This window comes from Xiphophorus maculatus, chromosome 13 (assembly GCF_002775205.1).
Source record: "Xiphophorus maculatus strain JP 163 A chromosome 13, X_maculatus-5.0-male, whole genome shotgun sequence".
In the NCBI taxonomy this organism is placed as follows: Eukaryota; Metazoa; Chordata; class Actinopteri; order Cyprinodontiformes; family Poeciliidae; genus Xiphophorus; species Xiphophorus maculatus.
The window spans coordinates 28,428,592-28,669,031 of NC_036455.1; the positions used below are offsets into that span (position 1 = coordinate 28,428,592).

Genomic DNA, 240,440 nt, shown 5'->3' on the forward strand with positions numbered 1-240,440 from the left:
TGTTTACATCCAATTGTCTTACGAAGTTTGAGCAAACTTTTAAAATGTCGCAAAAAAGAAAAAAAACCTAAACATTCAGGCGTGTGTCTGTCTTCTGCTTTGGAGCGAATCCACCAGGCCATGGAAACTGTCATTTCGTCAAACTACCACTTACAACACATCTCAGGAAAATTGAGACCTCTAAACCTCTTGACTGGAGGGTTGGGCTTTAAAAAATGTTTCTGAGTTTGGTGCTTGTGATAAGACACAGACTCTCCAGACGATGGATCTGTTCCACTTCTCCCATCCCAGCATGCGGTGCCTCTCACCTGGCCACTCTAGGCTACAGTCCTCCCCTCTGTGCTGGAGGGGAACGTTTGCTACGCCAGAACTCAATTTGCAAATGTGTTTTCATCTCCACTTTGCCACATTATTTCTTTTTCAGAAACTCCATAAAACCTCCTCAAGCGAGTGTAAAACCTCGGTGGCAAAAATAAGGCAGGTATTTTGAATTTCTGCCATCTCCGTTCAGCCTTTCCTAACACAAGACTTCAAAATGCCATTCGCAGTTTTTCTAATATGATGCTTCAAAACGAGCACGGCAAAAACCGTCAACAGAAACATGGATATTGTAACTTTGTGCCATAAACCTGATCTTTTAAGGTATGGATAATTACAGGAAGCACGCAGTGGCCTAATTAAAGGCTCCGTCTGCTTCTGGCTGTTTAACTCGTCATTCGACAGCTCATTTATGGTGCACCGACTGAAAATACAGTTTATGCTGCTCACAGTATATATAACATCATGTCCATGATGGCAGGGCACTTGGCTGACAGCACCTTCCCAACCTATGTTAATGAGCGAGTCCCAAGTTGAATTATGGCCAGCAGTCTGGCAGCGCGAAGGAGTGAGAATCTGTGCTGTCAATTATCCGGTGTGAAAGCATCCTGGTAGGGACAGCTTGTGGCCTCGTCGCTCCGCCACCAAATATAGGCAGCCTGATACCAGCCTGCCTCTCCGGCAGCCCCTTCAGGACTCATGCTAATGCTTTCTAAAGTCAGCTAGGAAGTCAGGTTAGGAACAGTGCGAGTCAAAAAGGCGGAACGTGGTTGGAGTTTAGAGGCCAGACGAGACGGTCATCATGTGTCCGAGAGGTTTCCGATCAATACAGAACCGCTCTGTAATTGCTTGGCCTGGAGCTCTGGTTGTGTGTCTGCCTTCCGAGCCCAGCCGCTCACACACACCTGCCATGTCCCCCACCCCCCGACCCCATGCCACCCTCAACCCGACTGGCATTTTCAAGCACTCACTCAGTGATGCAGGACAGCACTAAAGGCAGCCAAATGGCATCGCGAAACATTTCAGCGACGAAGGTTAAAAGCGGAGCCGACATGCTGAGAAAGCTTCATTGTTATTCCTGCGTTTGTCCTGGCAGAGCGCTTTCCGTCTCATGGCGCGTTTCTGCTGGAGTCCTGTAGTGATTAACCAGCAGGCCAGTCTGCAGTGGGGGGGGGGAAGAGGGCTTTGCCAAACACCAAGCGTTGGCGTCAGAGTTCCCGCCATAGGCGTCGATTCGGTGGACGCTTCGGGGTCGTAGTGTTGACGATTAACCACTTTGTTCCTTTGTCAGATTCTTTGCGTTATTTTCCTGACCATAAAAACTCCTGACTCAATGTGAAGCAATATGTGACGTGATGTCCAATCCTATCTATCAATGGTGAGCCCCCACCAGCAGAACCCCGCCGCCACTAACAAACCTTGAATCGGATCACTTTGACTTCTTTTAATTGGGGTTTTCAAACCCTCGGCCATCCTCTTTGCTCATTTTCCTTTTGTTTGACAGAAGATGAGGGAATTGAACTTGATCTGCTCTAAAGCCCACTTCCCATACATGGAGAAGAAGACAAAGCTCTCATTACCGACGGACGGTAGCGGTCCAATCAAATTCCTCCGACCAGCTCTTATTCAGCCCGGACGCAAACCTCCTTGGATAGACTCTCTGTGGGTCCGATCCCCCGTCAATCTTCGTTCGCCGGCAATTTTGCTCTTTTTGTGATATATAATTAGATCTGAGGGAAGTCAATTGTTTCTTTGGCATTAATAGTAATTGCATTTTTGTGGAATCCAATTTCGTAGGGATCACACGAGGCACAGGAACCTTCCTGCTGGAGAAAAAATTACTGGAAAAAAGGTGCATCTTGTAGAACAATTCCTTAGTTTGAGAAGCATAGAGGCAACATCCTGGCAGAGGAAGCAGTTTGCAGGTGATGAGGCTGAGAGAGAAGACATGTTGTACTCGGGCGTCATGATGTTGAAGTGGCAACCTCTTTGTTTGACCAAAACATTAAGAGAGAAAATGAAGAGGAAAAAAGCATCCGTGTCTCCTGGTGAACGGCTACGGAGGAGAATGAGAGGAAGACTGGTTCAAAGTTCCTCCCCCTGATGAATTTATATGTTTTCTCATTTGGTTTTCCTCTCCGTTCCATCATAAATGTGTTGGAATGAAGTTGGACCACCGCGGAGCAGAACTCGGCCCGCTTCACTCCGAGATCACATATTGCCAGAGCTCCCATCTCCTGCGGGGTTACGCTTCACACAACCGCCTCTCCCAGAAAGCGCCTTCAGTCAGACATGCCGTCTTCAACGCTTGTCTACTGACTCCCAACCAGTTTCAGGCTACAGCCGCTGATATCAAAGAATAAAGGAACATAGTTCAGTTTTTTTTTTCTTTCTCTCCTCTCTTTTGTAAAGTTAGTGCTCGACTGTCTGTTTTTCTCCACTGAAAAGCAGAAAACTATTCAGGAGATGATTTCAGAGCTTAGCACTCTGCTGCTGGAGTTCAAGTGGAGAATATTACCGATCTGATCTCTGACTGCATTCTCTATCACACTATTTTTTCTCCTGTTAGAGAATACCTTTAATTAATAGAATGTTCCGGAAACAGATTTTGTAATGTTTAATACGGTAGTACATATTTTCCAGACATGCAAGAAGCTTTGGATGCAATTCCAAGATGTCATTCTGTACATACTGTAAATTAGATTTTAAATGATTGGTTTTCATTTTTATATTTTGAATGAGGTTTTATCAAAAACAAATGTCCCTTTGAAAAACGTGTTCACCTCCTCGCCTGTGGGGGCGCTGCACCAAGAACCAGTGAAGGAAGCGACATAAAAACCTCTGAAAAAGGGGCTGAGTGAAAATTCCTTCTCCTCGGAATGAAAACAAACATAAAGTAGCGTCAGATTTTAGTGGTTGTAGGATTTTTCTTTTGTCTTTGGTAAAAGACCAAAAGCCTTTTCTCCCACTTGCTCTATAGTCATGTCTTTGTTTTGGTCACATTGACCCAGAATGACCTGCGCTATAGTCCACTTTCTGCTTTTGGAGTTGTCTGTGATCTGCTTACCACCCACATACGCATTTGAATCGCACCAGAGTCAACTTCAACTGAACCCAGACTTACATTTTTATCCAGATAAGAGTTTCCTTTTTTGATTTGCACCGGAGTTTGATTGCGAACTCACACTTCCCCAATCAAAACCTTCTAGGCAAATGAACCAGAGTTCGATTAAAGTGAACTAAACAGGGTTGGTGTGAATGCATCCTTACCATAGTGAACTCCCACCTTTTACACAGATTGTTTTGTAAAATTTAACTCCAAATTATTTGTGAAAAATTCACTATATACACATATGTTTTTACAGAACATATGTAAAATAATCAAAACAAAATGCAGCTTGGGAAGATGAATCACCTCGGTGCAATGCTACCAGACACGCTATAGGCTGGAATTTGCAAAGCAGCCAATCCAGGAGCACCACTTATTTTCCTTGATGCAGATTGGCTGTACCTCAAAGAGCCGAAATGAAGGAAACTGTAGATATTAGCTTCTGCAGTAGTGCTAATATGGATTCCATTGTGTGTATTACCGTATATAAATATATTTAATGTTTAAACAGTTAAAATCAGCAGCTGTGGTACCTAATGTCTGTGAATACTAATGGTCCGACTGTGTTTGTTTTGCGCTGAATATGTCCTTTCTATCCCAAAACATTTAAATAAACATTATAAATGTCACAAAAATCAATGGTTGTCTCATATTCCCTGTTTTATCATCTGACATATTTATTCCAGGAAGGCGAGAACGTCCATCTTCCTTCCTGTTTAACCTTTATGTGTGACAGCGCTGAGCTCTGACCACTGCCATGTTGAAAATGTTACAGATTGCCACCATGACATGAAGCTGGCCCCAACACAAACATCGCCTTTATGAAACAATCAAATGTTTTTCTTTTCTTTTTTCCTCCTTTTCGTTGATTTGACTGGACCAAGACAGGCGAACAGAAGGTTCTAGAACTACCAGAGAGAGTGAGAGTTGCTTTTTGCTCAGAGAAATTACCGCTCCAATTTAAAAAGTACGGCAGACCCACTTTGTTGACAATTTGCATCATTTGCAAGCTGGATTTTCTTTTTTTTTCGCAGCGGTGTGGTTAAATTGTACCTCTTGTTGTTTGGACTTGTTTGAAGTGAAAAGGCCTACGGTGTTGGGGAAAATTGTGCCTTAATTCCCCGAGCTGTCAAAGCATCCGAGAAACAAAACAAACCGAGTAAAATTACCAGGGAGTTGTACCTGGAGACACTAAGTGTGGCGTCTGGCACCCTGGTGTATTGTTAAGGGATGTCACTGTGGGAAAAAAAACTATTTTTGTTTGCCGTGAATAATGTTTGGGTAAAACCAAAAAAAGAAAAGAAGCTAATTTCACAGGCTCGTGTTTGAGCGTGACCCTCCACGGAAGTCTGGGGGAAGATTTCTTGCCTCAGGTTACCCCGGAGATGTGATAGTTTAGTTTATTTTTTTCCCTGAGTGATTTATTAAACAGTGACGGCTGCAGAGCGGCGCGGCGCGGCGGGGGAGGCCTGGTACCGTTTCCCCCAGGGATGCGTATGTACAAAGCTTTGTGACAAATTAACGTCACAGCGTTGTTTCCAGGTGGAGGCTGGTTAATGTCACTTCCTCACTCCCACGGACAGGGGGCCGCTAAAACTAAAACTGAATGACCGCTTTGGTTTTGGCCTAAATCTGACCTGTACGAATCTCATCATCTATAAGGAGTTTATTTGTACTGCGACCTTTTAATCCACTGCAAGATCATTTTAAAGAAGGAACTATGCAGGCATAAAATCTCAGGTTCATTATCTGATTCTTTAATCAGCATTTTTTCCACGTTAGCTGCCCCGACACCAAGTTCTCACTTGCTACTCTCATTCGCATGTGTTCATGTTTCTGCTGTCAGGTGGGAGTGAAATTGTGAATGAAAAGTGACCTGCTGGCGCTACGTGTTAACCCCCAGCGAATATCGGCGTTTTTATGGCTGCTGATGCCAGAGTCTAACAGAACCCTGGAAGTGGAAGAAATCTGGCTAGTATGTCCTACCAGGTAACCCAGATCACACTGTAGTGAGTTCTTAAAGAGACAGTGCGAGGTATTGGAATGAGGTTGTGTTATCAGAATATAATAAGTTTATATCCACTCTTCATTGGTGGCTATCCGTCTAACAGAGAACAAAATGAACTTCTACATTTTAAAACAACTCCAATCTAAAAGTGGGACAGTGGTAAACCTTTGCTCGTGAACATTTAAAGAATGAATTATGAGAATTTTCTGCTTAGAGCCAGCATTAAATATTACATCAGACTAATACATAATGATTCAGAAACACGGGTTTAATGAAAAGCACGTGTGCTTACCCGCTTAAAAGTTGTTACATTCGTGGCATTTATAATCTGACAAATGATCCTAATTGCAACACATTCTAATTTATTCAACATGGTAATACTTAAATAAGTGACAACATTCATAGTTATTGATATAGGTTTTATAATAAAAAATTTAGACGGATTCTTACGTTCTGTGGGTCTGGCACTTAAAATCTCATTGAAATACGCAGGTTTGTTGTGATGTGACAACATGTTCCCATAGTAACAATGATGATTAAAGTTACTTTAGATTTATTAGCGTGGCACGCAGCAAGGCTTATAAAAAAACCTCATCCAAGGTTTAACTCATTCCTCAGGGCAATTTAGCAAGTAGGAAGCTGGAGTACCCAGAACGAAGTCACACATGCAGAAACCACACAGAAATCTCCAGGTTGGGAATTGAACCCAGGACCTTCTTGCTACTGCTAACAGTTTTAGCACCGGGCAGCAGTCAAGGTCCTAAATGTAGGTCAGGTGTGTTGTTGGGGGAACAAAACTGTGTCTGACTGGACAGATTTTTTTTTAGGTCAAAGTAAACACCAGCTGCATTATTTTATGTTTTAATTTAGCATCTACTCAGCATTATCAGTATGAGCAGAAATAACAAGGAAAAAGTAAAGAAAAAAAAAAAGAGGTTCGGGAGACAGCAGGGATGTTAGCCTTTCGCCGTCACTGCAAAAAGAAAAGAAGGTGACCTCCAGAGGTCAGGAGGTCCAGCTAGGAGAGCAGCACTGATGGCTAAATCAGTATAAGATGAGATGATGAAACGCTGAGGCGTGTTCAGCTGGGCTCCAGGGGGATCAACCCGAATCCTGAGACAGAATCAGAACCCGCCGCTGCGATCAGCAGAAACGGCTGACCGCACAGAGAAAAGAAACAGGTCAGCACTTCTCCTCATCCCACTGGACCCTCCGAGCTTTAACTCACAGAACGCTCTGCTGGGAAAAGATCTGCATAGTTTCACTAAAATATATTGTTTTAAAACTAGCATCGTTTGAAAAACAACAAATGTTTGCACCCAGGACACGCTGGAGGGACTATGTCTCTCGGCTGGCCTGGGAACGCCTCGGGATTCCCCCGGAGGAGCTGGAAGAAGTGGCTGGGGAGAGGGAAGTCTGGGCCTCCCTTCTGAAGCTGCTACCCCCGCGACCCGACCCCGGATAAGAGGAAGAAGATGGATGGATGGATGGTTTGCACCCATAGTAAGGTCAAGGTCTTGTTTTCTCACTATTACAATGGCAAGTAATAACAAAATAAAAAACAATTGTATGCTAAATTATGAAGCCTATGTTTTCATTCACAAACAGACCTATTTTGAAAAAGTAATGTAAAACCTTGACAAAAATTTAATTTTGTTGGAAGGTCCAATTCTGTCCCGTTTGACCCCCGTTATCATATTGACCAACACAAAGTAATAACTATGCAGCTGTAGGAACATGGGGGAAAATAATAGTTCTCAAGGCCAAGTTTGGCGTGCTGATGATTTCTTCCCATTGGTGTTGATAGAAGGATGTAAATACAGAGCAATCCCGAATGTAAACCAATCAAAACTTGAGTGACGTTGAGGCTCACTTTTCAGAAGGACAAGGTCCAACCATGCAATCAGAGTTTCAATGGAACGGTTCATGTAAATCAAAGCATATTCAGGTGTCAGAATGACCCAGTAGGGTGGCAAGACTTAAAAATGTACTGTTCATATACAGTATACTCTCCTGCTAATCTGACTGAAGTTGAGCTAAGAATGGCAAAAATATCAGTCTATAGATGTGCGATGCTGGTATGGACGTACAGTACCCTCGAAGAATTGCTGCTGTAATTGCTGTGAAAAGGTGATTTTACTGACCTTTGTTGCCTCACAGCCAGACTTCCATTGGTTCTCTCGGCTGGGGTCTTTCTCAGAAAAGTTGCATGTTCTTACCATCTACTGTACATGTTTTATTTATTTATTTATTTTTTAACACATTCTGCAGCTAGATCTCTGAATTAAACATTATATAAATTAGGGTAATGAAGTCTAGGTGTGTGCATGCATGGCTTATGATTTACGCTAGCTTGTAATTAGATGGTATCCAGGAGCAATGACTGCTAGCACAGCTTCCCTCAAACTAGAGTATCCAAAAGCCCCCAACCATAAAATGTTTCCTCTGTACTGATGGAAGGAGGGGTGTGTTAATGCAGACATTATCCATGGCCTTTGGCTGACCTTTTAAATGTAGTAATTTACGACAAAAGTCCCAATTTCCTCAGTGCTCCTCGTTAACTGTAACACTGGTAGATTTAGAAGAGCTCGCAGGCTAAATCATAAACGTCCCGCTTTCTGATGGGAGTCGTCAGTGCTGGTCGGACGATGCGCTCCTCATCCGATATGAGCCGCTTGTCAGAAAGTGTGGTGTAGAGGTGGTGAGGCAGATGCTGTAGACCCAGGAAGATGAATAATGAAGGTTTTTAATGCATAATAAAGTCTAAACAGTCCAAAACTAGTCCAAAAATACAGGCAGCACGACTGAGCAGAAGCCAGGGCTCAACGCCGGTAGCAACTGATTATTGAATGGACACACGAAGGACTGAGAGCACATTAGACGAGGACCCAACAAAGACACACAGGTGACACTAAATACACAGGAGGTAATCAGGGAATGAGGAACACCTGGGAGTAATCAAAGGGAGACAGGACAACATGGAGACTCAAAAATAAACACACAGAAAAACACGGAACATGACACCGCTCCTTCTTGGGAGCGGAGATCTGTCGACCCTCTTCAGCTCCTTGGCTGGCTTTAAACCTACTGTCCCGACTATTTATCGCCTTTTAACATTGAACTGAAGCTGTGCGTCTGCGCTGAGCTACTACTGGGCACAACAACAACTCATTAAGGCCGGACCATTCAAAGTGTGCCATTATGTTGATATTGTAAGTGGCAGTAATAGGTAGGCTCTGGGTTGTTACCTGGAGTGATTCATGTAATTCACTGCTGCTGGTGCCACTGTTAGAACAGCATCACACTTTTATTCTCTCTTCTCTTTAGCCTGCTCAGGCTCTCAGTAGGCTGCGCCCTCATGCCCTGCTTAAAAGCTGACATGAGGTGTTTTTCTCAGATATGTTTAGTTTGTTTCCAACCAAATCTACCTGGAGTGTTTGTTCCCCAAAAGCTCTCAGCCCTATCTGGCCAAAGCACATTACTGTAGCGGTAAGTCTTCACACTTCCGTGTTCTTCATTTAAGGATGGTAGCGTGCTGAAAGTAGAGTGGCCACAGATTTGTTCATATGTTCACATGTTGCTAATCTTCTAATATCAATAAAACAATCGCAATCAGAATTAGCTTTAATACTTCCTAAAAAATGGGCAGTTCTTTAATTTGCTCATGTCCACACTAAGATTTTTCTTTTGAATTTCCACCTTGTGTCCACATGCAGTCAGAATATCTAGTGAAATGAATTTAGATCTTTTAAGAAACTCTGTTAATGTGTTTACATGCCAACTGGATATCAGGAGATATTTAAAAAAAAAAGGTTCAACAGGTTATAGGCCCATTTAGGACAAGCCAACACCAACTGTAGGGCATTTTTTATTCTATATTTCACACTTGCTTCGTTTACTCCTGATTCTGTTTCCAATAAACATCATTGTGAGATGAAGAAGTTAACCAAGGGTAAAGTACAGTGGCCCTGAGGTGCAAACCACTTCAGCAAATTGAAAGCACAATTACAAATTACAAAAGCACTACATTAACATAACGGAAGAGGTATGTCCCAGTGGGAGACCTAAGAAACTGCTGATTGGACTACAGCTCCTTTTTACTTTTGAACCAGAAGTTATTCTGGCTTTAACGTGTTTTTTAAAAACATGAATGTTCTCGGTGATCCAAAGCCTCTTCCCACAACTGCTACAAAAGTTTGGTGACGGCTCAACCAGCTCTTTCCCGCAGTTTGGGTAAAACATGGCGACGTGACCGTATTCCCGCTTGCTTTGCTTCTCATTAAAACGAAGCACACCAGAGTAACTTCCGGTTCAAAATTAAAACGAGTTGCAGTCCAATCAGCAATTTCTTATGTCTCCCACAGGGACATACCTCTTTTGTTTTGTTAATGTTGTAGTGCTTTTGTAATTTGTAGTTGTGCTTTCCATTTGCTGAAATGGTTTGCACCTCAGGGCCACCGTAGTAAAGAGAATCAAGCTACAGCTGTTTCTGGACAATCGTTAGCCTGGAACTGCTGGAAGACGACCAGAAGAAATGCCCACATGCTAGTTCAAAATCATGGTTAACAGTTCTGGTGAGTTTTTTAATGTGCACACCCTCAGTGGTAGGACATAAAGCCGACTGGCTCTGTTCCACAGAAAGCTCTACAACTCTGCTTTTATGACTGGAATAAAGAGCAAATTGTACCCAGCTTTTCTTCTTAACACATCAGAACATCAACTGGGCTCGTAAGTGCTTCTTGAGCCTGAGAGTAGCTTTAGCACAAGTATATAGCAGGTTATACCCTCACTTGAGATCTACAATCCGAAGGTAAGCCTTTACGAGCCCAGAGGACTGTTTACTGTTTAAGAGCTGGAGAACAAAAGCCTGCAACCGACTGAAGCCGTGCCGTTTCCCGAGCCGTTAAAGAAACGAAACTGGTGAAATGAAGTTATCCAGCGGCTTCAAGATGTAAATAGACTTAGACTTAGACTGACTTTATTATCATTTTGCATGCACAGGGTGAATACAGAACGAAATTTCGTTGCATACGGCTCAGGACAATGTTTTGAGGTTCCAATGTTGTGAGGTTACTCCAGAATAAAATAAAATACAGTATAAAATATGAATATAAATATGCATATAAAATATAAAGTGCAGGACTGACAGTAAAATGGAAGTTATTTAGCTCTGTACATGTGCAAGGTATGAAGTGGAGACCAGTTTTTGAGTGCAGTCCAGTTAAGAGTTCAGCAGTCTGATGGCAAGTGGGAAAAAGTTGTTTCAGAACCTGGTGGACCTGCACCGGATGCTGCAGAACCTCTTTCCAGAGGGCAGCAGGGAGAACAGTCCATGGTGGGGGTGTGAGGGGTCACTGACGATGTTTCGGCCTCGGGACACGCAGCGCTGGGATGAAATGTCCTGAATGGAGGGAAGGGGGGCCCCGATGATCCTCTCTGCTGTCCGCACCACTCTCCTCACGTTCTTCCAGTCGGAGGCGCTGCAGCCTCCACACCACACAGAGAGGCAGCTGGTCAGAATGCTCTCTATGGTGCTTCTGTAGAACGTCTTGAGGATGGGCGGGGGCAGGTGTGCTCTTCTCATCCTCCGCAGGAAGTACAAGCGTTTCTGTGCCCTCTTGACCAGAGACATGGTGTTCACAGTCCAGGTGAGGTCGTTTGTGATGTGCACCCCCAGGAATTTGGTGCTGCTGACCACCTCCACAGCCGAGCTGTTGATGAGCAGTGGAGCGTGGCTGGGCCGGTTCTTCCTGAAGTCGACGATCATCTCCTTCGTCTTGTCAACGTTCAGGATCAGGCTGTTGTCTCTGCACCAGTCCACCAGCTGCTCCACCTCCTCTCTGTAGTCCAGGTCGTTGTCGTCTCTGATGAGGCCCACCACCGTTGTGTCGTCCGCGAACTTCACCATGTGGTTGGTGGCGAACCTGGGGGCGCAGTCGTGTGTCATCAGAGTGAACAGCAGAGGGCTCAGGACGCAGCCCTGAGGGGAGCCTGTGCTGAGGGTGATGACATCGGAGGTGTGTTGTCCGATCCGGACTGACTGAGGTCTGTCGGTGAGGAAGTCTAGCAGCCAGTTGCACAGGGGGGTGCTGAAGCCCAGGTGTCCCAGTTTTCCTGCCAGATGCTGTGGGATGATTGTGTTGAACGCTGAGCTGAAGTCCAGGAACAACATCCGCACATGAGTGTTCTTCTCCTCCAGGTGAGCCAGGCTCAGGTGTAGGGCGGAGGAGATGGCGTCCTCAGTGGAGCGGTTTCAGCGGTAGGCAAACTGGAACGGGTCGAATGTGGGGGGAGTCTGAGTCTGGAGACGATGTGTTCTTTTACCAGCCTTTCAAAGCACTTCATCATGATGGGAAATAAATTCTTAATTTCTAAGTCAGTAATAACTGCTTTCTCTAGCAAAAACAAAACAACACTTTTTGTGTCTGTTTTTGTTTATATCTGCAGCGGGGGCACCGACAGATGGACTTTAATCTTGAATTTCACACGGCCGAGGAAAAAAACCCCATCAAAGCGGAACGGCCTGGAGGATGGAAGCCTCCAGAGAGAAGAAGAAGAAGAAAAGCCCGTAAAGAAAAGGCAGCATTTACATGAGGAGAGGAACGCATCCAAGGCGGCAGCGGCGGCGGGCGGAGGGAGAACATGCAATATTTAAAAGGTTGGAGACGGAGGCAGCTTCAGCTGCACAAACTCATTTGATCTGCAACTATTATTCCAAGGGCATATCAAGGTAAATAATATCAATGTGGCAGAGGGGGTTTGAAGTGAGAGAAAACACATCAACTGCTGTTATATTTAGTGCAGACTTTGTTAAGAAGTGTCAGAGCCCAATAATTCAATACACAGGAAAAGTCCTTATTATTATTATTATTATTATTTGCTCCCCACTGTGACACACCGCTATCAGAACAATGTTATTTTTTAATCAGCGGGCATGAAAACTTTATTACTTCTAAAACACATCAACAAGCAAAATATATTTTCAAAGCTTAGACAGCACATTATATGAACGATTCAGAGATATCTAATCATAGACTTGGCATACACAGCTTTATTGTAATGTCTCTATTCTGATACATATGTATTCACTTTCTGCACTTTTTTGATTTGAGCTGTGGAGAAAAAAACAACTTATTTCCCAGAAAAATCAGGAATTGTTCAATGGTATCAAGTATGAGCTGAACAGATACCCGTGTTCTGTGCTGCTGCCATTGATCGGGCCTGTTGACTAGAAGTCCCGTAGTGATCGATCCCTCTCAATCTCAGCAGCCACTTTGGAGGCGGCACATGCTGACCTGCGCTCACGTTGGCGCCGGCTTTCAACCATCGATTACCCACGTTTGAATCTCAGCCTGATGAACAGATTTCTGGTTAATTAAAGCCCAGAACGCAGGAGGTGTCTGCTTTAGAGCCTGACTCAAAGGAAAAGTCAGAGAATTAAAATACAGCAGTGGTTTTCTTTCCGTCTTATCCTGGAACAAAATCCACTCTGTGATTTGCAGTCTCCCCCTGTACATATTAAGAATTATCTGAAAACAACAAAACAAATTACTAAAACGATTAATGTAATAATCATACATTAATGTCCATCCATCCATCTTCTTCCTCTTATCCGAGGTCGGGTCGCGGGGGTAGCAGCTTCAGAAGGGAGGCCCAGACTTCCCTCTCCCCAGCCACTTCTTCTAGCTCTTCCGGGGGAATCCCGAGGCGTTCCCAGGCCAGCCGAGAGACATAGTCCCTCCAGCGTGTCCTGGGTCTTCCCCGGGGCCTCCTCCCGGTGGGACGTGCCCGGAACACCTCACCAGGGAGGCGTCCAGGAGGCATCCTGACCAGATGCCCGAGCCACCTCAACTGGCTCCTCTCGATGTGAAGGAGCAGCGGCTCTACTCTGAGTCCCTCCCGGATGACTGAGCTTCTCACCCTATCTCTAAGGGAGAGCCCAGCCACCCTACGGAGAAAACCCATTTCGGCCGCTTGTATCCGCGATCTCGTTCTTTCGGTCATGACCCAAAGCTCATGACCATAGATGAGGGTGGGAACGTAGATCGACCGGTAAATCGAGAGCTTCGCTTTTTGGCTCAGCTCTCTCTTCACCACGACGGACCGGTACAGCGCCCGCTTGACAGCAGACGCTGCGCCAATCCGCCTGTCGATCTCCCGCTCCCTTCTTCCCCCATTCGTGAACAAGATCCCGAGATACTTGAACTCCTCCACTTGGGGCAGGACACCCCCCCTGACCCGGAGAAGGCACTCTACCCTTTTCCAGCTCAAGACCATGGCCTCGGATTTGGAGGCACTGATCCTCATCCCGGCCGCTTCACACTTGGCTGCGAACCGCTCCAGCGAGAGCTGCAGATCACGACCTGATGAAGCCAATAGGACCACATCGTCTGCAAAAAGCAGAGACGAGATCCTAAGGCCACCAAATCGGATCCCCTCAACACCTTGGCTGTGCCTAGAAATTCTGTCCATGAAAGTGATGAACAGAATCGGTGACAAAGGGCAGCCCTGGCGGAGTCCAACTCTCACCGGAAACGAGCCCAACTTACTGCAGGCAATGCGGACCAGATTCTGACACCGGTCATACAGGGACCTGACAGCCCGTATCAAAGGGCCCGGTATCCCATACTCCCGGAGAACCCCCCACATGGCTCCCCGAGGGACACGGTCGAACGCCTTCTCCAAGTCCACAAAACACATGTAGACTGGTTAGGCGAACTCCCAGAACCCTCCAGGACCCTGCCGAGGGTGTAGAGCTGGTCCAGTGTTCCACGACCAGGACGAAAACCACACTGCTCTTCCTGGATCCGAGGTTCGACTATCCGACGGACCCTCCTCTCCAGGACTCCTGAATAGACCTTGCCAGGGAGGCTTAAGAGTGTGACCCCTCTATAATTGGAGCACACCCTCCGGTCCCCCTTTTTGAACAGGGGGACCACCACCCCAGTCTGCCAATCCAGGGGAACTGCCCCCGATGTCCATGCGATATTGCAGAGTCGCGTCAGCCAACACAACCCTACAACATCCAGAGCCTTAAGGAACTCCGGGCGGATCTCATCCACCCCCGGAGCCTTGCCACCGAGGAGCTTCTCAACCACCTCGGCGACCTCGTCCCCAGAGATTGGAGAGCCCAACCCAGAGTCCCCAGGCTCAGCTTCCTCAATGGAAGGCATGTTGGTGGGATTGAGGAGGTCTTCGAAATACTCTGCCCACCGGCCCACAACGTCCCGAGTAGAGGTCAGCAGCACACCATCCCCACTATAAACAGTGTTGGTGCTGCACCGCTTCCCCCCCCTGAGACGCTGGATGGTGGACCAGAATCGCCTCGGAGCCGTACGGAAGTCTTTCTCCATGGCCTCTCCAAGCTCCTCCCACGCCCGAGTTTTTGCCTCAGCAACCACCCGAGCCGCATGCCGCTTCACCCACCAGTACCCATCAGCTACTTTAGGAGTCCCACAGGCCAAAAAGGCCCAATAGGACTCCTTCTTCAGCCTATTATGTGGGTCACATTAATGTGACCCACATAATCCTGTTTGTTGCCATGGGTTTGAGAGTGTGTGTGATTTGCGAGGTGTTAACCTGGATGAGCCTCAACTTTCTATCTTTATGACATAATGATGCATTTTTACAACAAAAATCAGAAAAATTGGCACTTTTATGGAAGTGTTATCATAAATCAAATATGGCCGCCATGTGTATAATGCACTCTGTAGCTGAAAGTGCCAAAATGAAATCTTTCTTTGTATTCCTGGCGGTTTGGGTCTATCGGTTACACCTATAGTTTAGTATTACACTTATCTACGAACATTAGAGGTGTAACGATACCTAAAACTCACAAGACGAGACACAATATTGCATTCAAGAGAACAAGACAGGACGAGATGTGTCTTTTTAGGATTTCTTTTTATCTCTTCAGAACTTGTACTGCATGGTCCGCAGTACCAGGTCCAGTTACTACTGACAAAGTTCTCTGTGATCATGACGTATCTCCACGTACTGCTAGACGTCCCACCATTGGCTGTTACAGTTTTGCTTTCTGCTTCCTTCAGTATCTGAACAACTTGCAGTGCTAATATATTGTTCGTGTCTTATCTGTCCGTCTGTTCTCATTATTTGTTCCTACTGGAAACCCAAAATGCTGCCAAGCAAATGATTTCAAAGTAGTTTGGGCAACTTCTACTAAAACATCATCAGGCAAATGGTCATTGCTAACAAGATGGCATTTACCTCGACGAGAAATACTGTCATGTTTTAATATTATGAGTCTGGTTACACTCCTAATGAGCATTTTCCATTTGTGTTTAAAACATGAATAAAAACATAATTTCCTATTGTTTATAAAAGTGAGCCTGGCAATAGCTGGAACATGTTGTTTGGGGTATGATGTCGTATGGGTTACAGCTTCAGAGGCTAATACAGCACAATATTATTATACATAATAATTTTTCATGTGTGCACAAACTTAAATATAGCACGATAAAATAATGTGTTCCATTATAACCGTTTTCGACGTTCAGAAAAAGTATTGAAATTCAGATAAAAATAGTAGTCAGTCAGTAAGGGACAACACTGCTGATTTGATAATTAGGTATTTATATGTCTGGAATCAGGGCTGACCTTTCCTGTTGTACAAGTCTAAGGTCAGGAGAAAGGAAGCATAAATATATGCAGACCCCACACATCCTGGACACAAACTGTTTAAACTTTAACCTTCAGCCTGGCAATACTTGCAAAAACTAGCAACCACAGGGAGAGTTTCTTGAAGACCTTTCAGTCTGACCAGCTTTTCAGGGGTCACTGACTTCCTGTTGGGGTGGAGTTTCAGAAAGAGCAAGAGTTTCTTAAAGAGACAGAGGTCCAACTTCAAGGCATTGAAATGCAAAGTCAAATTTCTTTTAAGACATATTTGATACATACAGCATATTTATAAAAACTGAAGTTAACATTGTTATTTGATTGTGCTATAAAATGGCATTATATGCCTGGAAAATAGATAATACTACCACTTTAATGATTGAACAGTTTGCTTTACATTTTTCAACAATTTGAAAACATGTGCGATCTAGATATGGTCCAAAATAAAACCCTGCAGTAGAGGAACCTAATGGAACCTAGCAATCGGAGGATTACGTATCTGTTAAGTCAAGTCAGATTAATTGTTAGCTATACAGCAATGATTCCAGCTGAAGATGGCCCTTATGAACATGACTAAACAGCATGGCAATGGTGAAGTAAAGATGAGTTCATATATGACTCACAATCGTAAAGAAAACAAGCAAACACCATCGCAACAGGGCAATGTAACATCTTGAGCAAAAGTTGCCCCTTATTCACAAGTTCATCACTGCTTTAGTATTTCGCCTCAGTCTAATTTCATTGCTGAGCTAAGCAGTCTTATGGTCTGTTAGAGACACATTGATTTGTACTCTGGAGCTGAAATTGACTCGTCTCCTAGCCACAGATCACTACATCCTCCTTTGTATGCATTCTTAATCAAATAAGCTGTTCTTTCTCTATTAACTCAGACAAGCTTACTTCAGATAAGCCTGTGTCTTTAAGCCACTTCAGAGTGGGAATCAGTCCCTGGAGGTGATGAGAGTTGACTCCGGCAGGCCGACATGTGAGCTTTGGGTCGCCGTGTTATTGTCTGAGGCTGTGCCCGGGGCTCCGCCGACAATCGCTTCCTCTAATGGAAAACTATTGTCTGCCTTTGAGAACTTACAAGTGTGTGGAATAGGGATGAGTCCGTCTGGACTTACGGAGCACACTCTGCATCAGCGGAAAAGCTATTTCAGAATTGGAATATCCACCGAAGTGGAGCGTGATTAAGCGATGCATCTGCAACGGGGCGCCGTCGTCTGTGAGGACGGAAAGGAGTCTCTAACATCGTGGTGACACACATAGAAAAGAAAACAGTTAGCTAGTCTGGCAGCTGAATTTTAGCTCAAAAATGTCTAAAACTGTCACAGAAAGGCACTTTTTGAGTTGTTAATTCACTTGGGCACACCGGATTGAAATTATTGACAACAATGAGAGAAAAACAGAAATCCCTTTAGGATCACGACGTTCCTCCCTGGGCATGCTGCATTATTCACAAACTCATCCATCCAGGCAGGCAACGGTTGACGTCTACCATAAAAGTTTCACACATCTTCTCTACCGCAAACAGGAGAGACGGGTTCTGGCTCGCAGTCGATCCAGAACAGTTCTGCGTGTGTGAAGAAGTTACAGAGAGTCAATGATGCTCTGAAAGAGTTTTTCTTCTTTGAGTCCCGGCGGACGCTGAAGCCCATTCACGGCTTTTTTTTTGCTCTTTTCTCCGGAGAACGACGAGGTCTGATGCATGTGATGTAGCTTCCAACCCTGTTTTCTGCGTCTCCAAACAAGTCACTTTCCATCTTTTTCCGAAGCCATGAAGTAATGACCACAGTCCACATTGTAAATGTTTTTAAAAAAGCAACAAATGGTCAAACAAAGATCTTCTGTGAATTTGGACGCCGATTCGTTCGGACAATGCTTCTGGAAAGACGCGTCCATTGTTCTTTAATCCTGTGAAGACAAAACAAAGAGAGAGAACGCTGTGAGACTTTTTCTCATGTTTTTAGCTAATGCAATCAGTCAGGCATTGCATTTCTTCACTTAATGCAAGTGGAGGGTGTCATCTTCACAATGTTGGTGACCCTATTGTGGTTCAGATAACACAGAATGTTCTCACACAGTAATTGCATTTGCACATAGAGGCAAAGAGTCCAGAATCCCCCTGAGGACATTGTGGAAAGCTACTGTGGGGGATGGAGGGGATGAAGGTCGAGCTTCGGAAGGATTTCAAAAGTTGTGGGAAAATATTTCTAAGCTTTAAACATCCATTTGGAAAAAGCCAGGTTGCCTCAAAGTCACATTAATATTTGATTTGTTGTATTTAGCACTCTTAAGGTTGCTAAATGGAAGGTATCACTGTATTAGATCCTTATCTGCCATCTTTTACAAACATACTTTAAACTGTTTAAAAAAATTAAAATCCTGTCTTTTTTTCTTGATTAAAATCTATAGTTTATATTAAATCTCTGGGTGACTGTTGAAGTTGTAGCTCATTTCATCTCTGAAACTTTTAAAGGAGTCTTACTTTGAAGATCAAAACATGATATTTTTTACCTTCATTTCACACCAATTTAACTTCCAGTACATCATCAAAAGAAGTTAACATGAAGTGCGCAGGAACAAAATGTCCGTGGACTCGCTCCGACGTGCATCCTGTTTAAATTCCAAAGAACTGCCTCAATTTTCTCCATAGTATGTCTTTAAAGGGATAGTTTGGATTTATTAAATGTTTCCCTTTTCATACTGTAACACAGAAACACTGCGCTAGATTAGCTAAAAGGTGTTAAATTGCCACAGTTTCTACCAGCCCAAACCCACAAATGATGCACAGTGCAGTTAACAAATCACCTTCAGCAGTAGGAACGTGTTTGGACAGACAGCGGTGGTCAGCTCTGACCTCAGCCTGGAAGGAAAAACATAAACGCCATGAGCAATATCGTTTTCAGCCAACATCAGAAAGCACAAACCATGTTTTTAGTCCAGTTAATGAAACAATTGCGTGTTTTATTAATATCTTAGAACAAAATGATTTCACAGTTTGTTGAGATATTAAAGGTATTTAACATCTTTTAGCTTTGTTTTTGTCAGAAATCTAATTAATTCTAGCTTCGTGACTGGATTACGAACTTCAAAGTTACAGGAAAACATTTCATTGAAGTTTAGAATTTGTTTATGAGTAACTATGTTGAGGGGCTGAGGTTAAACCGGGTTAGGGTGTTTACCTTGTGGGGCGGCGGTCTTTTTAAACAGCTACTGCCGTCCTCTCTCTGCGGAGGTCAGCTGGGGTTCAATTTAACGTGCGGGGTAAAGGCAGGATCTTTAAAGCGACTGGGAGAGGGTCACATGAGCAGGAAGAGCAAAAACAGGAAGACAAGAAAGAGAGAAATCTACCCCACCAATCCTCCATTTTTTTTTTTTGCGTGGCAGGTCATGCAGGCTTTAGATGAGCCGTGTCTGTCGGGGAGTAAACACTCAGACGTTATTGTGCGTTCATGATGCGTGACGCAATCAGGCGCATCAAATGGTATCAGCAAATACGGGTTTCAAGAGTTGTTATCGCTTAAATCCTCTGCGTCTCGGTGGAAGATGGTGCTATGAAAATGTTTGAATCCAAATCGGTGCAAAACGTTATCAGATGACCAAGACCGTCTGCAAGGTCGCCAGCGGCCATTTTGTGTTTGTTTGGACTTCTGGTCATGTCATCTTGATATTTGTGTTAAATTCAGAATCTGGAACATGTGACGGTTTAAGCTTTTGCAATGTTATCAAGGCGTAAAAGATTCATTTAGTTCATTTTGAGCTTTTCTGTGGTTCAAATGTTTCAAACATCAGGGGTTTTCGTTGGGTTTAGTTTAAATTATAAAGCGCATTTAGCGGTGCGTAATTATTCTCCTCAACACCAGGGTTTTCTTTCAAAATGTTTATTAGCATCAACAAAGAAAGAATTATTAAAGGGCTTACATAAGCTCACAATCCATAGAGTTGAACATATCTCCAGGAGGATAGGTGGAAAGGTGGTGATGAGACTGAAACTCAAAAACAAGTGTGGAGAAAGGTAACGGTAAGGTTCTGGTCAAAAATTTACACACACCGATTACGTACATGAACGTCGTAACTGTGATTACTTTTGCCTGCTCTTTTTGTCTGGTTGTAATGAGGATAATTGCAACTTCACTGAGTTTTGGGAAGGATTGGGAGCACAAATATAAATTTCCCTCATCCACGTGTGATTAAAGTTACCCATAAAAGCTTAATTATATCCATACACTCCCTTTAGATTTGGTTAAATGTGTCATAGCAAGTGGAAGAGAAACTACACAGTTTCGTGGCCAAGCTTTTGGCCTAATTCTGCCTAAATTGGTTGAATTCATTCTGATTACCCTCATTGCCCTGCTCTGGCCTTTAAGCACATTTCATAAATCAACTTCAATGCGGTAAAGGTTGGGACCAAAACAAAGCTTAATAGCTGTTTGGATTATTGTCCTGTTCCAATAACCAACTATGACCAAGTTTCAAGTATGTAGCAGCTGAGGTGAAACTGAAGAACTTGTCAGAAGTGTCAGAAATCTGCCACTCCATTTTTATTTACATTTCTTGAAGCAAGCTGTTGCGCTCAGTGTCTTCTTCAGAGCTTTTCATGTCGTTTGGCTCAGTGGTTCATCAGCTGAAAATGGAACAAATGTTGCAACTTTGGTCCCCAATCAAGACAAATCTACCGGACTATTGGGTGTGAATCATACAAATGCATGATAACACTTTTTTATGCTGAACCAAACCTCACAGAGTAAATCAGCACAGCAGAACAATTCTCCAAAAGTCAGGAAATTACACAAACATTTTTGCCGTTTACTAGTCAAATCTTGGTATTGTGAACATCAGCTATTGTCTGAATTGTTCTTGTTTGCTACATAGAAAATATCTGTTGTCAGGAGTCAGGACCTGTACTTAGGTGTTAAAGATTAGCCGAGATAAGGAGAATGCTCTAAAACCCATATACGTGGTGTTTTTCTTGCACAACATCATGTTCCAGCAGGTCAATGAACCCAAACACACATCAAAATATATTTTGGAACTGATAAAGTAGGCTAACATGTCCCTGACCTTTCCCTATTCATGATTTGCAGACTGTGCTTGAAAGCCAGGTCAGTCCAAGAAACCTATGAAATTTTTTCTTTTCTTTTTTGTGGCACTAATGACCTTTACTTGTAGTAATCAAACAGGAAATGGGCAGAGAGAGAAAGGGAAGAAGACATGCAGTAAAGGTCACAAGGTCAGCCGGTGTATATGGGCACCCAGTGTACCACTACCTCATGTGCCAGAAACCTACCAGTTCAGGCAGAATCATGGCAGAATATCTATATGTTCTTTACCACCTGTAAATCTAAATGTAACCAAATTACAGGAAGTATCTGTAACCATCTGAGCCTGAATGTATAACTTTTGATCTAGTTTGGAGTAAATCCATTAACAAACTCAAACTTTTGCATCCTCAAAATCATGTTGTATCCTCATTACACCCAGAGAAAGACTGATTCAAATTCACCATAGTTTAGAGGACATTCATGCCTAAGATGAAGGAATGTAAACTTTTTACCAGCACGTATCACGTTTCATATTCTCAAAAAACATAAAAACCAGGAGCATCACAAATGCTCAGCAGGAGCATCTAAAAAGAAAGGCAGACATTTGAAAACTCCCAAAGTGTCTGGCAGCTACGGTGGATCAGTGTACAGAAAGCAGGCGCAGCTATTTCTGAATGGACTTAAGGAAATGTTTGGGGGCAAAACCAATGATCACAACTACACAGGCTTCTTTAAACAGCTGGTAACGTCCACAGTTGCACACCATGCTTCTATAAGCCCTTTAACACTAACTGGACTGTTGTTTTACATTAAAAAAGAGGAAGAAACAGCAATACAATGTGTATACAGAATGACTTATCTCTTCTTTTTTTTAGTTCGCAAATGTTTCATTTACAAGGGACACAAAGTTCACCAATTATCCTTCAGGAGAAAGTATCTACAGTACTGCACTTTCCTAGAAACTAATCTACTAACATTTCAGAGGTCTAAAGAATAGAGGGTGATAAATTAAGTTGCGCTGGCAGCTGTGTGGAAGCATTGTATCCAACAGCTTACAGTGGCTCACTAATCATTACCAAGTAAAATAGTCTGTTACAATGTCATTCTTCACAATCACATAGCTGAGAGAGAAACTTAATGTACTATGGAGTCTTTTTTTTCTTTTTAGCCTTAACTTTCTGTCGATTCTACTGCAGAGAGGGCGGATAGCTTACCTAAACTGCTTGATGGTTTATTTCTTTTCCAAGTCAAGAGCATGATTTTCATGTTATAATACTTTCAGTTCAGCGTTTTGTTTTTGTGTTACGTCGCGGATTCGGTTTTCAATTCTAAAAATATGGGAGCGTCCATAAAAAAATCCATTACTTGGGTTGAAACCGCCATGGGCATCGGGGGGAAGGAGGTGCGGCTCGTAAAAACAGTTCAGTATCTGGAGTATGGCTGATCCCTGTACGCTCCCTTGGTCGTCCGCACCGACGGAGCCTTGCCGCGACTGTTTGCCCACTCTTCCTGACCTGATCAGGGGGAGAACACAGGATAAACAGACGGAGAGCGATTAGAGGCGCCACACTTTAATTGAAACGACACATGCAGACGCAGCAAATACTTCCTAAATATTTTTCCATGTAAAAATTACGTACAATGCAAAAAAACCAAAAAAAAACCCACAATCTAACCAAGTATCTACTTTCTAGTGACACACTTGAAATAAGACAAATATCCCATTCTTCCTCCTACTAAATAGTTAAATCAGATGAAAAGCTTTTCCAAACTTTCCCTGACCTATCGGAGGCGTTCAGTAAACGATCTCCTGCTGTCGTTGAAGCAGGAATTTAGATCTGCCTGTAAAAACAAAAAGCTCCTGCTCTATCAGAGCTTTCACCTGGAAGAATTCATCCAGATTAATTGAATTTGAGGATCAAATGGCTACTTGAAAAGGGCCCGTTTAGTGGCTCCCAGAGAAAAAGGTCACAATTACCATTAGCTCAAATCAGGTCTTGCTCGCCCCCCCTGCTAGCATCAATGTGAAAGTGCTGCCATTGACGGCACCCTTTGTCTGATCTCCAGCCAGCGCTGAGACTTCCCCGGAGCTGGAGCTAACAAAGGCTGCTTCTCTCTCTTTTTCTTTTTTTTTCCAGTGTGGAGGCTCTCTGTTGCCAGCACATAGCCAATACCCCTTAATTAAACCTGTCACCCTTCCACTGACACTCACTTTGAAGAAACACACCAAGGTAACCTTGTGTTTTGAGAACAAGAAAGCCTGTCAGTGTTGTTTATCTGCTTTCTCTGAGCTGCTGCCTTCCTGTCTGTGTGACCCGCGCAGCATGATGATGATGATGATTATTATTATTATTATTATTATTATTAGCGTTTCATGTTCGCAGGTCGGCATCAGTCTAATAAGTAGAGGGTGCTTAGTTCTTTCACTGGCACAGTCAGAAAAGTTGAGAAAGTTTTAATGGCTCTGACTTGCCTCTGAAAGCACGTTTGTGGAATAAACGCGTGAAAAGCAAAAACGAATACGCGTCATGGATCACTGGCGGTTTTACCCGGCTAACGCTGAGCTAAGTTGGAGGTCGGCTTTTAGTGTCATTACTCTGTTTGTCAGGAGGCTTACAACCAAACATACAAAGGGCGAATTTCAACAAACTTCCAGCAGAAACTCGACCCAATTAAAGGAGTTTCTGTAAAGTTGAAGTGAATTCCACTGTCCTCTCCGGATTCAATTCCAGCTTCTCATCTAAACAAATTCACAACCAAATATATACGCTCTGTTGCTATATACAACACATTTCTAATGTATTCATGTCCTGTTACAATCAACAAAAAGAAGACTGTAACTGGTAGGTGGACAGAAAATTACAAATTCATATTTGATAAATTAGAATATATGTCCCTAAGAGTCTCATTTATCAGATTAAAAGTACTTTTTGAAATTCACTTTAAAGCAAGTATTAAACATACTTTTATCAAGCCCACATTTCTATTTTTGAAATAGATTTTTATTGGTCTCATGTAATATCCTAATTTTGAACTGTGTTTTCAATAGATGTACGTAGAAAATCATCATAATAAAGAGAAATAAAGGTGCTAAACCATCACGCTTGTCTAATTCATCTATAGATTGTGTTTCACTTAGTGATGGAGTTGCTGAAATAATTAAATTTTCAATAATTTATTAAATGTTCCTGTATTATTTTAAGAGTTAAAAAAAATCTACTTGTACTGATATTTAGTCTCTCTTTTCTTGGATTCCAACATTTGCTTTGTAACTAGTAAATACAGTCCATCTGTGAGTACGTCATTCTCAGTACGAAAATCACATAACCTGGCATAATAATATCTGGTTTTGGACACTTTTCAGAAAAAAAAAAAAGCGTGAAGACACTCCAAACTTTAGGGACACAGTTATTTTGAATAAGGAGACCAAAGTCAAACATTATAACCAACTATAATCTCTACATTCGATAATAAGTCAACAAGATATTTGAGAAAAAGCAAACCTTTCCTACTGTGAAACACAGAGATGTTTTATGGATGCATCAACTACAAATGTACAGGAACGTTAGTTATAAACTGACGGCTAAATGAACGCAGCATGGAGGAAACTGTGCTCTCATTAGCCAGGAAGCTTTTGGTTCTACATGCCAGACAGAAGCATGACGGCACCCTGCTGTGGAATTAGTTTTTCTTCAACTACCCTAAACACACCGTCAGAACTACAACAAAACACTTTAGATCAAACTGTATTTATGCTGGAATGCCTTTTTCATATTTGCAATATCTAATTGAAAAACTTTTTTTTATTTACTTCACAAACATGAGCTGCATCCTAAGTGTACAAAGGAGCATCATCGTAGGTCCTTCCTCCCAGCAACTGGGACGAAGGACTACAACCATCATGGCTCCCAACAAACTCTTTAAGTCTTCACATCCCTGCTGTTATTTGCTCCATTTTTTAAATTTAAATAACATTCTTGCTGTTATTGAACATCCCTGTTTACACAGTTTTTTTTTCACTGCTTGCTCTGCTGGGGTTTTTTCCCACATCTGTTCTAACAAATTTTGTTTATTGTCCAACAAAATTTGTTATAACAGGTCTGTGCACACCTAGTAGATTTTGTGCTGTAATATTCCATATTCCTTTCCAGTGTAAAATGGAAATGGAAGCGTAAACGTTAGAATTTAAAGTTTATTTATCTTTGAGAATGTGTTCTTGCATTATCATGCCTTTACTATTACCTACTTGAAAATGGTCTCAAAACAATGTTATCATTTATCTCACTGACTTCTGGCACAATTTATCGTCCAACAAAATTTGTTATAACAGGTCTGTGCACACCTAGTAGATTTTGTGCTGTAAATTACGTTTTTTTTTTTTTGTGCTTTAATTTTAGTGTAGATCTACATGCTTCAGATTACCCATCTGACAGGTTTCCCCAGTGAGGGACAATTTTATTCTAAGAGTGGCTTTGTGTTGGTCTGTCACATAAAGTTTCAATAACATATATTGAAAATTTGTTGTAATGTGAATAAAATTGGAGGGGTATGAATACTTTCGGCAGACATTATTTTCCACCATCCTACCTTTTTTTTTTTATTAAACTTGGCCACGTAGGTTTTGTCTAATCCTGCTGACACTGAAAGCATCCCTCAGCCTTGGCATCTGTTTAATTGAAACATTTGTCTTTTTTTGCATCCTGTATCATGAATAATACATTTCAATAATCCAATTTAAGAGCTGGATCAGGACGGAACGTCAACACGGCGTTGCAATAATGCAGTATTAGAGAATTAAGCTGCACTCACTACAAGCAGCTTCCAAAACAAGTCAAGTTCACACTAAGGCCAGATGTACAGCACAACATAAAAGATGCATCGACCTGCTGCTCCACAGCTGCGCGGTTACAGTGCTGTAATTCCACTGTGATATGGATGCAGTCGGCAGCAGATCTGACCTTGGCCTGCATCTTACCGATCATGTCAGAAAGCTGACATAGGTTTGCTGAACACTGCCTCGGGGAGGCTGTGCTCTGCCAGAAGTTTGAAGAAAGTGCAGCTGGTCCAAACTCGCCTCTGAGTTGATCGTTCCAAATCAGAAGCGAGAAGAAGTTATTAAAGTATTCATTTTGTCCAGAAAATTAGGTTGAAACCGGCGTCGCAGTAATGAAGTGATATTTAGGTTTTTGGCTGGGAACATTGGGGAATGTAAATGGCAGTGAAACAGAAGCAGCTTTGCGTAAAATAAAGGAGAAAAGCTGTCCACATAAAACAAAAATTGGCCTTTGGCCCACCCACAGGCCAAATCTGGCACTTTAGTTGTGTTCGACCAGCCAACGTCAAAAATGTGTACCAAACAGGCAAAAAGTGTTAATACTGTCCTGAAACCGTGCTAAATTCTAATATTCAGAATCCAAATATAGTAATTAAAGCCACATTATGCAGCTTTTATAAAATTTTTGACATATTTGTTAAAATTATCATCACATTGGGACAAGACAGATAATCTGTGAAAACAATTAAACTCCTCTGCCGTCTCCCATTGATAACTACATAAATCCATCGCTCAGTCAGAAGCAACCAATCAGAGCCAGGAGGCGGGTCTTAGCTCTGCCAACCACTCTTGTGCTCACCGAGTCCCACTTGTTCTCTGCTACACTACAGCTGGTTTACCACAACACAGCCTGCCACAAATGCTGCAGTAATGACAGTTAATATGAGCATAGATCACCTGAGTGCAGTAACTGTGTTGTTAAAATTAGCTTAACTTTGACAATTTTTTTCTTTTGTCAAAGAAAAAAAGATATGATAAAAATAATAAAAAGGGTAAAACATCCAAAGAGGTGAATATTTTCTATAGGAACTGTATAACAGAACGGTGGAGACCAAAATATATCCATGTATTTAAATGGTTCAATCAAAGACCAGACCTAAATCAGAAGACAGGCTTGAATTTAATAAGACTCTCTATCCAATCTAACTGAGTTGGATTTGTTTTACTCAGAAAATTAGGTGAAATCTTTATTTTCTTAAGAATTGCCAGACTGATACAGACCTATACAAAAACATAAACACTTTAAGTTGAATTTGCAGTGGAAGTAGTTTTGCAAAAACATTGACTCAGGAATAAAACTTCTACACTCCACACTTTTCAATTTTGTTACTCATAGAAGAAAATGCTCCAACATGACAAAATATAAAAAAGCCCAATGGGTAAAAATCCTTTTGCAAAGAAATATAAACACCTACTACAAAGCAGTAAACTCTGCTGCTTTATTTCCTCGTGTAGCTGTAGAAGGATTAGGGATGATGTAAAGGTTATCCTCTATTTTTGTCTTGTTTTGACGTTTTCCTCTACAGAGCTGAGGGGGGAAAAAAATCAGCATTTAACCCCCGGAAATCTTCTGCAGGTAAGAGAAGTGATTTGGCCTTATCTCATGTGTTTCCCCCCAAAACAATTCTCAAAAGAGACGCTGGAGTGACGCAAGAAATGTCAGTCAATATTTACAACGCCGCGGTTATAAATATACACTCCTGCACCTTAAGCCTCCACTCTTGGTAATTGTTTTTAATTTCGAGCAACACTGCTTCCACCTAATTATCTAAATGAGCTGAAGAGGTTCTGATTAGTGACAAATGACTTTTAAACACGCTCAGTCTGAATGTGTCTGAAACAGCACTCCATTAGCCAGGTGCTATGGCAACTGAGATAAAGCCAGTAAACTAGAGTGAGGAAATAAAAAGATATATTGTTCTGACAATTGACACTATATATATGTTAGTTATGCGTATATACAATGGAAAAGGAGATCTGTAACTCACCGTACGACTCATATGACTCCCCGCTGTGTCCATATTCATAGTAGTCATCTGAGCTGGAAGCAGACAGAAAATGAAGGTGAATATCAGGAAATAGGGCGCAGAACAAATGTAATATATTGCATTTTTCTACAAATAATTTTCAGCTTCTCTTACTATGAGGATAATTAGAATAGAATAGAATAGAATAGAAGTACTTTATTCATCCCAGCAGGGAAATTACTTCGCAGTTACAGCATAGAGACAAGACACAATAACAACTACTGCTGAGTAGTAGTTGTAGATAAAATAAAATATAAAATGCTATAAATTGTAAAAATATAAAATGCTGTTAATATAAAAAGCAACTTAAGAGCAGTCCTTGCAAAGATTCAAAAAATGCAGATATGTATATGTTATTAGTTGTGCGGCTGTATAAAAAAAGAAAAAAGAAATACTTTACGTCACTTAAAACTTTGTAAACGTACCAGACAATTCCCTCCCCCATACGCTTCTACTCCATATTGCTACTTATGGAGATGTATGAGGCGTGGCAACATTTATATAAAAGTAAAAAAAAAAAGATGGGGCAGGAGTTGCATAGCGGTTTATTTCTCTGCTTGTTTATTTTATTTTTTCATTTTTGCGGTCGTCGGTGAGGCGGTGACAGAACAATCCTGCGTCGACATCACTCGGTAACAGCGCTATCATTCAGGAGAGGCAATTCATCATAAGGCTGCCACTGAGCCGACAGCAGCCATCACAGCTGGGTCCTCTCCGCCTGCCTGTCAGTCACACTGTCAGCGATAGCAGCACCTCTCTGCTCCCCAGATTAGAGAGCTGAAAGCGTCATTCAAACCCCCCAAACCCCCAAACGCCAAGTCGACACCGGCTGACTGCTGAGGGCAAAGAGGTGACAGCTGTGACACCGCAGAACTAACAAATTATAATTTTTTTCTCCTCCTTCCACAGTTAAGTAGCTGTTTTTAGGACTGTGAACCTGAAAGGCCAAACCGCAATAAGAGGCTGAAGAGAAGCTGCTTTTCTCCTGCAGTTTTTTTTTTTAATTGGGAAATACGTGTGTGAGAATTGAACGTCATCTGCACGTCATAAGTGAAATAAATGGGGTGAAATAATTTGAAATAAATTGGGGTGCACTGGTTTATCGACTAGGCAATTTGTCGGCCCAGATTTCCTTAATATTGGGAGATCGGTGATAAGCCGATGCTTACACGTGAAGCCGATCTTTTCCAGCGATCTTATCTACATCAGAAATGTCTAAAAATCAACCACTTTCCTCTGCTGAAGGTTAACAATAGTCACCCAAGTTTTAGCGACTCAGTGGGTGAGTTAGCAACGTTTCAGACAAAAGAAATTAGAATCGGCCAAAATCAGAATCAGCAGGTCAGGCGTTTTACAGATTGATCATTGGCAATCAGCGAGAAAATTTCAATTGGTGAACTCCTAGTATTTGACAAAACATAAGATCAGTTATTGTAAAACAAATTAACATTTTCTAATCAATGAACAACAAAGTGAAGGCATTTTTCATGACAGCCGTGTTTCACCTGTCGGTATTTGCGGAAATATGTCGTTGAGTTATTTTTTTGGAACCGACATTTAATTCATCTAAAGTTTATGTATTAAAAATTACAGTTGAACAAACACCTAAGTGCTGGACATTTTGTACTTTTGTAATTTAAGTATTTCTTGCTCGCTAAATGTTCATTGTTACTTGACTGTGGGACGTTTTGTTCACCAGTCTCTTGTTTCTGTTTCACACTGTTGAACTGAAATGCAGTCATGTGACTCGAATAACTAAAATCTACCAACAGGAGTTATTTCTGTGCAATCAGGGGTCATTTTTTCAAACTAGTCAAGAGCTAACTAGTCCAAACAGGCATCAGAATCACAATCAACTAAATGTAATATAAAATAATGATATACAATTTAATTCAACACATATATAAAATACTTTATTAATCCCAAAGGGGAATTAGGGCATAACATGCTCTAAGTCATAACATTTTCTTTGAATCTTTGAATTTTCTTTGAATTTTTGTAGACTCTCATGGCTGTGGGCAGCATCACAGCTTTCCTTTAGCATCCAGTGTTACAGCGGTTCTGAAGAAGCCTCTGACTGACACACGGTCTTTGTATAACATTCTCATGAAGAGGATGAGCTCTGGATTGTCTGTAATATTTTTCATTTGGAAAAAATGTCCAGAGCAGAAAACCAGAACAAAACCAGCCTTCATTAGCAGATTGTGAAGCTTCTTTAAGTCATTTGCTCTGATGCTGCTCCCTCGTGAAATCACATATGAGATTTGAGCATTTCATTTTAATCTACCATCCTTATTCATGAAATAGAGACAAAGGTACACCCAATGCTTCAGTACATGAGTTCACAGGTTCGAAAGGAATTAAGATGGAACAAAATGGCAGCAGCGGGAACCAAATGAGGGCAAAATCACCACATTGGTTCCAACATTTGTTTAGCTAAATAAAAACAATCTCAGCACCAAATAACACCATAAAACAGCAGGGGTTTTTGTCATCTTTCAATAACTTATAATGCAAGATCCTACATAAGTACGAAGTCACTAAACTCAAGGACTAACGATGTGAATCAAGTAAAAACAGAGTGTTGTTCTCCTGCCAAGGTATCATTGTGAAAAACAAGACCAGCTCCCGAGGCTCCTTTAAGAGACAGGAGAGGTAGAGATGGAGAAACATGTAAATGTGTGTTTCAGCTCATCTCACTGCTCACCCAGAGACGAGGCCTGACAGGATGCTCAACAATTAGATCTCACATTCAGCTAAAATGGAGTAAATTCCAGAGTAGTCATTAAAATGAGCATCATCTTCATGAGCGACAGTAAATCAATTTGTTGAAATTCACAGGTGCTTGCACACACGTATTGGAGAATTCTCAGCTTTCCTCTATACTGCAGCTCTGTCACGTTCTATAAAGTTATAATATAGAGATCCAGATTTTGCAATCCAAACCACGATGCTGCACCACACTGCCATTTGTACATCATTTATTTTGCCGTGTTTAGAAACAGAGCCTAACTTCCTGTGAGGAAATAATTTTTTTCCACCTGCATGTTGAAATGTCAGTAATGGCTGTGCTGGGAGCGTCAGGCGTGGACGTATTCTAACCATCAAGAAAGTGAACAGCAGAAGCTGTTGGGCCCCTCTAATTTCTGAGGGGACATTTTGTCAATATTGCGACATAACTTCTTGCCATAGCCACTTTCTCCTTTCAATTGGAAGTTGTGAGGTGAATCCTGAAGGTCAAGGAGTCCTGGAAAATCCTGCTTTGGGAAGCTAAAAGCTTACAGTCTAATTTGAGAACCTGCTGTACACTTAGCTGCTCAAACCATATCAGATGTTGTTTCTGCTTAGAAAAGTATGTTTTGTCGTTCACTTTGTGTATGATGCTATTCTAATTTTAAAATGGTTGATAAAAATGTAAATACATCTTACTTTGAGATAGGCCGCAGAGAAATACAGCAAAACAGCAAGCTAATATAGCGAAGCAAGCTAACTCAGCTTCATTATTTGTCTGAGAACCCAAGACAAACCTGGGCTATCCTCTCCACTTTAAGAACTCTTTACCTACATGTTTGAGTTCAGCTACCCTATGTCGAAAGCTCAATTAACCCTCCTGTATCAATGATCTTGTTCTTTCAGTCATAAGGCAATGACTTATGATGTCTTATGGTCCATATGTGAGGTGTAAAACAGACAGACTGGGAAATCAAGAACTTCAATTGATTCCGTTTTCTCTTCACCATGCTAGACCCGGTGACAGAAGACAGTCCTTCATTTTCCTGCTCAGTCCTTCCATCACTCACAATGAACTTGTGATACTGAGTTTCTCCTTTGCAAACTCAAAGTTATTTGCATACATTTTTAGTTTTGCTCTTTTTTTATTGAAAGAAACTACTGCCAGAACACCTGGCCACCTCTCGTCATCGATCCACTGGCAAAAAATACTCTGGCACAAATAACCTCGACAAGCAAAACAAACTAGCAAATATGTGTGCATACCCACAAATAACACAAAAAATTTAAAGAAACAAATGGTCTTGATCACCTAAATGTCTCGCTCTCATACATTACACAATGTACAGCCGGCAGCATGGACTTGTGTGAGGAGAGACGCCTGTGGTGGATCTCAGGAGAGATATCATCCTGTGATAGGTGTGAAAGAGCTTTGCCTTTCTAAATATGTCAGCTTTTGATTTGACATTCATTACCAGAAGGAGTCCACTGCTTTGTGTCTCCCCAGGCCAAGAAAAAGGAAAAAAGATTGGTCGAGACCAGCACAACGAATAAAAAGCCGACACCTATTAGAAATGTGCATCAGACGTGTTAAGTCCAGGCCAACTTTTCCTCAGGTAACGCATCTGTCATCCGCGTAAATGCTTCATCTGAAGCCCTGATGTTGCTGTTGGAGGGCGCCATGAAACAGATGGCGGTGTTAAATCTCAATGATGTAGAGCACATCCCTCACGGACTTTGCTTTCTAACATCCTCATTACTCTTCCAGTCCTCTGTGAGAAATCTGAAGAAATCTAGCAGGACATTTACGGGAGGCTTCAGGTGTAATGTAGGATTGTTCTAATACAGCGAGAGCAGCTTCTATTCTGTTAACCCATTTTCTGCATTTTTACACACTCTTCATCCCCATGAACCCTGAAGCCAAAAATATCTCCTTGACGCTTCCTGTGTGATCATATATTTTTTTTCTCTATTCATTCTTGGCAGAAATGTTGGAGTAGTAAAATGCTGACGAAAACTGCCCCACACTGAATGCTCTGATTATACCAGCTCAGTGATTTCTGCCACAGATAACATTACAATGGGAAATAGAAAGAGGCAAAAAAGGAGAAAGAATGCTACAGTTTATTCCCCTCACAATTTTGCCTGAAATGAAGCGCATGTAATTTCCAAAGAAAACCTTCATTATGGATACACTGGTGATTGCTCGGTGTGCTGGCTGATTGCCGGGCTGTCTCCAGCACTGACCCCCTACTGGAGAGACACAAAGAGGGACAAAATGGCCTATTGCAAATGAATTGACTTTCCAAAATAAGTCTCCCTTCCATCTTTGTCTAGAAGAATTGTGTAATTTCAAGATTTTTTTTGGAAACTTAATGAAATCCATTCAGAAAGGCGGATAAAGACTCCCTCCGCCAATGAAACTGGGAGATCAGGGGACTCGTCTTGTTCTCCATGCAGATTTAATTTACAGAGTTATGTACATCTGACTCCGTCACCTCAGACTGGCTAATTACCCCCACACACAACACCCGTCATTCATCTTTATGAGCTGTCCACCTTGAAAACACAATGTGTATGAAGGCACCATGAGGGCGTCAGAAGCAAGATTGAAAAGGTCCATCCTAAAGTGACAAGATTGAAAGAAATAAAAAAAGCAAAATGATTAAACTGTGTTATTGATGCCGCAGTAAAACACTACAAAGACTTCAGTTGTTTTATCACTGACATTTCTGTTCTGCGCCTGAGTGACAGGAAAAGCCTCAAACCGGAGACATTAGTGAGAGGTCCTTTGATGCAACATTAAAACAAAAGGAGAGAATAAACTTTAAAATACATCAGTTTATTAATAGGTCAAACAAACAGATAATTAACTTTTATAATCTGGGTCAGTCAAATCAGTTAGTGCTACCGTTCTATAGCTAGCATTTTTCTGCCAAAATGTTTGTATCGTAGCAAAGAAATTTGGCGTAAGTTGAAATAATTTCACTTAAACACTTAAATAATAATAAGTGTTTTATTTCTACTTTAACTCTTTTGATTTTATTTGAATTCTAATGACTTTTAAATTGTTTTATTACTTTTTTATGTTTGGCATTTTGTTGACTGTTTGTTCCTTTGTGCTTTCTTCTTGTTTTTTTGAGTGTAATGAAATTGGACTTTAACATTGGGCAACCAAAAAAACAAAACAAAACAAAAACTAAAATGATTAGTTGTGGTCTAGCTTTATTTTCAACCTGTAGAAAGCTGTGAGCTTTTATTTTGAACACTATTTTCAGTGCTTATTCTCAGAAGACCAGGCAGACTGTAAGTACAAAAAAATAATAAAAATGACCCATGCGTTTTAATGAAATGTTGTCCTTGTGGATAATAATTGGTTGCTATAAAACATCCTACTTTTTGGGTGCTTTCTGTACCAAGAAAAGTGAGGTACAAAATGGCCAAAGCAGCAAAAGGGCGAAGGAACAAAAAGACTAACACCGTTTTGAAAATATAAAAAAGTGCAGAAATCCCACAAACCTGCAAACCCACCAACACAACTGCATTTCCCGCTGAACATTATATAACAAAGAAAGCAATACACATACAAGACGGATCATGCTCTTCACCTCAGATCCTCTGCTTTCAGAAAAACGTATTATCACCCGCCCTGTTCAGAACAGCAGGAAGGAAAAAACGACATTACGGGAGTTTTGTTTTGGCAGCGCTGCTTGTTTTGGAGGTGATTCCAATGTGCTACATGATGAAAGTTAGGAAACCATGCCACTCCCCTCTGCGCACGTCTCCTGCACCAGGGTTTACTAATGTTTCTGCATGATTCATCTTTCTTTTATAAAACATTGCCTGTGGACCTCTGAGATGCAGCCTGCAGGGTAGCATCGCAAAGCAAGATCCATGAGGAATCTTTTAGAGCGTGAAGTATGAAATAATGCTTTGATCGCCCCTGTGCTTTGAGAGGTCCCCTCATCTTGACCTCTTCAAGTGTCCTTTGCCGCCGCTGCCTCCCAGAAGAGGCATCCTCCATTCATCTTTGCTAATAAAATTAAAGACGCTCTCTACACCACAGACCGCCCTCCAGCCTGCTTGACCTTAGAACCTGATTGGTTACGCCGAACCGAAACTCTGCTGCTTCTCCCAAAGATACGACTTTCGTCTATGAGCACAGTGAGATGAGGATGCGATGTGGAAGCTCTTGGTCTGCCTGCCACGGCTGTCACGCCGCGGTAACGTTCTGAGAGATTCCCCGAGGCGCCGGCGCTCTTCTGAAAAATGGAAATGTCGTGAAATGTCTTTAGGGCGTCTAAAAGGAGCCTGTAAGCTCAAGTCTCATGTCTTAATGTTGCGAGGGCCTTATTTGCCTTTCAGATTTAATTACGTCTAAATGACTCAAGCTTGGCTGTTCTGTTTGACACCGTGTATACAGTACAGTGCATACTTTGTCTCGTTTCATTTGTCAGGGTTTGTTCCTCATGCCTCTTCAGACAGTGATGTGTCATAGAACGTTTTTTAAATGTTAAAAGCAGAGGATATCAATTTACCATTATCACAGTTGGAAAACGTGCAATAGACATGCTGTATAACATGACACTGTATGCACCGATGATGAACCGCATACACGATGCATTCCAGGTCTGCTGTGAGAAGGGATTCTACAGACAGGAGTGTTTATTTATTGGAAAATTCATAGGATGTTTATTTCACAAGAGTGTGACACTAGATATAAATATTGATGGGAGGTATTTGAAAGGAAATGGAATATTTCAAAAGCGTCGACTCAATTTCTTGAGGTCTTACTGTAATGTCTGAAGGCTGGTCAGTCCTTTTATTTATTCCCCCCCCAAGAAAATCCATAAAAAACTGGATGTTGCTAGTCAACAGGTCCTGTGCTTATACATTCGTACATCGGTAGACATCTTTCTGTGGGTGTCTTCTTGAAACACCATTTCACATGCTTTGAAAGAACCCAACAAAATGCACATAAAACATAAATGTGCTCATGGCAATACTTTGTCTCAAATAAAACAATCACAACACCAAACCAAAATCATATCCACTGCCCTGAAAACGACTGATCTTCATATTAGGCATTTAGAGTGCATCTTATTAGAGTGCTGAACAACTTATAACCTGATTTTGTAGGTTATGCAAAGATCCTATGATTTATTCTAATCCACACACAAAAATATGTCCTAAATGAGCAAATGACAGGGGGAACAATCAAAACTTATTGGGCTTCAAAAGTTGAAAGGTGTACTTAAACTTCTCATTTCAGCTGTATTTTTAGTGAATAATAATAATAATAAACATTTACACAGCTTTGGCTCAAATGCAATGGCTGGTGGGTAAAACAACAGCCACACCCCAGCTGTTACTTTCATTTCATAGATTAACTACATAAACTCTAAACTTGATTGCAAGAACATCCATTTAGAAGCTAATCAGCTAATTCAGAAGCTAATCTAATAAAAAGCTGCTTTCATGCATATTTTAATATACAATTTTTAAAGATGTGTTCAATGGTAGACAATTGAACTTTCTATTCTTCCACTGAAAAAAAAAACATTGAGCAAATATCAACGTTAAATTATGTTTTATAGTTGTGAATAGGTCATGTTAAAGGGATATAGCTCCTTTCTGATATAAAATAAAGAGAAAGTTAAATCTTCCAGTGAACTAAATGAGATCAAGAAAAAAAAACCTGTACTTCAAATTTCTAATGTACATTGAGCAAAGCAAAATCTGCTATATAAACAGAAGAAGTTATTAGTCTATTACTGTACGCAGAAAAAGTGGTATACATTATTGTGGTAACAAATCAGTAAATAGGTGCCAAAACTTCTGGAAGTTTCTTCAAAGCTGTCAAACCCTAAATAGCATTTTTTGTATATCTTTGATAGTTTGCTTTTAATTTGTAATCTGTTAATCAGACAAAATTAATATATACACAAAACAAAAAATAAATGACCATTTTTCAGGTAATTGTAGAATATATTAGGTATATTTCATTCCCAGAGTGAAAACGGTCAGATGAGCACTGAGCACCAACAATGTGTGTGGAAAACAAGGAATCAGTTGTCGACATTTTTAGGCACAATAGTGGATAAAAATCTATGAAATGCATTTCTGCTATGCTGAATCAATAGATCTAAGTAAGATAATGCCTCACCGTAGGTAGCAGGATTGTACTGAAGATCTGCAAGTGAACGACACATCACCCTTCTGCAGCTGCTTTCCTTACATCAACACAAATGTTTTTCCAGTTAATTATCGTATCTGGTGTGGCATCAAAACTAGTTGGGGAGCCTGCAAGCCTTCAGCCTTCTCCTTTTTCCTTCCTGCTCACAAAAGGCAGGCCTGCTCCTGGCGGGAGCCACCAGGGTAATACCATGACAGAGAGACTGTAAATTGTTCAGCTTGTTATCCTGCGGCAAGTGAAATCCTGCCACGCAGTCAGGAGCTCAGGCTGGTGACTGGGAGCTCCTTAGGCTGCCAGAAACATTGTTAGGAGACTTCAAGTCCACATATGTATACACAAACAGAGAAACACACTCTCACCTACACACCCCAACACACCCGCACATACACACATATATATATATACATATATATATATATATACTCTCCTCTGGGCCCTGCTGCAGATGGGACCTGCTATGACTGTGCTTGGGCTTGGAGAGAAAATGACGTCTATCTTTGTCCGTCACAAAGCTGTGAATATATAACTGTATCTATAGGGATTCAAAGTTCTGTCTTTAATAGAATTATAGACAAAAACACTATTTCCATCAAGTATACTGCCATGAAAATGCATATTTCCACTTTTAGATTGTGCTATGTTTTATCTAGGATGCACCGATCCACTTTTTTCACTTCCGATACAGATTTCTGAGGTTTAGCATCGGCCGACACTGATCCAATGCAGAAAATTAGATATTTTTTTTAAGATACAGAGACTTGTACTGAAGTACAAATTAGTTTGATAACTCAGCACCAGTACAGCGCTTCAATACAACAATAGCTTCACAAGCTTGGTCAAACGTAAAACAACTTTAATTTGTTAAGTCTTTGCAATTAATAGTAGAACAGCCAATGTTAAATCAATAATAAGGAAATTGACAAAAACATAATGTTGACTAGAATGGTCAAACATGAAAATAAACTGCAACAAACCTTCTTTCAAATGGTTCAGAAAATGGAATTAGGAATTCTAAATTTAAGATGCAGATATTAATATCAGATTGGCGCATTTATATTCCAAACACGCCTTGTTCACGTTTTCTTTTCTTGCCTCATTTTAAAAGATTGTTCAAAATTCGCCTGACTATTGGACAGAAACATAGCAACTGACTTCAGTATTTTTAATTCAACAATAATAAAAAAAATAGGAGGCAAAAGTGGAGCATGTGTGAAAATTCAAATGTGAAAATCACTTCAGTTCAAACAGCACACAAAGGTCAACATCTTAATGATTTCTAAAGAATTTCAGGAAAATGTTCAGTGGGTTGACAAGACAGAAGTAGAACTTTTGAGAGGCGAAAAACATAAAATCAGCAGTCAAACCAAATCTGTTTTGGTGTAATGGTGAACTACAGTACTTTGTCCCTTCAGGATCTGTACAACCTCAGATAATTGATAATTCCCTGTACAGAAAAACCTTGGGAAAGGAAATCTGTCCATTAATTAGTGAGCTCAAACTTAGGCACAGTTGGGTTATGCAGTCGGACAACAATCTGAATCACTCCAGAAAGTGAACGGCTCAGAAAACGCAGAAGGAACTATGTAGTGTTGTAGTTACCTTTTTCACACAAATCAATGTTAGTTTAGATAGGTTTGTGCTTTGAATAAATAAAATCATTATTCAAAAACAGCTTTTTAAAATTGAGTTTGGGGTATTTTTTTTTAATCAAATATAAATACAAAATCAGAAGAAACCTGTCAGGGAGCAAATACTTTTTAACGTCTCTGTACGGCACAGCTAGCATGTTTTACAATATTAATAAATGGCACCGCTTATAGGTTTAGAAATGTCTTGTGTTCATGGGTAAACAAAGGTAATGTGATCACTCCATCTCCACTCATCAAAACTGCATGAAGCCTCCGAAGCGCACATGCTCAATGTCAGCCCGCAGTAACAGTAGCTTTCCAAGCAAATCCAGGATAAAGGACACAAATAAGAGAAGAAGGAAGTGAATCAGCCGTCTCTGGAGGCAGAAGCCTCTATGTCTGCGCCCTATTAGTCGCTTCGTCTCCCGCCAGACAACAGACATGAAAATCTCTTTAAGTCCACCCAGCCTCCAGCATCTACATGACAGACTCTCTTTTTTTTTTCCTCCCGCACGCTCACCCAACCTGGCAACCGAGGCAGCCCCCGTCGTTATTCGTTTTTAAAAAGGAAAATAGCCGCCGAGTCCCGAGGCGGAACAGAGTTCTCCCTCCTCACCACAACCCAACGCCGACACTTCTGAGATAAAAAAAAAAAAGTTCGCCGAATGGGGAGGCGGAAGGCTGCATGGGTGTGTGTGTGTGTGTGTGTGTGTGTGTTTGTGATATTGACCACAAGAAAAAAAAAGAAAGATGGCAGAAAAGATGGATGAAGCCTGGGTGACATACAACCTGACACCTCTACAAAAGCAAACATCGACCACCCTCCTCAACAAAAGCCAGAGCGACAGAATGATGTTGCGATTTCCTCCTGGAGCCTTTTTTTTCTTTTAAACCAGCTGCTCCCAATTCAGGTGTATTTTTTATTTATTTTTTACATCGTAAATGTTTCAACGAGCATTCTTCTCTTTGGGGTCCTATAAACCGGCGTGCGTTAATGTCCAGCACATTGTGTGCTGATAGAATACAGTAAGAGACAAAAGCCTCTGACCTTGTGCGGCTTGGAGAGTGTGATAGCTGCATGGTTATAAGACAGATCGATATTCTGCTTTTAGCCGCGCACGGCCCTGTGATAAAAGCAACTGCATCCCATTGTGGCAGTTTATTTCACAATGACATGCCAAACACGGTAAGCACAATGCAACTCAAGTCAGATCATTTAAATGTGATTCAAGTTAAGATATTTTGATCACAATGAGATGCAGTGAGAAGGAGCCGAGCCGTGACTACATCACTGACTTAGATTTTTTTTTTAATTCAAAGTTTAGCTTCTTGGTAGCAACAAAGCTCAACTTTTTGAACCTCTTTCTTTCTCAGATGTGTGAGATAAGAATGTGAGATTTCACTTTTTATTGAGAGATAAAGTCTGTGACTCTGACTTGCTCCTAAAACAAGGATTTCTGATTTGACTAGGACTTTGGCTCTGGGAGTCCAATGAACAGTCTTTATCTCACGGGGTGAACGTGAGCTGCTAAGTGTTGATTGTCTGACTAGATAATTAATGTTTCCCTATTTAAGTCACTGTAGGGTATACTAATGACTGGTTGTCACGGTAACAATATGCAAGTATGGGTTTTCCGTAAAGTTTCTCGACGGATCCTCCCTGTTCTCCGAAAACAAAACCACTTCCTGTTTTATTCATTCAGAATAACATACAGGATTAACTAATTTTAAGTTAATCTATAATTTTTCTTTGAAGGTAAATAAATATGGATGTTTTTAGTGGTTTCAATGATATATTGTATTAATTGTCACACATAATTTAGAGAAGTTATTTAAAAAGCCAGATTAAAAAAATCTACAGTGTTTATTTGCAAATTTAGGCTAAAGAAAAAAAAAAGTGTTCAGCAGCAGTTCAGTGTTTTAGCTTGACTAAGTGTCATAAATCCAATTTTAGAATGTTTTTAAAAGACTTGAGACTTGACTTGCACTTATCTCTCAAAGACTTGAGAATAAAATAGAACTTGTGAACATCTATTTTGTGAGCTGATGAAAACAAATGACTAAAACTCCAAATAACTTCACCCAAAACGACACATATGTAGTTCCTGTATGTCACCAACTGACTTCTATTGTTTTTTATTTAACAGTCTTGAAACTATATTTAAAATATCAACGTTAGGTGATCATTGTTATTCACACGAGGCTAAATGCCATAAATGAATAAAGCTCCCTGCCCTAAACTGATCTGCAATAAAACACTTCATCCTTTGAGACACATAAGTATACCGAAATGAGGATTCAGTGCGTGCCTTTAGGCTGTTTAGAAACTCTTTAAGACAGAAGTTAATGCACAGAGGAAAAAGAAAACAAAAAAATAACCTCATATAAAATCAGAGTGGGAAAAAAAACAACCGTGAATTTAGGAAATCCAAATCTGCTGGACGTGGGGTTATGTGGTTCTTAGCAGAATTAGCTATGTTCTTTTAATGTTTCACATTTTGTCACATTACAACCATAAACTTCAATACATTTAATTGGGGTTTTATGCGACAGATTAGAGGACAAAATATGACTTCTGGATACGGTTAAAGATGATGATTAAATCTGTTTACTGGCTACAATCAAAACGTATAGCAACGTATGCTAACAACTGTTTGGATGTGGCTTGTGTATTTCAGAAAGGAGTGGCATGAATGAGGCCATAAAAAGTTATGTTTGTGGTTTTCCAGAAGAAACCGGACTTAACGATGTTTACTTAGGGAGGGTTAAAACAAATGCATGGCCTATTTAAATTGTCATTTTTAGAAGCAAAAGAATTTCAAAATCATCTTGTTTCTTCCATTTCACAACGATGCAGTAAATTCTTAAGGAAATAGAACAATGTCTGTGACTTTAATGTGGAAGAAATGTGTAAAAGTTAATGCCATTTCTTTTAAAAGGCAAAATATACAGACCATGACACAAAATAACCTTAGAAGTCAGGTTTTGGTGGCTCTGCTGTCTGAAGGGTAGAAGGTTTCTGGTTCACATTTTGGCCGGGACCTTGACTGTACAAACCTATCAACCATGGGCGTAGGTTTGGGTATGGACGGCCGTGACATGTCACGACCGATATTCAAGGGATATAAAATAGTCCCGACCAATTTTTGCCATATTAATTAAAAAAATATATAAATATTTTTTAACAAAAACAAAATAAACGAAAATCTACACTGATTAGTTTAATATTTCAATATACTACGCAGTGGTAGCATTCATTTTAAAATTCGCTATTATGAACTATGACGACCCGCTATTGGCTCAAAGAACGTGGATCTACGTTCTTTGATTAGCTGCACCAGGCGGCGGCCAGCTGGCCACACGCGGAACGGAAGCTCGGTCTATGGTGCTGAAAGTGAACGCGTCTCCTTCTGAGTTTGACTTTTATTATGAGTCTCCATGTCGCCACCAAAAAAGAAAAGGACGACAGACATTAGAAGTTATTTCGCTACCTCGGCTGTAAGTACAGTGAGTGGACCCATAAGTTAGATATCTATCACGCAACGCATTTGTTGTAAAGTCCGGTGTTTAGTAAGGTCAGCACTGAATGTGAGGTAGAATAGGTCTGTTAATTATGTAATACTTTTTCACATAGGATGCTCAGACAGCAGAGCAAGGGGCAGAGCAGAACGATGGAGAGGTGGCTGGAGCTTCAGGGCTCCAGGTGAGGTGTTAGTTATACTGTGAAATTATCTCAGTGAATATGGCATTTGAAGTGTTAGTCTTAAATTAAGTTAAGCTAGTGTGAATACAAACCAGGTTACGTTGCTGAATTTTGAAAAGGAAAAAGTAAAGTGTTCTTGAACTGATCTGCTGAGTTTACACAAGATGTATGATCAAGTTATGGTTATGGTTGGGGGGAGGGGTTATTAAGCCAATCACAGAACGACTTTTCTGTCCTCCATTTATGACTGTTTGGTGTATTTGGTGTTCTGTTTGTAATTTTACTTGATTCTTGTAAGGTGTTTAGGAAAGCTATACAGGTTAAATGTATTATTATTAATTATTATTATTATTAGCTGGAATACCTCAGGTAACTGTTGTATTTGGCAGTGCAGCACAAGATGTGATACATGCTATGACATTAACAGCAGTGGGACATTTTGGGTCTCAATAAAACCAAATATTTTTTAGGTGAAAGTCAAGAGGCAGGTGATTTTAAAGTTGTTTTTTTACCTTTCCTTTTTTATCTGCACTGCGGCTGGCAGGCATAAAGTGCTTCAGCATCGACTGGAAGAAACCGTAATTTAGATTTCCAATTTTAAATCCTTTTTAACAGCTTCATAACTTTGACAGAACTGACTATTTTATTGTATAGTTTTGCTGCCAGATATCTTATGTTTTCTTTCTAACATATAAAAGCCAGTTTTCATTTCCATTCTTTGCTCTGAAATTGCCTCAATCTGTCATTGTGCAGCTAAAATTCTTTATTTGCAAAAATGCCTTTGCAGGTAAAAAGTTCTATAGTTGAAATCATGTTGACTGAATAGAGGTCGAACAAGTTATCTGATATTTGATGCAGGATTTATTTAAAAATGCAGAGATTTAAGGAAGGAATTTTAACATTTTGGAGCTGACCCAGTTGGATTATTTACTTGAACCTGATTAGGGTGATGGCAAAGAGGCCTTCCAGCTAAAGCTGATCACCAAAGCTAAATTCATTAATATACCATTTAAAACATGAATACAAGCTATTCAGAAAAAGTTTGACAACTGTAGAGTTTTCTATTAAGTATTAAATAGGGTAAAAATGATTGTTGGTATGCCATTTTCAATAAAATATAAACTTTTTTTAATTTAAGCCCCTTTTGCAAATTTTTTTTTGTTGTCTAATTTCCTTTCAGATACAAATCTCTGTTGAATAAATCAAAATCCACCAGAAGTGTGAATAATTTTGGACTTAACTGTACATCCTCAGAACAAATTATAATGAAGATAATTTGATTTAAAAAAATGCAGCAACTTACTTTTGTCCTTGATTACTGTAGCTGTTGTCGTAAGACTCGTACCCTTGGTCATCGTAAGCGGTTCCGTAGCCGTCATCATAATCCTGAGTTAACAGAAACAACGTTGATCTAGTTAGAAGAAGTGCAAAGAAGAAGAAGAAAACAGCAACCAAGATTTGAAAAGAAGCTCAAATGACCATCTGAGTGAAAAGAAGTGACAGCGGTGGTACATGAACAGCTGTGTCACTTAGCATCTAATTCTACTTTTAATGTAACGCTGATATATCTTAGGATTCTGCCTTCAATTATAATGGGTTTAAAATTATGGCTAATAAATCACTTACTTGCATTTTTAATACATTTATAGATACTGATCTACCTGCCCACAAACTGCAGAGTGACTTGCAAAATATTAATAATAATTCTTGGTTTTCACCCCCCCACACAAATCAGTTATTCAAAATCTGAAAATTGTGCAGAGCACTAAAATCACCACCCTTCATTAGTAAACAGAGTCTGTCTGAAGGTGTTGGAGGCTTTTTGGAGAACACTTGTGAACAAAACACATCATGAAGCAACGCAGCAGAAAGATCAGGGATAAAGTTGTGGAGAATCTGAAGGCAAGGGTTATGTGTGTGAAACAATGTGACACATGTAGGAGGAAGCACTTTGCTAAAAAATTCTATATTTCCTCTGAATATTTGGTGTGTGGTGGAAATGTAACTGTACGCCAACACCTTGGTGAAACACGGTGGTGGTAACACCATGCTGCGGGGATGCTTTTTCTTTTTCTTCACCAGGGGTATTACAGCTATTCAGATAGCTGATAGGAAGATTGTTAGAGCTAATTACCTGGAAATTAAGGAAGAATGAGTCTATATATATATATACATATATATGTATATAAAGCATTGTTAGAAAAGCTGCCAGTGTCCCTGGGTCTACGTTACACCAACACCTCAAAAGACAAGCCTTAAAGATCTGCTTGTGTTTTTTACAGTCACCCTCATCCCTTTGCACTCCAACAAGAAGAGAATCAAAGTAAGCCAGCCCTGTGCCCACTGTAATTTAGTGATAAATGGGACTTATGTTCCACAAAAAGACGTCGAATACTAGCGACACATTTCTCATACCCCACCCCGCTCTCATTTCTAGGCTAATTCCATCTGCCCCTTATTTGTATCCTCAAAGCAAATATCTATAAGATTTAGCGAGAAGGAGAAACTGTTCATCACTCACTTATTACAAAGGTTCTAATTCCTGATTAGAAACATGCACTTGGCAAATGAAGGAATTTGAATCCAGTCTTTTATCTTTAATCCTCTAAAAATTGAGTGTGTGGAACCCGGATGTAGTCTGACTTGGTTCAACAGTTGCTCAGATATTGCTTTTCAAATTGGAGAGGAAGATGGCCGCTGTCCTCATGTAGTCTGTTAGCTGGAAACCAGTTAAAATGACTTGGCAGTCGTACTGGGTAGTTTGCTTTGGGAAGTCACTAGATGATTTATTTATGTCTTTTTTTTACTTTTACAATGTACATAATTCCAAATATTGTTACCAAATAGCTGTGCCTTAGTCTTTTTCAGAAAAAAGTAGTTTAATCAAACATTTGGTGAAACATGTAGCTTCCTTTCAACATATTGTGATCACCATTTTGAAGTAAACAACCTTTTCAGAGTTTACTGAATCTGTTCCTCTGAAGACATGATAAGATGATGCTGTATAACAATATCAATATCAAAAGGTTGTGTTAATGAAGCTTGTTCTCATTAGAGAATGACTTTGTTCAATCAAGCTTTCACCTTTTACATGCCAAGTAGTTTGTTATGCTACTGTTAGCTATATGTAAAGTTTTCATTTTGACTCAAGAGTTGGTCATAAAGTCAACATTTACAAGTCATACTTCTAAACTGTATTAAAGTTGAGTGTGAACTTCCTTTTTCAATTTCTTGATGGTGATATTGGAGATTTTTCCAAAAACTGATTGATTTTTATGTTCAGAACCTTATCCATTCAAGTATGACGTTGAAGTATTAAAACCCACACTTTAACCATGTTGTCTTCGAAGAGCTTAGTGTTGGATTGGTCAAAATAAAGGCTGACATGAGGTTTCACATATAGTAGGTCTTTTTGAGAGTCTTTGCGTTATCAACATGGAAGATGTTGTCTACAGAATCATTTTACTATTTTTCAACAACTGGTGGCAGAAACATAACCTAAGTGAAGAACATCTGTAGGCCTGTCGCGATAAACGATAAATCGATTAATCGTACAATAAATTAAAACTATCGATGTCATTTTAATTATCGGCATTATCGTCTCTTCCGGCCTTTTTCTCTTTCTGTTAATGACACTGAATGAAAAAAGGCTCAACTCCGGTGCTCTCCACTGACCCTCCCTTCCTCATTTCCTCAGTGTAAAGCCCAGCGCACAACATGACCTTAGAGCTGTGGGCCGATTGTCGGCCCATTTTCAAAACCTGACAGACCACACATTAGGACAGAAATCCTAGGTATAACGGTTCGATCGGGTTCGGTCCTGCCGTGTGGTGTCCAACAATGGGCACAAAATAATGGCTACAAGTTCAGTGAACTAATTTTAAACCCAGGCATTAATCAATGCATTACTACAATCTACCTGCAATGCATGTAGCTAGTGTCAGAGTAAAGTCCTGACTGAATGAAAATCATTAGAACCTATTTACATCACGTTAACGAAGAACAGCTGAAAAGTTACCAGGTTTATCAACTGCGGTAGCAATTTCGCTCCAACTCCTCCTCTTGTCATTTCTATATTCTTTGCATGTTGAATAAACATTAATGTTGTTTCCACATATCATCTCCAATGTCCTGGACTTCGGGTTGCGCCGTGTCAGCTGTTTGGGATTCCCCTCCGTAATGTCCCCTCAGAAAGCGCTCAGGAGAATCCAGCTTTCTGATTGGCTGTCACATTCAACAGGCTGCGTTAACATCCCAGTCGGGGAAAAACCCCTGATTTAGATCGGAGGACGATCTACCGTAACACACCACACAATCTTAGAAAGACCAACTTTCTAAGATTGTCTTAAGGGGAAAAATAGGAGCAATAAATCATGTAGTGTGAATTATTGCATCAGGTAGTCGATGTGCCCATCTTCTCTATTTAAATCTAATTAACTGAAGGGCAACATAATATACAGACTTCATAATCTGCACTCTTTTGGTTGAATACAGTTTTTATTTCCACTTTGGCTTTATGTTGTTTAGTTTTTTTTTTCCAGTGCGTTTTCTGTTAATGGAGACCATTTTATTTTCGTTTTTGGTTGTTTTGTTTATTTTGTTTATCAGTTCCAGTGTTTAGTGTTCTTTTGAAAATAAAGTGTATCTAACTTTGGCAAGAAATCACATGCATTATTATGTCATTTCCATTAAATCAGTGTAAAAAGGTCTTCAAACAATATTATCGTTTATCGCAATAATTTGTATGACAATTAATCGCTCAGCAAAATTTGCTATCGTGACAGGCCTAAACATTCGTTATATGCAGTTTTTTTTTTACCTTTCTTACATGTCCTGTCTTTTGGAATTTCAGATATACCACATAGACAAGATGGTTGGTAGATATGCCAGTGTAGATTTGCTCTACAAAAAGTCTATCTGGAGATTTTGTGATTCACTTTATTAAATCCAGAATCAAAGTAGGTAGGCTAAATTGATGTAATAATAACCTGTTTTTGTATGACCTTCAATTGCTTCCATTATATGTGTGTTGTGTGTGTGTGTGGCTGTGTGTTTGTATTCGATTCTAACTGTACAGTATGAACTACAGTTGAGGCTGTGAAGAACAACACCATAAATGTGCCAAAATGCATGTTAAATCAAAACCATTAACAATCCACATCGCATATCTGGAATCGGCTTCAGATGCATTAAGTTTGCAGAAGATGTTCTCCAAGTAGAGGTAACAGCAGATACTGTATTTCTGATGTAGAAATTACAACAAAATGCTACAAAATATCAAACTGAAAAATGGTTCAAATCTGTCGTCTCATGTCAGAAATGTAATTCCATGTGGAATTAAAATGTGTGTTTTTGTCAAAGGTATGCCTGGTGTTATTTATCTCCTTTAAAAAGTGCCTTGTTTCAATCTGTTTTAAAGTCAGCTCTATTATGCAATACCTTGTGCAGCCTGGAACCAACAAGCGTGGCTGTGAATACTGAAAGATAGGAATCACAGAGGCTGAATAAGAAGTAAGGTTGTGTTACTGTAGGCGTATTTTGTTTTTTAATTACATTTTCCAGACAACGAAGCCGATACTGAACCTTTTTCTGCCTTTAACAAAAAACCCAAAAATGTAAAAACTAGAGTCTCTAGCTGTGACAATATTACAGAGGACAAACATAATCAACAACCAAACAAAAAAACAACTCTCTTTCTAAAATAGTGCTAATCTTAGCATTAGCATTATTTTAGGAAGGAAGTTCGATAATCTGAATTTTAAAACTTCCATGAGTCATTGTTTCAAAACATTTTGGATGAAACAATAGGCCCATTGCTATTCTATATTTATTTATAGGCAACATATGCATAAAATAGTCACTAATATATAAATGATCAATATAATAAAAGTTCTAGTATCTGCTAAATAAGCAAGTCAGTGAATAACTAGCACAAAAATCACTCACAATTGACCAGCGAGCCTTGAAAAGTTTGTTGTGTGGCCAAACTTCTGTTTGGAAATAGATTACTTTAGAAAAATGCAGCAGTAATGTCAGGTTTCTACAGCTCATTAGATGTAAAAGTTTTTCTGCTTCATTACCTTATCCTTACATAAAAAGGCTTTAAGACAGACAATTAGTGACAACATATGAAGTTTCCAGTCTGTCCAAACAATAAGTGAGAGCAAACTTTACAAAGACAATCTCAAAGTTTAACATCCGTGCTTCTTGGCTGCAGACCTACGTCAGTTGATGTGTTAAACTCAACATCAAACGTCTGATTGTATTTAAAAGTCAGCGTTCGGGTGCTTAATGACGCTCTGTCATAAAAACAGACGAGCTGAAAAGGTGGGGCTAATTAAAAATAATGAGCTGCGTGGGCTGAAGTCAGTCCACCAACCTGAGCTACTCGTATCAGGAACCTTCATCTCAGCTCTAATGGCACGCTATTTCAAGTTTGTGGTCCGAGTATCAGGTCATCGGCGAGGATCCAGCAGGGGTCCTGCAACAAAGGTAGAGTTTCTACGCCTTCAAACTGCCGGCTTTCATTTGATTTTAAATTGGATGCGATGAAATCAATTTCCCACAGCAGCAGAAAAAAACACACAAACCTAATCAAATGTGACTGTTTCATATGTGCGTTATTACATTCTTGTGCAGCGAGCAATGTCTTTGTAATTTACTGAAATAGTGTGTATTGTCACAACACAAACTTTTCTTGTTTCGTATAATGACAGCATCATTAAGAGGAAAATGTTTAAAGGAAAGGTAATAAAAACACCATTTTCGTTCATATTTGTGTTAACCTTTAGGTACTCGATTTCTATAATATACTATATAGAATAGTTCCTTTCTTCCATTATGACATCTCACAGCCACAAATTTTAGTTTAATTTGATTTTTTTTTACAGACCACCACAAAGTAGCAGACAACATTAAGGTGAAAAAGGATACAGGTCATAGTCAGGGAGGTGACCAAGAAGCCAATGGTCACTCTGCCCAACCTCTAGCTTTCCTTTGCAGAGAGCGGAGAATCTTCCAGAAGGACAACCAACGCACCAATCTACCTGTGTGATAGAGTGGCCAGATGGAAGACACTCCCCAATAAAAGGCACATGGCAGACCATCTGGAGTTTGTCTTGAAGGATTCTCAGGCCAGGAGAAACAAGATACTTTGGTCTGATGAGACAAAGATTGAATTCTTTGGTGTCATGTTTGGAGGAGACCAGGCATGGCTCATCGCCAGGCCAATACCGCCCCCATGGTGAAGCACGATGGTGGCAGTTCATGCTATGGGGATGTTTTACAGGAACTGGCAGACAAGTTGGGATAGAAGGAAAGCTGGATGCAATTTAATCCTGGTTTAAAACCTGTTGAGGTACATTCTTGACCTCAAAGTGTGGCGACGGTTCATTTTTTAGCCGGACAATGACCCAGAACACATGACCAAGATTTCAAAGGAGTGGATTCAGAACCACTCTAAGTTTAAGTTGCAAAGTTTAATACTTGCTTCTGAACCAACTTTATGAAGTTTTTGCTGACCAAAATTGTACTAAATCTATCCCATCTAGAAATGATTAACACTGACTAAAACTAATAGTTATTTTGTCATCCAAAACACTAAGACTGAGACTAAAACTCAAATGACTGCCTAAAACAACATCTTGATGTTGAAACAATCAAACTTTTCCCACATTGTCATACAGAAGTATTTGTGTGTAGAATTTTGAGGAAAGGTTAATTGAATAAAATTTGGAGTAAGGTTGTAACATTACAAAATGTGGAAAAAGTGAAGTAAATGGACTGAACTCATTTAGCGCTTTTCCGATCATTTTGACCACTCGAAGTGATTTACACTAGAGTCACATTCAACCATTCAAAATCAAAAACACTCACACATTTATACACTGATATGCAGATCAGTAGGCAGTTTGAGGTTAAGTGCCTTGCTCAGGGGAACATCAACATGTGGAACATGGAATGGAACCTACAATCTTCCAATCACAAGACGATTACTCTACCCACAGAGCTTTCCAGATACTTTCCAGATGCATCATACATTGAAATATGTGGTTGAAAAGTGACAAAATGAGAAAGTTCAAGGGGTGTAAATACTTTTTACAAGGTTTAATTCATATTGAAGGGATTTTTGCAACTTAATCTTGACATTTAAAATTATTTTTTTTATTTATAGCCATGTTGTACAATTGATTAAACACATGTTTCTCCTTAGAAGTGAGAGTTAGGGAATTTCTTCTATGCAGGATAAGCTGCAATGCATTTCTGTAGGGCTTTTACACAAAGAGCATTTAGATTAGCATTTCATTTATCCATTCAGTGACACGCTTACTGTGTTTGGTGGCAAGCTGCCACACACAACACTGCAGAAGCCCCAGGTTACTGAGGTTCGCCGTTTTTCTCAAGGACACTTTGACATGAGGACAGGAGTGGGGATTAAGACAGCAAACATCATCCGCCCGCTTTCATGTGTACGTCTAGGTTTTATGAGGTTAGTCTGGGTGTCACATCAACAACCGTAGAGGTGCAAGCACACATCTTCATAGCTGGGTATAAGAACATGAGCAAATCAGAATCACTTACACATGACACAACAAAAACAAGTTTTTACTGCTACAGGGTGGATTTATATTCCATAACAAGCCACAGTCCAGAATTTTGACATGAGTTTAGTTAACATTACGAGATGAGAATATAATTTTATCTCAACATTAGCAAGGCATTTTGGTAGGTAAAGACATCCACATTGAATTTCCAACTGGTAGACGTAACCCATTGAGCTAAACTGGGCAATATTAACTTAAGTTCTTTAATGTTTTCTATTCTTTACATTCCTACAGTCGTTTATAAGGCCTTCTTTTTAGGTCTGGTTGGGATTTATAGTTTAATTTACCTCCTGTAGGGTTGTTAGCACCTTAAAAGTCAATGAGGCCATACGTGTCATTGACTTACCCAGCCAACATGTGAGTGATAGAACCTCCAGTCTCCGGATTCAGTCAACTTCTAATATCAATGTTGAAGCGAGGTTACTCAGCTTTTACAAATGTGTCCGATTTTACTCAAAAGCAGTAAAAGAAATAAATAAGAAAACTACAAGCCAGCTGAACTCAGGTCACCGTTTCACTAATGTTTGTTAAAGGAGAGGAATGCATGAATTCTATCCTACGGTGCATTGCAAAAGAATTCACACTGCATGAATTTATTTTTACGTTGACACGACCACAACTATCCTGCGACTGGATCAAAAAAAAAAAACTGAGTTTAAGTGATTGGAGTGTCTCTGAAAGCCATTCTGTTAGTCTTGCCACTGATCCTCAATTAGCATCTATGGTGTTGCTAAGATGGTTTCCACTGTGTGAATATATGCTTATTAAAATGTATTTGGTGTTTTAACTATTAAAACAGGCAGGTTTTAGAGGAAATCTCAGGTATTGAGAATTTAACTATTTATGAGTGTTTGTGGATCTTAACCTCCGCAAATACTGGGAGTCCACAGCAGTATATACACAACAAGGTTTGGATCGGGATTAGTCTGCCACCATCTAGTGGCCAGAGTGTGAACAACTCTTGGTTGGGATTATTCCACTGTTATCCCAACACTTGGGACGCAATGGGAACAAAAGCTGAACAATTTTTAACTTTCTTGTGTCATGTTGCTAGCCCGCATGTGCACAAATTTTACATGAATGAATCTCGCTGGTTGATTGGCTGGACCAGGGCAAGCGATTGTCGCACGAGTTCCACAGGAAATGCATGGAAAGGGAGCGATGTGTCAAGCCCATTAATCAATCAATCAATCAATCAAATTTTATTTGTATAGCACATTTCAGCAGCAAAGCATTTCAAAGTGCTTTACATCATATCAAACACAGAAACACAAAGCAATATAGAATCAATAATCAAAACACAGCATTAAGTCAAGTTCCATCAATAAATTTGTAATTGATCACATTTCAAATACAATCCTAAACAGGTGGGTTTTTAGTTGAGATTTAAAAGAAGTCAGTGTTTCAGCTGTTTTACAGTTTTCTGGAAGTTTGTTCCAAATTTGTGGTGCATAGATGCTGAAAGCTGCTTCTCCTCATTTGATTCTGGTTCTGGATGCAGAGCAAAACCAGAACCAGAACCTGAGAGGTCTGGAAGGTTGATACAACAGCAGCAGATCTTTAATGTATTGTGGTGCTAAGCTGTTCAGTGATTTATAAACTAACAACAGTATTTTAAAGTCTATTCTTTGAGCTACAGGGAGCCAGTGGAGGGACTTTAAAACTGGTGTTATGTGCTCTATCTTCCTGGTTTTAGTGAGAACGCCAGCAGCAGCATCTGGATCAGCTGCAGCTGTTTGATTGATTTGTTGGACAGACCTGTGAAGACGCTGTTGCAATAATCAATACGACTGAAGATGAAGGCATGGATGAGTTTCTCTAGATCTGGCTGAGACATTAGTCCTTTAATCCTGGAAATGTTCTTCAGGTGATAGAAGGCCGACTTTGTAACTGTCTTTATGTGGCTCTGGAGGTTCAGGTCAGAGTCCATCACTACTCCCAGGTTTCGGGCTGATCGCTGGTTTTTAGTTGTAATAACTGAAGCTGTGCATTGACTCTAGATCTATAACTCTAGATCTATAGCTCTAGATCATTTCTCTTTTGGTCCAAAAATAATAACTTCAGTTTTGTTTCTGTTCAGCTGGAGAAAGTTTTGGCACATCCACACATTTATCTGTTCTAAGCATCTGTTCAGTGATTGGATGGGCTCTTAAGTTGCATTTGAAATACTGTGATTATAAACCGTTATGGACTGAAAATAAACATGTCATCATAAATAAAATAATAATCTACTGTATGTCTTTGAGACTGTAAGGTTTGTTTACTTACCGTTATGCCCATATGCCAATTTTTAACATGCCTACATTTTATTTTTTTTATAAAAGCATAAATGACTTCAGGCTATAAGGGATTAAGATTTATTTGAACAATATTGTATTGTAGTATAATAGTATATTGCCGTATTCCTCAATGCATATGCCATTTAAACATGGCCGACACAAGCTATTCAAGTGTTGGTTAGACAGGTAGACATCCTAATAAATTTTAATGCAAGCCATGGTTCATTACTGGTATCCAAGTGCTCTTTTCATCTCACTGGTTACTCAATCTGAATTCTGTCCAGTTGCATTGGAAGAGGGTAGCTTGCATTAAGTGCCACATTAAACTTTAACAATGGCATGTTATTGCCATTTGTGTGAGCAGCTACTCTATAATTGAGTTACAAGCAAGCTGAGCAGAGACACATGGCTGGTTTATAAATCACAGTGGCACATTCAAAGTTTTTCTTCGCCTATCCGCGGCTTGGAAAAAGTCCGTTTTAAAATAGAGCGCAGACAGCAGCGGCGGCGCGAGCCGAGCTATTATAGCATCTGATGTGTTTGCATTTGGACACCATTTACTCAAAATATCTCAGAGCAACAGCAACGTGTTTCCAGCACTAAAGAGGATTATTGTGACAGTGAAAGGGGTTGATGAGAAGGAGAGGGGAGAAGGAGAGCAGCCCCTAAGTGACTCTATCATTTGTATGCCAGAGCATGGCTGAGAGGCGTGTTGTTAAAAGATAAGGACTGGCCTCTGAGGCCGCTGAAGACTAGCAGAGGGTCTGGCACTGCATGTTACAACACCAGTATCACAGCCGCTCCACTGTGCGCTACAATACCGCTGTAACAGATAGGATGCCACTGACACTCGGCGCAGGCTTTTCAGGCGCCGGATTTGCTCCCTGTGGCCTGTGCTAAATCCAAATGAGTTCAGCAACTCACTTTTCTCACATCATAGATGTATTATTATGAACTGCACACGCTTGGTAGTCGGTGATAAAAGCTCAAAAAGGGAAGACGGGGGGGTTCAATTGCAAACAAAGTGAGCAAATTAATCAAATGAAAAGGAGAAGGAGAGAGCTGTACGTCCCAGATGACTAAATAATGACACCATCTGCGCAAAGAGAAATGTCTTAACTCGCTACAGCTCTGCTAAACAGAGCTCTTAGCTACTTAAGGACAAGGGCAGGACAACCCCCATGAGATACTGCTCTGTGGAGAACAAATAATCCAGCAGTTTCTTGCCTCAGCCATCAATCTTGATCTACATTTTCCCCACAGTATCTACGTGTCATTTATTCGGCTCGTCTTGGCAATGCATTTCAAAAAGCTGAACAGGCTGGAATTTGCTTGAGCTTTCCTGCTGTAAGGGTAGAAATAATACCCACGCCAAGAGACCGCGGAGGCCAAAAAGCCCATGCATCAAGCTGAAATATCGCTTCCTTGCATAATGCTTGACAAATGTCTTTCCTCCTGCTATTTTACTGCCTTTTGCTTTTGATGTTAGCTGGGTTGTAAATAAAGTCTCCTGATGTCTGCCAAGTATTAATCCATGTCATTAATGAATTAGCCCTGCGGAAACGCATCTGCACACTGAAAGGCATCAATCATCACCTTCTGTCTTGCGTTGTGAATCTTTAGGGAGGCCTGCGGGCTAGCCAAGCTGACATAGTCAATGCTGAAAGAGCATTCCTACCAACACCTGTGCATAGATTAAATTTGGCAGTTGGAAGAAGTATTAGAAAGTTTCAAAGGGTCTAACTGTTACAAATAAAGCTAGTGTAGGACCCAAGGTTTTGGGGTCTCTGTGACAGCCATTAGACATGTTCCTGCCAGAAAAGTAGTGTCTAATTGGAAACTGTAGGTTGTCAAGATTTAGGAGCTTTATCTGGAACTATACTGTGGTGTGATGAGATCAAAAGTCCTTTGGATCATACTTGTCAATCTGTGAAGTACATTCTTTATAGAGCCGACACTGATTGGTAGTGAGGGGGTTTAGCAAGACCTTTTAGTTTTCTGATTCCTGCTCAGCCGCTAGATACACATTCGTAACAAGCATAAAGCCAAGGGCAAGGAGGGATTTGCTGAACATACACAGCAAAGACAGCAGGAGCAGAAGCACAGTCCGCAGGTGCAAGGAGAGCAAAATTTTGACTAAATTCTGCAGAACCTAATGGCAGGAGAGTCTATTAATTCTGATTGTTGGGGCAAAGGTGTGTCTAAAAGTTGCAGTTCATTGACTCTTGAGAACTAGAGTTAGAGAAACGTCATCTAGAGAAACTGTAGGAGGAACAATCAGGGGCAAAGATCCCTATTCTATTGGCAAAGAATGTGTTGCTAAGTATTAACAGAAAACTAAAATTTGGTGGAAAGTTGGTTTTCTACTGGGATTACAATCCATAACTTTAAGGCAATCCGATAAAACTCACGTGTAAGTCACGTAACATTATGATGGCTCTAACTGACCTTTGATATGCAGCCTTAGCAGTCTAATCCCTAACAGGTACACTCAGTAACACTGCTTATGCTATACAATATGTTCCGACCAGCAAAAAAACCCCTCCACAAGTCAACCTGACTTAGAGAATACACCACAAATTCAACAACAGGACCTAATAGCAACCACTTAGCACAAAGCAATCAAAGACCCCACAAATCCTTTGTCAGTGTCCAGATGTTTTCTAGCATTAAGAAAGTAATTTAACATTGTGGTTGATTGCATGAATCAAACTCTTGCTTATATTAGTCTGTAGAAGAGCAAAGTCCTTTTTTTTTGGACAAAGATCGTCGTAGTTCTTAGTTTTTCTCACCAAATGTAGCATAACAAAGTTAGACAGATCTCTACAGGAGATCATAATGCCTTCAGCCTTGACTTTCTTTCCCAAGTCCGTCTCTAATCATGAACAAGTAACTTTAATTTCACTAGTGAATAAATAAGTGTTTGGTCAAGAAAACTGGCCAAGAGTCCAATCTAGAAATGGCTTACCCCAGCAGGATCACAGAGAGAAGTCTTATGACCTAAGGAGAACAAGTATTAGGCCAACAAAAGCCGTTTACAATGGTTTCGACACTTTGGAACAGCAGAGCAGGCTGATCAATGAGTCTGTCACATTGGTAGAAAGTGTAAAATAAAATTTGGAGGCAGGCAAGATAAATATTAAGCTGTCTCGCATCCAAAGTGAGGCTAGGGTTAGGTCAACAAGGGTAAAGATTTATCACATGTATAAAGAAAATGTATATTCCAACTTGTTTTTTTATTACAATTTAGGTTTTCATTCCTCACTCCTGGAGCGAAACTGAAAATCCTGAGAATATTCTTTCACATTTCATGGCTGATTCATCAACATGAATTTGTACTAAAAAGATCTATAATGAAAGCATTAGGAAATTGTTGAAGTGGCTAAGCTCTAGTAGAAACTCTTGCTAAAAAATAATTAATTCCTTTCAGCAGTTTTTACAAATCACCAGCTTTTGTCTATTTTCAAAAGGTTTAAGTCTTATCTTCACTGGCTGGTCTTGCTCCCACACCCACTGGCTGCAGCTTTTTCATTACACTATCTAACATATTTTCCTAACCATTACATCCAATATAGATTAAAATGGCATCAAGAGCAATGTCGCTGAGAGATGAATTCAATTAACAATGTTGGGATCTGTGCAGAACAGGAGCATTGGTGGGAAGAGCTTCAGGGGGAGTAATGGATTTATGCCCCAATGACAAGCAAATTTTCCTAACTCTTACAGAGGATTACCATATCTGGAGGATTTAGCATAAACAATCGCAGCCCACATGCGTCACACACTTCTCGGTTTTCTCACTCTGAGGAATTAAGTTTCCATGTGAACAAAAACAAACAAACAAAAAACAAATTACACCTACTCTATTACAGATAGCCTCTGCTCCTGCTATGAAGCTCCCTTACATCGTGTCCTATATTGACAGTTGTACAGGTAATATGTTATGCAGCCTAATTTCCAAAATGAGAATTACATCATGTTTAATCCTTCTTCAACAGGATTAGCAGCAGGTAAGACAGAGATCTCAAGCACCTAATGAATTACATTCAATGAGATTTGGCTGCACTCACAGTTAACCACTGTAGACTCATGGGAGCCTCCAAGTCTGGATCACAGCATAACAACATCTGACTGAATTTAAGTGAATTAATAAACTCAAACCCATCTAGAATGCGTACCAAAAATATTCACCCAACATGAGGCTTTTTGTTGCATTTATGCTCCACATTTCATTTAAATTTTACCAACACAAGATAAATAAATCTCTTTTCTCAAGCAAGATGACTTAATAAATTACACAACTATATCTACTCTCACTTTCTTTCTAAAAGCAGGAGCTGCTCCAACTCCTCCCAATGCAGGAATGTATCTCTGTCAGAAATAACCAATCAGAGCGAGGAGGGTCTTAATGCTGTCAATTATACTCGAGTATGCTTCTCAATGTGCTAATGGTAGAGAAACAGCTTAAACAGTTTATTCGCCGCCACCGGTGGCTATGCTAACTAGCCTTAGCATTCATGGTACTCTATGTTGTGGTGAATCAGCTGCAGCCCAGCAGAGAGGAAGATGGAGGGTGTGAGAAGTGCGTAAGAAACAATTTTTTTTAATAAAGGTCACATACTGCAGCTTTAAGATGAAAAAGGCACTTTCACATGATTATGAGAATTTGTATTTGATGACACTGTTCAGCAAAAAAAAAAAAGAATGAGAGCAATAAGTATGAGAGCAGCTATTAGGCTTTGACAAATCAAGGATGGAAGGGGAATAAAGCAGCATCTCAGGAAGAGTCTATTTGTCTTCATATGATGGAGAGCCCTTGTCCTCAGACAGTGATGTATTCATACAGCACAAAACAACTCATTCAGCAAGTAATTTGCAGTGATGTGGTGAGATTTATCATGTGGCAGATGTTTTGGGGGAGGGCGAGGGTCTATCCCCCCCCAAGCAGACACACAGGTGCAGGTGTCAGGGGGATGCAGTTTACAACTGTGACAATGATGGCAAACAGCTGGTCCTGGAGTCGTTCCCTATGACCTCTACGCATTTGAATCACAACCCTTTGAATAAACCTGTCACATGTGGTTAGGTTTGGGCTGCCGGGGCAATTTCCCAGCGCCGGCCACCTCTTCTCTGCTAAATGTGCTGCGCTGGTGCCGGCTTCTCCAGGGAACTCGTCCTGACAGTGCAGACTGTTCGTGTTGCTGACAGGTTCACAGGAGAGTGCAGGTAAGGTGCAAGGCCGCATCGCTACGGCGGCCACAAAAACCACCGACACGTTCTTTATGCAACACGTTTTACCCAACAGGACAATAAGTGAAATATGGTGATGCGTTTGGGGGCCTGCGCCTTTTAAATTGACCTCTGTCTGGCTCATATTAGATAACCTACAGAAAACCTTTCACCCACATTACACAGACATGGTTTCTCATAATGCGTTGTATGTAGTATGGTAGTTTCCACAATAAATCACCTCCAGCATCAAAATCATCAGCAAAGTATCAGAGCAACAAACTAATGCTTTGGTTCACTTACATGACACTGCAATGATGCTATGACAAGAAAGAGAAGTTAAACATATCTTTACATATGCGTAGAATATGCAAATGATGATGTTGACTGTCACATGGTCTCTGTTGGTACCCAAAAAAAGTTTTTTGAAAATTTTTTAACAGCAATGGAAGAGGTGTGACGGTGTACTAGGGCCATTGTAGAGAGAGAAAAAAAGCTGTGAATTTCTGCCAAGAAACTCAAACATTTTCTAGAAAAATTTGAAAAGTTCTGAGTTTGACAAGATAAAATTTTGCTGAGAAAAAAAAACAAAAAAACTCTGAAACTTCTTATTTTAATATCAAAAATTTTCCAGAAAAAAAACCCTCAGAAATTTCTGAGTTTGAAAAATCAAGGACTTTACAGGCTTCTAAGATTTTACTGGAAAGTTTTTGAGGTTAATCTTAAAATTTCAGATTTTATTTTTCTAAAAAGTTTGTGACTTTTTAAATCCATACATTTTCAAGATATTTCTAAAGAATTTCTGAAATTAATCTCAAAACATCTGAGATTTTACTTGGAAATTGTAAACTTTTGGAGCTCAGAAATTTCTGAGTTTTTTGGCCGAAATTTACTCCTTTTTTTCTATCTACAATGGCTCTAATTCGCCATCATAAATAAGAACTGATACTACTATGCACTACTTTAGTGATGAGTGATAGCACTAAAGTCAGAATACTTACATATTCACCGTATGTGTCCTGCACTATGGGTGGAGCTGCCCTGTAGCCAGCAGCTGGTGGGGCGCCTCTGGCTCTTTGGACCCCTCTTCCTCTGGAGGATGGGGCCCGGCTGGGCGGAGATCCTCGGGGCGCTGCTCCTCGGGGAACTGCTGCATGCAGCGGTGGAACTCCTCCACGACTCCTGACAAGACAGGCAGAAATCCTCCCGTGTTTGAATAAAGAAATTAAAGATGTCAGATCAGAGAGATGATATACTCTGAACTACTGGAGAGAGGAGGAAGCAAACAGAAGCTTCCACATTAATCTGCAGCACCATGGTGAATTCCTCTTTTAATGCAGTGGCACAAAAATTCAACCTTTACTGGGCGTGCCGTGGTGGCGTAGCGGTTAGCGCGACCCGTATTTGGAGGCCTGGAGTCCTCGACGCGGGTTCGACTCCCGGACCTGGCGACATTTGCCGCATGTCTTCCCCCCTCTCCTTCCCCGTTTCCTGTCAGCCTACTGTCATATAAGGGACACTAGAGCCCACAAAAGACTCCCTGGAGGGGTAAAAAAAAAAGAAATTCAACGTTTACTCAGAAAAAAAAAAATCTCATATTAGGAGTTAATTGTTTTTAACAAATTACAAGTGGCACAACTATTAATGTTCCTAACACGACTGTGGGGAAATTAATCTTAGATCCTAGCAAGTCCAGGAAGCAGCAATAATATGTTTTAAATTGTTTTACTTAATTAACCTTAACCAGGAAGTCCCTTGAGATGAAGTTTGTTTTTCAAAGGAGACCTGGCCAAGAAGCACATCAGTGTATATTGTTTAAAACAATAATTTAATTCTACAGACAATTGACAAGAATAAAAGCTATGAACCACACATATCCACATCTAGAGTGTGAACAGTCCATGGGTGAGTGTGACATTTTTGGGGTATGATAACCTTGTGAAAAGGTTAGAAAATCATGGTACTTGTGCAAAACTGAAAACAAAAATGAATGGTGTGAGCTATATATAAACATATTTATTAGTCATTTGAAATGGAAATTATTATTGAAATAATAGCATTTTACATAGTAGCCGTACATACTGTATATATGCGTACTTTGGCTTTCAAATGAAGAGCTACGGAAAAATTTAGAATAAAACATGTTAAATTTAGTAGTTTTAAATTTTAAGTGTTTATTGGATTATTATTCAGGCTTTCTGCACTAGCCTGAAGCTTACGGTTTAAAAGAAATGGGCTTGTAAAATGTCAATTTTATTTTAAAGTGTTGTGAAATGATGTCGATGCCCTTGGAACTACGTATTTCCAAAGAGCTAAACTTGTCTACATTTCTCTTGATATAAACTAGATTTATATCAAGAGAAACATGTAGTAGCCTTCTTTTAGCTAGTAGCTCAGCAACATGTGGGGGAGGGGAAGCAGCTTTATTATGTCTAACAGTTTTGAAGCAATATTTCAAATATAGGTACTTGTCTTAGTACTTTGTATACCTTCGTCAGATGAGACTAAATTTGCGCTCCAGATGGATCTTTCCTTAAACAAAAAGATGTGGACATGAAAATTTAAGGCCAATCTCAAACGTGATGGACGTCATAAGATGCTTTGGGTTTGTTTCACTTCCGAAGTTCCCAGGACCTTTATTTGTGTGTTTGATATCAATAACTCATTGAAATACTGGCAAATTTTATTTAAAAAATCTGCTGGCTTCTGCAGTAAATCTAAGGTTGGTCACAGCTGAGTCAAAAGGATAATGACCCACAATATTTGGGTGTGAAAAACAAATATTTCTTGACATGTGTTTTTTTCCCCCTCACTAAATAAATATACTAAGTTAAAAAATGTGTTTTCTGTCAGAATGTACTACCACCTTGAGGAAAACATTTATTTCAAGACTGCTTACACGTCTTTACCAGAGATGTCAATGATTCGAAGGGATCTTAACATGGTATCCAAGGCATTAAAAGTTATAGTTATAATTAGCGCATCTTCAAAATGAAATACCCACTGCGTCCCACATATTCTCAAGGACATTCTCTAATTTATCCATTTTGCTGCCTTTGCTGCCTCTTCTACTTCCACTCGTGTTAGTGATTTCCTGCTTTGGCCGGAACGACTCGACTAAATCCAGAAGCGATGAATATGATACGGTCGGCAGGCAGGTTATAGGTGTAGGAGGAGAGAAAGGAACAGCGCAGGCGGAGGGCATGTTCCTCCAGTCGAGAAAAAGTGAGTCATATCCATTACTCAAAAGCCGCCATGTCTTGTGGCTGAATTGCTCTCCTGTCTATTAAGAAAAATGTAGATGGGGGAAAAAAACTGTTATTTCTATATGCTTTATGTTCGGTCCTTTTTGTCTGCATCTCATGTAAAAAGTGAAGCCTTCACTGTTGGAAAGTAATTTAAAAAGGCATCAATATCAGAACTAATTAATGCTTCATATATTCAAATACAATACTAAAAATGAGAATTTGGTCTATTTTACATTCCCTCTTTTGCTGATTTTCGGTATTTTTGTGGACATTTTGTCTTAAATTGAAAATATCAGACAAATTAGAAATATCAAACAAAGATAAACACTAGGACTACCAGGATTTTGAGAAATTCCTATCTCTACCAAGAGGGGCCAGATTGGGTATCTTCCTAGAGCTACCGAGAGGGGCCAAACTGGGTTATTAGCATCCAAATGTGGCCAAACTGACGACTCTGAATGGTCTAATTAACATCCCTGTAGATGAGCAGGGGGGAGGAGAGCCAAACTCACTACATCAACTTTCACGCTCAATACACAGCAGTTAAAGTCACCTTCTCCCCACTCCCCAATTCAACATTTAGGCGTATGCTCACATTTTATACATATAAAAATGACTGCAAACAGACGTGCAATTGCACTGTTTCTCTTAATTTTAAAACATTTCAGTGGATAATTATGTAAATGGAATAGAAGATAATTTATTTTTAAGATTTTTTACTCAATTTTTACCATTTGCATGTGAAAAAGGCAGAATTTTGTGTTTCATAGACTCAAGTGTGCTCACCAAAGTGTTTAATGTAAACATTTTCATCAAATCCAAGGTTCTTTATTGCATTTACATTTTTATCAACCCTGATGGAATTGAGTTACAGAGACCAATACCTTTACCCAAGCAATTCAGAAATGTTCTTCTGACATTTTTACTGTACCAGCTTACATCTTATTCAGGCCCAAAAACTGGATACAGTTATCTGTCGATGATAGGCAGAATGTATCTTAGGGAGAATTTAAAGTTCAACACAGGGCTAACACAGAAACACACCAAGATGGCTACTTAGATGTACTAAAACAAGGTATTTTGAATATTATTAATATTTATGCTTTAGCACTGCTAGAGGAAGTCCAAACACTAGGGCACGAGAGAACGCAAACTCTACAGAATAAATCCAAGGCTACGATTCAAACTGGAGATCATTTTTTCCAAGGAGACATTGGTAATTACCACACTGCTGTGCTGCTTCTGTGTAACTTTGTATTTATTGATATTGTACATGAAAAATGTTTGAAATGTATCTTTGTTCAATGCATTTGTGATTTTTTTTTCACAAGTGAATTGGATAAAATACAGAGCAATCTTCAGCATAAGATAGCTCATCTTCTCCACAAGTTGAAAAAAATTGCATTTCCTTTCCCACTTATAACACATTGGCATGTGATGTACAAGATATTGAGAGTGGATTTGCACACATCTGCCACAGGTTCCCAAAGTTTCAGGAGAATTGGGGTAAATTCACACCAGCCCTCTTTAGCCCACGTTAATACTCTTTTTCATTTGCCTAGAAAATTTGGTTGATTTAGGGAGGTGTGAATGTGTACTCAAACTCTAATGCGGACCAAAGAAGTGAACTCTGGTCCTCCTAAAAGCCTAGGTCTCGGTTCAGCTGAAGTGAATTGTAGTGCGGTTTGAATGTATACGTGAATGCCAAGTGGTCCTGAGACCGCTCCAAAAGCAGGAAACGCACTACAGCAGAGGGTACTTGTGTGAAAAACAACATTCTCCATAGTTTGATGCCTCATCCCCGACTCATGCTGAGCAGATTTTGTTGAACAGTGTTTGTTTTTTCACATTTACCCAAAGACAAAATAAACATCCAACAACAGCTAAAATCTGAGGCCACCCCACTTTTGCTTACATTTTTAAGAATCAAGTTGTGCTTAGTGTCTTGTTCAGATTTTGTTCTGTCATTTCCTTCAGTGATTCTTAGTGCAGCATTTTCACAGGCAAGAGGATAAACAAGTTGCTAATGGGGTTTCATTTGTTTAACACAATGCAGTGTGAAAGCATATCTTATCAACTTAAAATGTAACAGATGTTACAATTTTGAATGTAATGATTATCATGACATGTAAACAAAAACAGAGTCACGTCAGATTTTAGCAGTTGTATGACTTCATTTTTATCTTTGGCAAAAGACTACCAGCAATTCCTCCCGCTAGCGCAAGACATGCACATTTGCTTTGGTTTATTTATCCAGAATGCTTTGACCTACAATTCACGTTTTGCTTTTGGAATGGTATTCACTTTGCTTGGCACATACTTATGCATTCAAACCACACCTAATAACCCTGGTTATTAGGTAGACCAGAGTTTGCTTTTCGATTTCTTTATGGTTCCATGTCATAAATGCCGGGGGTTATTTCTGTGTTTTTTATAGAGATAAGAATAACATTGATGCTGTGTAAAAGATCGACAGCTTGTTGAGTATTTAAACCTACAAAACCAACAGCAGAAGAGGCAGTCAACAGACGGGGGTGAGGATGCATGCAGTGTGATAGGCTTAGACGTTGACAATTGTTGAAAGGATGTAGATGACCTGCATGGAACAAGTACTCTTAGTTTTCCTGCTAATTACTCTCTGATTCCAACTGAACACACCTGGAAGATGGCAGCTAACATCCTTTCATCGACATCATTAAATTGACTTTTCACCATAGTGTACTGTGAAACCCCAGTCCTCTATTGCAATTTCAGAGAAGAAATTATAGAAAAGACCATAACCATCCACCAGTCACTACAACAGCTTATTACTAAATAATTAATATAGGCTAGTGGACAGACATTTCTGCCTATAGTACACATTTAAAATCAATTAAATGGTGCAGTTGTTGTTGCTTGTTAGGTTAACAACTGACCTAACAAAACGTATGCAGTAGATCATGAACAGTTTATTAGCTGATAATTTAACCACTAAGAAAAGACATTTAATTTTGTTGTAAAGTTTGCAAAAAAAAAAAGCCGTAAACAAAGGATGCAAAATATACAAAGTTTTAGAGCGCATCTGCTATTAAACTGGTTAACATGTTGTTTAAAAAAGAAAATTGAGAGTCAAGACAAGATACTAGAGGGACAAAACTTAGAAAACAACATCAGGATTTGTTGTAAGAATTACCATGCAAAGAGAAACTATGCATGGGACTTGAAATATACTGCATTTGGTGAGCAGGGGGGAGGAGAGCCAAACTCACTACATCAACTTTCACGCTGATTGTCCTTGGAACAGGATAGTAATGGCCTTATTTACATAACAAAGGCGCCTCTTCACACCCTCTCTTGGAGGGCCAAACTGGCCCCTCTTTGGTAGCTCTAGGGACAGGGCCAAACTGGCCCCTCTCTGGTACCTGGACGAAGATTCCCATTTTGGGAATCTTTGGTAGTTCTAGTGTAAATCGAGTAAATATAGAGAGCAGGTTTAACATAATATCATTTATTAATCATTTTTAAAAATCTAACATAATGAACCTGGCTCTATGTGAAAAAGTCATTTCTGTATGTCAAATCCTTAATTACTTGCAAATAACCTAATTTTTGGGGAAACTGAGTTCAATTTTACAACCCACAGATTACTGTGGAGAATAAAGAAATCCTCTTAAGTAGAACCACATGATGCATGTGAACCAGGACTTTTGTAAAAGTGTTCTATGGACTTACGAGATATAACAGGAACTGTTCCATTATATTTAGAGAAAAACTGACATTTGATTGATGGCATAATGGTTTGTTGCTGTACTGCTGTTTCAGCTATCAGCTTGTAGCCTCAAACACAGCACACTTGTTTAATTTGTTTGATGACCTGGACGACCCAAGTATAAAAAAAAGAAAAACAAAAGACAAATCTGTAAGGGGGTGGATTCTTTTTTATAACCATCAGTATTTTTCCGTCTTCATTATTTTAGTAAACAAAAGAATGTCACTCCTGGGCACAGTCTCTTAAACAAATTAAGCAGCCCAGACTAGCCTGCACTTTTAAGGAAGAGAACAGCAAATGCAAACTGCTCTTTTCGGACTCCTGACCTTGTGGTTTATTAAAACGTTGCGTGAGCTCTTCACCTCAGCTGTCTTTTGAAAGCAATCATCTGATCTGAAGCAGCAGCAAAAAACCACCAAGGCTGCCATCTAGACAAATTGCTTTCTATGTTTTCAGCTGCTCTCCATGCGACTGGGGTGAAAGATCCCAGATTTGGGCTAGGAAGAGCTACATCAAGACAGAGAAAAACTCTGATGAAATGTCTAACGGGGATGGCGGGAGATGTGGTTAAGAAAAGTAGCAGCTCCTCTTTAAAAGCAAGGACTTCCCTTTCAGTCACAGCCCAGGGAAGAAGGGCAGAGATGACAAAGTCTGCATTCCGAGCTCTCGTTTGATCGAAATTGTGCATTAGTGAGTGTGAAAACTTCCTGCGTGGGAGCCTGCGGGACCACAGAGTTATAACACTTAAATTAGGCATGGTAAATGCTAATTACAGCATAATTCAAAACACTGCCACTTGTGCTGTAACTCAGAGCGGGCAGTCTTAGTGACCTTGCTTATCTCTAAATCTATCGTATGAGGGAGAAGTTTCTTTCATAACCAAGAAGAGTAAACAAACCCTTATTATTAGTTTTTTACTTCTTCAAAGCACAGCAGCAACACAGACAACAGTAAAATTGTGAGACTGCTTACAGAATCCGGAATTACCATGGATACATTAAGATGTGAGAGGGTCAAAACCCACAGAGAACTGTTTTAAATTCATGCAAAAGCAGGATAGTTTTCTAACTTAGTATAATCAGCTGTTTATTAAGGTTTCTTTTTAACTAAAACATGAGAATTGCAGAAATCAGTATTTGGTGGAACAACCAGGAGGTTTTCAATGGGGTTCAGTGCGGTGGGCTGAAAGAGCTGCATAATATATTTATAGGTAACAAAGTATGGAGGGTTGAACATACATCAAAATTCATGCCTTTCAGATTATTTGCAAAAAAAAAATTCTTTCACTATACAATAATGCACAGCATAGAAAAAAATGATACTTTTGCAAATAGGCATAATTGGGAAGACATTCCAGGAATGTTAACATTTTGACTTTATATTGAGTCTCAGCTCTAGTGGTGAAGGAGGTGACGGTTGGATGCCAAAACATATAGGAAGAGTGAATCATTTCTCACACATACAAAACCTCCCACATGACGGAAGATTGTTAAATTAATCTGCCCACTCAAGTCATCGAGAACTTTGCAGCATCTATATCAGTGTTACTGTTCATAGTTCTGTTCCAGATTATGGTTTTACAGCTCCTGTTGCTAACAAGCCAGTGTTTTGTTTGTTGCTGCGTCTTTGATTAATTGATACAGCAGGTAGGTAAACAGAAATCATTAAACTGTGGTGTTTGGTGAGGGGAAACACATTACCAGATATCCCCAACAGAAAGGAGAACACAATCAATCAATAAGTCAAACATACTATCCTTCAGTTTGAAAATACCAACTCTCTGTTAAGAATCACAGCAAAAAACAAAATCAAGCACATGGCAAACTGTTCAGTGTTTTAAAATTAGACTTTTTTTGGCAATTCTTTTCTCAATAACATCTATATTTCAGTGTTTTAGTTTCTCTAATTTGGTTAGTGAAACTCTTTTGATCACTTGTGCCTTATTTCCTTTGATTTTGTCTAAAGCAACGGGTGTGAAAATGTTTAAAGCCACCATTCCACATGGACCAACAGAGAAACATGACAAGCTGGACCTGAACATGGGCACCTTGCTCTGGATTTGAAACTTTCTGACTACGAGGTCACAAAGTCACCTCAAATGGAAAGAACATCTCCAACTCTGTCAATCTGAGCATTGGGGTCCCTAATGGTTTTGTTCTCAGTCAACTGCTGTTCATACTACTTACGAGAGAAACCTTCTATGCAATTTTTTCATTTATTTACACAATAAATGAGTGATTTTTGTTCCTTAGCTGCCACTGATAAAGAGCATGTCATCATTCCATCACAGAATAATATATCAGAGGTGGACTAGGCAAATCACCACGTACTCACTCCAGTGACGTGCGGTGAGGTACAAAGCTGATGAGGTACTGACACAATCATAATCAGATATACAAATGTAGACCACCCGCATGTTATTGTTTACATAAGGAAATTTTGCGCATGCGGACAACGTTGGAGGGCAAAAAGACAATTCTTTTATATGCTATCCTTAGCTGCCGTAGAATAATTCCATTAACTCAATGAAAACATGGAAATTTAGGCATTATAAATTTCGTTAATAATGCAAAGGGAAAAACCATGCAGCTCAAAACCACGTCTTTCTCGCTCTCTGCATTGGCCAGGCTACACACAAACTTGTTACTATAGCAACTGACAAGCAGAACATTCAGTCTGTTGCAGTAGTATGGTTTAAGGCTTAATGTTTATTTTGCGATTAATTATAATGATTGTTGTGGAGAGAACTATAAATAGGAGAAAACTATACTGTATGACTAGCTCCATGGTTAGCTCCATGTTACTGTCTCTTACTCTGCAGTTGTGGAGTCACAATGTCTGGGATCATGAGCGCCCCCGGCCATGAGGCAAGAGAACCTCCTGCCTCACCTCCAATCTGTTCGCTGCCGTTTCTGATCGCTCCTCAGCACACGAAACACGTTACACACACATTTGGTGACAAAAACACTGTACATTATATTATATAAGCTAAATTACAGAAAATCAGTTCATACAGTAAATGTTTTTTAACCATTTTATTGGCGATGTACAGAAAGGAGGAACATGCTCTCATAGAATGACAGTCAGTGCAGTTAGCCAGAGGTTTCTCAATCCCAGGTGATCCCATATTTTTCCATTATGACAGGTGACTCTACACCTAGCGTTTCAAGAGTCAGGCGAGTCTGGTTTGCATTCAAAGTCTACGTGGAGGCACGTCAGATGTGTCAAAATCGCTCTAGATGTTGTTTTGTCAGATGCGTTGGACGCTCTTGACGTGTCAAAGGCTCCAAACGGTTCAAATCGCGCCGCAACACGCCCTCAACGCATCTCCACATAGACTTTGAATGTAAACCAAAGGCTCAAAACGTGTTTGATGTGAACGCACCATTTCTGGAAATTATTAATCAATGTACAGGGAGGAAATTAAACAGTTAGAAAATTAGCATGGAGTCATCAACATGGTCCTCTCTCAGTGTGGAAAAAACACATTAGATGAGCATTACACTCTGGATGCTAAGAGCAGATATCCTTTAGCACAAAGTACTTGTGTGTAAGAGAGAGAGTGGACAGGCTTAAGTTCCTCAAACAGCAGATGTCTGATAACTGCACCTGGTCAGGGAACACCACTTTCTGAGAAATTGAAATTCCCTTCCAAACTCCACACAACATTTTACAGATCTATTGTTAAGCATGATGAGGGGAAATGAAAGGGTCATTGCAGTGAGCTACCCCACAGTCCAGGAGCATCACTCTGAATATCGCATCCAACCCAGGAACTTTCTTAACTACAACTATAAAGCCTAACATCATAACATTAGGAGCAGATCCACCAGCCTGCTTTAAAACTTTCTGCCTCAAGCTGTTGAAATGCTAAAATGTATCCCTTTATATTATTGCATGTATTCAATATGCTTAGTTAGCATTGTCTATTTGTCCATTGAAATGTATATGTAGGCTACGATTTTTTTAAACGACTGTCACCATTTCTACAAACAAATGGCTATCCATTAATTTGAAATATAAGGAATCTTTATTTACTTGAGGAAAACATTTTAATTGTTTTACTTTAATACAACTGCCATATTTTAAAGTTTATGTACACATATTGGATATGAGCAGAGACCAAGTTCAATTATTTGATCATTTTTTGTCATTAATGTGATTTGCGTGAAAGTCAATGCAACAGCCTTATAAAATAGTTTGATAATAAAAGTATTTGTAGGCTAGTTCTGCTGTAAGCTCATTAATAAGTGCCTCTTCTCTTATTTTTCTTTAGCGTAGTAACTGAAAGTAGATCATCAGCAGCAGATATCTTAGATGTAGCGTGTTTAACAGCTGACCACAGCAGGGACCCGAAATTAATAATCTCAGGGTCCCGTACAGCTTGTTAAGGAAATTTGCTTTCACTCTCACTTTTATGTAAAACCATATGTTCAGGGTTTGTTCAGAACAGAACTCATTGCCTGAATTTATTAAATAATAAATTTAATGAAGTGGCACCAATGCGAAAGCGTCACAGTCCAGTTTTAAATGTTAGCAGCAGCGTTTTTGTTTTGATGCGTGCCAATCATCTGTGCCCCATACCTCCTCTTTGTGAATCCTGCTGAAGTCTGCACCCAGTCAGCACAGTCTAAAACAACACTGCTCATCATTCTGCCTTTCAGAGAAAGCTGTTTGATGTCATTCATTATTGTGATATTGTGATACCCTAACCCTAACCCTAAAGGAACATGAGAAAATGGAGAAATACTAAGGGCTCTACTGACAAACTGGCATCTTCTAAAGAAAATTGATTGGATTGTAGTGGATTTCATTTGTGCAGTAAAGGCAGTTCTATTCCACTGCATTTTCAAACTTGACTTGAAAATATATACGTAAATATATATATATATATGCTGTAAGTATTAGGACCGCAGTTAACATATAAACTTTTATTGTCTCTTATTCAAGAAACGTTTCCCCCTCCAAACACACAAGAAAATGTGCCTTTGTAGAAATAAACAAAATCAGATGTAATTGGGGAAAAAAAATCTGAGAGTAAAATTTTGGAAATTTTATGCAAGGGAATGCTGGAAAGCAAAAACTCGTTTCTTTGATGACAGCTGTACCTTTGCTTTTATTACTGCCCTAGGTAAAAGAAATATAACCAAACAATTGCAACAATTCCAGAAATTTAGTGCAGCTAGAACTTAAGTATGGGAGTGAGGACACAGAAATGTGCTTAAATCCAGGATTTATACATTTCTTTAAAAAAAATTCATAATCTTGATTATTTCTAAGTCTGGCACTTATTTTACATCCAAATAAAACAGAAAAACATTTGTACAACATTGCCTTTTAGTGCCCAGCAAATGTACTTACACTTCCAATGACATAAGTTTAGTGGGATTTCTTGTGGCACAACAATGCAATGTAACACGAAGTGGGAGGAAAATATTTTGTATTTTTTCACAACATTTAGCAAATAATCAAAAAAGTGTGGCATCCATTAATACTCCACTTTCCGATTCACCTTTTAATGGCTTTCCTGCTTCTATCCTCAGGAAGTGAAAAATGATTCAATCAAATGATTTAATATATGTTCAGATTTACAGCATAATAGATTCATACACAACTTATGAAAGAATGTATGTACAGATCATTTCAGATACTTTATATTGTGTTTACATTTTTGTGAAGAACAAAGGATGTAACTGTGGTTCTATTATCCATTGGCATAAAGCTGAGCACATCAACTTGTGTTTCCCAGTAGCTCCTTAATTGTAAATAAAACACATTTCCCAGCAGAAGCCAGGAGAACATGCATCCAGATGCACATTTGGAACAGGTTACCTTGGAGGCCCTGGAACAGGTGTCCCCCTGCCACGGGCTGCCGACTTGCCCCTGACCGATGGCACCTTGGCATCCTCAGAGCCGCCGTTCAGGTATGTGAGCTCCTGCAGCTGGGCTTGTCTGATCTCATCATTGTAGTCCTGCACACACAAGAGAGCCACACATAAGCACACACACACACAGTGACGGCAACAGACTCGCTTTCAATTACATTGTATTAAATTACGTCCTTTATCTCCAGGGCTACAGCTCTGGGAATATCTAATTAATGTACTTTACAGTACTGCCGTGACTGCTGTTCCTGAAGCAGCAAAACATTCAGATCTCCTGCTGATAAAACCTTAGGACCCCATTTAGCTTCATCTTTTCACACTGTTGTTTTCCCCCTCTAAACTAGAACACATTAATTATCATTAAAAGAGGTCTTTAATCACAAAATACAGTTGTCATTTTTCAATAGATGGGTTTTTGGGGGAGACAGAGACAAGTAGCAACAGAGGACGGGTCGTCGGTGGGGTCTGCAGGATAATAAATGAAGGTATGCCAATTATTATAGCTCTGAGCATGAGAGACATCATCTATAATAAATAGAGGAAGAGTAAATAAGTTCCATTCTGAGGTGGCTGCCAAAGAGAGGTTGTCCCAGGAAAAGAGGTTCCCTCCTGCTCTCCGAGTCTTACATCTGCACTCTACTGTCAATCTTTCCTGATGACAATTCTCTGTCTTCATGGCAATCCTCAAGTGACACAGCATGTTTATTAGCTCACTATGCTAACTTGGCTAATTTACGAAGTGAATGCCTAATGATCATCAATCAATAAGCTGATCTTGAAACCATAAAATTAGGAATGTGACAATACATCCAGCCTATGGAAAGTTCGCTTAGGTCATATCTTCATGTTCTCATGCCTGTCTGAATCAATGTTTTTAAAAGTATAAATAAATACAATTTTTGATTGCAGGTTTGAAATTTCAAACTGTGCAGTTAAGGTGATCAAACCTTAACTGCACACAGTTTGTGTGTTTCGGATTTGAATTTGATGTAATTATGTGCAGGTAAGATTACTTAGCATTCATTTGGCATAGGTAGCAAGTTCCAAAGATGATAAAATATTTTGCAGTGCGTGTGTGTACGTATGTTGTGCATTTAGGACATTTTCTGATAAATTTACACACCTTCTCAATATGAATATGTCTTATCGGGGACAAAGTACTCTTTCAATGCGGTCCCCATTTTTGAGTTTAGTATAAGAGCTCAGTTAAGTTTAAGATTAGGTTAGAGTTAGCAATAAACTGATACTGATACCCCAATGACTTGGGGTAAAGGAACTTGTAGGGATAGGCATAAATTAAGCAACTTAAATGAAAGGAAATCAATGCAGTCTCCTAGTGTATGTGTGTGTGTGTCCCTAACTTTAAAGTATTTGTGGCAGAATTGCTCTACCCAAAAGTGAGGGAATGTAATATTCATCCATTTTGCTGCAGAATTAACTTCTTAACAACCACGCAAGCAGCAATTAGGACAGGCCATGACAACAATAACGAGGCAAAAATGACAAAAGATAGACTGGAATAAAGGGCAAAGGCAACCAGGTAACAAATAATGATTAATGAACAAAACAAAAATATTATAAAACTTGATTTCATAAATGTGTTAATACGTCAGGAAAATAACTTTGCACTATGAGAATTGACACACCAGTCTCTGTGGTTCCAAGTCAGTGTGCCCCATCATCTTTTTTACGCCAATTTCCTACTCATTACCATCTTGTCTTTTCTACAGCCATGTTGAACCATTTTGTACCCATGTACTAATTTTTCTTTCTAGGTCAAGGGTTTTTATGAATTACGGAATTAATTTATCATAGAAAGGACAAAAATCACTTAACTGAATGTATTATGGCCTATTTGTATTCATTTGCCTTTGATCCATATTTGGGTCAGTTGACTGTGACAAAAAACATCGTTATGGCCCAGAACCAAACCAAAATAGCTCTTTCATTCAGGGATACTTATTGCAGCTATGAAAACCTATTTTGTTACAGAAGAACATGAATAAATAATAATACATAACTATAAAACCAATAGTAGCAACAGCTGTGAAATGCCCCACGGTGTTCATTTGGTACTGGAAGAAGTTAGGTATGAATAAACCAAAATGGCAAAGGAACAAAATGACCATCACTCGGCGTTAGTGCTCTGCCAGCGTTTACAAGCCATTAATATTCAATCATTTTTTCCTTCCATGTAACCAAAATGCAGATACACCAATTAAAAGTGGTGGACAGAGCATTGTAATCTAGCCAGAACAGAGGTTGCTTTTAGTCAACATAACAATTCAGCTGAAGAACTACGTCCTGTTTTACTTTAAACAAGAGGCTCAAACATAGACACATTGTATAGGGACAAAGGATTTACTAGGGAATCATAATAACAGCTTAACCTTATTTGAAAAGACAAAGTCACTTGCTGACAGCTACTAGACAGCTCTTCATGAGGCAGATTTCACCTCAACAAGAGATCTGATAACACATAATATCATAAAATCTTGTACTGTGAGATTTTGTTACACCCAAACTTAAAAGTCACTATGAAAACATCAGGACTGGCATTTTGTCCCCATTTTTATGAGAGGTCCCTGTTATGCACTCTCAGGGGTTGGTCCCCATCATGAATAGAAACAATAACATATACACACAAGGACTAAGTGAAAGAAATCATTCAAATCAATCAACTGCAAATTAGTTAATTGGAAGAAGTTAGGTATGAGATTGTTGAGAAGAGGAAAAATTAAATGTTTTAGATATAGTGACGAGAACATACTGGAATGAGAAACTTCTTGATCTCTTCTAGAGCGTGGCCCATCCTGGCATAGGCCTCAGCTGGCGGGGCGAATACCTCGATGAGGACATGTAAGTCTTCGTTCAGATGGTGATATTTGGCCTCGCCGCTCTGCCGTAGCTCTTCTTCCTGATGGAACGTGACATTATTTAGTGTCAAAAGTAATGTTAAAAAAGGATTTAATGGAGCAAATTCTTGGACTTACAAACAGTATGTAAAAAGTGCCACACGGAAATATTTAATAATAAAAAAGGATCTACGGTCAGTTTTCTCTAATGAGTTACATGAGCGACAGCAAAAATACTGATGTGTGTTGTGGCAAACTTCTGCAAACAGGCAGTCCTTAACAGCTTTTCAATTGCATCTGTCATGTTTAACTGATTGCTGTAGTCGTCACAAAGCCGCCTTGCTTCACAACGGATCGTGGCGAGGAGGTAAAATACATGCTTGCATACCCTTCACCAAGATATCTACTCTGTTTGCCGCATTTCAGCCCATCTGTCTTTGAAATTGCTCAAAGTTCATTAAAATAAATTAAGTCGCTCTGTGAGAAAAGGAATGCACTGATTTAAATATACAAGGCAACAATATTGATTCTCACCCCCGAAAAATCAGTGTCTTAAGAGGGTAGTCATTAAAAAAAATCCTTAACGTGGAAAAGAAAGAGCTGTTGCTTCTTTGTTTTGTTTTCTGAGACAGTTTGAATGAATGCGGTCTCACAGGAGTTTGGCTGAAAACAGTCAAAAGTAGCTTATTGAGCCCTAAATTAAAGTTGGACATGGTTACATTATTTACAGTGACTTCCAGATGTAATCTTGGGTCTTTTATAGATTTCATCATATAACTACTACAAATACTGTATTTTTTTAGACTTTTGTATGGTAGATAACAACCATTAGTGTATAATTATAAAGTGATAGAAAATCCTTAAATAGTTTTCAAAATTAGATAGAAATCTGGCTGTATTTGTTTATTTACAGTGTGACATGCAACGTGTGACAAGTGTTCATCCCCCAGGAACGCTGCTCAAAGTTTATGGACTGAGTTAAATGTAGACAACTCTAAACATACGGAAGCTGAAAATAAAGTCTCTGGCAAAAGATTTGATGAAGATAAAATCTGATTGAGCTTTGGAAAATATCATGAACAAAAATGTAATTCTCAAACTGTGACTCATTTCCAAAAAGCCTTGTATCTGTGTCTGCAGTAAAAGGTGGCTCTACAAAGTATTCACTCAATACAAGTGCAAAACACACTTATTTGTGCCGCCTTTAGAAACCTTTCATTTTCCTTCTATTTTAAAATAATCCACTGCTTTGTGTTGCTCTATTACATAAAACCCCAATAAGCAAAATGTTTGATTTCTTGTGACAACATGATAAAATGTCACTGCAAAAACTTAAAATCTTACCAAGTATTTTTAGACTGGTTTCTAGTGCAAACATCTTAGTACACTTGAAATAAGACAAAACTAATTTACAAGTAGCATTTGAGCAAAATAAAGGAGCTTGTTTTAAGTAAATAATTCTGTAATATTAATGAAAAAGCACCACAGGCAAATCAAGTCTTATAAGTGAAATGATCTGCAGTGGAACTAGTACTTTTTAAGATCAATATTAAGGAAATATTCACTTAAAACAAGCTCTTATATATTGCTGAAAAGTTACTTGTTAATTAGTCTTGTCTCATTTCAGGTGTATTAACATATTTGCACTAGAAACCAGACCAAAAATACTTAGTAAGATTTTGTGTTTTTACAGTGTTAAACTTCAAACGGTACTCCCTCAAGGTACTGCAGAATTTGTGTTTTATTGTAAGGCAATATATACATGTAATTTAAAAAATAAGTAAAATTAAGTAAATAAGTAATTTTGTGTGGCTAAAAAAAACCACAAATAAATCCAGACTTGATCCTTTGAGATGAATTTAGGCTGCAACACGGTGGGTCTCCACAGGTCACTCATGCTCACCAGATGCAGTGCTTTGTTATGTTGTTGATGGTGAGAAATTGGACAGCAAAAAGCCCTACATTACACAAATGAAACAGGTTTGCTGTCCCAGTTTCTCAATTTTAACAAAAAAAAGGGAAAGAGTCTTCTCTGGGGTCTTTCCGGTGGCAGCAAAGACCCCTTCCCCCTCCCTCCCATCCACCACCATTCTAACCCGTATCTCTGATGTCACCTAATTATAAATAACCTTCTTTTCAGAGAGCCAGTGGTATGTTAATGATATGTTAATTCCCCCCATAAATCAGTGCTTTTACGAATGCAGGGCTCCTCTGCGCTGTAGCCGTGCATGTCGGTGTGGAACGGGGGAGTGTGAGCGCGGTGCTGGAAAGAGACAACTGCTCAGAAATCTGTCTCATCTCTTCCCTTTTATGTTTTTTTATGTAATCTGTGCTGCATTTGCATGAACAAATATAGGAAAAGCAATGCTTATCAAGTTCTTTCAACTAGAAAATATACATATGAGGACAATTGAGGAATTTAACGGCTTTTTATTTCAATGCTTCATTGATATTGTCTGAATGTGTGGATCAGTGATCAGCAAAGTGGAATAATGGGGATGAAACAAAATGTGCCAATATTATTTACATGTTATTCTGTAAGAAGATTTCATACATGCTGTGGACTCTCTCAGTTCTGATAAGAGTGATCCATCATCTAGTGTCCAGAGCTAAGCAGCCTATGGGAAGGGATTACAGCTGTCTATTTTTCTTATCTACTGGCAGCATCTTCCTTCTGCTTACTTTTATTCCTGTAAATCTGCTTATGAAAAGCTGTTCACCCTGGAAACGGGGCACCAGAGCGCTCTGGATGCACTGCAGAGCTCCTGTAGCCAGAGCTTTGAGGAAATGAATCATGTTACGCTTTAAGGATTTAACTGGAATTTAATGATGGATATTTTTATTACCATATCCGTGATAGACGATGGTTCTACTGCAGACCCACTGTACTGAGCCATGTTATTCAAGATCAAGTGCATAGAATACATAAAATTTCTTTTCTGTTTTTTTTTTTTTGGTCCTGGTAAAGTTTGCCAAGTCAAATCAAGTTCAAGTTGAAATCAGTTCAAAATACTTTAAGTCATAAACACATAACACAAAAACCAATTATGAAACAATAAATCAGTGAACATTACATTTTGTCAAATCCTATCATCAAAATCATCAAGCAACTACACATCAAATATATTGATAAATGCTCCAGTTATGAATAAATGATAACTCTAAGCAGGTGGGATTTTAGCCTTGATATGAAGGAACTCAGTGTTTCAGCTGTTTTGCGGTTTTTCTGGAAGTTTGTTCCAGATTTGTGGTGCATAGAAGCTGAATGCTCCTTCTCCATGTTTGGTTCTGGGGATGCTGAGCAGAACCAGAACCAGTAGATCTGAGTGGTCTGGAAGGTTGGTACAACATGAGTGGTTCTTTATCTTGGTGCTAAGGCATTAATTGGATTTCCTTGCAACCTGCCTGTTTACTAGTGAAGATAGACCAGCCACAGGTGATATGCAGCTTGCAAAGCTTCATGTCCTTGACATGGTAAACAAATAGGATATTGTGCTCTGGTCAGATAAGACTAAAATCAAATTCAACCGTCAGGTTAAACACAAAGTGTGGCAGAAAATTAACACACCACAGCACAGTATAAGCCCCGTTCGGGCCACTTCTGGAACGCTTTTTTCAGGAAACTGGGAAAAAGTTATTGACTCTACACACATCCCGAGCTCCACTGAAATGTGTTTGATGAAAACATTTAGAGCAGAGTAATTGCAAGTCAAATTGAAGACTTTTTAAGACCTTTTCGGTCTTAAATTGAATAAAATTTAAGACCAAAAAACTGTAAATACAGGGGATCGTTGGGGACCTTAATCAAGCATAGTAAAAGCTGTGACGTTTCTCGCCTTCTTATTGCATATGCCTTAACACCTATAGTGCCAAGCATAAAGGTTTTTTCCGCCTAGCCTGGAATGAGTTGGCATCAAACACAGTCCAGGTCAAAATCCAGAATCTATGGCAAGACATAAAACCTGCTTTTCCTAGGACTTCCAATTAAGCACTGTGTTGAGCCAGTCTTTTGTGTAATTACAGTAAAAAAAAAAACATTTATTATAACTGTAACATGACAAAAATGAAAATATTACCAAAAAAATAAACTGTGAGGAGATTTAAAAGTCTTCAAAACCAGATCAATCAAAACTGCCCTCATCCGATCTTTTCATAGGCTCCAGTTTGAAGTGTGCAGCTGTGCCACCATGTTGTCAGACTTTCTTTGAAAACTTTAAAGTGCTCTTTTTCATCTGCGTTCTTTTTGTTAGAGTGATTTCAGCTATAACTGATCCAACAAGAGCGTAGAGCCACATGGGTTTGTTGCAAAAAGTCTCCACACACATTTCTGGTTTGTACAATTAGCCACAGGTCAGAGGGGAATATATGTGAAAGAACAAAGCATTAAAACATGCATTTGTTTCGTTGCACTGGACCTAAAAGTTGGACTGAAAATACAGATGTGACATTACCTCCAGTAATTCACCCTGCCCAATACCTATTTCACCTCTTCTTAAATCTATCGAATAGAAATGCAGATGAGAAACTTTGACAGGCGTGAAGAAGTAATTTTGCACAGATGGCAAAAGAAATAACAGACAAATGACGGATATGTTCAGCTGCAATCATTTATATGACGACTGATTGTCTTTCTCAATCACAACAGACCTGGTAGCAGCTTTAACGTCTACAAATTTAATTCAGCTTCAATTGTAGCGTAAAATCACATCAAACCTAAGCAAAGTAACTCAGAGCTTCAAATCCGACATTTAATTTACTAGGAAAAGGAAAAAAAAACATCAACTTATAAGATGCTGTCTGCGCCATTTATATTTGACTCCAGTGATTTGTGATCACATCAAAGAAAAGTTAACCAAACATGCAGATTTAAATGGAAAAATTTAATCTGAGTTGAAAATACATAATCTACAATAAACAAATCATGCGAATTTTTAATTTAACAAATTCATTCAAATTATGCCAGACCTAAAACGTTAAAATGGTTTCCACATTTTTCTTATTAAAAGACAGACATCCAATTTCCTTTGTTTGAAAAAAAAAGTGTTTATTTTCAGCAATTAAAATGGGATTTGGGTCAGCACCTTTCATTGAAAAGGCTAAATTAAGCCAAGTTCAATAAATAAATGAAAAGTTTATCAAGGTCTGTTTCTGAGTAAAGCTCACTGCACTGCAAATAAGAATTTTTACCAAGTATTTTGTCTAGTTTCTAGTGCAAATATCTTTAAGTAAGACGAAAACAAACCTACAGGTCACTTTCCAGCAAGATGTAAGAGTTTGTTTAAGTCAGTGATTCCTTAATACTGATGAAAAAGTAAGTGTTTCGCTTGCAGATAATTTCACTAAAAAGTTTTTTTTACCCATGTTAGAAGTGAAATAATCTGCAAGGGGAACTAGATTTTTTATCAATATTCAAGAGTTACTGACTCAAAACAAGCTCCTATACCTGACAGAAAAGTTACTTGTAAGTTTGTTATTGTCTTATTTACAGTGTAATGAGATATTTGCACAAGAAACTAGGCAAAAATACTTGGTAAGATTTTATGTTTTTGTGGTGTGAATAGGTAAAAAAAGAAATATTTACAATGAACTTAAAAAGAGACACAAAGGTGAGTAAATTTGTGTTGCACCTACTACGACCAAGTTTCCGGTGATAATTTTGCCCTTAAATAAAATAAAGTTTCCATTTGCATCAAATACTGGTGCTGGGGGATTTGTTTCATTCATTCTCAAATTGCAGTCAGGGGCCACAAAAATCCAGCCTCACTCTGGTCACCCCTGATGTAGTGGATGATGCGAGTGTGAGTCTTTTAACTTGCTTGGACCAGTAATGAGTTCCCATTACAAGTCTGAAGGCTAACACACCCAGGGCTTAGACGTGTCACGGTGACATGATGTCATAGCGACTCCTGTCACACTGCACGAATATGCCAGATTGTCTGATTTTGTTGCTGCAGCAAAATCATATCAGACAGATTTGACAGAGATATCAGTCCAACAATAAGTGGATGTTGGTGCGATTATTTTTGGAGTCAAACTCTGAAGAGAGAGAAAGAAGGAGGATAAGAAGAGAGGTATGTGCTTGCAGCCATCGCAAAGGTTTACTAGTAAGTGTCTGGCACTACTTTATATTTGTTGGAAGTTGTGTTTGGTGGTAACACAGCTCAGTTAGGTGTCATTGTGACTGTCACACTCACTGACCGCAGACCATCATTGTAAGCTTCTAAGATTTTCTTCCATGGTGAAAGATTTAGCGAAGTGTATGTAAACATGGCTTGACAAAGAAAACATGAAATGGTGGACTTAAAGGTATAACTAGGCCTGGAACGATACATTTTGCTGGATGACAAATTGTCCAAGTAATTATTGCAGTAAACGATAATATTGTCATTTTGGGACCATTTTCAAGTAATGTAATTATAATGTCATTAGAATCCAAATTTGCCCTCTCAAAGTTTAAGAAAGTTTAATTTCATGAAGAACACTTTACAGTAGAACTGGAAGATATTTTGAATATCCCAAATAAAACGGAAATAAAGACACACACAACCAAAACCCTAAATAAAACGGTGTCTTTAAAAAAAGGTCCAAACGAGGACTGGGTTTGCAAATTAGCCCGTTAACAGTTGTTTTGTTTTTAGCATGTAACATTGTTTAACGTGCTGTTCTTTATTAAATAAATTTAAACTGAAAAATATCATGGTGTCTTTGTGAACAAACTTGCACTTCAAAAAATATTAACCATCAGAATGGAAATTGTCAAGCTTATTTTAATTTATCATGCAATTATTTGGATAACTACTTATTTCTTACAGGCTTATGTGTATTCATATAACAATGAGATATCTGTTCAGTGTTCGTAATAGTATAGTTAATAGCTTGTCTGAAATCAAGTTAAGTTACTAAGAATTTCTACGGTACAGGTTAAAAATGTTCATCATGTCATTCCTTTAAAGTCATTTTAAAATCCTCAGCTTGTTGTGTTAATGTCTGAAAAGTAGAACTGACAACAGTCTAAAAAACTACTACTACATGTGGTATGTGTTTACTCAAGATTTCTGCTGAAGAAAAAACAAAGAAACTGTCTTCCTGTTGCATATGACTCTAACCTGGAGAATCCCATGAGTTGTCAAATAATAAACTGAATTAGTTTTTATTTGACACCATACGGCGCACAGCATGGCTCCCTCTGATTTCTGGGACACTTCTACCAAACGCAGGAGGTAATTCTCCAAAAGAAACACCTTGCAAATTAAACCAGACACAGAACTTGCTGAAAATGAAACAAAGAAATTAAGTTGTTTTATCTTTCCGGGAGAAATTAAAGAGGGAGCACAGCTCCCGAGGAAGGGGAAACGGACGAGTTAATCATGTTTCTAACAAGAGAGCCGTTATATCACCCTGCTCTGGAAGTGGCAGGACTATTGAGCCGCCATAACGCGGCGGGGAGACCGTGTCTACGAGCCGTTAGACCTCGGCGTGCCACCGCACCAACAAGGTCTCTCAGCGGTAAATATTTGCGCAATTATATCGAGCAATTGTCTCTGGCATGTAAGAGCTCAAAAGGGAATGCGCAGAACAATACAGTGCTGTGCCTTTAAAGGAGTCAGACTGCAATTATATTTCCTCCTAATGGGATTCACAGGGTGAAAACTGTCATTTAGCTCTTTTCAACCAGTCAATAACAACCCAGAAAAGTGGTAGACTGTAAGAATTCATAATTAAAGTATTTAAGTCAGGAGAAGCTCACCAAGCAACAGTCTTGCTTAGGTTTTCTGCACTTTCAGATGGCCTTGCATCTAAAAAATCCTTTGAGTGCTTCCTTTGCTCTGCAGTGGCCCAGTTTCCTAACCTCAGCTGGAAGTGGTATGAGCTGAAAACTACAAGGGCACACGCTGCGACGCTGCAAAACAGACGGCGTGTAAACCAGCCGAACATAAAGCAGAGCCATCACTCAGCTTCCCGCCACCCCAAAAAAAACGGCGACTGCTCAGAGGGAGGGTGGCTGACGACGGCCGTAAATCTTGCAGAAGCAAAGCTCGAAAAAGAAGGGCCCATGTACCGTCGTCACACATCTCATCCGCTATCAGACTATTGATAGGCATAATCAGAATGAATGCACTGTATGATGGCAAATCACTCCTGACAGAACGTCAGGTAGTGAGGGGAGACGCCGACAAGCAAAGGGAAGTCGATTTATTCCCAGTTAGATCGTTTGAAGAGCAATCAATTTTGCAGCTAAAGATCCGCTGTTGGAGCCGTTTGTATCTTTCCTTCATGTGCCGACATGATGGCAGATGATGGAAGTCACTCAGCTGGTTTGGGTTTGAAATTTCAGGCTAATATCTATCGTCTCGGTGCTAAAGAAGATCTTCCCCAGTCTGAATTCACATAAAAACAACAACAACAAAAAAACAACATCAGTCAAGGTAATGTGTTGTTTTTGTGTATCCGAGCTGACTGCGTGCGCTTTGCTCTCTGATGGAGCGCTTGGCTTTGAAGGATCTCGAGCGCGTTTGGTGATCCCCGGGATCCTTCTCATTTCCATAAACTTTTGAAATGTTGTTTTTAAGCTGGAACAGTTTTTTGGCAAAACTCTTAACATGCAGCCGATGGATCCTGAGAGCCGTCAATCAAGCGAAATCTGAGGCGCCGAGGTGACCGGCGACGTGGAGATGAGAGGAGGACGCGTTGAGAACGGCTCCTTTCAAGTTACGGAGGGAAAATGAAAGACAACCCAGACTTGAGAGATAAGGAAGATTAAGGGGGAAGTTTATTAAAGTTTTCGTAGTTTCTAATTTGAACTTAATTAGGCTCATTTTCACTATGCTCTGTGTCAGAATTTAAAAGATACTGACCTAAAATTTACTTGAGACCAATTTCTCATTAAGAATTGCAAATTAAGAAAATATTAAAGTTGACTTGTAACAGTTGCTACGAGTTGATTGGTTGACATTTTAGCTGTTGTTGCTGTAGTCTACTCTACATACCCAGAATCAGAACCAAACACACAGAAGCAGCATTCAGCTTCTAAGTACCACAAATCTGGAACAAACTTCCAGAAAACTGTAAAACAGCTGAAACACTGAGTTGCTTTAAATCAAGGCTAAAACTCTTCAATTAGTAGAAAGTGGAAAATGTGTCAACATATTTAATGTGTATTTGCTTGATGATTTTGATGATGACATTTGACAAAGTGTAATGTTATTTGCTTGTTTAATAATTGGTAACATCTTTTTATGATGTAAAGCACTTGCTGCTGAAATTTAATATACAAATAAACTGGACTTGACTTCATTTAAAAAAAATTACCGACTAAGTACTGTAAGTTAGAGAGAGTTCTTTTGATAAGCTCAATATTTTTGAGAGAGAGTCTGGAGAAACAGACTTGAATTTGATGTTTTATTTCTGAACTAATTATATTTTCCAATTCAGCAGTTCAGATGTGAATATTTGGTAATTGCTTTGCTGCTGTCAAACCGTTTCTTATCTTGTATATTTCAGTTTATTAGACATTTTTGTAGAACATCACGTCCTGTTGATGTGCTCCACTTTGTGAAGTCCGTGTGCAGTGGGATAAAGAGTATTTAAGGTGTATTTTGAACATATTTAAAGTTTGGAGTTGGATATTATTGAGAAACATCAGTATTGGCTCTCTTTGCAGAAATGTCATACCTAACCTTAAATTATGCTATGATTGTTCATACGGTTTATGAACAGTCGTCTTTTCCCAAAGAGCATTTCTTTACAGAGAAAAGGACAAAATCTAACCTTTTAGAATTCATAACTTGATGTTTTTCTGTGTAATTTCAAGGGTGAAGACAAGCATGATATACCCCCCAAAAAAGTGCTGGAAAGCTTATATCTCACTGGAAAGGAGAAAAAAAGACCTCTTGAGGGAAAGCAAGTTAACAGCATAAAGTCATCTCACCTTCAAACCTTGGTAAAAGTGGGTAACAGAGCACGAAATGAAATGTACAGGTGAAAGAGTCAAAGCAAAAATGAAATACCACACTTCAGGGTTACCTTCTCTTTGTCTCTCATGGATCCTTTTCCGAGAATCGACATCTTTGTGAGGGTGTCCTCTTGTAGTCTCTTTAACGAGTTCCCGCGTGGCCCAAGGAGCTTGCCGACAAAGTTAAACTGCAACAGAGAGAGAGAAAGAGAGGAAGAAAGAATGAAGGAGGGGAGAAAAAGAAAGAAGAGAGAACTGGGATCAGAGTCTGTGTCTAAGATAAAAACAAAGCAAAGATTTGTCTTCTGTCTGTCAAATGTGGCTAAAGATTTTTTTAAAAGACTGATGCTAATGAAAACTTTTCATCTACTTGTCCTGTTTTGCATGTTCCGAACATGACAAATGGACTACTTATGACTTTCTACGTTTGTTCACTAAAGCTCTAGGAGATTAAAAACTAATTTGATGACTCATGAAGATCATTGATTGCATTAGGTTTTCAAAAAGGACTTTCCAAGACTGTGAAAAGACACTGTGAGGAAAACTGAAACATTTTCAGCTCGTTATATTCCCAGCAGTGTTTCTCACTTACAAAGAAGTCTGGCTGCTACCTGGGAAGCAGAAACCAGGACAAAAAAAAAAGGAAAGCGTTTGGAAACGGCTCATCAAGGAGTGTGGGGACATTGTTCCGAGAGATAAAGTACGTTAAAAACACACTGAATATGAACCTGACTGGAGACCATGTTACCAGTGTTTCCTTGTTTTTTTCTCCTTTTTGTTTTGGGGCCTGGGAATTATGGGGATCCAAGACAAATCTCCCCACGGAGAAAATAACTTGCACTGCAGCAGCATAATTAAGTACAGGCTCCAATTCACCTGTTTTGGTCTAACCCACTTTAATACATCGACTCAAACTAGTTTTAAAAACCTAATCATTTTAAAACGTCTCTACAGGATCTATAATTTATGCCGGCGGCACTTTGCAACACAAGCAATAACAATCTGTGTAAGAACCGTCTTTTGTTGTAGAAGACGTAGCATGTGTAGTCCAATCACTTTTTTTGTGAGAAACAGTTCAAAACATCGTCTTTTGTTGTCATTTGCTCATTATGAATTATTCCATATATGAAAACATTCAACATTTAATAACAGCTTTCAGGACATTTTGAGACTAAAGAAATCAAAATCATGAATAACTGGGTCCAGTTTTGGTCAGTAACTAAATGCAACAAATTTATATTAAAAGGTTTTGAAATTAACTTTTTAAAAATTATTATTATTTTGTTGTCAGAAACTGTTCTTTGAGGATAATCAATGAATACGATCATTTTCTTGAGGTTAGATAAAAAGTACAATTTTCTTAGGACTGTCTCAGAGCAGCTCCTGCAAACAATCTGAGTCAGCGTTTTGTTATCGGTTGAAACCTGGAGTAAAAAGATGTTGGGCTCCCTAGGCGGGTGGTTGATGAACAGACCTTCCTCTGTGTAAGGCCAAACTCCACCTGAAGCTCATCAGCTACAAGGAAACTTCAAACTGAATCTATGTTTCAAATTATTACAATGGACAGAACGGAGACACAGTCATAGTGACTTCCAGATGCTGCAACATCTCAGCTGGAAACATTAGTTTTGATTGGTCCTAAAATAAATCCAACCTGACCAAACATCCGACCCCAATCCAACCCGACTAAATCTAGTGACCCAAGCCCAACGTAAACCGACATATTATTTGAAACTTTTACCAGTTCTCTGCAGACTTTGCTCTCTGCAGCCTGATTATTGTAACTTTCCCCGTTTTTAGCTTTTGCTTAATATCTTCCAGCTTCGTTTTCTCACTTCGGTACAACAAACAAGAACATTTTTCTTCTTGATTCTTGCTTATCAAGGAGGGTAATGACATGAAAAAAAAGATCATAAATATCTATGTTATGAAAAAGCTTTTTCATACTTCAAACTTGATGTTGGAAGTGAAGAATTATAACAAAGGCAGTGTTTAGTAATGCCTCAGTTTAAGTTTGCTTTTTAATTTTCAAAAGTTAATCCATGCTTAATTTTTTTATACTTCAAACTTGAGACTGTAAGTGACATTTGAATTGTATTGTATTTTAAGGAATAAAATGTTTACTTTTTCATTCTTTTACTAGCGTAAGCAGCTACTACAGAATGGGACAAGTTTTTAATCGCTAAGAACAGCCCCACATTTCATAACAAAATGTATATAGACTGTAGAGAGGTAAGTAATCAGAGTTGCTTGAGCTGCAGTGTGAGGTTTCTACAGTCATTGATCTACCAGGAAAGATTCATGTTTCTCTCAGCTTTATAGAGATGCTATCTTTTATAGGCGGTTTAGTTCAGCTCCTCATCTACATCTCCTCTACATTTTATTTAGAAAGGGAGAGCTTAGTGGCAAACTCCTGCCAGCATGAACGCAGGGCTCAGTAGTGATGCACCGATCTGCATCGGTGCATCCAATGCACCCAAACAAAAGGGGTAGATCTGTCTGACGTCATGATTTATTATTAATTTTACATTATATTTAGAATCTCTAGTTGTACTGTATTTTGTGAACCATTTGAAAGAAGATTTCAGATGGTTCACAAAGTTTATTTATTGCGTGTTTGAGCAAAGCAGCCAACCTTTTGTTTTTGTCAGTTTCAGTTTCTTTATTGTTTATTTTACATTGGCTGTTCTATTTCTAATTGTACTGACTGAACAAATGAAAGTTGCATTGTTTATAAATGTTTGGCCAAACTTCTGATGCTACTGGTGTATTTAAGTGTTATGTACTGGTGCAAAATGTCAAATAAATTTGTAATTCAGTACATGAATGTCTGTTTAACAAAAATTGAAACATTTTATGTCAATTCAGTGTTGTTTTTCTGTATTGGACCTGTATTGGCCAACACAAAATTTCAGATATCTGTATCGTATTGAAAGTGAAAAAGTGGATCGGTGCATCCCCAGTGCTGAGTTTTAATTCCAGTCAGACTGAACTCCAGCGTTTTCTCTGCTTATGAAATTACACCATGTCAGGTGACCAGGTGAGGTCCCACGGCACAAACATTTTTTGGAAACAATTTTTTGGATAAAAGTCAACTTAAAATGACCACAAAAAACAAAATGAGTGGTTCCTCTAATGGATTCTAATTCACCAAACAAACTTTAAAAGGAGACAGAAGCGCTTAGGCATCAGGGGTTATTAGGAAATGTGCTCAGTTCAACTCATGTCCGGTGCATCCATCATTTCCACCTGGATACAGTCTTGATCGCCGATCTGTGCTACCCTTCAAACAATGGTTTGCAGGGGCTGGATCGCACCACGGCACATATTTTTTTCGCTTTTTGCCCACCGCATCCCGTCCGCCTGACAGGCTGTGGATGGGATGTTGTGCCTGGGATTGTTTGTGGAGACATCTCAGCCTGCTGACTTCCAGCGGCGAACTCGCCGATGGGTAAAAATGCTCGAACAAGCAGAAAAGCTTGTTTTCTGATGGAGAACAAAGCAACACCGTGCTGCTCCCCGCATCACAGTGCAGGAGCCATGTCAACTGCGCGTCAACTTGGGAATACAGATAAGCACTTTTGGAAGTAAAGGAAAACAGACAAAAGATGGAGAATTTGAAGGGAACACATTCACTCTGTTTGCAATAAGTTTCCCGTAAAGGGCACCGAAACAGAGACTGTGAAGGAAAAAGAGAGAGAGAAAAAAAAAGAAATATCCAACGTCCTCGGTTTGAAGTCAGATGTAGCACAGTTCCTCATTACTCTGCACAAACCAAGCGATCGGCTTTAATACTGGGAAACTCTCCCTCTGATATCCTCCGAGTAACCTACTATATTATTTACACAAGTTCATTATGTCTGATCTTATAAATGAAGTGCCTAATTCAATATTTCAGAGTCTTGTTGCTGCTCCATCCCAGCGGTGTAGAAACGCTTTGCAACAACTACCAAAAATACAAAGTTCAATGAACTCTGGGCTTTTTTTGTCTTAAATTAAAAATATAAAATAATTTTATAATGATTTCTGTTGTTTTTGTGGGTTCAGCAATAAATTTAATGACCAATGTTTAAATGAATGGCTGTGTCAAGATATGTTTTGGAGTAAAACGTGTGTATATGTGGCTCTTCTTACTGTTATATTTAATTAAAACACTAACATAAAAATATATACATATAGAGAACCTGTCACAATAATAAAGAATAAATAAATTAATCACCTGACAAATTAAAGCAAACTCAATTATTTCCATTGGCATGATTTATCATTTAGCTCTTTTTTTCTCTCTTTATATCAAAAACTGGCTGTTAAAAGTCTTCAGTTTTCATCTTTGGTCTCAAATAGCTCTGTTTTATGCAGGACAATTTTGTTCACAAAGACGTCATATTTCATTTTATTTATTGTTCTTTTTTTTAAAAATTATTTTGGATATTTAAAATGTCTTCCAGTTCCAGTGTTAAATGTTCATTAGCATTTAAAGTTTATTGATCTTTGAGAGTGTGTTCTTGCACTTTTACAGTTATATTACTTAAAAATGGTCTCAAAACAACATTATTGATTATCGATTTCCACAATAACGTTTGGAACAAGTTATCGTCCAACAGAAGTTGTTATCAAGACAGGCCTGTTGTATTGCACCATTTTGTTTTTAAGAAGACATAAATGTGCAATTATATTAAAATCTGAAATAAGGTGTGCTGTGGTGGTGTAGTGGTTAGCGTGACCCACGTTTGGAGGCCTTGAGTCCTCGACACGGCCGTCGCGGGTTCGATTCCCGGACCTGGCGATATTTTCCGCATGTCTTTCCCTCCTCTCCCTTCCCCTTTGCTGTCAGCCTACTTTCATATAAGGGACACTAGAGCCCACAAGACCCCCTAGAGGGGAGAAAAAAAACAACTCAAATAAAAGAAAATGTAAAAATGTTCTTCTGAGTCGGTTCTTAATGTTGTTTAGGGCCACACAGCGCCATGTTTGATGGCGATAAGCAACGTAACGTTTTTTTTTGTTGTTGATTTCAACGGTAGCAGTTGTTACCCTGTATACAATAATCTAAGATAGATTATAGATTATTATGGTGGACTGAAATTGGAACGATTTGAAATATTTTTGTGCAGAAAATTTTTTTTTTTTTTTCATTTTCAAACTCAAGTCAAGTCTCTAATGAGAGAAAGGGTTTTCTAATCCAGACTGCCTATAGCAACACATTGCTGTAGGTTAGGAATCAAAAGCTTGTTCTCTTTGTGCTGAGGCCTAATTTAACACATGAATATTTAGGCCCGAGCAGCAAAGCGCTGCGAAGGCCTATTGTATCTGTACTGTTTATTAGGCCCGAGCAGCAAAGCGCTGCGAAGGCCTATTGTATCTGTACTGTTTTATTATTATTCTTCCACCCATTTCGTGGGCCCATTTGGGGGCTTTATCATATTCAAAAACTCACCAAACTTGGCGGAAGCGACTAGGCGGTTTAAAAATTTTGAATTTTAAGGTCGCCGCAAAAATCGCAAAAAAAATTGCTCAACGGCAGCAACTAGCAATTTTCAACAGACCCATTGCTATTCACTTACTTCATCGTAGAGACTTGAAATTCGGTACAGTTGTAGAGCTCACTAAGACGCTCAGAATTTACAAGTAATGTCATAGTGCAACTATCACAGAAAGTCGGCCATTTTGTATTGAACGTCCATTTTTTACCTCGATTTTGACGTTTACAGCCTTCGTATTTGATCGAACTCCTCCTAGGGATTTCGATTGATCGGCTTCAAACTCGGTCAGTCTGATCATAAGGCATGTCTGATTTAAAGTTATCAAATTGGTGAGTTTTGGAGCATGTTGAAGGGGGGTTACCAGGGGTCAAAGTTCACCTACACGCCATGAAACAAAAACCTCTTATATTTCCTATACAAAAACACATAGAGGGACCAAACTTTCAGTGATTGATCGTCATCGGGTGTCCTAAAATACCCTGTGGTGAAATGATGACATCACTTAGGCCACGCCCCCTGAGAACAGGAAGTGTCATGTTTTACTGTGAACGGTCGCTATCTTAGCCCTTTGACCTAATCAACATGAAACTGTGTCCAGAGACAGAAGACATGTTGGTGTGTTGTGGATTCCAACCCCGACCGGCTGCGATGAAGCAGGTGGGCGTGGCGGCGTTGCGAACGCCATCGAATTTCGTTTGGCTCTGAATTCCACAGTTTCGGGGTGAGCTGCTCCAAACTCACTAGGATGGATCCTTATCGACCCGCCAACAGGAATCCATAGCGATATTTGGTGGGCGTGGCCTAATTTTTCTATAGCGACCCCTAGAGTATTTTAAATGAACAGCCCCAAGCCATGCTTAAACCTAGAATTACGAAACTTGGTACACATGTGTATCTTGTCAGGACGTACAAAAAAGTCTCTTAGAGCCATGCTCTAAACCCAACAGGAAGTCGGCCATTTTAGATTGAAGTTCATTTGACCTCGATTTTGACGTTTACAGCCTTTGCATTTGATCGAACTCCTCCTAGGGATTTCGATTGATCGGCTTCAAACTCGGTCAGTCTGATCATAAGGCATGTCTGATTTAAAGTTATCAAATTGGTGACTGTCTGAGATTGCTGAAGGGGGGTTACCAGGGGTCAAAGTTCACCTACTCGCCATGAAACACGAAACTCTTATATATCCTGCACAGAAACTCACAGAGACACCAAACTTTTAGTTATTGATCATCAATAGGTGTCCTAAAATACCCTGTGGTGAAATTATGACATCGCTTAGGCCACGCCCCCTGAGAACAGGAAGTGTCATGTTTTACTGTGAACGGTCGCTATCTTAGCCCTTTGACCTAATCAACATGAAACTGTGTCCAGAGACAGAAGACATGTTGGTGTGTTGTGGATCCAAGCCCTGACCGGCTGCGATGAAGCAGCTGGGTGTGGCGGCGTGGCGAAGTGACCTGTAACGCCGATGCCATACGTTTGCTTCTAGATTCCACATGTTTCGACCGAGCTGCACCAAACTTGGCCTGACTCATCCTGGTCTGATGCCTGACAATGCTATGTCATCATATTATGACGTCATCTAAGCCCCGCCCCCTCAGAATGAATTAGAGAGATCTTCTGTGTAATTACATAATAAACAGTCCATGTTCGTTGTTTGTAGGGCAATGCTGCCCTCTGCTGCCCACTGAAATAGTTTCATTATTTCAGTAATTCGACACCAGAGGGCAGCATTGCCCTACGGAATGAAAGTTCAATGTTGTAATGGAGGAAAAAATTAAATAATTAGTAATTCTAACACAAAAACTCACAGAGACACCAAACGTTCAGTGATTGATCATAATCGAGTGTCCAATAATATCCAATGGTCAAATGATGACATCACTTAGGCCCCGCCCCCTCGGAACAGGAAGTGCTATTTTTTTACTTGGAAAGCTCTGTTTATGGCTCTCTTGACCTAATCAAGATGATTCGGATGATAAACTCTGTCAATGCTCGCTGCTGGCTGAACCGTGTGGGCGTGGCTAAATGGCGAATATCAGTCCCTCGCCATATACATACGTTTGGCTCTTATTCAGGCATAGATCATCCGATTGGCGCCAAACTGGATATGTATGACCTTTGTTCACCTCTAAAGAGCCCGACGGGTTTGAAATGTAATTTGGCTCCACTGCGCCCCCTAAGTTAATACATGGGCTGTATCTCCTCGACGCATCGACCGATCTGCGCCAGATTTTTTGACAGTCGTCGGGGAGCGCTGCCGAACGCATTCACGCGTGTCGCCTGGTGGACGGGCGGGGAAAATGCGCGACAGCTTCTGCGGTGGCTGGCGGGCGGCGGTGCTGAAAACTGCGGCGGAGCTTCTGCGGTGGGGAGTTGGCTGCGGCTCTGGAAATTGTGCGAGACCTTCTGCAGTGGCTGGAACCCCCGCGGTGGCCAATAGGCCGGAGCGGCGCTTGCTGCGAGGGCCGCCCGAGGCTGCTTGCAGCTTTAATTAGGCCCGAGCAGCAAAGCGCTGCGAAGGCCTATTGTATCTGTACTGTTTATTATTATTATTATTATTATTATTCTTCCCACCTCTTCGTGTGCCTTTTTGGGGGCTTTATCATATTCAAAAACTCACCAAACTTGGCGGTCGCGACTAGAAAAATTAAAAATTTTGAATTTTAAGGTTGTCGCAAAAATCGCAAAAAAAATTGCTCAACGGCGGCAACTAGCAATTTTCTGTTGACACAATGGTATGAACGTATTTCATCGTAGAGACATGAAATTTGGTACACTTGTAGAGCTCCCCAAAAGACTCAGAACTTACATTTAATGTTATTAGCCAACTATCACAGGAAGTCGGCCATTTTGTCTTGAACGTCCATTTTTTTCCTCGATTTTGACGTTTACAGCCTTCGTATTTGATCGAACTCCTCCTAGGGATTTCGATTGATCGGCTTCAAACTTGGTCAGTCTGATCATAAGGCATGTTTGATTTAAAGTTATCAAATTGGTGAGTTTTGGAGTATGTTGAAGGGTGGTTAGCAGGGGTCAAAGTTCACCTACTCGCCATGAAACACGAAACTCTTATATTTCCTATACAAAAACACAGAGAGGGACCAAACTTTCAGAGATTGGTCGTCATCGGGTGTCCTAAAATACCCTGTGGTGAAATTATTTTTTTAAGTAGGCCACGCCCCCTGAGAACAGGAAGTGTCATGTTTTACTGTGAACGGTCGCTATCTTAGCCCTTTGACCTAATCAACATGAAACTGTGTCCAGAGACAGAAGACATGTTGGTGTGTTGAGTAATCCAACCCCGACCGGCTGCGATGAAGCAGGTGGGCGTGGCGGCGTTGCGAACGCCGTCGAATTTCGTTTGGCTCTGAATTCCACAATTTCGGGCCCAGCTGCTCCAAACTCACTAGGATGGATCCTTATCCACCCACCGACAGGAATTCATAACAAAATTTGGTGGGCGTGGCCTAATTTCTCTATAGCGACCCCTAGAGTATTTTAAATGAACAGCCCCAGGCCATGCTTTATCCTAGAATTACGAAACTTGGTACATATGTGTATCTTTTCAGGACGTACAAAAAAGTCTCTTGGAGCCATGCTCTAAACCCAACAGGAAGTCAGCCATGTTGTATTGAAGGTCCATTTTGGACCTCGAGTTTGACGTTTACAGCCTTCGTATTTGATCGAACTCCTCCTAGGGATTTCGATTGATCGGCTTCAAACTCGGTCAGTCTGATCATAAGGCATGTCTGATTTAAAGTTATCAAATTGGTGACTGTATGAGCTTGCTGAAGGGGGGTTAGCAGGGGTCAAAGTTCACCTACTCGCCATGAAACACGAAACTCTTATATTTCCTATACAAAAACACAGAGAGGGACCAAACTTTCATTGATTGATCGTCATCGGGTGTCCTAAAATACCCTGTGGTGAAATTATTTTTTTAAGTAGGCCACGCCCCCTGAGAACAGGAAGTGTCATGTTTTACTGTGAACGGTCGCTATCTTAGCCCTTTGACCTAATCAACATGAAACTGTGTCCAGAGACAGAAGACATGTTGGTGTGTTGAGTTATTCCAACCCCGACCGGCTGCGATGAAGCAGGTGGGCGTGGCGGCGTTGCGAACGCCGTCGAATTTCGTTTGGCTCTGAATTCCACAATTTCGGGCCCAGCTGCTTCAAACTCACTAGGATGGATCCTTGTTATTATTACGATTCTTCCCACCTCTTCGTGTGCCTTTTTGGGGGCTTTATCATATTCAAAAACTCACCAAACTTGGCGGTGGCGACTAGAAAATTTAAAAATTTTGAATTTTAAGGTTGTCGCAAAAATCGCAAAAAAAATTGCTGAACGGCGGCAACTAGCAATTTTCTGTTGACACAATGGTATGAACGTACTTCATCGTAGAGACATGAAATTTGGTACACTTGTAGAGCTCACCAAAAGACTCAGAACTTACATTGAATGTTATAAGCCAACTATCACAGAAAGTCGGCCATTTTGTATTGAACGTCCATTTTTTACCTCGAGTTTGACGTTTACAGCCTTCGTATTTGATCGAACTCCTCCTAGGGATTTCGATTGATCGACTTCAAACTCGGTCAGTCTGATCATAAGGCATGTTTGATTTAAAGTTATCAAATTGGTGAGTTTTGGAGCATGCTGAAGGGGGGTTAGCAGGGGTCAAAGTTCACCTACTCGCCATGAAACACGAAACTCTTATATTTCCTATATAAAAACACATAGAGGGACCAAACTTTCACTGATTGATCGTCATCGGGTGTCCTAAAATACCCTGTGGTGAAATGATGACATCACTTAGGCCACGCCCCCTGAGAACAGGAAGTGTCATGTTTTACTGTGAACGGTCGCTATCTTAGCCCTTTGACCTCATCAACATGAAACTGTGTCCAGAGACAGAAGACATGTTGGTGTGTTGAGGATTCCAACCCCGACCGGCTTTGACATAGCAGGTGGGCGTGGCGGCGTGGCGAAGTGACCTGTAACGCCGTTGCCATACGTTTGGCTCTGAATTCCACAATTTCGGGCCCAGCTGCTCCAAACTCACTAGGATGGATCCTTATCCACCCACCGACAGGAATTCATAACAAAATTTGGTGGGCGTGGCCTAATTTCTCTATAGCGACCCCTAGAGTATTTTAAATGAACAGCCCCAAGCCATGCTTTATCCTAGAATTACGAAACTTGGTACATATGTGTATCTTGTCGGGACGTACAAAAAAGTCTCTTAGAGCCATGCTCTAAACCCAACAGGAAGTCGGCCATTTTGTATTGAAGGTCCATTGTGGACCTCGAGTTTGACGTTTACAGCCTTTGCATTTGATCAAACTCCTCCTAGGGATTTCGGTTGATCGGCTTCAAACTCGGTCAGTCTGATCATAAGGCATGTCTGATTTAAAGTTATCAAATTGGTGACTGTATGAGCTTGCTGAAGGGGGGTTACCAGGGGTCAAAGTTCACCTACTCGCCATGAAACACCAAACTCTTATATATCCTGCACAGAAACTCACAGAGACACCAAACTTTCAGTTATTGATCATCAATAGGTGTCCTAAAATACCCTGTGGTGAAATTATGACATCGCTTAGGCGACGCCCCCTGAGAACAGGAAGTGTCATGTTTTACTGTGAACGGTCGCTATCTTAGCCCTTTGACCTAATCAACATGAAACTGTGTGCAGAGACAGAAGACATGTTGGTGTGTTGTGGATTCAAGCCCTGACCGGCTGCGATGAAGCAGCTGTGTGCGGCGGCATGGCGAAGTGACCTGTAACGCCGATGCCATACGTTTGCTTCTAGATTCCACATGTTTCGACCGAGCTGCACTAAACTTGGCTTGAGTGATGCTGGTGTGATACCTGAAAATTCTATGTCATCAGATTATGACGTCATCTAAGCCCCGCCCCCTCAGAACAGGAAGTGCTATTTTTTTCCTTGGAAACATTCATCTATGGCTCTCTTGACCTAATCAAGGTGATTCTGTGTTGGATGACAGATAGGAAGTTGGTCTCGCTTGCTTTAAAGTCCCAACAGTTTTCAATGGCGGCAACGCCGTTCGTATACGTTTGCCTCTACCTTCCACATATTTTGACCGAGCTGCATCAAACTTGGCCTGAGTGATCCTGGAGGCTTGCCCGTCAATCCTACGTCATCACATTATGACGTCATCTAAGCCCCGCCCCCTCGGAACCGGAAGTGCCGTTTTTTTCCTTGGAAAGCTCTGTTTATGGCTCTCTTGACCTAATCAAGGTGATTCTGTGTTGGATGACAGATAGGACGTTGGTCTCGCTTGCTTTAAAGTGCCAAGAGTTTTCAATGGCGGCAACGCCGTTCGTATACGTTTGCCTCTACATTCCACATATTTTGACCGAGCCGCATCAAACTTGGCCTGAGTGATCCTGGTGGGAGGCCCGTCGATCCTACGTCATCATATTATGACGTCATCTAAGCCCCGCCCCCTCGGAACAGGAAGTGCCGTTTTTTTCCTTGGAAAGCTCGCCCTAAACCATGCGAGAGCTCCTGCGGTGGCCGGAACCCCCGCGGTGGCCAATAGGCCGGAGCGGCGCTTGCTGCGAGGGCCGCCCGAGGCTGCTTGCAGCTTTAATTAGGCCCGAGCAGCAAAGCGCTGCGAAGGCCTATTGTATCTGTACTGTTTATTAGGCCCGAGCAGCAAAGCGCTGCGAAGGCCTATTGTATCTGTACTGTTTATTATTATTATTACGATTCTTCCCACCTCTTCGTGTGCCTTTTTGGGGGCTTTATCATATTCAAAAACTCACCAAACTTGGCGGTGGCGACTAGAAAATTTAAAAATTTTGAATTTTAAGGTTGTCGCAAAAATCGCAAAAAAAATTGCTGAACGGCGGCAACTAGCAATTTTCTGTTGACACAATGGTATGAACGTACTTCATCGTAGAGACATGAAATTTGGTACACTTGTAGAGCTCACCAAAAGACTCAGAACTTACATTGAATGTTATAAGCCAACTATCACAGAAAGTCGGCCATTTTGTATTGAACGTCCATTTTTTACCTCGAGTTTGACGTTTACAGCCTTCGTATTTGATCGAACTCCTCCTAGGGATTTCGATTGATCGACTTCAAACTCGGTCAGTCTGATCATAAGGCATGTTTGATTTAAAGTTATCAAATTGGTGAGTTTTGGAGCATGCTGAAGGGGGGTTAGCAGGGGTCAAAGTTCACCTACTCGCCATGAAACACGAAACTCTTATATTTCCTATATAAAAACACATAGAGGGACCAAACTTTCACTGATTGATCGTCATCGGGTGTCCTAAAATACCCTGTGGTGAAATGATGACATCACTTAGGCCACGCCCCCTGAGAACAGGAAGTGTCATGTTTTACTGTGAACGGTCGCTATCTTAGCCCTTTGACCTCATCAACATGAAACTGTGTCCAGAGACAGAAGACATGTTGGTGTGTTGAGGATTCCAACCCCGACCGGCTTTGACATAGCAGGTGGGCGTGGCGGCGTGGCGAAGTGACCTGTAACGCCGTTGCCATACGTTTGGCTCTGAATTCCACAATTTCGGGCCCAGCTGCTCCAAACTCACTAGGATGGATCCTTATCCACCCACCGACAGGAATTCATAACAAAATTTGGTGGGCGTGGCCTAATTTCTCTATAGCGACCCCTAGAGTATTTTAAATGAACAGCCCCAAGCCATGCTTTATCCTAGAATTACGAAACTTGGTACATATGTGTATCTTGTCGGGACGTACAAAAAAGTCTCTTAGAGCCATGCTCTAAACCCAACAGGAAGTCGGCCATTTTGTATTGAAGGTCCATTGTGGACCTCGAGTTTGACGTTTACAGCCTTTGCATTTGATCGAACTCCTCCTAGGGATTTCGGTTGATCGGCTTCAAACTCGGTCAGTCTGATCATAAGGCATGTCTGATTTAAAGTTATCAAATTGGTGACTGTATGAGCTTGCTGAAGGGGGGTTACCAGGGGTCAAAGTTCACCTACTCGCCATGAAACACCAAACTCTTATATATCCTGCACAGAAACTCACAGAGACACCAAACTTTCAGTTATTGATCATCAATAGGTGTCCTAAAATACCCTGTGGTGAAATTATGACATCGCTTAGGCGACGCCCCCTGAGAACAGGAAGTGTCATGTTTTACTGTGAACGGTCGCTATCTTAGCCCTTTGACCTAATCAACATGAAACTGTGTGCAGAGACAGAAGACATGTTGGTGTGTTGTGGATTCAAGCCCTGACCGGCTGCGATGAAGCAGCTGTGTGCGGCGGCATGGCGAAGTGACCTGTAACGCCGATGCCATACGTTTGCTTCTAGATTCCACATGTTTCGACCGAGCTGCACTAAACTTGGCTTGAGTGATGCTGGTGTGATACCTGAAAATTCTATGTCATCAGATTATGACGTCATCTAAGCCCCGCCCCCTCAGAACAGGAAGTGCTATTTTTTTCCTTGGAAACATTCATCTATGGCTCTCTTGACCTAATCAAGGTGATTCTGTGTTGGATGACAGATAGGAAGTTGGTCTCGCTTGCTTTAAAGTCCCAACAGTTTTCAATGGCGGCAACGCCGTTCGTATACGTTTGCCTCTACCTTCCACATATTTTGACCGAGCTGCATCAAACTTGGCCTGAGTGATCCTGGAGGCTTGCCCGTCAATCCTACGTCATCACATTATGACGTCATCTAAGCCCCGCCCCCTCGGAACCGGAAGTGCCGTTTTTTTCCTTGGAAAGCTCTGTTTATGGCTCTCTTGACCTAATCAAGGTGATTCTGTGTTGGATGACAGATAGGACGTTGGTCTCGCTTGCTTTAAAGTGCCAAGAGTTTTCAATGGCGGCAACGCCGTTCGTATACGTTTGCCTCTACATTCCACATATTTTGACCGAGCCGCATCAAACTTGGCCTGAGTGATCCTGGTGGGAGGCCCGTCGATCCTACGTCATCATATTATGACGTCATCTAAGCCCCGCCCCCTCGGAACAGGAAGTGCCGTTTTTTTCCTTGGAAAGCTCGCCCTAAACCATGCGAGAGCTCCTGCGGTGGCCGGAACCCCCGCGGTGGCCAATAGGCCGGAGCGGCGCTTGCTGCGAGGGCCGCCCGAGGCTGCTTGCAGCTTTAATTATTATTATTATTATTATTATTCTGCCCCCCCAAAGAGGAGCCTTTTTGGGGGCTTTATCATATTCAAAAACTCACCAAACTTGGCGGAAGCGACTAGGCGGTTTAAAAATTTTGAATTTTAAGGTCGCCGCAAAAATCGCAAAAAAAATTGCTCAACGGCAGCAACTAGCAATTTTCAACAGACCCATTGCTATTCACTTACTTCATCGTAGAGACTTGAAATTCGGTACAGTTGTAGAGCTCACTAAGACGCTCAGAATTTACAAGTAATGTCATAGTGCAACTATCACAGGAAGTCGGCCATTTTGTATTGAACGTCCATTTTTTTCCTCGATTTTGACGTTTACAGCCTTCGTATTTGATCGAACTCCTCCTAGGGATTTCGATTGATCGGCTTCAAACTCGGTCAGTCTGATCATAAGGCATGTCTGATTTAAAGTTATCAAATTGGTGAGTTTTGGAGCATGTTGAAGGGGGGTTAGCAGGGGTCAAAGTTCACCTACACGCCATGAAACAGAAAACTCTTATATTTCCTATACAAAAACACATAGAGGGACCAAACTTTCAGTGATTGGTCGTCATCGGGTGTCCTAAGATACCCTGTGGTGAAATTTTTTTTTTACGTAGGCCACGCCCCCTGAGAGCAGGAAGTGTAATGTTTTACTGTGAACGGTCGCTATCTTAGCCCTTTGACCTAATCAACATGAAACTGTGTCCAGAGACAGAAGACATGTTGGTGTGTTGTGGATTCCAACCCCGACCGGCTGCGATGAAGCAGGTGGGCGTGGCGGCGTTGCGAACGCCATCGAATTTCGTTTGGCTCTAAATTCCACAGTTTCGGGGTGAGCTGCTCCAAACTCACTAGGATGGATCCTTATCCATCCCCGAACAGGAATCCATAGCGATATTTGGTGGGCGTGGCCTAATTTTTCTATAGCGACCCCTAGAGTATTTTAAATGAACAGCCCCAAGCCATGCTTAAACCTAGAATTACGAAACTTGGTACACATGTGTATCATGTCAGGACGTACAAAAAAGTCTCTTGGAGCCATGCTCTAAACCCAACAGGAAGTCGGCCATTTTGTATTGAAGGTCCATTTTGGACCTCGAGTTTGACGTTTACAGCCTTTGCATTTGATCGAACTCCTCCTAGGGATTTCGATTGATCGACTTCAAACTCGGTCAGTCTGATCATAAGGCATGTCTGATTTAAAGTTATCAAATTGGTGACTGTATGAGCTTGCTGAAGGGGGGTTACCAGGGGTCAAAGTTCAGCTACTCGCCATGAAACACGAAACTCTTATATTTCCTATATAAAAACACATAGAGGGACCAAACGTTCAGTGATTGATCGTCATCGGGTGTCCTAAAATACCCTGTGGTGAAATTATTTTTTTAAGTAGGCCACGCCCCCTGAGAACAGGAAGTGTCATGTTTTACTGTGAACGGTCGCTATCTTAGCCCTTTGACCTAATCAACATGAAACTGTGTCCAGAGACAGAAGACATGTTGGTGTGTTGTGGATTCAAGCCCTGACCGGCTGCGATGAAGCAGCTGGGTGTGGCGGCGTGGCGAAGTGACCTGTAACGCCGATGCCATACGTTTGCTTCTAGATTCCACATGTTTCGACCGAGCTGCACCAAACTTGGCCTCAGTGATGCTGTTGTGATGCCTGACAATGCTATGTCATCATATTATGACGTCATCTAAGCCCCGCCCCCTCAGAATGAATTAGAGAGATCTTCTGTGTAATTACATAATAAACAGTACATGTTCGTCGTTTGTAGGGCAATGCTGCCCTCTGCTGGCCACTGAAATAGTTTCATTATTTCAGTAATTCGACACCAGAGGGCAGCATTGCCCTGCAGATGAAATTCTTCGATTTTGTAATACACAGGAAAAAATAAAAAATTGGTATTTCTAACACAAAAAGTCACAGAGACTCCAAACTTTCAGTGATTGATCGTCATCAGGTGGCCTACAATACCATATGGTCAAATGATGACATCACGTAGGCCACGCCCCCTGAGAACAGGAAGTGTCATGTTTTACTGTGAACGGTCGCTCTCTTAGCCCTTTGACCTAATCAACATGAACCTGTGTCCAGAGACAGAAGACATGTTGGTGTGTTGAGGTTTCCAACCCTGACCGGCTTTGAGATAGCAGCTGGTCGTGGCGGCGTGGCGAAGTGACCTGTAACGCCGATGCCATACTTTTGCTTCTAGATTCCACATGTTTCGACCGAGCTGCACCAAACTTGGCTTGAGTGATGCTGGTGTGATGTCTGAAAATTCTATGTCATCAGATTATGACGTCATCTAAGCCCCGCCCCCTCAGAACAGGAAGTGCTATTTTTTTCCTTGGAAACTTTCATCTATGGCTCTCTTGACCTAATCAAGGTGATTCTGTGTTGGATGACAGATAGGAAGTTGGTCTCGCTTGCTTTAAAGTGCCAAGAGTTTTCAATGGCGGCAACGCCGTTCGTATACGTTTGCCTCTACATTCCACATATTTTGACCGAGCTGCATCAAACTTGGCCTGAGTGATCCTGGAGGCTTGCCCGTCGATCCTACGTCATCACATTGTGACGTCATCTAAGCCCCGCCCCCTCGGAACCGGAAGTGCCTTTTTTTCCTTGGAAAGCTCTGTTTATGGCTCTCTTGACCTAATCAAGATGATTCAGATGATAAACTCTGTCAATGCCCACTGCTGGCTGAACCGTGTGGGCGTGGCCAAATGGCGAATATCAGTCCCTCGCCATATACATACGTTTGGCTCTAATTCACACATGGATCATCCGATTGGCGCCAAACTGGATATGTATGACCTTTGTTCTGCTCTAAAGAGCCCAACGGGTTTGAGATGTAATTTGGGGAAAATGCGCGACAGCTTCTGCAGCGGCTAGCGGGCGGCAGTGCTGGAAACTGCGGCAGAGCTTCTGCGGTGGGGAGCGGGCTGCGGCTCTGGAAAACGCGCGAGAGCTTCTGCGGTGGCCGGAACCCCCGCGGTGGCCAATAGGCCGGAGCGGCGCTTGCTGCGAGGGCCGCCCGAGGCTGCTTGCAGCTTTAATTATTATTCTTATTATTCTTACCCCCCAAAGAGGTGCCTTTTTGGGGGCTTTATCATATTCAAAAACGAACCAAACTTGGCGGAAGCGACTAGGCGGTTTAAAAATTTTGAATTTTAAGGTCGCCGCAAAAATCGCAAAAAAAATTGCTCAACGGCGGCAACTAGCAATTTTCAACAGACCCATTGCTATTCACTTACTTCATCGTAGAGACTTGAAATTCGGTACAGTTGTAGAGCTCACTAAGACGCTCAGAATTTACAAGTAATGTCATAGTGCAAGTATCGCAGGAAGTCGGCCATTTTGTATTGAAGGTCCATTTTTTACCTCGAGTTTGACGTTTACAGCCTTCGCATTTGATCGAACTCCTCCTAGGGATTTCGATTGATCGGCTTCAAACTCGGTCAGTCTGATCATAAGGCATGTCTGATTTAAAGTTATCAAATTGGTGAGTTTTGGAGCATGTTGAAGGGGGGTTACCAGGGGTCAAAGTTCACCTACACGCCATGAAACAAAAACCTCTTATATTTCATATACAAAAACACATAGAGGGACCAAACTTTCAGTGATTGATCGGCATCGGGTGTCCTATAATACCCTGCAGTGAAATTTTTTTTTACGTAGGCCACGCCCCCTGAGAGCCGGAAGTGTAATGTTTTACTGTGAACGGTCGCTATCTTAGCCCTTTGACCTAATCAACATGAAACTGTGTCCAGAGACAGAAGACATGTTGGTGTGTTGTGGATTCCAACCCCGACCGGCTGCGATGAAGCAGGTGGGCGTGGCGGCGTTGCGAACGCCATCGAATTTCGTTTGGCTCTGAATTCCACAGTTTCGGGGTGAGCTGCTCCAAACTCACTAGGATGGATCCTTATCCATCCCCGAACAGGAATCCATAGCGATATTTGGTGGGCGTGGCCTGATTTTTCTATAGCGACCCCTAGAGTATTTTAAATGAACAGCCCCAAGCCATGCTTAAACCTAGAATTACGAAACTTGGTACACATGTGTATCTTGTCGGGACGTACAAAAAAGTCTCTTAGAGCCATGCTCTAAACCCAACAGGAAGTCGGCCATTTTGTATTGAAGGTCCATTCTGGACCTCGAGTTTGACGTTTACAGCCTTTGCATTTGATCGAACTCCTCCTAGGGATTTCGATTGATCGGCTTCAAACTCGGTCAGTCTGATCATAAGGCATGTCTGATTTAAAGTTATCAAATTGGTGACTGTATGAGCTTGCTGAAGGGGGGTTACCAGGGGTCAAAGTTCACCTACTCGCCATGAAACACGAAACTCTTATATTTCCTATACAAAAACACATAGAGGGACCAAACTTTCTGGGATTGATCGTTATGGGGTTACCTAAAATACCCTGTGGTGAAATTATTTTTTTACGTAGGCCACGCCCCCTGAGAACAGGAAGTGTCATGTTTTACTGTGAACGGTCGCTATCTTAGCCCTTTGACCTAATCAACATGAAACTGTGTCCAGAGACAGAAGACATGTTGGTGTGTTGTGGATTCCAACCCCGACCGGCTGCGATGAAGCAGGTGGGCGTGGCGGCGTTGCGAACGCCATCGAATTTCGTTTGGCTCTGAATTCCACAGTTTCGGGGTGAGCTGCTCCAAACTCACTAGGATGGATCCTTATCCATCCCCGAACAGGAATCCATAGCGAAATGTGGTGGGCGTGGCCTAATTTCTCTACATCTCCCCCTGGAATATTTTAAAAAATCAGCCCCAAGCCATGCTTTATCCTAGAATTACGAAACTTGGTACACATGTGTATCTTGTCAGGACGTACAAAAAAGTCTCTTGGAGCCATGCTCTAAACCCAACAGGAAGTCGGCCATTTTAGATTGAAGTTCATTTGACCTCGATTTTGACATTTAGAGCCTTCGTATTTGATCGAACTCCTCCTAGGGATTTCGATTGATCGGCTTCAAACTCGGTCAGTCTGATCATAAGGCATGTCTGATTTAAAGTTATCAATATGGTGAGTTTTGGAGCATGTTGAAGCGGGGTTAGCAGGGCTCAAAGTTCCCCTGTGATCGACTGTGTAATATGTAATTACAAAGGGGATCCTTTATCATTCCGTAGTGCAATGCTGCCCTCTGGTGTCGAATTACTGAAATTACTGAAATAGTTTCATTATTTCAGTAATTCGACACCAGAGGGCAGCATTGCCCTACGGAAAGACAGAGTTCAATTTTGTAATGTAGGAAAAAATTAAAAATTTGTAATTCTACTGTGAACGGTCGATAGCTTCTGCACCAAACTTTGCACGAGTGACCCTGGCGGGACCCTGACGACCCTATGTCATCATATTATGACGTCATCTAAGCCCCGCCCCCTCAGAACCGGAAGTGCCGTTTTTTTCCTTGGAAAGCTCTGTTTATGGCTCTCTTGACCTAATCAAGGTGATTCGGATGATAAACTCTGTCAATGCTCGCTGCTGGCTGAACCGTGTGGGCGTGGCCAAATGGCGAATATCAGTCCCTCGCCATATGCATACGTTTGGCTCTAATTCACGCATGGATCATCCGATTGGCACCAAACTGGATATGTATGATCTTTGTTCACCTCTAAAGAGCCCGACGGGTTTGAGATGTAATTTGACTCCACTGCGCCCCCTAAGGTAATACATCGGCCGTATCTCCTCGACGCATGGACCGATCTGCACCAGATTTTTTGACAGTCGTCGGGGAGCGCCGCCGAACGCATTCACGCGTGTCGCCCGGTGGACGGGCGGAGAAAATGCGCGACAGCTACTGCGGCGGCTAGCGGGCGGCGGTGCTGGAAACTGCGGCGGAGCTTCTGCGGTGGGGAGTTGGCTGCGGCTCTGGAAAACGCGCGAGAGCTTCTGCGGTGGCCGGAACCCCCGCGGTGGCCAATAGGCCGGAGCGGCGCTTGCTGCGAGGGCCGCCCGAGGCTGCTTGCAGCTTTAATTAACATTTGTTCTTTAATATTTTAACGTTCTTCAGCAGTTATCTTTTAACCTTTTAATATTTGATTGAACAGCAAAAACTGCTATGAGCTGCTTTAAATCAAAGCATATTTACTGCATTAGGAATATAAAACATTATGTTTGAAGAAAAAGTAACCAAGGGAAATTAAAACCGGTTTTGTCTGTGCTTTTCCTTCAATAGTATCTGTTTACATACGCGTTCACACTGGCCTCCTTCAGTTTCAGATGTTTTATTTTTCTCCTAACTCTGAGTCAGATGATTAGAAAACCATCTTCTACATTTACATTTGACATGAACAGATTGTTATGAGTTATTAACTGTCCGCTGTCTTTAAACGTCACAGGCTGATAAATTAACACAGCTCAGATCGTCACCTGTCTGAGCTGCTGTTTGTTGTTCATAAACTGATTTACTTTCACTCCTGTTGACATGAGTTGATTAAAAGTCAAGTGTCAAAGTTTTTAACTCAGACGTTTAAGTCAAGGCCAAAAGTTTTCGTTTTTGCGACTGGAACTGAAACTCCAATCGCCATCTCTGTTATTGTGTACTGCATATCGCAGCATGGTTGTCCTGTAAAGTTGTTGTTTTTCCTCCATTGTACGCAGTGAAACATAGGCAAAATTAAATTTTATCGTGGTTTTCCTAAAATGTCTTCTAAATCTGAAATATTATGTAAAATCGACTCTTTTGCCATCATGTTAGAATCTTATTCCCTCATCAAAAACATACCTGGAGTGTTGCTTTGATTCTGTTGTGAATTTTTGAGAAATCCTTGAGTCTCCCGTTGTAGTCATTTAGGTCTGTAAAACGTGCATTCATTGTGCGTCTACGTTAACGAGAGTCGATTTTGGCACTTCGGATGAAGTATGTTGGAGTCTTAACCCCTGAAACGAGATCTAGTTACACCCTTACAAAAACCCAAAGGCATAGAGGACAGAGTTTAAACGAGGACACTGTTACAAGACAGTGTGTTGGTTAAACCGTCTAATAAAGTATTGTTTATGGAGACTAAGTGACGCATGAGAAATGGCTGAATCTTTAATTCACGTCTAATTCTATCCATAAGGTGCCTTCAGAACGTTACATCTCCCATGGCAACAGCTCCCTACTAATACTGCTTTGTTTCACTGATAATTTAGTGACATGGAGAAATGATGTTTGCCAAGAGCTTCTTTCAGTTTCCGGATATTTAAAAAGAGATCATGCAGATTTACGCTGTATTTGTTTGATTAATGGCAGTAAATGTCAGAGAGCAGGTTTAATCTGAACATTTGAACACATCATCCAGCAAGTCAGCATCAGCGCACACCTTGTTCTGCAGACAATCCTCTGAACACATCAGTCTTTTTTCCACAAAGAACTGTAATCCCTGCCTTTTTTTATCAGCGATCAAAATCTGCCGTGATTGATGCGTTAGGTTTTTGCTATCATTAGGGATTATGTGATTCACTAAAACCTGCCAGGGATTTTTTTCATGTCAGAGGATTGGGCTTTCTGTAATCACCAAAATATAAGCGGATGCGTTTAATCACAAGTTGTCTCCTGCTGCTCTGTTGTGAGAAACAACATGGATGCAAATGATATACAGGAAGAAAATATACATACATATATTCATATAGATTATTACAAAAACATCAGCAAAAGTAAAAGAGCTGCATGATGACTCACATTTAACCTGAATAGGGGTGGGGCTGCCGGGGAAAGAAAAGGAGCGCATCTGACATCTTCTCATCAATTGCTGAATACATTTCTGCGTCTCTCCAGGAAGGCGCGCTCGCAAGGAGTAATTGTGCTGAGGACAGCAGGACCAGAATGACGGCAGAGGGATAAATCACCACTCCGAGAGCAGAGAAAACCCACAGTCTGGACTGGAAATAAACCAGTGGGACTCTGTGTGCCTCAATAATAGTGTGTTGTTCTTCCAGTGTAAAGGCTGCTTTTCAGGAGAGAGATCCAGGAAATGTAGATAGTCTCCGACAATGCAACCAAACTTAAAAAAGGCCAAATGGTCTTAGTTCTTCAACAACAATAGTCAAAATTGGAATTGCGTTGCAATGGTGGTTAGAATGCATATGTAGACTCGTTAAAGAACTATTTATTCCAAACATTAATTTCACAGACTTGACCCCAAACTAGAGGAAGAAATCCAAATTTTCTGATTGAGGAAAGTAGCTTCAGACTCAGAGGAATTACACCCAAAATCTGGGTGTAGTGATAGACTCACAACTGAACCTATATAAAGACAATTACAAAGTCAGCCTTCTATCACCCGAAGCACATATGCAGGCTTAAAGAACTAATGTCTGAGCAAGATCTAGAGAAACTAATCCATGCGTTATGCATTATGCAACATCAAGCATGACTGCTTGATGTTTTTATAGTGTATAACACTTTGAGCTGCCCTGTTGTTGAAATATGCTACACAAGTAAATATTTTGGTAGACTCTCTCAACCTTTAGTTGTTTTTTTTTATTGATTAAATAGCAAGTTATGACAAAGAGATGGCAGAATCTGAGGTGGAGACTGCTCAGATGGCAATCGTCTAACAGACAATCACAGTGCAAAGAGAGTATGACCCAAAAGGTCATTAGTAAAGAAGCTATTTTTCTAGGTTTGTATCCAAGCAAATATTGAAATGAAAGCGTGTTTTACATATAGGTGCCCAATCAATGAGACTGCACACAACTGTCATGAGATTGTGAGAAAAAGATCATCTAACAGTTTGGGGGAGATTCACAAAACTTCAAAAGCCGCAACGTACATGATCTTCAACTTTTAAATTCAACATGTGAAGCAGAAACATCAAAAGCTCCTTAGTTGGGCTAAGGAGAAAAAAAGAGAGCACTGCTGCTCAGTGGTGCAAAGTCTAGATAATGAGCATTTTATTTGAAAACCAAGCTCACAGAACTTGGATAAATATCGGGCAGGGACAGGACACACTGCTTGAGGTCCAGTGTGAAGTTTCCAGAGTCAGTGATGATTTGGGGAGCCATGTTAGATCCTGGTTTTGGTCCAGTGTATTGTAGACAGAGCAGCCATTCATTCTTCCCTCTATTGACAAAATGAAGATGCTGTTTTCATTTTCCAGCCGTACTTGGCATCTGCCCACATGGCGTCAAAGTACCAAGACCTGCTGATGATGACTATGGTGAGTTTTGATAGGCTGTACATTGCAAAGACTTATTTTTCAGTAGATGTTTTTGTATGGAAAAGTGTGTTTATCCATTTATTTATTTGTTCTTGTGCATTATTCAGATTTTTTAAATTTCTGGGTTAGCTATAGACTGCAACTACCAAAATATGCAAAAAATATCAGCTTACAGAAATGTAAAACTGTAATATTTGAGCTTCACTTTTTGAGTTTAATTAGTTAAATAAATCAAACTTTTGATTATGTTCTACTGTACTGAATGTAAATGGTTTCTGGAGATGTTTTTTTAATGGTTTAAAGTATTTAGTACACACACTAGAATAAAATACAAAAAAAACATTCCTATGTCTTTAAAAGTCTACAAATTCACCTCCCCCCCCAAAAAAAATCAACTCTCTATTTTATCACACAGTTGGCAGCCGAGCACGAGCCGCACAGTGTCCTTGCCTGCTTCGTTTTTGATAAACAACCATGTTTCTAGAGGATGGATTTAACTTCTTCTAAATGGCTGTTTGGAAAATGCCAGTGCCACTTCAATGCCAGAAGCCAAGAGGTGATGCTCGCAGCTCAGGAGAAAAACCTATTCAAGTCAGACCTATCCCTCTTGCTGCCGCTACCTGTCAGAAGGAACAAATTGAATTTGTCTTCCTTCGGTGGCTTGTTGAAGCTCTAAACAGCGTATTAGTGGCCCTACTTATCAAAGCTGTCAAAGCAAATCGGGTTAGCAGTGAACCTAGGAGACCCAGATCAGCCTCAGATAATACTGCGTGTCGCGCAACAGTCATTGCTCATCAGGATTAGTTCGGACAATTAATTTGAGCTCCACGACATGTTGAATACGGGTGACTAAAGGGCCATCAACACCAAGAAAACAACTAAACTGTTGACTTTGAAATGATACTTTTGGAATTATTCTGTTTCAAGAGGATCCTCAACCCAACAGTGATGAAAGTACAGGACCAAAAAGCAGTGCTGGGATCACCTTCAACAGAAAAAAGAGATCAACAGATTCATTCCCAAAGTCTTGCTGCCCTTTATAGTATTTAGCAACATACAGTAATTCAGCATAGCATATATATATTTGCTAGCTTCAAATGGCAGGGGGCTAGCATATTTTAATGAGGAATTAACATTACATTAGGACACAAAAATACATATTGAAAAGAAATCCATATTCCCTGTGACACACTGCTAAGTCTTCTTCAGCAATGACATCCTCTGATGTATAAATGGATTTAAAGTTTGTCGTCAACAGACAACTTTTACAGCAGGCTGGTTCGTACTCTCTGAATGCCTTTTGAAAATCTATTTTGGGACTTGTTGACAACCAGAGTGTGCAGAACACAGCACAGGGTTGCTATCACAGTTCAAACAACAATGGCTGACATCCAGTCAGGAATCATGGGATTCCTGACTGGAATCCAGTGATTTCTTTTGACATGCATCAAAAGAAATTACCCACTTAAGGTGTTTGGTTGGAGAATGTCATTGTTTCAATAAATTGAACTACAAAGCTTCTCGTATTTAAGTCAAAGTAAAGTGTGTCCATAAAATGATCTGGTGGTGCCTGAATTTAGTCATATATGATGATAAAGCAAAGCTCCCAATGGGCCCAACTAGGAATGGAAAAGGGATAGATGGATAAATTATGTAAATAATCTGATAAAAAAAGAAAGAAAAACAGATCAGACGAAAGCCTCTGTTGAAACGCTTTTGTCTCTCAACCTGTATGCATCTTATGTGTGTGTAAATATGAAGAAATGACAAACATCTTGTAAAATCCCATCACATGCAATAATTCTGTATGTTCTTTTATTACATCTTTATTTTGGATAGTGCACATATATTGAGATGAAGGGTATAGAATAGTCCCTCTGTCCCTTTTTTTAATGTTCTAAATTGTTGGGTTTTTTTTTAAACTTTTATTTAATATCAAAGTAGAAAATATATGATGTGATACATTACATTAATGAAGGGAAAATAAAATCACAGAATTAACAAAGAAAAGAAAACAGAGGGTATTGTGTTGCAAAGAATGAGTATTATTAACCGTGTGTGCATGTGTATGTGTATAGACATATGACGGATGTTCTCGAATGTTTCATGTTCTCAAAAAGGAAGTAAGTCAGGAAGCTGCTTTCTGGAGCCACTCTGAGCACCATCATGCCTGAATTTATTTGCCATTTAAGTAAAATTCTGTAATGTTTGTTAATTTGAAGACAGTACCAAACATGCAAATGTTGGTATTTAGGAGGCAAAGCAGTGAAATTTGGCATAATTAACTCTTAGTATGTGTACAATATGCATCAACAGGCATTACTGGATTATAAATACGCCACCTTGACTGTATGGCGCAATATTCTACAAGACGTTCAGCAAATTGTTTATAGGGTCACTGATGTGACATTTGAGTAACTCCCATGCAACAAAAACAATGCAGCAGATGTGTCATATACATGGAACGTTAAGACTTGCGGCTTTCATGCCACTCAATAATTTGATATTTTTGAAAAATATTTGTGGCAGGCTGGTGTAGCTTGTGGTCAAAAAGTGTTCATGCAGACAAAAAAAAATAGTGCAGTAATTTACCTCAGGCGGTGTAATCTTTCTACGTTACTGATATGCCTGGCAGATACCCAATGATGTGATAGTGGCAGATGTGATCCGACTACTTTATTGCAACTGTAGTATTACTAACTTTTGCAAACTAATATGCTAATCTGAGGGTGGTATAGTTATGCTCTGCATCCTATTTCAGCTACAATGAGGAGAGGATATCTACTTTGGAAACCTAGCCTAGAGCTAGTGATACAGGTTCAGAGTTTTGTCCATATGGGTCGTTTCCCTCCTCGTTCCCCTTCACTGACATACTGCAGGTTACTGCTGTCTGACCCCCTGAAGAACTGAGGTGAAAACTTGAGTGATGTCCCCTGTCTAAGAGCAGCCCTCTCACTTTTACACCAGCCTTCCTCATCGTGCTCCCAGTGGGAAATCCCTGTCATGCAATGAGCTTGTGGGCCCAAAGAACCCAAATGCTTGTGAAAGCTCTTCATGGCAAGTGAGGCTTAAGTGCTCTCTGTAAAATCACTGTTGTCCCTCAAAATGCTCTCACTTTGCGAACATTATTAGAAAACAGAACATTTTCAACCCGCTACTAGTGACAGATTGTGTTTCTTCTTGCTAACTAAGATTTTACTATTTTATTTAAACTGATAAAAATATGTTTCAGTTTTAGGAAAAAAATCTACTTTACAGATAAGGCGAGAAAACGCTTTTGAGTCTTGTTCTTTATTTAAAGCTGCACGTCGACTAACTTTAAAGTGGGCAAAAAACCTTTGTCCAAGGTCAGAGCATTAGAGCTGTGCCTTGTATCTACATGATGTGTTTAAAAAATGTCTGCAGTTCTTCAAGACAGGAAGTAACATCTCAACTCAGTTGTACCCCAGTTCTGTCAGCCGACAATGTTGCAGACATGCATCTAATGAAATAAAATATTATCAGAAAGTGTCAAGTGGCTGTTGGAAAGAAGGTGGAATCAAAAGCAGACCTGCTCAAGCTGGCTTCATTATCTAAATATAACACAATCCGAAATTCTCCATCTGTACACTTTGTCGAAGTCGTCTTTGGTAGCGCTGCTGTGTCACTTACCTTAGGAAACTGCTTGACTGGTATTAAAACTTTCTGGCCCAGTTTCATGTTCTTGTTGATGACAACGTCAATGAACTTCTCCTCCTCCTTCCCCTCATCTCTCTGGATTTTATCGATCTCTGGAAGTAAGAAAAAAGGAAAGAACAATCATCACTCGAGAGGTGAGACTTTAATTTCCACTTCATGTTACCAACAAAAACGCAACTTCTGACACTAAAACCTACACCCTCTAATGACTGTTTTGAATGAGTCCGCTAGCATGTTGAACACTAGCTAGCGGACTAGTGTTCAACTACAGTAGGTACATTAAGAGTACCTTTTTGATACTCTTAATGTTGCCCCTTTAGCCATCTGATTTAAGACATGATCACCTACAGTTCGTACTGCAGATCACCCACAGTGATCTGCAGTCTCCAAAGAAACTGACGAGCACAAGAAACTTGTCCCCTGTCTAAGAGCAGGGCAGTAGTTTGCTGGGACTCCTAATAGACACCTTTAGGAGTTGGTGACAGCTGTTTAACGTTCAATCTGGCAACTTAATGTGAATCAGTTCTAATAATTTATTTGCTACTAATGTCCATCACTGTAAGACATTAGCCAATCAAGAGAATGCATTTTTATGTCTTAATTGTAAACAGTAAAAAAGCCAATAACAGTCTAAACCCACTTAAGGTTGGAAATAGTTTTTAACTATATCTCAATTGGCTGCATATTTTTTGTCATGCCCACAACTGAAACCACAGCTTTCCTTAAGCACCGTGAATAGACTAATTTTATTACGGAAACCTTGACAAAATAACCAAGAGTCAATAAGATAACTTTCCATAGCTTCTTAAAACTTTAAAGGAAGTGTTGACACCATGCCCACACACAGCAGTGTGGAAAAGTGACTCAGATCACTAGCTCCTTTATGTAGAAGTTTAGGTGTTTGCACATTATCTTGCGAAACAAGTTACCTGGTAATTCTCTGTCAGTGATTGAGATACTGGTGTACTCCATGGTCTGAGTCTTCAAAGTATTTTATTGAATTTACTGGATTTTATTTGGACGTTAAGGGAAACATGCCAACTAGAACTCTGAGCTATTGAGAAACATCTGATATGTCTTCTCTATATTTAGCTCCATCCATCATCCTGTTAACTGTGACCAGCTTCTCTGTACCTGAGAAACAAAATGATTCCCACGGTACTGCAAAAGGTTTTGTTTTTGGCTACCCAATATCTTGAGAATCTAGATCGGAAAGTTTAATTGTGTTTTCATCTGACTAGAAAACATCTTTCCATGTCTGTTTTGTCAACCTACTTGTCTTGTAGCAAACCTCAGACAGGAGTTGAAAATAAATTTCTTCTTCCACAGAGGTTAGATGCCCTTTCAACAGTTTTTCCAACACTTTTTCCAGATGTACCTTCAGCATCTTAGCTACTTATCTGAATAATGCTGTCATTGATTGGTCAGTTTAGATGGACAGCCATGTTTTGGTAGGTTTGACATTGTGCCATACTCTTGTTGACCCTGCTGTGATCCCTGGTCTTCATTCGACTTTTCATTCACCTTCCCAGAACAGTTGGATGTGGATCCACTTATTAACTAACTTCTTAGAGCAGTTGGTTGATATTTTTTGTAAAAGCCTTTGTAAGCCATGACTCTCTTTCATTCCACGTCCCAATTATGTGCTAGTTAGTGTTCAAAATTCCAGTGAAGTCATTGAAGGTTGTGGTTGTAGAATGATAAAGTGATCTGGGTATTTTGGAACTGCCTCTACTATATTGTCACTGGCAAATCTGGTTGCATAAAAGAAGGTACACAAGCAAAAACATTGCATGAAGACAAATTTTCATTCAAAGCACACATAGGGTGTCAGTGAAAAAAACAAAATGAATGGGAGGACACCGGCGCTTGCACCTCCAGGCTACCAAAACTACTGGCTGTCACGCTGCTTCTTTCAGCAGAGGTGGGACTTTGATGTATTGGGAGACGTAACCTTGAACGTTTAATCAGATGGATAACATCTGTGTTTCAGCGGCAGGAAAATGGTTTTGCAGAGAGGGCAGCAGGGAGGAGCATCGAGGTCCCAGACAAAGACTCCAGGCTAAAAGCCTGGCAGAGGGAAAGGGTGAGGCAGAGGGCAGACAACAGCACAGATTTACTTCCTCTGGGTAAAATGATTTTCAAAAAGGTGAAGAAAGAAAGAAAAAAAGAGCCATTGCACTGTTTCTTCCTCCCTTCGTTCAGGCTTTTGAAGCCGGACTCAGAATCAGATATGAAGTTGAGTAGATTAGGCTCAACCTGCACGCAGGTTCAAACAACACGAGAAAATAGTCCACATTTTTCAATTAAACAAAGTTGAGCTTATCGACAGAGCCAACCGGAAACTCAGAGGGCAATTGCGACTCCCCCAACAAAGCTCGGCAGCGCTACATTAGCAGAATGTAATTAAAACCTTTGATATGAGTTTTAAGCAGGATAAAAGAAGTATCAGTGAGATGGAGATATCTTTAAGCCTCAGTTTCTCCCAAGGGGGGGCAGAGACAAGAACACATTCTGGAAAAAGACAGCATTAATATTAATGCATCGCCTAGCAACATGCCAAGACGGAGCTTCTTTCCCTCCACCGGGCGTTGTCCTCAAAAACAGTCAGGGCTCTGATGTGCTGAGAGATTGTGACTGAGATTACGGTTTAGCTGGGAACGCTTCTCGTCTCGTCTGGCTCGCGGCGCATTTTTCAGCCTTAAAGTTTCTAAAAACATTCCGACGGTGCACGGAATCAGTCTGATCTTTCTGAAGGATTATTGCTCGGCGGTTTATGAGGGAGAAAGTGTGACGATCCAAAGTGGCAGCCACCTCCACCTTACAGTCATTACCATGTGCTCAAACAAAGGCGATTAGACATACATCCCTGACACAAGCACAATGCGCCTGTTGTTTCTTTTCTTTCTCCTACGGGTTCCTACAGACTCCTCCGCTCCGGCAACATTTGTCGGTTTCAGAGGCAAAAAAAAAAAAGAACAGACTTCTATTACATTGGCTTCCCAGAAACTCTGATCTCTTTGAAAAATATGTTATTTCTTGACCATTTCTTTTCGTGTAATGGTCCCGTTTCTCGTTGCAACTCCTCCGTTCCAAAGCAACGCTGACACGGGAGGAAATGGGAAGAATGAAACAAATCCAGGAGAGCGAGGAAGCTTTTAGTGCCAATATCCGTCTGTTGCTCAAATGCAAATGGAAGCATAAAGACAATGTAGTATCCTGGATATTTCCTGGAGAGACAGGACAGTTTCACTCTATAGCCACTCAGCTTTTATAATGCTTAGTATGAAGTGGAAGTAGAGACTTTTTTTAGTCTGATAAGTAGCTGCTGAAATATGTTGACTCAAGAAGTTTAATTCATTATGCCATTATGCAATTAAATACAGCTGATTTAATTAACGTAAAACAGACACGAGGCTAAAAAATCGAATGAGATCAGACACATGCAAGAGTATGAAGGCCAAACCTCCGATTCGAACACCTTCAAATCCATAGAAAATGCAGATAAAAAGGACTTTCCTCTTAAAAGTTTCTAAAGTCCCCAGGTTCGCCACCAACCACATGGTGAAGTTCGCGGACGACACAACGGTGGTGGGCCTCATCAGAGACGACAACGACCTGGACTACAGAGAGGAGGTGGAGCAGCTGGTGGACTAGTGCAGAGACAACAGCCTGATCCTGAACGTTGACAAGACGAAGGAGATGATCGTCGACTTCAGGAAGAACCGGCCCAGCCACGCTCCACTGCTCATCAACAGCTCGGCTGTGGAGGTGGTCACCAGCACCAAATTCCTGGGGGTGCACATCACTAACGACCTCACCTGGACTGTGAACACCACGTCTCTGGTCAAGAGGGCACAGAAACGCTTGTACTTCCTGCGGAGGATGAGAAGAGCACACCTGCCCCCGCCCATCCTCAAGACGTTCTACAGAAGCACCATAGAGAGCATTCTGACCAGCTGCCTCTCTGTGTGGTGTGGAGGCTGCAGCGCCTCCGACTGGAAGAACGTGAGGAGAGTGGTGGAGACAGCAGAGAGGATCATCGGGGCCCCCCTTCCCTCCATTCAGGACATTTCATCCCAGCGCTGCGTGTCCCGAGGCCGAAACATCGTCAGTGACCCCTCACACCCCCACCATGGACTGTTCTCCCTGCTGCCCTCTGGAAAGAGGTTCTGCAGCATCCGGTGCAGGTCCACCAGGTTCTGAAACAACTTTTTCCCACTTGCCATCAGACTGCTGAACTCTTAACTGGACTGCACTCAAAAACTGGTCTCCACTTCATACCTTGCACATATACAGAGCTAAATAACTTCCATTTTACTGTCAGTCCTGCACTTTATATTTTATATTCATATTTATATTCATATTTTATACTGTATTTTATTTTATTCTGGAGTAACCGCACAACATTGGAAGCTCAAAACATTGTCCTGAGCCGTATGCAACGAAATTTGGTTCTGTATTCACCCTGTGCATGCAAAATGACAATAAAGTCAGTCTAAGTCTAAGTCTAAGTCTAAAGTTCATCGATGTTCATCATTCAACAGTGAGAAAGGACCTGGGCAATCTGGCCTCCATGCCAGAATTAATTTCTTCCTTTGTAAAAGGGATACCTTTTGCTCCCTTTTGCTACAAAAGGTTACCTTTTGCTCAGTGCCTTTTGCTACTGAGCAAGGCAAAAGGCACGTCACATCTTGGGCAAAATAAGACCTAATAATAATCCTAATAATCCGAAACTTTTAGGAAAATGCTGTGTTGACTGACAAGACAAATGTGAAAGTTTTCAGAAGGTGTGTCCCATCTATTCAGTAAAAAATACAATGTGACAATAAGAAAATCTTGAAGAAGAATGTCCGACCATCGGTTGGAGACCTCAAGGTCAATCACACTTGGACTAGACATCAGGACAATAATCCAAAGCACACCAACAAGTTTCTCTCTGATTGGTTCAAAGCAAAGGTTTTGGAGTGACCTAGTCAAAGAAAAGCTCGAGATGTAGCAACAGCTTTAAGAGGCAAATGTTACTCAAAAGCCAACAAATGTGGTTGGATGAAAGTAATTCTGCAAATAACAGGTCAAAGTTTTTCCTCAAGAAATTGTAAAACTATCCTCACCAGGAACTAGGATGGCTGAACGGATGGTCTAATGTGGTACTATTATGATTTACCTCAAGGTAATATCTGAATATTGTGTTGAAATTCTCACCAAATCCAACAGATTCAGTTCTCATGATTAACTACAATAATACTGAGACTGCTCATCCTTACTGCGGCATTTGACTTTTTTAAATTGATAAAATAATCCTTAGTTTTACTTTATTGCTCACAGTGTAGACAATATTTTTCTGCTTAGTACTAAGTTACTGACAGACTGCGAAGCACACCTGCTGCCCGGCACGTTTTAATAATGCCCACTGGCCCCCATTGATTTATTACTTGTGAGTTAGGTGTTATTGAAGTTGAGTGGAAATATGAAGCAAGCCCCGTTTGTGAAACCTTCTGTAACACCTCATGTAACATTATTGCATGGATCCCTGTGAGCGTCCTGGGACACATGTTGTACCTACCACAGACCCCAGATGCACAACCCTGTTATTGATGAGTCACTCAGCAATAATCCCACAGCCCTTCAATGGCTTCTTCAGTGTAAACAGCCATTTCATGCAAAACTGGTTTTGAGATTTATGGGTGTATGAACTGTTAAGGCATTTATTTATTTCACAATGGGTTTCTTTTACGATGGCTGGATCCAGTTTGATACAGACTTCCTTTCTAATTGGTTGTTAGCTCGCTGACATAAGATTTTTAAAGAACACTTCTTCAAAACAAACTCAAAATAGCCTTTAAGAACGCCTTAAACTTTATTCTTGTCATGAAACGGTGGTGGAAGATGGTGAGGGAAACGCAGCAGACCCAGGATAACACGAGTAAGATGGTTTTAATAATGAATATCAAGAATTACACAGTCCAATAATGTCCAGAATACCGGGCAGCATGGCCGAGCAGAAGCCAGGGCTCAACGCCGGTAGCAACCGGTTACACAAAGGATAAGATGACGGACTGGGCACACATAGGCCTGTCGCGCGATAAACAATAAATCGATTAATCGTACAATAAATTAAAACTATCGATGTCATTTTAATTATCGGCATTATCGTCTCTTCCGGCCTTTTTCTCTTTCTGTTAATGACACTGAATGAAAAAAGGCTCAACTCCGGTTCTCTCCACTGACCCTCCCTTCCTGATTTCCTCAGTGTAAAGCCTAGCAGCACACTACACGATCTTAGAGCTGTCGGCCGATTGTCGGCCCATTTTCAAAACCTGACAGACCACAAATTAGCCGACAGAAATCCTAGGTATAACGGTTCGATCGGGTTTGGTCCTGCCATGTGGTGTCCAACAATGGGCACAAAATAATGGCTACAAGTTCAGTTAACTAATTTTAAAACCAGGCATTAATCAATGCTTTACTACAATCTACCTGCAATGCATGTAGCTAGTGTCAGAGTAAAGTCCTGACTGAATGAAAATCATTAGAACCTGTTTACATCACGTTAACGAAGAACAGCTGAAAAGTTACCGGGTTTATCAACTGCCCAACTCCTCCCCTTGTCATTTCTATATTCTTTGCATGTTGAATAAACATTAATGTTGTTTCCACGTATCATCTCCAATGTCCGCTGGACTTCGGGTTGCGCCGTGTCAGCTGTTTGGGATTCCCCTCCGTAATTTCCCCTCAGAAAGCGCTGAGGAGAATCCAGCTTTCTGATTGGCTGTCACATTCAACAGGCTGCGTTAACATCCCAGTCGGGGAAAATCCCTGATTTAGATCGGAGGACGATCTACCGTAACACACCACACAATCTTAGAAAGATCAACGTTTTAAGATTGTTGTAAGGGGAAAAATAGGAGGAATAAATCATGTAGTGTGAATTATTGCATCAGGTAGTCGATGTGCCCATCTTCTCTATTTAAATCTAATTATTACTGAAGGGCAACATAATATACAGACTTCATAATCTGCACTCTTTTGGTTGAATGTAGTATTTATTTCCACTTTGGGTTTATGTTGTTTAGTTTTTGTTCAAGTGCGTTTTTTGTTAATGGAGACCATTTTATTTTCGTTTTTGGTTGTTTTGTTTATTTAGTTTATCAGTTCCAGTGTTAAGTGTTCTTTTGAAAATAAAGTGTGTCTAACTTTGGCAAGAAATCGCATGCATTATTATGTCATTTCCATTAAATCAGTGCAAAAAGGTCTTCAAACAATATTATCGTTTATCGCAATAATTTGTGAGACAATCGCTCAGCAAAATTTGCTATCGTGACAGGCCTAGGCACACAGATGACAGAGACTAGACGCCAAATGAGACGAGGACCGGACAAAGACACAGACACACAGGTGACACTAAATACACAGGAGGTAATAAGGGAAAGAGAAACACCTGGGAGTAATCAAAGGGAGACAGGACAACATGGAGACTCAGAGACACAGGAAACTCAAAAATAAACACACAGAAAAACACGGATCATGACAATTCTGTAAGACTTGTATTCAGGGTTTCTGGCAGTTTTTATATTATTCTGGACATCTGAATCAAAAATTGGATAGATATTAAATATATCTTCTAGAAAACAGCCTTATGAATAGAATACAACAAGCATTCATTGTTTGCAATGGGGAAATTTAGGATGCTATGGTTGGCTTCTAATTTGGAAGTCTGGTAAAGGGAACCTTCACTGTATTTATTTTTGTTTTTTTTAGATTAGCTCCCTTCCACGATCTACACTCACTGTGCTAAATACAAATTCGTTAAGATTCAATTCCTGTTGTGTGGTGCAAAAACATGTAAATATAAAAAACAAGGACTTTGGTTAGGTGTCAGTAGGTTTGTTTGAAATGTGAACCAGACTGAGTTCAAAACTCTGATTGGACAGAGGCCAAAAATGAAACCAAATATATTTTTTATTTGACTAAGTGAGCATTTCTCTTGGTTTTGTCAGTAATTCAAAAACCAAAATGATCAATGAGTTAGAATAGAATAGAATTCAACTTTATTATCATTGCACATGTCACAAAACAATGAAATGCAGTTTGCATCCATCTAGGAGGGTCTAGCTTCAGTGTTAATGGTATTAACTGGAATTAATGGAAAACTCCCATAACTAATTCAGAATTTAGAATTTTAGCTGTAATATATTGGAAAAACAAATGCTTTGTTTTCTTTTTTGAAATGATCCATTATTGGAAAATGATACAATTCAATTCCATACATTTCCAGACTTTCCAAGACTCCATAGGAACCCTGTTGGTTCTTAAGCCCTAATGGCACTAAGAGCAAAAGTAAACAAGCTGGAGCCCACAGCACAACAACCTGCTGGGTTCCTCATGACTTACTGATGGAACAGGAAACACACTCGTCTCTTTTAGAACCCATAACCCACAGTCGTGAAGCAGAACTTGCAAATGTTCAAAGATTAAAAGTTTTTTTTCATTAATTTCCATTCAGTTCTGTGCACACAAAAAAAAAAATCCCCTGAAGGTATGGAATATTTTTTCACTAACTTAGAAAGTCAAGGCTGGAACTGTATTGTCTTTTGTTAAACTTTCAATTAATTCAGGAAGAACTAAACTGCAAAGATAGAAGAAGTCAGATTTTTCCTTCTAAAAAGTGATCATCCATAATGAAGATGGAAAAAAAGATTTCAATAAACTCGGCACTCATTTCTGAATATTCTAAAAATCCACCTTCCTGGTTGATGGCAGGCCACAACGGGAGGCCATCCCAGCTGTCTGCCTTCCTATTAGAAATGGAATCACTTTAAAGCTGCCCTGTGATTAGGCCTTGCCATTTAAAATTCATAAGCTGGGGAGATTTCGTGGGATTATGCATGACTTCGGCTGCCTGCTGCAGAGTGGAGCTAGGGACGGAGCCCACAGGATCATTAAGTCCAGCAAGTCCATGCTGAGGGGGGAGCTACACGTAAATGCTATGTAGACATTGTTTTGTTTTTCTTGCATCAGGACAAGAACAAAAAACTGAATAGTAATATGTTAGTTGATGAAGAAAAATATAGTATCCCCCCCTTTTCCTTAGTGTTTAGGATTTCTGCTTGCAAAAATACACCTATGTTATTATTAGTAGTTTTTTGCATTGTGGGTACTCCTGTCTATCTTCATTTGTTTTGTTTTTTTCCATCAGTACAGCTTTTAGCAGAGGACGTAAGCTTTGAATTCTTGAGAAGCATCTAAAGTATTTAGGAGTTATACATTTTAAACCAAGTTGAATTTTAGATTTAAGATCAGACCAAATTTTAAGAACTTTGTTTTCTCATTGAAAATGTTTGGCTAATGTATGGGGTTTAATCTAATTGTAATCTATTTGGAACGTTAAGCTAGGCTAGGGATCTGCAACCTTTAGAAACCAAAGAGTTGCTTGTGCCCTCTGTCCAGATACATAAATCTTGTAAAAAAAAATCTAACATTACATAACCTTGTGAAAAAAGATAACTTTAAGATGTTCAAAAATACCCATTGTAAAAAATCTGTGATCATTTCTATAAAAACAATTCTATTTTTGTTTTTATGTTTTAAAATGAAGAAAAACATGAAATGTTGGATCAGCATTGATACAGTTTCCAATTTGCAGATGTAAACTGAAAAAGCACTTTGTAATTTCCAATGTAATAATGAGACGTATAAATAATATATTACTGATACTTCTTTCATTTTGTTGTGGAGCTTTCATCCATGATTCATTTCTTGCCAAAAGAAAAGAGCCTGCTAAAATCTGCATTTGCTATAACTATATTTTCAAAAATGTGTTATTTCTGCACTTCCGACATTTCCACAATGGCTCTTCATAATCTGGCTGCCAAAGAGCCACATGTGGAGGCGCAGGATTCAGACCCCTGTGCTCGGCTAATGTTAAGCTAGGCAAGTTGTCTCCTGACATCAGTTGTAAAGAAATGAAAAAGCTAAATAAATTTCCTACAAAGTTGGCTTTATCAATAAATAACATACGTAAATTCTAGACAGATTCTTGAGTAGGCTATATGAAGAAAAAAAAACTGTTTTAATGGTCAAAATTGAACGTTATCTGCTCAAAAAAAGGATATGCTGTCCAAAATAAATACGAAAACCTGCGACAAAGGAGGGTAAAAGTTCTATCTTTGAGTGACACATTTGGATTCTTATGTTTGTTACTGCTTTGTTATTTAAGTGTAAGACTTGAGAAAACCTAAGCTGCTAATCTATCAGCCATGAATTTTGATGTAACCCTGTTTGTCTTTTGTGCAATCTATGACTTAAAACCCTGCATAAACACAACACAGACTTTAAATAGTTAACCTATTACATTATTTTCTTCTGTGAGTAAAAGCTGTGGATAAGGCTAAGGTGATATTGACATGACTGGAACCAGTGTTTTCCTTCAGAGAGTGAACAGAGCTCCTTTTTATGACCTGACATTTAGATCCAATTTAGTGGAACTAAATGGCTCTGTGCAGTCCGTGTACATAAAACATGCTTCAGACATGTTTTACGATTCGGTTTCATGGCGATGGCTCAACCTACATGTATTCCCTCAACCACATTACAAATGCATGATGCTACTTCCCCTTTTTTTTTTACATCTTTGAAAAACCTCTCAACAGCAGTAACTGGAGAAGACAGCATAAAACAACCGAAAGCGCTCGGTTTCAAATTGAAAGAGAAACATTCGAATATTCAATTCAGCGACACTGACATCATTTAATGCACTGCTGTATAATATAACATTATACATTCACTTAGGTTACATTCTCCAGGGGAAGGCAGCTCAGATTCTTTATGATTAATAAAGTGCTAAAAACTTGTTTTCTATATTCACTTGAATTTGATGAGTGCTGCTTCGATATAACTTGCACCACTTACTTTCCAGGAAGTCTGTTTTTCTCTGCATATAGAGAAATATTTAGTTTTAAGAGGAAAATGGAGGACAGGCTTTTGTCACCGTTTTAATCCAACTGGATACTGGGTACCAGATTCTGCTGAAGACTACAGTATTTTTGTGCTGCACATCAAATAAACAAAATACTCTAGTAGGAAAGCCATGTTGTTTTTCTCATTTTGTGCTCTCCATCTCAGAGCATATATGCTGATGTAAACAAAACGAGGATTTGAAGTCACTGAAGTGAATTACTGAGATTTCAATGCATTAATATTAAAAGATAAAAACATAAAAGAAAAGTATTTCTTTCATTTGCTTTTGGAGCCTCTTTATTCACAACTACGATGTTGGTAGCGTTAGGTAAAAGTACCAAAAATGAACAAATTTAAACAAAACTTTTAATGCAAAAGTTTAATAATCGAATTGCTTTTGTTTTAAAGGGAAAAAAACCAAAAGCACAGAGCCTGTGTAAAATGACTGTTCAAGAATGACAAAGGTTTGGCCTGCCAATAAAGGTGGTCGATGCAGTTGACTTTTTAAAAAGGTTTTAGGTGTTAAGGAAATATGGCTATTTTGATTGTTTAATATAGTTAAGCTAATGCCATGTGCATTTAAGTAGATCAACATTCCTATTTGGACAAGCTGATGCAAGGTAGGAGTTCAGAGATAAACATTCTCCTGGCAAGGTTGTAACTTAGAGCAGCCATAAAACACTATGCTCTTGAAAGGCTTTAAATTAGTAGGCCATAAAGAATATCTTCCCCGGCTCACAGGTCAGAGGTCGGGGGTTTCCCAGGAGCTCAGAGTTGCATCTGGAGTTGATCACAACTTAGGAATCTTGGAAACACTTAGGTTTAATTTCTGATACACCTTCTTAATATTAATAGCAATAGTGTGTTAGATTAAAGTATATTACCAAAGCTACAAGTACTAATCTAGTAAATAGAATGTATTTGAAAATGTACTAACTATGACAATATCGGAATCAAAAGGGAATGGTTTGAATGTTATGTTTTACAGGTTGAAAGAAAGACTTCTATCTCATTATTGTTTGTGATAAGGTAAAGATTCAAATCTTTGGAGAAGCTGACTGCAGAGGAGCAAGATAGGTTTTGTGAAAATAACTTATAACTTTAATAACTAAAATGACTCTTGATATTTGTCATTAAAACTCAGGGGAAGGTCTAAGTTTTTTTTTCCAAGGTAGCTCTTGGTTGGTCAAAACAGAGGTACGCCCTATTTGCATATATTAACAAAGAGAAACGCCTTCACTAGAAAAGGGAATGCTCAATAATAAGAGTTCAGACAACTGCCCTGTTTTGCTTTTAAGCATCAGCTGTCTCCAAAGGCGCCTTTGTTTTTCTTTTTCCTTTTAATTCTTTTGTCTCAGGTAAAGAATATACTTCTGTGTACTCTGAAGTTTCTTGTTAAATTCATACGGTGTTTTCTATTGAATTAAACTCTGTATCCCTGTGATGTCATCGCGCCTCGCCGTCTTATTGCCAGCCGTGACGACATCCGCTCGGGACCCGGGCTAACAGGAGGAAAAGAGAGCCATGCTTTTTCCAAAAATTTAAGCTAACCTAATAAATTTCCTCCTTAATATAGGCCAAGACTTTAGCAGACTAATTAAAATCTTTTAGAAATGAGAAAGTTTTAAGATAGTTTATGACTTAAAAATTCAGCAGCTTTTACAAAAACATACTTAAGAGCACCTATTCATTAACCCTCTTGCAGTCTTAAGAGACAGGGACCAAAGGACTCTGAGCATTTCACCCTGTGCGTGGTCTGGCGAGGTTGAGCTTTTTGTTTTTTGTGTGTTTGGTCTGACTGGACTGTCAGTTGTCTGACTGTGACATCTGCCACGCTTCTCTTTTAATTGCGCTAAGCCTGTGGGAGAGTTAAACTTAGGTAAATACAGAAAGTGCTTTTAACTAAGAGGTTCTTGATGCTCAACTACATTTTTTTACCTGGATAAAAGGAGGTCAGCCTGAAACTGTTGTTTCCAAATGAAAGAACAATTAGCAAGCTGTGAGCATGTCTTCACAGATAACACTTGTGACCCTGTAAACAACTAATTAAACAGTTACTATTATCTTGAAAGACCCCCAATGTCATTCACTGAGCAGAGTGATAAAAAATATATCTATATTTGGTGCAATGAGTACATTTACTCACATTCTGCTTTGCTTTATATCTCAAAATCAAAATAACAAAACTGTTACTTGCCAGAGGTTTTTAAATGTCGTAACAAAAAAAAATCGTGCCAATGAATATTGTATGACTGGGAAGGCTGTGTTTTCCCTTTAAATGATACCTCAGTGGTAAAGAAACACCATTGTGAATTGAACAAAAAAGTTCAGTAGGTGGGTTGTGTTCATGGAAATGTTCTTTTTTATGTCTAAGAATACATAAAATCATTGTAACCATAATAATCAGTATCTTATGGTGTATTTTCAGGAGAAGAACATTTTCTTTGCTTTTCTGTTTTGAATAAAAGCAATTAGATTAAGCTACACAGTTTGGTTTTCACTTCTTGTGTTAATACAGTGAGACCCACGCTTACTCTGTCATCAAAAGGCCAACTAAACTGTTTCAGTGTCACAAAGCTGCATTTAAATGATTAGATCTAAATCTGTTGCAGCTTTAAAACATTTTTGAAAGCGTTCTGTCAAAATATGTAAGAAGAAAACATGATGATTTGGCCGGTTTCCTCCTAGAGAAATGTTCATTTAGACCGATGGATGGAGTGAGTGATGAGGCTTCCAAACGGCATAGTGAGTGCCAGAAACAGTTTGCCTCACACACACACACACGCGCACACATCCTATATGTAAATGACTACATGCATTTACTGTAACTCCTGGTTTGAAAGGAAAAGCCTACAAAAGAAGAGGAAGTAATAAATAAATAAAAGAAAAAGAATAACATCTCAACTCGCCCCTGTCCTGAAATCTCAATTGCACTCTGGCTCTTCCACTGCCTTGACAAGGTCAGCCTGGCAGCAGGAATTCGTCTCGCCCCCTAATCTGGAGATTACATTCTCAGCAGCCGGGCAAAGCCCTCCCTCTCACCCCTCCCTCCGCAGCCCCTTCTCTCTTTCTGCCTCTCTGCCTTCAACCCTGGCAGCTTGGCGCTCCACTGCGAGGTAACGAGCCAAGACCTGCTTACAGTGTAGAGATAATGTCCACGGATTAAGACAGAGAGCCCCTTGAGTGGTGCCTTTTTCATTCCAGTATCTGGCCTGTGAAGCGTCATAAATACACCCAGTCGCTCTCAGTCTCTACTCTCTCGGTGCAAGTCCTTCTGCTTATGAAAGTGGATCTTATGATCCAGATCCACCAAACGCATTGGTAATGGCTACAGTACGAAAAAAACCACAAAACGGGTTGTTTTTTTCCCCAGCAAAAAATTTTTAAAAATCTCAGGGATTTTTAAAATGTTCTTTTCAGACTCAGAGTGAAACACCTCATTCAAGCGGTGGGATAAGAACATTAAGGTTTCCCTATAGACCCCCCTGGGTGGCTGGGTTCTTCAAAGTTCATAAGCTGGAATTTTAAGTTAGACTTTTAGTATCTTAGGGAAACCTTTTCAAACTGTAAAGATGCCGGGGCCACAGTCTCCTGCCTGGCATGAAATCCTCTATCCGGTGTTATTTGCTTATCATCGGGGCGCATTTATCAGCAGGAGACGGTTTAATTAAGGATTCTCTTAGACACAGGGTTCCCAACATGCAGCAGGATTTACTATCTGAATTCATCCCCTCCTTATCTGTGGTATCAGAAGCAGCTTCATTAACCAGCAGCAACACCAGAGACGTTACAGAGAACTTAAAAAAATATTTTCTTAATCTTATTGTCCTCAGAAAAGTGTTTAAACCCTTTTAACCTTTTAGGTCCTGACTCATTAAACATATCTGTTAGTTTAGTCTTGGAACAACATGAGCGCTGCTTGCTTTCACTAATAAGTGAAGTGCACACAGTCCAATTCTTAGTAAACAGAATGTAAGTTGTGGAGATATTTGTAGGGTTAGGTTTAGAAGAGAACATGATTAGCTTTGAACATCTCCAGAAGCTATGTCCGGGCAGAAATATGGTAATTAATTGATTATGGTTGAGAAACTGTAGATTCAGAGGTTGGATTTAAGAATCTATCATCACAACAACTAAGAGTGTTTTCCCAACCCAGAAAGCCCTGCGCTATCATCCACTCTCTGCTTTTGGAGCGGCCTCCCATCCGCTTGCCGTATGTATTCGAACTGCGATGGAATGAATAGCCCCAGGAATCAGATTTTGGCAAAAAATATATTTAGAATGGCCCAGTCAAAGTCCAGACATAAATCCAACAGAGAATCTGTAGCAAGACTTGAAAATTGGTGCTTAAAAACAAGTCTCAATCCAAACTAACTGGAGTTTAGCTTTTTTGCAGAACTGAAAGAACCAAAGCTCTAATCTCTAGATCTGCCAATCGGGTAGAGACGTACACCCCAAACAACCTGCAGGTGTAACTGGAGAGAAAGGAGAGAATGAAAATGCACACCACACTTTGCCTGTTTTATTTATAAAGCATTTGAAATTCATGTACCACTTTACTTTTACCTCACAATTATGCTTTTGTGTTGGTCTACCACATAAAATTACAGTGAAATGCAAAACGTTTTTGGCTGCAATGTGATAAAATGTGAAAAAGATTCAGGAACCGTGGTAATACTATTACAGTGCGTCGCAATTCCGGCTGAAAACCTGAGAAAAGAGAAGAAACAATTTGCAACCACTGAAAATGCCGACATACTGTAGAAGCCCTCAACATTTAACAGGAATATTTTCAATTATGAATGTTAGCGGAATACAACAATAAAAAAAACTAAAATTGTATGTTACCTAGTTTTAATTCATTAGTTAAGCGAATGTGAAATGATGTTTTGAAGAGCAGCAAGAAAGGAAATGCAAATGAGACAGCTTGGTGGGAAATGAATCTGGCTGTTTAGTCGTACCAGAGAGTGGCAAAAACTGCAGGCATGCAGTCGTTGCTTGGTTCAATTAGCAGTTGCCCTAACTGGAAACAAAGTCAAACTACAGTAGAATTTATGTTTACCTCGGGGAATGTGTGGTTTATTATTTTGAAACTAAAAAGCAGGAGTTATCCTTTTGCTGAAAGCATATAAAAATGGTCTAATAAGACCAAACTTTTCCTCTTCTAAAGAAACACTTGTGTTCGTTTTGAATGAAAAAATGAGCAACTCCTTCACCATCGTACCTTAATAAATGTTAAATGTGTTTGTGAATATCCTCGAACGCCATACTGTACAGCTACAGTATATACAGTGGATGTAAGCACTGCAAATTTCTATAACAGTCAAAGTTGTATAAAGATGCTGAATATGGAATGAGGTCTATGTAGGTCAATAATATTCTGCCATACATAATTCAGTTTATCTCTCATTATAAAACATTCTGTTTTCGCACAATAGATAAAAAAGGGTGAAGCTGCTAAGAAGTTTCCTAAAAGCAGCAGGACTCTATTTCTGGAAGAATGTTTGTGAATTGCAGATTATTCGCTGAAGATGCTGGAGGAACCGAAAGGATGCAGCAACTATCACTCAAATAAAAGCAACGACGAGCTGTTAGCTGAGTACATGGCTGGAAAACTGTGGTGAAAAATTCACTTCATTTAGTTGTCAGATTTTTGGTTTGGCTTGGTTCTGTCAAATTTCTAGCACACTCCTTCCAGGCTTCCATACTAAATTAGGTTATAAGCTGACACGGTTGGAGCACAAAAGATTTCAAGGTACAGTTTTTTATGTGAGAAACATGTTTTAGAAGAAAATCCATTTAAGTGCTATCTAAAATGTCACAAAATGAAATTTTCCATTTAGTTTGCTGCTTAAAAGTTTAGATTTGTTTAAAGTAGGAGATTTATTCAGACTGAATGAGCTGTCAATGTCTTGCCTCCAGTAGACAGTTCTTTTAGCTCACAGTCAAAGACCGGAGTCAAGAAAAAATATGCTATAGCCACGTTAAACCAACTCCAAAATTATAATACCATAGTAATATATCCAAACTGTCATGTATTTTAAACTGCATAGATGTTCTGTCTGAACATCTGTAAATCGGTCACGAGTCGGTTTCTCATTAAAAAAAGGCAAAGCAAGACTTTAAAAAGATACATTTTCAGACATTTTCCACCATGCCACTCCGATAGTTTAAATACCATTTATCTGAGATGGAAGTCCAGTGGATTCACCTATTAGCAGATTTCACTGTGGAACAAAACTCCTAATTATTTGCAGAAAATTAGCCTGTTTGCAGACTTTCTCATAGAGAGAAAAAAGGAATATGTAGTTTAAAAAACTGAAGTACCTAGGCTACTTGATGCGCTATTAGCTAGTGTTTGCATAGCATCCAATCCAGGAGCGCAAATCATCTTCTTTTGCGCCAGTTGGCTGTAACCCAATATCGGAGATAAGGAACAAAGTGTGTGTTAGCTTCTGTGGTAGTACTAAGACGGTTTCCACTAATCGTGGATTTATTTGGTGTTTGATCTGTTAAGATATACAGGTATTATGATTTTTAGAAGGCATCTTAAGTTTTTAGCGGATTTCAGCTATTTGCGGGTGGCTGTGGTCCACAACTCCTGCAAATACAAAGGGTCCACTATAACTTATGCTAGCTTCCTCAACCTATTGCTGAGTTATCAGTCAGTTAGATGAAGAGAGAGTTTTTGTCAAAACCTTTCCTTTGACTTTCTTCATCAATAGAAAGTCAAGGTTTTTCCACATAGAGGCAAAGCAGACTTAAAATTTGTATCGAGATGAAATGGTGGTGATAAAAAGTATTTCCAAAACAATATCTCAACAGTGGATCATTGCATGTAGTCATAACCAATATCCAAGACATTTTGCACTACACCATTTACATTAAGTAGTGCAACGGCTAAGCTACACTATTGTGTCCAGAAACATTTTGAAATGCAAATTCAACATTTATTTGTTCTATCATTTGCAAAACATAATCTATCGTACCATCAGTTTTTGGGGTTTGTACCATCTATCACATTATTTCCAGTACACTATTATTGAGGCAGGTGACATACTTAGGAGGAATTGTTCAGGATTTTTGAAGTGGCATCGTGTTGAATGGTTTCAAGCAGTCAAACTCTTATAATTTTCTTTTTCTCTCCATTTAAATCTAAACTGGTTGGTCCTGGAGTTTGAAGTTACCAGATAGTTCAAAAACAGCCAAGACCAAATTCTACTTTCTCAACAAAACGTGCAGTGTAAAAATAAAGAAATTAGCATTCATTTAAACTGTTTTAGGATTAGGGTTAGGGTTGGGGTTATATCCTAGAATCCTGTCATTTCTTTGCTTTGAAATATAAAGCAATACATTTTGGTGGCAGAATGAACCGGGAGAAAAATATCATACCAACAAAAAACATCTGCCTGTTAACAATGAATCAAATGTACTGTCACACCACAAGCTTCATAACAAAGAATGCTTTTTGTTTTGTTGAGGGTCTAATCAAAGAACGGGAACACAATAAACACTTTTTTCCCCACGATTAAAAAAAAAAGGCGTCTCCATCCCTTCTCCTAATGAAGTCTCATTTGGAAATGTTACACTGCGAAGAGGACAGGAAGCAGGCCAGGAGGGATCTGCGGAGGAAAATGAAAACTGCACATCTTAATGTACACCATTATCTGGAACTCATCTCAGTCTGCATTATCAAAAGACACCGAATCATCACAACACCGAACGTCGAAACCAGCTTCGTACGGTTTTTTTTCTTCTTTTCAATTACTCTCTGCATGTTGGTTCACATTGGGAGGCAAATCGTAGAAATGTGTGCAAGTTCCACTTCTAAGAGTTGGAAACGCCATACGCACATTGTGTGTCTTTTTTTTTCTGGCAAACAGAGAAATTAATTTCCACACTAAGTCAGGGAGCATTAGGGAAAGCATGAAAAGGGAGAGTAAGAGTTTATGATGCTATCACTTGCATGATGTTTGCTAGGACTTTTCAACGTGGTGTGAAGGGAGCATGTTAGCGTTTAGCAACACATGTCCTTTGATTGCAACGAGCTCGGTCAACCTTTGAAGGGAAAAAAAAGATCAATATTGCAAATGAAATGAGATGCTTGATGTTCTCCATCAGCAAAGTGTTTGTTTTTTTACAGAAACTAGCATCGTCTGTGAAGGATCGGCTCAGACTCACCCTCTGTTGTTTTACAGCCACAGATCATTTGACAGTTTTGTAGCAGGGATTAACAGGCAGTCACTGAGTGCACTGTCACACATTAGATTTTTTTTGTTCACTATGTTCTGTTAATTCCTTCATGCACTTTTACAAGCTGATGGAGCAGCAGCACTTTTGCTGACAAAATTACTTCAGAGGGGAGTTTTGTTGAGCTGTTAAAAGTGGTAAGAATGCTAACAGTAGAACAGAGGAAAAACAATAACCTACACTGAGTGACTTATAGATGAATTAACAAAGTATATCACACTACACAGAGCATTTATAGGGTAAGACATGGTGTTGGCAGCATCATGCTGTGAGAATTTTTTTTCTAAATAAATAAATTTACATAAAAATGTCAAAATTTGCACAGAAACATAAAGACAGAACCCTAAATCACTTATACAGACAGCTTATCAGCAAATAATAATAATTTAAAAAAACTACAGTTGATTTGGGGGTTAGTTGCATTTTAAATCCCAATGCGCCTCCTGGTGGCAGAATTTATAAAATCCAAAAGTGATTATTCACTATAAGCCTTGAAGCTCTTCTGTTATCATTTATAATAATAATGGTGTAAAAATATTACAAGGTTTTTCAAAAAGGGAAAATAATATTGATAGGTATTTTTCCTTTCGAACCTATATAAAACAAAGAACCACAGACAACGTATTATGAATTTTATAGCCAAGCTTTTGCAAAAGGAGAAAACACAGAGAACTGCTCCTCTGACCAGTTCACCATGTGTTCTGAAACTCTGCAGTAGAGCTTGTCTTTTTATTAACACAAAACAAAAGCAAAGGGGGCTGGTGCTGATAAGATTAGGAGCCCCCGAAACGAACACAATCAAACACAGTTTTACGACTAAGGAATTTCTACCTAGGGGACAGTCAGGAAAAACAACAAAGGTCGTAAAACTTCTGATACAATCAACTAGCAACCCAGTTCCTAGGTGTGATAACTAATCAAAGGTCTGAGAAACACATTGTTAACTGTTTCACATGAAGATAAACAGACAGTAGTGACTTCCAGGTCAGTTCATACACACATAAGGAAGAGAATCACTTTAAAAGAAAATCACAATGTTCTTTAGACTGAATGTAATCTAAAGGAATAATAAAATGATAATACCAAAAAATCTCTAACATTCCCCCCTTTTTATCATTTTATTATGCGTGTAAACTTTATGCAAAAGCTAAGCATAGAAAAGAAAAGAAAAGAAAAGAACCGATAAATGCAAGATTTTTTTTTTTTTTTCTCTAATCTAAACACAGAAAATACACAATGAAAATATGGAATATAATGCAATAAATGAAAAATAAAAGAAACAGTATAAAAATCTCTAACAAATATAATTAACAAAACCAAGAAAACGTTTAATTTAATGCTTTTAAAATAGTCATAATAGTTTTAGCCAGGGGTAGATTTTTATTGAAAATCTGTTTAAGGACATAAACCCTGATTGAAATTGCAGTTTTGTTTTGTTAGATTTATTTATTTATTTTTTTGCTTATCATAATAGCATTTAATAAACATAAACAACACCTCAAAGCAAATCGGACAACCTGAAGTACTGAAGTTGGTCTATTTCTTTGCTTTTATTTTCTAATTTATTCACCTTTTTCAGTGTTATTCTGTTGTTTCACATGATAAGTAATAATTCAACTTGTTTCAGTTCATAGTAGGGACATGTGTCATAAGTTCTGCCAGAGAAAGTAGAACTGGTTATGTGTGCTGATAGTTTAGCACACTGCCAGAGATCTGAATAAAAATACATGAGCTGCTTGCATAAACACCTTGTTTTGAAGTAATAAAACAATGAGCCTCAGTGTTATATGAACAATCTGCCAAGCAGCATGTAGTACTGTCATCAACCTTTTAGTGACTCAGCAGGAAGCAGAGAAAATGTTTTTTCAGACTCATTCATTTATAGGTAGAGATAAAAAGTGCTTGTTTTTTCCATCTTCTTTTGGAATATTAAACAGCAGGTACCCTTACTTAAAATATAACATCAGAAAAATAAACCTACAACGTACTTAACTCTTAATTCCAGTTGTCAGCTACAAGCACGGCTATGAACGTAAATGTATAATCTCACGCTCACCTTGCAAACATTAGTGGCGAGTTGCTAATACTCTGCTGATGGGAGTATCTATTCCTGTAATGGGGTGTGAATATACCGCTGACCTGCTGCACTGCAGCGGATGTGCTGCTGCGATACAAGCAGCATATGTGCAAAGTTAAATAAGACAATGGATCAAAAGGAAAATGTCTCCATTAAGCTGAGGTTAGACATTCAGAAGCCCAGCCAGATGCCTGGAAAGATTCCTCTTCCTGCTGCCGCTCGGGGAGCAGACCATGACGAGTTTTACAGTTATGAGGGAAAACCTAATGAGTCTCTGAGGGCTCGGAAGAAGGAAGGCTTGTTCCATAATTCCTTGAAAGAGCTCCTTGCACAGATGATACGCCTCCTGTGAGTGGGAAGATTTCCAAACTTGCTCATTTTCTCTTCTTTTATTTCGTTTAGGACCTACTTTGCTTTGCTCTTCAGTGAACTTTGTATAAAGTGCGAGAACACTTTTAGGGCCATTAAGAATCTAAAACCCCTTTTGTGGCTCCTGTTTTTTTTTTTTAAGCATTTAATTATTTAATTGCCCATCAACTTTACTTTGCAAACTTACAAAAATATGTTATTTTTCTGCTGACCTGTGGAAGGCCATCTTGACTTCATTAGATCCATGAGTAATTCTTCAATCTTTGATTCATTTTTAACTGAAATGATCAGCTGAAATACAGCATCCCGTAGGTCAGTGGTCCCCAACCACTGGGCCGTGGACCGGTAACGGTCCGCGGACCAATTGGTACCGGGCCGCGCAAGAAATAATGAACTACTTCCGGATCTTTTATTTTGAAAATCCTAAACCGGATTTTACCGGTTACGTCTTGCGTGTCAAAATTGAGCCAACTTGCAGCAGAATTAGTAACAACAGAACATCGGAGTACTGCGCGCGCGCACACACACACACACACACACACACACACACACACACACACACACACACACCCGCCGAACAACAGCATCGGACTCGATACTTAAGACGTGCGCCCCCCCTCCACCCCCCGTCCGCAGTAAAATTGTGAAGGGCTGAACGGTCCGCACGACTAAAAAGGTTGGGGACCGCTGCCGTAGGTGACATATGTTTAGGGTAGTGGCAGCATCATGCTTTTCAGATTTCTTCATCAGAGTTCTCAAAGTTTAAGTAAGTAAAGACGGACTGAATTTATATGTATGCCAGAATTTTCTTTCTATTTCCTGATTATTGAGGTGAACCACATGGATGCATAAAAAAAGGGAAAATCTGAAGTAGTGAGAATACCATCGCAAGGCAGTGTGTGTGTGCAATTCATTTTTTCTCCTTCTCCTTTAAGTTTGACAGTTTATGATCTGGAAAATTGTCTTTTCTAAGTTTTAAAGCGACCAGGCATTACCTTTATGAATGATTGCATTTATAGGCAATGTATATGCAAAAAAAAAAAAAAATCAGTAATGACTCCAGGAACTAATTAAATGGTTATGTGACATGTGTATTCCACATTTCTTTTTGCTGGAGCCTTCATTATATGACTGTCAAGAGTTTAATTACGAGAAGGAGATTTAACTGATTTCCTGGATTATCAAATATTAAAGCAGCCAGTGTGACCATTTCTCTTGGCCCTAATATTTCCTAATAATAACTTAAATTCTGGGAGATATTTTTAGTCATGTGCCGTTTGTCTAGAGGAAAGTTGGGCTCAAAATAAATACATAAAAAACAGGCAAATTGGTAAAGTTCTGAACTGAAGCTAGATACGTATAAGAAGGTACAACAACAGTTGCATCATTGCTGACTTGGACACAGTTTGGACAGCAGTGGAAAGTCCTCCAGTGCTTATGCCGTATCCCATGACAACATATACAATTACAGTTAGTGATACTGTTGAGCAGGCCTGAAACCGATACACAGGTGATCTCGTATATCCGGGAGTGCACATGCACACACACACCCCCACACACACACAGAGAGAGAGAGAGAGAGACAGAGAGAGAGAGAGAAACAGAGAGAAACAGAGAGAGAGAGAGGGTTGTTCACTTTTACTTCTCCGTGCACCCGGCTCTGGGAAATTAAGTACTAAGAATGGCACACAGGTGCTAAATTTAGCAGGAAGAGCCAAGGTGTCAGGCCATTACTGGGGCAGGAAACAATGGAGGTGAGGAGAGACGGGGGAGAGTTGAAGGGAGGAGGGGAGACTCAGTAGCAGCAAATTAAGATGCTAAACATTAGCCCATGATTCATTAATTCAAGGGTGGAATTACATTCATGCTAATTATGCACTGTAAGAAGTTAAGTAGCTTCATTAAGATGACCCTAAGTTGTTTTATTTGCAAAAAGTGGAGGATTAGATTCCTATTCTATTCAGGCTTTTTATTTAACAAAAGTACAGCAGTTGTGAAATTAAAGTGCTGTGAGTATTATTATGCCAAAAACATTACTTTGAAGGATTTTCATGCACGTCTGTCGAGCTAAATAAATACAAAAGGTCTATGTTTATGGAATGAAAGATTTGCCATTTAAAGCTGGATTTTTTTCCTCCCTACTGATTTATGTAGATGTTACATGTGATGCACTATTCACCTGTTCTGGATCTACCAAATCTTTTGTCCAGTATCAAATAAAGTCAAAGTCAAACCTCATAACTACGACATGAACCGTTTGGATAGACGGGCACTGGATTGTACAAAGTAGGAAATTATCTGGGCCTATATGTCTCATAAAGCACCCTAAGTCAATCTTTGCTATGAATTATTACTACACAAATAAACAAAATTGATTTGAATAGAATTGAGTTGAGTTTTTAACTCTTCAACTGGCGATATCCCATCCATGGGACAAATCTGGTTTGTTTGAATACTCTGCCTTTTTCGCCGCCAGTTAAGGGGTTCATGTCATATTGAATGACATTACTGTGAATTTAATTGTTGAAATGACAGGAACTAAACAAAATGATTCAACTGAACTGAATTAAAATGAACTGAACTGAGTTATATTCATTAAAAGGAACAGAGCAGACATAGCAGTTGTCTTCAGTCTGGTGAACGCATTGCTAAATTGAGTCAAAATTCAAACTAAACTTTACTAAATTTCATTCAATTCAAATTCAAAATTACTTTATGATTTCCAGAGGCAAATTAAATGTAACTCATGTTATCTTCAAAGAGTTGCTGCAGATGCTGCTGGCTGTGATGGTCTCCTGTAGCAGTCTGTGTTACAGTGGCCCCTTAAGTACTCTCTGAGTGAAGAAACTGTTGCTGTATAACAGTCTTGTGGAGAGGGCTGTGTGCAGTTTCCTTCATTACTGAACAGAATAAAAATTAATCGCTTTGGATTAAAGTAAACTGTACTGAATTATCAAAATGAGCCAAACTGAATTAAACATATTCCTATTGAAAAGACCTGGATTGAAAAAAAGTCTGGACTGAATTAAACTGGACTGCATTCGATTGACTTCACTTAAACTGAACTGAATTAAATTAATTAGTTCAGTTTACTGAAAACATCAGCTTTCAGTGATGTACAATGCAGGCCTGTCAAAATCAACAATAAATCAATTTATTGCCTCATAAAGCTCAATGATTTCCATTTGCATGATTTAGTGTTGTTGTCTTTTTTCTCTGGCCTTGGGTTCAACTAGACTTTATTTTGAAGGACAATTTTGTTTACAGAGACTTCATAATTCATTTTATTTGTCATTTCTGTTATTTTGCTTATTTATTTTGGATATATGAAATGTATTCCACCTCCAGGGTTAAATGGTCATTAGAATTTAAAGTTTATTTATATTTGAGAATGTGTTCTTGCATTATTATTACCGTTACATTACTTGAAAACTGTCTCAAATCAACAATATTATTAGAATAACTTCTGGAACGATTTAACATTCAGCAAACTCTGTTATCATACAGAGTTTGGAATTATGATAATTATTGTATTTCCAGGTTAGCTGGATAATGGTGGGACCAAACACAAACAAACTAAAAGCTGTAGGTCACTGGTTTGATTTCCTGACCAGGAAAATGGAGAGTAAAGAGGGCGCTATGGGGCTAGTGATTGATTAGTACTGTCCTGCTCTATTCTTAGTGTGAGGTAAGGTGCCCTTGAGCAATACACAAATCCCCCCCAGTTGTTCCCTGGGTGCTTTCCCCATAACTACCCACAGCAGTGGTGTTTAGCTTAATTGCCTTATGCTCATAGTGTCTGCACATTTTCACATCAGTTTAGACGTAGAAGTCAAACTTATGTGAATGTAGCTGCTGCAAGCAAAATGCAGATTTGACTCTTTTCTCTTAGTTGGCAGGAAGTTGGCAGTAGCATGACACTGAGCATTTATCTTCAGTTTAAGTCTAGAAAAAGCGTCTTTATTGAATTTTAAGCTTTTAATTACAGACTAAAGCTTGACATGTTTAGAATTTATCCAGCACTCGCTCAAAAACCTCCAAACACAAACACACATTCTGAGTTGTTTTTTTTTTTCCAACAAAGGTTTGTGAAACCTTTAGCTTTCGCAAATCATCAGGGTTAGCATAAAAACAAAAAAAGTCCAGGGAAACCCCAAATTATGCAATATAAATACATATACCACTATTCTCTGATTCAGTTGCCTTTTGCCTACCAAAGAAATCATATGGTGTTTTATAATGCATGACTTTTAATGTTTTGTTAGTGGCGAGGTCGGCTGCGGAGATGATCAGCTCTGATAAGTGATAAAATCCAGGGAAGCTTTTAGCCGGACAGCGAGTCTGCGGACGCAGAGGGAGGGATGCTGATGGAGGGATGGAGAGAGGGAGGTGAAGGAGTGGCTAGCAGAATGCAGCTGGGGCCCTGGCTGTGCTGAACGGGCAGCAGCCAGGCCTGATGGATTACACTGGCCCTCTCTTGGGTAAACGGACACCACCACCCCTCCCCTCTTAACAACGTCTCGGCCTGTATCGTCATTGAAACGTCTCCAAAGATGGAGGTGAACACGAAGCTGAGCCACTTAATCTGCAGGGGCTACATTTCTCCCACGAGCGGGCGGATTATTCCAGAGACCACCGCAACAGATCCCTCCCCTTTCCTGACTGAGTCAGATATATTTTCCGTTTGAAATGACTTGCCTGCAAAGCGCCGCTATCGCCTTTAAGCCAAAGACGGAAAAACAAGACTATCCAGTCGTTCATTGATTCAGTCAAGACTAATTGCCAGGAAAAGAGGCCATATTGTTTTCATAGAGATCCTTTTGTTGTCGTTAGTGGTGCTGCTGGCAGCGCCGTGACTCCCGGGCCAAGGGCCTGGCATGTGGTTTGTCAGGTTGTGACATCAGAGATCGCCGCTGCTTCCTCTCTCTCTGCTTCTGACCGATGCATTTCTCTCGGAGACCGAATCCCCCTCAATGAGGACTGTGTTTAAAAAGGTCACGCTGCTTAAGAGTGTACTCTTGCTAAATAAATAATGAGGACTGGGAATGTACAAGAGCAAAGCAGTGCAAATTAAGCCCCTTCACCTACTAAACACACTGGCATGCACTTTCACATTTCCTCTCAACAGGGTGGATGTCGAGGAGATGTCCTCGCGTTTCGCAGGTACAAACCGAGTCCTCGGAAAAAGCCCTTGACATTTTCTGAACTACTTCATCAAGCTTTGAAGCCAGGTAATCCCCCCAGACAAGCTTCTGTCAGAGCGTTCGCCTGTGCTGAGCTGCTGAGATGCAATCAACACAAACAGCAACTTCGTTCACCCCCCACCCAACACTGCAATCCTAATACTTTAATTAGAGACTAGATGTTCAATAAGGGTTTTTTAGAAGTAAAAGGAGCAGTGGAAGTAGATCATTTACCTAACAGCTACAGTGGGCCATAATATTTTGATTTTATATTAGGTTTATTGGCAAAATATACAACCTGGTAAAGGGCAATGCCGCAAATTTCACTAGCAATGAGTACCATGGTCTCAAAATTGTTCATTCCCTTCATGAGAAGCCCCTTTACTGCTTACCAGACTAACCTTTTGCTGAATTGAATTATAGCCAGACCAACTTCTGGTAGCATTCCTCACAAAATTGCATTTATTTGCCACATATTCATAATTTTGTATCTTTTTCTTAAATATAATCAAAATGTTTCAGCGTAAACATTGCTTTTGTAAATTATTATCTAATTCACACTTAAGTTCCTAAAGCAATTCACACTTGGACTCTTGGGAAAGTGTTTCTGCAACCATGTTTAAAAGTAATTGGTTGACTTGATTTTATTAAGGAATAGCAGCAATAAAAGAGGGAGGGATACAAATGCAAGTAACGTTTTTTAGATTCTTCTGTTTGTGTTACTCCCAAAATATATTAAATGCTTAGTTGTATTGTGAAAATGTTTGAAACATTTCAAGCCACAGTAGGTACAGTAGCCAGGTCTTTCAAAGGCAGAATAAGACATGAGTAAAGCCTCCCTACATCCTGCTCCTATTCTAAGAGATTCAATCAATGGAGAGCTTGGCCTGGCTGTGAGCTCTCACTGTCGGAGAGATAGTGTTGGCTGGTTGATTGCATGTCCGTTGAGTCACCTGGCCCTGTGGTGCCAAGCACTCACCAGATTCCCGAGAAGCACATCCAACGACCTGAAAGAGGATACATTGAGAACCACAAAGCAAGGGCAGCTTTGTGACGAGAGCAACGGGAAGTAAATGAGAAAAAGAATCGGCGAGAAAATCTGCCTCTGTGAGTCTCATTGTGCTAGCCCGAAGTTCCTGAAGGTCTCGTTCACCCCGGGGTCACGAGTGGCCTCTGGGCTTGTACTAGAAAGGATTCTACATTTAATCATCCAAGTAGCAGCTTAACAAGGAGATCCCTTCACCGTCTTTATTAAAGATATTGAATTACAGAGAGATTTTCATTTCTGCCATGGATTTCCAACCTCCACCCTCCCTCTTTATCCTACCCCATAGGAGGCGATATGTGTGATCAAGTAGCGAGTAAACTGATGGAAAATAATGACTTAGTGTTGCCGGACTGGCCTTTGGGCAGAGATTAAGGAAATGAAAAAGAGTTATTCATGCCTCTCTTCCAGTCTCATTATCGACCACACACCAGAGGGGATGACACTTCAGCTCTCAGCACCTGCGTCCTCACAGCCGCTGTAGAAAGCTTTGCCTCGGCTCCCAAACAACGTCAGGATGGAGAAAATTAAAGTTGTAACTGAAAGAGGCAGGGGTGGTGGCGGCAGGAGGGAAAAGCCATAACAGAGGTGCTCGGAACAAGTCTGAGCTCAATTGACTGACTGCTTGAATGCCGAGTGCACGTCCACAGAGGATGTTGAAGCATGTTGCTGCACAGTGGCTTCGCTTTTCACAGTCATGTTGTGGACATCGGTGTGTCTTATTGGGATTCTTTGTGACAAAAAAACAACTAGCAGACGTGAAGTGGAAGAAAAATAATACATGGTTTTCAAATGATTTTAGAGGTCGTCAATTCTGCTTTTTTGCACATTCCTCACTTAAAAATACTGTAGGATTTGATTAGGACACATTTTTGACACATTGATTTGATTTGATCTAAACCATTCCACTGTAGCATTGGTTTTATGCTCACAGTCTTTTTCAGTCTCCAATATGATTTCTTCCTGGTTTGTTCTGTATTACACTGAGCACACTTTCACTGTTTCAAGAACCAAACATGTTTGTGAGGTTTGGTTTTGATAAAGCAGGACTCATAATGATGGCAGAAATTATGGCACCATTTCAACACCTGGAGAAAGGTAGGCATGAAATGATACAAAAAAATGACAATGGAGCAAAATGACCAACACCTGTGCTACTTTGTGTGAGAGTATCTTCAGTTCTAGTACACAGAGATGAGGTGAGAGATTTGGTAGTTGGTGGCGTCTGTACCTTAATCTGTCACAATACAGGCAATAATCAATCAACTAATCGCAAGATAAGTTAAAAGGTGATTGATAATTCCCATTCTGATTAATAATCATTTTTGGAGGCCAATCTTGTTTAGACACTCGACAAACCATTCTATTTATCCTTTTAGTTATGTGTGTTTTTTATTTCTGTTTTATTTTTTGTTTCTGGTCCTTAGTTTTTGTGATATTTGGAATATCTTCAAGTTCCAATGTTAAATGTTCTTTACAAAATTAAACTTTGTTGATCTTTCAAAGATTAAAGTTGCATTATTATGCTACTGTCATTATATTGCTTGAAAATTGTCTCAAAACAACCATATTATAATTTATTGCAATAATTTTTGGGACAATTTATCGTTCAGTAAAATTTGTTATCGTGACAGGCCTGACAGTAACCCTTGGAAACGCCCCAAATCTGTACAACCAACCAAAACTTCAAACATACACTAGAGTTTGTAGACAAAATGTAATGAAGTTCAAGAAGTACGAATACATTTAGAAAGGAATTGTATGTAGACTTTAACTGCACTGAATATTTTTTGTAACAAGTATAAAAGCATTGTTTTAGCGGGTTTGTTTACATACAGCACAGCAAAATGACCTTTGACCGAGCACCTTCTGCTCCATCATTTCAGCAAGCAGAAATCTTGAGATGTCTTTGCGTAGGCTGGCTTGGTTTAAGATTGAGCTGCTGCATCTACTCCCCCACACGACAGAAAGTCTTCTCCCGCCGCATCTGTAGCTTACACATAAATACTCCTGTGTGTGCTGTGTTATGGGGCGGCATCCGTTGTGATGATTGCAGTTTTTGTTCCGCAAACATTTGTCAGAGGCAAAGCAATTCCGGAGGCAGACGGCTTGGTAACTCTGAATGTGTGCGGATAAGAAAAGAGGAGAAAAAAAAAACTACTGCTGGGGAAAGGGGCGTCTGTAGAAAACTTAAATGGCGCTCAGAGATATAGAACTAGAAAGACGACAGCTGGATGAACATTAGCTTCATGGAGGCTGTTTCCATATGCAATGCATTGTAATGCTGCGGGTTTTGAGTGAAGTATTAAAATGCCCTACTGACACGTTGTCATCACATGAATACACATTACTGAGTGTGCTGATTATGCAGTTTTTCCTTGTGTGAAATAAGCAAGGATAGGGGAGGTCATAGCTCCAACAACAGATCTAATTACATGTGGTGAATAAAAAATAAAACAGGAAAACTGAAACTCACATTCAGACAACCATCTATGGTTTTATGTGGGATATTTTGTCTTCCATCCAGCTTTTCTGGAGGGCTCACAGCCTTTCAAACTGACACCGAGTCATGAAGCAGCTGTTGGAAGTGAAAATAATCTGATCTACCTCCCTGGTCTCACAGTGGGCTGTGAATATTTGTATTCAAATGTGAATACTTCTTCTTAAAAACAGCAATGCATTTCTTCAAAGTCAAAATTGTGGAAACTAATTTAGGATATAGCTAGAAATGATCTCTGCCCCAAGTTATGGTGCAGTGTTTTGTTTATGAAGAGCTAAGCTTTTATGTAGGGAAAATGTGATAAAGTCCTGATCATGATTTCACTGAGATTGATTGTGTTTTTCCAATCGCCTGCCCTTCTTCAAACTATTGTTATTGTTTAGGCCAGGGATGAATGGGAATATGTCCTAAAAATATTAGCTATAGTAACTTCAGCTGGAATTGGATACGGTCCACACAAAGCGGATGTGATTCATTTTCTTCATAGATTTATGCACAATATTCATTTGTTTTCCTAAAGAGACAGGTTTTGCTTTAAAAATTGTGATTTTTATTTACACCTTTATCAGGTTTGGCCCGGGAGAATCATAAGATCTACTTGGATAATGTGATTTTAATTCACTCTTGTTCACTAAAATCATTTTGATGCAGCTCTTGTGGACAGACATACTTCCTAAAAAACCCATATGCAGTCAGACATGGAAATGTATTCAAAAGTGTATCTCTCTTTTTGAAAACTGACTTTTTCTTTGCGTGTGCATGTGTGTGTGGAAATATACTGTACATCCACATGTCTATTTTAATCCTACTCAGTTGCACACTACTTTGAATATAAGTATTTTTTTAATAATGGCATGGTATTTTGTTATGCTGAAAACGTGCCCTCACAATAGTGTGTCATTTTTATTTATTTATCTTATTTTATTTTTAAATTCATGTTTTGACTTGAGCATCACTTTTCTTTTGGTGTACCTGAATTTCCCCACTGAAGAAAAAAAAAATCTATTTTATTCTACTAAATTATTTTGAAAAATGTGTATACTTGACATAACCTAAAATGAATCAAATAGTGCTTATGTTCAGCCTCGAAACAGATTAGCAATATTGTGAAAATCGTTTTCTAAAACTGTGATATCATTCAAGAGTCTGTTTTGCCACCTTTGGCCAAAAACTCTACAGAAAATGAGAACTACAAATTGAAACCTTTATGTAACCAAGCCACTGAGGTTACTTAAAACAGAATGGTACAACAGGTGCTCCTACTTTCGCCACACACACAAAAACGACAACAAAAAAAGAAAATCAATGGGTCTTTTAGTTCCACGTCGAGTGCTCTCAAAATAATTCCTCCATCTTCACATTTCTGAAAAATTATGTCAAGTAATTGAAAACAAGTATCACTTGAAATCCCTGAAAACCACAAAGAGGAGCAGTCAATGGGTCCGCTCTGAGAGCCTCTGTGGCGCATCCTGGAGTAAGACTTACTTCAGTGGAAGGACTTCAGCTGCCATTGCTCTGTTTCTGATGTTGCCTGGATACGGCAGCTCCAGGCTGCTGCAGCTTATTTGAACTCGGAGGTTAACCATCTAACTTGGACAACTTGGCTGAGTCGCACAGTTTTTTGTTTTTTTTCTTCCATTCGCAGAAGGCTTATACATGACTTGCTTTATTTTAAAAAACAGCCATTTGCGCTCGCACTCTATCATGAGAGCAGTGACTCTCTGGCCCCTCTTTTTGAATTTTATTTTGACAAATGACATAACAGTTCGCCCTGCGGGTTGACCCCGGTTCTACAAAATACTTCAGGTATTTAAGAATGTGCACTTGCAAACATTTCATTTCACTAAATGTTTGTCCTTTGTCCTACTGACGCTTGAAAGGAGGGGTGGGGGAGGAAATGCTTCGGGTGTGAGGGATTTATTTGTCCATGGATCAGCATCTAGGCTGGCCCTGGCAACAGAGAGGCGGCAGAATTCGCAACCCTGACACAGACCTCCATCTCCCAGAGGCGGCAGCAGCAGCAGCAGCAGCCTGTCAGGAAGATGAAAATATGCCTAGCTTCATTTAGTGCTGTGGGGATCCTGTGGAGAAAGGGAACAGGTAGAGCTAATGGACTACTCCAGGAAGCAGCGGGTCTGTCGACTCAGCAACGCCGCCGGCTGTCTCTGCAGCTCGCACAGTTTTATGACAATTTCTCAGAGGCAACGGCAGGGGTATGAGGGGCTGGCAGGGGGGGATGGAAACAGAGGAGGCGTCGCCACGGCGGTGGCCGGGTGATGCAGGATTTACTGTAAACAAATCAATTTTCGGGGAATTTCCTTTTTAGCATGAATTGTTGATGCTGCACCATGGAGCCTGTTTGTTGTTGTCATTGCAAGAGTTCGAAACCGTTTGTTCTTTTTAAAAATTCAATTCAAATCTGAAATTCAAGGAAGGGGAAGTGAGAGTGCAAACTGTTCTGAATGACTTCGGGTTTAATACACGTGCAGTTCATAAAGGTTGCCTGTGGGTTTCGCTGGTTTTTCTCTGTTTTGTAATCACACGTCTCTGCCTCTAAGCAGAAGCTGGTCTATCACGAGCTGGCAGTCCTCCAGAGCAAGTGAGACCCGAACAACGGCTCCGTAGATTGACAGAGAGGAAATTAAACTGCCACTTGTAACATGCTAAGCATATTTGGCTGTATGTTTGTTACCCACTGGCACCATGATTCAGGCATGAGACTTGGAACTGGAAGAAACAAAAAAAAAAAAAGCAAGCTGCTGTAAAAATTGGTGCAAAAGTATAGACAGAGCTTCTTATATTAAACTTGTGTTGGGACTAGATTAAAATTTCTAATCGAGTTAGCTGCAGAATATGTAATTAATCACAATTAATGTAATTTTAACCTGAAACAATATTAATTGAGAAAATAAGCAACATCTTCAATTCATTGACTAGACATACGAGTTCAACAACAAAGATATTTATTGTTTTTAAATTAAACAACATCAGATTGGTACAAAGTGTTATCCTACCTATTCAGTTTTCAAATATTTTAGGAAGCTCTGACTATTTACTGACAAATTACTCCTTCAGAAATACAACGGAACATTTGTGCTGCAACATGTTTAGCATTGAGATGCTATTTTATGCATGAATAGCTTTGATGATAGGTTAACTCCTTTTAGCACTGTTTGAACATTTATGAAGCAAAAAATGAATCCCTAGTGGGCTCAGAGAAGCAGCTTTGTCGCCCATCGCAGCTGTTAGTGGATGTAGCTTGTGCGTCAAATTTACTGCCGTACCAGAAACACGCAAATACAAAGTTTCCGGTCAGAACCTTTGTATGTAAAAAAGAAAAAAGATCTCATTCATTAGATTAAAGTTTTTCATGTAATAATATTGGTGTAATTAATTGAAATTAAGGCATGAAGGTCACAGCCCTAATTAAAACCAGAAGCTTCAATGTGATAGAAACATTTTGGCTCAAATGATTGCATTACCTTAGTGATATACCTTGCAGAAATCTGTTAATTTCTCATTCATTGTGTGTGGTTAATAAAGAGGCACAGGCAAATTTGCAAAAATTTGGTCAGATGTGGCAAAAATGGAACTTTTTGGCCTGAGTGCAAACTATTGTGAACACAAAAAGCAAACAAACACAAAAAAAACTCCACATCACCCTGAACAATGCAGATTTACATGTTAAAATGGCCTAGTCAAACTTCACATACACAGGTATTTCCAGGGTTTAGGAACCACAGCTGCTTGAGGCCTCCTCTAAAATGTTTTAAAACTGATTGATTCAGTAGGTCAAACACCAAATATACCTTAATATGCATTAATACGCACAGTGGAAGCTGTCTTGGAGCTACTGCAGAAGCTCGCAACCACCATCTTTTTTATCTTTACTCTTGGGGACTATAGCCAATGACTGCCAAGGAATAGCATCAGCAAATAGCATGTCTAGTAGCACTACGCATTGGTTTTTAATTTTATGCATTTTTTTCAAATATTTTACATATCCCAAATGGTAAAATTTGCAAAGAAACAAATTTTCTGCAAATAATTCAAGGTCTTCTTTCACAGCTGAACCGTGACTCGGCAGGAGTTCAAAGTTCATCCAACTGCGAATCAAGCAAGAGTGTAAGATGCTTTCTAACCAAACTAATTGAAGTTGAACGAAAGACGGTTTTTGTGTCTCTATGAGCAAAGCTGGTAAAGATACAGCAACAGACATTGCAGCAGCTGCTGCAGCAAAAGGACCAAAAGAGGTAGAGATAAAAAATCCAAGTAACGTTTATTTAAGACGGTAAAAACGATGTATAGTTTTCCTTGCAACACAAATACGTGCTCCACAGAACTGTAAACGCTGGAATAAGACGGATTGTTTCCCAGCGGCAGAGCATGTAAAACGCCAGGTAAGACATTCCTGTTAAAGGCATCTCTCCACACTGCGTCCTTTATCTTGAGAGATGTAGCTCTGGGTATATTGTCTGACGGTAATCTTTGACAGTGCTGTCAATGTCAGCCCCTGTGCCGTGAGACGTGCCAGCAAATAAGCTGTGAAAATGAGAAAAACAAGGAGAGTATGAAGGAGGGGTGAGGTGGGGGGATGCGTACTCTTTTAGGGTGACTGTTTCTCGACGTAGCATGCAGAAAATACAATCCGAAAGTGGGAATCCGTTCTCACACGTCGCCACAGGCATGGAGTAATGCCTCGGCGCATCGCCACCCACGTCACATCATTAGCACCGCGGTTGAAGAATATAGGAAGCATCTGTCCGTCGCAGTCAACGAGGTTCACCCAGTTCGGATCTCACCAAGGAAGCAAACATGAAATACGTTGGTGTTTTAATGGCTTACTTAAATACACACAATAAAAGAGAAAAAAGAAAAACATCTGGACAGCTTCCAGATAGCAAAGCGGAGTGTGACTGAAGGAGAGCTGGCAGGCGAAAAACCTCCATTAAATGACGACTGTGAAAGCCTGAGTGTTGAAGCGCAGACATGACAACTGTGGGCAGGTGATAATAGGATGTAATCTCGGCAGCGAAAGGTCATGCACATGTTTCACGCTGTTAACAATGCAGCTGCATCACTATCTGAATGTATAGCAAACATATCCGACACCCTCAACGTCTTTAAGACTCCATACAATACTGAGGAATCTTAAGTGGTAGAAAATTAATTTGCGAGGCCAAAACAGCAGTCGTCGTTCGAAAGAGCGCACCGCAACGCCTCCGGACTTACTTCATTAAACATTCTTGTAATTGTTGTGCTTACAACTATTTTTTCCAGAACTTCAACACTTGTGCAGGCCACCCACATAAGAATAAAGTATCACTGCATAATTTAAAAAAAAAAGAAATAAAAATAACATGTTCTCCATCTCCACCAAATCTTTCAGGATGTTTCACTACGTTCCTTGCTGAATGTGAACACCTGTGGCGACTTAAAAAAAGTCTTTACTTTCATTTTTTTTAAATCTGCCTTGTGACACTAAAGTATTTCACGTGTTATGAGAAGGGTAAGGCCTTTTTCTCTGAATCGACATGGAGATCAACGGCTCAATCAGTCGCTCGCAAAGTGAATCCTTCTGGAGATAAAAGAACATGCGCTCCAGGAAAGAAGGAGGAAATCCTCTCTAGGTGAAAAACGGGGCTTACTTTAGGCAGCCATAATTGTTTTAGCCGCTATCGACCTCCATCAGCCAATTAAACAGAGAAGAGATTAAGGATGCTATTGAGAATATTTTAATTGTCAGTTCCTTGAAAGGCGATTTTGATGACAGATTAAATAAACCTTGGCTGAAATGTTCTGAGAGACAGAGGTGGGGTTTTAAATATTTTTGGGGTTTCGGTCAGGTTTTTGTCTGTTGCTTCCTTTTTGAAATTATGTGTCATTCTGCTCATGTCTCCAAGTCCACAGTGTAGTGCTGCTGTTGAGGTGATTTAGTAAAGTTACTTTAGTGCTGTTTCTTTTCTTCTGTGCTGTAAGTTTATTTTTAACGTTGGCCTTTTGATCATTCTTTAGTTCTTCCTCATTTTTTACGTATCTAAATCTGTAAAAGCAACTGTGCATATTTGATTTCCAGACTCACTTCCCTTTTAGTCTTTGTTCTTGGTCAGAGATTAAACGTGTCTTACAGGCCGCCTTTTCAAGCATGAATTTTTCAAGTAAATGATTTTGCCTTGGAACAAAATGGAGTTATTTTTGACCCTCTTTCTTTCTTATTGTTGAATCAAGAACAATGACCTTAAGGTGCTTCAGATATTGTTACAGGTTCTCTTGTGACCTCCTGGCTTAGTCATTGATCCAAGCTAAACACACTTCAGGGTTGCATCCTATTGGTTAAATAGGATATTTACTGTTACTTACAGCTTACTCCTTTAATTTGATTCCAGTGCTTAAGGCCATTCTCAGTATTTTTATATGGGTGTCTAAATCTAAACTAAGTTGTACCTGAACAGCAAATTGAAAGTGAGGGCACTTGGCATAAATTTTTTTCTCTTGTCAAACATGCAAAATGTCTTATTATCCTGCTTCTACATACACTTTGTTCTTTCTTTCTGCTCTTAGTTTCTGTGCTTGGTCCCAGCAGACATCCACTAGTGCTTTGCTCCGAGGAGAGAGAACCAGACGTTCACATCTCATTAATTATGTCTCAGTTGGAATATCAGTCCGGAGCTTTGAGCCATTTGACTAAGGCAGACGTAATGAAACCCTGTGTACTGAAGCTAAACCAGAGGGAGCAGGGACGTAGGGCAGGGAGGGTGATGCTACGTCAGGCTAGGGCCTGCATGTGAAAGTGAAGTCTGTTATCAGGTTTCAGTGGTTTGAAACTAAAGTTTGATGGCACACACTAATAGGGAAGGTAGCTTTTTTTTTTTTTACATTTTAAGCCTGTAAGACATCCTTTCAAGGAAGTCATGACCCTAACCCAAGAGATGACAGCCGAGACAGTAAATACTTGAATCAGCTGAATTGCTAAAAATGAAAACAGAAGTATATAATATCAGCGTGTGGTATTTAAAGAAACCAGAGAGCAAATGTTATCAATAAAAACTCCTCAATGCAAAACAATAAGAAGGTTATGGTCAATTAGATGTATAAAGTAACAGCGGTGACATTCAACTTGTCACAGAAGGAGAGGAAGGAGAGGGCCCGTCCCACTGGGACAGAGGGGACGTTGAGAGCCACTGTGCCGGCCACATCTGCCAGGAGAGACTACAATGTTTTTGCCTTTGTGCAAATTGAAGAAACATAACCATAAATTTGCAAGCGGCAGATCGATGCAGCCCAGGAGCGGCCAAGTCCCGAGAAACATATCCAAGGGAAACCATTCGATAACTCCGCTCAGAGACGGAGAGGCAGCCCTGCTATTAATCCTCCGAAAAGCAGCCACAGGCCAGGGGCCAATGCGAACAATCTTGAGACATTTAGTGACAGATTCTACCATTAGAGCTTGCGCTGACGTTAATACCTAGTAATCAGACTGATTCCTTGGAGTATAATTGGTGCAATCATGGCCGGTTATCAGATGTTGTCCATTAGAGTGGTAACTTTACAAAAAAAAGGCAGTGCTGCATTCCTTTCTCCAACATCAATCTGCACATTTCAACAGCAACAGGGAAACATATGCAGTAATTCATCTCATATTGCTTACATGACATCGCATTGATCGCCTGAGCTGAATTTCCGACACTCCCTCCATGGGAAGATTGAGAGCTCCCTTCTTTCACAGCTTGAAGTGTTTTTGCATATCATAATATTCCGGTAATTGTGAACTAAAACTATTCTTAGTTAGAGACAAAAAGGAGGGCCACTCGTTTTCTTTTAATGACAAGGACGGGCTTTATTATTATGCTTAATAGTAATGTTCCCATTATGCACAGCAGCCTCTCCGGAGACGAACCTCAAATATGGAGCTACTCAATCATGACGAGAGGAACCAATGTTGAAATGAAATGGGTCATACGATACTTTAAATAAATATGATAATGAGGTAGACACTACCGATAGCCAGGGGGTTACTTGCGTTGTGAGAAGAGAACATTAGGTGGACTGGAACCGAATGGTACTACTTAAGGGGTTGGGTGGGGAGAGTGGAAAGTGGTCTACTGGCAGCAAAGCTTGGAATGAGTTTACCGACTTGTGATTGGCTAAATGTAGTCTGACAGAAAATGGACAAAAGAAAACATTGTCTATGTAATAATCTAACTGCCTTATGGTGCTGTCTCGTTTCATCCTAAACTTGTATTTTATGGAGGCTCAATATAATGAAGCAAAAGGATCAGCTGAAAGGACATATGCTGCAAGTTTGGAAGTTGTGGAAATGTAGGATGACTAAAGCGACTGTTGAAAGAAAGCCATAAAAAGTCCAGTTTAAAGTTTTCCTGAAATAGGGGGAGAACACACATAAATTGGACCGCAGGAAAACTGGTCAGGGTTGTTGAGTACAGGGGTCCAGTTGCTTTGTGTGGAAAGCTGCTTAAGATATACACCAAAGGACTTGCAATTGTAATTTCAGCAAAAGGCAGTTTAAAGCCACGGAGCTGCATTTCCATTGACCATGTAATTGCACAATTTGACAATTTCTTTCAATGGAAACGTGCCAATTTTGGGGGAAAAAAACTCGTTTTTTGATAAAAAGCTTTGGCACTAGAATGAAGTGGTTTTATTGGATTAATCAAAATTGGTTTATTTGGCAAAACTGCAATGGAAGTACTTTTTTTTCATATCACACGAGTCACATGATCAACATGGCAACATTTGGTATTTGGAGATTTCAGCAATTTACTAGTGGTTGTGATCATTACCTCCTGTGAACATCATAGGGTCATTGCAAATGCATTTTTAGATTTTCATTTGGAAAACATTTTAAAAAGCACATTTCCTTTGTATTTGGTCTATTACATGACACAATGGAATAATTGAAATATGTGGAAAAAATGCTTTCAGTAGTCTAATTTTAACCAAATATTAAAATATTGCATGTTTGTCTCCTAGATCAAACAGATGCACATTTTTTAAGAGGATTTCAAAATCGCCACATAAGATCATGTTCAAAAAGTCAACCACTTTTCTTCCCTTCAGTGAAAAAGAACTGCTGCTCCAAAGCCAGCAGGTGAGACGTGGTTATATCTGAATAGCAGAAAACTTTCCGTAGGTTTTGATTGTTACATAAGTGGCACTTTTCTGCATACTGAACACCTTCCGTTAAAAGTGAAGTGGAAATCCGCCGAGGGCCCCCGCTGCTTCCTGTAACAGCCACCATAAAGGACAAGAACATGGTAGAGAAACATCACAGGAAGGAGCTCAGGATTATGACTTTATCTCTGAAGGAAAGAGCTTGAACGGAGCGTGTTGTGAAGAACGAAGAGGAGCAAAAGCTGAGTGGCTCATCGGAGTTAGACACTTCCCTCTCAGTGGGGGTCACAATTATTTCTCGGTGGGTGACCTGTGGAGCTCAGTGGGGGTGATGTGACACCAACAGTGAAATCCTCGACACATATATCGCAATATGCCCTGCATAGATCCTTCTGCCTCAAACACAACTAAGGAAATGAGTTTCCATAGGACTGGCAGAGATATTTAACACTTTCAAATAGTCGCTACGTTCAACAAAATTTGATTTACTAAACATCCTTCTCATTTTTATTAAGGACCGTAAAAGTCACTTCCAAATGTGTGTAAAAAAAAGGTTTTAAAAAGTCCGCTGTAGGCTTCCTTGAAGAAAATGAATCAAACTGAAATCCACTTCTAGGCAACATTAGCATAACATGGCTACCCTACCATGACAAAGCATCATCACTGAGAGGGAAGCATTTCACTGACACAACTAATCATGTCCAAACAGTCATCAACTTTACCATTTATAATTTGTACAGTCTTTAGCTTCTTACCATATGTAAAGATGGACTGGTTTAAATTTTAAATATTCCACTGATGGTGAAAATAGCTAGCTTTGTGTTTTTCTCACAATAGGAACTTCCACACTGAGGAGTGTTGTGCCTGCAACGACGGTCTGAGGTGTTTACTAACTGGAAACCAGATAAGGGGGTGAATGTCCGCATTCACTGGTCAGGGCCCGTCAAGATAAACATGACATGAATTCCAAAATGGACTACAAACAGCACTGTGTATGCATTAGAGAATTAGGGTGCCGCTACAAAGGCAGCATCTGGGACTAAAACCATCAAGTCTGAATGTAAAGCTTGTTTTGTTATGAAGATTTATGGACGATAATGAAATTATCATCCGACTCCATATTGTGTAAGGCTCTGTACACACATCCTAAATCATTTCAGCAGTTCAGAGCTGTACAGCAAATTATGATAAAGAAAGCCAAGCAGGTGCTATAAATCCTCCTTTATTTCCACAGATGTGTCTGAACAGACGTCGGGTAAATAAAGCGAATCGGAGACAGTGACCTAATACAAAGAATGCAGCGAGGTCCCCTTTGTTTGTGTTTTGTTTCGTAAATCAATGCACTCTCCCTCCATTGATCCTGAATCCGACGCTCCTCCGGCATGCAGGTGTTTCATTTATGCTGCAAGGATTCGCGCACTGGGCCAGCATTTTCTGACTCTGCTGTGATGTTTTAGCCCACTTTAGTGCCCTTCAAATGTCAGATATGACTCTCACCACAAACGGATCTTACCCACCTTCACCCAGACAGAGAAAGGGTTGAAAAAAAAAGAAAAAAGTTTTCAATTCCTGGCTCTGAAACACAATCCAGTCTTCCTCGTGTCTCCCTGGATGTGGCGCTCTTATCAGCTCCTCCAGGATGAGGAGCTGTCAATACAAGAACCACAGAGAAAGAAAACCGGCCTTTTCTCCTCCCTCGCTCCTCGTATCTGCACCCGACATCTTCACGCTGTACCAGCACCGGTCAGATGGCAATTAAATCCCCCCCGTGTTCCCCAACCCACCAAATCCCTCTGAGGAGGGGACGGGCCAAACATGAACCACAGATCTATAAACTTGATTTCTATCCATTCACCTCTTTCAGCCTAGTATCGACACGCCGGCTCCTGTGTGGACTGCCGGCTCGCTGTAATTACAATCGTCTTTGTCAGAGGCGCATTGAATATGACAGAGAGGAATTGAGCTGTGATGGTTGTGATCCAGTTGCTAATGAAGGAGCCGCAGCTGTGCAGACAGCAGATCTAGCTCACAGACGCCTCTGTGGCAGAACACTGCGAATCATCTACAAGCTATGTGTTTGCAGGATTGAGCCAAACCAAATATCATGGCGATAAAAAATATCCGTGTATCACGCTATGCATATATCAGTAAGTTTTTAATCCCTACACAAGATAGATGTATCAACACTTGGAGACATGTGCCATTTCAGGATTAGCTTCTTTTTCCTTTTTTTTTGGATTTGGTCCCAAATGCAATATCCACAAGCTCTAAATACTCACCAGCACATCAAATGCTGGAAAATCTTCCAAAACGAATTAGCTTCCTACAACTCAACTAGAACTTGCTTTTTGGCTCAGCCATTTCTCTTTGTCACTCTATAAATTAGGAAGTTTGATATTTTCCACAATAAGCAAGTACATTTATAAATTTGGTGGGCATTTACTTTAAATTCTAGCTTAAACTTATGTATTTAAACAAGGTTTAGATATAAAATAAAAGTTACATATATGAATACTTTGCCTATAATAATCAGCATCTTACATTGTATTTGTTTTATATTGCTTCACTTTAGACCACACTTTGTTGCTTTTAGTTAATTTGTGTAAATAACATGAAACTGTCGCACATTTATTTTGATACCAGACAATGGTTAGTAGCAAGATAAACATTTATAAAGAAGAAGAAGCATTGGAATTTAAAAAAAAAATTCATACCACTTTGCAATGGATTTTTATGGAGCATTTTCTGCAACTTCTACACAGAAGTGTGTGTGGACGCGTAGTCGAAACCAAGAGTGGTGGGACTGTGATGTGACATGGGTCACTGACACAGACTTCTTTCATAAAATCAGAATACAGAGGAAGTCCTTTGACTTAATATGTAAGCGCTTCTCCTTTAGACCATCTTGACAGAACACTCACCTGCAATGACAAAAATGTTGGATAAAATATGACACGAATGTGACACCCCCAAATAAAACCTCAACATACTAATGTGTGGCTGTAAATCATGTAATAAATACAAAACAAGTCCAACTTCACAGACCTGATCATGGTCTATCATACCACTATGATAATAGTGGTAAAACAGCAACAAGGCTAAACAGTGAACAATATGAAGATTTACTTACACCATTGACTACAACAATCCAAGAATATTGGCCACTAGTATCAAATAAAATGCATTCAAAACATAGGTGAGCCAATACCATTCATTAGCAAGGTGCATTTCCCTGTTCCTTTCAATTAAAGCAGGAACTAATTAAGCTCAAGCTCCCCAGTCTTCAGTAAACATTGGCAAAAGTTTAGAAACTTCTTTGGCAACATTTTTGCTGCTGTGAACAGATAAGTAAGTAACAACAATCCCATTTTGCAGGCTGCAGCAGATAAATGAAATCCTTCAGTTGAATTCCTAAGAAAGTTAAAAAGTTCAGTTTGTGAACAGATTATTCCTGGGGAATCTTAGAAAAGGCTTAAAATCCATCTAATGGCTGCATAACTGTCTGTTTTCACCCTGACCTAGCTTGTTATGTTTCAAGCAGCTCATCCATTCTGGCAGTTTAGCCAAAAAACGGTGCAGCAACATCAACTTTGCTCTCCATTTTGAAGAAAGTGGAAATAATTACCAACATTTTGACAACTGTTACAGCTTTGGACTGAGTTGGCTGTCGATAGTTTGTACTTTCAGCCTGAAAGTCACTTTGCAGAGCCAGCAGGACTGGTCCGCTACAGCCAAACTCAACAGGAAGTCAATAAAAAATGTCTAATTAGGTAATTATTTCATGTAATGTATTCATTTCCAATTGCAAGACTCAGAAAATATCGAAGAATCCCTCAGAAACTGATACAGACGGCATGCAGCTCCTTATGCCTGAAACAGTTGTCTGATTCTGAAACCACTAAATACTGTAAAAAGGACATTCATATTGAATAACTGCTTGTATTCATTACCGTGGTCATGAAGTAATTTGAGGATGGGAGACATTGAGATGCATCAAAATGCATCTTTCGACTCTTCAAATTGATTTTTTTTTTTTTTGCTGAAAGCTTTCATATCTGGCTTTATGCTTTTTCCCCCAATCAAAAGGCTTACAGTTCTGAAAGGAAGCCTACGTTTCTGAGGTCTGTGTGCAGATTTTCCAATTTATTTGGGTTACAGGATGGCAAGGGTCCTGACCAAACCTTCAGCGTTGCCACATTTTTTAGAAAGTGAGTTTTTCTTTGGATGTTAGGTTGTTTCATCCTAAAAGCACTAGCCGGAATATTTTTTTTCTCTCACTTTCCATTGAATAAAAAAAGAAGTTAAATTCAATTTGCCTTTTGGACATCAGTTGATCTTCTACTCCCCAGAATTTCTGCTGGACAAATGGAATATTCTCCATCAGGAAGGACAGGAAAAAATTGCAAGTTGACATAAGTTTATCCAGCTTGTCTTGTAAATTTGAACATCTTACTTTTGCTTCACAACCATATGCCACTTTTTGTTAATCTATTTAAATGTGGAATAAAAATAACAGAGATTCGGTTCGTTCAGGTTTATCAATGGATCTGTGAGGCGGTAGATCTATTCAAATAAGTCCTTTGTAAACACATCTGCTGACTCTGTAGTGTTTTCGCAGTTAGTTTAAACTCCTACTTGAGACCTAATGAGAGTCTTTATCTTGATTAATCATTAGCAGCAATTAGTCACAAGTAGTAATTAGCTGAGTTGTTTTACGAGAAAATTATATAATACGGTTAAACTTTGGTATTTAGCTGAAGTTTATCACTGTGCCGGAACGTCATACGTCCGCATGCCTATCTTCTTGATTCTTTTGTTTTTATTTCAACATCAAATGACGGAAAAGAAGACTTGGAACCAGTTGCGAAGGAGGATCAAATATGTTTTTAAAGCTCATAAAATAACTATTCCAAATTATTCCTCAAGGTAAAAATTGGCTAAAAAGAGTCAAAGGGTGATGTTGCTGCTGTTAACAGTTTTTAGGAGGTTTAAACAGCATCTCTGGGCTAAAAAAGAAAAGCAATTATTAAAAGATTTTTCTGGGTTAAATAAACTCTAGTCCTGGCCAACGTTCATTAGCCATAAAAAAAGATGTCAGTGTTTGCACTGATATCTTCTTCTGCAGTTAGTGTGACTGCTGTGTGCCTAGAAACAAATTGTAAAAGACCAAACCGGAGATATTAAAACGCGATCACATTGTAAATCTGTCAACTGACTGCTGAGAAATACATTATTTTTAGAAAAGACTTGGAACAAAGAAGCAGTTTGGAGACTTGGCTGTAACTAGTGTAATTATATTTTTTCCCAAGTATTATGTTCCGATATTAAAGATTTTGTTTCTTTTTGTTTTTGGATTATGTCCCAAACAAATAGAAACCGTTGTGGGATGTCTGCTGGCACACAAGCTGTTCCTTTTTCATTAATGATTTGTATAATTAAAAACCCCAGACTGTTACTTTTATTGAAGCTTCACATCCCTCACAGCGAGCCAGAAAGCCTTTGTTTTCTTGTTGCTAGATGTATTTACTGAAAAAGTATAATAAAACCTCTCCTATGGACTAATGATGGCTGCTGAGAGTGACAGAAATTTAACAAGCTGGGGAAACGAGAGATCCACTTCCAGGTCAAGCTTTAACAAGCCTCTCATTCAGCAAAATCCTAGGTCAACCTCTAGCGAGGAATGCTGCCAAATGACACGGAGAAGGAGCCATAAGTGAGTGTTGGGAAAAAGAGAGAAAGAAAAAGATTTCATTACCAGAGGAGAGGGAGGATAATGGGGCTTGTTGTGCGACCTCGTGTTTAAGTCTTCGCTATGAGACTTAACGAATGCTTTAACAACCAGCTGGATCTTTACCAATACAGTGCAAATACAGTGTGTAATCATCAAAAAACTGAGGGGTTCAAAACCTGCCTTTTAATAGATGGCGTAAATTGCTAATAAAGCTTATGTGATTTTCAACAATGCTTTTGGCAGGAGAAGAAACGAGGACAAGAAACATGAGGGAGATATCCTGTAAAAACTACAAAACGGGGCTTTAAAAGAGCGGTTCGCAACAAGACGAATGAGCATCCGACTCTCAGGATAACTCTTCCCTGCTCCAAAAACCCAGAAAATGCACTCAACTTTCATCTACTGATATCCCAGCGCCCTCGCTCATTAAACATTCATGGCCGACGTCACCGAGGCAACGTCTCTCCCTCTCTCTCTGGCTGTGTTTTCAAAAGGTGAGCAGGACATTTAATACTCAACCCACTGGAGACGATTAAAGCTGTTAACAGGCACTGATGAAAGAATGATGACATTTGGGAACATTTTTGCCTCCTCGCGTTACATCAAAATAATACTTCAAACGAAGGTGGAGGAATGCGGAGAGTAATAAAAAACGAGATTTGGCACCCGTTATCCTCTAATAACAAGGTTCTTTTGGAGAAGACTGAATATTTTGAAAGAAATTTATTTAATTGGGCATAAAATAGCTAAAGTGACAAGGATATGTTTTTAGTCACAGTACAATCCAGACGGAAGGCTTTCAACTGGTTTGACTGGAACATCTGCTGCTTCAGTATGGTCAACTGCACCGACACCACAGAGTGTCAGGAGGCTGGACTGGGAGCGACTCTAATCCACATTCCTGCCATCAGCAACCAAAGGAGTGTGAATTCATTTAATCATGTTGCATTCAATGTTATGTTCAGGAAGAAGAAAAATAATAAATGTTTTTTAGAAATGGCCATCTGCGAGCCCGCAAACCATTAAGTGTTTTAGTTTTTTTCTGGAAGAGACTGACATCCAGTGCCAAGGCTTGCAGAAGAAAGGAGATGGTGGGATGATAAGGGTAGACAGGATCCAAATTGATCAGAGTAATTGATGTTCATAATTACTCAGTCCGCCTGTATCAATAATTTGTTTGGTCTCATTTTGCCGCAGTTACAGCTGTAAGGCCTTTGAGGTATGTCTAGAGAGTCACATTTTTTACCAATTTTTCCTTTGCTCAATCGTCTAAACTGTCAGATCGAATGGTAATCTGATTGCATCGTTTTGTTCACAGGGAGGTGTCTGATTCCTCCACTCAGCTCCTTCAGAGTAGCCAGCAGCAACCAGCAAACACCTGGGGAACTGTGAAAAACCGAGCTCATTAGTCAACCTACTTCTCAATGTAACGCTGGTAAAACCGTTGTTAAAGGGTTAATAGAGGAGCCATGTTGTGATGATTTCTGGAAGGTGCAGTACCAGGAAGAGAAACTCCGACAGAGACAGAGGCCCAATTTCAAGGTGTTAAATTACGAAGTCACATTTATATAAATATATATATATATATATATATATATATATATATATATATATATATATATATATATATATATATATAGACACAGTATATATACAGTATATACATACATACATACATACAGAATACACAGAATTTATAGAATAACTTAAAGTTAACATAGTCACTTGATTGTGCTATATAATGATTCTATATGGCTGGAGAACACACAATGCAGCCACTTTAATCTTGCAATATTTAATACTGCATTCAAGAAGAAAAGGATTTTCAGACACAGTCAACTCCACAGCATGTCAGGCTCTTGTTGGAAGTGTTTGATATCTCATGCTTTTAGGATTAGACTTACAGAAGTAAGAAAGAAGACTGCTTAGAAAGTGGGCGCTTTACTACTTCCAAGATTAGAGGAATGCGAAGGACAGAGAGTTTGCTAAAGTGTACAAATCCTACCAGCAACAAAAATATATAAAAAAAACTTCAACCTCGGATATTTCTATCATGTCACACTAATGTTTAAGGGGTGCTCCAAAGCATAATATTGTACCCAACGCCTTATTTACTGAGAGCGCAGCTGACTTACACCATCTGTTTGGAGAGCAACAGGCGCCGGCAGACGCTCTGCCAGCAAAGAGGCACAAGGTCCCCGGGCTTATCTGGGAAGAGGTGTGCCGCTGCTCCTCGGCACCGGCGAGGTGGAACGATAAACATAATTAAATTGAGTTGGATTACATAGAATGGATCGGATCAGTTGGGAAGGCGGAGAAGCTAATCCAGTGCAATCCTCTCTGTAGAGCCGCCAGACACACAAAACCACATAAATGGAGAAGGTGGAGAGGAGAGGCGGGGGATCAGATGGAGTTGAGGCAGGGGGACAAGGGAAAGACCCCGTCGATAAAGAAACGGGCTCCAAAGTCAAATCCGGATAAGGGGTATTGTGCAGAATGAAAAAAGCAACTGGGTCGGACGGTCATTTTAAAAAAATGATCATAAAAAGACGTTAGTGTACGTGTGTGGCTCGTAGGAATTATTGTGGAAAGCTTTGTCTAAAATGAATTTCCATAAAGCCATTTATCAGAAGGAAATTAAACAGGTTTCAAATGCATAGAAAAAAAGACTTCCAGTCTATCTCCACCAACCCTCCAAGGTTGAATCTTCCTCTTTTGTTACTGACTTTGGTGCAATCCCCTTAAAGATAACCTTTCCCCAGGGAAAGACTCTCTTACCAACCATCTCCTATCCTTTTTTTTTTACGCCTCCCTCCCTTTGTCTCTCTGCCACAGCAAACAGACAGATCACAGAACACGGCTGGGCGTCTTTCACAGATTCTCAAACTAATCTGGTGTAATCCCGGTCTGTCCGCGTCTCATCTTGGGCAGCGCGGCAGATCGCATCGTCATCCGGTAAAACGATGAAGTCATCTCGGCGGACGGTGCCATCGAGGCCTCCTCTGTCATCTGATCCATCATCTTCTACAGACGAGAACGGTTTGTGTGGTTGTGTTTCTTGGGACCATTGTAGATAGAATAAAAACCCAGCATAAATTAGCCTTAATCTCAGAAATTTTCTAGAAAATCACATGGGAATTTCTAAGTTTTAAAAGTCCAAACAAATTGCTACTAAAAAAAAAAAATAATAATTTTGAGAACAATCTCAGAAACCTTTGAGAAATTTTATAAGTTTCAAGAGTTAAAACTGAGAACATTTCCAAAAGTTGGTCCTTTTCAACTTTTGAAACTGAGAAATTTTCAAGCTTTTTTAGAATTTTTGGTGAAAGTTTATTCCTTTTTTTTCCTCTATCTACGATGGCCCTACAATGCATCATAAAATGCAACATTTTTCTTGAAAAAAGAAAATATACATATCAGCACCAGAATCTAAAAATGTAAACCGTGGATCAAAGAGCTGGCATGGACCACATCTCTAAATGATCTCTTTACCGGAGAGGCAGGATATCAGCTTTCAGCATTCTGCTGCCTTAACAAGTGCAGTTTGCATTATTAAAGCACCTCTGGCTGGACGCTTTAATTGAGTCTCCTCATGGATGGTTGTCTTAGCAGAAGGGTGTGAGCAAGCAGGCCGTCGGCAGTGTCTAAATGCAGGAAGAGGAAGAGGAGGAAACCTACATCTTCATGGCGTTGAAATATGAATACAGCACTTGTAGTGAGTTGTGCGCTCAACACGGAAATTTGGCAGCCGAGCCCAGAGAACACTTTGCTTTAGGTTCAGGCTAGAAGGACTGGCAGAGGTGTGAGGAAGCACTGATCAATAGAAGAAAACATGCTGGAGCAAACAGCTCAGGTTGCAGATAGTGGCTGCAACTGGATTTTCAAATAAACTATTAAAAAAAAAGACATTCTTTCTCCTCACTCCATTACAAATGTGCGCGAAACTTTGTCAGTATATTGTCAATGTCCAAAAGACATAAATTCACAATTGTGGTGTTTCTATTAAATACGAAATGTAACTCCTCTCCTTGGGCTGCCACCTTATCGTGGTGGAGGGGTTTCAGTGCTCCAATGATCCTAGGAGCTATGCTGTCTGGGGCTTCATGCCCCTGGTAGGGTCACCCAAGGCAGACAGGTCCTAGGTGAGGGACCAGACAAAGCGCAGCCCGAAGACCCCAATGATGGATAAAAACATTGGACTTGGCGTTCCCTCGCCTGGACGCGGGTCACCGGGGCCCCACTCTGGAGCCAGGCCTGGAGGGGGGGCACGATGGCGAGCGTCTGGTGGCCGGGCTTTAACCCATGGAGCCCGGCCGGGCTCAGCCCGAAGAGGAAACATGGGTCCCCCCTCCCATGGGCCCACCACCTGTGAGAGGGGCCAAAGGGGTCGGGTGCACTGTGTGATGGGTGGCAGCAGAGGGAGGGGACCCTGGCGGTCCGATCCTCGGTTGCAGAAGCTGGCTCTTGGGACGTGGAATGTCACCTCTCTGGTGGGGAAGGAGCCGGAGCTAGTGTGTGAGGTCAAGAGGTTCCGGCTAGAAATAGTCGGTCTCACCTCGACGCACGGCTCTGGTTCTGGAACCAGCCTCCTTGAGAGGGGCTGGACATATTTCCACTCTGGAGTTGCCCAAGGTGAGAGGCGTCGGGCAGGAGTGGGCATACTTGTTGCTCCCCATCTCGGCGCCGGTACGTTGGGGTTTACTCCGGTGAACGAGAGGGTAGCATCCCTCCGCCTACGGGTGGGGGGACGGGTCCTGACTGTAGTTTGTGCTTACGGGCCGAACGACAGTTCAGACTACCCACCCTTTTTGGAGTCCTTAGAGGGGGTACTGGAGAGTGCTCCTCCTGGGGACTCCCTTGTTCTACTGGGGGACTTCAATGCTCACGTGGGCAATGACAGTGAGACCTGGAGGGGCGTGGTTGGGAGGAACGGCCCGCCCGACCTGAACTCGAATGGTGTTCTGTTGTTGGACTTCTGTGCTCGTCATGGATTGTCCATATCGAACACCATGTTCAGGCATAAGGGTGTCCATATGTGCACTTGGCACCAGGACACCCTAGGCCGCAGTTCGATGATCGACTGTGTCGTCGTTTCATCGGATCTGCGGCCGTATGTCTTGGACACTCGGGTGAAGAGAGGTGTGGAGCTGTCCACTGACCACTACCTGGTGGTGAGTTGGCTCCGGTGGTGGGGGAGGAAGCCGGTCAGACCTGGCAGGCCCAAACGTGTTGTGAGGGTCTGCTGGGAACGTCTGGCGGAATCCCCTGTGAGACGGAGCTTTAACTCCCATCTCCGGCAAAACTTTGAACACGTCCCGGGGAGGTGGGGGACATGGAGTCTGAGTGGACTGTGTTCCGTGCCTCCATTGTCGAGGCGGCCGGTCGGAGCTGTGGCCGCAAGGTTGTCGGTGCCTGTCGCGGCAGCAACCCTCGTACCCGTTGGTGGACACCTTCGGTGAGGGATGCCGTCAGGCTGAAGAAAGAGTCCTACCGGGCCTTTTTGGCCTGTGGGACTCCGGAAGCAGCTGATGGGTACCGGCAGGCGAAGCGGCATGCGGCTCGGGTGGTTGCTGAGGCAAAAACTCGGGCGTGGGAGGAGTTTGGAGAGGCCATGGAGAAAGACTTCCGTACGGCTTCGAAGCGATTCTGGTCCACCATCCGGCGTCTCAGGGGGGGGGAAGCAGTACGGCACCAACACTGTTTATAGTGGGGATGGTGTGCTGCTGACCTCTACTCGGGACGTTGTGGGTCGGTGGGCAGAGTACTTCGAAGACCTCCTCAATCCCACCAACATGCCTTCTATTGAAGAAGCTGAGCCTGGGGACTCTGGGTTGGGCTCTCCAATCTCTGGGGACGAGGTCGCCGAGGTGGTTGAGAAGCTCCTCGGTGGCAAGGCTCCGGGGGTGGATGAGATCCGCCCGGAGTTCCTTAAGGCTCTGGATGTTGTAGGGTTGTGTTGGCTGACGCGACTCTGCAATATCGCATTGACATCGGGGGCAGTTCCCCTGGACTGGCAGACCGGGGTGGTGGTCCCCCTGTTCAAAAAGGGAGACCGGAGGGTGTGCTCCAATTATAGAGGGGTCACACTCTTAAGCCTCCCTGGCAAGGTCTATTCAGGGGTCCTGGAGAGGAGGGTCCGTCGGATAGTCGAACCTCGGATCCAGGAAGAGCAGTGTGGTTTTCGTCCTGGTCGTGGAACACTGGACCAGCTCTACACCCTCGGCAGGGTCCTGGAGGGTGCATGGGAGTTCGCCCAACCAGTCTACATGTGTTTTGTGGACTTGGAGAAGGCGTTCGACCGTGTCCCTCGGGGAGCCCTGTGGGGGGTTCTCCAGGAGTATGGGGTACCGGGCCCTTTGATGCGGGCTGTCAGGTCCCTGTATGACCGGTGTCAGAGTCTGGTCCGCATTGCCGGCAGTAAGTCGGGCTCGTTTCCGGTGAGAGTTGGACTCCGCCAGGGCTGCCCTTTGTCACCGATTCTGTTCATTACTTTCATGGACAGAATTTCTAGGCGCAGCCAAGGTGTTGAGGGGATCCGATTTGGTGGCCTTAGGATCTCGTCTCTGCTTTTTGCAGACGATGTGGTCCTACTGGCCTCATCAGGTCATGATCTGCAGCTCTCGCTGGAGCGGTTCGCAGCCGAGTGTGAAGCGGCCGGGATGGGGATCAGTGCCTCCAAATCCGAGGCCATGGTCTTGAGCCGGAAAAGGGTAGAGTGCCTTCTCCGGGTCAGGGGGGGTGTCCTGCCCCAGGTGGAGGAGTTCAAGTATCTCGGGATCTTGTTCACGAATGAGGGAAGAAGGGAGCGGGAGATCGACAGGCGGATTGGCGCTGCGTCTGCTGTCAAGCGGGCGTTGTACCGGTCCGTCGTGGTGAAGAGAGAGCTGAGCCAAAAAGCGAAGCTCTCGATTTACCGGTCGATCTACGTTCCCACCCTCATCTATGGTCATGAGCTTTGGGTCATGACCGAAAGAACGAGATCGCGGATACAAGCGGCCAAAATGGGTTTTCTCCGTAGGGTGGCTGGGCTCTCCCTTAGAGATAGGGTGAGAAGCTCAGTCATCCGGGAGGGACTCAGAGTAGAGCCGCTGCTCCTTCACATCGAGAGGAGCCAGTTGAGGTGGCTCGGGCATCTGGTCAGGATGCCTCCTGGACGCCTCCCTGGTGAGGTGTTCCGGGCACGTCCCACCGGGAGGAGGCCCCGGGGAAGACCCAGGACACGCTGGAGGGACTATGTCTCTCGGCTGACCTGGGAACGCCTTGGGATTCCCCCGGAGGAGCTAGAAGAAGTGGCTGGGGAGAGGGAAGTCTGGGCCTCCCTTCTGAAGCTGCTACCCCCGCGACCCAACCTCGGATAAGCGGAAGAAGATGGATGGATGGATGGATGGATGGATGGATGGATGGATGGATGGATGGATGAAACGTAACTAAAATCACATGCAAATAACTTTGTTCACATGACAAGCCATAAGAAAACACGCTGCACCATCCTCCTCCTATCCCTTCCTGTCATCTTCTTCATCCTTTCTGCAAGAACCAACATCTCGTTATTGATCGCGACCGGACGATGAGGTGGAAGCATGCTTCCAAAACTTCCCAAAAAGCATGAGATTTTCCAAAATTGGCATGTTTCCATTGAGCAAATTAATTTTTGTAATTCCAATTTGCCCAATTTTAAGGTCAGTGGAAATGCAGCTATTATCTAACACAATAATGATTCTAAACTTTACATGTTTTAGGTTGGTTAGAGTTACCAAAATTATTTCTACTTGCTAAATTCCAGAATAAAGAAAGAGACTTTCAGAAGTTTACCTACATTTTCTTAATTTTTGGGAGAATTGCCTTTTAAACTGTGTGGCCCATTATCCCTAACAGAACTGGTGTGACTGAGTCAGGCAGCTATTTAGCTCTGTCCACCCATTTCCTGTGGCGAGACCTCGGATTCAAAACATTGACTTTATAGTCCGTAACTTACTTGGTTGCATCATTAAAGTCATTGTCCATTTGGAACAATCATTTGTGCCCAAGCTTTACGTCTGGGCTGATGTCTTTAGATGCTATATGACGTCCTACGACCAATAGAAACTGAGTTTTTAATGTTGCTTTAGGAGTAATGGCTTCCCTCTTACTGATTGACAATCAGCCCATGATGACAGCAAATAGCACCATAAAGCAAATAGTACACTGTAGTAAGAACAACACGACGTTTTATGTTTGGTCTAATGTTGACGGAGAGCAGAACTCCTGTTCTTCCTGAACTGTATGATGCCTGAACCTCCCCATGGTGTTTATACCAGAGTATAATTGTTCGAGCAGATGAATGCTCACTTTTAGTTATCTGAAAAATTGTACCGCATGATGAATTAGGCTAATGAAAGTCCACAATTCTCTTCCTAATCTTTTGATTTATGATTTTCCCATAATGTGACACGAGGAAGCAGTGTGTTTGAGGCGTCGCCTTAAAATATATCAATAGATGTGACTCCAGTTGGCTCAACTGTTGTGAATTAGAAAATGACAAAAGGCAAATTGTTTTAAGGCATAGTTCTGTTATTATTCTGATTTTTAGCAAATAGAAATTACTCTGGTAGTCCTCCACAACTTAAAACAAGAAATGTTTAATCGAATTTAAAATATCATTTTAGACAGAGAATCTAAATATATGGTTCAACTGTACCAAACGTTTTACAGGAACTCATTAGTAATACTTTTAGAGTAAAAATATACATTTTAAGTTCCTATGATCTTCTGTTCAGCATGTTTAGACAATGACAACAACAAAAAATAGGCACCCAGCAAGAATAGTTCAGTTTAGCTGTTCTTGGTCCTCAGGCAGACCAGTGTTACAACCACAAGGTGGTAGTGGATCAAAAAATCACTCCAGCTGTATTTGAATCGGAAGGATCCCTCCAAACCCTACATGTCTACTGACACCTTTATCGGGCAGTTTTAGTCTTTATTTACCAATAAACACATAGATTGTTGGATTTTTTGAGCCTAGAGTCCATACCTAAGGAAGCAACCAAACAAGTAAGTAAGTAATCCCCTTTCACAGATCAGAAACTACAGGTTGCTGTACAAAATACAAAACATCAAAACACAGAAGATAAAACAGAAGGAGAGATAAAACAGCATACAAGAGACAAAAACAAAATAAAATTAATTGGAAGCCAAATGAACAAATGTGTCTTCAGCTTTCTTTTAAAAGTAGAGAATCAAGACAACGCTAACATAAAGTTGCTGCTTGATTTGAGTTATTTGACTGTCAGGAGAAATAATTAACATTTCAGTTTCATCACAATTAACCTGCAGTAAGTTGTCACTGAGCCACTGTTTGATATTGCTAATGCAGTTTATCAAAACGGTATTTAGAAGGTAAAGAAGCAATATAGGTGAATATCATCAGCATAGACTTGTGAAAACTGACTTACTATTTAGCCAAGGGGGAAAAGATATAAAATAAAGAGTATAGGCCATAATACTGAGCCCTGAGGTACCCCACACAGCAGGTTCTTGGATTCGGACATTATCTGATTTACAGAAAAGCTAAATGCTATGCCAGAAAGCTAGGAGATTAACCACTCCAATGAAATGGAGCCTGTTAGAACGACTTCATTTCATAGCCTATTACTCAGCCTTAACCAAGATACTCAAAGTCAAACTCCATGGACCCATTTGATCAACCACAACCTAATGTATGGATTTTTGTTCTTTTGTTTTATGTTTAGATTTTAACCTGATATTAGTGTTGTTTCTATGTCTATTGAGTGAAATTTTGCTCAGGGCTTTAGTCATGATCAATTTAATCAGTCAAGACAGTGACAGAAAGTCACCAGATACATCGCTTCATAGAAACATGGCACAGTTTTAGTGTAGAGCAACAGCTCACCACGCTCGGTCTACAGATGTCACAGTGGCTCAGTGTTGGAACCTCTTGGTGTAAGAGGGTAACCACCCGCTGTGCAACAATTTCCACAAGAGTAAATCCAGTATACACAACTCAGATGCTTTGGTGGAGTGCCTGTAATGCATTGCTATATTTATTTTCTCCAGGTTCTAAACATGCTATGTCTTTGCGAAGTGAATTATTTACATACCCATCACTGGTTTGTGAGTGTACTAAACTATGCCCAAACTGGGTCAGTCCTTCTTGCTTGACCTGGTGCTTTAGTGTTGTGTGAAGTAGCTGTGTTTTCATGATGTGGAACTAAAGAATAACTTGGTCTTTAATGCTAACTTTTACTATAATTCAGTTTTTCGCAACACAAGCATGCAGGCAGAACTGCTATCTGAAATATTTGTTCTGAAGTATACACACTACAGTATCAAATCTAAAAATCCAGAAGTGAGGCAAAATTAGCATTTCTGTTTTTCCACTTGAAATAAATTTAAACACATAATTTACTTTTCCCTGTATTGTTTCCACCCAATCAGGCACTTTAAAAATGAACTACTGAGCCAAAAAACTCCAGCTATGCGTACTTTGATGGTAATCAGAAAAAAATAAATAATAACTGGACTCTACACTGGGGACAGGGGATCAAACAAGATGAGCTACCAGTTTTTCTTCCTGGGGCATAAGAAACTGCCAATCTCTCAGAGCCTGCGGCGTCTCAGAGACATGCAGAGTGCCATTTTGCATCAGATTCACACACACCAACAACAGTCAATGGAGATAACAAATTTTCTTTGAAGAATGTTTATTTATGGAAATAAAATACAGCGGTGTCGAGCTCAATATCATAGTGGAACAGCAATCTTTGATAGGCTATGAACCTGTTTGGCTTGCAAAAGTATTCACTTTTTGTCACAATGTTTCGTTACACATAGAAAATCTCTTCATGTTCCAAACTACGCACCTCTTTGGGTTAGTCTATTAGACATAACATAGCAAAATGTATGAAGTTCAAGCAGTATAAATACTTTGCCAAGACACTGTGTAACAAAGATATATCCTTCTCTGTTCTTTGTTGAGTAAATTACCACATATGAATGTCAAAGTCATCTTTCTAAATGGCTTTCTCAAAAAAGATCAAAATTACATAGGAACTAGTTATAAAGCAGCTCTATGACACACATAAGGCCTGTCAAAGTTTTCTGATTGGATTCTGAGTCTTAGGAAATGAGAACTATAACATTCATGGTTTTCTGTTGACTTCTGCTGGCTTAGCAAACTGCATTTGCTGCTTCACTCACAGTTTTGTGAGGATTAGTTTCCAAAGAAAGTTATTTTTTTAAAATGTAGCACATTTAAAAACCTATGAGGTACCACACTGATTTAATACATTTATCTGCCAGACTGACTTCTGATATCAATTTCAGTAAAAACCTGAAATGACAGATGTGTGAGGGTGAAATGGTAGGAATGAAATAACTGTCAGATGGAATTCATAAGAGAAGAAAAAATAATCTAGAAAGATTATTTAAGGATGTAAGAGAAAAAGGAAGAGCTGTGTAAAAGAAGATCTGTCAGATCATTACATTTTTGGATTTCAACAGTTATTATCTGGGTGAACTTAGAATTCAAGGTTTGTTTACAGTCAGATATCATCAGATTAAAGCACCTTGTTGATAACCAGTATGTTAGTTTAGCTACAGGTAAGGTTGCAAAATTCTGGGAATCCTCAATCTCAAAGTTATCCCATCGATTTCCTGGAATTTATGTGAATTAACAAAAATATATATGTACAATGCCTAAATAACATGAACAGAACCCACTGCTTACTGCAGTAATATTACAGCCACACACCCTACATGACCTGTCCAGTCCTCCATCACATGAACAGATTATTTCCAGAACCCTTGGCTACTGGGGCCTTAACTTTGAGCTCAGAAGACCAGACTACTATAAAACAGTAATGTTTTATCACACTATTGGCTAAATATGTTTCATTTGGGGCAATACTGATTAGTTTACAAATATTACATGGATTTATGCCTATGACCAAACAAAATGTTTATTTTTAGGTTTACAGGGTTTTCCTCAGTGCATAATAAGCCTGGCGGGCCACCAGGCTTTACTTGTCCCCCAACCAGGCTAAGTGTTGTTTGTTTATTATCAATTGAGTTTTTTTATACAGCAGTAATAGTGGCAGTAAAGACGGATGAAGCTAGGTTTATAGTTAAGGCACTTAACTGTGCGCACCAAATGCACCATCGCTGAACCTGGTCCATGTTATGAGGCCTCAGTTGTTGACTGGTTTCTTTCATAACTTTGTATTTTTGCGTTTTTATGATGTGAAGCACTCAGAAGTGCCTTGCTGCTGTAATGTGCTGTACAAATAAACTTGACTGATTCAGTCAATTTAACAAATTACATCAATTCACAAACACATTCTCTTGCAACTCTTACAATGCATGTGTGAAAAGGGAGAAAGAAGAAAAAAATCTTGTAAAAATCTGTCCCCTCTTCAATAATCACAGAATCAATTTTCATGGCCATATATGTTAAAGTTTCTGTCTAGGACCATTTCTAAAATTCCCCCAGCATAATCTCTAATCGAACGTTTCCGAATGTTTGTAACAAGCGGAAAAGTAAAAGTAAAAAGTAGATCTTCTGTATAAGAGTGGCGAATGAGTGAAACCCTTTTCTCCCCAGCTCTCTCATGCTGCCATAATGACCGAGAACATGCACCCTGCATTAGCAGTGAAATCAAAGGAGCTGTCGCAGGGCTCGTCGCATCTGCAAACAGGGTATCTGTCAGGTGTTTTAGCTGGAGCCTGCCTGCATTAGCGCTGCCCTCCACTTCACCCCTGCAATCCAGCGGGAGCTGCTGCAAAGGAGACAGAGCTCTGCAAACAGCGCACAGCGGTCCCATCCCCGCTGAGCAGCGCTCCACTAATTGTCTAAATGCAAAGTGTGCCTCTGAAGCTGCTCCTCTCACAGTTCACTCGCGGGTTCAGCTTAACTTCATCTGCAGGTCGAGTCGGGACTCGGGTCACGACCGCTGACAGATTCGGGGCTGTAGGTGTGTTTTAACCTCCACCTCACGGTGAGCCGAGTCAAAGTGCGTTTGCCGAGCAGCATAGCATTATCAATGCTAAGCATTGCTTCGATGGTATAAATGTCCGTCTGTGTTCTCATAGGGACAAAAACTGATAGGTAAACACGCTGATGAGATGGAAATGTTATCAGGTTATTTTTATACCTACACCTTTGCAGGGGCAATGTATTTGTTGTTTTTCTTTACTAGTTCATGTTATTTATGTAAGGCAAACACTGCTGGAATCCTGCTGTGGACTATCCAATTAAAACATGGAGCCTTACATGTTGGAATTCACTTATAGGGTTCAAACTGGGCCACAACTCCTAAACAACAAAAACTTTTTAATTTATTTTACCTAAAAGACACAACTTTTTGCTTTTAAAAAGAAGCACAACTAAGACTGTTATGATATATAATGCTTTTTTTTTTTACTTTATGTTTATTGGTTGTGTTTCATTTATTAATCACATACAGAACGGAACAACTGTCGACAAGAAGAATTACTTACATTCTGTCAAAAATGAAACAGATACAGGATGAAAAACAGCATACAAAGTTACATCCCAATCTTTGGGTTTTTTGAGCAGCAATTAAAGTGACAGTATAAGTGACCTGATTCAGTTATTGTTTTCTAGAAATCTAGTCCATTTGCTCCATCTCTTTTTGTAAAGGTCCGATTGTAGTCTCAACATGAACGTTAACTTTTCCATTTTGTGGGTTTCGTCCACCAGTTCCAGCCAGTTCTTTAGCGTTAGTGGGTTGGGTTGAAGCCATTTCCGAGTGATCAATTTTTTGGCTGTAGCACTGAAGATTTTTAATAAGTATTTGTCACTCATGTTCCAACTCTCAGGAATGGCTCCGAGCAACAATAACATGGTAGGTTGTTGGAGTCTGAGATCCAAAATTATTTCAATTTTCTCCAAAACTTCTTTCCAATAAGACTTGATCTTTATGCAGGACCAGAAAATATGGGAGTGATTTGGCTCCGCATCCCCACATCCCCTCCAGCATTTAGAAGCATTCAGGTTTCTATAAGACTGATGGTTTGGTGTTCTAAAAAACGTAACAAGTTTTTCCAACTAAACTCATGCCAATAGTTTGAGGAGGAGGTTGAAGCAGCAGATTCACACATATTGTCCCATTGTTCTTGTGATATTTCAGTATTCATCTCTTCCTCCCATCTTTTCCTAACATAATCTGTTGACATTCCTTTGGATCTCAACAATCCCTGATAAAGTTTGGAGATGTAATCTTGCCAGGCGTGGAGTAAGCTTGTGAAACCAATTGAATTATCTCGTTAGACTCTGAGATGTAGTCTTTTAATATGTTTGAAAAAAATATTGTCTAAATTGCAAATATCTAAAGAAGTCCCCTTTTTCTAGATCATATTTTTGTTGTAGTGTGTGAAAACTTGGTAGTGTATTTTTGTCCAGTATCCTGCAATAAGCAGTTATTCCTTTCTGTGACCAGTTTTTAAAACTGGAATCTAATTGGTTTGGGGTGAAATCTGAGTCAAAGGCGGCCCATCTGAGAATTCGTATTTGGTTTTCCAAGTTTAATTCCTTAACCACTTCAAACCAGGTCAAAAGGGTAAATGACACTAGGGGATCTAATTTTTTTGGCATGCTGCTGCAAGTTTCTGATCTCCAATCAGAGCTTGTATTGAAATGTTTCCACACTTGGTTTCTAATTCTTTCCATCCAGCCTCGTAAGTATGATCACACCACTGTACTACTGTTTTGAGTTGAGCTGCAAGGTAATAGCCATGAAGATTAGGGAGTGACAGCCCCCCTTTTTCTTTCCTAATTGTAAGAGTACTGTATCTAATTCTGGGTTTCTGTCCCTTCCAAATAAAATGAGATATCAATTTGTCCCACTCACAAAACTGAGAATGAGGGATTTTAATAGGCAAAGAAATAAATAGGTATAATAACCTAGGTAATACTGACATCTTAATTACCTCAATTCTTGAATTAAAGTCAATTATAGATCCCGAGCACTGTGTGAGGTCTTGTTTAATTCTCCTATTTACAGATTCAAAAAATTTTTTTGTACAAATCAATCAGAAAGTAAGTCAACCATATACCCAAATATTTGATTGTTTTCTTAGACCAGTCAATAGGGATTTTATCTTTCAGCTCAACCGATGGGTGATAGTTAAAACACATAATCTGTGTTTTATCCATATTAAGTCTGTATCCTGAGTAGGTGCCAAATATGCCTAGTAACTTTAGGACGGCCAGGATGGATTGCTCCGGGCTCAAGGGATATAGAAGGATGTCATCAGCATATAGTGCTATTTTATGTTCTCCTGAATTCGTTACTATACCATGAATATCATTGTTCTCCCTAATTGCCTGGGCAAGAGGCTCTATGTAAAGTGCAATAAGAGTTGGGGAGAGCCGGCAGCCTTGTCGTGTGGATCTCTCCAGCTTTATTGTGTCTGTCAAGCGGCCATTTATCTTGATCCTAGCAGTGGGCGACGCGTATAATGTTCTAATAATGTTGATTGTGGTTTGTGAAAAACCAAATCGTTCCAAAACTAGGAATAAGTACTCCCAACTGACACGATCAAAAGCATTTTCTGCGTCTAATCTCGCCAATACTGCTGTGTGATTGTTTGTCTGAATATTCTGAATTATGTGAAATGAGTGTCTTATATTATCCTGAGTTTGTCGGCCAGAGACAAACCCGGTTTGGTCCCCATCAATCAGATCTGGGACAAATGCGTTCAACCTATTGGACAAGATAGAAGCATATAGTTTATAATCTTGGTTAAGGATCGAGATCGGTCTGTATGAATTGCATAATATTTTGTTTTTTCCTTCTTTTGGTATTACCGTTATAATTGCTTCAGACCATGATGGCGGTGTTGTCATTTTCCCTAATGCCCAATTTAATGATTTTAATAAAACAGGGGATAGTTCTTCTTCAAATATCTTATACCATTCGCCTGGAAGACTGTCAGTACCGGTGATTTATTATTTTTTAATTTTTTTATCGCCATTATCAGTTCCTTTTCCGTGATTTGCTTAGTAAAACTTTTGTTCTGACATTCTCCAATTGTTGGCAAGTCCAATGAATTGAGAAATGTTTTAACGTCTTCTATTTTGCGTTGTTCTTGTTGTGCGTACAATTCTTTATAATATGTCTGAAAAGCTTTGTCAATACCATCCAAACTGTTTTCCACTATTCCTGTCTGTGGGTCAGTTATGGAGCAAATTGAGTTCATTATTTGTTTTTTGTCAATTCTTCTTGTAAGTACAGTAGTTTTGTTGCCTTTGGCCCAGTTTCGTAAAATGATTGTTTTAGGAATTTATATTTTTTTTCTTCCTCTCTTTTATGTATATCCAAAATTTTACTCTTTGTCTCTTGGATTTGTGCACTGATATAATCAAGTTGGTTTTTAATTTGCAAGCTCTCCAATTCTTTTAATTTGGTCTCCAATTTATTTAGTTCTTTTTCCTTTTCTTTCTTAATAGCAGTACTTAGTGATATAAACTTGCCTCTTATAACTGCCTTCAATGTGTCCTATAAAATATTAGGGTTGACCTCCCTGTTGTCATTCAATTCTAGGAATTTTTTTTTTCTGTTTTTATTTCTTTTATAACATTTTTATTATTTAGCAAGCTTGTATGATATATAATGCATTTTATTTACCTCACGTTTGTGCAAGTGTTACTATTTCTAAGTCAGTAGTTGAGGAACACAAGTGATGCAGCACAGTAAAGTGCTTTTCTGCCCACTGAAGCTGGTCAAGGTTTCCAGTCGTGATTTAAAAAACAAAATCGGAAATAAAAAACATAACCACAAATAGATTTTCTTTTACCATTTTTCTTTAGGGTTATTATGAATGTAGCTCCAGCTCTCGCTGTTTGAAAGCGAGTGCTGCAGCTTAGCAATAACTGACATTGAGACCAGGTAGGGAGATTCTCTTTCAACAGAAACAAATAAAAATAAAACACATAAATGTTACTGTTCTGTTGCAGTTTGAGCAAATCCTGTTCTGTTTATTTTCACAATCAGAAAAAAAAAAATCAGAGCCAAACGTCTCTTGTGTATCTGACATGTATTTCAATGGCAAACAACAAAAAGGAGATTTAGGTAACAGTTCATCTGATATTGTCACCATAACAAATTTTGCTTGGCAATAATTTGTCCAAGAAATTATTGTGATCAATAATAATAGTGTTGTTCTGAAACCACTTTCAATTAACATGATGGAAAAGGCATAACAAAGATCAATACACTTTAATTCCAACGGACATTTAATACTGGAACTGTGAGTCATTTTAAATATCAAAAATAAACAAAACAACTGAAACAACAAAATAAATAAATTATGAAGTCTCTGTAAAGAAAATTATCCTTCAAACAATGAGGTTAGTTGAGACCAAACCACCAGACTGGAGACTTTTGCCATCCAGTTTTTGGTAGAAAGAGAGAAAAAAGAAAAACAATAAATCATGCAAATGAAAATTTTACTTGTTTTGGCAATTTTTCTATTGCTTATTGCAACAGGCCTCAGTATATAGGCCTGTTATATGGACCTTAAATATATAATTTAAGGTCCAATAGCACTCCAATATGCGTTTTTTTAGACATGTCAAAAATGTCTATGCAACTCAGAGACTACACTAGGCAGACACTCTGTACTGAAAAATATCTTTCCACTTAAATGCTTCCAGTGGCTCCAACTGAATGGCAGCCCGACCTATTTTCTGATTCAAGGTTAGCTAATAATTACCAGTCCACTTGGCAACCACCAAGTGGTTTTAAAAAGCCACTTGGCAACAGTAAGCATGAAACTATCAGCCAACAATAGTCAGATGATTATTAAGCTTTAAAAATGTGAAAGGAAAACATCATCATGACAACAGTGGTAATTTATTGAGTCACGCTAGCAGAAAGTAAATTTTACACCCTTCATCCCTTTGTACACACAACATTTGCCCACTCAGCACATTTTTAGACAACAGCATAACAGCAGCATTAAAACACAGAAACGTCCTTAATTTGAGCTATTTTGAACCCTAACCCTAACCCTCATTCAACCTTGGGATCAGAAACTCATAATCAGTGCTAAATTTAAAAAAAACAGCCATTATCATAATTTGCCAGGATGAATAAAACTTTATCTGACTGGTCCCTCCATTACTACATAATGTTTAGTTAGTCTGGTGAGCCAGTCTCCAATATATTTTAAACAAAGCTATTGAAGACCAGCAGAAATACAGAAAGATTAGAACGGTTATCTTTGTCAGCAAGGCGCAACAGAAGGTCTGAATCTTTCATTTAATAGGAATTAGCTATTTGTTTCATCAAGCAGGTTGCAGCAGATATACAATTCCCTGGAAAATTGAGAGGCAGAGGAGGAGACAGGACCGATGAGTAAGAGGTATGAGCTAGTTATATGCAGTAGAAACTAAGAGGTAGAGGCATGACTGAGCAGTGGTTATTTAAACTTTTTTATTCCCTAAACTGCTCAGACAAACGCACTTTGAGCTACTTTTCTCTTTAATGTTGGATTAGTTGTCTGTTTAAAGATTTATTTAAAGTCTACTATTCAAAGTGTGTGAATAAAACACAAAGAGAAATTTCAAAAATATAATGTAAAGTCTCCAAATACTGCAACAACAACAAATAACCGATTAGTCATTATTTCAGGAGCTGTTGAAGTTTCACCAAACACTAAAGGCAGACACTAGTGAGGCGAGGGTTGTGACAGAGTTTCCATTTTTCAAATGCTTATTTGCCAAGCTCATATTTTTAGATTGTTTTTTTGCTATTTATGTAACATTCTCAAGGTTAGGCACAAGATATCTACCTCCAATAGGAGCATCAAAGTCTGGAGGCCTGGAGGAAAGTCAAGCTGTGGAATTGCCTTGCAAGTTTTGGATAAGCAATAATTTTAGGTCAAAAAAACAAGTTGTAATGTAATTTCATTACAGATTTTTTTTTCAGCTAACATAACAAGGAAAAAAGTATGAAAATTGAAACACATTTCCTAATTCAATTCCACCTCAAAGATTACTTAAATCTTTGAGGTGGAATTGGCAAGATTTCCCATCATGCCATTCTTATAGATTGAGGTATGTTTCTGGGTTTTTCTCCAACTACATGGCGTACATGTACTGTACAGCCAGCTGAAAGTCTTCTGTTTGTAAAGTTTTAAAGTTACATCTGGAAAGCTACAATTAGCATATCTGTTAAGCAGCAGCCTGCATGCTAGCTGCCCCTGCAAACACTCAATTACAGAAAGGAAGAAAACATTGTGGGGAAAAACCCACTTACATTTTGTGTTCATTCTATATCTTTTGTATAATAGCAAATGTCATTATCACATATGTTGCATTATTTCTGTTAGTAAAGCAACAGAATCTTTTTTTTTGCAATCTTTAGACTCTTTTTGTAGATTGCTATTAATAATTAAACGTGTTTAGTAGGAGATTTTTTCCCCCAGAATTTGAATGAGGTGAAGCAAAAACTTTAGAGTTCTGAGTAGAAAATTTTTCCAGATTGTTTTTGTTGTTTTATCTTAAATCCAAAATGTATATATTCTTCATACAGATTTTTGAGTCTGTATATACCAGTCAATGATTAATTGATTGCTAAGTTAGCTGACAATAACCAATTAATCTGATTAATCATTTCAGCCCTAATGATGAGCTGAATTTAAGGTTATCTTAAATGCAAAGTGTACATATTTTTGTAAAGTTTCGGCTACATTACTGCTCTGACTGTGTGTTAATGGCATGTTTTGAGTCTGTATACTCAGGTTAACAATTAATCGATTACTAAGTCGATTAATCACTTTTAAGCCGATTAATTGTTTCAGCTCCAAATGACAGTCAGCATATATTCTTAGCAGAACTGCTGAGCGCTTGCTGTTGTTGATCTAATGTAATCTTTTCTGCTTTAGACACTGATTGTAGGCATGCAACTGAGATGAATGCCGGTGACCTACAGCTGCCTGAATGCCTCCCCACACACACACACACACACACACACAGTATATGCAGAGATGCTGCTCTGCTGAAACACAGCATGCCACGCTCGCTGCACAGACACGGCTTCAGGCGCATTTTTCACAAAGTCAGCAAATGGACGTTCTTTTAGCCGCATTACATCTCGCGGGTCTTATTGTCACAATCGGAAAGCGTGCCTCGCCGCTTTTACTTTATTTTGAGTTAATATGAAAAAAAAAATAAAATAAACTATAGCAGCCTTATTTAGCAGTTAGGGGAAGAAGGCGTGCAGCTGGGCAGGTCCTGTTTTTATTTATTTCCTCCAACAACAGCAAGATTAGTGGAGAAAAGCTTTCTTTGGTCATAAATGAGCATCAGTGCTTGACACAGAGGATATAAATGTTATTTACAGGCCTGCATGGAGACAGGAATTAATTTAATGCACCTTATGCTGCACAGTTTTTTTTCATTCCTGAAAGCTCTTCATTAGTATGCTGCTGAGGTTTTTTTTTTTTCCTCTCTTCTCCTTAAGATTTTTTTTTCCTCCAGCTCCGTGTGCCTGCTGCCGACTCTATGAGGCTTGTCACAGAGCAGAGATACGCCGCGAGTGGGAGAGGGGATCTCAGAACGGCACCAAACTTATCAAAGAAGCATGCTTCGTCCCCGAGCTCCCAACACAATGCCCTGCCTCACTTTTCTCAATCCTCTTCTTCTTCTTCTTTTTTTTTTCTTGAATGGAACCCTCTCCAGTCCTGGGGTAATCTCACTTTTGCTTATTTGCACACAAGTTAGCAGAGTAACCAGGCCACCGTCCCCTCCCACCCCTCCTGTTTCTTGCATCCCCAGCCAATTGCGTAATCGAGGCCAGAACTCATCAGCGAGATGGCAGGAGAAGAAGCTCTATTAAGCCGCATCGTGTTCCATCTGCTGTGTAAGAGAGCGATAACGGTATTTACAGTTTTTTGGCCAAATTTCTGACTTCTGCTTACTTTAGGAAATGTCATGGATTAATTCCGACGCCGCGTCCAACTGAAGCGTTTGCCCCAAACACCCTCCCCCACCCAAACCTCCAGTGGGAACAACAACTTTATTGGAAGGGAAACATGAAGAACACGTGTCACGGATAACTTTTTAAATTTAAAAAGGCATTGACTTCTCTCCTTTCTTTTGTTTTTTTTCCACTTGTTCTGGATCAGACTTGTTCCCTGGTATTTAATCATTTTTTGTCTTTTTCTGGAGGCTTGTCAGCAGTTGTTGGATACTGTTTTTTCAACACTGTTTCTGTCAGAGGATGATCTGAGCTTTTAGCGAAAACATACATATTAAAACCCAGATTTAAATAACAAATACCGGCGTGATTTGATGTGGTGTTCTTGATGAAATCCATCTACTTTTACTCTAAATGAATCAGCTACTGAAAGATGCATTACCCATAGTTTGTCATTTGGAACAAGACTCCCATCTGCAACTGATACACACACAGTCATTAGAGGCATTATTGCAGCATGCACCCAAACAGAGAGGAGAGAGTTCCTTTGAAATCTGGAGCTGCTTCATATAATGCTTTTTAGCTTTTTTCAGTTCATCTATATTTCTATACACTTTTATATGTATTCCTGGCTGATTATCTTTGTTATCATCATGGAATAAATGTTCATTATAAGAATGAGTCATCCTGTGTGCATTTTTTCCTCTGTTGGTTCCAGTAAATGCAGAGTTTACACACCTATCAAGTAGTTGACTTTCTCCTCAGTTTGTTCTGAGTTCTATAGGAGTTTAATAATGATCCACTCATGTTTTCCTGTCATCCTCCAAGCAGAGAAACATGCAAAACACACAGAACACCAGCACTGCTCCAGTTAAGCATCTGCTCTATGTAACTGTTGTAGTGAAGCAGCATATTTCATAATGGGTACATTTTACTTTACAAAAAGTAATTGTTTTCATAGGACTTTGACTGTGTGCAGTGATATAACCAACGCCACAAAATATCATAAACAATAGCCTGAACAGTTGATTTTTAATGAGAAGTCCCCGTTTCAAAGCCTAATCATAGAGCAATATAACTGGTTGATGCAAACCTTTGTAAGACGTGAAAAGTTCTCTATAAACTGCATTTTTCTCTGATTTGTGTGTTAAATAAAACTTTTCACGGATAGACATTCTGATTGTTTGTTGCTTATTTGAATGGGAACAAGTGTTTATTATAGATAATACCAAGCACTATAACATTTACAGCCTTAGCTAATTTGCAATGCACAATCCCCAGACAGACAGTAGACTCAAAAAAATTTTGAAGCAAGTTTATTAGAAATATATCAACCAAAAAATGAAACAAAAATTTTATGGATTTGAATTATTTATTGTTTTCACTAAGAGTAAGCATTCATGTTTATCCAAAATTTTTAAACAAGTTTTTTATTTCATTTTATCTTTGTTATTAAATTACACAGATGCTGTGACTGGATATTTGTATCTAATATGATTTTTTAAAATAAAATTTATAAAAAGTCTGCAGCTGCCGTTTGTATCCTGCTTATTTCGATGTCAGAGAACGTGAATGAAGGCTTTCACTGGCCGTGCCAGAGTGGTACTCCCCTCTCCCCCACCTGTTTCTACACAGTGTCAGTTAGCTCGGAGACGTAAAGAAATTCTCCTATTTTCTCTTTGTAAAAAAACAACAACAACAAAACAACAGCTTTCTTTTTAAGAACCTACAGCTTCGGAATCATCGTTGGCAACAAGCTGCAGGCTGCACTGCGAAAAAACTAAATCCTACCAAGTATTTTTGGTCTAGTTTCTTGCACAAATATCTCACACTTGAAATGAGACAAAACTAAATTACAAAAACTCTTCAGCAAGATACAGGAAACTGTTTGAAGTCAACAATTCCTTCATATTAATGAAAAGGTAGTAGTAGTACCACTAGTAGATTAAATCATTTATAATAAGACACTTTTCCAATGTTATAAGTGAAATAATCTGCCAATGGAGCTTGTACTTTTTCATCAATATATAAGGAATTATTGACTTAAGTCAAGCTCACGTATCTTGGTGAAAAGTTACATACAAGTTATTTTTGTCTTGCTCCAAGTGCACTAAGATATCTGCAGTAGGAACTAAACCAGAAAGACTTGATAAGATTTTGTGGTTTTGCAGTGCGCTGAAGATTTGCTACAATCATTCAGCACAACAGGCACCTTTATTTTAGAACTATGTCTAAATTTAGCTGCTGTTTGTGCAGCGCTGTTTAAATCCTTCATTACTTTTTACAGTATTTATTTATTTAAACTACAGTGTCTTTTAAAACAACCTGATGGATTTATGACTCACTTTCAATTAAACCTCATTACTTGGAACTTCAGAATTGCTCTTTGCAAATATTTATAAATGGAGTGAGTACAGTAGGAACAGATAATTAACAGAATGACCCTAAAAGTATCCGTCTGTGTTATCTCACTCGTCTTTGTATCAATGTGAAAAGAACAAAATATTTGATATAGATGAAATTGTCAACCAATAGTGAAGAGCGATATGTGATATTATTATACTGGCAACAATGATAGTTTTTTAAATTTATAATAGAGGTTACATCATGTCATAAATAGACATAATCACTACAATGTATCACAATTTTGCAACTTTTATGTAATCATTTTGTATTAGACGGTTTTTAAAATAATCTTTTCCCAACCTGGAAGCATTTTCTGGGCAAAAAGATTCAAAACGTTCATACTATGATACCAAAAATGGATCAAACTAACGAAACTACTGACTATTCGGAGTCACGTCCTGAAGAACAGTGCTATTTTCATTTCTTTATTTTTAGTGATTATTCTTTTCACACACCTACATTTAGAAAAAAAATTATTTGCATTGCATGTGTTAAATATACAAAAAATTTAGCATGTTAACATCTAGATATTGGTATGGACACCCAGGAGGTCTCCAAGAGTCAGTTTCGAGGATCTACACTGCAAAAACACAAATACAGTATTTTTTGTCTAGTTTCTAGTGCAAATATCTCCTTACATTTAAAATAATACAAAACTGACTTACAAGCAAGAAATAGAAGCTTGTTGTAAGTCAATAATTCCTGAATCTATATTTAAAAAATGACTTGTTCCTCTCATAGCAAGACTTTTTCCCCATGTTACAAGCAAAAAAAAATTTACTAGTGGAACTAGTACTTTTTCATCACTATTGAAGAATTATTGACTTAGAACAAGCTCCTATATCTTACTGAAAAGTTAATTGTATGTTAGTTTTGTCTAAGATATTTGCAGTAGAAACTCGACAAAAAGATTTTTTGATAAGATTTTGTGTTTTTGTGGTGTACAACTGCACTTCAGTTCAGAACTTCAAACCTAGAGGTTTTGACTAAAAGGTTTATTGCATGTGAACTGAATATTGCTGCTTCATCTCTGAACAGTGTGATGCACGTCTTTTATTGCCTTACTTTACAATGTTCTCTGCAGTCCTTCGACAAAGTGAACAGGGGGCTTTCTCTTTGGCAGCTCTCTGACATTTCACACGACAGCTCATCAATTAATCGCAATAATGAACAAGATCATAAGAGAGATCATCGGCTACAGATGCCAGGCGAACATCCATATGGCTCGGGTCTGAAGGATCAGGCGAGGGAACGCGGCGATATGGCATTCTGCTTGTGACTCCAGAAACTAAACAACATTAAATTCAAATTACGCCCGACTTTCCCGGGGAACCCTTTTATGGACCCCCAGAGGTCTCCAAGTGTGAGAACTGGAGGAGACACAGCTGTCAGAATAATAACGGTGACAGGAGGCGTGTGGGGGGGGGATTTCAGAGACTTAATTACAGCGCAACAAGACTGCTGACAGACTACAACTCTTTCTTCTGTCGCTCCCAGAGCCACCAGTGGCCTGCTAGTGTCGATAAAGCCCACAAGTGGTACTTGAGGATCCACTTAGGTGATGTAACAGCCCACTCGCAATGTGAGGGGTTCCACGAGGGCCTTTTGTCAAGAAAGGATTGCAAATTTCCAACAGCTCAGAATCAGAGGGGCCGGGAATGTGGATGGAAGAGAGTATCTGCGAACATAGCTACAGCTGCTGCTGCTTCTCTCTCCTGTTCATAAATGCATGAATATCCTGTCTGACTTCAGATTAAAAAGGGAAAAACACACAGCTTTAAATAAGAGGATTTGTTTTCAACACATTCCAAGACAGCATGGGAAAAAACCTGACGCTATATAGGCTACTCTATATTCCTATATTTTTTTTATATGCAACTACTTTCCAAGACTAAAAACATTTTTTAGTGAGTAGAAGAAACTTTAAGATAGTATCTTAAAATGCAAATATTTAGCCAAGGTCTTTTTATGAAAACAAAACATATCTAGATATTCCTTGTACTTCTCCAAACTAGGAACCCTAGAAAAAACTAAATATACCGAAAAAACACGTTCAATTTGCGTCACATTTTTGAACTTTCATCATTTGAATAAACAACGAACTCTATAAAGGCTACTAAAGTAGTAATTCAAATCTTTGTGTAGTAATTTCTTCAGCTTCTTCACCTTTAGCAACACAGCCACGACGCTTAATTGTCCAGCTGTGTAAGGGAGACCAAGCAAAACATTCTTGGAATACCTATACGCATGGATTTTTTTATTATTATTAACATTTTATTTTATATTATTTTTGAAATGCAACGGTTTGGACCCTTAAAGAGCGTTAAAAATGAACTCTGTGACAATAGCACAGACGGTTTCCCCCCCCCCCCGCTAAGCTGCTAACTCCCTTGGTCCCTTACCTTGCTCCAGCAGCCGCAGGGAGTGCTGAAAAGACGGGTCCAACGAGTCCTTCTCCGCCTGAAGCTCCGGTAAGTACTTCTCGCTCTCCATCTCGTCCACGGCTCTTCACGCTCCGAGTCAAACGGACAGCAGGTTAAAACACGACGGAAACAAAAGTTGCTCCAGGCTCCAAAGCAGAAACAAGAAGGGAAGCAAATAATGGCTCCAAAGTTGAATTTATGTGAAGCGAACCCGTCAGCGCTCGCGCTAGAAGAGCATTTTTATTTTATTATTTTTTTCAGTCTCCGCGTGGGCACGCGCTCTCGTTCCCTCCCAAACCCAAAATGATCAGTTTCAACCGGCAGCAGCGGGTGTTACTCCATCAAAGTGTTGCTCAGACGCCACAGCCCAGCGACTCAACATTACAGCGCCCCTCGCCTCTGTCGGTCCACGGGCTCTTTGAAGCTTCCTGCCTTGTGTCCGCAGCTGAAGTGAGGCGGAGGCGGCAACACGCAGCCTGTGGGAAAGGGGGCGGAGCCACGCAGGGAGCTGTCCGCGGTGCTGTTCGGAGGCATTAGCGTCATTATCAGTCACTCAACGAGCCCAGCCACAAAGTCTGCGAAGGGGTTCATGCTGGTCCAGGAAGCTCGAGCCTCTTTTCTTTACTTTGCCTGTTTGCTTAAATTATCATAAAAAGTGCCTTACGAAATTATTCATACCCTTTAAACTTTTTGAGCATTTTTGCAACAACAGCCACAGTCCTCAAAATATTTTTGGGAGGTTTAATGTGAAAGAGCGACGTAAAGCATGCAGTTGTTAGTTAATAGGAAAACGATACATTTTCTTGTTTAAACAAATATTATTTTCCTTTTATGAATTATTAAGAATCTTTGTGGTGTTTGTGCATCAGCACCACTGAGAAGCGTAACCGAACCACATTTTACTGCGATTATCTCTTTAAAAATCTAATGCTGCCTGTCTCTAGCAGCTTTGCATATCCAGAGACTACAAATTTTGCTCATATAACTGCTCCATTGTAGATTTGGCTCAATGCTTGGAGTTGTTGCACTAAACAACAACCCATTAGCAAATAATGTAGTTATATTTAAACAGCTATGCTACATTATTTGCTTAGATTATTTCAGATTGTATTTTTCTGTGTCATTACTTTTGTATCTTATTGTGTACAGGTGATGAAATGTCTCATGGTTAGAGGTATGAATATTTTCAAAATGGTGAATATTTACATATAAGTCAATATGTTTGGTTTTTTTATCCAGCACCCAGTGCAATGGATCTTTTTTTCTATGTTGTAGTTAACTCAATCCCGGACATTACACCAGTCATTAGTGTGAATTTAGTAGTATGTATGTAAGTCTGACATACATACATACTACTAAATGTCCGCTTCCTTTCATTGCTTTTTTTTTTTTTTTACTTTATTTATTATAATAAACAACAATACAATTGTACTGTGAACAAAACTCAGGAAGGTAATAACAATAATTTACCAGAGGGAGCATAAAATAAAGCAAGAAGATAAGAAAACGACAATCAATATAAATATGTATAAAGGAAATAGCATAAATTGTGATATGTGTGCCAGATGTCACAGTGCATTAACATAAAAGATAATCCAAAATTCCAAGTTGATTACAAGCCCGTATTGTTGATTCTGCTTTTTGATTAGTGGAGGAATGAATTGTTGATAAATAATGTTTAAATTCGATCAAAAAAACTAAAAAATTTGGTATTTTCTTCAAAAATTTGCATTTATGTAGGTGAAATTTAGCCTTAATAATTAGTAATCTTCCTTTCACTGTTAGCCCCTTGGTTGCGCTGCTTCTAGACGTGTATTTTCATATTTAAGCATTTAACCAATCACATTTCAGCCACTATTTGTTGCCAGGGTCAAAGTAATCTGCCTGGAGGCCTTCACAATCAGTTCTGCATCATAAAATAAATGTTGATCAAACTTTTGCTTCAACCAGTCAGATTTTGAGTTGGTGACACCAAGGCCCTCTAGCAGGCGTACGGAAACGTCAGCGTATTCACGCTCTGATTGGATAGTCAAAGAGTGTACTAGCCAGAGCTAGCAAACTGCATTTAGACTTAGACTTAGACTGACTTTATTGTCATTTTGCATGCACAGGGTGAATACAGAACCAAATTTCGTTGCATACGGCTCAGGACAATGTTTTGAGCTTCCAATGTTGTGCGGTTACTCCAGAATAAAATAAAATACAGTATAAAATATGAATATAAATATGAATATAAAATATAAAGTGCAGGACTGACAGTAAAATAGAAGTTATTTAGCTCTGTATATGTGCAAGGTATGAAGTGGAGACCAGTTTTTGAGTGCAGTCCAGTTAAGAGTTCAGCAGTCTGATGGCAAGTGGGAAAAAGTTGTTTCAGAACCTGGTGGACCTGCACCGGATGCTGCAGAACCTCTTTCCAGAGGGCAGCAGGGAGAACAGTCCATGGTGGGGGTGTGAGGGGTCACTGACGATGTTTCGGCCTCGGGACACGCAGCGCTGGGATGAAATGTCCTGAATGGAGGGAAGGGGGGCCCCGATGATCCTCTCTGCTGTCTCCACCACTCTCCTCACGTTCTTCCAGTCGGAGGCGCTGCAGCCTCCACACCACACAGAGAGGCAGCTGGTCAGAATGCTCTGACCAGCTGCTTTGTAGCGAGCTGCACAAGCAAAGATATTGTTGTGTTGATTTAATAGCTGGTTTGTCAACCCACAATGGGTGAAGGAGGAAAAGAAATGGATTTGGTTGCAGATTTACTGTCAAAGCCATTTTCAAGACGGACTCTTGAAGAAAAGCTGGACATTGGTAAGCAAGGTCGGGCAACTCCGGAGCTAGCGAGCCTGTCACAACCGGGAAAAGGATTTGTCCACCACTTTCAGTCCACTAACTAAAACTTATGCCAGAAATAGGACAGGGCAGGCTGGACTTTCAGCATTAGCTTCGACGGCGATAGAAAAGGACTTCTTCATGGAACTGAAACTCACAGATAATCTGCACAACAGAGTAATTGAAATCTTCTTGAGGAAATAAAGGAGGATGGATTTTGTGTACAAATAATCAGGATTTTTGGTGAGTAAAATGTTGCTATATTCCTAAATAATATTGCAATTTTATCAGGTTATTTTTGATGCTTTTTTTATGTGTGTCGCAGCTGTACCTGCAGTAGAAGTTTTATAGCCATAAAATAGTTATTGAGGGTTGGATTGATTCAGACGGAGCAGTACTGAAGGCCTGGGTGTGAAATGCACGGCCCGCCACTGATGCCAGATGTAGTGCTAATTAAACCCACTTGGGACTTAAGATATGAGAGACACTTTTCAATCCCCGGTATGTTGATTACTTCATTGATGGTGCTACTGTTCAAACAAAACTTTGAAATTACAGTATTTTAAATGCAGCTAAATACTGCAAAGTTCATTTCTGCAAAGTCCCATGAACTCCTAGCCCCCTTTTTAAATATGAAGTCAGTGTTACAATTTGAATTTCTTCATCTACTTCTGTAGTTCCTTATACATAATTATGTATTTTAGATGTATACTTAAGTATTCATTATAATTTCTGTCATTTTTTCATGATCTTAAGTAATTCTTCGATTTAACTTTGCACAATCAATTATATATGCCCATAATTTACTATGTTATCTAAATGTCACATCATACTTATTAATATTAGTGCTACTCTTTTCATTCCTTAGTTGCCTGTTGTCGCTAAAAAGCTTCAAACCCAAAATTAGAATTAACTTGTAATTTTTGGTCACATATTGTCTTTTCTGATATATCAGTGGTAGAATAAACTATTAAGCCTAAATATGTATTTTTTTTTTATTACAGAATCTAGCTCGAGGATAAGATTTTTTACTGAGTTTATCAGCCAAATTCAATACAGCGTTATATTTGGTGGTGATGTTTCAATGAACCACCTGTAGTTCACACTTCGACCACGAGTTGGTATCAAAGTATTTTCTATTGTATCTTTAGTAATATATGTATAAAGTCATGAAGTGGTGTGGTAGGCGGTGAGGGAAACGCAGCAGACCCAAGCGCTGCTGAGCGGAAACCAGAGCTCAACACAGGTAGCAACTGGCTTCACGAATTGACAAACGACGGACTGTAGGTAGACGTTAGACGAGGACCCGACAGAGACGCAGAGACACAGGTGACACTAAATACACAAGAGGCAATCAGGGAACGAGACACACCTGGGAACAATCAAAGGGAGACAGGACAACACGGAGACTCAGACACAGAAAACTCAAAATAAATGCACAGAAAAACACAGATCCTGACATATAAACCAACATTTGTGGTATTCATATACTTCTTTGGCTGTATTCACAATAAGGTAGGTATGAAGCTAATTAGCATCACTGGTCCATGAGGGGAAATAGTGTTTGTGAAACTTCCAAATATACAAATTTGAGGACATTTCCCCATTTATGAACCTTAATGAGGTTTATGCTTATTAAGCTTTAAGGTTTATGTGTAATAAACCTTAAAGCACCTTAACAAGGTTTATGCTGTAAAATATTTCAGATTTGTAGCCTAGAATCCATCAAACAAAGCTTGATAGCCCTCTGTAGTAAATAGATGGCTATAAAATCTTAGTGTTAATGGTCTAAAATGTCAACATCTACAATTAAGGACAGTTCCAAAGACAATTTAGCAGACAGATGTGGGGGGGTTCTAAAGAAAGAGAACTAAGTTAGAAAACATTCCCTTGCAAGACCGCATAAAGCCATCAACAGCAGATTACAATATGGAGGCTCACTCCTGCTGTTGTGCACCATGAGAGCACAATTCCAGCTAAACTAATAAACCCAGTTAAAGTACATTTTGAATCTCAGCCCCACTGGGAAACATTAGGTAATAATGCGGAATGATATTATATTTTATGTAGTACTTTAGAGAGTAAATCAAATAAAGTGCAATATTTAATTTCATCGGGAGAGCATCCAGGAGCAGGCTCCGGGACACTGAGGGGCAGATTTAATCAGTCAGAGGGCAAGAGCTGTATGATATTGCACATGTTTTCTATTTTTTTCTTTATTAACTGTAAGGAAATCATTTTTCAGTTTTAAAATGTGCTAATCTGGAAAGAGAGTTGTCAAAAATTAAATTAAACTAACTGATTTTTGCGACAAGAAAGTGCGATAGTGACACTGCTCTTTAAAAAACAAATTTAAAGGGTTTCGTTCATTAAAAACTCTAAAAAATATTTTGATAGTTCATATTGGGTTTTTTTTTTTGGTTTTACTCATTGAACGCAAAATTCAGAAGACGTTTTCCAGATAGCACAGGGCATCTGAAGGAACGCTGCCAAGAAACATAGCAGTGAGAATATAAGTCGGCGATGAGCAACAGAAACACTTTGACTCACAAGGCATTTATTGTTTCAGGGCAAATACAGGCTATTCTCTGCATTTCCTTGCACATAATTATGACCGGAATAGATACACAAGGTGCCGACGTGACTATGACCTCTGGTAACCACTGACAGACCCAAACAGTGGATGAATATTTATTCAGAGCTTATTAGAGGTGCCTCCTTGTTAGATATGCCTTAGAGGTGGCCTTTGTTGATGAAAATCAGGCATGTTGTTCAAGATTTAAAAAGAGAACAGTGATACAAATTTTAAAAAATGACTTCTTTTTAACGTATATATCCTCTTTGTCAAGATATGTGCAGACTCACCCGTATATCATTTGTCATATATGGGTGGATTATCTGGAAGCTTAGTTCACAAATGTGCTCAGTTGGAAACTCAATACCAGGATTGTGTTCAGTAACTACGCCAACTACCAGTAACGTCACGCAATGATATGCATTTTCTTTACTGTATGCATTCAGACACTAAATGAGTTAAACACAGTAGTGTGCATGTCATTTATTTAATGAGATACAAACCATGGAATGCAAATACCAAATAATACTATGGTAGCAATAATGTCAGTAATCTTGGTCCACTCAGGTCCTTCATCATTGACACAGATATGAAATTGGATGGTCCAGCTTCCCCTTTTATTGTCATCCTTACCTTGGCGTATGTCCTGTTGCCTAGCAGTCATGGCAGTGCGACGCACAAGATGGTAAAAATTAAGATTAAAATAAGTAGGTTTTTTTGCACTTATTTATTCCTTTTTTGATTTTTTTTAAAGAAGATATTTAAAAAATATATTTTTAAAACATGTCTGTTCCTAACAACACAAACATTAAGTTTTTTTAAAGTTTTCTCCCACCGGATTTGAATATACTTTTATGTGTCATCTATTTGTCCGCCATTATTAACCAAGAACAAAAATCTCCCTTGTCACCTGCAATGAATCTTGGGATTTATTAGGCTGTGAAGGATACACCAGACCATTAAATCCATAAAAAAGAACGAATTTGTGGGAGGAGCCTTTAAATTTGGACGGCCTTCGTCTCATGGCTGTGACTTCAAAAGCTGCCTTTGAAGGATGCAGCCCTATGTAGACTTCAATTTGACTCCAACTTAAGTGATTTTCTGACTTTAAGCAAATTAACAACTTTGCTAATGTCTTACGCAGGCTAGCTGTGCTACCTACAAGATGTACATAAGCAGGAAATAAAGGTCTACATTTTAAACCGTTTCATTTGACTAGAATACAAAAGATACAGCATTCCACATAGCTGAATTATGTTTTTAAGTGCAACATTTCCGTTGAGATTAGACTCCATGCCCATCAGCAACATAAGGGTCATAGTCCCTAATTTCCCGTACTAAAGCACAAATGCCACAGCGATCAGTTGTGCTACAGAACATCTCAGGAGGCCTGGTAATTGTCCTCTTTAGTCTTTTAGGCAATTATAGAGAAGTGCATGACTTCTTAGGTTGCTTTTTCTTGTTAGGACAACCCTGTCAATACTTCTCAGGAAATCCATTCACCTTCCTACAGGTCAAGCATGTTTTCTCCTGGGCGTGTTTGCGAATTCATTAGAAAAGGAGCTCTGCCATCTGTGGAGCACGGTAATACAATGCTCTGGTTGTTACTTAGTGAGGCTCTATTTCTCTTAACAGAAAACAGACAGTGACATTTAAAGAGTTTATCCAGCTGGAGACTTTTTTTTTCTAAATCCTGCCCATAAATTAACTTTTTCTCCAGGAAGCACAAAATATATGGGGAATTGCAATTTGCTAGGAATTCAACAGATGGTAGGGAAACAGGATTTGTACACAATCTCCACATTTGTTTGAAAATCTAGAGAGAGAGAGAGAAAAAAAAAGATAAGAAATCTGTCAATATATGTGAAAGATGCAGAGGCAGCCTCAGGTGGGTGGCTATCTGTAGGCTGATCAGAGTTGCTTACATAATTGAGTTTTCTTTTTTTTCTTCTTCTTCTGGCTCCATGCTATTTCAATAACTTTGAGGAAAATGTGACCCGGAGGCTAAAGGCAAGAGGACTGGATGTATTTTCATTTCCATTTATATCCTCCGTGAAGTTTCAAATTTGCCCTCTGTTATTTTAATATGCTTGCACACAAATAAACGCTCTGGGTGTTAATGTTGTTCCTCTTATGAATAAAACCCAAATATGTACATTCTGGTGAGATCTGTAGGTGTTGAACAGCCAGCAGAGAAAAGCAATAAACTGGTGGAGACTGCCTCAAAAAGGTAGCCATACTTTTTGAACATTTTCAGATCCATAGTCATGCTATAGCTGCAACAGTCAGTGTAGTTTATTAGGATTTTACATGACAGACCTTCACTCTGACACCACTTAATAAAATCCAGGGCAACCAGTTGCTTTCAATGTAATCCCAGTACAAATGAAGCTGTTCTCTACAGTGATTGCAAGTATAACTCCATTGGAAGGAGGTCGACTGCAGTTCAAGGCAAAACTGAGGTAATTATTGTTCCAGTTATTGCTAAAATACTAAAAATAAGGTCTGAAATCCGTAGTGATGAACTCAGACCTGAACCTCCAGAGTCACATAAAGACAGTTATAAAGTTGGCCTTATATCACCTGCAGAGACATTTCCACGATTGAAGGACTAATGTTCCAGCAAGATCTAGAGAAACTCATCCATGCGCTTAAGTCTAGTTGCATTTATTACTGCAGCAGTCGCTGTGTTTCCATTGAAAATATGGAAACACAATTGTGCAAATTGGGATTACGAAAATAAATTTGCTTAATGAAAACATGCCAATTTCAGAAAAGCACATTTTTTGTTAACGTTTTGCGCTAAGATGAGGTGGTTGTTTTGCACTTTTTGGTTTCAATCCGGTACCAACTAAATACACAGCCTGTATCACCAATACCGATACTGATACCAATAACTTTTCCTTAAGTTTGACATATAATCAAACTTCTGACCTTTAGGTGTTTCTGTGTTTTTTTTTTCTGGAATTACTTTGTTAAAACAGAAAAGAATTAGGACAAAGTTGACAGGAGTGTAGAAAATACTTTAATAACACATCAACATGACAAACAGAGACGATTGAAAAACAGGACACATTTTGTGCATTTTTCTAAAATAATGAAAGTACAAAAAAGAATCACAAGAGTAAATCAAAACATTTTTTGGTACAGTGGAGAAAGTACAATACAAAAATAAAATACATTTTAACTCACCATGATAATGTCGATCTGATATCGATATTTTGGATTGATATCTTTCCCCAAACCTCCCATTTGAAGCACGTAGAAGACTTTCTCTTGATCTGATTTGTCCCACAGTCCTGTCCCCTCCGCTTCCCAGCAAGAAGGGAACACATTATGAATCAGCTTACTTTATAATCTCTCCCAGAGACCATTAAAAAGCGGCTCAAACGCGCTAATCTCCCTTTCAGGAGAGCGACTTATTTATAGATACGCTTCCCATCTGTTGCTTCTTGTCTTCATAAATAACCCCTCCCGTTGTCATGGAGTTCAAATGTGTCGGCCGACACGTCTTCCTCGAGACGCTCGTTGTTTTTCTGACACAAAGGCCTGTTTGTAAAGTGGCCGCGACGCGCATTCGTCGTCGTGAAAATCATTATGGCTTATGGCGTCAGCGTTTTTATATCAGTCATGGCCGAGCGCAAGGGCAGCAGCATGGGTGTAAAACAAAGCGATCAGCGATACGGGTGTAAAAGATGACGAACAGCAGGCCATTACATTGACAAAGTGTTACTTTGATCACTGGAGAACGGCCGCCCACTCTGTCAGCTGTCCAGGCCCACTAAATATGATATTGACTGCAGGTAGAGATGGCCTGTTCAGGGCTTCAGTGTGTGTGTGTGTGTGCGTGTGTGTGTGTGTGTACTGTTCTGGCAGCACTCCTGAGTTCGTTTCAATCAAGACATCAAGATCGGAGATCCTCCTCGCAGTTACTCTGAGCTAAATGATTTAAACAGAAGCTGGCGCCTTCTCTTCAACCCTCCTAAAATCCGACTGAAGTACGGGGGTCGCGTCACCTCAGGTGTGATTAGAGCGCGATGGTGCGGAGGAGCTCGGTTCTGGGAGGAGGCTGAGTTTTACCTCCTACCAAAACGGTCGGCCCTGAGCTGACAGATGAGGGGCGATCTTAACACCTCAGAAGGACGCGCCCTGTGTGATCGACGTGTGTTTGGTGTGAGCTGGTAGACTGTGGGGAGAGGGACAACAGCGCCTCCTTGTGACCATGTGGGATTGTTCAAACAGAGAAAGGAAGATGATGTAAACTAGTTGAGGAGTTGAGGAGGGAGAGACAGACTTTCAAGGCAAGGAGAAGCAATTTTGCTTGTTTTGCGTGGTGTATGCAGTAAGCGACTGAGTGAGTGTACGCCACAAGAAGAATTCAATGCAACCTTATTGTTTAGACGTCAGTTTCTGCACATTTCAGGCTTTCTGGGATTGGTTTCGGAGTTTAAGAACATACAAAGTAATAAAGACATTTCGAATTGAATGACCCACAGTGAGAGTGTGAGAGTAATGAACCTTTACTTCTACGGCCGACCCGTCAAAATGACTGCAAGAACACATTAATGACTAATCCAGGAGATCTAGTCAGGGTTTTTTGTTTTTTTTTTCAATTTCTTGTTACAATTCAGCGCATGAAGAAAACATACTAATCAAATTTGTTCTTTATGAAGCAACATAATACAATAAATTATAAACATAACAGTAATTTTTATGGGAATGTTAAGTTTTGTGTTATAATTCTGACAACTGTAGCTCAAACAACAAATTGTTCCAATGACACTGAGCTCCCAATTTTAACCAATCTACTCTATTACCGCTTGTTTTGATGCGAGACACAAACTCCATTAATGTTTCCTATAAGAAGAAGAAAAGAAAAAACAGCAAGTGGCGTTTTCTGCAGCGGCACACTTTCACAACTCCAACAATAGAATAAAACCCAATTTCTCCTGCAGTCACTCTTGTCCCCCAAAGTGCTTCTAACAAGGCTCCTACTCTGACACATTGTTCTCTTCCTCAAACAGCCACACAAAGCTGTCTCGGTCACAAAGGGCGCCTCATTGTTGCCACTAAATGGAGCGCTCGCATCCATTCGACGGAATTATTTCGCCAGTGCCAATCTATCAGCCGTATTGATCACATATCATAGGCTGTGAAGTGCAGACTCTGGTCTCCTCTCCTGGAAGTGTTGTGCAGAAAAGAAACTCTAATGAGAAACTGCCAGCAGAGCACAGGAAAACAAATCAATGGCACCCAGCAGCGCTCCCAAGGTCGACACACACACTTTGACTTTGCAAGTCGCTCTGCCCGAAGAAAGCGCAATATGTGTCGTCAGCATGAAGGTGGGAATTAAAAGTGGCAAGTTCATGTCCTGTAAAAATAAGAAAAAAAGATATGGATTTCACAGATTGTTTTTTTTTTTTTTGTGCGTTTCATTTTTTACCAGCTACACCACTCGGTACCTAGAACTTTGATTTCTTCTTGTTTTCAGGTGTAAATCAACAAACAGGTCTATACCTCAGTAAGAAAATCTATTACCATAAAAGGTTTAAATGTCCTTCATAATTTGCATCTCGATGCATGCTTATAGAATAATTCTTAATTATTCGTACCTGTTTATGCTCTCACAGAACAATTCTGAGCTGATATCCAAAAGCTCTACAGAAATTGCAGCATACTGCAAACTCATTTCTGCAGCTGTACATAGCATAAAACAAAAATCTTGCCGTTTTTAAACACAATGCAACTAAAGCCTAAAGTAAACACATAGCATATCACACTTTCATTATTTAATAAATTAGCGATGGGGCTCAAATAAAGATTTCAATCGAGTTAATTACTAGAAATTTAATCAAACACTTTTCAAAAACATTTTTGCTGCTACATTTTGCTGAATGTATATGGATATTTGGAATTGGACTACATAAAAACAGCAGTTTGAAAAAATAAAAACAATAAACACAATGCGAGAAAAGTCAGCAATTATTTTTTTAGGGAAATGAAATTCTACAACATTTGTTGTAAATGTTCGCAATATTGATCAATTCATATTTTCTATCAGGCTCTGCTGCTGATCATCACGCCATCTGCGCAAATTGTTGTTTGCCTGAACACAAAGCAGTGGAAGCCTTTCATTTCTACCTGGCTCCAAACACAAAGTAAAATCATAGAGTCCTTCCCCCCCTCTGTTTCCATTTGTCTGTAATGAGTTGGAGTTTAATAGGGCGGCCCGCATTAGCCCGTGGTATGTAGTGAATAAGTGTGCAGAGAGGGTTCTCTCAATGCACGCACACACCAGAGAGAGACACAAGGTCAACAGCAGTAATTATTCTGTGGGAAGCGTGTTGGTCTTCAGTGGGTGATTTCATTTCCTGTCATTAGCCACAGCGATTAGGCACAAGAGCAGTGATGGTGTGATAGCATCAGCGAGCACCATACAGCCCCAGGCTGCTCTCAGCACTCTCCAATATTCTCTAAATGTCGTTTTGCATGGGTTGCACCTCCTACTGCGATCTGGTAGCCTGAATACATTGTGTTAAGACTCTCTCCACTTGCTACAATCAGTAAATAATCACATTAGCAGAGACAGGTAGGTAGTTAAGGTAGGTAGGTAGATAACTAGGGTGGATAGGTAGGTATGAAGGTAGAAATGTAGTTAGTAACAAGGTAGGTAAGTAAGAAAGTAGGAAGGTAGATAGGTAAATAAGTAAATAGGTAGGCAGGTAAGTAGATATATATTGTTTTAATATGTTATTTAGGCTATTAAAACATCAGATATGGTATTTTATGGTCCTGTAATCTGCAACTAACTTCCAGAAAACAGCACAACCGCCGAAACACTGAGTTCCTTTAAGTCAATGATAAAACTCACTTGCTTAGGGTTGATTCTGATTAAAAACAACTTAAACATTGATTAATATATTTTTGATAATGTATATTCTTGATGATGCCATGTTTGCTTGTTTCATAATTAGCTCTTATGTTACATTTTTACCAAGAACTCCCTTGTTGCTTGAATGTGCTAAGCAAATAAACTTGACTTAACTTGACTTGCAACGACCGCATAGCAAGTCACAGCAAGTCAAGTTAAGTAATGTAAAAAAAAAAAAAACCAACTCCTGGGACTTTGAAGACAACACTGTGGCAGTGGAGAATCTTTGAATCCATTCCATGAAAATCAAAAATTTAAAAAATCATGGTCATACTTCCTTTTTTTTACAATTACTTTTGCTTGGAGACCCTGACTCTTTCTTTTTATACTTACCACAGCTTTAGGTACTAAAAATCGATCCATATGGTCTTTGGCGCAGGCCTGGTGAAGCCGGCTAAATGTCCACAGTTACTTTTTCTCGTTTATGTTTGTGTCCTCATGTCACAGCTTCTTCAAGATTTCTGGCATGCATATCATTGCAAATGAGAGATTCTGGCAAGACATGGAGCTATTTAGCAAATCCTAAAGGTCAAAAGCACCGTTATCTAGTTGGGTGAAACCAGTAGAGATAAGCACCAACACATCAGTCTCGGAAAACCAAAATATCTAATGGCAAAAGTTTCTGCTTTATTATTCATTCTCCAAGTCTTCCGAATACTCAGAACAAATTGCATTGACAACTTGCAGGATTACATAAAGTCACAAGGGACTAATATGGACTGCAATATTCACAGCAGGAAATGCTAATGCTCCGACGTTTCATCCTGCACCGAAGAGGACAAGAAGGTCACGTCTTCGATCGCTATGCATGTCAATACTCATCACCGCGAGTCTGTCTGTATGACAGTCACTTACTACAATACAGTGCTGTGTATTCATTTCAAGGGAGGGAAAATCATTGCCTAGAATTCTCCATTCAGCACGACTGACGTAGGGAGCATTAATCTGTTTGAGTTTCTCAAGTTACAGTGTGAAAATAAAAATAGAAATTGCTGCAAATGTTTTTGCTTTTCATCCTTGACACTTTTAAGAGTAGGGAAATCTGTGTGTGGGGGTGTGTGTATGCTGAATAGCACTGGCAAGCAGAACTGGATACAGCAGGGCTGCTTCACTGATTGAGCGAAAGGTATGAAAAAAAAATTCAGTTTGGAGGTCGACACACTCTAAATCATTGCTAACAAATCGATGGATGGATTTGCCATTACCTTATTCAGCTGAATAGAAACAAAACGTAAGTAATTATTTTTTGGACCTATATAGAGGAACGATTAGGTATTACAGTTAGAAACTACTGATCAAGACAGAAATCTGGGTGAGGAGATGGACCTGAACTTTTGGACACACATAAAGACAATTAACAAAATCAGTCTTCTATCAACTGAATAATATTTGTGGGATTGAAGAACTAATGTCCCAACAAGGTCTAGAGAAACTCGTCTGTAGTTTTTTGTGTCTGTAGGGCACATCACCCCAGTTCTTTAGTCCTTAAACTCTAAAATAATTTTAATAGTTAATAAATCACTGAATTACTTAGCATCAATATACATTAAATCCTGTTGTTGTTGTTGTTGTTGTATCAACCTTCCAGATCAGCCGGGTGTTCTGGTTCTGGTTCTGGTCTGCTCTGCATCCCCACAATCAAAACCATTCAGTTTTCATGCTCCACCAATCTGGAACGAACTTCCAGAAAGCTGAAAAACAGCTGAAACACTGAGTTCACTAGTTTCAAACTATCTTGTAATAACAACTAGAATATAATAAGCTGTACCCCGTCTTTCGACGTATTGTTTGCCTTACTTTGCTACATTGTGGTGTTTTTTTTTACTTGTTTTTCTTCTAACATTGTATCATCTCTATGGTGCATCTCACATTATCTGCATTATTCTCTGCAGATAATGTGTTGTCATGAACTGTGAACTGAGATGAACCCCAAGGTAACTGTTCAACCCTGTGGAGGCGCTATGGAGGAAGATTAGAGCAAGTCTTTAAGGCACAACGCTATAGACAGAGTTCATATGTCTGCAATGTTGTGAGGTTTTTTTTCTCTCATCTGTAGCATAAAACAGGCCTTCGTTAAGCAGACTGCACTATCATATGCACTCAATCATTATTATGAATTATGAGTTGCACATATTCATACTTTTGTAAAGTTGAGGCCAACATGATCCAGTTGACTTTGATTAGTCGCTGAGACATCGTAGAATGAGAAAATGGTTCAGAAATGGCTTTGAAACCTGTTCCAGAGATGGCAATGGCTGCGTTTCCACTGAACATTTCATTACACAAATAGGAATCATGAAAATTATGGAAACGCTGCAATTTAGGGGAACAAGAAAAAAGACGTTTTTCAATAAAAAACGTAAGTTTTAAAAACTTAAACTTTTAAGTTTTAAGTTTTTTTCAGTTATATCGAAAGCAAGTGTATTTATCAAATAAACTGCAAAGGAAACACTTTTTTCACATCACGAGTCATGTGATCAACAACCGGATGTTACTACTGGCTGAAATGATGAAGGAGACAACAGGAAGTGGTAGGAGTATGGTGCATATGTTTGTTTTCTTTTTGGTAATTTAAATGATCAGTGGTTGCATTTGCGAAAGTTTATATAATTCTTCATTCCAGCTGTTTACTATTCTGTCAGTCTCTAGTCGAGAGCTAAACTTCACTGCCTCATTAAAAACACCACACCTGCTTCAAGTCCCTTCCTGTAAATGATCATGAAAACGGCTCTTCAAAAACAAAAAAAAATCCTTATTGAGATATGCAGCAAGGCACAATGCGTACATTTTGGTTTCGTGTTTAAAGAACAATTATTAACTTTTTTTTTTTTTGGCCATGTCTGAACTGAATTGTGTTTGATGAATTAATCAGATTTCAACATTACCGTGACACTTCTGGGAGAAGCTACACTTTTGTTTTCTTTTTCAGCCCACTTGCTGTTGTTTTGTGCTCATCACATGGTGGAGTGTCTGTGGCATGGAGTAAATTAATCACTGCATTTTTTTCTAAACCATAAAACAGCTGCTTGCTTCGTGACAGCATAGAGTGAGTGACACAGATATATGAGATTCGGTGTTTACATGAAAGTATTGAATGCGACACGTTCAACTCCTCTAGTTTCACTTATACCTCCAGCATGCCAGCTGTCTTCCATCCCTAAAATACATTTTCACTCTGACCTCTGAATTGTGTTAATTATTTCTGTTTTAACCAGTAATTCCCAGTATTTTTATATTTTCTTTAGTGCTATCTTATATATGCTTTGGCCATCTTTGATAGGTGTAAAAAAATTTCATAAATAGATGATACTGTAACACATTTTTTGTTTATAAGATTGTTTTAATTACGGGTTAATTAAACTACAAATAAAATCCTCCATCAATTTATCCGTTCTTACGTTGTATTCATGTATTCAGGTGAGTGGCCTTCCTCCCAGTATGACCCAAGAACAATAGCTGTGTTTCCATTGATCATAAAATTGTGCAAATTAGAATTCTGAAAATAAATTTGCTTAATGGAAACACGGCAATTTCGGGGGGAAAAAAAGTTTTTTGATAAAAAGTTGTTGCCCTAGGATAAGGTGGGTTTTTGGCAGCATCAAAATTTGTGAATTTCGAAAAGCTCCAATGCAAACACGTTTTTTTGCATCACACGAGTCACGTGATCCACAACTGGATGCTACTATTGAGAGAAAAGACAAAGAAAACGACAGGAATTGGTAGGCGGCATGTTTTTTAATACTTTTGTAGTGTGACCCAGTGCTCCATCATGGTGGAAAATCCATAAATTATCACCAAATTGACCATGATTTGTTGGTTTAACTACCTTGCCAACATTTGCCATTGACTTCTCTTCTCCTAAACCTGTGCCTTTTCCAAGTAGTACATGCTAGCCAGATTGAGGAGACCAAATGGCTCCTTTACGATTAGTTCACACAGCAAAATCTTTATGTCCAGATTTTTCCCTTCTGTCAATCTTAAGAGACATTCCTGCCGTGTCCGGTGTGTTAAAAGTCTGGCCTGCTCGAAAGAACATCGGGACTGCGCCGATCTAAAATCAGGACAATTCTACGTGTTGGGGTGTTAAGATAAGATAAGATAAGATTTATTTGTCATTGTCATCAACAGATTACAACAAGATTGAGATTTGACATGGAGGGGGAATCCTAAATACACAGAAGACAGTCTGGTGGCAGTTGTAGATGTGTTGTTTTTATTCTCTGTTAAATAGTCCAAAATCTATCGCCATTGCACTACTCAGTCGGCCACGTTTGAGCTCAAGAGGGTTTGCCAGCGTTTCTGTCCTACAGCTGAATGTGCTTAAGAGTGAAGTCAGTTTTGTACCATCAAACATGCTACACCTAAGTTTTTTAACACCTCATGCATTAGGTGCCATAAAATATCCTAAATACTTGATATCCATGAAGAAACTATACTTTATATTATACTTTCAAAGTGACTCACTGATCACTACCTTGGTTTTGTTACATGGAATAATTTTTGAAATGATTACAAAAATGCCTATTATGTATGAATCTAATGAACTATCTGACAAAAGTCTTAAACATTAAACATAGATTTTCCATCTTAAGGTGCTTCTAGGTATATACTGACTTATAACCAGAGGGCCTAGTTTTGATCTAATTCAACTGTAGATAAATAGGGAAGTAGGAAGGCTGTTTCCTGCGGACCTAGGGGGCATTTTTGCAACCTGGACAAAGGTTTCTGTTGTCCCTGTCAAAGCAAACCTCCATTATCCTCCGTTAACCACAGAAGAAAAGCTGGAAGGTTCCAGAGGAAACAGGTATAATTGGCTCTCACTGTGTTCTGTTCCAGGCACAGAGCGTCACATCGGTCTGCTGGAACTGGGAAACGTCTTCGTCAGCACAGGGTGGAGGGCAGCTTGTTATACAAGGAGCCGCAGTGAGTGACAGACACAAAGAAGCAAATTCAAACGACTGATGAGTATCTTTTAAAGTGGACATGTCTGACACTAGCACTGGGCCACAGGGGTAATGACAGCTCGGAGCTTGAAAGTGTAGATGCAAGCAGCTCTACGTGTGAATGTGCACACTCAGAAATATCATAGCTCTTACATGTGTGAGGTGATCCCACTCTTGTCACATTATCTGTACTTTGCCATAATTGGACCTGCTGCTACTTCTTTGGTGTGGTTGAGTGCCTTTAGTTAATTTAGTTGTATATATTGTTATTATTATTATTGTGTGTTTGCTTATTTATACTGTATATATTTGACCTTTTGCACGGGAGCTGCAATGGAAATTTCGTTGAATTCTGTTCAATGACAATAAATGCTATCTATCTATCTATCTATCTCTGAAAACGCCACGGAAAATAAGGTGGAAGACCACTGAAATGGGTAGTAATTTAAGAGAGGGGGTGGATTGTAGATGAAGATATGTTACATCTGGTATATGAACCTTAATGTCTATTTGAAATCAAGTGGTAGAAGTTATTCTTTGTGAAAAGAAATAACATTAGATGACTTAAACTTAAAGAAAAAGAAAAAAACGATTTTTGGGGGGCTTGGTGTTTGAGCTGCAATGGGCATTTTCAATGCCACAAAAAATAAAATAAAATAAAAAAAATAGAATCCTGACCATCATCCCACCTCATCCCAGAGCCGAGCCTTTCTGAGCTCCTCCAGCAGCTGTCAGGCCGGACGAGCGGTTTCTGCTCTCCATTAGAGCTGCCATCCTCACTGAACGACTCGCTTTAATCACCTCAAATATCATTTCACACGAGAAACTTCAATCCCCTCCAGAGCAGCGTCGGGAAGACAAAGGCACATCAAGAGAGCAGCTGGCAGCATCATGCGCTAGGACGTCTCAGAGTAGAGATGGCTGTTTCCGCGTGAACCGGCTAAATGAGGAAAGATGAAAAGAATCAGGATTTATTACCATTAAATCACGTCGAGTTTGTCCGCTTCCATCAAGGCAACGCCGCGCGTCCTGCCTTTGATTAGCTGGGCGCTCTTGCATGCAGAACGCTTCCTTTGAGCCGCGGTTTTGATATGACCCAAGTGATCCCTCTTGATGGAACAGATCAAAGACTCAATTTTCTGCTTGTCTGATGTTTCTGTGTCAAAAAGTGTTTGCTGGGCAGCTCTGCTTCAGCATTCTTGGAGGATGACCACCCACTGGAATAACTATGTGTCCACATCCACACTTAATTGCAGAACACCCCAAAGTTTTCCGAATGAGGTGTGTTTTACTCCTTCGTAGGAACCACAGAAAATTTTAAGTAGTGTTTTTTTTCTGCTTGAGCTTGGTCTGTTATTGAGTTTTACGCTCACAGGAGGTAAGATTTATAGGGAACTGGTGGAGGAAGTGGCATTTCTAAAATGGCTCCTGTTTATCAAGAAAACTAGTTTTTATGGAGACTGGACAAGTTAGAAAAATTGGACAAAAAAACATGGTCAAAGATTCCTTGCATTTTATTCTGTAACTCTGAAAAACCTCAATAGCAGATGAGAGTTTTGCAGAGTGTTAACAGACGAGTTGTAAAGTAAGGATTTCTCTGGGGTGAAAAGCAGTCTTTTATAAATGCACTAAAGTTAACTTTTTGATTTTTCTGTCTATTCAAAATGTGGCTTCATCAGAAGATGACTTTAGTGTCATGAGGTGTGTTTTTTCATTCTCATTAGGTCTCGTTATGCTCACCACCTGGGCATGATTATCTCAGCTGTTTAGTTTTCTTGATTGTTTGTTCCAGTGTATTTAATTTCTCCGGTTGTCCTCTGTGTTTGTGGGATCATTTGCGTTGCTCGCTGCTCTCTCAGTGAGGTTTCAGAACGTGTACATAGGACCGGTACCACTCTTGGGAAAATAAAAGTCATTTTACTTTTTGAACTAAGCTGCATCTGGATTCACCTTCTCCCACAAATCACCGTTCCTGACAGAATGATCCCACCAAGGCAGAGAGGTCCAAGGAGGAGAGCCAGGGTAGATTTAAAGGCCCTCTACAAACATCTCACCAGGCTGGCCGAGCTCCCGGCTCACTTGGGCCAAGAGCTTCTGCAGGGATTGAGACTGGCGGTTCCACTCCCCAGAACCGGTCACTGTCGTCCGGGAGATTCTCGCCCTGACCCGCTGGTGATCCAGGTCCCTGGGCGCTTCCGTGAGTCACCGGAGATGCCGGCCCCGAGACAATGCCCTGAGCCACGGCGACGTGACCTCAAGCCACCACCGCTACCAGCCCTGAGGGTTTGTTCCGGACCACCACCGCTACCGGCCCCGAAGGTTTGTTCCGCTACCGGCCCCGAAGGTTTGTTTTGGACCACCACCGCTACCGGCCCCGAGGGTTTGTTCCGGACCACCACCGCTACCGGCCCCGAGGGTTTGTTCCGCTACTGGCCCCGAAGGTTTGTTCCGGACCACCACCGCTACCAGCCCCAAAGGTTTGTTCCGGACCACCACCACTACCGGCCCCGAGGGTTTGTTCCGCTACCGGCCCCGAAGGTTTGTTCCGGACCACCACCGCTACCGGTCCCGAGGGTTTGTTCCGGACCACCACCGTTGCCGGCCCCGAGTGCCCGCTCTAGGCCACTGCAGCATCCAGCGCCCCCTGTCCCAGAGTCTCCAGTGCCGCATCCAGCGTCCCCGCCCGCAGCGCTGCCTTCAGCGTCCCCGCCTCCAACGCCCGCAGTGTCCGGGCCTCCAGTGCTGTTTCCTGCTGCGCCCCCTCTCGAGGGTGAGTTCCGGGAGATCCAGCGTCAATCCCGCTTCAGGGCGGCTCGTGTTGGCGACTCACGGACTCCCCAGCAAAGTCGACTATGGCTTCGCTGGCTTTTCGGTTTGCTCCGCCAGGGCCTGTTGACTGCTGCCCGGCGGCTCTGTGCTGGGCGCTGTTGCCCGCCAGGGCCTCGCCTAGACTTTCCACCTATGCACCATCGCCCCCCTGATCAGACTTTCCAGGGCTTGTCCCTTTCTCGCCCACAGGGGGGCAGAACTGAGTTTTCTTGGTGACTGTTGCCCTTTGTTCTGGCCCCCCACTCCCATCCTATTGTTGGACTTTCTTTTTGGCGTCTGGTATCCGTCTTGAAGGGGGGGGTACTGTCATGAGGTGTGTTTTTTCGTTCTCATTAGGTCTCGTTATGCTCACCACCTCAGCGTGATTATCTCAGCTGTTTTGTTTTCTTGATTGTTTGTTCTAGTGTATTTAATTTCTCCGGTTGTCCCCAGTGTTTGTGGGATCATTTGCGTTGCTCGCTGCTCTCTCAGTGAGGTTTCAGAACGTGTACATAGGAAAGGTACCCGTCTTGGGAAAATAAAAGTCATTTTACTTTTCGAACTAAGCTGCATCTGGATTCACCTTCTTCCACAAATCACCGTTCCTGACATTTAGCTTAAAGGGTAGCATGTCTATAGCCACCTTTAATGTGTTTTGAACAATGTTAAGGCAGCCCAAACTGATGTTGGGTTTCAGTAAGCTTCATATTAAATGGCCACACTAATCCAATGTGGAACAGTGCTTTGGATAAACCAGTCACATAAAGCCAAAAAGAGCAATTACATGATGTAAAAATTGTCAAGGCTTTTATTTTGAAATTTTCAGTAAGCTTCATTTCAAAGGGCCAAACTAATCCCATGTATAATAGTCATTGGATTAAATCAGTTCAGCATTAGCCCACTACACAAATAGTTCTAAAGGCCAGCTCAGTCCTCCTCTGTAGTTACTGACAGTTCTGCCATGTTGTAGTTCTTACATTCAGTCATTGTAGTTCTAAAGAGCAGCTCAACTGCCATGTGAGTGAGACAGACAGGGAGAGACAGAAATCTATCTTTTTGAAACAGTTAGTTTTTCTGAACAAAGCAGGCTGAACAACTCCTTCCATAAATGCTGTCAGTAGCATGTGGGATATCATTAGAATGTTGTCTGTAATTGACTTACTCCATTCAGTATATTAAACATGGCTAATAAGAGTGCACAGCAAGGCAGTTCCCTAACCTCAGAGAAAAAGATAATGCAGGCTAATCTTATTGCACCGCCTCCTGCGGTGCACTAACCTGATAGGAATATTGAGGCTTTATTTGGGAAAAAAATGTAAACTTCATATTAAATGGCCACACTAATCCAATGTCTAACGGTGTTTTTTTAAACCAATCACATAAAACCCAAAAGAGCAATTACATGATGTAAAAATGATCAGTGTCTGTGTGGCAAAACTAGTCCCAGCCACCACTTGTCCCCTTTGTTCCTCCCTTTGGAAGCGCTGCCAGACCTGTAGCAAACATATCTCCCACAGATACAGTCCTCACTTTCCCTGGAAAAAAAAAAAAGGTAAGCATTGCAGTTGTTGCGCTCTGTTCTAAAGAAAATTCATTTCTTTAGTTCTGCTTTTCTTTGATTAAAAATAATTGTACAAAATACTTCAGTGCTTTTTTGAACAATAAAACAATCTGTCCATGCAAGCCCTCAGAGTCAAGGAGATAATCTGTCAGAAAGCCTCGTGTCCTGTTGTCAACAGTCTCTAGTGTAAAAAGCAACGTTTTGATGGCTGCAGCACTCTCACAGAAAACTATTTCATTATCAACTCTTTTCGCTGCCAGCAGAAGCTAGAACCGCCTCGATTGGTGTGAAAATTAGACGGGACACGTCACCTTGTTCATTGAGTTTGTCAGACAATATCAGTCCTACTTTGTTGGCTCTTGAATTCCACTAAAAGCCTGAAACAGCAAACCCTCCAAACTGCTGCTAAATGTGGAACAGCAGGATCCTTTTTGTAACGAGCCAAACGCGCCGCAGCTGATGCGGGTTTAGACTTTGACTACGCTCTAGGCAATGCGCTGACAACTCTGGTTCATCAGTACAGCTGAGTTGATGTGTGGTTTTAGTGTCACGCAAATAAAAGAACAAAACAAAAAACTTTTTTCATAAATGTAAGCTGTTAGACCTTAAAAAAAAGAAAAGAAAAAGTCGTACACCAACTTTTCTGAGCTCCAAGATTGATCATGCTCGTTTAGATCTCTGTCTGAAAATGACTTTGGCACGACTTCTGTTGTTTTTCTGTTGTTTTGGGTTTTTTTTTTTTGCCAGTTAGTCGCTGTGATTCCTTCCACTCTGACAAAAAGCTTATGAAGTATGCTGATGGGGTTCTACACTTCAGCTTGATTTCCTCAGTTTGTGTTAACTCCCATTTCTTAATGCACATGGTGGAAATCCTGAAAGCCTGTTCCTGTTTGTTTTCCTCTCTAAATAACACATCGCAACGAGAAAAACAAAAACGCACCATTCTTGACAACCCCTGCTCTGAGCTATTTGGGGACCGAGATGTGTGACTTGAGTGTTTCTTCAAATTTGTGTTGTAAAGCTTTAGTGCTCTGGGTGGACATTTAACCACAATTGCCTAATGACTTTGATCAAAAGAAGGGAAAAGGCAATTTTGTTATTAAAGTATAAATGATTTGTATGCGTGTGTGTGTGTTGCTGGTAGTCCAACCAAATGTATAACTTCAGACGTTAGGGTGATTTAAATATGTCTGCTGAGCCTGTCTGGGATCCATAATAAAGAAGAAACTAAAAAAAAAAGAAAACTTGTGCAAGTTGTACCATAACTTGTTTAATTCATTGCCACAGCTTAGTGGGAACGACTTGCTTAAATCGTGGGCACTGTCTTCCGTCTTCAGACCACGACTTTATAACTTGCTCAAACAACTTGTTTTATTTGTGGCCATGTCTTGTTATAATTAAGTTGTTCACACAAAATTAATAAATAAGTCATCAAGGCTACGAATTAAACACGTTGTTCCCATGAGTTATTAAGTCACGGGCACGACTTGATGACAGATCTCTTTTGCTTTTGTTTTTGGTGTATATATATATATATATATATATAATATATATATATATATATATATATACATATATATATCAATGATTAGCTGAATGAATACAAAGACTAGGTTTCAGATTCGATACAGAGAACCCCTGCATATTTGTGGATTTTTTTTTCTATAACATTCAGAAAGAAATGCAAAGGTGGCTTGACCTGCTATTGACTGCCGTTTGCAACGCAGTCAATCCAGCAATAATAGTATTTTTTCCTTGTTGCTGACTGGCTGCATCCCAAAGTTTGGAGATAAGGGAAACCATGGATGTTCATTTCTGCGATATGGCTAAGACGGAATGCATATCAAGGTGTATTTGGTGTTTGAACTATTAAAATATGCAGTCATAAGCGTTTTCTGAAGGAGTAGTTGCAGATTTTAGCTATATGTGGCCGATTGGGGTCGATAACCCCAGTGAATACCAGCTGGTCCACTATACTCTTTCTCACGTTTTTCATAATTTATGGACCTCTTGAGATTGTGTAAGAAGAACTCTGTTTTCCTTTCACATCAGCAGACTGCAGCAATAATCTAAACTCAATGTTTGGACTTTTTACTGTGTATCTATTCAGAAACTAAAAGCCCTCCTTTCCTCTTTTCAAACGACACCGACAAGAGTTGCCCGCATCTCTCCGAATATAAATACCCCCCGCCCCCTTCTCCTTCCCGCCCCGGTCTCGGACGGACGATTAACTGTCAGTGGCGGCAGGTTTTTCCTGTCATGAACTGGAGCTCGAAATATCCATTACCTGTGTCCTCTTCAACCTTTGAGGGACAGAGGCCCATGTTGCTGTGTGAGAGGACATGGCTCCGGCACCAGGCGGCCCATCCTTCTTTGTCTCTGCGGGGCCTGCTGGGGCCTCTTAGGTGACAGCGTCACTCGAGCTGAGGTGGAGGGCTTCCTCCTGCTGGCTGCTTGGCCGCCTGCCCCCCTCCCCTAAGACTTGTCCCCCACCTTGTGCTCAATGGGCATCGATCCCCCCCAGCAGCGACACCGTGTCCCAGAGAGGGGTAAGCAGATACACCTTGTTGCCTCCAACAATCATTCTGCCCCTGTAGGGACAGGTCGTGGTAAATTAATAGGGCGCTGGCAGCGACTAGATATTGGTAATGTATTTGCTATTGATGGAGTGAGATAACATGAGTAGCTTCAGCCTTACTTAACACAAAACATAAATCCTCCAAGGCCATTCAAGAGGAGCGAGTAAACCCAAGTAGAGCACAGACATATTAATTCATTGGACTTGTACCTCAAAAACAGACGGAAGGCAATTTACTTATTGATTTTCATATGATTCACACCCTGTCAACAATGTTTAGGAGGCTACTGGAAGTAGAAGCATCGCAGTCATTTCATTTCCTTCAGTCTTCAGACAAACTCAACTTGATTTATCGCCTATTAAAAGCTATAATAGTGTTTTTTTCACCGGCTTAGCCAACACTGGCTTTAGTTTGCTTTACAAGTGATGCACTTTTACAGAAAGGAGGGCAGGTACGTCCAGTACTCAGTAACATGCGCTGCCAAAGGAAAATCATCACGTCTCTTAACAAAATAGCAACACAGTAACAGATGGTGAAACTGGACAGTTCATTGATTTTATACTCCATAAAGTACAAATGTTCCTCTATTTGTATCCACTTGCATTCATCGCCACATCTCAGTTTGGAGTGTTTCAACTGCAACCGACTTTGGTAACTTACTTGGGCCTCTTCTCTAGTAATAAAATACGTGAAACAACAAAACCTCTCTTTGCTTCACTTAAGTCAAACTAAACCTTTCCTGCTTTAAGTCACAGAGATTTACCTAAATTAGTTTTAATTGCTAAATAAGAGATTTTCAGACAGTTTATTCACTTTTCCTTAGAAAACTAGAACTGTCTTTAAAACTGGTGAAACATTTTGAGGATCCTTTCTCAATCTTCTGACATTAGTTTGCTTGAATTTTCCCAACACCCTTAGCAGACCATAAAGCAATTGTACTAACTTTAAATTGATCATCAAAACAAAAAAGGGAGGTGAATATGATTTCATAGCTAAACTTCCTCTTCCTCCATTTTGCAGAGAGCTTCATCATGTTTTTCAGGAAACTCAACATGATTTTATGGTTGGAAGCCATATAATTGATAGTATAACACTTGTCTTACTACTCAGATTTAGTATCAGAAAGTAGTTTTATTCTCTTTCTTGACTTCCATGACGTTTTTCATTCACTTGATCAGGAGTCTTCAACTCCAGGACACAGGACCTGATATCCTGCAACTCTTAGATATGTTTCTGCTTCAACTAATTTTTACTATAATCTGAAAACATCAATTTGATATAATTAAAGACTTCCTTATCTTTTCCGTATGAAAGTCAAGGGTTAAAAAAGATACAGCAGGAGTAAACATAGCGTTATCTATTTACATCTAATGATTTTTGTATGATTAAATGCACTTTGGGGGACTACACAGTGGAAAAGTGCAACCATTCTGTGCAGAATGGTTTTTATTCCATGTAGCCATTCACTGTAGCCACAGGCCACCTGTAATATTTATATTTGTCTTCTACCCTCAATCATAGGGTAGAAGACAAGTATAAGATTTCACACAGAGGATTTTATTCAAAGAACTAACTTTGTTAGAGGTACAGCTGTAAGCTAAAATCTTTACAATATACTTTTATTTGTTTAGAAATGGTCTTAGTACCATAATACATTAAATATGTGTTATTGTATACACAATAAGAGTAATTTTCGAGATGACCAAACATTGTGGGATACAGTTAGAGTCCGGGATTCACTGTCTTTTGTTCCACTGAGTTTTTGTTATGGTACAAAGTTATTATTGTTTAATTTTCCTTTGGGATCAGTAAAGTATTTTTGAATTGAGTTGAAGAATGAATGCAATCAATTATAGGAAACTGATTAACAGAAAGTTAAGGAGTTTTTTGCCTCTATCTACATGCTTTCCTATTGTGATGTTTTATTGTCGCGCTATAGCTACTTGAACCTGGGAATCTGGTTAAAGACAAGAGTTCGTGGTACCAGAACCATTCCCTGTGTTGTTAATGTTGAGGTTTCGGGAAACAACTTATGATCATTTTAAGGGTTATTGTATTTCTACCACTAGTCTACTCTGATGTCCAGGTACCAAGACAACCGGGCCTCCTTTCATCAGACTGTTTTGGCACCATGAGAAAGGCATCGATTTGACCTTGATCAGACTCCCAATGACAGATGGAAGTAAATACATCCCAGCTACAGGGAGAAACTTCCCAAACAACCAGAGTCAGAGTGGACAACCTTTATTTTAGGATAAGCTGTGAAAGAGTATGGTGTAAGGAAAAGAGCCAAGAAGTCAAGAACTTTGACCAATTAGGGTCTTAATAAGTTAACATTTTTATGGAAAAAAGATTGTTGCAACGATTGAGTAGATTAACAAACGACAATAAAAGGTAAAAGTTTTCCTGACAGCACACAGCAACAAAAGTTTTAAATTTTTCCAGTTTTCTTGTGTTGCATCACGACCCCACGCGTGAACGTCTACGTGTAAGAGCGAATGGTGCAGATCGCTCAGCTGGATGAGGACAAGTGCACAAATTCAATAGACAACGAATGGAGAGGGACGTTTATAAATGAACACTTAAAACAAAATGACTTCTTTTAAACTTTCCTCAATATAAAAACATGGAAAACTGAGAATCTTCAGACATGTTTGGTTTGAGACAATAAAACTTTATCTTAAACAAAATGTGTACACAGAGGCGCTTTTTGATGTGGGTGACATGGACAGTTGCCCAGGGCGGGAAGAGGAGAGAGGAAGGGATGGGGCGTTCTAGAACTAAAAAATAAAATATACTATCTGTCAGTTGACCCCAAACTAGTTTGCTACTAGTTACTGTATATGTATGTGTAGTGGGGGACGTTTCCCTTAGTTGTTGAGTTCTGGTATCTTATGTTAAGGTTTGGTGCGAACCTTTACAAGGAGGTGAAAGAAAAAGCATTTAAAATGTCAATTCCAGTTCAGAACAAGTTTGACGTTTCTGAAAAATAAAAAGAACTTCTTATTAATTTCTCAGTGTGCTGCAGCAGCTGTGCAGACGTTGTTGGCTGCAACATCTGCCCGCCTTTCCTAACGGTTTGGTGGATATCTGCCTGACTGAGCGGGATGACACGCCACTTTCGCGGCGTTGTTTCTTATGAATCTGTTCACACCTCACAGGAGGTTCTGGCGGGAGAAGCGGTTCCGCTCCACCGCGCAGAGAAAATCAGTCTCTCTCATAATAGCTCTGGGCAATTTCAGACCACACGAAATGACAAGGGAATCAATTTCCCTGGTTAGGTTATAGATGGCTTTCCTTTGCATGCTCCTTTTGTCAGGAATAACTCTTGATATATGTTATGCAAGTCATTAGGAAATGGCCTAAAGTGTGACAGACTGAACGCTGCATCCTCTTCTTCAGAAGCATAGCGATTACCTCTATTATCGTAGATTCAGAATTTTGAAATCTGCTGAGCTTACTGTACGGCTTTGACCAGATTAGGTCTGAGCCGTGGAGTAACTGGATAACACCCAAATCTGCTCGGAATATAAAGTAGTGAATATTTACAAGCTTCTGTAAGAGTGGACTAGTGAGCAGCTGAGCACATGGGTCTAGTCTGACCTCTAGTGGCAGACATTACACACAGCATGATCAGTCTTTTTTCTGATTAGGTTAGGTCAAGTTCCTCTTCCCCTTTCTCTGTCAAACTTTTATTCATCAGTGGGATCAAATGCAGCTAAAGCATCAGGATGCAGCTGATTTTTGCATGGTATGGCTGCATCCAAGACTTTAGAAACAGAATATATTGTAACCAGCTTGAACTGCTAGCACACTAACTCCATCCACACTTGTTATGAAGCGGTACAGCTAGATCCTGGACTTGACAGGCACACCACAGGTGGTACCAATCAAAGATGTCATCTCTTTTACTGCGGCAGTCCCCTGGGATCTGTGCGAACCCAACCCAACAGCCCCCACCCATCCCCACACCCTCCACCCCCGGAGGCACCCCGATGTTCGCCGTGTTCACCCACGACTGAACAGTCAATCAAAAGCCATCGCTACATCAGCTGCAGAGAACAGATACTACACACCTCAATGTTATGACAGAGTGTAAGGGCCATGCCAAGAAAGAATAATAAAAAAAATAAATGAACATAATAAAGTTGAAACACTATGAGAATAAAGTCAGAATATGTGAGAATAAAATCATGATTTTACCAGAACAGAGTCACACGAGAATAGAGTTGAAATAATACGAGAATAATGGTTGTAATATTTCAATAATAAAGTCACGATATTTAGAGCATAAAATCATCTCATCAACTCTGACCAGCCGTCCTGTCGGTGCTGAAGAACAGCGCCACCACAGCATGACACCACCATCGCCATGCTTGATCCCGGGCTTGGTTATTGTCACTTTTCTGATTTTGCACATGGGTTAAAATTATTTTTTATTTCAAGTGACCAATTAGTCATTTCTTCCTCATGCTTGCTGGTTCCACTACATCAGTGGTCCCCAACCTTTTTATCACCGCGGACCGGTCAAGGCGTGTCAATTTTACTGGGACCCGGGAGGACGGGATCAGGAGGAGGTCACATGACACAATTTTCAATTTTTTGCCCCGATTTTCCCCTTATGACAATCTTAGAACGTTCCGAGTTCTAAGATTTTCGCTTGTGATAATCGTAGGATCATCCTGTCTGTGTGGTGTCGGACCGCTCCCATCTAAAATCGGGCATATTCAACATGTTTGATTGTCTTGGCCCTTTTATCGCAGCGTGTGGGGTTTTCCCCGATTGGGAGCGAGAACGCAGCCTTTTGAGCGTGGCAGGTAGCCAATCAGAAAGTGTGGTGACGTAAGCACGGGGGAATCCCAAACAGCTCACTTGGCGCAACCGAGAGTCCGATTTAGTGCAGAGTGCAGCAAATAGAGCGGCTGATCCCACAGTCTTTTATCCAACGTTTTTTTCTCTTTTTGTTACGTCTTTTATCGCTTCAAATGAGTCCACAAACTATCACTACTGCTTCTACATCGTTGGACATGTTTGTTACTCTAAATTCATGTTTGGTATGTTGGGGTTTTACGGGATTTTCTTCAGGATCGGGATGTTCATGAGTGGAATCGGTTCGTGTTGTGGTGTGTTGCTCCTGCCGTGTGGCTGGACACACGAACCGATCGAACCTGTTGGACTTTTATCGGCTCTGTCGTCATTATGGTAACGTTTACATATCCCTTCAAAATAAGATACAGATGCGCCACAAAAACGAACATTTTACTTTCATGAAAATTTTAACTCACGATAACGACTAATGGAGCCCTGAGGGTCCCGTCTGGAAGTGAAGGGAAACAATAACTCCCGAAGTGATGCACAGGGTATGTTGGTCTCTACGTCACGAATCAGTTTGAAGCTTCATTCCCTCATTAACATCCAGTCACCATATCAGGCAGAGCTTGGACTGTGGGAATCACCTACTGGGTTAAATCCATCCTCCTGTCTCTTCTCTGGGCCATTTCCCTTCACAAAGAAACTTTCCAAAGACATCTGTTTACTCATTACTCATTTTGCTGCTTGTGGCTCAATGTTGGCGCGCAAGAACCTAGAGAATCCAGTTAAAGGATTTTCAAAATAAAAGCTCCTCCAGATTCACATAATACATAAAACAGAAATATTTAATTATTTCTTGTGCGGCCCGGTACCAATTGGTCCACGGTTGGGGACCACTGCACTACATGACTTATGGCAAGCCTGAAATTGTAATTTGTATGGAATTTCCCTTTAGCAAAGGCTATCTTTATTGCGGTCTTCCATTTCAGCCAGATCGTCTGCAGATTGTCCCAACAGAGCTGTGGGTTTCTGCTGCGCAGGTCAGCCACATGAAATCTTAATAAAATGCATTCCCGTATGTGTCTGTAATATGATAAAATGTCATAAAGTTCAAATGATATCAACACTTTTGCGATGAACAGCAAAGTGTTAAATGTGTTTTTTTTTTATGTCAAATTATCTCACTTTCTATTACTAGGTTTTTTTTATATAATTTTAGTTTCTCTCTTAAGAGACTGAGTCTAAAATGTGTTTCAGCTTTTATGCTGGTTTGGTACTGATACATGATGCAACACTTGAACATATGTTAGATAAAGGTTGTTGCAAATGTTGTAAATGTTTACACTGCATTTACCAAATGTGATTTTTTATTATTCATTATTTTATGTGTTTGGGTTTAAGTGTTTTTCAGCTGGTGTTTCCTCATATTTCTCTACTGCACATTGATCAGTTTTGTCATTTCTCCTTAGATTTTACCTGACAGTAGAAACTTCTTTGTACTGTGAATTTACATTATAAACACTAAGTTCTTAAAAACTAAGATCTTTTTTGGAAATCAAAATTTGATATGAAATGAAAAAGTACATGTCTTAAAAAAACTCAAAACAAAGTTAGTGTATAATTTTAAATGTTTAATATTTGTGTTTGGCATTACAGTGTTTGGTAGTTTACCTTTTTGCATATTTCCACTTCTTTTTATCTTTGCTCCAAGTCTTTTAGGCTGGAAGGCCTCTTATCATCACCCTAATCTTTAGCTCCCTCAACAGATTCTCTATTCAAGTTGGGACTCTTAACTATGAGACTTCAAAAGGTTCACATTATTTCCATCAGAAGACAGAAGAAAAAAGGTTTGTAAGATTAAATGTTATTTTCAGTAAGGGTTAATGTCTTCATAAGACAGGCATGCAGATTTGAATGTTTTCTAACATTCAAATAGAAAATGTACTGTGTAAATCCAGCGACAAAAACAAGAACTGCCTTTGAAAAACCTTCCTGTATTTAGCCTGTTGAAATAAATGGCTGTGTTCAAGTCTGTTTTTGAGTAAAAAGTTGCTTCATTCATGTTTGTGACCCAGTTGAAATGAAAGCAAAAAAAAAAACAGCTGATAAAAGAAATTCACTTTGTGTTGCATGTAACATTCTTCTACATTTAAGACAGACAGACAGATAGGTCCACACTTTCGAGACCCCTGTCCTGAACATTTTACCACAATAACAAGAAATCTATCAGAGGGGATAAAAAAAGCAAATAAATCTAAAAGCTGCTATGTCCAGGTTGCATTCATGTGGACTGTCAAGAGATCAACAAAATTCAAGTGTATTGCATTGTCATGTACAATGTAATGACAAAAAAACTATTGAAAAAGTCATTATTTTATTATTATTGTTTAATTTCCTTTTGGGATCAATACAGTGTTTTTGAATTGAGTTGAATCAACATTTGACGAAAACACGGGAAAACTGTGACATAACAATAGGATGTTTTTACTAAATTATTAAAGGGAGTTTCTATATTATTTTATTATTGTGGGCACTTGCACAAGTAGATTATTGCAATTTTTTTTAACTAATAACACTTCCAAAAATTACTTTAAAATTGTGTGGGGTAGGGGTTTAATTCCAACTATAACAACTATTAACGGTGATGCCTCTAAAATAGTTCAATATGTGTACTTTTGATTACATTATGTCATATTTATAAAATACTTGGAAATATTTCAAGAATTACTCACACTCCATATGACTGTTGCCATATTTACCTGTATGATGACTTTTAATTTTTATGTAAAATGCTCCCAATAACTTTGTTTCTGCCTGTTATCGTTGCCAGCTCGTTTTTTGGCACGTCTGCCCTTTCTCTTTCCATACATTAGACCGTGCTGATGCTGCTCGTGACCAGGTTAGCTATAGGCTACACGTCTCAAGCTAAATGGAAACGCAATTATTCTCTGCTGCGCCGGTGCTCGCTGTAGGAGGGGACTCTGTTGCCATGACGATGACGTCAATGTTGGTGTCGAGTAACCGAAAGGTCAAAATAAAGACAAGTGAATGAAAACGGAAGGAAACTTAGCAGCCTGCCCAGAAAAGCTCGAAACAAGAGCGGCTCGGCTCAGACCGCGAACTAATAATGGCGTTGGATGTAGACGCCGTGTTTTTGGTGGAGACAGTCGCTTTCTTTCCCGCCGCCGGTAAGAAAACGTCAGACAGCAGAAGGTTAGGGTCACACAGGAGCTAACAGCAGCTAGCTGTAGCCGAGGTCGTTGGCTAACACAGGAGCTTGTTCTGCTAACAGTTCCCATGGTTTTCTAGCTTGCTTTGGCAGGGTGTCCAACAACACAAAGTTGTTCTCACTGGCTCACTAGCAGTAGCATGCACCCTCCGGATGTTGACACTTGTTACTAGAGGCTATCTCGCTGCTTAGATTCGCTTTTCCCCCACAGTCTTGCAGTGCTTCAGGGTAGCTGGCCTGCTTTGAGTGTTTGTTTCCCAGCTGTAAGTTGACTCCTGTGGTGTTACAGGACTCTGTTCCTGCACTGTACTGCCAGATAACTGCGCTCCTACCTGCAGTGTCGACGCTAACCTTAGCAGCTGCTGTTACAACTTAGGACACTGAGCTAGCTGGGGGAGGCTTTTCAAAGCAGCGCTGTGTGTCCTCAAAAGTTTTGCTTATAGATGACTTAACACTTTAATATTCATAAAGCCAGCACTTCCCAGTCTAGCGGTTTTTTTTGTTTTTTTTTTTACTTTTAGTTTATGCTCACTGTGATGCATGTGGCATGTTTGACGTATACAAAAGCTTGTTTTATAATAATAATACATCATAACGTTGCTTTATGTATGAGGGTTTGACTAAATGAAATAATTCACTTTACACTTAATGTAAATCTAGAGGCAGTCATTTACCCTACATGAACTGCCTTTACGTTATGCCTTAACCTTTCTGCAGTGTTCTCTTTTTTTTTTCTTAAGGCAACAATGTATCATCAAAATGTCAAATCACTAGTGTCATTTTTTGAACAAGAGTGAGGGATTTAAAGTTCACTTTATTTCTGACATGATCTTAAGTGGTCGGTGGCAATCTTGGACAGCTTTGTTAATTAGTTTGTCAGGTGATCTTTAAGGAAAGCTACTTAAAGAGATTGCCCCACATCGTTGAACAAGTCACGGTTCTCGTGCATCACAGAGAGGAGGCGGAGGAACAAGAGGAGAAGGGGGGGAATGTGTGTCCTGAAGGTGAAAGATGTGAAGTAGTCCACGGTGAGTGCTGCTACTTCGGGAAGCAGCATGAGGATTAGACCACTTTCAACAGAAAGTGAAAATCCTTCATAGCGGTCGATGGCACAGACGAATGAAAAGTTAACTTTTTCGAATTGTCTGGCGTTATGATGTGGTATGCAACAATATTAAGAGAGAAGATCGGTCTGTCTTCTCTTTAAAAAAAAAAAGAAAAAGTTGAAGTGAAGGAAGATTATTTCCCTCTGCATTCCATTGTGCAATTTAAACACCTCTGACTGCATAGTTGCTATGAGGGCAGAAAGAGATTAAGTCTCCTGAGCCGTACCCCACTGAGGACCAGGAGAGCAGCCGTACACGGAAGACGTTGACGGTGGGTAACGCCGCGGGACTCCCAAAAACAATCAGCTCTGCTCACTATTAAACATCTATTTATAGGCTTTGAGTTTTAATTAGTGAGCTGCTTGTTATTGTAAGATTGGGTCATGATTTGGATTTCCTGTTTTCTTTTTGCAGCACGTGTGTCGTAGTTTCTGGAGGTCACAAATCGGTAGTTTGAGGCTGTAAACATCCCCGACTGGAAGCTGTCGATACGCAGAGCTTTCAGTCCGATGTTTGCGGCCGCCAGCTGCCACGGACGAAGCCCAACCAATTGAAAATTCAGCATTCTTCCAATGTCGCTCCGTAACCCACGACTGTGCGGTTTTGGAGGTCCAGATTCAACCCAGACTCAGTTCATGTAAACATCCTACACTCAGCTGGAATCAGATGCAAGCGGAGGCTGAGAGAAGGTTGTTTACTTGCACTGGCTGGGAGGGACGCGTGGACACGAGGACGAGCGAGCGCCGTCATGGCATTTTCGTCAAGGGCAAACGGGACAGTAGCGTGCTGCGACTGAGCAAAACTGAAACTCAGCGGTCCGTGTGGTTGACAGTTTATATTTGGACAAATGCTGTTCCTCAAGTACATAAAATTTTGGTCTCTAATCTTTTTGTTTTACTTTAAGGAGTATTATGAAATGTGAAGTAGTCTTTGAAACGTACAAGGTGAACCCGCAGTGCTACAGCAGCTGCCGATAAACACAGATGCACCTTGTTTCCTTTGTGCTTTTGTTGTGTTTGTGCTGCCCTGATTTTACTCCTTAGGCTAAACAGAGGGAACAGTTCACAGTGAGGCATGCCTAGTCGGCGGTGTCTGTGTTTATGCTGGCATATAAAACCATCCAGCCTGCAGGCCTTGCACACAGAACTCTAGAACACTACTTTTCTTTTAGCTTCGGACTTTTTTTTGCTCAGAAATGAAATGTCTTTTGAGAAAACATGTGATGTGTGCATGTTTATTACCTTCAAGGCAGAACAAGTTTTAGCTCATATTGTCAGATATTTATGAAGATTCACTGTTTCATAATTTTCAGTGCTTACAAAAACGGATGTCCAAGTTATCAAAATGTACCTTCAAGTGTCTGAGCTGCTAGTGGGTGAAGTTTGTTTATATGTAGATCTTTGTGAAGATCATTTCTGTTAACATGAATGTAAAGTGTCCAAAGTTAAAGGAAACAACGAGGTGCATTTGTGCTCCATCAGATCTTCTGTTGCAGCTTTCATGTCGGCCTCTTAAATGACGTCTATAAATAGAGGGTTCAGACTGAGCAGCCTCATTTCAGCTTTCATGTTTGAATTAGCTAGATTAGGCCGGGTCAGAAAACGTCCAACTAGTGTCATTTCAGTGCATTTCTTTGTACTCTAACAGTACTGACTGCAGCTCTAGTCACTGTTGTGGCATCATGTCACAGTGGCAAATCAACTGTTCTGGTGTTTTATGTAAGCATGTCAATGAACTGATGATGTTTCATTGATCTTTCAACTGAGTTTTGTAACTATTGTGTGCTACCATTAGCTGCATAAATTACAGAAGAACCGGCTTAAATATTAAAATGGATCATAAAAAAGAAGTGAGTGTTATTTGAAAAAACTGATGAGAAATTAGAAGACATTTAGTCAGTACCGTCTGCCTGCCACCAGATGTCAGTGTTTTACTTCTCATGACATCCAAAGTAGCACAACTCGATGATACTGGCGAGCTGACCTGTTTGCCTATAAAGATATTTTGTAATTAAATACAGTTATATTGTGTGATGTTGAATGTGATGAATAAATACAGCATGATGAAAAATATATATACTGTTTGGCTCACTTCAATTTTCAATTAAAAAGGTTTTTTTTTTTACTTTTTGATATTGTAACCTAAATGTATTTTTGTATGTGGCTGTTGGTTAAAACTTTATAATTTATTGAATTAAAATATTGAAAAAATATCAGGTGGGTATACTATAGAGCAGCAATGACACACAACATTTTTTTTCCCAGTTTATACGGGTAATTTTAGTTCTAATAACACCAGGTCTGGTGAAAGAAACACTTTCATTCGTATGTCTAATTTTTACAAAATGTCGAACTAAAGCAAAGAACCATTTAAATATTTGTATTGTAATCATTCATTCTACATGTGGGTTACGGCACATATCTCATTGCTTTGAAGCCTTTCCCCTGTGGCGATAAACATAATGCTTAAAATCTGGTTCCTTAAAATAATTCCACTTCACCTTTTCTAGAACTTCCACAACTTTAACCTATGTTTTACAAAAACAACAAAAAAATTTTTTTATAATGTATTACTATACCATGTTCCATCAGTTTATGGGTCAGACCCTTTCAAGTTATAATACAGCATGTAATTTGTTTGGTTGCATTTTTATGGATGCAGTTGAACTAGATGTTTAGACACACCAAACAAAACACACACTCTCTCTCTCTCTCTCTCTCTCTCTCTCTCTCTCTCTCTCTCTCTCTCTCTCTCTCTCTCTCTCTCTCTCTCTCTCTCTCTCGAGTGCGCATGTGTGAGCGTCTGCTGCATGTGTGGAGTGGAAGGAGAACGAGTGTGAGGTTTTTTAAAGGCTTGATTGTCACTTTTTACAGTGGTGTTTCATCTGTTTCGCACGGTAACACATTTTTGTTTTCACTGGTGTTTAAATAGTGTTTTTTCCGGCAGCACCGAGTTTTTTTTAGCTCGGTGCGATGGCCGGGAAAAGTTACGGTGCTGCTGGTTTTAGGAGCCTTTCACGCCGACATGGTATTAAAATACCAGTTGGCGTGGATTTTTCGGTTGAGGAGTGTGGGTTGGCTGTTGGGGAACTTGTTGGGTGTGACAGTGTGAAGGATGAACAATGCAGTGGTTATGTTTTTGGACTCGATTGATAAGGTGAACAGCGTAGTTGAGAGGGGAATTGTTTTGAAAAATACTCAAACTACTGTTTTCCCTTTAATGAACCCTGCTAAAAAAATCATTTTGTCTAATTTGCCACCTTTCATCAGTGACGATGTGTTGTTAAAGGAATTGTCACGTCACGGTCAGGTCGTGTCGACAATGAAAATGCTCCCGTCAGGTTGCAAATCAGCAAAGTTGAAACACGTTGTGTCTTTTAGAAGACAAGTGTTTATGATTCTAAAAAATGATGTTGAAGAATTGAGCATTGTGATTAAATTTAAGGTTGATGGTTTTGATTACACTATTTTTGTGACAACGGAAACTATGAAGTGTTTTGGATGTAACCAGGAGGGCCATACTGTCCGAAATTGCCCTGAAAATATTCAAAAAGAGACTGTTCAGGTTGACGAAAATCCAGAACCAGGAACATCAGCGGATACTGCGAATGGAGCTATAGTGGGTGTAACTGAGGAGGGAGCTTCGGTGGCTGCTGCTGGGGAAGAAGCTCAAGAAATTAATCCTGAGGAAGGAGTTTCAACGGGAGAGCAAAAAAAGTCAAATGTTTCAGAACGTGACATTGAGGATGTCATTACTTCTGTTGTAGGGAGTAAGGAGAGTCAAACAACAACACAAGAAGGATTACAAGAAGAAATGGATGTTGAGGATTTAGTTCATAGTGGAGGAAATCTGATCAGAGATGATGAAAGTGTTTTTAAAGTACCAATTACTAAAAGAAAATCTAAAGACTCTAAAGGGGTAAAACCTAAAAAGGCTCAGTTTAAAGAAAAGAGTGGGAGAGAAAGTGATTCAGAGGCTGTATCTGATTCTGATAGCGATAGAGAATCTTCTGATTCCTCTATTCCTGATGGTCAGAGTACCAATGGTTACAGTCTAGAACAGATTAGAAGGTTTTTGGAAGTGACAAAAGGGAAACGGGATGTGGTCATAGATGATTTTTTTCCGAATAGAAAATTATTTGTGGACTCAGCTAAATGGTTAATGAGACAAAGGACATCTGATGGGTTAAGGGACACTGAAGTATTCAGACTTCGAAAACTGGTGCAAAAAATCAGAGCTCGAATTAAGTGAGTTATATGAAAGTTAAAAAACAGCTGATAAGATGCTGTATTTTCTTTCTTGTTTGGATCTTTTTTTGTGTGATTATGAGCAGATTTAAAATTTCATCTTTGAATGTTAATGGTGCAAGAGATGTGAAAAAAAGGGCTATGTTTTTTGAATTTTTAAAATCAAAAGGCATTGATATAGCTTTTGCTCAAGAAACTCATAGTAATGTTGATAATGAGGTTGATTGGAAGAAAGAATGGGATGGAAATATTATTTTGAGCCATAACACCTCGCTAAGTGCAGGGGTAGCTATTCTTTTTTCAAGAAATTTTCTTCCAGTTTCTATTGAAATTGAAGATGTTGTTTCTGGAAGATTGTTAAAGGTTATTGTCAAGTATGAAAATATAAAGTTTATTTTACTGAATGTATATGCTCCTGTGAACTCAAGTGAACGTTGTGTTTTCTTAGAAAAATTAGCAAATACACTATTAAATTGTGTGTCAACAGATTACTTAATTTTAGGAGGTGATTTTAATTGTACAATAGATGATTTAGATAGGAATCATTTGGAGCCACATTTACAATCAAGGAAAATATTGAAACGTATTATTGAAACTTATGATTTAGCTGATGTGTGGCGTTTTAAGAATGGAAAGATAAGGCAATACTCATGGGCTCATTGTAAAGAGAATTATATTACCTTGGCAAGATTAGATAGGTTTTATTGTTTTGGGCATCATTTACAAATATTTAGATCATGCACTTTGTGTCCAGTGGGTTTTTCTGATCATTGTATGATCATAGGAAATGTGTTTATAAATAATTTAAGACCTAAAAGTGCATATTGGCATTTTAATACTGTTTTGTTAAATGATGGTTGTTTTAAAAAAGGATTTTGTTTTTTTTGGAAACAGTGGAGACTCATGAAATGTCAGTTTACATCTGTACAGCAGTGGTGGGATATTGGTAAAATTAAAATTCAACAGTTTTGTAATCAATACACTTACAATGTTACAAGAGAAATGGTAAAATCAATTGAAGAATTAGAGACTGAAATTGTGGATCTTCAGAGTTTTTGTGAGTCCACAGGAAATCGGGGCCATATTCAGACGCTCAAACAAAAAAAAAAACGCTTTGGCTGATCTGCTTGGGCTCAGAGCTCAGGGAGCTCTGGTACGTTCACGTTTTCAAAGTGTCTCTGAAATGGATGCTCCCTCAAAATTCTTCTTCAGTTTGGAGAAGAAAAATGGACAAAATCGTCTCATTCATTGCATTCGTTCTGAAGATGGAAAAGAGTTGACAGATCCCACCGAACTGAGGAAAAGAGCTGTGGACTTTTTTTCAACGTTGTATGCCAGTGAGTTTAAAGAAGATTCTGTGATAACAGAAGAATTTTTTAAGGACTTGCAAAAGGTGTCAGACCAAGACAATCTCATTTTGGAGCATGCTTTGACGTTGGAAGAACTGCAGGAGGCGCTGCTGAGCATGGAAAATGGCAAAGCTCCAGGAATAGATGGCTTGTCTGTGGAGTTTTATAAATCGTGTTGGCCTGTGTTGGCTGAAGATTTGTTGGAAGTTCTAAATAACAGTGTGGCAAGGGGAATGTTACCCCTTAGCTGTCGCAGAGCTGTGCTTACTCTCATTCCTAAGACGGGTTAGGGGCCGGCCCGCCCCGTCCGCGGGGGGGGGCCCGGCGGAACGAAAGTCGCTCGCTCGCTCGCTCGGGGCTACGGCTCGGACGGGCACCCTCCCTCCCACCCAGTTATACATGTTGATCAGTCTTATTGTATCCCTGGCAGATCAATAAGAGATAACATAACTTTAATTCGAGATTATTTGGACGTCTCTAATTTATTGGGGTTAAACTTTGGTCTGATTTCTATTGACCAAGAAAAGGCATTTGATCGAGTGGAGCACCAATATTTATGGAATACTTTGAAAGCTTTTGGTTTATCCTCTGGGTTCATTGCCATGATTAAAACCCTCTATTGTGACATTGAAAGTGTATTGAAAGTCAATGGTGGTTTAAGTGCACCTTTTAATGTAAAGAGAGGTATTCGCCAAGGTTGTGCAATGTCAGGAATGTTGTATTCATTGAGCATTGAACCCTTGTTATGTCAAATCAGGAAAAGGTTGCAGGGTATAAAGTTAAGTGAAGTTTCTTTACCTTTTCAACTTTCTGCATATGCTGATGATATTATTGTGGCAATCACAAAAGAGTCTGATGTTTTTACTTTAATTAAAATTATTGAGTGTTTTGGTAAAATTTCTTCATCCAAAGTTAATTGGAGCAAGAGTAAAGCTTTGTCAGTTGGTAAGTGGATAAAACAAGAACCTAAATTACCTGATTAAAATGTTCGAAAAATGGTTTTAAATATTTGGGTGTTTATTTGGGGGATCAAATAGAGTTTATGAAAAATTGGGAAGGTTTTATTGAATTAATGGAGGGTAGATTAAAGAAATGGCACTGGCTTTTGCCACGATGTTCCTACAGAGGCCGTACACTAATTATTAATAATCTGGTTGCTTCAACTTTGTGGCATCGCTTATCTGTTCTTGAACCCCCGCCAGGTCTTTTGGTAAAATTACAGACTATTATTTTAAATTTCTTTTGGGACAGATTATATTGGGTCCCTCAGAGTGTTTTGTTTTTACCAAAGGAAGAAGGAGGGCAAGGCTTAATTCATTTAGAAAGTAGGAAAGCAGCCTTCAGATTGCAGTTTTTGCAGAGTTTTTTGTATGGTGATCAAAATGTTTTGTGGAGACAAGTTACAGAATATTTCTTTTCGAAAGTTGGTAATTTAGGTTTTGGTAAAACTTTGTTTATTGTTGACTTTTCAAAACATAATGTAAAGTGTTTGTCATCTTTTTATGTTAGTGTGTTAAAATCTTGGAACCTCATGGAAACAAAGAGAGTTGGAACGTCCACATCTTTAAATTGGTTATTACTGGAACCAGTCCTCCAGGGATCTCATTTGGGTTCAGCGTGGGACAAAATGGCTATGATTTCTGAACGTTTGATGAAAAGCGGGCTGGTTACGTTGAAACATCTGCTTGAGCTTGTTGGATCTGAGATGGATGATTTGTTCCTTTGGCTCGAAGACTGGAGATTCACTCTTTAAGACTTGTAAGCATTATGTTGGCAACTTTTAAGCGAATGTTATCTGAAGACGACAAAAGACTCATAAAGGGATGGTTTGATGGACGTCTAACACCTGATAAAGCAGATCCCTTCCTTAAGCTGTGTTTTAAGCCACAAATGAAAGACCTTGAATGTCCTGGACCTTTTTCAGAGCAAGGAAAAAGTGACTGGACAATTTTGGATTCTGTGAATGGAAAGTTAATATATATGAAATGTGTTAAGGCTTTGAACAAAGTCAAATTAAAAGATAAAAAAGATACTCCTTGGAGAGATTATTTTAAGGTTGGTTTTGATGTGAAACCTGTGTGGGGATTACTTTATAAGCCACCATTGACGAAGAATGTTGGGGATTTACAATGGAGAATTTTACATGGTATTATTGCGGTTAATGCTTTTGTTTCTATTATTAATCCTGTTGTTTCCGATAAATGTCCTTTTTGTTTATTAAGAGAAACTATCTTTCATTGTTTTGCACAATGTCTTAGATTAATGGATTTATTTGCGTTACTAAAAGATATTTGGGAATTATTTGGGGAAAGTTTTATAGAACAGTCTTTTATTTTTGGTTCCTTTATATGGCAAAGGAAAAAGAAAATTGGACGGTTGTTAAATTTTTTTGCGGTCAAGCGAAGCTTGCAATATATTTTGAGTAGAAAATTTAAAAATTAGTAATGAACAGAATACTTATTGTGTAAAACTGTTTAAGAGTATGGTTAGAGCAAGAGTGATGTTAGAATATAAATATTATTTAAAAGTGGATGAGCTAAATATTTTTCAGAAGATTTGGGATTATGAAGGTGTTTTATTTACTTTAAATAACTCAGAACTTTCATTTATGAATGTGTTAATTTGACTTGGTGTTGATTGTTCCTATGTATCACCACTGAGTGAATAAATGAGTTTTTAAAAATCAAAAAATCTCTCTCTCTCCTCTCTCTCTCTCTCTCTCTCTCTATATATATATATATATATATATATATATATATATGTATATATATATAAAGTTTTGGTCTGTACTCAGTACAGACCAAAAGTATGGACACACTTTCTCATTGAATTCAATGAGAAGGTGTGTCCAAATTTTGTTCTGAACTGTATATATATATATACAGTATATATATACAGCATATATACAGTACAGACCAAAAGTTTGGACACACCTTTTAATTCAATTTCCTTTATTTTCATGACTATTGACATTGTAGAACTACACTGAAGGCATCAAAACTATGAATAACACATGTGGAAATATGCACTAAACAAAAAAGTGTCAAACAACTGAAAATACCCCTTATATTCTAGTTTCTTCAAAGTAGCAACCTTTTGCTGTGATTACTGCTTTGCACACACTCTGCATTTTCTTGGTGAGCCTCAAGAGGTAGTCACCTGAAATGGTTTTCACTTCATAGGTGTGCCCTGTCAGGTTAATAAGTGGGATTTCTTGCCTTATAAATAGTCATGAAAATAAAGAAAACCCATTGAATTAGAAGGTGTGTCCAAACATTTGGTCTGTACTGTATATATATATATATATATATAAATAAAATTAAAAGAAATCAAGTGGCATCAGACTTAAACAGTGCTTTATTAGGACACTCAAAGATGTTTTACATGAAATCTGTCATTTCTTTTTACATTCACACACTGATGATGGCAAGCTACTGGATTGTAGCCATAGCTGAGTATTGCATTCTCATGTAGGCTATTTGGCTCCCTACACTGTGATCCACAGTATCTCTTACAGAACACTTTTCAATCCATCATCCAACAAATTAAAAGTATGTCACGACTACAAATCTGAAAAGACATGGCCATTCAGCTGCTAGACTAATAGGACAGGTAAAGATGGCCTTAATCAGAGAAGCAGTCAAGACTTATGGTCGTGGAAGAGTCAGCATTATCCAGTCAACAAATCTGGCCTTGTTCGATGATATTCATATGTAATTTTGTAGTTCTCTAAACGCCATCTAGAAGAGACTGTAAACATGTAGAAGAAAATCCTCTGGTTAAATGAGACCAGAATTAAACCTTTTCAGTTGCATAAAAATTTGTTTGTGTAAAAAAACTGAACACTTCAGATCACCCTGAAAACACTGTTCCCTTTTGTACAATATCACTGTGGTACTATCATGCAATGAGGAGGGCTCCTAATTGATGGTGGGAAAAAAAACATCGCTAAAGCTAAATAAAGAACAACACTGGTGGAAAATCTGTTCACTATTTAGCAGGACCACCACCCAAAACATCCAGTGAGATTTACATTGGAATGATGTAGATCCAAGTCGCACCATGTGTGTCCCAGTCAAAGTAAAGACTTGAGTCAATTTAAAAATCAATGGTTAGAATTTAGAATTGATGTTCATCAGTGAAAAAATAAATTTCTCTAGATGAACAAAGTTGTTGAAAACATACTCATAAAGATTTGCAAGTGTCTGTATCAAAAGATGATTGACTTATGAAATTATAAACTAATTATGACACACTTTTTAAATTTTAATTTGAAACAGTATGTAAACCATCCATTTTTTTCCATGCAAATCACAATTATGTGCTACTTTGTGCTAATCTACCACATACAATCCTAATTAAATACATTTTGAGGCTCTAATGTGACAATATGTAAAAAAGTTTAAAATATATGGACACTTGGCACTGTATTCACTGGAAATTTTATTTGTTATTGATTTTAGGAGAGTAAACAACAATTTAATTTCTAAGTTCTAGACTAGCGATGATCACACTATGAGACACTTATTCAAGTTACATATTGTTCTTCTATATGCGTAGAGTAGTAAAGAGCAGGACTCATTTAGTGAGAATGAGCCTATGGATGTTTTGATTTCATGGTTTGTGGGAACTAACACAAACCAATATCCATAAATAAAATAACATAATGTTGTTTTTCAGTAAAGGTTATTCATACTGAAATCAAATAATAGCTTGCCATAATGCATTTGTATGCCTCAACAAAAGGTTGATAGGAGATTATGCGATTATGTTTTTGCTTCAAAACAAGAACTTCTATATGTTTGGTGTTGCGTGGACACAGTGAGCAGTGTGCACCTCGTGTTTGCATGATTGCGTTTTCCATTAACGTGTAACCAACAGAATGAAGAATGAGGCAGGACAAATGAATATGCCTCTGCGTAAATTGATTCTGCCTCCTACATGTTCAGACTGTTCATTAATTCTTATCAAATTTTACCCAGAGGTTAAAACCAGGCTGCACCTTTAGCTCCTAACATTTTAGTTCATCAGACCACTAATCACATAGACACATTGTTGGAGAAATCGTTACATCTGTCATTACCTTGATTTTAACCTGTGATGCACTACTATGAATAGTGCTTTGGTTTGTTACTCATTTACATTCATGGCTGATGTAGTTTATCTTGTTTTAGAGTGGATTATCGTGCATGAGATCCATCTTGTCAACATCTTTCTATGTATTGAACTCTCAGAAAGTATCTCAGATTCTTGAAGATAAATGTTGCCACTCTTAGATCCAGTAAGTATATTACGTGCTAAAAATACATTCTCCTAAATATATTGTTTTGGAAAAGTTTTTTTCTGCTGTTCGTTAGCATTGAAATAGAGTAGCTTAGAGCACCCTCTTGCTCCTAATTAAATTAATCACAGAGGCAGAGATTGCTATGTGCCTCTAAGCTCCCTTTTCCTCCATTAAATGCAATTTTTTGGAACATTTTAAGCTTTGTCTCTTAAATATGGTAATGATATTGTTTTATTTGTAACAACCATGACCTACACTATTATGTTTCAAAGCACTGATTTGTGGTTAATCCTAAATCCCAATATATCCTTTTTTACAAAGGTTTAACTGGGTGGCACCACTGTTCAAAATCGTCTTATTTCTGCAGTGCATGTGTTACATGTTGTATCACAATTCATTTTTTCATTCCTTAAGCTGAAATGTTGAATAAGACTTGGTGGGTCAGTAGCCTTTAAACACCGCAGTGTTTGCAGAAATCCAATCATAGACTGCCACAGACAGAAATAGATACACCATCACAAATAGGCTCTGCAGAGAGTTTATTTCAATACATTGGGTTACAGGCGGTGCTTGGAGAACATGGTGCATTTACAGATACAAAGCTGTTAGATAATGTGAAGGCTTGCTGTCAGCAGCCAGACAGAAGGTCTCACCTCTGCTGTGGGAGTAACTAACTACTCCATCATGCCTTAGCCTTCTTTCCATCCATCTGTGCTGATATGCGAGTCTTTAGGTTTTGTACTGGTTTAATTTTAAGCGCATGTTAGAACTTTAGATAGTAAATATAGCCTGATTTACTTAGCAATGTTAGCATCCCACACTTAAATCTTCTTTCACAGCGTTTAATGCTTTAATACAAGAGAATGCAACACAGTCTACATTTTTTAAATTTGGACTATGAAGACAGCGAAGAAAAGGGTGCAAAAATAACATTTTCATGTTTGGAGAACAAAAGACTCATTTTAATATGGTTTGCGTAATCTATTTCATTGGAAGTTGCTACAGGTGATGCAGCCCTTTGAGTTTCTATAGTTACAGTGAAACAAGTGTGACTAATTCATCTAAGTTGTTTGGTTAGAATACTTTTAGTCTTTGTGGATATAAAAATATAAAATTAATTTCTAGGCATGAGCTTCTTACAAAGCCAATATAAAAAAGGTATATTGGCTTTCAAAATATTCGAAACCGCTACGATTTTTACACTTCCTACATTTTAATATCTTGTCAGAGAAAATGCTGGAGAGGCTAAAGTTTTTTCCAGAGCTTTCTGGATCATATTAGATCATAGCACTCAACACCCCTCACCTATTGCTATAAACTGCCAGGCAACTGGCTGAAAGAAGGTTTTTCCTAACAGAATATGAAAAAAAAAGTTAAACTAAAGAATGCAGTCAGTTACTGTTATGAAGCCAATGCTGTTTGAAAACTACTATTACAAGCTAGTTATTAGAAAAGACCCACTGACTAAATAAGTGCTACTCTAAGAGCAGAACAGATAAAAGCAGAATAAAATATTGTGTGGAATACAATCTGTGCTGAACAGTTTTAAAATAATACTCTTATGGTATCATGGTGATTGAATTAAATTATGACATAAAACATTGTGTGTCATTCAAACGTCTTGAATCCATAGGTCTTTGGTTTAATCGCTGACTACAATATTCACAAATTATGAATGTAATCTCATGCAACTATTCAAATCTGTTGCTGCCAAGGTTATTTTTGATGGCTCATTGCATGAACAGGCTTATTCACTTGTGATTTTATTTTCTGTCTTTTTTTATATTGGAAACACCACAATTGCAAAATTCTGTTTTGTATTTTTTTGACATTAGCAGAATATAGATAAAGATTTGCACACATTTGTAATGGAAATGCAGCTACTGACACTTTAAATACTTTGGTAGATCCAACAGACCTTCTGAGTTGGGTTTTGTTCTGGCTTTTTTGCTGAATGTTTTGCACACAGATTATTTATCTTTGCATTTTTACCTCGTGTAGCTCATTCTGTGACTTCATCAGGTTTAAAATGTCATTCGTCTCCAAGTATTGGTTTATACACAAGAAGCCTTTTTCTACCTTGGGCCTGTCTGTTGCCATGGTGTTCTTCTATGAAGCATGATCATCTTGTCACAAATTTCATTACTCCATATTTAGAACAATTGCCAAAGTTATTTAACCAGCTTTATAGGTGCAACATCCTCCTTTGCACAGCTATTTTTTTCTAACATGGGGTAAACATCCTTCATGCATATTTGTTTTCCAAACTTAGTTCTGCCAGTGAACTAATGGAAGTTGCTACAGGTGATGCAGCCCTTTGAGTTTCTAACTATAGATTATTAGAATTATTAACTGAATAATTAATTCAGTTAATTATTCAGTGAATAATTAACTGAATTCACAGTTAATTCTTTGTCACAAAACCATTGAAGTTGTTTACTGTATATTCATTGTACTCTAAATAAAGAATGGGTAATCTTTAAAGCCCAAAATCAATATCAAGTGCACATGATGGAAAGGAAAGGATACTTTTAATTGTAATCACATGCTGATTGTTGCATTAAATTCCATTTTTAGAAATATTTATGCATTTTTGCTATAGTCAGAATTGTGGACCTGTGGAATTAAATCATGTTTTTATTGAATCACGATCAGAAAAAACTAAACCTGCAAGTGTTTTGGTTAATTTTGTTTTTTTGAGGGGCTCTTTCCCCTGGTTCAGCATGGAGTCTAAAATGTCAAGTGTGTGTTCTGGATCACACCCTGCAGGTGTGCTAAATTGACTGTTATCATAGATATACAAATGTCACCTGAAGTGACTTAATAATGGTTTATTTTCAAAATTACAAAGGCTCCTGTGGGTTCAACTTTAAGCCACCATGCCACCTGTAGATTTTAATGGAATGGAGGCAAAAGTCAACATCACTCTCTTCCAGTGCACTGCTGGATCCCTGAAAAGCTTCAACATTGTTGTGAATGCTTTCTGTTAGAATAATTATCTAAGTTCATTTACTTGTGAGTTTATTTGAAAGGTTATGTTTCATATTATTATTTGGTTTGATGTTACTTGACTTCTTTTCTTCTGTAAAATACTATTAACCATTTGTAGGATGTTTGCCTGGAGGCTAGAGACTTTGCATATTCCTGTGGTATCAACTTCCATCTGTAATTGATTAGTTGTGGTCAGCCATGCCCTTTTAAGGGCATGCCCACAGAAGGTTCTAGGACACCCTGTAGAAAAAGGTCATTGGTCAAATTCTTTGTGTGACTATGTGAGAAGGCCCAACCTCCTTCCTTGTATTTTCTAATAAAACCAAATGCAGAGAAAGATCTGGCAGAGTTGATCCCAGACAGTGTTTTACAGCGATTTGTCGCGTCTCGGATCTTCCCTCGTTTCTGCAGAAAAGACAATTGCCTTGGTCTGAATCTTTGCTAGATAGGAATTAAAATAAACCTATCACTTTCTCAGCCTGGACTTGTGCCATTAAGTGAGCACCACCTGAAATGTCCAATGTCTGCACCAACACAATGCTAGATTTCAACAATGGCTTTGTGCAGTAAATTAGGGGCAAAGCTACAAACAAGTGAACTCGATGGGAAGACACTGTCAGAGCTGCAGATGTGCAAAAGATGGTGAGACAAATCAGACCATTGGCACAGTGCTGAATTCTCACAATGCATTGTTATCTGTAATTGTAATGGCCTTACCTGAAATGTGTGTTTCTGATACATGTGAGGAGGAGTGGTGACTCATCTAGTTAGCATTTTCTGTAACTGCGCTTATCTCAAAGTGTTTAGAGAACAGTTCGTACTTACCTGTCCCCTGTCTCTGCCTCTGCATTTCTGGATTAACATAGTTGTGCTGCAGCTGATTCAAACTTTGCCCAGGAAAGTGCAACCCACAACTGAGAATATTTTGATTGGAAAATTGCACATTCTATGAATTGCCCTATGAAAAAGTATTTTGCACATTTCTTCTGGTTTTCATTTGGAGCCCAGATTTTCTACTAAACTTTGGTAAGTGGAAAATGTATGTCTCCCAAATTTCTTGCTTTAGTCTTGCAGTTAATTGAGGACTTCACATTTTGTTTGAGCATATGTCTGACTTTATAATCTTGGTAAACTCCTGAGTTTCATGCAGATTTCTAAATAGATGTCATTTTTGTCCTTTGTTATTGTTGAATCATGAACGCCGACCTTTGTTGAGGCTGGTATGGCATAAATGCCTAGATATTGTACTTTGTTCTTTTCTACCCTCTTAGATGAGTTGCTAATGCTCTCTTTGATTAATTTTGGCAAATTGGTCACTTCTGAGAAGTTCTTCACATTGTCTAAATTTGTGTGGAAACTTGCATTTCATAAACTTCCATTTTGCTATCGTCTTAAATGTCTGTAGGTATTTTTTTAGCGTTGGATCCAATTGACCCTGTTCAGCTCTTTTTGTCTGTACATGCCTCTGGCTTAAAAAGCTTTGGTTTAAAAAAATATCCTGCCATAAAAGAGCAATTACTTCAGTGATTATTATGTGCATCTGAATACAGTAATTGCAAAAATAATGTGGTGCTGCACTTCTAACACTTAGTTTCCATTTAATGAAAGCAGCAGTCTCATGATTTATGTACCTAGAAAAGCTAAGGAAATCTCTCTTTCTGCCTTTCTTAGTTTTTTCTTCTACCTCCATGTTACTCTCAGACTCTCATATCTGATCATAAAATCTATCAGTATTCTCTGTATGATAGCCACAGGGGAACATTCCTTTTTGAAGACAATTTACTCTGAACACTTAAAACAGTAATTGCTATTAAGAAACGGCTGCTTTAGTGGATGTACTAGCTCTCTTGATGACTGGTTTAAGGCTATATGTTCCCCAGATGTACTTTTCTGATGTTGCTGCAGATGTCAAGGTTCTTTCAACCCCTTTTAGTTGTTTACACACTCATGTCATTTGAAAACAGTAAGATCTGGTGAGGCCCATACCGAGCTTTTGTTGTATAGACTCATTAGAGTCTCGATACAGTGGAAGCAATGCCGTAGGAAATGTGTTTCTCTTCAGTGGATCGTGGGAAGACTCTCTTCAGACAAGTCAATGTCTCGCTCACTCTGCTTAGTCAGGCCAAACACACCCGGGGCAGATCACTCTCTGCCTGCATATAAATTAAAGAAGATAGCCTTGTCCATGCTTTATTATCTGACCTGCTACAGAGTGCTGTCTCAAATTCCTCACTGAGAGGCGGGCTGATTTCACAGAGGCTAATGACATAAGCGTCAACATCATTCGCTTGCCTCAAGCTGAGGAGAAATAATGACCACCATCATGAATTTATAGGTAGTGCAGCAAACAAATGCTTGTGTTTTTTTTTTTGGACAAGCTTTTATTACACTTATAGTGCAACACCTTTGTTTATCCAACTAACAAGAAAATGCATGTGTGTGCCTCTTTGTGAAGACTAAAGAAAATGTGAGTTCACTGATTCGTTGGGTTTTGCCATTGGCTTTTTTTTCCAACTAGGAATTATTATAGACAATAATATTATCTGTTATTATTGTCTTCAAGAAACTTGTTTAATGTTATTTAAGTAGCATCCAGATAATTTGGTTTAACTGCATCTACCTTAGTCCTGCAATTTTTCATCACAAACTGCTTGCATGTATCCATTTAAGACCATAATTTCCTGATACATTCAGTCAGTGTTACACACTATCAAATTAAGTCAGATTTTATCCTGCCTGAATTCAAAACATCAAATTAAGTTGTAGTTCAATAATACTCTGGTTAAAAATGACAAACTAGCCTTATGGGTATTTGTATAGTTAGCTAGTATCACACCAGTTCTAATGTTATCAAAACTACCAACACTAATTTACAGTAATGATGATAATTGACCTCATGTGGTATTGTATAGCTTGCGTGAATGTGCTGTCAGTTTGAAATCCATCTGATAATTAGTGTTACTTGTATGATAAGGTTAAAGTAGCTGTTTCTTAGGCTGAGCTTTTTTCTGACTTAATGAATGGTGTATTTTGAAGTTTTCTGTGGTTGACGCAAATGCTTTTAAGCATTTAGTTACATTTAAATTACATTTGGTAGTGATCACATTTCAGACGTATTCTTTCATGACTCAAGAGAACAGGATATAAACATTTCTAAAGGCTCCCACATACTCGGGCATACTGTGCGTATCGTGAACCGTGCTGTTTCCATGCACATCTCACTGGCAGTTGAGATTTCATAGTTGAGAGTACAGATTTCCTACATGGAGAAGAGGAATACAATACGCTGGTGAAGGACATGAAGATGATGGGGGAGTGAAGTATGCCTGAGTATGTGGGAGCCTTAACTGATGAAATTAAAGCACTTTGGTATTTCAAGTCACAGCTCCCGATGAGCTATGGGGTTGCATGTGTGACTTTGGTATAATAAATATACACTAATATTGAGAGCTCCAAGTATAAGAAAATGAGTACTGTAAGTTTTGTAAAATTTGTTTGCTAAAATTTGTTTTTTCTTTTTCTTGTGAACCCTTTTTCTTGTGCGTAGTCTTTTTCTTGTGAGCTAGATTCATCATTTTGCACATAGTAGCTGAATACTTTCAGTCTTGACTGGTTAATTTTTTTCTCTTACAAAATCACAAAATCATCATGCTACTTCCATTGCAACTAAATTCCAAAAGCGAGAAATGGTTAAATTTTTTCTTACGTTAAACATTACATTTAACTGTTTGAAATGTTCTGACAGACTGAAGTCTTATAGAGTATTTTGTAGATTATGCTTGATCTGACTGAGACCTTTATAGTTAAACAAATTCCTCTTCTACTGACTTACTGATCACTGAAAAGGCACCCTGGAGATGACTCATACATGTGCAATATGTTTTTTGGGATTTGTTACTGAGACTGTGAGGTGCGATGACATAATACCTTAAGTGACTAATGCATAAAATCATATCAGAATACTGAACTGTGTTTCAACGAGACAACTTTCTCTCGATTGGAACATTTTGCATTACAGCAAATGTGTTACTCTTTAGTCTTTGCTTAGTTCAGTAACGTGTTTTGTTTCCCTGATTTTGCAAAAGCACTATTTATAGTTGTTTTATGACTCTCAATGGGTTAGCAAAAATACATTTTTATCAATTCAAACCCTTTCTTATGTCTGTGCTTGGCTTGCTAATCTAAATTGCTAGTGGAGACGCTAATACAAGAGGTTTAAAATGTAGAATAGAAAATCAGCCTTAGCTGTTTCATTATCCTAATGAACTCATTATGGGCCTGATAATTGTCCTCAGTTGGCACCACTGATTGGGAGCTGTTGGCAAGCAATATTTCACCATGAGTTTGTTTTCAGTTTCTGTGTGTTTGCACTTCCTGTGTTTGTTTGTTCATTCACCAAGCTATCTGTGAACCTTTCTTTTTAGCATCTGACCATAGATGTTGTAATTGTAGTTTCATTAGAGCTGTTTGATCATCTTCTTTTCCATTTTTATTGTTTAAAGAATGGTAATTATAAGACGATTGCAGCAAGGAAAAACAAATTGTGATCAGATTACCTGATAAATTGGACTTCTCATATTCAATTTGGAAACAAAAGTTGTGGTGATGATTCAAAATGGGGATTTTAAAGACATTTTACCAAGGAAGAGATTAACTGGATATTTAAAGAAAGACAGTTTTACAGTTGTAATAAGAGAAATGTACAGACTCCCTTGTTAGCTGAAGGGAATAAATTGAGTTGCCAGTAGATACAGCCTTTAAAGGAATCCCCTTTCCTCCCCCCCTCAGCATTACCCTCTGGCATGCATCTCTTTTAAAAAACTGTTCTCAAACCTGTTTTCTAAAGATTGTCTGGGGCAAAGTTCAAACAAATCGCAGCTACTTCTAATTTTCCACGTTGAGGTCCACTTTCATTCAGGCCTGTCAAACTATCCTCGTGAAAAAGGTTTTACTGAAATATTAAGCTTTCAGAGTCAATGTGGAAAAATAAGTCACGAGAAAAAAAAATCTTATCCATTCACCCGTCATCCCTGCCCGCACTAGCACATGGGAACACAGAGACACACAGAAATACCAACCATCCTCTAATCTCTAAAGGCATCTAGAGAAATTGATTAACCTAACAGTCATGCTTGTGGACTGTGAGAGGAAGCCAGAGAACCGGAGAGAACCCACACAGGCACTGGGAGTACATGCAAACTTCACAGAAAAAAGTCCCAGGCCAGGATTCATAAAAAGCTTTAAAACATTTTTTTAATCAAAACAGAAGCATAATTTCACTACAAGTTTCAGAAAATTCAACCATCAGATAACATTTATTTAGTAGGAAAATAATATGTCAAAAATATGTCAAGATGCCTTACTTTGGGTCAAAGAACAAAGTGTGCAAAGAGTGAAGGGTCTTTATTTCAAGTTTTACAATCTGTCTAGATTTTTCAGATGTCTGGTGTTCTATGCTCTTTTGCATGAGGAGCTTTTCTATGGAGACATCCTCTTTGTTGTGGCAAAACGCATCTGCATTTTTTTACAGCCAACCAATGCACAGTATACCAGTATTAGTCTCAGTAGAGGTTTGGAAACTTTTTATAATGATAGACCAAAAAATACGTTGGCATGTCTATAGCATCTGATGGTTGTTATGGAGATGTGGAGACACCCAGCTGCCACTCTTTGAAGCTCTTTAATGTTTGGAGATTTATTTTTTATCTACCTTATTGTCTTGCTCTTTGTTTGGTAGCAAGACAAATGGAGTCTCAGCTGGCTTTGTGGCTCAAAGAAATGTTTCTGTAATATTTCATACACCCCAGGGCAACAGAAGGTCATGTGTTAATCCATTAGACATTCTTAGAAACTCATCTTTATTTAAACATTGCATTAGTTTGAAAGTGTTGTAAGGGCATTACTAGTGATGTTTTGAACAATTATTTGTAAGGATGATTTTTTAAATCTGTTTTATTTGTTATCTGTTTAATCTGTTAGTTAATTATACATTTTAATTGTAATGATATATTATTTATAAATTATGTTAGAGTAAAATAATTTTAAAATCAAATTGAAACATCAAGTTTCCTCCTGTAAGTTTTGTTCAGTCTCTTCCTCCAGCACTTGGTGATAGTCCCACATGCTACAGGCTTGTTCTGGCACAAATGAGCTTGGCTTGTAGCAGCGGGTGAGAAATGCTCCTTCAGCCAGCAGGATAACATTCTCCTCCCATTCAGTCTCGCCAAACTGCCTCCTGCCAAGAGTCCCCACTGCATAGCCACCTGGTCTTATGTTGTAAGTCTAATCCAAGACGGAGACCCATCCATAAGGCAGCCAGGTTTCCTTATGAAGTACTGTAGTCATACAGTCAGACCTTCACAAGAACCTGGGCATGAATCTGCATGAATAAACAGGCATCAAGCCAAGACCTTAGCTAATCTTCTTTAGTTAGGTGTGATTGAATTATAGGATTGATTGGGCAAAAAATATCTTGTTGACTTTTATTGACTTCTCTCCTGGCACATTACTGCCACAGGGCTTTTAGAAAATTAAGTGATATGTATAATCTAGATTTAACATTTAAAGAGTCTAATTGTCAAATCTAAATAGGAAAGTACTCTGTTACCACATCATCCATCTACAGTTCTCAGTAGAAGCTGGTGCTTTGCAGGGACCCCACACATTTAGTTATTTTGGTATGAGAGAGATTGAGTCTGACCTTTTTCAATAGAAAATTCCCTTGGAGCAGTAGCGAGGGACCAAATTTAAGTCTTCAATCTTGTAGATGCAAACTCTGACATTCAGGGCTCTTCTGTTTATCTCATTGATTCAGCAAACGTCAAGCACCAAAGCGATGCTGTGCAGCTCTGAGTTCTCTTCCCTCTTTCCCCCCTGCCTGCCATTTTTTTTGCCTCTTTTTCAAGACTTGTGTATGGTGAATACTAATTGTATGTAATATTTAAAGAACTGCAATATTTGCTTAAATCAAACAGTCATTCCCCATACAATGTTGCCTTCATCAGCAGCATGTTAAAGCTATGCTGTTGATTAGTGTCCAATTCACCTATTATCTTAAATGAGAATGCAGTAAATTTGTCATATACTCAGGGGTGAGGAGGTTGGTCTGAGGCTGCCTTAAAATGTAGTTTATTTCACGAAAAACTGAGTAAGTTGTTTAAGTTTATTCAACTTTTCTCTAAGCTACGACTTAAAGAAGGGAAAACCATATATTATCTGACAGTTAGGCTAATTGATGCTGTTCTCACTCCACCAGAAAAAGCACAAATACATGACAGAAAACATCTCTTTATGGAGAAAATTTTCAGATTTACAATATTACAGCTTATAGGCTAAAAATGATGACCAGCAGTTAGTGAGGAGTTTAATCTCTGAAAAAGATGGTAATGTGACAGCAGGGAAAGGTTAGTTGTCACTTTAAAACAAGGAGATAGTGTCAAAGTGATTTGTGTCAGAGAAAATGTTCTACAGAGCAATAAAATGTACTTGAACTTAACCGCAAATTAATGCATTTTCTGTGATTCATTTTGGCTGATTTGCTGGTGTCATTTCTTAATGTAAGGCAACCTTTCAGTCTTGGCATTGTATCAACCTGTCTGTATTAGCCATAGAATAAGGGTACTAAGCTGTTCTCACCACTGGATCTGATCAGGGACATTGATTGATGGACTATTTTAACTGCTGCACAGACTCTGGCTGTTGCTTTGCCACTACATATGATGTGGACTTAGTGTGTTGACTAGTTTCACAAAAGTGGACCATTAGATTAGTAGAGTTGCTTAACTGGTTTAAATCCTACATAAAGAACAGGGATTTCTTTGTTTCAATTGAAAACTTTTCATCAAAGAGGTCAAGGTCACATGTGGGGTACCCAAGGTTCAATCCTAGGACCCTTTTTATTCAATATTTATATGCTCCCCCTAGCTCAGGTTTATAACAGGAAATAATATTAGCTACCATAACTATGCAGATGACACACAGCTCTACATTACGATGTCACCAGGTGACTCAGAGCCCATCCAATCACTGAACAGATGCTTAGAACAGATAAATGTGTGATGTGCCAAAACTTCTCCAGTTGAACAGAAACAAAACTGAAGTATTATTTTTGGACCTAAAGAGGAACGATCTAGAGTCAACGCACAGCTTCAGTTATTACAACTGAAAACCAGAGATCAGGCCCAAAACCTGGGAGTAGTGATGGACTCTGACCTGAAGCTCCAGAGCACAAAAAAGACAGTTACAAGTCGGCCTTCTATCACCTGAAGACATTTCCAGGATTAAAGGACTAATGTCTAAAAGTCGTATGATTTATTGCAAACAGCGTCTTCACAGGTCTGTCCCAACAATCAATCAAACAGCTGCAGCTGATCCAGAATGGCTGCTGCCTCGCGTTCTCACTAAAACCAGGAAGATAGAGCACATAATACCAGTTTTTTATAAAGTCCCTCCACTGGCTCCCTGTAGCTCAAAGAATAGACCTTAAAATACTGTTGTTAGTTTATAAATCACTGAACGGCTTAGCACCACAATACATTAAAGATCTGCTGTTGTTGTATGAACCTTCCAGACCTCTCAGGTCTTCCGGTTCTGGCCTGCTTCTGCATCCCCAGAACCAGAACCAAACGAGGAGAAGCAGCTTTCAGCATCTATGCACCACAAATTTGGAACAAACTTCCAGAAAACTGTAAAACAAGCTGAAACACTGCTTCTTTTAAATCTCAACTAAAAACCCACCTGTTTAGAGTCCCTACCAGCTCCCTGCCTACTCCACACACAGTGAATCCTAATCACGCTGTTTAGTCTTGAATGTACTCCCACTGCTATAGTTGTTAAATACAATATATTTCATATTTATCATATTCCAGCATCACTGTTGTAATTTATTATTGCAAATAATTACTTAGATCGCAATGAATACTAGATATTTAAGTAATTGCTATTTGTCCTCAGAGTCACTAAGACAGTAAAATGTTTGGTGATGCATGTTGCTTAATGCAGCAGAAAATGTCCTTGGAAAACTCAACTAAATAGTTTCTTTGACACCACGACTAACACAGTTGAGACGCAACTTTTTTTACAAAATCCTTGTCATTCAGGATGGAAATAACTTATAAAATTTTTTCTGAATTTGGATGTATTACTCATTATATAAGGTCCATGTTTTGTGCATCTGAAGCAGAAAGACATAATGCTGATTAGCTATTTTCTTTTGCAAGATTCACCAACAATATCACATACTGCATATCTTACTAATATCCTGCAGCTGTGTATACCACTAAAGTAAAATATTTATTGATGACTATTAACATTCATTTATTGATGAATATTAACCTCTAGCTGAAAGGACTATGCAGCTAGAGAAACAAAACAGTTTTTTAGAAATTAGTCTTTTTGGTTGAAGATTTTGCACAAAGAAGAAAATCTAGTATCAAAAAAAGTGTTTGGTGCTTTGATGGTAATATAGGAGTTGTAAGATAAAGGAATTGTACAAGATATTGATACAGTTTACATTTCATTCTGCTAATGAAAAAAAAAGCAGTCATGAACTTCATTATATTCTCACCCTCATACTTTTAGTAAATATATAATAGCTGCTTTGAACATCTATTTTTTGATGAAAGTTAAGAAATTTGGTTCCCGTTTTTAGCATGTTCCCCAGCTTTTCTTCCCAAATCCCCAGTTGGTTGAAGCAGATGCCCTCTCACACTGAGCCGGGTTCTGCTGCTGTTTACTTATGTGAGTATGAAGGATTTCTGCAAAGTAAATTTATCAGTCAGTGACTAATTTAAAATAGCTGCTTTTCATTGAATACAAAACTATACAATTTGGCATAATAACACTTGTACTTGACTTATTATAACATAGGTAGGATTGACTTAGAATGCATGCACTTGAACTTTCATCTGTACATGGATGGAACTGTTTGCTATGTAAAGTATCTTCATTTATTATTCCAGCAGACTCATAATTAGCTGAGCCACCTAATCAGCTGATGAGGCAGACTGATGCAGCATCTATCTTATTAGCTTGTTAGATATATTTCCTTTTACAACAAACTTATGGTGATATGAAATCTTTTAACAACATTGTAAGGGAACTATTACCAATGAAAAGTTCACATAACCTCATTTAAAAATATATCAAATTAACCTTTAACATTAAAATTAAAAAGTGAAACACCCCTAACAAATGACAATGTTTTGATTCTCTAAGGTTATTTAGAAGCATGGAAGATACAAATGTTAATTGATTTTCTCCATTAGTTTTACTTCAAAGAGTGACATTTGCTTTGACTTAGCTGTAAACATTTAGTCATAGGTCAGGATGCTAAAGGAGTGTGCCTAACAAGGACATGCAAGCCACTCTTTTGTTTGGCTCAGCTAAATATCTTAACAAGTTGAAGTGATGAGTAACTGCACACTTGTTTTTGCTCAGACTGTGTTACATTGAGACAATCTACAGATTCATATCAGGACAGAAGAAGGTGGGGTCATGTCAGACTATTTCTCTGCTTTGCATGCCGTCAATCTGGTATAATCTGGACAGCACTGATTTTGTCTTCAGGAGAGCAACACATTCACAATCCATCATAAAGCCGCCATGATCATCTTTCCAGCTCGCCTCCCGTGGGTCCGAGCACCAAAGACGTA

General features: G+C 39.6%; 1 protein-coding gene across 2 annotated transcripts; it reads right to left on the reverse strand.

The window, feature by feature from the left end:
- Positions 1-16,360: 16,360 nt before the first annotated feature.
- On the reverse strand, positions 16,361-183,009 carry khdrbs3 (KH RNA binding domain containing, signal transduction associated 3). 2 transcript variants are annotated; one of them, XR_002753714.1, is made up of 11 exons: positions 182,529-183,009; positions 111,506-111,624; positions 84,104-84,220; positions 73,996-74,142; positions 71,173-71,312; positions 59,346-59,526; positions 43,537-43,619; positions 27,938-27,990; positions 22,481-22,629; positions 18,882-18,936; positions 16,361-17,984 (listed from the first exon to the last, which is right to left on the reverse strand). XR_002753714.1 is itself a non-coding variant. In XM_023345173.1 (9 exons), the coding sequence occupies exons 1-9, from the start codon at positions 182,617-182,619 to the stop codon at positions 22,538-22,540; spliced, it is 1,023 nt and encodes a 340-aa protein (XP_023200941.1). In that variant the 5' UTR covers positions 182,620-183,009; the 3' UTR covers positions 22,277-22,537. The 2 variants fall into 2 exon arrangements, 1 of the variants encoding a protein (XP_023200941.1); XM_023345173.1 differs by lacking the exons at positions 16,361-17,984; positions 18,882-18,936 and having other exon boundaries at positions 22,277-22,629.
- Positions 183,010-240,440: the final 57,431 nt, after the last annotated feature.

Excerpts from the sequence above, each read along its gene's own strand:
- khdrbs3 (XM_023345173.1), bottom strand. The coding sequence starts at position 182,619 with ATGGAGAGCGAGAAGTACTTACCGGAGCTTCAGGCGGAGAAGGACTCG. Across the intron at positions 71,313-73,995 it reads TCAAGAAGTTTCTCATTCCA|GACTACAATGATGAGATCAG; the intron begins GTATGTTCTCGT and ends TTGTGTGTGCAG. Across the intron at positions 43,620-59,345 it reads AGGACACATACGGTGAATAT|GATTATGATGACGGCTACGG; the intron begins GTAAGTATTCTG and ends CTGTTAACTCAG.